At 45.6% G+C, this 287,764-nt stretch overlaps 6 protein-coding genes and 1 non-coding gene across 13 annotated transcripts; 1 reads left to right on the plus strand and 6 right to left on the minus strand.

Annotated features, from left to right (window-relative positions):
- Nucleotides 1–12,491: 12,491 nt before the first annotated feature.
- TRNAA-AGC (transfer RNA alanine (anticodon AGC)) lies at nucleotides 12,492–12,567 on the minus strand. The gene has a single exon. It is a non-coding gene; the product is annotated as a tRNA-Ala (tRNA).
- A 54,017-nt stretch (nucleotides 12,568–66,584) lies between these two features.
- On the plus strand, nucleotides 66,585–70,654 carry FZD9 (frizzled class receptor 9). Its single transcript, XM_066274531.1, has one exon. The coding sequence runs from the start codon at nucleotides 66,811–66,813 to the stop codon at nucleotides 68,584–68,586; it is 1,776 nt and encodes a 591-aa protein (XP_066130628.1). The 5' UTR covers nucleotides 66,585–66,810; the 3' UTR covers nucleotides 68,587–70,654.
- A 1,775-nt stretch (nucleotides 70,655–72,429) lies between these two features.
- Nucleotides 72,430–173,991, minus strand: BAZ1B (bromodomain adjacent to zinc finger domain 1B). 2 transcript variants are annotated; one of them, XM_066274555.1, is made up of 19 exons: nucleotides 173,546–173,991; nucleotides 164,656–164,772; nucleotides 158,538–158,682; nucleotides 152,811–153,012; nucleotides 147,234–147,355; nucleotides 142,415–142,612; nucleotides 127,529–129,230; nucleotides 121,224–121,362; nucleotides 119,615–119,748; nucleotides 102,276–102,381; nucleotides 100,784–100,882; nucleotides 97,031–97,208; nucleotides 93,393–93,575; nucleotides 84,470–84,617; nucleotides 82,500–82,647; nucleotides 80,266–80,381; nucleotides 76,613–76,758; nucleotides 75,408–75,511; nucleotides 72,430–74,684 (listed from the first exon to the last, which is right to left on the minus strand). In XM_066274555.1, exons 1-19 carry the CDS (start codon nucleotides 173,650–173,652, stop codon nucleotides 74,327–74,329), a joined length of 4,452 nt encoding a protein of 1,483 aa, XP_066130652.1. In that variant the 5' UTR covers nucleotides 173,653–173,991; the 3' UTR covers nucleotides 72,430–74,326. The 2 variants fall into 2 exon arrangements, with proteins under 2 accessions (XP_066130652.1, XP_066130653.1); XM_066274556.1 differs by having other exon boundaries at nucleotides 74,548–74,684; nucleotides 76,613–76,754.
- Nucleotides 168,798–168,992, minus strand: LOC136336431 (translation machinery-associated protein 7-like). The gene has a single exon (XM_066278100.1). The coding sequence runs from the start codon at nucleotides 168,990–168,992 to the stop codon at nucleotides 168,798–168,800; it is 195 nt and encodes a 64-aa protein (XP_066134197.1).
- A 17,304-nt stretch (nucleotides 173,992–191,295) lies between the features above and the next one.
- Nucleotides 191,296–215,920, minus strand: BCL7B (BAF chromatin remodeling complex subunit BCL7B). Its single transcript, XM_066274532.1, has 6 exons — nucleotides 215,692–215,920; nucleotides 210,335–210,410; nucleotides 198,507–198,603; nucleotides 194,240–194,410; nucleotides 192,697–192,776; nucleotides 191,296–192,349 (listed from the first exon to the last, which is right to left on the minus strand). The coding sequence occupies exons 1-6, from the start codon at nucleotides 215,781–215,783 to the stop codon at nucleotides 192,257–192,259; spliced, it is 609 nt and encodes a 202-aa protein (XP_066130629.1). The 5' UTR covers nucleotides 215,784–215,920; the 3' UTR covers nucleotides 191,296–192,256.
- A 4,740-nt stretch (nucleotides 215,921–220,660) lies between these two features.
- On the minus strand, nucleotides 220,661–234,646 carry TBL2 (transducin beta like 2). Of its 5 annotated transcripts, none has more exons than XM_066274537.1 (9): nucleotides 234,461–234,645; nucleotides 232,842–232,972; nucleotides 232,402–232,586; nucleotides 231,786–231,937; nucleotides 230,602–230,728; nucleotides 230,052–230,204; nucleotides 229,624–229,826; nucleotides 229,078–229,216; nucleotides 221,168–221,254 (listed from the first exon to the last, which is right to left on the minus strand). In XM_066274537.1, exons 1-8 carry the CDS (start codon nucleotides 234,588–234,590, stop codon nucleotides 229,116–229,118), a joined length of 1,182 nt encoding a protein of 393 aa, XP_066130634.1. In that variant the 5' UTR covers nucleotides 234,591–234,645; the 3' UTR covers nucleotides 221,168–221,254; nucleotides 229,078–229,115. The 5 variants fall into 5 exon arrangements, with proteins under 5 accessions (XP_066130630.1, XP_066130634.1, XP_066130633.1 ...); XM_066274536.1 differs by lacking the exon at nucleotides 221,168–221,254 and adding an exon at nucleotides 222,596–228,522; XM_066274533.1 differs by lacking the exon at nucleotides 229,078–229,216 and having other exon boundaries at nucleotides 220,661–221,254; nucleotides 234,461–234,646.
- Nucleotides 234,647–243,642: 8,996 nt separating this feature from the next.
- Nucleotides 243,643–269,503, minus strand: MLXIPL (MLX interacting protein like). 2 transcript variants are annotated; one of them, XM_066274540.1, is made up of 18 exons: nucleotides 269,154–269,503; nucleotides 264,704–264,810; nucleotides 260,725–260,807; nucleotides 260,474–260,563; nucleotides 260,116–260,160; nucleotides 259,362–259,563; nucleotides 259,175–259,255; nucleotides 256,043–256,200; nucleotides 254,281–254,806; nucleotides 253,983–254,050; nucleotides 253,759–253,906; nucleotides 253,489–253,601; nucleotides 253,277–253,396; nucleotides 252,987–253,114; nucleotides 252,785–252,908; nucleotides 252,060–252,189; nucleotides 250,359–251,807; nucleotides 243,643–244,063 (listed from the first exon to the last, which is right to left on the minus strand). In XM_066274540.1, exons 1-17 carry the CDS (start codon nucleotides 269,450–269,452, stop codon nucleotides 251,689–251,691), a joined length of 2,541 nt encoding a protein of 846 aa, XP_066130637.1. In that variant the 5' UTR covers nucleotides 269,453–269,503; the 3' UTR covers nucleotides 243,643–244,063; nucleotides 250,359–251,688. The 2 variants fall into 2 exon arrangements, with proteins under 2 accessions (XP_066130637.1, XP_066130636.1); XM_066274539.1 differs by having other exon boundaries at nucleotides 253,759–253,909.
- Between the last annotated feature and the right edge of the window lie 18,261 nt (nucleotides 269,504–287,764).

Genomic DNA, 287,764 nt, shown 5'->3' on the forward strand with positions numbered 1-287,764 from the left:
CCATGGAGAGGAATTGGAGGAGCAAGACGGGGCTGGACCTGCAGCACATGGTGGGCAGTGCATACGAGGAAGACCAGCTGGCGCCCCCTAATCCACCACATGTATGTCTGAGTGGGACAGTGGTGTCTTTTACTTTTCTGCCAGGAAGACATGTGGCCCCAAAAGAGCAAGGAAACCAGCTTCTTTATTGATGATCTCCAAAAAGAACTTCTGAAGGGCTTCCCACTCAGGTGGGCAGCATGTGGCAACTGAGGTGGCTTTCAGGTGGCACTGACTTCATCTAGCCACCTCACACAGTTCTCAGTAAACCACTTTTCACCATAAATGGGTTTTGGGGTTTATTCCCCCTTTTTAACCTTGTGCAGAAAATAGAGTTAATTATGCTCCTCAGTCATGGCCCATTGTCACCACCAATCTGCAAGGGCCTCCTATTTTAAATATTTATTCTCTTGTATCCCCATATCTCCCCCATTGGCAACCATGTTAATGTGTTTCATGTATGTCTTTGTCTTGGATGCTGTATGGCCAGGAGCCACCATCGTGGCCATTCACATAAAGGTTCCCATTGGATTCAGGCAGACAGTAAAGAAATGGCAGAGTTGAGGATGGTGGGCCATTCTGTTTATTGATGTCTCACTAACATAGGCAAGCCACAAGAGAAGCCAAGGGAAAAGCAGAAAACCTGCTTTTCCCATGAAGGGGAAGGGATCAGGGAGGCCCCTGCAATGGTGATAGCAGGAACTGAGAGAGAGCAGGCTCCGGGTCTGCCCCACTTTATAGTATAGAAATCAAAACCTTTTAATCCAATATACAAACAAGGAAGTCTCTGATACAAAGTCACTTATCTGAGGCATAATGGGATTCCTCATGAGAGTGCACCACCCACATCATGCAACAGTCAAGGGTGTGGGGAAAAGCTTAGTCTTAAAACTAAGCCTCAGGCTATAACGACCCAGCCTGCTTACAGCCTGTCCCCCACACACAATGCAAACTATAAGCGAGCAAACATACATCAGTTTACAAACTTATTTGACCAACAGATGCATTTCTGCAAAATGTGTGATGGGAGATTTTATGAAGCCAGCCTCCCCGTGGCACCTTGGGCAGTGTGGTGTCAGGGTAATGCCAGCTGCCATCTGTGGAGCCAGCTGGGCCCTGACAGCATTGCTTCAGTTCGCTCTCCTGACAACTCTGAGGCGAGTGGTGGCCCTGCACTTACCAAGGAAGGGAAAAGCTGACTTAGAGGGGGTAAGAAACTGACATAGAGCCACCTGGCTCTCCCTGTTGGAGCCAGGACTGGTTTGGATGGGGCCGCTGGCTCTCCAAAGGTGGTCTGCCCTCTGGGAGCCTTGTTTTCCTTATTCCCCCCTCCCCCTCCCTGGCATCTACCAGCAGCACCGACAATTTACCTTCTCATTTGATAGAAGGTTGTTGGAGAGGAGGGATTGCCCCAGACCATGCAGTTAGTGCTGAGTTAGGACCTGGTTAGAACTTAGAACAAAGTCCTTTCCACTAAGTCATCAATGACCTCTCCCCTGTTCCTCCCCCTAAGTAAGGCCAGTTGCTGTCTTTGGAAAGAAGATTTGAGCTTGTCTCTGAGAGGCTAGAAGGCCCTGGCTGACTTTTGCTGAGCAAACTGAGCAATAGGTGGCGACATAACCCACTTGATGCTTTCCGGACAAGCCAGGTGGCCCCAGAGAAACTGGCTCACCTGTGCCACAGCAAATGACCTGGGTTTGTGGGCTTTCTCTCTCTACCCAGGTGCTCAGCATGGTTCCTCAGTAAAGACTGACCTGTGTGCTGGGTGTTGAGACCCAGCCCCAGGAGTTGAGCCCTTGTACTCAAAGAGGAGGAAAAAGCAGCAAGAGCAGTCAGTCGTAAGCACAAGGCTGCGAGGGGCTGGAGGGGCTTTGCAGGGAGGTGACTTGAACAGCCTTGTCACAACATAGTCTGAAGTATCCGCTCCGCGGGAGAGCAGAGGGAGCAGAGGCCTGTGCATTTGAGGAAATTATGTCTCTTCACGTGGAGGGCATGTGGGCAGATGGGACAGATTCCAGAAGGCGGTATGTGTCAGTCTGAGGAATCAGACCCTGCTGGCAGCCCGGGGCGTCCCAAGGCTCTTCCCCAGGTGGAAACAGCTCTGGACACCAGCTGCCTGCTGGCTGCAGAGCCGGCTGTGCTCTGCCCGCAGCTTGCTCTCCTGACCTCGCTAGGCGGCTGACCCTGACCTCTCCCATCACTTCGGTCAGTTTAGTCATGATAGTGACATCATAATGGGAACAGTCGGACTTACCCAAGGCACAGGTTAAGCAAAAACACCTGTGTGTATTTGCACACTCATGTTTTTGGTCTAGGAGGAAAACATTCTAGAAAGAGATGTCAGCAGATGGCAATACAATATGATATAAATATTGTAACCAAGAAATGATTTCTTTTTTATGAATGTGATATTCTTAATTCATAATCCTTCACGCGACAGTGCGGGTGGGAGGTGTCGAGTCCAACCCTCATTATCCGCCCCCCTGCTCCCTTTGCCCTCATCCCTCAGATCGAGGTGGAAAAGCCCTTCAAAGGAGGAGAGATTTTCAGACCCAGAAAATTCACTGTCCAAAAACGGAAAGGACTTGGGGGGTTGGGGGGGAGTGAGTGTGGCTTTGCAGTTGCTCTTTGAAAAATCCCAGGAAACAAAATCAGCAGCAGGAGACAGACTCCAGACAAATGCCTGCTTTGGGAAAGAGGCTACATGTCCCAGAAAGAGCCCCAGACTTACTCCTGCCAAGAGACTGAGCATCCCTGCAGTGACCTGATCGGGGGCTGGTGCCAAGAGGGGATCATCTACGTGGTGATAGGTGTCCCTGTATGCTAGGCCGAATCTGAACTCAAATTCCTGATGCAAAATCTCACATTGGTTTCTAAGAACCTTTTGAGGTAAACTATAAAATGGGTAAGTAGGTGGGGATATGCTGGGACCATCTGTTCTTGAAGAGTAGGCTTGCCAAACCTATTGTGTTTGTTTGGTTTGTATTGGGAGGACTCTTACATAGCATATGAAACCCTCACACACACAGTGTACCTCAAAGCCCTCCCCATGGGGAAAATGAAAGGCACTTCCCTCAAGTGGCAGCTGCTCCTGTCCCCCTGCCCAGGCCCGAGCAGTCCTCCCCCCTCCGACTCAGTCTCATCTCATCAGTCACCAAGGCTGAGGGTTTTGCCTCTGTAATGTCCCTTGTATCGTACCCCTGCCTCACCCTCTCTTCCGTGCCTGGATCAGGAAAGATCTCTCACCTTGATCACTGCCACGCCTTTCCAGCCAGCCTCCCAGTTGTGGTCTTGGCGGCATCAGCCCTCCAGCAACCAGCCCTGTCCTGCCCTCGCTTCTGTAGCTCCCAGTAGCCTTTGAGATAAAGTTCAAACTCCCTAATTTAGCACAGAAGGCCTGGCCCCCCTCCAGCCACTCTCTGCCAGGCTCCCTGCCTTCCAGCCACACCAAGCCACTTGGGGTTCCTAAATGGTCACCCCATGCGCACCTCTGTGCCTCCTCAGGTGCTGGGCCCGGCTGCATTTCCACTCCTTTTCCAAAGCTCAGCTCACCTGAGCCGAAGTCCCCACAGCTCAAAGCCTACAGTGGCAGGACTGGGAGTCAAAATACTGATACGTCCCCAACTAACTATTGGCTGTCCCAACCATCATGCAAAATGGACCACTATAAGAGTGACTTCTGTGTCTAATCCAGCAAACAAAATCAAAGACTTTTCTTTTTGCTTGGTATTAAAATTTTTTTCTCATTTTTAAAAACCACTAATTTCTTTATATAAAAACCACACATATAAGGCAGCTAAAAATACATGCATAAACTGGAGAGAGGAAAAAATACACGCATAAACTGGAGAGAGGGAAAAAAATGCAGAATTAGTGGCTTAGAATGAAGTCTGCGTTTGTTTGCTGTGTCAAGGAAGTCTGATTCAAGGACCCTTGATGAAGAAAAAAAAAAAGACACACCTAGGGTGACTGTGAGCTCAGAATGAACCTGGAGGTGCAGTGACTGATAAAAATGGCAGGGAAAGTGCTGGTGGGGGCAGGCTAGGGGACAGCATCCATCAAGCAGGTGAGAGCTGTGCTTTGTGCCGGCTTATGCCCAGTCGCAGGACCCCAGGCAGGTTGACAGGCTGCAGATCTGAGAACGTCACCGACCCAGAGAAGGGCGGAGGGCACATGGACAAGCTCTGCTCTGTGCCTCACTGCTCCGCTTTACCAGTGAGGCAGCCTCTCCAGGCTGGTTGTGAACGCCAAATCGTATCGTCCGGGTCAGGAGAGCCCTTGGAGCCAAAGCAAATGCAGCTAGTTTGCTGGAAACGCAGTGCGGGTGTCAAACTTAGTTGTGAATAGTTGTCAGAAAACTTCGAGTGCCTGGGAGGCCTGAAGATCCCTGCGATGTCAGCCACCTCTTTTCATGGTCCCACTCCTCTGGGCGCCTTCACATTGTGCCTCTCTTCCAGGGTGCCACCCCCACTTCTCAGGCGCCCTGCAAGGGGCCCCACCCCTCAAGGGCCCTCCTTCCCCCACCACACTTGGCATTTGGAGTGTAAAACAGACACTGAGGTGGGCTGGCCCTGTGTAGGCACAGCCGATAGCTGCCAGCCATCAATAGCGCAGTGTCTCCCAGCACACAAAGAGTCTTACTCAGGCGCCGTGGAATGGATGTGAAAATCAAGTTGCGTTTCCAACCTCAGAATTACTCAGCAGCCCTTTCCTGCGTCACTGGTTCTTTTTTTGATTCCATGAGGAGGCCCTTCCTAACCTCACCCTTGATTCTCAGGTCCCCTTTCCCTCTGAGCACTGCCCCCCCACACACACACTCTCCTCTCTCTAGGCCAGGGGTCGGGAACCTTTTTGGCTGAGAGAGCCATGAACGCCACATATTTTAAAATGTAATTCCATGAGAGCCATACGACGACCCATGTACATTACGCATTATCCAATAAAAATTTGGTGTTGTCCCGGAGGACAGCTGTGATTGGCTCCAGCCACCCGCAACCATGAACATGAGCAGTAGGAAATGAGTGGATTGTAATACATGAGAATGTTTATAATGTTTTTTAACATTATTTCTTTTATTAAAGATTTGTCTGCGAGCCAGATGCAGCCATCAAAAGTGCCACATCTGGCTCGTGAGCCATAGGTTCCCAACCCCTGCTCTAGGCCCATTGCCATGGCCTCCTCCACCAGAGAAAAATAAAGGCCACTGGGTATGAAGTAAGGCTCCCGGTCCCTACACCGCTACCTCTTCTGTATCTGCCCACCTCCCCTCCTTCTCTGGGTCCTTGGGGGTAGAAATGCCCATCCCTTGCCACATTCTGTGCAGTTGATCCTGGCCCCATCAGGTTCATCAGCCATCCTCCGTTCATGACATAGGCTTCTTCCCTTCTGCCTCCAAACATGGCCCAGTCTCTCTTTCCTAATAGAACTCCTCTTTTTCCCCCGAGCTAGACCCCTTTTCTTGTAGTCTATTTATTTACTTCTTGAAAATATGGCCCTGGCCGGTTGGCTCAGCGGTTGAGCGTCGGCCTGGCGTGCGGGGGACCCGGGTTTGATTCCCAGCCAGGGCACATAGGAGAAGCGCCCATTTGCTTCTCCCCCCCCCCTTCATCTCTGTCTCTCTCTTCCCCTCCCGCAGCCAAGGCTCCATTGGAGCAGAGATGGCCCGGGCACTGGGGATGGCTCCTTGGCCTCTGCCCCAGGCGCTAGAGTGGCTCTGGTCTCGGCAGAGCGACGCCCCGGAGGGGCAGAGCATCACCCCCTGGTAGGCAGAGCTTCGCCCCTGGAGGGCGTGCTGGGTGGATCCCGGTCGGGCGCATGCGGGAGTGTGTCTGACTGTCTCTCCCTGTTTCCAGCTTCAGAAAAATACAAAAAAAATTAAAAAAAATATATATATATATATAATCTATTCAGTCAATCCTTGCTCTTCACTCTATATTCCTTGTCCCCTCTCGCTGTTGGCAGTTTCCTAGTTAATCCTTCCAGAGAGTTAACAGTTTTTATAGGAGGTTATCTTCAGATACTCATCCTCCATTTTCTAAAAAAAAAAAATAATTGAGATATAATTCACATACCATGAATTTTACTCTTTTAAGATATATAATTCAGTGAAGTTTTTTAGCATGTACAAAGTTGCACAACCATCACCCTAAATAATTTGAGAACATTTTGATCCCCCAAAAAGAAATGCCATACCCATTAGCAGTCATACCCCAGTCTTCTCTCACCTCAGGCTCTAACAGCCGCCAATCTGTTTTCTCTCTCTATGGATTCGCATATTCTAGATATTTAATATACCTGTAAGTGGAATCCCACACTATTTGTCCTTTCAGTCCGACTTCTTTCACTTCGCGTAATGCTCATCCATGTGGTAGCACATGTCTGTGCTTCATTCCTTTTTAAGGCTGAGTAATATTCCAGTGTCGATCCATTCATCAGTTGATGGACATTTTGTTTCCACTTTTTGGCTATTATAGATAATGCTACTATGAACATTCATGAATTTTTTTTTTTTTTTTGTATTTTTCTGAAGCTGGAAACGGGGAGAGACAGACAGACTCCCGCATGCGCCCGACCGGGATCCACCCGGCACGCCCACCAGGGGCGAAGCTCTGCCCACCAGGGGGTGATGCTCTGCCCCTCTGGGGTGTCGCTCTGCTGTGACCAGAGCCACTCTAGCACCTGAGGCAGAGGCTACAGAGCCATCCTCAGTTCCCGGGCCATCTTTGCTCCAATGGAGCCTTGGCTGCGGGAGGGGAAGAGAGAGACAGAGAGGAAGGGGGGGGGGGTGGAGAAGCAAATGGGTGCTTCTCCTATGTGCCCTGGCCGGGAATCGAACCCGAGTCCCCTGCCAGGCCGACGCTCTACCGCTGAGCCAACCGGCCAGGGCCCATTCATGAATTTTTTGAACATCTGTTTTCAATTCTTTGGGGTAGATACCTAAGGATGGAATGGCTGGGTCACATGGTAAATTCCATATGTAATTTTTTGAGGACCTGCCATAGGGTTTTCACAGCAGCTTTACCATTTTACATCCTCACAGCTATGCATGTGTGTGCTGATTTCTGCACACCCTAGCACTTTCTTTTTTCACAGATTATAGCCATCCTAGTGCATGTAAAATGCTATCTGATTGTGGTTTTCGATTGCATTTCCCTAGTGACAATTTAAGTCAGCATCTTTTCATGTACTTATTGGCCATTTGTATATCTTCTTTAAAGAAATATCTACTCAGATCCTTTGACCATTTTTTTAAATTGGGTCAGTGTCTTTTTATTGTGGAGTTAAAAGAATTCTTTATATATTCTGGAATAGTCCCATATCAAATTTGTGATTTATAAAAATTTCCTCCCATTCTGTTGATTGCCTTTTCCTTTTCTTGATGCAGTCCAAAAGTCCATCTCTTTTTTGTTGTTACTTATACTATTAGTGTCATGTAAGAAACCACTGCCTAATCCAAGGTCATGAAGATTTATCCCTATGTTTTCTTTTAAGAATTTTATAGCTTTAGCTCTTATATTTAGGTTGTTGATCCATTTTGAGTTAATTTTTATACAGGGTGTAAAGTAAGTTCAGCTACATTCTTTTGTATATGGGTATCTAGTTTCCCAGCACCATTTATAGAATAGACTATTCAAGACCCATTGAATGGGCTTGGCACCCTTGTCAAAACTCAGTTGACTGTAGATGTATGGGCTTATTTCTGGACTCTCAGTTCTATTTCACTAATCTATGTGTCTGTCCTTATGCCGCTACCATACACACTCGGTTACTGTAGCCTTGTAGTAAATTTTGTATTCAGGAATTGTGAGTTATCCAACTTTGTTCTCCCCCCCCCATTTTGTCTTAACTATTCTAGGTTCCTTGCATTTTTTTTCCTATGAGTTTTACAATCAGCTTGTTGATTTCTACAAAAAAATGTAAACAATATTAAGTCTTCTAATTCATGACCATCAATACCTTTCCATTTAGATCTTTCATTTCTTTTAATGATATTGTAGTTTTCAGTGTATCCTGCTCCTTTTTTAATTTTCATTGACTTTATTGGGGTGACACTAGGTAAGAAAACTATATAGGATTCAGGTGCACCACTCCACAACACATCATCTGTGTCCTGTGTTGTATGTTCAGCACCCCAAGTCAAGTCTTCCATTATCATTTCTCCCCCCATGTCCTCCTCCACCTCCCCTCACACCTCTCCCCCAGCAGTCACCACATGTTGTCCATGTCCATGATTTTTTTTTCTTTTTTCTTTTTTACTCAATCCATCCCACCAAATCCCCCAACGCCCCCCTCTATACAACAGCTGTCAGTCTGCTATCTCTGAGTCTCTCTATTTTTCTTGTTAGTTCATTTTGTTCATTAGATTTCACGTATGAGTGAAATCACATGATATTTGTCTTTCTCTGACTGGCTTACTTCATTTAGCATAATGCTTTCCAGGTCTATCCATGCTGTCACAAAGAGTGAGATTTGCTTTTTATTATGGCCTAGTAGTATTCCATTGTGTATATGTACAACAGCTTTTTTATCCACCCGTCTACTGATGGGTACTTGGGTTGTTTCTAAATCTTAGCTATTGTAAACAGCATTGCAGTGAACTTAGGGGTGCAGATATTCTTTCGAGTTAGTGTTTTGGGTTTCTTTGAATATATTCCCAGAAGTAGAATCACTGAGTCATAAGGCTGAGGCAACTCCATACTGCTTTCTACAGTGGCTGTACAAATCTGCATTCCTACCCGCACTGCTTAGGGGTTCCCTTTTCTCCACATCCTCACCAACACTTGTTTGTTGATATATTGATGATAGCCATTCTGACAGGTGAAAGATGATATTGCATTGTGGTTTTAATTTCCATTTCTCTTATGATTAGTGACATTGAGCATTGTTTCGTATGTCCTGTTTGGAGAAGTATCTATTCAGGTCCTTTGCCCATTATTTTAATTGGAGTGTTGTTTTTTTGGTGTTGAGATTTATAAGGTTTTTTGTTTTTGGTTTTGGTTTTTTTGTTTGTTGTTTTTGTTTTTTTTTTGTATTTTTCTGAAGCTGGAAACGGGGAGAGACAGTCAGACAGACTCCTGCATGCGCCCGACCGGGATCCACCCGGCACGCCCACCAGGGGAAACGCTCTGCCCACCAGGGGGCGATGCTCTGCCCCTCCGGGGCGTTGCTCTGCCGGGACCAGAGCTACTCTAGCGCCTGGGGCAGAGGCCAAGGACCCATCCCCAGTGCCCGGGCCATCTTTGCTCCAATGGAGCCTTGGCTGCGGGAGGGGAAGAGAGAGACAGAGAGGAAGGAGGGTGGGGGTGAAGAAGCAAATGGCGCTTCTCCTATGTGCCCTGGCCGGGAATCGAACCCGGGTCCCCCGCACACCAGGCCGACGCTCTACCGCTGAGCCAACCGGCCAGGGCGAGATTTATAAGTTCTTTATAAATTTTGGATATTAACCCCTTATCAGATGTAAGGGTGAATATGTTGTCCCATTCAGTGGGTTGTCTTCTCATTTTGTTGATAGGTTCCTTTGCTGTGAAAAAACTTTTTAGGTTGATTTAGTCCCATTTGTTTATTTTTCCTGTTTCCCTTGCCCAAAGAGATATATCAGGAAAAAATATTGCTCCAAGAAGTGTCTGAGATTTTACAGATACCTGCAAAAAAATGAAACTATATCAACTTCTGACTCCATACACAAGAATAAACTCAAAATTAAATACTTAAATATTAGACTGGAAACCATAAAAATCCTGTAAGAAAACATAAGGCAGTAAAAGCTCCTTTTTGTTAAGCTCACATTGGCCAGGCTTTTAGCCTAGTTGTCTGCAGTTGCTTTCTCAGCTTCTCCTCCATCAGTTGCCCCTGGACCATTATTGTCACCACTCTATGGACACTACTTTGACCTAGGTCCTCAGGGCCCCTTAGTTGATGACCCAGTGAGCACCTTCCTTCAGGAAGGAAGTCTTCTTTCCATGGTCCTCTGGGATCATTTGCCACATATGAACACTTCTTTCTTAAAATTCCTTCTTGTGTCATTTTCACAAACCACTCTCCTTGTTCTGTCTGTATGCCTCACTGACCCTGCTTCTTTTCTCCTCCTCTTCCCCTCTCCCTCACCTTCCCCCAGTGCCTTATATGTTGGGTTTCTGTTCTTTTTTTTTTTTTTACAGAGACAGAGAGAGAGAGAGAGATAGACAGACAGGAATGGAGAGATGAGAAGCATCAATCATTAGTTTTTCATTGCGCATTGCAACACCTTAGTTGTTCATTGATTGCTTTCTCATACGTGCCTTGACCATGGGCCTTCAGCAGACCGAGTGACCCCTTGCTCGAGCCAGCGACCTTGGGCTCAAGCTGGTGAGCTTTTGCTCAAACCAGATGAGCCCACGCTCAAGCTGGCGACCTCAGGGTCTCGAACCTGGGTCTTCCGCATCCCAGTCCGACGCTCTATCCACTGCGCCACTGCCCGGTTCAGGCGGGTTTCTGTTCTTGATCATCTTCTCTTCCACATGAATGAGTTCATCTTCAGTAAACTCATCAATTCCCAAAGCCTCCGCCTCCATCTTTACCTCTGACCCTCCCAAATCTCCCCCTCCAACCCCATCCTCTCTGGACCTCCAGTGCTGTACCCCCAGGGGTCTGAGACCACCTCTTCCTCCTCTCATCTCAGAAACCTGAGCCTTTTCTCATGTTCCTGAGATTGGTTAGTGATAGCACACCAGCCAGAAGCAAACCGAGGGGCCACCATGCTTGACTCTCCTCTCTTGCCCTTACTTCCGAAGTCTCATCAGTGCCACATCCTTTTCCTCTTGCCCTCTAAATATTCAAAAGTAGGGCAGGCTCCTGCCTTCAGCTCCTGACTCTGTGCTTGGGGAGCAAGGTGGGAGTGCAGCAGCCCAGACTGCAGCATCCAAAGCACAAATGCCAAGTGGCCAATGCAGGCTGCAGCTCAGAGCGGGGGCAGAGGGAAGCAGGCACACACTGAGCTGTGAATGACTGAGGTCAGCAGAGAGCAGGAGGGTGGATCAGAGCCACCCTGTGCCGTGAAGACAGCTGAGTGTTGGGGGTCAGGAGCAATCGACCCTAGCCAAGGTGGGAGGGAGGACAGAGGGAGTATGCCTGGGTGCAGATGGGACTCTAGCTGGCCTCTGAGATGACATGGCTGCATTCCATCCGCATCCCTTAGGCCTTTGTGACCTTGGAAATGGCACCTAATACAGAAACCTCAATTTCCTTGTCTGACACCTGGGTTGTGGTGGGGATGATCTGCAATCGTGGTTGTAAAAATCCTTTGTAAATGGTAAAGTGCTGGGTAAGCTGAAGGCAGTCCAAGGCCAGAACAGGCAGCTGGCTGCATGTAGACTGTGAAGGCCACAAACACCAAGTGTAAGGGCTTGGGCTTTACTTTTCAGGTATGGTGAGGCTATTAGGTGGGACTTTTTAAATTCCAGCTGACAGAAACCCAACTTGAACTGGCCCAAATCAAAAGAGAATGGATTGGCTGTTGTCATGTGACCCTGAGGTGGCTGTCTCTGCACTACAGCCAGTGGGGTCCTGAGGACCTAGCAGGATTTCTCTACGTCTGTCTCTCTGGGTCTCCCTCTCTCTCACCTCTCATCCACTGCATCTCTCACTCTGCTTCCCCCTTGTGTCCAGGGAACCCTTCCAGATTCCAAGACCCAGAGCTTCACTGCTGACTCTGTACAGAAAGCTTCAATTGGCTTAGAGTAGGTCACTGCCCTTCCCTGAACCAATCAGGAGATGGATATAGCCTCTAATTGGCCAACCATGTTCGTACCCTCTTGTGCATTGGGGAGGGAGCAGAGTAATGAGAAAGAATTGGCAAGGTAGAACCCTCAGAGGCCAAGATACAACTGACATAACCGTTCTCACTTCAAGAAAGGAGTCTTGGGGCTGAACAGAGAGTGATTAAGCCTCCTGTAAGGTGGTGGGAGGCAACGCCTTGGAAAAGGATGAGAGGATAGATCTGGGCAGTGACCGGTAGTACGTGTCTCATAGAGAAAGGCTGGCCACCCTGCAGTGCCAAGCTGCCCTTACCTCTCCACAGCCTCTTTCCTCAGCTTCGCATAGGCCCCAGAAGTAGGGAAGGATGATTTTTTTTTTTTTTTTTTGCATTTTTCTGAAGCTGGAAACAGGGAGAGACAGTCAGACAGACTCCCGCATGCGCCCGACCGGGATCCACCCGGCACGCCCACCAGGGGCGACGCTCTGCCCACCAGGGGGCGATGCTCTGCCCATCCTGGGCGTCGCCATGTTGCGACCCTCCTGGGTGTCGCCATGTTGCGACCAGAGCCACTCTAGCACCTGGGGCAGAGGCCACAGAGCCATCCCCAGCGCCCGGGCCATCTTTGCTCCAATGGAGCCTTGGCTGCGGGAGGGGAAGAGAGAGACAGAGAGGAAGGTGCGGCGGAGGGGTGGAGAAGCAAATGGGCGCTTCTCCTATGTGCCCTGGCCGGGAATCGAACCCGGGTCCTCCGCACGCTAGGCGGACGCTCTACCGCTGAGCCAACCGGCCAGGGCCGGGAAGGATGATTTGACTGTGCCCATTTTACAGGTGTGGTTGAATGGCTTTCACAACATTAATGGAAGTTGGAGTCCACAGTTGGCAAACCACTAGGCTGCCCATTCTCCAAAGGGGATTTCCATAAGCCAGCACTGGGTGTCCAGGTCAGGGGGCAGACATGAATGGGTCCTTTATTCTGCCCAACAACACCTTTGGGATGTGGCAGAGGCTAACACTGGGTGAGGGGCTGCAGGCAGGACCCAGACCCTGCTAGGGGCTCCAGCCTAGCAGGGGACTCTAGGAAGATCCAGGTATGGCCTGTGGGAATACAGCTCAGGATGACCCAGGCAAGCTTCACGCAGGAGGCTGCCTTCGTCTCATTGAGCACCCAGGATGCTCTGGGGACTGGGATGAGGACGAGCATCCCAGGGGCAGAGGACAGACCCAGCGAGGAGTGGCAGGCAGTGGTATGATTGGATGTGCGGAGACCGGAAACTGGGCCCCACCTGGGGCTCGGGGCGCGCAGGTGAAGCTGGGCGTGGAAGTTACGCGCCCTCCGAGGGCGCTCTTCCCGCGCGGCTCCCGGGTCCCCGGCGTCCACTGGGTGATTTGGACGCGTCAGCAGAGCGGAAACGGGCTTCGAGCCAGGCCCGGCGGGGACGCGGCCTGGCAGCGTGGCGGCGGCTCCGCAGCTTCTGTTCCGCCCGCGTTTGTGTTGGCAGCTGCCTGCGGCGCGCGGCCGGGCGCGATGAAAGGGCCTTCTGTCTGCGCCCCAGCGGCCCCGCTCGGCTTTCATTCTTAATATAATCTTCACTTCATTTTTAACCGAGCAGGGGTTCTCTTGGAATTTTTCCCCTTCTTCCAAAAATACATGTGCGTGCGTGTGTTTGCAAAAGGCCCTTCACGGTGAAGGTCGAGATTGTCCTGGGGAAGGAAAGTGCGAAACCCGAGGCGGATTCAGAGCGAGACAGAAATGCCTTCTTCCTATGCAGGGGCCTCCTCGGGCGTCACCACCTCGGCTGAGGTGTCCCCTATCCTAGCCCCCCGGCCGCACACCCACCCCAGGATGAATGAGCAGTTTGGAAATCGAAGTCAGTGGAGAGGGGGTGGGGTGATTTCTTGAGGGGTCCCTGATGAGAGCTAGTCAGAGAGCACTGTCATTAAATGTGACTCGCCAGGGCTGTCCTCCCAGAAATGGATGGGAAAGAAGATGAGGACCCTTGGATCCCAGGTTCTGCTTGGAGAGACTGTACTCTGTACTGGTGTCTGTGTGTGGGTTTAAAACAAGTCTGGAAACCTGTCACCACCAGCCAGCTAGCTGTTCACCTGGCTGGGCAGAGGGGTGTTACACCCAATGTGATTTTCCAGATTATACCAAAGACTGCCATTTGGAGAGACCCCCCACCTCAAGCACCACAAGGCCAGGGCTCTCCATACATGCTCCCAGGCCCTGGGAGTTAGCTGTGATTATCCATCCAAAAGAGCAAAGGAGCCCTGGCCGGTTGGCTCAGCGGTAGAGCGTCGGCCTAGCGTGCGGAGGACCCGGGTTCGATTCCCGGCCAGGGCACACAGGAGAAGCGCCCATTTGCTTCTCCACCCCTCCGCCGCGCTTTCCTCTCTGTCTCTCTCTTCCCCTCCCACAGCCAAGGCTCCATTGGAGCAAAGATGGCCCGGGCGCTGGGGATGGCTCTGTGGCCTCTGCCCCAGGCGCTGGAGTGGCTCTGGTCGCAACATGGCGACGCCCAGGATGGGCAGAGCATCGCCCCCTGGTGGGCAGAGCGTCGCCCCTGGTGGGCGTGCCGGGTGGATCCCGGTCGGGCGCATGTGGGAGTCTGTCTGACTGTCTCTCCCTGTTTCCAGCTTCGGAAAAATGAAAAAATAAAAATAATAAAAAATAAAAAAAATAAATAAAAAATAAAAAATAAAAAAAAAGAGCAAAGGAAGGCTCGGAGAAACTAAATAACTTGCCCCAAGTCACAGAGCATGAAGGTGCTTAGGATTGTGGAAACAGGTGTCAGGAAGCCTCAGTTCTCTCTTCTGCCTCAGCGGTTTTCAAATTGTGTTGTGCAGAACTTCTGCCTGCCTTGGGGCTCTGAAGATTTATGGTCCTGATTCTTAAGAGAAGAAGAATAATTTGTTTCTATTTGGATTTCGATATTGAGCAATACAGTAGGTTAGATAACCTGAAAACCGTCCTACTCTACACATGTAGGAAAGCTAGATTAAAACAATAACAAAAATCATGACAAACAGCCTCACCTGTGGTGGCGCAGTGGATAAAGTGTCGACCTGGAAATGCTGAGGTCGCCGGTTCGAAACCCTGGGCTTGCCTGGTCAAGGCACATATGGGAGTTGATGCTTCCTGCTCCTCCCCCCTTCTCTCTCTCTTTCCCTCTCTCTCTCCTTCCTAAAATGAATAAATAAAATTAAATTTAAAAAAAATCATGACAAACAAACAAAATCCTCCAACAAACAAAAAGAAATCTCCAAGAGCCAGAAATGAAGAGAGCGATGAGAATAAGTTGGCCACAGCTGCTCTAAGGGGAGGAAAAGGACTTGTGTTGAAGGCACAGGCATGAAATGGGAGGAAGCTGTCATCCAAAGGTGAGACCTTGGACTTACCCAAAGTAGAGCTTAAAACAGAGACCCAAACTAAAGCTGGGACTATATGCTCAGTGAAATAATGTGCTAGGAAAAAAAAAGAAAAGAAAAAAATAGATCTTTAGCCACAGAAAGACAAGAAGGAAATTTGTCTCAACTCAGCTGGTACAATTTTTTTAAAATTCCTTTTGAGAGTTTGCTACGATGAGCCAGTGCTCACACAAATTTTAGATTCAAATTGTCTCTACCCTACAGACCTAAAACTGAGAAATTAGCATAGTAATATCTATGGGATACTGAACAGAAACAAACTCAAAACTTGCTCTCAAGGAACAGATTCTCCACTGAGGCCACACAGGACTTCCCCAGACAAATCCCCACTGATGATAAGTTAATCGTACACAGAAGAAAACTCAACCATAATCAAAAGTCTGGAGACACACAAACAGCAAAATTAAACACCTCAAAACAATCTGATAGAGACTATAAAATAAGTTAAAATGACAATAGGAAAGAGTAAAAAACATGAGAGGAAAATGACACTATGAAAAAAGAATAGACAGATGAGAGAAAAATCAAATAGATCATCTAGTAAGGAATAATAGTCATTTAAATAAAAAAAATCAGTGGATGGTTAAACAGCAAATTACCCTTGGCTGAGGAGAAATTTAGTGAACTAGATAATATCCCCATAGAGAAATACAGAATTTAATAAAAATAACCATGACAGGGAATATTGTGATTGCTTGCAAAAATGATCAAAATTATTATACTCTGATCCCAGTTTATTCTTGAAACTACTCATATGCAAGGCATAAAGAAGTATAATAAATATTATTTTTAATTTTATAAAATTCAAATTTCCCCCTATGAGATTTTACAGCTGCAGCTCCTACTATCAAGAAATAGAGTCTTGCTCTGGCCAAGTAGCTCAGTTGGTTAGAGCATCATCCTGATTTGTCAAGGTTGCAGGTTTGATCCCCAGTCAGGGCACATACAAGAATCAACCAATGGCCTGACGTGTGGTTGCACAGTGAATAAAGCACCAACCTGGAATGCTGAGCTTGCTGATTCAAAACCCTGGGCTTGTCTGGTAAACACACATATGAGAAGCAACTACTATGAATTCATGCTCCCCATCCCACCTTTCTGTCTCTCTGTTCTCTCTCTAAAATCAATAAATAAAATCTTTGAAAAAGAAAAAATCAACCAATAGATGCATAGATAAATGAAATAGTGCCCTGGCCCAATAGCTCAGTTGCCAAGGTTGTGGGTTTGATTCCTGGTCAGGACACATACAGGAATAAACTGACGAATGCATAGACAAATGGAGCAACAAATCAATGTTTCCTCTCTTTCTTCCTCTCTCAAAATTAATAAAAAAATTTTAAAAGAAGTAGAGTCTTCCATCCTCTACCTCTTTAATTTAGGTTGCCTTTGCAACTTCCTTTGACCAATAAAATTAAGCACAAATGATACTAGTTCTGAGTTCTGGCATCAAGAGACTTTGCGTGCTTTCATTCATTCTCTTAAAAGCCTTAGTGAATTAGCCCAGACTAGTCTGCTGGAGGATAAAGGACTATGTGAAACAAAGAGGTGCCATGCCAACTGAAGCCATTCTAGACCAGCTACTCCCTAGCTGACCACACATGCATGAGCAAACTCAGCTAAGACCAGAAGAACCACCCAACTGAACTTAGCCCAAATTGATGGTACACAGAATCATGAGCTAAATAAATGGTTGTTATTTTAAGCCAGTACATTTTGGGATTATTTTTTTATACTGCAAAAGCTTACTGATACAGAGAAAGTAAGAAACATGAATAGAATGAGAACATACATCTAAAGGAGTTCAAGATACCCTAGCCAGATGGCTCAGTTGGTTAGAACTTTGTCCTGAAGCACAGAAGTTGCCAACTCAAACCCCAATTAGGGCTCATTCAGGAATGGATTGATGTTCCTTCACTCTCTCTTTCTCTCTCACTAAAATCAATCAGTCAGTCAACCAATCAATAAATAAAAGGAGTTCCATGGGGAAGAGAATAGTAGATATTCTCTACTATAGTGGAGAGGACATATGCAAAGAGATAATGTCCACAGAATTTCAGTTTTTGTGAAAAAATGTAAAATCTCATCTTCAAAAAGCACTGGTTCCATATAAGATAAATCTACACCTATATAAATCACTGTAAACTTCCAAACACCATAAAAAAGACATTAAAGGCAATCAGAGAGAAAAGACCGATTGCCTCCAAAAAAATGACAATTATACTGCCGGTTGATTTGTTGTTGGCATCATTAGAAGTCAGAAGAATATCTTGAAAGTATATCTCCGAAGTGCTAGCCGGTTGACCCAGTGGCAGAAGTCCTGGGTTTGAGCCCTAATCAGGGCACACAGGAGAAGCAACCATCTTTTCCCTCCCTCTCCCCCTTCTCTCTCCTACCCTCCCACAGCCAGTGGCTTGATTGATTTGAGTGTTGGCCCCAGGCACTGAGGCTCAGTTGATTTGAGGGTTGCTGGGTGGATCTTGGTCAAGGTGTGTGCAGGAGTCTGTCTCTCCATCTCCCCTCCTCTCACTTAGAAAAAAAGTGTTAAGAGAAAATAAGAGTGATATGGAAATTATTTAGCTAAATCATTATTGAAGAGCAAGGTTAAAAAAAAGTCATTTTTTATAAAAACTGAGAGACACTTATGGATTGGGTGTATATATATATGGATATACAGAGCTATTATTTACATAATTTGTAGCATATATTCAATATATGACATATATCTCCTATATATAATATACATTATAAACCAGGAGGAAATGGTGAGAAGAAAGATGTAATGATATACAAAAACACAAATAAAAATCAGTAAACATGATTAAATCTAATAAAAACAACAATAACCAGCCTGACCAGGTGGTGGCGCAGTGGATAGAGCGTCGGACTGGGATGCAGAGGACCCGGTTTCAAGACCCCGAGGTCGCCAGCTTGAGTGCAGGCTCATCTAGTTTGAGAAAAAGCCCACCAGCTTGAACCCAAGGTCGCTGGCTCCAGCAAGGGGTTACTCGGTCTGCTGAAGGCCCGCAGTCAAGGCACATATGAGAAAGCAATCAATGAACAACTAAGGTGTTGCAACGTGCAATGAAAAACTAATGATTGATGCTTCTCATCTCTCTCCGTTCCTGTCTATCTGTCCCTGTCTATCCCTCTCTCTGACTCACTCTCTGTCTCTGTAATAAATAAATAAATAAATAAAAATTAAAAAAAGAAAACAACAATAACCAAATTTGGGGTGTAAAAAGATGTAATTAAATTATTGGACACTGGCCCTGGCCGGTTGGCTCAGCGGTAGAGCGTCGGCCTAGCGTGCGGAGGACCCGGGTTCGATTTCCGGCCAGGGCACACAGGAGAAGCGCCCATTTGCTTCTCCACCCCTCCGCCGCGCTTTCCTCTCTGTCTCTTCCCCTCCCGCAGCCAAGTCTCTATTGGAGCAAAGATGGCCCGGGCGCTGGGGATGGCTTTTTGGCCACTGCATCAGGTGCTAGAGTGGCTCTGGTCGCAACATGGCCACGCCCAGGATGGGCAGAGCATCGCCCCCTGGTGGGCAGAGCGTCGCCCCTGGTGGGCGTGCCGGGTGGATCCCGGTCGGGCGCATGTGGGAGTCTGTCTGACTGTCTCTCCCCGTTTCCAGCTTCAGAAAAATGAAAAAAAAAAAAAAATTATTGGACACTAAGAGGTGACTAAGTTTCTTACATTAGTCAAAAAGGTAGACATATGCTGTAGACACTGTTAGTTCAAGTATGAAAGTTAAAGTTTTAAGAGTAATCTGCAAAGGGAACAAAGTAGAATGTATAACTTCCAGCAATGTATGAAACAGGTGCTGAGGAGAAGAGAAAACAGAATACTTTATAAAATCTAATGAAAAACAATAAAGAAAAAAATGAAATAAAGAAAAAGGAAGATAAATAAATAGCACAATTCAAACATATAATTAATCACAATAAAGGTAAATAGGCAAAATTCACAGGTTAAAGGAGAGTGTCAGATTAAATAATTAAGCAAAAGACAAAGACATAAATATTAGGAAACAGAAATATTGCAAGTAATGGAATGGGAAAACTTTTATTAGGTAAGTTCTAATATAAAAATGATGGTGTAGTCATATTAATATTAATTAAAATTGGCTTAAGGGTCTGTTTCCAGATAAGATGATAGATAAGATGGAATAACCTACTTCAGTCCCTCTCTCCCATAAAATAAAGCTATAAAATTAAAACAAATAACACTTGAAAAAAAACCCCAAAAAACCCCAAATAACACTTGAAGAAATAATGGCTAGAAACTTTCCAAGTTTGGTGAAAGATATAAGCCTACAAATTCAATAAGCTCAGCAAACCACAAACAGGATAAACACAAATTCACACCCAAACATATTCTAATTAAACTGTTGAAAATGAAAGACAACAACAACAACAAAACTTGAAAGAAGCCAGAGGAAACATACATTATTAGAGGAGAACAACAATTTAAGTAAACTGAGAATTTCTCTTTAGAAACCATAGGGCCAGTAGAGAGTGAAACAATAAAGTGTGAAAAGAAAAGAACTGTCCACTTATAATTCTATATCCAGTGGGAATATCCTTTAGTAATTAAGGTGAAATGAAGACATTCTCAGATGAAGGAAAACAAAAAGAATTTATTCCCAGCATACCTTCTTGCTGTCTACTAAAGAAAGTTTTTCAGACAGAAGGGTAATAATATCAGAAGGAAACTTGGAATATCAGAATTTACAGAAAAGCACAGAAATGGTAAACATTTAGGAAAATATAATAGACTATTGTTCTTCTCTTGAGTTTTAAAAACTATGATTGTTGAAAGCAAAAAATTATAATGTTGTTTGGTGAGATTTTCAATATATTTGATATATCAGTGTAATATATGATAACCACAACATAATGGGAGAAAGTAAAGGGATCTATTCCACTTGAAGTGGTAAAATATTGATTTTAAGAAGACTTGTAGTCAAGGCACATATGGGAGTTGATGCTTCCTGCTTCTCCCTCTTCTCTCTCTCTCTCTCTCTCTCTCTCTCTCTCTCCTCTCTCTCTAAATATCAATAAAAAAAAGAAGACTTGTAAAGTTAAGTATTTATATTGTACTCTGTAGGGAAAACACTGAAAAAAATTATACAAAAAGATATAGTCAAAGCACAATAGATAAGTTAAAATAAAATGCTAAAAAGCATTTAAATAACCTAAAAGAAGACAGGAGAGGGAAATAGAGAAACGAGAAAAAAACAGAAAATTAATAAAAGGCAGACCTAAATCCAAACAGATCAATAATGACATTAAATATAGATAAACACATCAATAAAGAGGGATTGTCAGAAAAGATGAAAACAAACAAACAAAAACCCACAAGACCTAGCTAACTACATGCTGTCTACAAGAAACTTTCTTCAAATATAATGGTATAGATAGGTTAAAAGTAGAATAATGGGGAAAAATGCCATGCAGAAAACAAACAAAAGTTGGAGTGCCTATATTAACATAAGACAAAGTGTGCTTCGCCTGACCAGGCGGTGGTGCAGGGGATAAAGTGTCAGTGTGGTATGCTGAAGACCCAGGTGCGAAAACCCGAGGTCACTGGCTTAAGCACCGGGTCACCAGCTTGAGCATGGGATCATAGATATGACCCCATGGTCGCTGGCTTGAGCCCAAAGGTCACTGGCTTGAGCCTAAGGTCACTGGCTTGAGCAAGGGGTCACTGGCTCAGCTGGAGCCCCCCATCAAGGCACATACGAGAAGCGATCAATGAACAACTAAAGTGCCACAACAACGAGTTGATGCTTCTCGTCTCTCTCCCTCTCTCTCTCTCTCTCTCTCTCTCACGTGCTCATGTATGCATACCAAAAAAAAAAAAAAAAAGACAAAGTGTGCTTCACAAAAAAGAAAATGACAAGAAACAAGTTAATTTACCAAGAAGACCTATTAAGTCTAAATGTATATGTACCTAAAAGCAGAGCTTCAAAGTGCATGGAGCAAAAACTGATAGAATGAGAGGAGAAATAGACACATTCACAAGTATAGTTAGAGACTATATTAATAGTTCTTCTCTCTCAGTAAGTAATACTAGTTGACAGAAAATCAGAAAGGCCATTGAAGAACTGAACAATACCATCACCCAACTGGATCTAACTGGTCTTTTTGTTTTCCAGTGAGAGGAAGGGAGGCAGAAACAGATTCTCACATTTGCCCTGACTGGGGTCACCCAGCAAGCCCACTAGGGTGCAATGCTCTGCCCATTTGGGGTGTTGCTCCTTTGCCTAGCAACCAAACTCTTCTTAGTGCCTGAAGTGGAGGCCATAGAGCCACCCTCAGCCCCCAGGGCCAACTCTCTCCAATAGAGCCATGGCTGCAGGAGGGGAAGAGAAAGCGGGGGGAGGGGTGGAGAAGCAGATGGGCACTTCTCCTGTGTGCTCTGACTGAGAATTGAACCCAGGACATCCACATGCCAGGCTGATGCTCTACCACTGAGCCAACTAATATTTGTAAAATACTCTACCAACAACAGCAGAATACACATTCTTTTGAAGTGCCCATTCACCAGGATAGATTATATCCAGGGTCATAAAACTAATCTTTACAAATATAAAAGAAGAGAAACCATACAAAGAATGACCGTAGTGTACTTAAATTAGTTATCAGTAGCAAAATAATAACAGGAAAATATTCAAACACTTGGAAATGAAACCGCATACTTCTAAATAATCCATGGGTCTGAATATCCGTAATTCATGCTATAGGCCAGCATTACCCTGATATCAAAGCCAGATGAAGACATACAAGAAATGAAAACTGCGACTCTTCAACCAAGGAACACTGAAGAAGCCACACCGAGACTGATAGGAAAAGCGGAAACGCGGAGAGGGCTGCCCAGCTCCCTGGAGCAAATGGCAGCCAGGAGAGACTCGTGTGGCGAGAACTTAGTGTATCCCAAGGTTCTCTTTACCAAGCCACAGTCACAGAGCTCCAGGGAAAAGCAACCTGGTCTCATCTCTCCAGGCAGAGGAGAACAGAAGCTCCATATCCACACATGCTGCAGATGGCTTTTCCAGTCTACCTGAATCATTACCAGCTAGAAGCAGTGGTCATTGGGACTTGGACGTGAGCTGCAAAGTATAGAATTGTGACAACAATTCCAGTGCCACGTGGACTTTTCCTGGATGTGGACTTTTCCTGGACTCCTGCTCCTTGTGACAGCTCCTAACAGACTGAACTGGGGTTGGGTTGCATTTTTCAGGGATTTGGCATGGTGTTGGGGCCAACTTGGACTTGGTGAACATGTTAAGGACACTACTCTTTTATGGATTATTGCTGTATTGGCCAAGAGTTTGCTTAAAGGCTTTAATCACTGTAAAAAAAAATAGAAGACTAGATAAAGAAGATGTGGCACATATACACCATGGTATACTATTCAGCCATATGAAATGATGACATCGGATCACCTACAACAAAATGGTGGGATCTTGATAACATTATACGGAGTGAAATAAGTAAATCAGAAAAAAACAAGAACTGCAGGATTCCATACATTGGTGGGACATAAAAACGAGACTAAGAGACATGGACAAGAGTGTGGTGGTTACAGGGGGTGGGGGGAGGGAAGGAGGGAGAGGAGGAGGGGGAGGGGGAGGGGTACAGAGAAAACTAGATAGAAGGTGACAGAGGACAATCTGACTTTGGGTGATGGGTGTGCAACAGAATTGAATGACAAGATAACCTTGACATGTTTTCTTTGAATATATGTACTCTGATTTATTGATGTCACCCCATTAAAATAAAATTTTATTTATTTTTTTAAAAAAGAAAGAAATGAAAACTGCAGTCCTTTATGAATATGTTTAAAATTCCTCAGCAAAATATATATTAGCAAACTGAATGCAATAGCATGTTAAAAAGATGATACACTATAACCAAGTGGGATTTATCCCAGAAATACAAGAGTGGTTCAACAAACAAAATTCAGTTAAAATTAACTCAAAATGTATCAAATATAAGAGCTAAAATGATAACACTCTTATAAGAAAACAAGAAGGCCCTGGCCAGTTGGCTCAGTGGTAGAGCGTCAGCCCGGCGTGAAGGAGTCCTGGGTTCAATTCCCAGCCAGGGCACACAGGAGAAGTGCCCATCTGCTTCTCCACCCCTCCCCCTCTCCTTCCTCTCTGTCTCTCTCTTCCCCTCCCACAGCCAAGGCTCCACTGGAGCAAAGTTTGCCCGGAAGCTGAGGATGTCTCTGTGGCCTCTGCCTCAGGTGCTAGAATGGCTCTGATTGCAGCAGAGTGACGCCCCAAGATGGGCAAAGCATCACCCCCTGGTGGGCATGCCAGGGTGGATCCCAGTCGGGTGTATGCAGGAGTCTGTCTGCCTCCCATTTCCAGCTTCAGAAAAATACAAAAAGAAAGAAAGAAAGAAAGAAAGAAAGAAAGAAAGAAAGAAAGAAGGAAGGAAGGAAGGAAGGAAGGAAGGAAGGAAGGAAGGAAGGAAGGAAGGAAGGAAGGAAGGAAGGAAGGAAGGAAGGAAGGAAACAAGGAGGTAAATCTTCATGAACTTGGATTTGGCAAGGGTATCTTAGAAATGATACCAAAAGCATAAGCAACAGAAGAAAAAATACTGTATATAAATGGCACTTCATCAAAATTAAAAACTTTTGTGTTTCAAAGGAAGGAAGGAAGGAAGGAAGGAAGGAAGGAAGGAAGGAGGGAGGGAGGGAGGGAGGGAGGGAGGGAGGGAGGGAGGGAGGGAGGGAGGGAGGAAGGAAGGAAGGAAGGAAGGAAGGAAGGAAGGAAGGAAGGAAGGAAGGAAGGAAACAAGGAGGTAAATCTTCATGAACTTGGATTTGGCAAGGGTATCTTAGAAATGATACCAAAAGCATAAGCAACAGAAGAAAAAATACTGTATATAAATGGCACTTCATCAAAATTAAAAACTTTTGTGTTTCAAAGGATACTACCAAAAACATGAAAAAAAAATAACTGACAGAACAGAAGGAAATAATTGCAAATTATATCTCTGATAAAAGACTAATAATCAGAATATATGATATAAAGTACTCTAAAAGCTCAACAACAAAAAGACCAACAACCCAATTAAAAATGGGCAAAGGACCTAAAAAGACATTTCTCCAAAGATATACAACAGGGGTCCCCAAACTACGGCCCGTGGGCCACATGCGGCCCCCTGAGGCCATTTATCCGGCCCCCGCCGCACTTCCAGAAGGGGCACCTCTTTCATTGGTGGTCAGTGAGAGGAGCACATTGACCATCTCCTTAGCCAAAAGCAGGCCCATAGTTCCCATTGAAATACTGGTCAGTTTGTTGATTTAAATTTACTTGTTCTTCATTTTAAATATTGTATTTGTTCCCGTTTTGTTTTTTTACTTTAAAATAAGATATGTGCAGTGTGCATAGGGATTTGTTCATAGTTTTTTTTATAGTCCAGCCCTCCAACGGTCTGAGGGACAGTGAACTGGCCCCCTGTGTAAAAAGTTTGGGGACCCCTGATATACAAAGACACAATAAGCACATGAAAAGATGCTCAACATTATTAATCATTAAGGGAATGCAAATAAAACTATAAGGAGATACCACTTCACACTCATTTCCTATCATTTAAAAAGAAAGAAAAGAACAAATGTTTGCAAGGGTGTGGAGAAATTGGACCCTCATACACGGCTGGCAGAAATGTAAAATGGTGTAGCATCTTTGCTAACAGTTAAATGTAGAGTTGTCGTAGGCCCGGCAATTCCACTCCTCGTGTAGAACCAAGAGAACTGAAAACATTTTTACACAAAAACATGTATATGAGTATTCATAGCAGCATTATTTATAATAGCCAGAAATTAGAGGCAAAAATGATGCCTGAAAAAATAGGAAGGCTCCATGACCTCTAATCATGCAATAAGATGAACTGGAAGTTTCAAATCTTCAAAAATAAAACACTGGGGCCCTGGCCAGATAGCTCGGTTGGTAAAAGCATCATCTGGAAGCTCAAAGGTTGTCAGTTCAGTCCCCAGTCAGGGCACATACAGGAACAGATCAATGTTACTGTCTCTCTCCCTGTCTCCCTTCCTCTCACTAAAATAAATAAATAAACATTTTAAATTTTTTTAATAAATAAAACACTAGGTTTAAGTGGCTTTTTAGGTGAGTCATTTCAGATATTCAAGGAACATAAAATACAAATAGTGAACAAAATATTCTGGAGAAGAAAAAAAGAGGAAGTGCTTACTGGTGCATCTTATAAGGCTGATAAAGTAGTAAAAAAAAGTAAATGAAAAATCAATCTTAATAGCATAGACTATATCACAAATGCAAACATCTTAAGTAAATTTAGCATAATAAATCCAGCAATTAAAAAATAGGACACTAAAAAAAAATAGGACACTATGACCAATTTGAGAATTACACCAAGTATACCAAGATGCTTCAATATTAGAAAAATCTATTAATGTAATTCACCATCTTACCAGATTAAAGGTGAAAACCCGTATGATACCAAAAAATGAAGAAAAAGCAATTGAAAAAAATAATATTTATGTTTTTTAAAAACTCTCAGTAAACTACCGACACAAGGACATTTTCTTAATCTTTGATTAGGGGCATTTTATTACTTTGTAGAATTTTTAGCTGGGTACATGCACCACCAGCATAAGGACCAACTTTGCCAGCTTCCTTTGCAGGTTTGGTGCGGACCTCTGTTGCAATGGGGGACAAGGGCACATTTCCAGAGCCTTCCTTAGCAGATAAATGGTGTGCATCCTTTGCCTCTGTACCATACTGTCCTTCATCTTGTGTAGAATTCAGAGGCTCCTTGAACCATGAGGACAGGGGCCACACCATAAAGACAGGAGCAGTGAGCTGGAAGAAGCTTCAGGGTCTCAGGACCCTGTGTAGAAGAGTTGTCATGCCAGCTCCTGGTTGCCTACATCTGAACTGTTTCAATCAAAGAGAAATAAGAGCGTATCTTGGGGCTTTTCTGTTACTTACAGCTGAAATTAATCCTAAACGATCAAAGCTGAAAAAGAATGTCTTCCAAAAGTTTAAAATAATTGTTGTACTTGAGAATGGAATATTAGAAATATTACCTTAAAATCAGAAAATCCATTCCAAATCAAGAATGATACAAAGACATCGACCCCCACAGCTTCTGTTCTGGATTGTACTGAAAGTCCTGGCCAGGCCCTGGCCAGTTGGCTCAGCGGTAGAGCGTCGGCCTAGCGTGCGGAGGACCGGGGTTCGATTCCCGGCCAGGGCACATAGGAGAAGCGCCCATTTGCTTCTCCACCCCTCCGCCGCGCCTTCCTCTCTGTCTCTCTCTTCCCCTCCCGCAGCCAAGGCTCCATTGGAGCAAAGATGGCCCGGTCGCTGGGGATGGCTCTGTGGCCTCTGCCCCAGACGCTAGAGTGGCTCTGGTCGCAACATGGCAACACCCAGGAGGGTCGCAACATGGCGACGCCCAGGATGGGCAGAGCATCGCCCCCTGGTGGGCAGAGCGTCGCCCCCTGGTGGGCGTGCCGGGTGGATCCCGATCGGGCGCATGTGGGAGTCTGTCTGACTGTCTCTCCCTGTTTCCAGCTTCAGAAAAATGCAAAAAAAAAAAAAACAAACAAAAAAAAAAAAAAGAAAGTCCTGGCCAATGCAGTAAGATAATAAAAATATATGTGACCGCCTGACCAGGTGGTGGAGCAGCAGATAAAACGTTTTACTGGGACATGGAGGACCCAGGTTCGAAACCCCGAGGTCGCCGGCTTGAGCACAGGCTCACCAGCCTGAGCATGGGGTCGCTGGCTTGAGCGTGGGATCATAGACATGACCCCATGGTTGCTGGCTTAAGCCTAAGGTCATTGGCTTGAGCAAGGGGTCACTCACACTACTGTAGCCCCCTGGTCAAGGCACATATGAGAAGGCTATCAGTGAACAATCATCGAACAACTAAGATGCCGCAACAAAGAATTGATGCTTATTATCTCTCCCCCTTCCTGTCTGTCCCCATCTGTCCCTCTCTCTGACTCTCTTTCTGTCTCTGTAAAAAAATATATATACATGATTACCTGACCAGGTGGTGGCGCAATGGATAGAGCGTTGGACTGGGATGCAGAGGACCCAGATTCGAAACCCCGAGGTCGTCGGCTTGAGCATGGGCTCATCTAGTTTGAGCACAGCTCACCGGCTTGAGCCTAAGATCGCTGGCTTGAGCAAGGGGTCACTCACTCTGCTGTCTGCTGTAGCCCCCCGGTTAAAGTACATGTGAGAAAGCAATCAATGAACAACTAAGGTGCCACAATGAAGAATTGATGCTTCTCATCTCTCTCCCTTCTTCTCTCTCTCTCTTTCTCTCTCTGATACTCTTCAGGATGAAGGAGAATCGTATGTTTTCCCTGCCTGTGACCCAGCCATTGCAATTTCAGATAAGTAACCAAACTCTTGTATATATGCATAAGAAGACATGTACAAGAATGTTTATTACACCATTGTGTGTGTGTGTTTTTTTTAAACATCCCTTTTTTGGGGGGGGACAGAGACAGAGAGAGCGACAGACAGGAAGGGAGAAAGATGAGAAGCATCAATTCTTTGTTGCGGCATCTTAGTTGTTCATTGATTCCTTTCTCATATGTGCCTTGATGGGGGGTAGGGAGAGTTACAGCAGAGAGAGTGGCCCCTTGCTCAAGCCAGCAACCTTGGGCTCAAGCTGGTGAGCTTTGCTCAAACCAGACGAGCCCACACTCAAGCCAGCGACCTTGGGGTTTCGAACCTGGGTCCTCTGTGTTTTAGTCCAACACTCTATCCACTGCGCCACCACCTGGTCAGGCTACATCACTGTTTTGATGAAAATGTGGAATCAACCTAAGAAATTTTACTTTACAGTTAAGATGATACAGGAGAGCTCCACATCCACATAGATAGATCTAAAATACAGTGTTGGTTTTTAAAGTGCCTTTATCTTTTAGAGATACATATTGCAATTTTTTCATATTAGATTACATGATATCTGTTTTGCTTTAAAATAATTCAGAGGAGTGAGAGAAAATGGAAAGGAGTTTTAACGAAGCATGTGAAGCCATAACTTGTCATTGTCAAAGCTAGGATATGGATACATGGAGGTTCATTTTATTTTTATTTATTTATTTATTTATTAATAAATAAATTTTTATTTAAATGGGGTGACATCAATAAATCAGGGTACATATATTCAAAGAAAACATTTCCAGGTTATTTTGTCATTTAGTTCTGTTGCATACCCATCACCCAAAGAGAGATCATCCTCCGTCACCCTCTATCCAGTTTTCTTTGTACCCCTCCCCCTCCCCCCTCCCTCCGTCCCTCCCCCCACCCCCCGTAACCACCACACTCCTGTCCATGTCTCTTAGTCTCATTTTTATGTCCCACCAATGTATGGAATCCTGCAGTTCTTGTTTTTTTTTCTGATTCGCTTATTTCACTCTGCATAATGTTATCAAGATTCCACCAATCTGCTGTAAGTGATTCGATGTCATCATTTCATATGGCTGAATAGTATACCATGGTGTATATGTGCCCCATCTTCTTTATCCAGCCTTCTATTTTTTTTACAGTAATTAAAAGCCTTTAAGCAAACTCTTGGCCAATACAGCAAGAATCCATAAAAGAGTAGTGTCCTTAACATGTTCACCAAGTCCAAGTTGGCCCCATCACCATGTCAAATCCCTGAAAAATGCAACCCAACCACAGTTCAGTCTGTTAGGATCTGTCACAGGGAGCAGGAGTCCAGGAAAAGTTCACATCCAGGAAAAATCCGCATGGCACTGGAACTGTTGTCACCATTCTATACTTTGCAGCTCATGTCCAAGTCCCAGTGACTGCTGCTTCTAGCTGGTAATGATTCAGGTAGACTGGAAAAGCCATTTGCAGCATGTGTGGATATGGAGCTTTTGTTCACATGGAGGTTCATTTTAATATTCTGTTCTTTTGTAAACATTTTGGGGAAAAACATAGCATGAAAAGAAAGCAAGGTGAAGAATAATATATTCAAAGTTATAGTGTTTATATAATTAAAAAGCACACAAAACCCTGTTTTATATTGCATAGTGACACATATATGTGTGTGGTAAAAAATAATTCGTGGGAGTGATAAGCATCAACTTCAGGAGAGAGAGAGAAATGGGATAGGAGATTTATACAAAGACTTCAACTGGATTTGTTTTTTTTTATTGATTTGAGAGAGAGAAAGAGAGAAGCATCAATTTGTTGTTTCACTTAGTTGTTCCATTTAGTTGTGCACTCATTGATTGCTTCTCAAAATTGCCCTGACTAGAAAATCAAACCCGTGACTCAGTGCACTGGGATGAGGCTTTATCCACTGATCCACCCGGCCAGAGCCTCAACTGGTTTTATTAAATTTTATTTCTTTTTTTTTTTAAGATTTTATTTATTCACTTTAGAGAGAAGATAGAGAGAGAGAGAGAAGGGGGAGGAGCAGGAAGCATCAACTCCCATATGTGCCTTGACCAGGCAAGCCCAGGGTTTTGAACCGGCGACCTCGGCATTCCAAGTCGGTGCTTTATCCACTGCGCCACCACAGGCCAGGCTATTTCTTTTTAAAAGATTTTATTGCCTGACCAGGCGGTGACGCAGTGGATAGAGTGTTGGACTGGGATGCAGAGGACCCAGGTTTGAGACCCCGAGGTCGCCAGCTTCAGCGCAGGCTCATCTGGTTTGAGCAAAAGCCCACCAGCTTGAACCCAAGGTCACTGGCTCCAGCAAGAGGTTCCTCGGTCTGCTGAAGGCCCACAGTCAAGGCACATATGAGAAAGCTATCAATGAACAACTAAGATGTTGCAACACGCAACAAAAAACAAATGATTGATGCTTCTCATCTCTCTCCGTTCCTGTCTGTCTGTCCCTGTCTATCCCTCTCTCTGACTCACTGTCTCTGTAAAATATAAATAAATAAATACAGTTTTTTTAAAAAGATTTTATTTATTGATTTTTAGAAAGGGGAGCTGTGAAAAGCATCAACCTGTAGTTGCTTCTTCACTTTAGTTATTCATTGACTATTTCTCATATGTGTCTTGACCCAGCAAGCCCTGGGCTTAGAACCAGTGACCTCAGTATTCCAGGAAAACACCCTATCCATTGCACCACTACAGGTCAGGCTATATTTTATTTCTTAAAAGAAAAATCTGAAGCAAATCATGCAAAATGTGCCAATTTAATAAAATGGATTATGTTAGCTGTTGGTTCTATAATTTATTTTCTGACTCCTTTTCTGAATGCTTGACACATTTGTTTAAAAGTAACATTTTTGACTACAGAAAGCAAGACCTATGGTTAAAGTTAATTTAATAAATAACTGCTGTTATTATAAGTAAATAATTTGACACTATAAAAAGTATACTAATAAAAGGCCACTTCCTTCTGTTCTGTGTATTGAGAATCTCATAAAAATCTTACTAGGAACGGCATCATAAAACAGCTCATTGAGATATAATTCATAAGATATACAATTTAAAATATTTAATTCAATACTTTTTAGTATGTTCACAGAATATGCAATCATCACCATAGCCAACTTTAGAACATTTTCAAAACTGCAAAAAAAATTACAACCTTGTAACCTTTAACTATTGCACCCCTAAACCCCATCTCTCCAAGACTTAAGCAAAAATTAATCTATTTTGTATTTCCTATAGATTTCTCTATACTGGACATTTCATTTAATGGAATCATACAATATGTGACTTTCTGTGACTGGCTTGTTTCACTCAGCATAATGCTTTCAAGGTTCAGCCATATTGTAGCTGAATGATAGTCTACTGTATGGATCTACCAAATTTTGCTTATTCATTCATCAGTTGATGGACATTTCACTTGTTCTCATCTTTTGTCTTATAGGAAGAGTGCTGCTATAAACCTATATATAGAAGAATTTCTGGGCACATATGTTTTCATTTGTCTTGGGTGTATACCTATGAATGGAGTAGTTGGTTCATATGGTAACTGAATGTTTAACTGTTTAAAGTGCTTCCGGATCAATTCCCAAAAGTGACTGTGCCATTTTATATTCCTTCTAACAATGTATGAGGGTTCTCATTTCTTGACATTCTAGTCAACACTTGTTACTATCTGATTTGTTTATTATAGCCATCATAGTAGTGTGAAGTGATATTTGGTTGTGGCTTTAATTTGCATTTCCTTGATAGCTAATGATGTTATGTTGACCATCTTTTCATGTGTTTATTGGCCATTTGTATATCTTTCAAGAATTACTTGTTCAGATTCTTTGCCCATTTTAAAATTGGGCTATTTGTCTCTTTATTATTGAGTTGTAAGAGTTCTTTTTTTTTTGAGTTATAAGAGTTCTTTATATATTCAACTTTATAGATACAACTCCCTTTCCAGATATATGATTTGCAGAAAATTTCTCCCATTCTATAGATTGTCTTTTCACTTTTTTTTTTTTAGTTTTTCTGTTGATTTGGGAGAGATAGAGGAGAAAGAGAGAGAGAGAGAAGCATCAACTCGTTCCATTTAGTTGTTCCATTTTTAGTTGTACACTGATTGATTGTTTCTCATATGTGACCTGACCAGAGATCAAACCCATGACCTCAGTGCTCCAGGATGATGCTCTGTCCATTGAGAAATCCAGCCAGGGTATATTTTCACTTATTTGATAATGACCTCTGACACAAATTGTTTAAATCTTGATGAAGTAGCACCCTGGCCAGTGGTGCAGTGGATAGAGCATCATTCAGGAACACCAAATTCACCAGTTCGATCCTGGGGGTTGCCAGCTCAACCCAGAGGTCACTGGTTTGAGCCCTTGTCAAGGCACATCTGAGAAGCATATAAGCAGGACAACAAGTTGATGCTCTCTCTTTCTCCTCTTCCTTCTCCTCCTCTTCTTCCTTTTCCTCCTCCTCTTCCTCCTCCTCCTCCTCCTCCTCCTCCTCCTCCTCCTCCTCCTCCTCCTCCTCCTCCTCTTCTTCTTCTTCTTCTTCTTCTTCTTCTTCTTCTTCTTCTTCTTCTTCTTCTTCTTCTTCTTCTTCTTCTCTTTCTATGTCTCTTTCTCCCTTTCTCTGTCTCAAAACTAAAAATAAAATAAAATAAAATGTTGATGAAGTACAATTTTCTATTTTTTTTATTTTGTTGCTCATGCTTTGGGTGTCATATTTAACAAACTATTGCCTAATCAAAGTCATGAAGATCTATCCCTGTGTTTTCTTCTAAGAAGTTTATAGTTTTAGCTGTCATATTTAGCTCTCAGAGCTTTCATCCTTTTTTTTTTTTTTTTAGGTGAGAGGAGGGGATATGTTGAGGCAGACTCCCACATGCACCCTGACTGGGATCCACCCAGCAACCCCATCTGGGGCCAATGCTCTAATACCAAGCTATTCTTAACACCTGAGGTTGTTACATTCCAATGGTGCTATCCTCAGTGCCTGGACCACAGAGGAGCCAATTGAACCACTGGCTGTGGGAGGGGAAGAGAGAGAGAGGGGGAGAGGGAAAGGAGAAGCAGATGGTCACTTCTTCTGTGTACCCTGACTGGGAATCAAATCCAGAACATCTATATGCTGGGCTGACAATTTATCCACTGAGCCACCTGCCAAGGCCCCTTTTGTTGATTTTGAGTTAATCATAGTGTGAGATGGAGATCCAACGTCAGTCTTTTACATGGGGCTCTCTAGTAGTCTCAGCACCATTTGTTGAAAAGATTATTCTTTCTCTATTGGATGGGTTTGGCATCCTTGTCAAAAATTAGTTGCCCAGCCCTGGCCGGTTGGCTCAGTGGTAGAGCGTCGGCCTGGCGTGCAGAAGTCCCAGGTTTGATTCCCGGCCAGGGCACACAGGAGAAGCACCCATCTGCTTCTCCACCCCTCCCCCTCTCCTTCTTCTCTGTCTCTCTCTTCCCCTCCCACAGCCGTGGCTCCATTGGAGCAAAGATGGCCCGGGCGCTGGGGATGGCTCCTTGGCCTCTGCCCCAGGCGCTAGAGTGGCTCTGGTCGCGACAGAGCGACGCCCTGGAGGGGCAGAGCATCGCCCCCTGGTGGGCGTGCTGGGTGGATCCCGGTCGGGTGCATGCGGAAGTCTGTCTGACTGTCTCTCCCTGTTTCCAGCTTCAGAAAAAAAAAAAAAATAGTTGCCCATAGACACATGGGTTCATTTCTGGACTCTCAATTTTGTTCTATTGATCTATATGCCTATCCTTGATAACTTTACTTTATAATAAGTTTCGTAATCAGGCAGTGTGAGTTTTCCCACTTTGTTCATTTTGAAGATTGTTTTGGCTATTCTCAGTCCCTTGTACTTAAATATAATTTTAGGATTAACTTTGCTCCCACCCTTCTTATTTTAATTAGTATTGGCAAAAATATTGCAATTCTATGTTTCATATGTCCAACAATACCTTATATACATACGGTTTTATACTATTGCTTTTTAAATTAGTTAAGGTAAGAAATATGAATTTATACTGCCTTTAATAATTAATTATTACCTTTATTTTTGTCATATGAATTACTGTCACTTGTTCTAGGGTCACTTGCTTTCAGCCTGAAGAACTTCTTATAGTACTTCTTCTTATAAGGGCAGGTCAGCTAACCACAAATTATCTCAGTTTTTGTTTATTTGGCAATGTATTTTGCTTTGATTTTTGAAAGACAGATTTCCTGAATATAAATTTTTTTATTGAAATGTATTTTCCTTTGAGCATTTTGATTATATTATCCCAGTACCTTTGGGCACCTATCATTTCCTGTGCCTTTCAAGATGTTTCTATTGTGTTTGGTTTTCAGCAGTTAGACTATGATGTGTCTCTTTATGGATCTGTGTTTATCCCAGTTGGAATTTCTTTTTTTTTTTTTTTTTTTTTTTTTTTGCATTTTTCTGAAGCTGGAAACAGGGAGAGACAGTCAGACAGACTCCCGCATGTGCCCGACCGGGATCCACCCGGCACGCCCACCAGGGGGTGACGCTCTGCCCACCAGGGGGCGATGCTCTGCCCATCCTGGGCGTCGCCATGTTGCGACCAGAGCCACTCTAGCGCCTGGGGCAGAGGCCACAGAGCCATCCCCAGCGCCCGGGCCATCTTTGCTCCAATGGAGCCTTGGCTGCGGGAGGGGAAGAGAGAGACAGAGAGGAAGGCACGGCGGAGGGGTGGAGAAGCAAATGGGCGCTTCTCCTATGTGCCCTGGCCGGGAATCAAACCCGGGTCCTCCGCACGCTAGGCCGACGCTCTACCGCTGAGCCAACCGGCCAGGGCCCCAGTTGGAATTTCTTGAGGTTCCTGAATGTATAGATGAATAGTTTTTAAAATAAATTTGTGAATATTTTAGCCACCATTTCTTCAGATGTATTCTCTGCTTTCTCTCTCCTCTCCTTCTGGTACTCCCATTACACGTGTGTTGGTGGGTTTAAGGATGTTCCACATTTCACTGAGGCTCTGTTTATTATTTCTTTTTTTTTTTTTTTTCTGAAGCTGGAAACGGGGAGAGACAGTCAGACAGACTCCCGCATGCGCCCGACCGGGATCCACCCGGCACGCCCACCAGGGGCGACGCTCTGCGCACCAGGGGCGATGCTCTGCCCCTCTGGGGCGTCGCTCTGCCACGACCAGAGCCACTCTAGTGCCTGGGGCAGAGGCCAAGGAGCCATCCCCAGCGCCCGGGCCATCTTTGCTCCAATGGAGCCTTGGCTGCGGGAGGGGAAGAGAGAGACAGAGAGGAAGGAGGGGTTGGGGGGTGGAGAAGCAAATGGGCGCTTCTCCTATGTGCCCTGGCCGGGAATCGAACCCTGGTCCCCCGCACGCCAGGCTGACGCTCTACCGCTGAGCCAACCGGCCAGGGCCATTATTTCTTTTTTTTATTATTTTTATTTATTTTTTGTGACAGAGACAAAGAGATTCAGAGAGAGGGACAAATAGGGACAGACAGACAGGAAGGGAGAGAGATGAAAAGCATCAATTCTTTGTTGCGGCACCTTAGTTGTTCATTGATTGCTTTCTCATGTGTGCCTTGACCGGGGGGGCTACAGCAGACTGAGTGACTCCTTGCTCAAGCCAGCAACCTTGGGTCCAAGCTGATGAGCTTTGCTCAAACCGGATGAGCCTACGCTCAAGCTGGCAACCTCAGGGTCTCGAACCTGGGTCCTCCGCATCCCAGTTCAACACTCTATCCACTGTGCCACCGCCTGGTCAGGCTATTCATTTTTTCTTCATTCTTTTTTTTTTATCTCCATTCTTCAGAGTGTATAATCTGATCCATCTATCTTCAAGTTTACTAGTTCTATCTTCTGTCAGCTCATATCTACTGCTATGCCTTTCTAGTGAATTTTTCAGTATAGTTACTATACTTTCAACTTTAAAGTTACCATTTGATTCTTTTCGTAATTTATCTTTATTAATATTCCCTATTTGATGCCACATTGTCATCATGCCTTCCTTATGTTATTATGGGTTTCTTTAATTCTTTGAACATATTTATAATGGCTTCTTTGAAGATCTTGTAAAGTCTAATAACTGGTTACTCTCATAAGCAATTTCCTTTTCTTGCCCCCCCCCATTGTATGAGTCATACTTTCCTGTTTCTTTGTATATCTTATACTTTTTGTTGGAAATTGGCCGTTTTAGATAATATATATTTTTTTTTTTTTTTTTTTTAATTCTTATTTATTTATTTATTTATTTATTTTACAGAGAGAGAGTGAGTCAGAGAGAGGGATAGACAGGGACAGACAGACAGGAACGGAGAGAGATGAGAAGCATCAATCATTAGTTTTCCATTGCGTTTTGCAACACCTTAGTTGTTCATTGATTGCCTTCTCACATGTGCCCTGACCACGGGCCTTCAGCAGACCGAGTAACCCCTTGTTGGACCCAGTGACCTTTGGTTCAAGCTGGTAGGCCTTTTGCTCAAACCAGATGAGCTCACACTGAAGCTGGCGACCTTGGGGTCTCGAACCTGGGTCCTCTGCATCCCAGTCCGACGCTCTATCCACTGCGCCACCGCCTGGTCAGGCTAGATAATATATTGTAACAACTCAGTATAGTCCCCTCACCTGAGGATTGTTATTGTTATTTACTTGGTTATCTGTTTTTTACTGAATGAATTATTGAGTGAATTTTATTCCCCCCTCTCTCTTTTAGTGTGTAGTAACCTCTAATATTGCTCCTCAGGAGCTACAGTCCTTGGTATGCCTCCTGGAATGACAGTGGTTTTGACAGGCTCTTTTTCTGACCACCCTCGTCTGTTAAGCTCCACTAGTTACTGGCTAATTGCTCTATTGTTTACAACAATGCTCTGTGGCATAAATTTTTCCAAAACGGATACAATCAAATTGAAACAGATAGTTTCCAAGGTTGTGTTTGAGATTTGATCTGACCCCGAAGGGTTTCTTCCAATTGCTTTTTCCCTGGCTCTCTCTGACAAACTAGCAAGCCTACATTTTACCCTCTATCTCCAATGTATTTACTGATCTCCAACCAATTGCCTTTCACCACAACCTCTACTGTTTTTTAGAACACCTCCAGTTTTAAACTTCTCCACACTCTATTGCAAACAAAGTGAGTTTCTTTAATAAGGGATTGGGAGCTCACTGTTCTACAGTCTACCTCTCCCTCTGGGAAGAATCTCTGTGCCATGACTCTGGAGTTGGGGATACTGGCAATGGTGTGCTTCCTTAGATCACACCCCTGCTTCAGTGTGTGTGTGGGTGGGGGGGAGCGGTAGGAGAGTAGCCTCAGGTCTTGTTGGCTTGCCTCTCCCAGGACAGAAACTCTGCCTTAAAAGGCAGGGCAAAGGGTGCCCAAATATTCCCAGTGGTACCGTGCCCCTGGTAGAGTGGTGGCTGAGCAGAAGAAGGGAGCCCCCACTTCTCAACCACACTTGCCCATAGCATCGCCTCAATAACAGCTTGGAGTAGGCCGAGAAATGCTGATGTCCTGCCCCTTCTGGGAAAATAGCCTTCTAACTAGGAGCTAGAGGGAAAGGGACCTCTGTGTTCTGGGCTGCACCAGTCTGGAGTGGAATTTCCATCTCGTTGAGCTGGGGGTGGGGGAGGAGCTTGTTCAAATACCACAGACTCTCACTGTTATTACCAGGTTTTAGTAGTTTCTTGAATAAATGTTTCTTCATTTCTTATAAGCCTTTAGGACCATTTCCAAAGGGTGCCTGAGTGCTGTGATGAGCAAGTCCTCCTCCCGCCCTCAGTGGACAAGCAGGGTGAGGGAGAAGTATTCTTTGGCTGTTTTAAGCCACTGAGAGTCAAGAGCTTTTGTTAGCACAGCAAATCTAGCTTAATGGTCCTTAAATCTGAGCATGCATTAGGATCGCCCAGAAGGCTTGCTAAAATAGAGTGCGGAGCCTTACCCTCTGAGTTTCTGATACAGTAGATCTGAGTTGGTGCCAGAAAAAATGTATGTTTCTAATAAGTTCCCAGGTAAAGGTGAAGCTGCTCATCCAGGAACTGTACTCTGAGAACCACCTCTCCAGTCATCCTTTCTGATATTTGAGAATAAGTAATAGTACGATAGTATTTACTCTTGTTAGAGAGTTGTAAGGATTATTGCATTAACATCTGCAAAGCATTTAGAATAGTGTCTGGCACACAGACAACCTTAGTATTATTATTAATATGTCCCAAGATTTTCTTAATAAAAAATATTCTCAGGTGTTTAAATTTTAATACTATTGGCCTTTTACTAAAATAACCCAGATGACTAGACTTTCCAGCATTTTCAGCTGTCTCTCTTTATTACTTCTTGATCCACTTATAGCTCAGGCCAATTGCTGAGGAAAGAGAGTCATGAGGCATGTTGTTAACTAGACACCACAATCTTACCCACTTTTCTGTCAGTGTGCTCCCCCCAACAGAGCAGCCGGCAACTCTTGCTCTCCAAGCTCAGAGTGCTTGGGCTGTGTGATCACAGTTCCCCACCGTTCACATCAGGGGTTCTCCTCTTTGGTGAACTGTCAGCTCCCAAAGCAAGACCCGGATGGGCTGCTAATGAGAAAGGAGAGGATGGTAAATAAAAGGCAGGTTTTTTTCTTAAAAAATAAAAACTAAACTGAGTCAGGGGAGGGGTGTCCATGTTTTCTTCTTCTTCTTCTGTGTCCTTCTTCTAGTTGTATAGGAATCAGGAGGTTATCGCTTGTTTAGGAGGCTGTGTTTAAGAGGAAACAATCAGAATAAAAGTCAAGGTGGGCCCTTTGAACTCATAAGAGGGAAAGAATGTTTGATGCCTAATATCTCATCATAATCTTCCCAACGCTCCCTGAGAAGTCCTTGGGTCAGGCACGGACAGTGACAGTAGCCAACATTCTATATTATGTGACATTAACACATTTAACAATCCAACAGCCAAGTAGGTACCATTATTACCCTCACTTTACAGATGGGGGAACTGACACACAGAAAGGTTAAGTATTTTGTCCAAGGTCACACAGCTTGTTAATAGTCAGAACCAGGCTCTAGCCAGATAGCCCAGTTGGTTAGAGCATCGTCTGGAAGAGCAGAGGTTACCAGTTTGATCCCCGGTCAGGGCACACACAGGAACAAATTGATGTTCTTGTCTCTCTCTCCCCCTTTCTCTGTCTCTGAAGTTAATAAAATAAACATTAAAAAAAAAAAAGTCAGAACCAGGATTTGAATCCAGATTGTTCTAGCGTCTCTGCTTTTAACTCCACCCACCACTGTGGCAACTATGATATTCCCTGGAATGTAAGTGCCATGTGGTGGACAGGGACTTGGACTGTATTACCCTCTGCTGGACCTCCAGCCTGGAAGATGCCTTATCCATAGGAGGTAATCCATGAACATTTGTACAATGAATAAAAGAATTCCCAATGTGGAGCCAGTAAGCAGAGACTGCTGTTGGATATGTGCTCATCAAGGTGTTAGTCGCACAAAGGAGGCTCAGAGCAGAGAACTCCTCTGAGGTCTCCTAGGACATGGTGTGGCCAGAACCACTGCCCTGGTCTAATTAGATGAATTAAGTGCCCGCAGGCTCTGCCAGAGAGAGCGCCTCTCCCCTCAGTGCCCAAGGCATGGCGACATTCTGCCCAGGATGAAGGGCCAGGCTCCAGGGAGGCAGTGCCCGGGAGGGGGAGGGTGGGCAACCTGCCACCCCTGGTCTGATCAAGGCCAATGCTCACACCCTGGACATGATGAGAAAGAGACACTGACAGGAGCTCTGTGACAATCCTGAGTGTAGACACAAGAATCTGGGGTTCTCCATTATGACCTGGATAAACCATGGATCATGGTCAGAGAAACCCAGGTCAAATCTCAGCTCCTACTTCCTTGAATATAAAAACAGGGAGACTACCTATTGGGAGAGTTCATTACTCAGATTGATGAAAGGGGTGGTGAATAGTGCAAACAGACTCTTCCCCTTGTGGCTGCCCCAGGACCCGACCCAGGGCCTCATTCCCAGGAAGGCTGCCTCCTCCACCCCCAGCCAGGAGATTCCCCAGAGAGAAGCTGGGACACTGGTAGGGTGTGATCATGCCTCAAATAGGTCACTTTCCAGCCGGTCACTTTTTCCCACTGTTGCTGACCCAGAGACAGCTGAAAAACGGGCTTACCCAAGGGGGAGGAGAGGTGGGATGGAGGTCGGGAGGGAAAAGCCTCGACCTTGTCCTGCCTCCCACCTCCCAGGGCTCTAGGCTTGTGGTGGGGTGCCTCAGAGTGGGGCGGCCTGGGCTTGTGGTAGAGGCTGTGGGACTCAGAGGCTGCAGAGGGCTTGCTTAGCATGCCCTCCTGGCCCCACCCCCTGAGAGCGCAGGCTGGAATCTCTATGGAAGGAGCACCCCAATCACTCTGCAGCAGGCCTCAGACTGCCGTTTGAGGTGCACGGGCTGAGGGTCTCCCGCCAGCACCGGCCCTGGCTCAGAGCTTTCCTAAGTCCCTCCTTCCCCTTCTGTCTCAGTTTCACCTGGTGTCAGATAATGGGAGGTCTGACGGTGCAGTAAGATGCTTATTTCGGGTTTTCCGCTTACGTACCCCCAGCCCTGATCTTTATTCCCCAACTTGACCTGGCTGAGGATTTGTACTGTCCCCTCTGTGGCTGGCATCTCAGCAGTCTCAGCCTGGTGGGCAGAGCTGCAGGGGGCACCAGCCCAGCAGTTCCGTCTGAGGGGCACCCCCTCCATGGAGATGCGGGGCGGGCAGCAAGCCTGGTGCCTGGTAGGGAGAAGGAGGTGGAAACTTCATCCCAGTGGTCAAAAGACGTGTGACCAGAGGGCAGGGCCTGGGGGTGGAGGGGTTGGCTGGGCCAGCTCTGTTCCGTGCACAAGCATGTACAGGATGCCATGTGGCTATTTTTACTCCTGCCAAGGAAATAGCGTGATTTATGTGCGGCCTGGTCCTTCAGGGCTGTGTTATAAATACACCTGGCCCCACACTCTTGTTCACTTGGAGCGGGAGCTTGGTCTGTCCTGCGTGGCCTCCCTCCCTCCCTCACTCAACTGTGTCCACACTTGGGGTGTCCTTCCTCTATGTAACTGCCCCCCCTCCCCATGATGGCCCACTCTCCTCAGCCATCAGGGCCTCCGTGTGAGTTTATCAGATGATTTCAGGAGTGACGGGTGTCTGGGAGCTGGCTGTGATGAGGGGAAAAGAAAGAGAGCTTTGAATGTGAGCTTCCCACTTCCCGTAAGGGACAGGCCTGAATAATAGGAAGGGCTGAGGGGCACAGGCAGGGGGGAAGTAGGCCTTAGAGGAACTGCCTCTCACCCAAGATGTCCCCATCCAACCAGTCTCCTCCTGGAAAGTAGGCAAGGTGGAGAAGGTGCCCATACCCTGTGCCAAGGGGTCCCTCGGGCCCAGGACTGGTTCTTGCAGCTGCAGAAAGGCAGGCAGTGCCCTGTCACAGAAAGACCCCAGCTCAGGAGCATGGGCTTGGCTATTCCACTCACCAGCTACCTAGTCTTAGATAAGTCCCTCAACTTCTCTGACCTTCAAGTTTTTCTTCTATAAATGAGTGCAAAGACGCATACCTCGGGATTGATGTGTGAGAAATTCAGACCATACTGGACTGACAAAGAGATATTCAGGGCAGGCAGCTCTTATCTGCCCTCACTCTCTTCTTCTGAAGAGCCCTGGTTCTTCATCATGAAGCGGAGGCAGAGGGCAGCATCGATCAGATGACCTTGCCTCTGCTTTCACTGGAGGGCAGGCAGAGCCGCTCCTCCATGAGCTCCTGGGGCGCTCGGCTCCTTTGCTCATAAGAGGTAGCTTATTCAGCCAGCGTGCAATCCAGAGAAGTGATGTCAAGGGCCAGGATTGGTCCTCTTGCAGACACTAAGAGCTGCAAGAGACCTCAGAGTTCATCTGTTAGTGCCAGTCAGCTATTGCCACAATAACACTACATAAAAAAAAACAAACTATCAAAACCCCAGGAGCTTTAAGCAACAAGCATTTATTCCTTGTTCATGCTTCTGTCAGGCAGCGGGGCTTGGCTGCAAGCTCAGCTGGGTTTAGGACTGTTCCATGCACCTCTCAACCTCCCTGGACCAGTGGGCTGGCCAGAGCATGAGGCTCAGGCAGGAGTCCAGGGGGCAAGCCCAGTTCCTCAGCACTTTTCAAACCCCTGCTCACCTCATTCTGCCTATATCCGGTAGGTCAAATCAAGTCACATGGCCATGCCCTATTGTAATGGGGTGGGGCAGCATACTCCATGGAGGGAAGTGGGAGGTAAGGACATGACTATTACTGATTGATAATCTAATAAACTGCTTCTTTTTCTTTCTTTCTTTCTTTCTTTCTCTCTCTCTCTCTCTCTCTCTCTCTTTCTTTCTTTTTTTCTTTCTTTCTTTCTTTCTTTCTAGAAGCAGGAAGGCAGAGAGACAGACTCTTGCATGTGCCCGGACCAGGGTCTACCCAGCAAGCCCCCTACTGGGTGATACCCTGCTCATCTGAGGCCATTGCTCAGCAACTGAGCTGTTTTAGCACCTGAGGTGGAGGCCATGGAGCCATCCTCAGTGCCTGGGGCCAACTTACTCCAACCAAGCCATGGTTGTGGGAGAGGAAGAGAGAGATAGAGAGAGATGGGAGAGGGTGAGGGGTGGTGAAGCTGATGGTCACTTCTCCAGTGTGCTCTGACAGGAAATCAAACCTGGAACATCCACATACCAGGCTGATACTCTACCACTGTGCCAACCAGGACCATAAACTGATTTTTCATCTTTGCCCTGCACCATGATGGGGGTTCCAGGAGATAATTTGGGGTAAGGAGAAGGGGCTGGAGAAGGGGGTGTAACACCTCCCAGTCAGCTCCATCTAGAGCCAGGAGGCTTATTTCTTGAAGGTGGGGAGTGCTTAGTTTTTTTATTTTTTATTTTATTTTTAAGACTTTATTTATGTTAGAAAAGAGAAAGAGAGAGAGAGAAAGGGGAGGAGCAGGAAGCATCAACTCCCATATGTGCCTTGACCAGGCAAGCCCAGGGTTTTGAACCAGTGACCTAGGTCGACATTTTATCCACTGTGCCACCACAGGTCAGGCTAGAGTGGCTAGTATTTTTATGTACTTTACTCCTTTGCGTTTCTGAGCCATATCCTTTGTCTAGTCTGCCCAGGGAAGATCAGGATTCCTGCAGAGGATGCAATATAAAGAGTAGGAGACACGAGGGGACCTCTGACATTCATGCATTTGCCATTTTGAAAAAGAATAAGCTTAATGCCAATATCTCCCATGGGACTCAGGCCCAGGCTTGGTGAGCTACCCTGGACTGTAGAGTTTATTATGGGGAAATGATACAGATGAGAAAAGGTAAGGGTCCTCCACTTCCTGGACCTTGACATTGACGGGGAGAAAGTGACTGGACGGGGCTTCCCGATCTGGGCTTCTGCCTGGAGGGGCAGCTGTGAGGGGGAAATGGAGAAGACTCCACAGACAGAGTTCTCTTGCCCTGCTTCCTGTTGGGACCATGGAGGAGACCCTCCCAGGCTGCCTGTCCTGCCCTGGGCTCAGCACCGTGAAAGCAGACCCGGCGGCCATTGTGGTCAGGCTAGGTAAGCCCTCGAGGCGAAGCTCTCCAAGGGCCCTCAGGGTGGGTCCTGCAGCAGGAGTCCCTGGGTTAAAAGCCAGCAGGTCAGCTCAGGGACAGCTGTGGTAGACTAGGTGCCGCCTCAGCAGAGGGCAGGGAGGGGGCAGACACCAGGCCTGTGTCCTGGAGACTGGCAAACACCAAGAGGCGCCAGTGCAGGCCCTGGGCAAGCAGGAAGCTGAGTCCTTCACCCATCCTTCCCTCCCAAATCCAAGCTGCCCTCTGTGAGGAGAAGAGGCTTATGGAAGGAGTGGCTCTCAGAGAGACAGGGTGACAAAGAGCCACTTAAAGAGACTTCAGCAATGATCAGAGCAGACACACAGGATTCACTGCCCATCACTGCTTCTTCTAGCATCATCCTTCCCAAAAATAAGCCTGAGTAGTTCAATCTCTTGCTTAACACTTGTAGCCAGACTTTCATTCATTGGGCTGGGATCCACTCCACGGTCTTTCCTGCCTCTCTACTTCTCCCTACCCCAGCTGGCTCCAGCCACACTAAAGGTGGCAGGAACCTCCGGTTGTCCCTTGATATTTTTCCTCCCCTTCTTCCATGGCATTTGAACTCCTGAGTTTTAGCTGGGCATGTGGCTGCCCAGAATAATCTCTTGGCTGTCCTTGCAGCTAGGGTGGTTACAAACCAAGTTCTGGCCAAGTTATAAAGAGTGTCACCTGCCAGCATCTGAAAGCCTTCCTTCCATACAGCGACATATACCCTGTGATTCCTTCTGCTTTATCTCTTCCTCCATGCCAGTGCCTGGAATATGGGTGTGATGGCTGGGATTCTAACTGCCGTTTTGGGCCAAGAGGTCAAGAACTACATTTCAGAGGTGTGTGTGAGTGGAAAGAGCCTGGGTTCCTGAGGAGTTCACGCTGCTGCGCTGCTGCGTCAGGCCTGACCGCCTCCCTCTGGACTTCTGCATGGGGGGAGCAATTCTATACCATTGAAGCCACTGCTATTTCACATCTCTGTAACTAACAGTGAACTTTTTGCCATTCCCAGAATAGGCCATATTCTTTACTATCTCCAGATCTTCACACATGCTCATCTTTTTTTCTGGAATGCATTTTCCTCTGTCCCCACCACCACCAACAGCCTGACATACTCCCATTTACCCTTACAAACTCAGCCCTGGCCAGATAATTTAATTGGTTAGAGCAACATCCTGATACGCCAAGGTTGTGGGTTTGATTCCCGGTCAGGGTGTGTGTATGTATGTGTGTGTGTGTATATATATATACACACACACACATACACAAGAATCAACCAGTGAATGCATAATTTAGTGGAACAACAAATCTCTCTCTCTCTCCCTCTCTCTCTCTCTCTCCCTCCTATCTTCCCTCCCCTCTTCCTCTATCTCTAAAATTAATAAATAAATAAATTTTAAGTACCAGTCAGGTATCACCTTCCCTGCGAAGCCTCCCCCGACTCTCACAGTGAGCTGCCCCCAGCTGTGGGCCCCCACCCGGCACACCTGCTGTCAGCACTGTGCAGAGGCCCACCCTCCCACACACTCCCTGACACAGCATGTCTCTATCCTTCTGCTCCTTCATGAAGTTTGATTTATCTGTGTGGTCTGGTAGGTAAGATGCAGGATGGGTGATTCTATGACCCGATCCAGCCCTCCCTTTTCTTTTGTTATTCTGCCCCCCTCACACCCATCGCAGGCTGGCAAGAGAGTGGGAAGATGGTAAGGGGAGAGCCCAGGCTGAGGGCGGGCAGGGCAGCGTGCACCTGGACTGTCCCAGCAGGGGTCTCCACTCTATCCTCAGGAGGCCTCTGGGAAGAGGTTCTGGGGAGAGAAGACCAAGGGCCTGAGACCAGGGCCTGGTGCGGTGGGCCCAGGCTTCAGGGCTGTGGAGGGGAGGAAAGGGAGCACCAGAAAGGCATGCCCCCCCCCCCAGAACTTCATACTTCCCGGTCCTGGCACACAGTGCAGGCATTGTTGCCTCAGCCTTGGGAGGGCCTCCAGGCTGGCTGTCTCCCCTGCCAGCTCTCCAAGGCGTTGACTGGCGGGGAGCCCTCTTGTAACCACGTCCTTCCCACCAGTGATGCCATCAGAATGCTGAGTCCCCCCCGAAAGACTCTTCATGTTCCTACCCAGAGAATAGGTGTTCCCTACTTGGGAGAACTGGCCTGGTGCTGAAGAGAAGGGACAGCCCAGCCACTGAGGGTGGGCACCTGGTTTCTGGCCTTGGAGCCAGACACAGGCTCAGCTCAGACTGAGCTCTGCTGGCCTGAAGGTGTCTACATGGGGCCCTGTTGAAGTCTATATGCCATAGGGAAAAAACTCTCTATCCCTAAAGTTTCTTTTTATACTGTCTGGCTAGCACAGAGTAACTAGTTAGGCAAATGAACCATGTCCACAGCTTGGCTGCAACCAACAGCATAGATGCAGGACGTTTACGGGAGGCCGTGGCACCCTCAGGACTGGCTGCAAGGGAGGCAGAAGTCAAAGGTAGTCCCAGGTTTCTAGACGTAATCCACTTACTGGATGTGACATCAGCCACTGAAATGAGGACAACAAAGGAGGCAGAGGCCCTGGCCAGTGTGCTCAATGGATAGAGCATCAGCCTGGCAAGCAGACTTCCCAGGTTCAACCCCTGGTCAGGGCACACGTTAGAAGCAACCATCTGCTTCTCTTCCCCTCCTCCTCCCCCTTCTCTCTCTCTTTCCCTCTCACAGCCAGAGGCTCGATTGGTCTGAGTATCAGCCTCAGAGGCTGAGGATACCCTGGTTGATTCGAGCATCAGCCCCAAGTGGGGGTTGCTGTGTGGGTCCTGGTTGGGGCGCATGTGGGAGTCTGTCATTTAATCTCCCTTCCTCTCACTTAAAGAAAAAAAAAAGAAGGGAGGCAGGGGGGTGAGGGGTGGGAGAAAGCAAGAATTCTGTCCTAGCCATGTTGCCTGTGAGATGTCTGCGGGACATCCAAGTGGAGACATGTCAAGCACACACTGGGTGTCGGAACTCAGAGTGAAGGTCTGGTGGTAGATGAGAACTGTGCAGCCACAGGCATACAGATGAGCAAGGTCCCTGACAGAATGGAAATACGGTGCTGCTTCCAAATGTTTAGAGAGTAATGGGGGCCCCGGCCGTTTGGCTCAGTGGTACAGCATTGGCTAGGCCAGTTGGCTCAGTGGTAGAGCATCGGCTAGGCGTGTGAATGTCTTGGGTTCAATTCCCAGTAAGGCTACACAGGAGAAGTGACCATCAGCTTCTCCACTCCTACCTTTCCCTCTTTACTCCCCCATCCCCCAACTTGCCGTAGCCATGGCTCCATTGATTCGAGGAGGTTGGCCCTGGCCTGGGGCGCTGAGGATGGCTCTGGTGGCCTCCACCTCAGGCGCTAAAAATAGAGCAATGGAGCAATGCCCTAGATGGGCAGCGCATCACCCCATAGGGGGCTCGCCGGTTGGATCCCAGCGTCAGGGCGCATGTGGGAGTCTCTCTCTGCCTCCCCTGCTCTCAATTAAAACAAACAAACAAAAACAACCTGACTAAGTGGTAGTGCAGTAGATAGAGTGTTGGACTGGGCCATGAAGGACTCAGGTTCGAAACCCCAAGGTTGCAGGCTTGAGCACTGGCTCATCTGGTTTGAGCAAAGGGTTGCTGGCTTGAGCAAGGGGTCACTCGTTCTGCTGTAGCCCCCCCAAACCTGGTCAAGGCACACATGAGAAAGCACCAATGAACAACTAAGGTGCCGCAATGAAGAATTGATGCTTCTCATCTCTCTCTTCTTGTCTGTCTGTCCCTCTCTCTGTCTCTGTCAAAATAAATAAATAAACACATCAAAAAAATATAATGGTAAAAGTGAGGCCACCTGCAAAGTGCAACAACGCAGACCAAGGTGAGGAAGCCAGACACCTTTCAGAGGACTTCAGAATGTAAGCTCCGTGTGGGTAGGGACTTTGTCACTTATCTGTTTCCCCTACCTTGGCCCTGCTGGTGGGGCCTTCAAGCCCCAGGTGGAACTGACACCTTAAACCATAAAAAATATACCCCCAATTGAACGACAAGATAACCTGGACTTGCTATCTTTGAATATATGTATCCTGATTTATTGATGTTGCCCCATTAAAAAATAAAATTATTTAAAAAATATATATATATACCCCCAAACTTCCATGACACTAAAGTTTGGAAAACACCAACTAAGAGTCTAAAGGCTTAGTTTATGGAAAGAAGCCCCCACTTATCCATAGGGGACACGTTTCCAAGACCCCAAGTAGGCACTGCAGATAGTATCAAACATCGTATATACTGTCTTTTCTATACATTCATACCTATAATAAAGTTTAACTTATAAATTAGGCACAGTAAGAGATTAGCAATAATGGAATAGAACGAGTATAACAATATCTATAATAAAAGTCATATGAATGCTGTCTCTCTTTCTCGCTCTCAAAATATCTTTTGAATTGTTTATTTCTAGAATTTTTCATTTCATATTTTTGGACTGCAGTTGGCCAAGGGTAACTGAAACCTCAGAAATCAAAAAAGTATATATGGCGTTTGGGGATACTTCTGTAATTACAAAGTATTACTGCAGGAGAGATTTTCCATTGTAACCGATAAAGTAATTTTAAAATTATCATTAAAATGAAAACTAAAAATGTAAATTCTCAATGAATTTGATCTTTACAAATACATCCTCAGTTTAGATTGGGTTTTTTGTTGTGTTTTAGATTTTATTTATTCATTTTAGAGAGGGGAGACAGAGAGGGGGAGAGAGAGAGAGAGAGAGAGAGAGAGAGAGAGAGAGAAGGGGGGAGGAACAGGAAGCATCAACTCCCATATGTGCCTTGACCAGGCAAGCCCAGGGTTTTGAACTAGTGACCTCAGCGTTCCAGGTCGACGCTTTACCCATTGCCCACCACAGGTCAGGCCTCAGACCACTGTTCTGAGAGATATCCCCAAGACACACACTACGCCACAGCAAGTCCCCCTGGGTATATGGTCCAGCACAGCGCAAGCTGTTAGCAAATTTTGTTGACAGCTTAAGTGAAGAGAGGAGGATGTGGGGATGGAGATGGCGGAGACAAAAGCAAAGTATCAGTCCAGAAAGTGCGTCTCACTGAAGGTTGTGACAGTGGGTGCCCTGGGAACAGAGTGGGGAGCAGGGAGAGAGGGAGGGACCACGCGAGGAAAGGTTTGTCTCCCCCACTCCCTGCTCTGCACCCTCACACTCGCAGGCCGGTTGGGCTCAGCCAGGACCCGGAGGGTGGAAGAAGCCTGGGGGCTTGGTCTGAAATCTCAGTCCCTGGTCTGAAATCTCAGTCCCGGAGGAAACAGGATCTGCTCTGTGCCGGTCCCTCATTCCACAGGTGAGGGAACCTGGAGAAGTGGCCGGCCCAGCTCAGAGCCCCTACTCCCAAACACGGGGAACACTGAGCGCCTGTGAGAAGGTGATACTCATTTTAAAGCTGTGGAAACTAAGGCCCAGAGAGCTGAAGTGACTTGTCCAGATCAGGCAGGTGCGGGCACATGGCCCTCGAGGCAGGCAGCCCCTCTTGAACCCTTCTTGCAGCTGCAGGGGAGTTTCCTTCCCAAGGACGGAGCCCTCCACAGTGGCAGAGCTGGGAAGGCAGCCCAGGGAAGCTCAGGGCCCCTTCCGCTCACTGTTAGCTGCTGTCCCCCCTGCTGGGGGTCCCTGCCAGGGTTCTCTGGCTTCCCCTCCGGGGGCACCTCCTGGATGAGGGGCTGGGACAGGAGGAACGGAGCTGCCCAAACCCTCCATGGGTTCTGATCTCCCAGGAGTCAACAAGACTGGGGGTGGGGGTTCAGCCTCCCCATCCCACCCCTGTGGTCACACAGCAACGATGGCTACGAGGTTGGAGTGAGGGGAAAGAAAACCCCAACACCCCGCTTTCCACCCCAGGCCCCAACTTCTCTGTATTTGTTTATTTACCTTGGAAAAGGCCCCATGGCCTAGGCAGGAAATGGGCCAATTCCAGGAGGCTCGGCTGGGCTGGGGAACAAGGAGCCACATTGTGCTCCACGCCGGGCCGCTCCCCAACCTGGGCCTGCTGCGGAGCCCAAAGAGGGGGACCTGCGTGGGGGCCCAGGCAGGAAGGAGGCGTGGGGCTGAGGGGCAGCCAGCGCTCCCGGCCAGCCTGCCTATGAAAGGGCTTCTGTGCGGGGCAGTGGAAGTGGAAGAGGCAGGGATGCGGCAGGGGACGGCCCTCCATCACGGCCTAGCACCCACCAGGCACTGCCCTTCCAGCCCGGGGTGAAGGGAAGAGACCCAGGAGCCGCCTAGCTCCGGTACCCTCCGCTTTTTGTAGGCAGAGGCCACCCCTCAGCTGTGGAACGTCCTGCCCTCAGCCTCCCCTCCTGGGTTCCAGTTCCTGCCAGGCAGCTCACCTGACCTCGAGCCTCCTTACCGGGGGAGGGACGGAGGCTGGCAAGTCCTGTGGGCAGAGCCCTGCCCTGGCTGCTGAGGCCCAGGTTGGCATGGGCTTTGATGTCATCATGGTGGTACTTGGGGAGGGCTGGCCTTGGATCTTCCTTACCAGATGCTGGTGTCCACACAGGCGGACCTTTTATTCGTTCATTCATTCACTTGTGACGCTCCCTGTCTGTTGGATGCACCCTCTCTTCTCTATTCCTGTCACTCTGACTTAAGGCAACAGCCTCCTCCAAACCTCCCTCTCCAGCTCCCAGAGGGCTATTTGAGAAATGCAGATCTGATTATGTCACTCCTGCCTCTAAAGGTCTTCAGAGACTTCCTACTGCTTTCTGGGTAAAGACACACACAGACCCTGAGCTCAGCCCCACTCGCCCCTGAGGCCCCAGAATGTCAGTGGCGAGGTGTAGGGGGGGCATGGAGGGGTCAGAGGTGAGATGGATTTCTCCCACCCAGCACTCAGGGGGGCTTTAGGATGGACAGTCCTTCCAGCTAGAAGAGAGTCCAGAGGACCTGAGAATTGGGTTGAACACCTGGGACACACATGTGCAGTACTTCCGGGACAGCTTCTCCCAGCTGAATGACTGCCCCTCCCACTGAGGGCATCACTCTCTGCCCCAGCCCTGCTGTCCTCACAGCGAGACATCGCACTGTGTATGTGTTCATCTGGTGTTCCTCTCCTGACCAGACACCATCAGCCAGCAGCAGGGACCAGGTCTGTCACCTTCACTAGGACAGTAGGTGCTCAGTAATGTGTATGGGATGAAGGAAGCAGAAAAGGAAGGGAGAGAAGACGGAAGGAAAAGACCGGAATAAAAGAACAGCTGATCTGCTTCCAGATGTGTAGGCTCAATATTGTAAAGATGTCAGTTCTTCCCAAATTAACCTATAACTTCAATAAATTAATCTCTAAATCCAATAGGATTATCTATGAAACTAGATGACAAAGTTCATCTAGTAGAGAAAACAAGGAAGAAGAGCCAAACCAATGATCAAAATAAAGAGCAATGACAGGGAGCTTGCCCTTTCAGGCATTAAAGCAACTGCACGTTCCAACAATGAAAACAAGGGGCATCGGAATCTTTACTGCGCTTACGGCTGATGCTTCTCCGTGTCAGGCCCTATCAGGGGCAGCTTTTCCTCCTGACCCGTTTGCTCCTCACGTGAAGCCCACTTAACAGCTGTTGTCATTTCCAGACAAGGAAACTGAAGCACTAAGGAGTGAAGTAACTGGCTAGACTGCTGTGGTCCAGGCCCAGGTCTAAGCATTTTGCATCTAATATCTCACTTAATCCTCACAACAACCCCATGCAGTAGGTACCATTACTAATTCAGCCCAGCTGTTATGCGTTAACATGCTGTGACACGACCGTAAGGAAGAAGGTGGACTGAGCTTTAACTGGATCCAAGACGCCTCAAGTGAAGACAAGTTACAAAATGATACGTGTATCATTTAAGAGAAACACAAGAAAACCTGCATCCCGTGTACGTGTGTGTATATAGAAATATCTGGAAGGAAACCAAACGTGACCCATAGTGTTACCTCTACAGAGAGGAGAGGAATGGGGACTTTTGCTCTTTACTTCTTATACGTCATGTATCTTTTCCTTCTTAAATAATAAAATGTAACACACAAAACAGTGGCCCAAACTTAAGTGTTGACATTAAAACTTGTTATCAAATGAACACTTATGTGACGCCACCAAGTCGAGAAGCAGAACTCTGGCAGCCCCCAGAAGCCATCTGTCTGTCCTTCCCAAACCTAATCGATTCCCCGCCTCTATGCTGACTGCCACATTCTACCTAACAGTTTGGATGTTCACTTCTTTGTGTTTCTTTAATGTTTATCAGAAAAATCAACCTAGGTCTGTTTTGCCTGTTTCCAAACTTTATATAAACAAACAGTATGTATTGTGTCAGGCCTGGCTTCTTTCTCTCAACCTGATGATTTAAAGACTCTCCATGTTGACGCACATAACTGTCTTTCATGCCTCTTTATTGCTCTATAGATTTTTTTTTTTTTTTTGTATTTTTCTGAAGCTGGAAACAGGGAGAGACAGTCAGACACACTCCCGCATGCGCCCGACCGGGATCCACCCGGCACGCCCACCAGGGGCAACGCTCTGCCCACCAGGGGGCGATGCTCTGCCCCTCCGGGGCGTCGCTCTGCCACGACCAGAGCCACTCTAGTGCCTGGGGCAGAGGCCAAAGAGCCATCCCCAGCGCCGGGCCATCTTTGCTCCAATGGAGCCTTGGCTGCGGGAGGGGAAGAAAGGAAGGAGGGGGGGTGGAGAAGCAAATGGGCGCTTCTCCTATGTGCCCTGGCCAGGAATCAAACCCAGGTCCCCCGCACGCCAGGCCGACACTCTACTGCTGAGCCAACCGGCCAGGGCCAGCTCTATAGATTCTTACTTGATATATTTTTTAAAATTTTTTATAATGAAACAAGAACAGGATGATGTAAGAAAAGATCAAGGTGCCAGCAGATTTGCTATCTGGTGAGAGCCTACTTCCTGGTTCAGAGATGACTGTCTTCTCCCTGTGTCTTTTCATGGTGTAGGGACTAAGAAGCTCTCTGGAGCCTTTTTAAAAAAAATAAGGGCACTAATCCCATTCATGAGGGCTCCACCCTCATGACCAAATCACCTCTCAAAGCCCATTTCTTAATACCATCATATTTGGTGGTAAGTTTCAACATAGGAATTGAGGGTTGGGGGTGAGGCACAAACATTCAGTCTATAAGGAAGCCCTGAACTGCAAACAGTCCAAAAGTCCATTATCAGAAGAATTAAAAAACAAACTGTCTACGCCGATATAATAGAGCTCTATTCAGCAATGAGAATGAACAGAATACAGATACATGCCAACAACATGGATAGGTTGCACAGATGATATGCTAAGCAAAAAGAGTCAGGCATAAAAGAGAAAATACTTTATGGTTCCATTTATACAACACTTAAGTACAGACACAGTGCCTGACCAGGCGGTGGCGCAGTGGATAGAGCATCGGACTGGGATGCAGAGGACCCAGGTTCGAGACCCCGAGGTCGCCAGTTTGAGTGCAGGCTCATCTGGTTTGAGCAAAAGCTCACCAGCTTGGACCCAAGGTCGCTGGCTGGAGCAAGGGGTTACTCCATCTGCTGAAGGCCCATGGTCAAGGCACATATGAGAAAGTAATCAATGAACAACTAAGGTCTCGCAACAAAAAACTGATGATTGATGCTTCTCATCTCTCTCCGTTCCTGTCTGTCCCTGTTTATCTCTCTCTCTGACTCTCTCTCTGTCCCTGTAAAAAAAAAAAAAAAAAAAGAACAGACACAGCTAGGTAGCTCAGTGGATAAAGCATGGAGCTAGCACACCAGGGGTTCGATCCCAGTCAGGGTACCTATAAGAAGCAATCAATGAGTGCACAACTAAATGGAACAACAAGTTGATGCTTCTCTCTCTCTCAAAACAATGGAATAAGTAAAAAAAAGAAGAAAGAAGAAGAAGAAGAAGAAGAAGAAGAAGAAGAAGAAGAAGAAGAAGAAGAAGAAGAAAAGGAAGAAGGAAGAAGGAAGAAAAAGAAAGAAGAAGAAGGGAAGAAGAAGAAGAAGAAGAAGAGGAAGAGGAAGAAAGAAGAAGAAGAAGAAGAAGAAGAAGAAGAAGAAGAAGAAGAAGAAGAAGAAGCAGCAGCTAAGCCAAGGTGTGGCAGTGAGAAGAGTGGAGCATCTGGCCGGAAGGGGACACAAACACACCTCTGGGGTGATGGGCAGGTTCTGTGTCTTGATGGTTACACTAGCGTGTTCACTTTGTTAATAATTTATCAAGTTGAACACTCAAGACTTGTTAATGTAAATTATATCTCAATTTTCTTTAAAAAGCCATGTGGCTTTAACTAGCCAGTGGCTCAGTGGATAGAACATCGGCCCAGCATATGGATGTCCTGGGTTCAAGTCCTGGTTAGGGTACACAGGAGAAGCAACCATTTGCTTCTCTGCCCTCCTTCTCCCCCTTTTCCCCCTCTTCTTCTCCTGCAGCCAGTGGCTCAATTGGTTCAAGCGTAGCCCCAGAAACTAAGGATAGCTCAGTTGGTCCAAGTGCATCAGCCTCAGGCACTAAAAATAACTCAGTATTTGAGCATCGGCCCATGATGGGGTTGCCAAGTGGATCCCAGTTGGGGCACATGCGGGAGTCCACCTCACTATCTCCCCTCCTCTTACCAAAAAACAAACAAACAAACAAATAAAACACTGTGTGCATGTATTACTTTAATTACAAAATCAATTAAAAATAAATAAAAGCATCTCAGTTTTTTTTTTCTTTTTGAGAGAGACAGGAAGAGAGAGACAAAAACATGGACATGCTCCTGTATGTGCCCTCGGACGGTGCTCCAACTGACTGAGCTATCCAGTCAAGGCTTAATTTCTTTTTTATTTTCAGAGACACAGGGAGAGGAAGGGAGAGAGAAGGGAGGGGAAAGGGAAGCTCCTAACCGACTGAGCTAACCAGCCAGGGCCAAAGTGTCCCAATTTCGTTCACTTGTAAGTAGGCGTACATGTTTGTATCTATAAAGGTCTGGAGGGAGACACTGCCCACTGCCAACAGGGGCCCCTTCCAGAGAGGGTGGAGGTAGGTGCCTAAAGAGTGTGGATTTCTGCTTTTATTATTTAAACTCACATATAAAGTTGGCACAGTGCATAATGCTTATTATTTTAAAGTATGTGTAATTATAAATTACATATATATTATTTTCTTTCTCTTTAAAAAGAGTAAGTCAAAGCAATGGTGACTCAAAGAATAACTCAAAGCAGAGGGACTGACTGAGTAAAGATGTGGCCCAAGCTCAGGGGTTGGGGGTATGTTTGGGGCCAGTACAAGGCATGAGTGTTGGAATCCTGAGCCCATTAAGTGGCAAGTGGGCTCCAGTCAAGAAGGCTGGACCCTGGACCCAGGGCAAGGCCTTGATTACTAGACTGGATCTTTTGGACCTGACCCTACAGAAGGTGGGAGCCAGTGAAGACTTTGGAACAGAATAGCTGTAGTGCATCAGGAAGATCTGGCCTCTTGGAAGGGAAACCACTAGGAGTCATTAGACCAGGGAGGGGGCTACAATGAATTAAGCTGGAGGCACCTGCTGGCTGGTGCCACCCATCTGGACAGAAAGGAGTGGAAATCAGGGGGATTTCTCATTTGCTGAGGGTGTGAGAAGGCCTACTGAGCTCTCCTGGGCCAACCCTCCCACTTTCACAGGAGGAAGTTTTCTTTGCCCAGGCACAGGAGAGAAGGCTGGAATTTCAGGCAAGCAGAGAAAGACAGAAGCTCTGGCCAATGTGTTGTTTCCCCGGGGGAAGTACAAGAGTCCCACAGGAGGAGGTGAAGCAGCCCAGTCAACAACCAGGGCGACTTATTCATCAGGCTCTGGGCACTGAGCCAGGACCCACAACACTTTTAGGGACCCACCATAATGCTTTCGTGTGTGTGTATGTGTGTGTGTGAGAGAGAGAAAGAGAGATAGAGAGACAGACAGACAGAGAGAGACAGAGGGACAGATAGGGACAGACGACAGGAAGGGAGAAGCATCAATTCTTTGTTATGGCACCGTAGCTGTTCATTGATTGCTTTCACATATATGCCTTGACTGGGGGGGCTACAGCAGAGCGAGTGACCCTTTGCTCAAGCCAGCGACCTTGGGCTTCAAGCCAGTAACCTTTGGGCTCAAACCAACGACCATGGGGTCATGTCCACGATCCCACACTCAAGCCAGCGACCCCGTGCTCAAGCTGGTGAGCCCACGCTCAAGCCAGCAACCTTGGGGTTTTGAACCTGGGTCCTCTGCATCCCAGTTCAATGCTCTACTCACTGCACCACTGCCTGGTCAGGCCATAAAGCTTTCTTGTAAAAACAGAAGAAAAACAATAAACTTTTAGGTCAAAAAGTGTTTTTATACACAATATTAATATATTTATAAAGTATAATGTCATAAAATTTAGTTCATATAGTCATAAAATATAGTTTTTAATATTTTATTTTAGTGGAGGAAGGGGCAAGGAAAGCAAAGTGTCTAAGGACCAAGAAAGTCAAAATGCAGCCCTGATGACAATGGGGCTTTGAATGACAACTTGAGGTAACACTCTACCCAGAGTCATGTGTGAGAGGAGGGGGCAGTGTGGGGAGGGAAGGTCTGGTGTGTAGGGACAGTCCTACTGTGTGGAGTCCAGGGCCCACCCTGTGCTGAGATGTCACCTGGTCACCTGTGGAGCATCGGCTTTCCCTGGAACACTGGCACCGGCAAAGTGTCCTTTGCCTGCTGAGACATCTGTGGCCCAGGGACACTCGGCAGATTATCTAAGATGACAGCTGCTGGGCACAATTTGAGTCTAGGCAGCTGAATCCAAAAACGGTGTTCTAAGCCGCCCTGCCTCCCAGGGCCTGAACTCCTCAAAGAAAGAAGTGAGGGTTTCCCGGGAGAGTGGGTGCGTGCGGAAATGGTAGTACAAGCAACAGAACGAGACATATGGGGGGGGGGGTCTGTCCTCCACATGGAACAATGACCCGTCCCCACCACACACCTAGGAAGGGCCAGGAACAGACAAGGACCAGGATAAGCCAAAATGGATGGACATGCTCCCTCCCGCTGAGAGCTCCTGACACAGCTCCTTGTGGGAAAGAGACAAACGAGGTTTCAGACAGGCTGACCAGGCCCTGGAAGCAAGTGCGCCTGTCTGATGCGACAACCTCAGGCCGAGAAGTAAGGCGAGGAGGGCGCAGGCCTAGTGTCAGGAGGCCTGGGGTCCAGCTCTATCCCTCAGCCTCAGTTTTCTCATGTAAATCGGGGGCAAACAAGGTCATAGGTGTGAAAGGGCCTCGCAGGACACACGGACTGTGCAGGGTGGACCATAATCTGAAAAAGCTGATGCAAGGAAGAGGAGGTAGTCTGCGCTGTGCAGAGCTGCGAGCCCTCCCCAAGCGTGGTGGGGGCTGGGGGCAATGTCCAGTCTGGCTGGAGTGGTGAAAGGTCATGCCTTCGCATCTGACAGGCTTTGTTGGGCTTCTACCCTCATACTTTGAGGGGCCAGTGTGGCCTAGACCCAGGCTTCTTGGTCGGCTGCAGTGGCAGGGCTGGGGCCAGGCAGAAGAAGGGCTCAGAACACACGAGGACTGTCGACCTGGAGCTTTCTGGGGCAGTGAGAGCCCGGTTGCCTGTCAGGACAGGTGACTTTCTCATTGAGAAGCCACAGAGGTGGCCCAACAGAGAGCCAGAGGCCTCAGAGAGGATGAGGGTCCCAGGTCTTGGAACTGAGACAGGCCCGCCAGGCTTCCCTCTTGGGGGGCAGTGTGAGGCCCCTCTCTGGGCTGGGCAAGGTGGCGGGAGGGCGGCGAGGCCCGGGCTGGGGCCTCTTTCCTCCTTGCTCGGCAGCTGAGGTTATTTTTTTCCCCTCGGCCGCTGCCGAAATTTCCCTTCGAGTTGGATAAATAAGCAGCAGGTTCCAACGTCAACGAAACAGGAGCTGGAGCTGCCGCACAAAAGCAGCTTTCAGCAGTGGCAGGCGCCTCTGGACGTCCTGGCCACAGGGTGGCCACAGCGGCCCTGGTGGGGCTGGGACTGGACACAGATGGGGGCTCCCTGGAGGTGGGATGCCCTTTGCCGAGACACCACGTCCCTTCCCAGCAGCTCCCCCGGAATCGCTGCACTGAAAGGGCCTGCTTCCTGCTGCGAGCTCTCAGGCCTGCCTGCCCTCCTTCCCTCTCTGAGTTCAAGCACCTCCCTCTTCAGGACTCACCCCACTTATCGCCTCTTCTGGTCCTAGCAGACCCCCAGAAGAGCCCACATTTGTCCTTTGCCCTGCCACTCTGCACAAACCACTCAGTAAAACACTCCCTCCCTTAAAACCTTCCCAGGGCCTGGCCAGGCGATTATGCAGTGGATAGAGCATCAGATTAGGACGCGGAGGACCCAAGTTCAAAACACAGAAGTCACTGGCATGAACACCGACTCATCCAGCTTGAGCACAGGCTCACTAGCTTGAGCAAGTGTCCAGGCTGGCTTGAGTGTGGGATCATAGACCCCATGGTCACTGACTTGAGCCCAAGGTCGCTGGCTTGAGCAAGGGGTCACTTGATCTTCTGTAACCCCCCCACCCCCCATCAAAGCACAAGTGAGAAAGCAATCACTGAACAACTAAGGAGACTAAGGAGCCACAATGAAGAATTGATGCTTCTCATCTCTCTCCCTTCTTGTCTGTCTGTCCTTATTTGTCCCTCTCTCTGACTTCCTCTCTGTCTCTGTCAAAAAACAAAACAAAACAAAAAACCTTCCCATGGTTCCCCCTTGCCCAAGTGTGAATCCTGGCTTTCCAGCCTCACTCTGGGCCTTGGAATTTTCTCCTCAATGCTTTCACAAGGCTGTTCCCTCTATCTAACACACTCTTGCCTCTCTTGGCTCCCAGTTGGGTTTGAGACTCTGCTTAGAAGTCACCTTCTGTGAAACCTGCCTCCAGTTTCCCTCTCTAATCATAGACATCCGCTGACACCAGAGTTGTCATTATTCTACCTGTGACTCCCACTGACCTTGAGCAACCTAAGGGCAGGTGCCCTGTTTTGTTCATCTGTTATCCCAGCACCAAGTCCAGTCTGTGCTGTGTGGGGAGCAGTGCCTGATGCAAAGTAGGTGCTCAATTAATGTTTGCTACCCCAAATTCCCATAAAATCACATGAACATTCCATTTATTTAAACTAAACACAAACTAATCTATAGTGACAACAGTTCAGTGGTCGCCTGCGGAGGAGAAGAAAGGTACAAGAAAATTTTGAGGGGTAAGAATATATTATTATTATTTTTTTTAAGTATATTATTTTTTTTTATCCTGGCTTCATGGTTTGCCCTTAGTCAGGTTGCTTCAACTCTCTTGAAGCCTGTGTCCTCATCTAAAAAGTAGGCTCAGTGGTAGAGCGACGGCCTGGCGTGCAGGAGTCCTGGGTTCGATTCCCAGCCAGGGCACACAGGAGAAGCGCCCATCTGCTTCTTCACCCCTCCCCCTCTCCTTCCTCTCTGTCTCTCTCTCTTCCCCTCCCTCAGCCAAGGTTCCATTGGAGCAAAGATGGCCCGGGCGCTGGGGATGGCTCCATGGCCTCTGCCTCAGGCCCTTGAGTGGCTCTGGTCACAACAGAGCGACGCCCCGGATGGGCAGAGCATTGCCCCCTGGTGGACATGCCGGGTGGATCACAGTCGGGCGCATGCGGGAGTCTGACTGCCTCCCCGTTTCCAACTTCAGAAAAATACAAAAAAATAAATAAAAAATAAATAAAATTAAAAGAATAAATGATAACCACCTCATAGGGTGTTTTGAGGATTAAATGAGACGTAAATCAATACTTAATACTTAGCATTAAGCTCATTTCACACTATATTGACCAGTTATTATATTATTATATTATTAACATTTTAATATGCTACTTCCCAGTAAGATGTTTGCATTTAAACTGGAAGATGATCATTATCTGGATCTATTGTGGTGATAATTTCACAAGTATATTCATATGTCAAAACTCATCAAATTGTATACTTTAAATATGAGCAAGTTTATTTTACAGCAATAATAGACCTCAATAATGCTGTAAAAAAATTCACATATCCATTGACTCAGACTCTCTGCTATAGAAATAATAGCACAAGTTCATTCAGGGGTTGGCAAGCATTTTCTGTGAAGGGCCAAATATATAGTAAATAAGTTCAGGTTTGCAGGCCAAATTGTCTCTGTCACAATTACTCAACTCTGCCATTGTAATTCAAAAGCAACCATAGATTCTAAATTAATGAGCATGGTTGTGTTCCAATAAAAATTTATTTACAAAAATAGGCGGTGGACCAGATTTGGCTTATAGATCATAGTTTGCAGATCCCAATATAGATACATATATCCATGTATCTGCATAGCTAATCTAGATCATAACAGAAGCCACCTAAATGTATATCCAAAGAAGATTAGCTAAATAATTTATAATAGGCCTGACCTGTGGTGGCGCAGTAGATAAAGCGTCGACCTGGAAATGCTGAGGTCACCAGTTCGAAACCCTGGGCTTGCCTGGTCAAGGCACATATGAAAGTTGATGCTTCCAGCTCCTCCCCCACTTCTCTCCTCTCTCTCTCTCTCTCTCCCCCCTCTCTCTCTGTCTCTCTCTCTCTCCTCTCTAAAATGAATAAATAAAATAATAATAAAAATAAATAAATAATTTATAATAAATCCTGACTCTGAAAATCAGAATGACAATTAAAAAGAACGGTTGGACCCTCTGTGTTGAAATAAAAAGACATACATTTTTTAAAATATATTTTATTATGAATAATTTTAAATATATAGAAAAGTTGAACAAAATTTATACTGAGCACCTAAATGCCCACCACTTAGATCCTACCATTAACACTTTCCTTATTTTTATCATATATTCTCACGTCTATTCATGATAGATTATTAGGTGAGAAAAATGAGGTATGAAATGTACTATAATAATTCCATTTTAATAAATTCCATTTTAATAATTCCATTTTTCTCATCTTTTTTTTTACTTTTCTAATTATTTTTTATTGTTTTGAATTATTTTATTTATTCATTTTAGAGAAGAGAGACAGAGAGCGAGAGAGGTAGAGAGAGAGAAGCGGGGGAGGAGCAGCAAGCATCAGCTCCCATATGTGCCTTGACCAGGCAAGCCAAGGGTTTTGAACCGGCAACCTCAGTGTTCCAGGTCGACACTTTATCCACTGCGCCACCACAGGTCAGGCAATAATTCCATTTTTAATAAAGGACTGCACAAGTATTTATAAAGTCTAGAAAAAAGTGTCAAAAGAGATGCCTGAACTCATTTTTTTTTAAAGATTTTATTTATTCATTTTAGAGAGAAGAGAGAGAGAGACAGAAGTGGGGGAGGAGCAGGAAGCATCAACTCCCATATGTGCTTGACCAGGCAAGCCCAGAGTTTTGAACCAGCAACCTCAGTGTTCCAGGTCAATGCTTTATCCACTGCACCACCACAGGTCAGGCACCTGAACTCTTTATACTGATTACCTGAGGTCTAGAATGTAAGGGGAGAAAGAACTGATAATTTGATTCCTCTGCTCATCTCTAATGTTGAATTAGTTGTAAAAATTGTTCAAGCTCTAAGAAGGAATTTTTTTTTCTTAAGTGAGAGGAGGGGGAGATAGACTCCTGCATGTGCCACAACCAGGATCCACCTGGTGACCACCATCTGCAGCCGATGCTCTGCCCATTTTGGGCTGATGCTGATAACTGAGCTATTTTTTTTTTTTTTTGTATTTTTCCGAAGCTGGAAACGGGGAGGCAGTCAGACAGACTCCCGCATGTGCCCGACCGGGATCCACCTGGCACGCCCACCAGGGGGCGATGCTCTGCCCATCCGGGGCATCCCTCTGTCCCGAACAGAGCCACTCTAGCGCCTGGGGCAGAGGCCAAGGAGCCATCCCCAGCGCCCAGGCCATCTTTTGCTCCAATGGAGCCTTGGCTGCGGGAGGGGAAGAGAGAGACAGAGAGGAAGAAGAGGGGGAGGGGTGGAGAAACAGATGGGTGCTTCTCCTGTGTGCCCTGGCCGGGAATCGAACCCGGGACTTCCGCACGCCAGGCCGACGCTCTACCACTGAGCCAATTGGCCAGGGCCAACTGAGCTATTTTTAACGCCTGAGGCAGAGGCTTAAGGGAGCCATCCTTAGCGCCTGTATGGCCAGTAGCTGTAGCCGTCGTGGGCATTCACATGCAGGTTCCCATTAGATTTGGACAGATGGTAGAGAAACAGTGGAGCCAAAAACTGGCGTGCCTCCTGACCAGGTGGTGGCGCAGTGGATAGAGCATTGGACTGGGATGCAGAAGACCCGGGTTCGAGACCCGGCGGTCACCAGCTTGAGCGTGGGCTCATCTGGTTTGAGCAAAAATTCATCAGCTTGGACCCAAGGTCACTGGCTCAAGCAAGGGGTTACTAGGTCTGCTGAAGGCTCATGGGCAAGGCACATATGAGAAAACAATCAATGAACAACTAAGGTGTCGCAATGCACAGCGAAAAACTAATGATTGATGCTTCTCATCTCTCTCCGTTCCTTTCTGTTTGTCCCTGTCTATCCCTCTCTCTGACTCTCTCTCTGTCTCTGTAAAATAAATAAATAAATAAATAAATAAATAAATAAATAAATAAATAAAAAACTGGTGTGCCATTTCTTTATTCTGGCCTTGCAACTGGCCGGCAAGTAAAAACACACAGGGCACCAAAACCCACTCACACATTCTCTGGTTTTACAACCAGGAGAATCTTTTCCAGTTTTTCCTAGAATCAAAGGCCCCCCACCAGCTCAGTCACCTCTGATTCCCCATTTGCACACCTTCTCCCTTCTCATCTCTACACAAACTGGCTTCTTCTTCAGCACCCTGCCATCTTGGCTCCTTCTTCTTCTTCTTCCTCACAAACTTTTCTTGGCATGAAAACCCCTCCTCCAGCAACATTAGCATAACATTGGCCCTTCCCAAGTGGGAAGGTAATTAGCAGTTTCACCTGGCAGCACTATTCACATGGGCAGTGGCCATTTTTAACAATAAAAGTGAGCAAACCCAAATAACACAAATTTTACAAACTTATTTGCCCAACAGTGCCCTGGGCTGATGTGCTCAAACCAATTAAGCCATGGCTTCAGGAGGGGAAGAGAGAGAGGAAAAGAAGGGGAATGGGGAGGTGAAGAGAAGCAGATGGCTGCTTCTCCTGTGTGCCCTGACTGGGGATCAAACCCAGGACATCCACAAGCTGGGTCGATGCTCTACCACGGAGCCAACTGGCCAGGACCAAGAAAAAATTTTTTTTTTTTGTATTTATCTGAGGTTGGAATCGGGGAGGCAGTCAGACAGACTCCCGCATGCGTCCGACCGAGATCTATCCGGCATGCCCACCAGGGGGCGACACTCTGCCCATCTGGGGCATTGCTCTGCTGCAACCAGAGCCATTCTAGCGCCTGAGGCAGAGGCCATGGAGCCATCCTCAGTGCCCGGGCCAACTTTGCTCCAATGGAGCCCTGGCTGCAGGAGGGGAAGAGAGACAGAGAGGAAGGAGAGGGGGAGGGGTGGAGAAGCAGATGGGTGCTTCTCCTGTGTGCCCTGGCCAGGAATCGAACCCAGGACTCCTGCACGCCAGGCCGACGCTCTACCACTGAGCCAACCGGCCAGGGCAAGAAAGAATTTTTAAAACACTTTTTTTAGTAAGAATAGGACAGTCTAGTCCATCCGTTGACATCCCCATAAAAGGAAACTGAGTCAGAACCAGGGCTCAAACTTCAGGGGAGTAGGCCCATTTCCTGAGGCCCACCTGAGGGTCTTATTCAACCCTGCCTGGTCACAGACATGCATACACAGGAATAACCAGGTTCCTGCACGTCCTTGGACATACGCATACACTTAACTCACTCCCCTACGCACATACACACAGCACACACACGTCCCAGAGCCCACCTCTGTCTGCTCAGGCTGCAGGGACATCCTGTTCCCCCTCCCTGCCCAGGAGCAGTGGTGTCTATGGGTCCTCTCTCACCATCCACAACACCTCCTCAGGGGTGTCTAAGGCATCTGGAAGAGATGCAGGATGGTTTTCTTCTAGTTCCTATTTATTCACAGACCCTTCTGTCCTCCAGAGTCCAAACAACATCTCTTTGCTAACCTCGGGCCCTACTTGCATTCAGCCTCTTCCAGAAGGATCTATGGGCCCCCTCCTCATTAAAACATTCTTTTCATTTAAAAATCATTTATAAGAGCCTCTTCCAGGCCAGGCAACAAGCCGCCCAGGAGCTCCCAGGCTTGTGGGGAGACACAGGTGTGGTGGATGCACGGCATAGAGGCGAGCACCAAGGCCGTCAGTGGGTGGCTGGCCTGTAAATAGCAAAATCAGAGCTGAACTGGGAAAGGAAGGGACAGCATGTGTCCAGTGGGGGTGAGTGGTGGCTGTAGTCAGGAAGGATATGGTAGGAAGGGCCTCAGGAGTGGGAAGTTGGGGGAGACAGAAGCGGTGGGAGGGGTACTTATGCAGCCAAGGCCTTGGCTCACTGCCAAGGGCCCCTGGAAGGGAGACATCTCCCCCAGAAGGAGTTGAGAGGAATTCTGTTCCCATCTCTGGCCCCCTCTGCCCAATAGAGCAGAAGTGGGGGTGGGCATTGATGGTAATCTCCCTCTTCCCAGTTCCCTCCGGTCCTCCTCATAGTCTCCCTTTCAGTGAGCGCCTCCAGTATTGTTCTGCCTTTGTAAAGAGGGGGATCAAGTGACAAAGCCGAGTGGGTGGGCAGGCGGCCCAAGAGGCCTCTTCACTCCCAGGCAGCATCTGCATGGGGGAGGGGCTGCTCCGCACACTCTCCCCACCTCTGGCTTCCCAGGAGCAGCTGTTGCCATGGTGACAGGCCTGGCATCCGATGGCTCCTGGGGCACCCTCCCCATTAGGGCTGCCAGAGGAAGGGCCTCTGACTCCTCTCCATATTGGTGGGGAAGGGAGGACGGTGAGGGGCACAAATAACCTGGGTCCCAGGCCAGTCCTGGCAGTAGGAAGCCTCCACCAGTCTGAGCCTCCCAATCGGGCTGCCAGGAAAGGGGACAGCTCCTGAGACCCCACTTCTTACCAACCCCATAATGTAGGGGCTTGAGAGGCAGAGTCATACTCACTGTCACCTATACGTCTGTACCTCCTTGGGGCAAGATATGGATAAAGATAAAATGTCCCCTTGGTCCTTCAGCAGCTGCTAGTATTGGAGCAGAGGGGGAACGGATGGAGGGCTAACACTGAGTGATTGCATAAGGAGGTGGACAGTGGGTGGCGAGGACCCTGGGCCCACAGAGCAGAGCCTCCAGCTCCATCCAGGAGAGGGGGCTGCCCCAGGAAGTGGTGCTAGAGCACCAGCCAGAGCAGCAGAGAAGGGCCTTCTGAGCTGGAGAGATCGGAGGCATGACAGAGGTGGCATATTGTTTCCCTGCAGGAGTTGGGGTGCCAGGGTGGGCTTGGCAGGAAATGAATAAGAGGCAGGTTGGGAAGTTATGCCTTGAAAGGTTTCTGCTATCTCCCCAGAGGCAAGAGCTTCACCCTGTGTGATGTAATGGGAAGCTGCCACTGGCATTTTGGGAACCTATGTTATCTTTCACCAGGTGATCAAAGCCTGGTCCTTTTTACAAAGGTACCTCACTCCTGCGATAGCTCCTTGGGGAGGTCAGTATCGTGCGGTAGCACTTCCCATGGCTCCAGTGAGCCAAGTGTACACTCTGCGCTGGACAGAGAGCTAGCTGCATCTCCGTGGGTGCCCGATCTCTCATGGACCTGTGCAGAGCACGAGGCTGGGTGTGTGCCTGCAACAGAGCATCTTTCTTTCCTTCTCTCTTCCTCATTCCAGCACAGCTCTAAGAGTGGGTGAGCACTAATTACAGCCACTGCCCTGACTTCTTGAGCCCCCACCACATGCCAGGCTCTACAGCAGGGTGGTGTTGGCCGAGTGGGGCCAGCTGGGCAGGTCTTCTTCCTCTGCTGGTGACAGGCAGCCTCATGCAGTAGAAGAGCCTAAATGCCAACCCTGATCCTTGTGAGTTCTATAATCTAGGGCAAATATCTTAAGTTTACTGAACCTCAATTTCTCATCTGTAAAATGAGCACAGAATTCCTTGTAGGATTGTTTCGAGAGTTAAGATCACCGTAAAATGCCTGGCCTGGGCCCGCTTGGCTCACCATAGGTCCTCAGTTTCCTATACCCTTGTAGTGCATGCAGGTCAGTCCCTCAGTCATTCATCCTCTAAGCATCCCTGAGCATCCACTAGGGTGACTGGACCTGTGCTGAACACACACTGAATCTGAGTCTTCCAGGTACTTGGGGGGGGGGGCAGACAGGAGGTGGGCAAGGGAGTGAGGGGGAATAATAACCCAGTATCATCCTAATAGTGTGTTGAGACTATGTCCATGGGATGTCACTGCACAGGAAGGAAAATGGGGCTCTCTCAGGGGCCAGCACGCTGGTAGTGCAGGCAGTACCAAAGAGCTGCAGACTCCCTGGACAGGGAGGAATTCCCAGGGAAAGCTCTGTGTCAAGGGAGCTCAGAGGACAGGAGGGGAGGAGGGAAAGAGAGACTGGGGGTGTTAAATTGAGTCCTCCAGCTCTATGGGAAGCAGTTTCTCACTGGGTCCCAGAGGTTTTGAGGGGGTTCTCTGCAGGGCCTCGCAGATGATAGGGTAACAACAACACCTCCAGGAAGGGAGAACAGCAACCTTGTAAAATGTATCGAGGTCGGAATCAGACAATCACAAATAGAACACTTAATAGCTCTATACCCTTGATCATGTCACTCCTCTCTGAATCTTAGTTTCCTTACTTGGGAAGGGAGAGCCCAGAACAATGAGTTCAACTGTGCAGTGTGACCAAAAGGAGAGCCCAGAAGAGACAATGAGGTCAAGTGAGCAGTGTGACCGATAAGCAGCAGGAGCACAATTGCGCTGTTAATTTTTACAAGACTGTCTGCCTGATTCACAGAAAAGGGAACTGAGGCTTAGGGAGGAGAATCCAAAGTCACATATAACTATGAAGAGGCAGAGGCAGCACTTGAACTGTCACTGAGTGCAAGGCTGAAGCTTCCCACGCTTGGATGTCTTAGAAAGTGTTTCCCTGCTGGAGGTAAGAGAGGACTCAGTATGTGCAAGGGAAAATCTCCCAGCAGACTGTCCTCTCGTGGGGGAGGACTGGGCAGCAACGGAAGGAGAACAACCGATTGTGAGCGGGCAGACGATGTCGTACTTACAACCGGCCCACAGAACGAACACCCACAGGTACCCCGGAGTGGCTGAGGGACGCGGCGCCTTTAAAACCCGAGTGGGGGCGTGCCTGGCGTGGGGAGGACCCGCCCCTGGGCTTGTCCAGCCGGCGCCCCACCCTGAGGCTTGTAGCGGCGGCCTCGGGAGGCGGTGCCGGCTCTGGCTCCGCGGCCGCTGGAGTGGCAGCGACGGTGGCTGGTCGGCGCCTCCTCTCCCTCAGGCGGCTTTCCTGCGCGCTGCCCAGAGCGCCCAGCCGCGCCCGGACGCACGCGGGCGGCTCGGCGATGGCCCGCGCCCCGCGACGTGGCAGCCGGGCACGGGGGTGTCAGACGGCGCGGCCCGAGTGAGCCGGGGCCGACCTCCCTCCCTTGGCCGGGGCAGCCCGGGATGGCTGTGCCGCTGCTCCGCCGGGCGCTGCTGCTGTGGCAGCTGCTGGCGGCGGGCGGCGCAGCGCTGGAGATCGGCCGCTTCGACCCGGAGCGTGGGCGAGGGCCGCCTCCGTGCCAGGCGGTGGCGATTCCGATGTGCCGCGGCATCGGCTACAACCTGACCCGCATGCCCAATCTGCTGGGCCACACGTCTCAGGGCGAGGCAGCCGCCGAACTGGTCGAGTTTGCGCCGCTCGTGCAGTACGGCTGCCACAGCCACCTGCGCTTCTTCCTGTGCTCGCTCTATGCGCCCATGTGCACCGACCAGGTCTCGACGCCCATCCCCGCCTGCCGGCCCATGTGCGAGCAGGCGCGGTTGCGCTGCGCGCCCATCATGGAGCAGTTCAACTTTGGCTGGCCGGACTCGCTGGACTGCGCCAGGCTGCCCACGCGCAACGACCCCCACGCGCTCTGCATGGAGGCTCCAGAGAACGCCACGGCCGGCCCCGCCGAACCCCACAAGGGCCTGGGCATGCTGCCTGTGGCGCCGCGGCCCGCGCGGCCCCCAGGAGACGCAGCCCCGGGCCCGGGCGGCGGCGGCACCTGCGAGAACCCCGAGAAGTTCCAGTACGTAGAGAAGAGCCGCTCCTGCGCACCGCGCTGCGGACCGGGTGTCGAGGTGTTCTGGTCGCGGCGTGACAAGGACTTCGCGCTTGTCTGGATGGCCGTTTGGTCAGCGCTGTGCTTCTTCTCCACGGCCTTCACTGTACTCACGTTCCTGCTGGAGCCTCATCGCTTCCAGTACCCAGAGCGCCCAATCATCTTCCTCTCCATGTGCTACAACGTCTACTCGCTGGCTTTCCTCATCCGCGCGGTGGCTGGCGCCCAGAGCGTGGCCTGCGACCAGGAGGCTGGTGCGCTCTACGTGATCCAGGAGGGCCTAGAGAACACGGGCTGTACCCTCGTCTTCTTGCTGCTCTACTACTTCGGCATGGCCAGCTCGCTGTGGTGGGTCGTACTGACACTCACCTGGTTCTTGGCAGCAGGCAAGAAATGGGGCCACGAAGCCATTGAGGCCCATGGGAGCTACTTCCACATGGCAGCCTGGGGCCTGCCGGCCCTCAAGACCATCGTTATCCTGACACTGCGCAAGGTGGCCGGGGACGAGCTGACTGGGCTCTGCTACGTGGCCAGCATGGATGCGGCTGCACTCACAGGATTCGTGCTGGTGCCCCTCTCCTGCTACTTAGTGCTGGGCACCAGCTTCCTTCTGACTGGCTTCGTGGCCCTTTTCCACATCCGCAAGATCATGAAGACAGGCGGTACCAACACAGAGAAGCTGGAGAAGCTCATGGTCAAGATCGGAGTTTTCTCCATCCTCTACACGGTGCCGGCCACCTGCGTCATTGTGTGCTACGTGTATGAGCGCCTCAACATGGACTTCTGGCGCCTTCGGGCCACAGAACAGCCGTGTTCCCCAGCCAGCATGCCTGGTGGCCGGAGGGACTGCTCGCTGCAAGGGGGCTCAGTGCCCACTGTGGCTGTCTTTATGCTCAAAATCTTCATGTCGCTGGTGGTGGGCATCACCAGTGGTGTTTGGGTATGGAGCTCCAAGACTTTCCAGACCTGGCAGAGCCTATGCCACCGCAAGATGGCAGCTGGCAGGGCCCGGGCAAAGGCCTGTCGGGCCCCGGGGAGCTATGGCCGTGGCACTCACTGCCACTATAAGGCCCCCACCGTGGTCTTGCACATGACTAAGACGGACCCCTCCCTGGAGAACCCCACACACCTCTAGGTACACACGCCTGGGCGGGGCGGCTGTTGCCCCTTCCTACATGCCCCCCCTCCGGAGGAGACAGCTGACTAGCAGCTGCCCAGCTGTCAAGGTCAGGCAAGTGAGTGCAAGGGGGCCGAGGAGCAGGGCAGCATGACTATCCTTCCACTCTCATATGTGAGGACCCAGTGAGGCTCATTCCCTTATGGCCTAGTGCAGGGGCTGAGCCTGGCTGAGTCCCCACAGTGTCCTGGGGGAGCATGTGGAGAGGGGCAGAAGTGGGCGTGGTCCAGCAGGGAGTTTATTTAATGATGTAATTTATTGTTGAGTTTCTCTGGAAGCTGCGACTGGAATAAACCCCTGTGTGGCACCCCTGAGTCCTCTCTGGGCTGGGGAGAGGTAGGAGGGTGGGGGCTCTGCAGGAGTCTCCCCTCTGAGCAGACCTGGGATGGGTGCTGGGCCTTTCCCCTGTTCTCTGGCTTCCCACCCATCAGGAGAATGTCCCCATGAACAGCTGTGTTTTGCAGGAGTCCCATATTGTGTGTGTGTATTTCCCTTTTTCCTGCCTTTGCTCTTTTTGGCAACTTGTTTGTCTGCCTCTGAGACCGGGGTTCCTGCTTCCCAAAGTGAGACTGGGATGCCTGCTGGGATACTCAGGGAATCCTTGGGATGACACTCCCACTTCTGACCCTGGAGAGTCTAGCCTGTTTGGGGCTGTGGGCAAGTCGTCCTTTTTTCAGACTGTGCTTTCCTCATTTGTTTAGAAAATGGGGGCCTCAGCCTGTCTCAAGGGTTCTCTCAGAGGTTCGGGACCTGCTGCTACTGCCTCCTGTAGCCCAGCCTGCTGTCTCCTCCCTGGGTCCTGAGGCTGGAGTCTATCCTCATTGCCTTAGAAGTGTAACACTTCACTTGTTGGGGACCTTGTCAGTTCATCTCATCCTAACCCCTCATCTCTCTGGGTGGAATACAGATGGGGTTGGACTGGTATATGGGCATCTTGTTAGCAGACATGGGCATAGAGGTGGGAATTGGACCCCTTCCTCCTAAGCAGTTGTGGAAAGATTTGAGGTTCTGGGAGCAGCCGTGAGAAACAGGGTAAGAGCAGGGGCGTATGCATGGATCCCATGGGGCATTTTGCACATTCCTGTGCCGGGGGATGGGAAAAGGTTCACGTGTATCTGTATGCCAGGCCCCAGAGACTCCCATCAGCTTTGGCCACTGTGACTCTAGTGAGGTGAAGGTCTTAGTTACTGTCCCTGGGTGTACATGACACAAAATGGCATTTATTTTCACTGCCAGGAGCCCCTAAGGATCCAGCCTCACATTAGAGCGGAAGTCCAAGGTCAACTGCTTCATTTCAGTGGTAGGGCTCAGCCCCTAAACCCAGCGCCGCTAAAGCCAGAGCTCTTGCCCTGAACCAACCATCCATCTCACAGGACAAGAAAGAAACCCAGACAAAAACCCAACAGGTTGTGTCAGTTTCTTGGAGGAACAGCTCCATCAGGAGTTGAGGGGCTTAGGGCTATCCCTCATCACAAGAAACAGTACTGACCCCTGGGGGAATTTTGCAAGCCTTGTGCCTTTTCTTCTGCTTTTCTTACATGTGGAATGCCCTCCCCATTGAACTCTTTCCCTTCTCACAGAGTACACAGTAGGTCCCCATGCCTTCTTTGACCAACAAAGCCAAGTGATCCTAACACCTTGTAACTCTCTCTATAAAGGTCCATGAGTGATGAGCTTGAGGGTGACAGTTCGAAAGTGGGAAAGGCAGTATCTGCATCAAGCTGGACTTACAGGCTAGGTTTGCAGGGGGGGTAGAGCTGAAACAGCCCCAGGGCAGGGGCAGCTAGAGCAAAAGGCAAGGGAAGAGAAAGGCAAGTGTGTGTGTTTGGGCAGAGGGTGGGAGGGTTGGCATTAAGGTGCCACCAGTTCACCCTATTCTCTGCCAGTCATTGGACAAAGGAGGGATGGTCCTTGACTATGTCCCACTCAGCAGAAACCAAACTGGCTTCCAGAACAACTGGGAGGTTGGGTGGGGATTGAGGGAGACATGCAGTCAGAATGAGTCCCAATGGGGCACTGTCTGCTTTGAGGTTGGGATGGTTTACATGGGCCAGGTCTTGGGAGGGAGGGAGAGTAGACCTTGCCAGCCAAGACTTCTCAGCACTGGAAGATACTAGGAATGTCCCAGATCCTAAAAGGAAGGAAACATTCATTAAATACCTTTTACATTAGTTTTCAGTTTGGTCCTCTCCCCATTTTACAGACAGTGGAAAGTGGAGGACCTGGCTGGCTCAAGATCACAGAGCCAGGTGGTCTGCAGCCTCCAGAACTTTTTGACTTCTACCACACCACTATCACCACCACTACCTCCCTGGGGGACAGCAAGTGTAATCTGGGGTGGTTTTGTCAAGAGAAGCGCCTCCCAAAGCAGGATCCCCCCACTCCAAGAAAAGTAATTACAGAGCCCCCCCAAAATGCCTCAGAAACCACCGCCTTGAGCCCTTAGTTTTCTGAAGTAATGATTCAGACCCATCTTCAAGAATAAAAGTTCTCACACCCATTTGTAGTAGTAACCAAAATTAGGTGGCTACCCCAAGGTCATACCGCCGGGGAAGGAATAGGGAGGAATGGTGTATGAGAAGGTTGGACAGAACAGGATACAGAATGTAGAAGGCCGCGGACCAGTACCGGTCCGTGGGCCATTTTGTACCGGTCTGCAGAGAAAGAATAAGTAACTTACATTATTTATTTATATTTAAGTCTGAACGATGTTTTATTTTTTAAAGATGACCAGATTCCCTCTGTTACATCTGTCTAAGACTCACTCTTGACGCTTGTCTCGGTCATGTGAATACATTTATCCGTCCCACCCTAAAGGCTGGTCCGTGAAAATATTTTCTGACATTAAACCGGTGAGTGGCCCAAAAATGGTTGGGGACCACTGGCCTAAGGAACCTACCTGAAGGACAGGGCTGCAAGCATGTGAGCTGGGAGCATGCTCAGGGGCAGGATAGCTCTCTTCTCCAGAGCCTAGGGCTGATCAAAGCCAATGTGACCTTGGGGCACAATGCTTCTTGCCTTGCAGGGCTGAAAATCCCCAAGTGCTCACTGCAGGCCTGACTCGAAGCCCACATTCAGAAGGCCAGTCAGTGGCAGACCCAGAACTCGGGGCTTAGGTTCCTCCTTAGACTTCTTCCCGTTTTACCGTATGTTGTTCCTGGTTAGATGGTCAGGAAGCAGAAGTTTCCCTTCTCAGTAAATGGGGTCATCTGGTATAGATGGCTCTGTAAAAATCTTTGAATTCCACAGGCAAGCTGTCACCCAGCAGTAACCTACTTGAATCAACCACTCGGACTTACTCCCAGCATTAAAAAATAAATAAATGAAAGTATAAAGAAATCAAGATTGGCTATGTGGTAGAACTGTTGAAGCTGAGTGCATGAGAATTCATATTTTTACTCTGTGTTGTTTGAAATTTTCCTTGAAATTGTTTTAAAATGTCACAAGTTTTCCCCAAATTAACAAAAGGATACATAAATTTCCATAGAGATGCCTTAAAAAATAATTTTCCCTTAACTCTCAGAAATTCAAATGAAATTTGGGGGGGGGGGGGTTTCCAGACAGAGATGTGGCCAGGAGAAACTTGAAAGTCATGCTTTGATACCCAGGGCATCAGAAATGTCTCCTGGAAGCAAGGAAATGAGAAGCTAGATCTAACCTGTGGTTAAAAAGGCTAAGTCAAAGGTCCTACTGATGCTGAGGTTCCAAGAGTCAACGGGAAAAAAAGCACTCAGGACTATGTAACTACCAACTAGCCCCCCCACCCCCCAAGAGCCCAAAGAAAGATTCGCTAAAACTGTGTCTTCTTTATAAACACAAGTACATGTTTATTTGAAATTCCAATTTATTACAAGTTTACCCCTCTGTGGGGCCCTTCCTCCTTAAAGACAATAAAAAACAAACAATTCAGGTGTCACTGAAGTGGGAACACAGGATTCTTACTGTTAACAAGAACAGACTGGCTCTAGGATGATAGGCAGGAAAAGGTGGTGGTGGCTGGATTATAAAATTGCAATGTCAGTGCTAACTCCAAGCCTGTGGGAGAGTGGATGGTAAACTGCCCACCAGCCACTGGAGCAAATCCCCAAAGTCCTTGAACAAAGAGGACAGGGGAGAGACAGGGACCACACCTTGAAGTTTAATACTAAGAGGCTGTATTCTCAAGTTCTATAAATTGCAATCCCCTTGGAATTCTTTTCCCTTAATTTAAATAGGTACTGAAGAACCTAGGTGCTCAGAATTTCCAAATTCAAAATTGATAGAAAAGAAAAGTAAACCCTGTTTTGCATTTTTATCAAAATCTTCCATAAAAGGGAAAGAAGACTACAAAGTTTTGCCTAAATATAACTACCAGCACTAGAATCATTGTGAGAAGGGGCCATCTAGCTTAGTTTCTCCTCCCATCCTTCCTCCCACCTCCCACTGACACTGACTACTGAAAGATTCAGGTTCTCAGGGAGTAGAGTCTAAGGCCAGAAAAGGGAGGAGGGAGATGGAGATGAAAATGAAGGAAGGGGAAACAGCCACAGGGGCAGGAAGAAGGATGCCCCCCTCCTGCACCAGGTCACACTGATTGCTGTGATGAGCCTCCAATCCACTTCTCTGAAGGAGAGAGGATGGGCTGAGGGAAGCGATGGGGCAAAGGAAAGCAAACACATTATCATATAAATTGTACTGTACATGTGCCAAAGCAGGATGACAGAAATATTTTACAAGATGTTCTTTATACAATATCACTGCTAAAACAAGCAACTTTTAATAGCTAGAAAAGTCAATTAAAAATATTAAACATTTCAATTCTTCCTGCTTTTCTTCTGCTCCCCTAAGAGCTTGTCTGGTATGTGGGTGGGCTGGGCTCCAACACCCCTCTGGCCAGATCCATCAAAATAAAGATTATATGCATGATTATAGGCAGGACTCCAGTCTCTAAGTGAAGTGCCTTAGTTTGTTTTGTGTTGTTATTTGTTATTTGCTGTTTTTGTTTTTTTTGAAGGGGTGAGGTGGAGTGAAAGTGGGGACAGAATTGTCACAAAGAAGGGGAAGGGTATTCAGGCATGGCTCCAGGACATGTCCCTTGACTCTGCCAGAATCAACTCAAAAGAGCACAACTCTTTCATGATGCTGGTGCTATCTGTATGGCACTCACTGATACCATCACCTGAGCGGGAGAGGGAGAGGAAGAGACATAGTATGGGCTTAAAGAAACAAGGCGTATATAAATATAGATTTTTAAAAAATCAATACCACCTCCCTAACTGGCCTGATTATACTTGATCCTTCTATGTAATACAGTAATCCCCCTCCCCCCCAGACCAGAGGGCTTGGCACTATTGTGCTGGCCAAAGTGGAAGGGACCTTAGGAGAGAAAGGAAAAGGACTTTTCCCAAAGGTCCATACCCTTGGGCTCTTCCTGGAAACTCTCAGAAAGGGAGGCTTAAGACCATCCTATCACCCATATTTCTAGGCTGAGACCACCAACCCATTATTAGGTTCTCCAAAGAGCTCTGCTTGACTAAGGCCCTATGGAGAGTATTAGAAAAACAGCACAGGCTTGAGACAACAGGCATTTCTGCAATCCCTGTGATGTCCTTCCTTCCACGTTCTTCTTTTTCCTCTCTCACCTCCCTCCTACCCTTCCCTTACTCTCCTCTCATTTCCCCAGCCTCAGCTCCCTCTCCCTTACCAGGGCCCTGCCTCTCTATTTCTTTTGTCTTCGTCCCCTGGACTGTCCAATGGTCTCTGGCTCACTGTCCCCTTCCTCTTCAGCAAGCCGATCAGAAAACTTCTTGCGTTTCCTACGGACATATGGGTGTCCAGGAAGGTGTTTATGCAACAGAGCCACCAGACACTGTTCTGTCTTCACCATGCAGTTCAGCACATGGCTGCCCCGGCAGTTGTAAAGCTCAGCATTGGTAAACACTTGCTTTATGTCAGTAAGAAACTCCTGCACAGAGCGATAGCTCCCACAGGAACATTTGTTCTGCATTGTCTGGAAGTCCATGGGGTGGGTGATCACATCATAGTAGTCCTCAGCCTCATCTCTGGTCACAGGCTCCCTATGGAGAAGAACCAAATGGATATATAGCACAGCCTTGAATACAACTGACAAGCTTTGTTATTAAACCATCAGCCACAGAAGTCACCCACCCCTACTGAGATCAGCCAACTGGCAGGCACAGAGAAGGTGTGTCTACCCTGTACTAGGAGCTGACCCCGCCGGACTGGAACACTAATCCCCTGCCACTGACACATGTCTTGAAAGGAAGGGATCAGGTTAGTTCCTAGGGGTTCAAATGAGCATTCCTTCAGCCAGCTGCTAGGCGGATCCTACTCCCCTGTGCTTGAAAACAAAAAGCGCCCTGGCCGGTTGGCTCAGTGGTAGAGCGTCGGCCTGGCGTGCAGGAGTCCCAGGTTCGATTCCCGGCCAGGGCACACAGGAGAAGCGCCCATCTGCTTCTCCACCTTTCCCCCTCTCCTTCCTCTCTGTCTCTCTCTTCCCCTCCTGCAGCAAGGCTCCACTGGAGCAAAGATGGCCTGGGCGCTGGGGATGTCTCCTTGGCCTCTGCCCCAGGCGCTAGAGTGGCTCTGGTCACGACAGAGCGACGCCCCGGAGGGGCAGAGCATCGCCCCCTGGTGGGCACAACGTCGCCTCCTGGTGGGCATGCCGGGTGGATCCCGGTCGGGCGCATGCGGGAGTCTGTCTGACTGTCTCTCCCCGTTTCCAGCTTCAGAAAAATACAAAACAAAACAAAAAAAAGAAAAGAAAACAAAAAGTGCACCTGAAGGGCCAGCTGAAGCGGTACTTCACAATCTTGCTGAGGATCTCTCCACACTTCTGAAGTTCCAGGCTTTGCCTCCGGGAACTCCGCTTGGTCTGAAGCACCTGGTGCCAAAGGATGAAGACATGTTATTACAGGTCCAAGAGAAGAAGAGTAGACAAAACAGAAAATGCATACATCTGCTTTAAAAAGAGAAAAAAAGAGTTCAACAACATTCTTGGCACAGACATAGTCAAAATCATCTGACATTCAAGTCAGAAAGCCCTCTGAGCCAGGTGATAGGCACCTTCCCATCAGCCACTTGCCTCTTCCCTGGTAGATGTTGATCAACAGTTGCCATATTATAGCAGTCCTGCTGGAGGTCACCCAGAAAGGGCCACTGTCTATAGGACGCTAACCCACTGAGAGCAGATGGACCTGGGATTATGGTAACACAGTGGATGGGTATAGGCAAGCAAATGCAGAAAGCCAGATGGGTTATGGGGACCGCTGGCAGACAACTGTGTGGGGGTAGGAAGTCTAAGGGAAGAAAAGCAAGAGCATACAATTCCTTTCCTATGCTCTCCTGCTGTAGGTATGTGGGAGCTAAGTGACTAGGAGAAAAGAGATAGGGCCTCCCTTCCAGGTTGCCAATAACAGGATTTAACTCAAAGCAGAAGGAACCAGTTGAAGGGGTTAGGGCTAGTTATGCCCAAGCGCACCCAACTCCAATTTGATCTGGCAGAATAAGCAAGTTTTCAAGGGCCTCTTTTTATTCTTAAATCTCAAGTGAACTCTAAAGCAAAACCACTAAAATCATATTGGTTGAGGAGCAGAGGGGAGAGTAATGTCCCTCCCATAACAACTGTCAGCAAAAGACCCAAGAGTAAGTGAGGCTCCAACATTGCTGACATTCCCACAATGGAGAACCAGCCCCTCTTAGCCACTGGAGACACATGGATACTATTTTAAAATCCTTAACAAGTCACAGGCTGCCTGCTAACTAAAGGAGACAATGTTTGCAGGCTACAGCAGGGGAATGCCAGGCATAGCTGTTCCTGGAGGGACTGCTGCCTCTGTGCGCCTATAGGCCTACCCATCAGCCACTAAAGTCAGGGAGGAGGGAGGAGGGGGGAGGCTCCCACCTGTTGCCTGATAAATTCCTAATGCTGGTGTGGGGAATAAAAAGCAGAAACATTGGAGGCAGGATGATAAATAATTCTTACCAGCTCATCAACCTCAGTGTCATCCACAGGTGGTGCCTTTGACCGAGACCTCCTGGTGGTAGGATGTGGCTTCTTAGCTGGTCGGCCTGGCCTCGCCACAGGGGAGATGACACCCTGCTTGCCCCGGAGTGTCTTTCGAGGTCTTACTGAAACAAAAAATACAGATTGAGACAACTAAAGATGAAGGGAACATATTATGGAACAGGGAAGTAATCTGGACAAAGCAATGGATTCCCTGGGTTAGAGGGTGCTCTTTGCTATATATCTATTGCCCTACCTAACAGGATATTTTAAAGGTAGCAGTAATAGATGAAGAATGGATACCTTTCATCGACTGCCAAGACCTTTTAAGAGCCTCTTCAGAAGGTCAGTTCTTTTAGTGTTTCTATCCTCTAGCCCCACCCTATTTAGTTACTCCTGGGAATGAAGCCCTTGAAGGAGTCAACTGTAAACTGACTCACTCAGGAGAGGTCATACGCTACAGGTCTACCTGAAATTTCTACAGCCCACACTCAGCCTGAAAGAGTGTAACATATTTACATGTGAGATGAAATTTGACTACAAAAGAGATCCTGTTTTATAATTCTCTGAGTTATCCTGAACTCACCATCACAACCTTCTCAGAGAAAAGCTGATATTTATGTGAAGCACTTACACAAAAATCTTCCTCGGCCCTGGCCGGTTGGCTCAGTGGTAGAGTGTTGGCCTGGCGTGCAGGAGTCCCGGGTTCGATTCCCTGCCAGGGCACACAGGGGAGGCGCCTGTCTGCTTCTCCACCCCTCCTCCTCTCCTTCCTCTCTGTCTCTCTCTTCCCCTTCCGCAGCCGAGGCTCCATTGGAGCAAAGATGGCCCGGGCGCTGAGGATGGCTCTGTGGCCTCTGCCTCAGGTGCTAGAATGGCTCTGGATGCAACAGAGCGATGCCCCAGAGGGGCAAAGCATCACCCCCTGGTGGGCATGCCGGGTGGATCCTGGTTGGGCGCATAAGGGAGTCTGTCTGATTGCCTCCCCGTTTCCAGCTTCGGAAAAATGAAAAAAAAAAAATCTTCCTCACTAAATACAATTTAGGGCTAGCCTCAGTCCTATTTTCTTGCATTTCTGAAAACCACACACAGTTGACCAGGCCACTTTCATAAGAACTCTGCCAGAACGCCCAAAGAGAGAATAAAGAATACAAAGGCAGGGCCTGACATGTGGTGGCACAGCAGGATAAAGCGTCAACTAGGAACACTGAGATCACTGGTTCGAAACTCTGGGCTTGCCTGGTCAAGGCACATATGGGGAGTTGATGCTTCCTGCTCCTCCCTTTCTCTCTCTCTCTCTCTCTCTTTACTCTCTGAAAATTGAATAAATAGTCTTAAAAAAAAAAATACAAAGACACCCAAGACTACTTGTGTCTCAGGTTTACAACAGGTGCTCAATGCCACACAAAAAAACATTCCTCAGTATCTCCTCTGGGAGCAATACTCCACAAGGATTTGCTCAAAGTTTCTCCACAAAACAACTATTCTCTGGAAAGTGGGAGGTAACATTTGGACAGAGAAGGGGTATACAGAGTCAGTCATACAACAAATAAACAATATTTTATATTCTACTTCTGGACCATGATAACCCTTCAAGGGCTATTTCAGGGTCTCAAGCTCAAGACCAGGGTAGGAATAGAGTAAGAAGCTGATGCCAAGGATAAAACTTGGGATGCCATGGATAGCCACCAACCCAAAGACTTAAGCTGAATTAGGAAACCACATCTTTGGTGACCTAAAAGGCAGAGTAGATAAAAAAATAAAATACTAAATACTTCCCGGCTCTAGCTAGTGAACTCAGTCTGTAAGCGCATCATCTTCAAACAACAAGGTTGTAGGTTCGATCCCTGGTCCAGGCACATACGGGAAACAACCAACAAATGTATAACTTAGCAAAACAAGAAATAAAAGCCTCCTTTTCTCTCTCTCTCTCTCTCCTTCCCTTTCCCTGTCTCCCTGGAATCAATCGAGAAGAGAAGAGAAGAGAAGAGAAGAGAAGAGAAGAGAAGAGAAGAGAAGAGAAGAGAAGAGAAAGCCTGACCAGGCGGTGGCACAGTGCATACAGTTGACCTGAGACTCTGAAGACTCAGGTTCAAAACCCCAAGGTCGCAAGCTTGAGCATGGGCTTGCTGGCTTAAGCGTGGGATCATAGGCATGACCCCATGGTCGCTGGCTTGAAGCCCAAAGGTCGCAGGCTTCAGCAAATGGTCGCTGGCTTGGCTGGAGCCCCCTGGTCAAGGCACTTATGAGAAGCATACAATGGACAACTTAACTGCCGCAACTATGAGTTGATGCTTCTCATCTCTCTCCCCTCTCTCTTGACAAAGAGAAAGACAAAAAAAAAAAAAAAAAAGAGAGAGAGAGCAAGAAGGGGGGAGGAGGAAGGGAGGGAGGGAATACTTCCTATATCCTTTTGGCAGACAAATCTTTTGAAACCTGGAGAGGAAACAATTCCTTGGAAAGACAGCAACAACTCAGAAGTGGAAAGCAATCATAGTTTGAAAATAAACAAAATCAGTACACTGCTATATTCAGAATCTGTTCCCAGGCAAACGAGCATCTGAATCACAACTCTCAATCAGTAGATGCCAGTCTCTTTGTAATACAGGGTTAATGGACTGCTTGTTTCACCCTGGATACCTGGAAAATCATGCCTGGCAAACAAACAAAGGGAGCCCCAGGAGGAATGGGTGAAATCAAGGTGTCCCAAATTAAAGGCCTGAAGGATTGGGTAGATGGGAGCAAGGGTGTAAGTCCAAAACCCTCAGGTTTGGCAGCACTACTGCAATAAGAGACTGCTCAAACATCCTCTTTCTCCTTATGCCAAGTCTGATCCTTTAGGATGCTATGATCTTGGGAATTGTACCATCTCTTCAAGAGCTCGTCATAATTTTGACCTGTGGTATCTACGAAACTACAAAGAAGGGTGTGCTTTGGTAAGAGGGAGACTGTTAAAAGGGTAAAATGCAGAACTTAAGTTTACCATGAAAATAACAAGACTCTCAAAGATTCACAAAAAATAAACATGAGAGAATACGAGTCAACAAAGTGAGCGTATTTGATGAGGCCTTTTCTCCCCTTCTACTGGCACCTAGTGTGAAACAGATCTGAACCTAACACAGCTTTACGCCTAAACAATGGAAAAACAGCCTTCCTTTTTCAAACAGGCAAAGCGATAGCCCTGCACACTATAGGAAGAGAAAACCACTGTAACCAGAGGAAAAAAATAACTTCTTTGAAAGCAAAACTGCACCAGAGGCAAAAGAACTATTAGGAGATGGCAATGGGACTAGACCTTCTTAACCCATTGTCTCCAGACACTGAGGGCTTCAGAGAGAGAAGACTTGTCATAAACTTTGGGACTTTGAATTCTGTTAAATCTTAGATCAAGTGAATCTGCCATAAATTGATGTTCTTGTGACCAAGCTACCCAACCTAACAGAAAGGTGGTTAAATGTCATCTTGAAAACTCATTTAAAACCATGGCAGTGAAGTCATCCCAACAACCAGAGCATGTGAGAAAAGATAGCACAATGGCAACACTGACTATTTTTATATTGCCAGCCAACCCAGCCTTTCCCAGTCAGCTTACAGACTGTGAGGTTAACTACGAAGACAAACTGAATACTTACATCGCAAACCAGCCACTTCATAATCTTCTTCTTCCTCCTCCTCATCCTCCTCTTCTTCCTCTTCATCACTCTCATCATCTTCACTGTCCTCAGAGGCAGACTCTTCAGTATAATTCCTGTGAAGGGAAAAAGCATATAGGAAACATGGCTCTAGGTCAAAGTGCTCCTAGGGGGATAAAGTCCCATAGGATCCCAGCAACTTTTTCCTCTTCACACAGTGGACAGATTTGATGATGAAGGGAAGGAAACTGAATCTAGGCCAGAACACAGGAAACAGAATGAAAACCTAAGCTTCAACAGCATGCCTCTTCCACCAGGCCCTAATTACTTTGGATAAGACACCAATGACAACAAAAACCAAGGCCAAAAATGCAAACCCATCCCTCTCTACACAAAACAATACAAAACTCTATTCCTTTTATCTCACAAAAACAGTCAGATAATGTAACATTTAAGGTATTAAAATGTGTCCCCAACTCTGAGTTGGACTGAAAAAATAAAAGCCCAGACAGGTGTTACTCCACCTTGATGGCCCCCTTCCAGGAGCTGAAACAGCTTGCAGATGACCATAACATCAAAGCAATGGTAATCCCAGCTCAGAACAGCTGGTCCAAAGCCTCACCATTTCAGAATAGCTTGCTTCATCTCTCTAAGTGTAGCTGGAATGGAGTGAGAAATAACCAAGTAATACTTGTTAGGTGGGGTCACGATCAAACAGCTCTGCCCTTTCAAAGACAGACCAAACCAGAGTGCATATAAGCTGCCCTTTTACAACCTCAAATTTCAATGTGGAAAACAACTGTATTAACTTGGCAAATATTAGGCACCTCCTTTTTTACAAAGCTCTGTGTTTGGCCTTATTGGGATTAGGGTGAAGAACAAAGCAACACTTCTACTTTTAGGGCAGTAACAATCCCATTGGAAGATAGTCATGTATAAAATGAATCATAAAAGCAAAATACACCAAAATGCTGCTTTAGAGATCGAACACCCAGCTGGAACACAGAAAAGGAATATTAATTCTAAGGATGTAAGGTTCAAAAGAGCGCCAAATCGTCGGTAGTTTACCCAGTAAAACAAGGGAGTTCTGGGAAGAAAGAATATTATCAGCTGGGAAGAAAATCTAAGAGGCAAGGATGCACAATGAATAGTCTGTAACAAGCACACAAATATGAGAAGAAGGGTTCATAAAAACATATGCCAGTATTATACAATAAAAGATTCTCAAAAGACAGACTAGGGATTTTGGACTTTATTAAAGAGGAAGTGGAAAGACTGATGTTTTTGAATAGGAAAGTGATAAAAGCAGACCTTTTGCCTTTTGTAAACCATTCTGGTATCACTACAAAAGCTGAAAGGATTAGTGAGTGAAAGATATGACTTAAGGAATTGAGAAGCCACTGAAGGAGCCCAGGTGAGAGCTGTAGGAGAGCCAATGACAACAGGGACCTTGGAGCATGGACAGCAGACTGACTCCTAAGACATCTGAACACTGACTTAATTAACATCTGGCAAATGAAAGACAAAGGAGAGACAGATGTCCAAGTTGACACCCAAATTCTAATCATGATAAAAAATTTAATAGGTCTGGGTAAGGAAAGTAATGAGTTTCAGGATTTGGTGGTTGCAAATGTAATCACCAATGAAGTGGGCAGGCCCTGGCCGATTGGCTCAGCAGATAGAGTATTCACCTGGCATATGGACATCCTGGGTTCAATTCTCAGTTAGGGCACACAAGAAAAGTGACCATCTATTTCTCCCACCTAATCCTTTCTCTCCCTCTTCCCCTCCTGCAGCCAGAGGCTCGATTATTTCAGCATAGCCCCAGGCACTGAAGATAGCTCAGTTGGTCTGAGTATCTACCCTAGATAGGGTTGCCAAGTGGATGCCAGTAGGGGCACTTGCAGGAATCTGTATCACTCTCTCCCGTTCTCCTTTAAAAAAAAACAAAAACAGCTAAAGTGGAAGCAAGGGGCAGAGGGAAATACCTTGTTATTTTAGAAGGTATGGTCAGGAAGATCGAGAACAAAGCTGGCAGTAGAAACGAAATGTCAACAGTAAGCTAAAACTAAATCAAACCCTTTCAGTCCTATTATATAATACTGTAAATGATCAGGTTCTATACCTACTAGATGAACTTAAAGTTCCTTAGAATCATTCAGTTTGAATAAATGAAGCTTAATTATAACAGCTATTTATTCATTTATTTGTTTTTAAAAAATAAGAATTCTCACCTGCCACGGGAGTTGCGCCTGGCAGTAGCAGGCTGGCAAGCTGGGCACTGCCACTCACCATCTGGTACTTCATAGAGGGCCGGCCTCAGACAAAACAGGTGGAAGGCTTTATTACACTCATCACACAAGATCAGTTTGTCATCCTCACCTGCAATGAGATAAACTTGTATAGCATTGTTGGGAACATGGCAACAGTCAAGGAGTTGTAAGAAAGAGCCACTCACCCTCAATTAAAACCATGGAAGAACAAACATTCTAGTGTAGTGCTACCCTGTATTTTTAAAAATGCAGTCATTTAAAAAAAAAAAAAAAAAGCACAAATTAGTCTGCAAGTGGCCTTCCCTGGTCAGTGGCTTAGTGGATAAGAGCATTAGCCCAGCATATGGATGTCCCAGGTTCAATTCCAACTGTCTGCTTCTCCCCATCCCTCTCCCCCTTCTCTCCCTCTTCCCTTCCTGCAGCCAGATTGGTTGAAGCAACAGCCCCAGGCGCTGAGGATAGCTCAGTGGCCTGAGCGTGTAAGCCTCAGGTTCTAAAAATAGATCAGTATACAAGCATCAGCCCTACATGGGGCTGCCTGGTGTATCCCGTTGGGGCACACGTGAGAGTTTGCCTTACTATCTCCCCTTCTCTCACCTCAACAACAACAAAAAAAGTCTGCAGGTAATTAGGGCTTAGGTCTTCTTACTAACATCCCAAAATCTACCCAGTGCTAGGATAGGACAGTCAACATTTACTAAGCAGCAGCAAAAAACAAGTGACAGCAGGAAATTCTGTTGCTCTTTTCCCATTAAGAAATGAATCCAGCCCTGGCTGGTTGGCTCAGTGGTAGAGCGTCGGCCTGGTGTGCAGGAGTCCCGGTTCGATTCCCAGCCAGGGCACACAGGAAAAGCGCCCATCTGTTTCTCCACCCCTCCCCCTCCCCTTCCTCTCTGTCTCTCTCTTCCCCTCCCGCAGCCAAGGCTCCACTGGAGCAAAATTGGCCCGGGTGCTAAGGATAGCTCCATGGCCTCTGCCTCAAGCGCTAGAATGGCCCTGGTTGCAACAGAGTAATGCCCCAGATGGGCAGAGCATCGCCCCCTGGTGGGCATGCCAGGTGGATCCCGGTCGGGCGCATGCGGGAGTCTGTCTGACTGCCTTCCCGTTTCCAACTTCAGAAAAATACAAAAATACAAAAGAGAGAGAGAGAGAGAGAGAGAGAGAGAGAGAGAGAGAGACAGAAAGAAAGAAAGAAAGAAAGAAAGAAAGAAAGAAAGAAAGGAAAGAAAGAAAGAAAGAAAGAAAGAAAGAAAGAAAGAAAGAAAGAAAGAAAGAAAGAAAGAAAGAAAGAAAGAAAGAAATCCCCCATTAAGTATTATCTGCCCTTCTTCCTCCTGGACCACCTAAACACTTCCCAATTCATATCTGGTACGGTTCTCTTAACACAGTTTCCCTATATTTGAAAACACATTGAACCAACTCAACACGATCATTCTGCCTCTCCAACTTTCATTCTAAATCTGTTTTTAGAGCAAAAAAATGATTTTACATAGATCTTTTCATACTTGGAAATTTAATTCCATTAAAATTCACAAAACAACTTTAGCCACTGAAAAGTTAATCACTGGGGGAGACTTCTTTCATGAAGTTCTTTTTATACATATGGACTCTGAAAGCTCTCAGCATTAAACATTTCCCAAATGTCTTGGCTCTGCAGAACTCAGTGCTGAAACACCGAAACCAGAGTATTCATCACAATGTACAAGTACTGCCCTCTGGTGGTAGCATCCATCTTAACTCACAGATAACTAAAATTCAGAGATAATAAAAAGAGAATAAAATGTTTAGCATTTTACAGAACCCCAAAAGGTAAATCTGTCCCACCAGATTTTAATAGCTGGGTATACACAATTCTTTAAGGGGGAAAATATCTGGGGAATAAAAGTCCAAGTTCCTAATAGACTCAGATAAGCAACATTGACCTAAATTACCTTTCTTTCGACAAACTTTGCATCTAGCATTTTCTGCTGACATATCCCACTTGATACAGGCATCAAGCATCCCAAGTAGAACATGCATTCTGGAAAATGTCTGAGCTTCACGGATTGCTGTCTTCCATTTTTCCAGAGCAGATGCAACCTAAACAGACCAAATCAGGCCAGCATTACCACAGTGACCTCAGTATTTTTCACATAATACTGACAAAGTATACATTGAAAGAGGACTAGGAATAGGTAAAGCTACGACAGAATTCTGGGTACATTTACTTCCTAGAGCTCTGCCTGTCTCTCACTTATCTTACAGAAAAAAATTAAGGCTCTAAGAGGGGATGAAAACGATTTGCCAAATGGCACACAAAGAATTAAAGAGGGAAATGACTATAGAGACATATTTCTTCTACTGAAATCGACTTAAAGATTCAGTGTCATTTAAAAGCAGGGACACTTTGTGTTATGCAAATGGTAGTATGCAATAATGTCACATAGCTAATAAAATTTGGGTTAAGCCTGACCAGGCAGTGGCACAGTGGATGGGGCGTCAGACTAGGATGTGGAGGACCCAGGTTTGAGACCCCGAGGTCGCCAGCTTAAGCGCGGGCTCATCTGGTTTGAGCAAGGCTCACCAGCTTGAGCCCAAGGTCGCTGGCTTGAGCAAGGGGTCACTCGGTCTGCTGTAGTCCCTCAGTCAAGGCACATATAAGAAAGTAATCAATGAACAAATAAGGAACCGCAACGAAGAATTGATGTTTCTCATCTCTCTCCCTTCCTGTCTGTCTGTCCCTATCCGTCCCTTTCTCTGACTCTCTCTGTCTCTGCCACACAAAAAAACAAAACAAAAAAAACAACTTGGGTTAACAAGAATATCAGTTTCTGCACTAATAGGTGCCACAATCCTAATATCTATAAAGTATTCTATAACCCTTAAAAGGTATGAAGTACAGATACAAAATATGCCTTCTGAATTTATCACTAACTTCTAAATTCAGTGAAAATGTAAAAGTCCCAGGAGTGAAGCCCAAATTCATTCTGGGCAGTTACTCTCAGTACAACCTGCACTGCCTTCTCCCATAATCATAAAATGCAAATTAATTTAGAATTGGTCAAGCAAAACATAGAATGGTGTAAAATATAATCAGAAATGTTGATGATAAACACAATGCCCTCTCCTATAAAATAGCCATTCTAAGAAGAAACAGAAATGCCATTTTAGGACAATTCATTTACTTGTATTACTCTTTTATTAACCAAAAGGTGATTTTTTTTTTTAATGTTTCAAAGCACTTCTTATCTAAATGATTAGGTGAGCACCTGAGGGGTTTTTTTTGTTTGTTTACCATTTTCAGACAGAAAACACAACAGAGATGAACAAGGTAAAGCTTATTAGGCAATTCACCAGTAGCCCAGAGGCTAGGTTTTCTCAGTATCATCAGCCTTGTGGAGGTCATAATGCTTCACTCAGTCATGACTGAACTAAAGTAGATTAGCAATCCCTTAAACTTTTACAACTCAAACTAGCTCTAGCTGACAACACCACTGTTGAAGTTCACTACCCTGCCCTAGGCAAAGAGGTCTATTTTAGGTAATAGACCTATAGGAGAGGCCAGTTACCCTGGAAGGCCATATGCTTTAAATAGAGCTGCTGAAGGACAAAGATAGCTAAACCACTTCTGAAGCTGTGGTATGAGGGAGAGAAGCTAATGCTCTCCTTTCTTTCCTACAGAAATAGAGAACCACAGAGCACCTAACAGGTATAAACTAATGAATAACAAGAATAATTTAAACACATCAAAAATAATCTAAGAACCTAACCAGTGGTGGCGCAGTGGATAGAGCATCGACCTGGGACGCTGAGGTCCCAGGTTCAAAACTCCAAAGTTGCTGGCTTGAGGCCCAAGGTCACTGGCTTGAGCAAGGGGTCACAGGCTCATCTTGATTGCCCTGGTCAAGGCACATGGGAGAAATAATCAATGAAGAACTAAAATGACACAGCTACAAGTTGATGCTTTTCATCTTTCTCCCTTCCTATCTCGCTCTCTCAAAAAAAAAGAACAGGGGCTGTTAAAGGAAATTGACTTATTCCTTACTCCAACCTCCAAATGCAGATGCTAACATTTGCCTTCAAAATACAGCAAAATGTCCTTCCTTCCCTGTTCAGAGCTCCTCAGTAAAACATGAGGTCCATTATGATAGCTGCTGGTTTTCTCCTGCTACATTGGAGAGCTAACATATAACATTCTCTTCCTATAACAATGACCCAAATCTTCTCAATGGAATATAAATTTAAGAACTTAAGGTTCATTTTTTAAAGAGTGCTATCAAGAACAGGCAGGAAATGGCTAAAATTGGTTTTGCTGCCCTCTAGTGGACAGTCAGATAAAAAAGTATTCAAGAAAGTCTTAGCATATAAAACTGCTTTTTACTTCCTGAAATTATTGCCTATAAATTATAAATTAGAGCAATAGCTCACCTGGCCTCATTAAAATAAAAAAACTGGAAGCTTGGAAAAAGGATTATTTAACCTCATTTTAAAAACATTTATTGAGATAAAATTTACACATTAAAGAGTTCACCTTATAAAGTGTAGTCAACAGTTTTTCATATATTTATACACATTTGCAACTATCAACATAATCTTAATTTTAGAACATTTTAATCACCCCCAAAAGAAACCTTGTATCCATCTGCAGTCATTCCCCATTCCCTATGCTGACCCCACCACTCTTCCCCAGTCCTTGGCAACCATCGTTCTACTTTTGATCTACAGATTTGCCTATTTTGGACGTTTCATACAACATGTGGTATTCTGTGACTGGCTTTTTTTTTTTTTTTAAGTGAGAGAGACAGAGAGAGGGATAGACACAGAGGAAAGGAGAGAGATAAGAAACATCAGTACTTTGTTGCAGCACCTTAGTTCATGATTGCTTTCTCATATGTGCCTTGATGGGGGGGGGGGGTGCGCTCCAACAGAGCGAGTGACTCCTTGCTCAAGCCAGTGACCTCTGGGCTCAAGCCTATGACCATGAGGTCACGTCTAAGATCCCGCACTCAAGCCAGTGACCCTGAGCTCAAGCTGGTGAGCCCGTGCTCAAACCAGCAACCTCTGGGTTTCAAACCTGTGTGTTCTGTGTCCCCAGGCAGACACTCTATCCGCTGTGCAACTGCTTGGTCAAGGTGTGACTGGCTTCTTTTACTGAGCATGTTTCCTACGTTCAGCCACATCCTAACTAACATATAACATTACTTCATTCCATTTTAACTGCTGAATAATATCCATTGTATAGATTTTATATCACATTTTGTTTACTGATTAATTAGCTAATGAGCATTTTGGTTGTTTCCATTTTTTTGGCTATTCTGAGTAATGTTGCTATGAACTGTGCATATTTGAGCAACGTTCATTTTATTATTTTTCATGGAAAGAGCTTACTCAAGGTCTCGCATCAATTTAGGGCCAATTTATCCCAATGCAATGCTCTTGGCATTATACATACTAATCATTAATATCCTACTATATCCACTCGGTTATCCATCTAGACCACGCTAGACTCCAACCAGTCTTAAATTTTAAGGGCAAAAATATAAGGCACTCAAGATTTGAAGAAACATCCTGGTCTTCTCCCACTGCACAAAATTCCAAGCACTCTATCACATTAAAGAAAAACAAAAACTGCTATCATAGTCAAGACAGTATTTTTATTGATTGATTTGAGAGAGAGAGAGACAGGAACATCGAGCTGTTCCTGTATGTGCCCTGACCAGGAATTGAACCTGCAACCTCTGTGCTTTGGGATGAAGCTCTAACCAACTGAGCTATCCAGCCAGGGCTCTTAGACAGTATTTTTAGAAACATAACAGCAGCAAGATATTTTGACATTCAACACTGGTGGACCCCAATAAATACTCTCTGGGAGGCTAGACACACAACTATGATAAAAATATTTGAATTTTTATCATAGATCAGAGCACATTTAAATACAGTTGATCCCTAGTTAGAAGTGAGTGTAACAGAACCAAGGAGAATCCAGCTTACAAGCCAAGTCCCTCTGCCTAACAGTAAAAAGCCAGTATATCTTGGCAAAAATATAATGAAGCTTAAGGCCATATTCTTCCACAAAGAACGTATTTAAACTGAAAAATAGATAATCAGGTTGTCAGGACAAATGGATCCAAAGTAAATAGAGAGCCTATCAGAACCCAGGATTTTGCCAAATTATACAATGTCTTTCTCATTTAACACAAGAAAATAAAATAAGCATTAAATATTTGAAATCAACTATTACAAAAGAGATTTGAGATAATCTTTTATAAATAAGGAAACCGAAGCCCAGATTAGAGATTTGGTATTAGCTCATGCAACAACCTAGTGCCAGTTGAAAAACTCCTGGCCCATGCTAAGTGGAAACCTTCAAAGCAAAGGACAGTGGAAAATTTCAGAGCAGTGGCAAAATTGACCTTTGGTGGGGAACTGAAGGGCATAATGCCATTTTAATGGAGAACATTGTTGAACTACTCAGTAGGTAACCTAATTGATTTTCCATGAAATTCTTCCATGCTTTCCGTTTGTGTGCTATGTGTCTAGGCTCCAAGGTTAAGCCTGCAAAGTGCTCATATTTTCTTCTCCAATTAAGCTAAGAATCAAGTTTCATATGACAAGCTAAGAACAGGTTACTTCACCATTGAGGTTGAGTACTGGGGAGGGGGGGACCTTTTATTTATTTTTTTTTTTTTTTCATTTTTCTGAAGCTGGAAACGGGGAGAGACAGTCAGACAGACTCCCGCATGCGCCCGACCGGGATCCACCCGGCACGCCCACCAGGGGCGACGCTTTGCCCACCAGGGGGCGATGCTCTGCCCATCCTGGGCGTCGCCATGTTGCGACCAGAGCCACTCTAGCGCCTGAGGCAGAGGCCACAGAGCCATGCCCAGCGCCCGGGCCATCTTTGCTCCAATGGAGCCTTGGCTGCGGGAGGGGAAGAGAGAGACAGAGAGGAAAGTGCGGCGGAGGGGTGGAGAAGCAAATGGGCGCTTCTCCTGTGTGCCCTGGCCGGGAATCGAACCCGGGTCCTCCGCACGCTAGGCCGATGCTCTACCGCTGAGCCAACCGGCCAGGGCGGGGGGGACCTTAATGAGAAATCTACATCAAGTTCTCAATAAGAAAACATTACAGGTCAAGAAAGAGACTCTTCTGTATAACACTGAGTCAAAAACAAAACCCATATAAGTACTCAACAAGACTAGAAATTATGCCTACTGAGAAATGATTTAGCAAAGGAGACTCAATTATATAATGCCTTAGATATCATGTAGGTGACCTGGATGCCACATAATCATTAAAAAAGTAGACAAGAAAGTGTAAATTAAATCCTAGTATGATAGTGAAGTCTCTGAGCCTACATCACGATGAATAGTTAAACCTTTATCTTAGTTCTCTGCTCTGCTTACGACTTCCCCCAAATGATCTTCCTGTTATCACATATCACCGCCTGGCCCCAGGAATAAACTTGGGGGGGTACATAAATATGTGAGCCGTGTAGGAGAGTACACTTATTCTGTGCAAACTGAGGGCAGCTGTCAAGGACAAGGCCATGTTCAACCTATGCACCCTTCCATGATCTAATTAACTCCAACTTATTCTTCAAAATTCAGTTGATACGTTATCTTGGGAAGTTTTCTCTAATTCGCCCCTAGGTATGCCTGGTGAGATGAGTATTGCTCTTTATCATCAGTACTTGTCACACTACTATAACCATCTCTCACTGAAACTAAATTCCTGACGGCACAGACTTCTGGCTTCTTTCTCCTCATCATTGTAACCTGCAGACCTACCACAGTGACTGGCATAAGCAAACTTTCACCAGCTGTTTACGGGGAAAAAAGGGAGAAAAAGGAAAATAAAAAATATGGGAAAATGTATGTCCCTGGATAATGGCTGGGATCTCTCCCTTAACGTAGTTTATAAATTCTTAAGTAATCTTTTTTTTTTTTTGTAGCAGAGACAGAGAGTCAGAGAGAGGGACAGATAGGGACAGTCAGGGTCAGGAAGGAAGAAAGATGAGAAACATCAATTCTTCGTTGCAGCTCTTTAGTTGTTCATTGATTGATTTCTCATATGTGCCTTGACCGGGGGGCTACAGCAGACCAAGTAACCCCTTGCTCGAGCCAGCGACCTTGGGCTCAAGCTGGTGAGCTCAGGGTCTTGAACCTGGGTCCTCCACATCCCAGTCCGACACTCTATCCACTGCGCCACCACCTGGTCAGGCTAAATTCTTAAGTAATCTTAAGCAGAAATCTAATACACTAACAGACAAAAATAGAGCTGCTAATTACTCTAATTAAGAAAAACCAGGCTAGGTGAAAAAGGTGAAGGCACTAAGCAAAAAAAAACAAAACATACACATATACCTCAGACAAGTAACAGTATGGTGATTACCAAGGGGAAAGAAGGGTAGAGGTGGGAGTAGAAGAAGAAATAGAAAGATAAATAATGATAGAAGGAGATTTGACTTAGGGTGGTGAACACACAATACAATACAGGCATAATGATGTATTACAGAATTGCATACCTGAAACCTATATAATTTTATTAACCAATATCATCCCAATAAGTTTAATTAAAAATATTTTTTAAATCACTGAATGATTAAAAATGTAAAAAGAACATAATATTCATCAGTAAGAAAATTAGGATGTAGAAAAATGAACATCAGCCCTAGCTGACTGGCTCAGTGGGCAGAGCATTACCCAGCATATGTACATCCTGGGCTTGATTCCTGGTCAGGGCATGCAAGAGAAGCAACCATCTGCTTCTCTCCCCTTTCTCTTCCCCTTCCTCTCCTGCAGCCACTGTATCGAGCAATGGCCTGGGGCGCCAAGGATAGTTTGGTGGTCTGAGCATCTGCCTCAAGCACTAAAATTAGCTCAACTGATTCGAGCATCAGCCCAAGATGGGGGTTGCCAGGTGGATCCTGGTTGGGGCACATGTGGGAGTCTTTCTCCCCTCCTCTCATTTAAAAAAAAAGGACATCAATCATCAGGGTCACTAGCTCAATCCCAAGGGCAGCAGTTGAAGCCCCGGTCAGGGCATGTATGAGAAGCAATTAATGAGCACATAACTAAGTGGAATAACAAGTTGATGCTTCTCTCACAAAAAAAGAAAAAACCAAGTATCTTCATGGACTCATAGGAAGGGGGACAGATACTCAGGATATCTTGATGAGTAAAAAACTGCAGAACATTATGCAGAGAATTCCATTCAGTAAAAAATTCAAACTCATCTTTGTATATATAAAGAAAACACTGTTAAAAAAAAAAGAAAACACTGTTAGAGTGATATTCTTAGGGAATGAAATTAGGATGGGAGTTGTTTCATATTTTACTTACCTCTCACATTTGATTTATTTACAATGAGCATGCTACTTTTAAATTAAAAAACAAAGGAATCAGACATTCACATGCAAAAACATGAAGTTGGACTCTTACTATCTATAAAAATTAACTAAAAAGGGATCAAGGATCAAAACACAAATGCTAAAACTATAAAACTTGTAGAAGAAAACAAGGGAAAAGCTTCATATTGGATCTGGCAATGATTTCTCGCACATGACAACAAAAGCAGAGGCAACAAAAGAAAAAACAGTTAAGTTGAACAATACAATTTAAAACTTTTGTGCATCAGAGGACATTATCAATAAATAGAAAAGGCAGCTCATGGAATGGGAGAATATTTCCAAATCATATATCTGATAAAGAATTAGTGTCCAGAACATATAAAGAACCCATACAACTCAACAGCAACAAAACCAACCAATTAAAAAATAGACATAGGATTAGATAAATGTTTGCCCCCCAGATATAAGACAACTAGCTATTAAGCAATGGAAAAAATGCTCAGTATCACTACATCATTAAGAAAATGCAAATCAAATCCACAAGATACCACTTCCTAGCCTACCATCAAAGAAACAGGACACAAGTGTTGGCAAAGATGTAGGAAATTGGAACCCTTGTGCATTACTGCTAAGAGTCTGAAATGGCACAATGACTAAGGAAGACATTGTTATAGCAGCTTCTCAAGAAAGTAAAGACAATTCCTATATGATCCAGCAATTCTACTTCTGGGTATATACCCAAAAGAATTGAATATAGGGACTTGAACAAATATTTGTACACCCATGTTCATACCAGTACTATTCACAACAGCCGTAAGGTGGGAGTGATCCAAGTATCCACCCACAGACAAATAAACAAAATGTGATTTTATACATATACATACATATTCACACACGTACAATAGAACCTTAATCTGTCTTAAAAAGGAAGAAAGTTCTGGTACTTGCTACAATGTGGATGAACTTAAGCCAGTCAGAAAAGGACAAATATTCTATGATTCCATTTACATAAGGACCTATAGAAGTCAAATATACAAACACAGAAAGAAAATGGTGGTTGCCAGGGGGTGGGGGTGGAGTGCAAAATGGGTAGTTTAATGTTTGTAAAGAACGTAGTTTCAGTTTGGGGAGATGAAAAAGTTCTGGAGATGAATGATGGTAACAGTTGCAGAACAATGTGAATATACCTAATGACAGAACTGTACATGTAAAAAATAGTTAAATTCTCTGCTATACATATTTTACGACAATTTAAAAAAACTTAAAAATGGTGACCACCTTTTAAAAAAAGGATTCAGTTCTGGGAAAAGGAAAGTGGGATATTCTGACCCATAATCCAACTCTAGAGGCAGGGCTGTGCTCCAGATACCAGTTTGAAAACCACAAACTTTAGTGAAAGTGACAAAAATGGAAAATTGGTCCAGGGAACAGGGTTTACAGTAGCTAAAAAGCACAGGGTTAAAGTATTTAAAAAACAAATAGCACTCTTCTACAGTCATAAAACTATATCTTCATTAACTAGATACCTTTGCTTCCTCTGCCATTTTTTTCTCTTCATCCACCTCTTCAGTCTTTGCTGAATCGTCGCTTTGGAGTTTTCTTCTCTTTTGCTTGGGAGCCATGAAGCCTTGGAGAAATTTCTTTATGACACTGGCTTGAAGGGTAATCACACACTCACCAAAATCCTTCAGTTTCTCTAACGAAATCACCTATAGAAATTGATTTTAAAACCAGATTGAGAGAAAGGCTGAGAGGAAGATGAACAGAGACTATCCTTTGCTAAATTCAAATCAACCTAGATACCAATGAGTGACATAAGACTGGGATCCTCAGTTCTATGGATGGCTTATGCATTTAAAAGCAGCTGACTACTTCTATTTCCTCAGTGAAGGAACTCAGGAAATGCTGAAAACTTGCTCCATTGAAGAAAGTTAAGCAACTCATTATTTTTATTCAGTAAACTGAGTACCTCTTATGTACAAACTACAGTCTCAAGGCAAAAAATTAAAAAAAAAAACACTTGTATTTACTTTATAAATGAGGAAACAGAAGTTATATCACTTTGATCCAAATCATGCTCTTAAATGCCTAAAACTACCTTCTCAGTCATGTAAGACAATGTCAATTAAAAGATATCACAGAGAAACAAAGAATAATGATAACCCAAAGTTAGTAAGGTATGGTTTGGCACAAACTAGGTACTTGATATATATTTGCTAAATAAATAAATATTGTAGTAAATGTACAATATTTGAAAATGGCAAAGTAATTTTGGCTTGAATAATTCTTCAAAAAGCTTTTTTTTTTAAGCCTTTTTTATTTTTTGACAAGGAGTCAGAGAGAGGGACAGACAGGAAGGGAGAGAGATGAGAAGCATCAATTCTTTGTTTCGGCTTCTTAGTTGTTCATTAATTGCTTTCTCATATGTACCTTAACAGGGAGGTTGGGGACACAGTAGAGCGAGTGACCCCTTACTTAAGCCAGCGAACTTGGGCTTCAAGACAGCAACCATGAGGTCATGTCTATGATCTATGATCCCACACTCAAGCCAGTGACCTCAGGGTTTCGAACCCAGGTCCTGTGTTCCAGTTCAATGCTCTATCCACTGCGCCACCACAAGGTTAGGGCAAAAAGTCATTAAAAAACAAAGATGGCCATGGCCAGTTTGCTCAGTGAATAGAGCACCAACCTGGCATATGGATGTTCGAGGTTCGATTCCTGGTCAGGGCACATAAGAGAGTGATCAGCTGCTTCTCTCCCCCTCCTTCTTCCCCCTCTCTCCCTTCTCCTCTCTCACAAGCCAGCGGCTTGATTGGTTTAATCACTGGCCCTGGGCGCTGAGGAGGGCTTGGTTGGTCTGAGAGTTGTCGGCCTCAGGTGCTAAAAATAGCTTGGTTGATTTGAGCATTGGCTCCAGATGCAGGTTGCCAGATGAATCCCAGTAGGAGCACACACAGGAGTTTGTCTATCTCCCTTCCTCTCATTTAAAAAAAAAAAAAGAAAAACAAAACAAAAAACAATATTTAAAATTCTTTTCCTAAGAATGTGCTAAGATTTCATTACCAGACTAATTAAAAAGAAAAAAGTAACATATAAGATGCATGTAGCCCTAGCTAGGTAATTGGGAGGGTTAGAACACCCTCCCAATATACCAAGGTTGTGGGTTTGATCCCCACTTGGGGCACATACAAAAATCAACTAATGAATACATAAATAAGTGGAACAATAAACAGATGTTTCTCCCTCTCTCTCTCTCTCTCTCTTTCCTCTTTCTCTCCCTCTCTAAAATCATTAAATAAATTTAAAAAATAAAAAAAAAGATGCTTAGGCCCTGGTCGGTTGGCTCAGCAGTAGATTTGGCCCAGTATGTGGAAGCCCCAGGTTTGATTTCCAGTCAGGGCACACAGGAGAAGCTCCCATCTGCTTCTTCACCCTTCCCTGTCTCCTTCCCCTCCTGGAGCCAAGGCTCCATTGGAGCAAAAAGTTGGCCCAGGTGCTGAGGATGGCTCCATGGCCTCTGCCTCAGGTGCTAGAATGGCTCCAACTGCAACGGAACAAGGCCCCAGATGGGCAGAGCATCACCCTTGGTGAGTATGCCGGTGGCTCCCAGTCAGGCGCATGCTTCTAACTTCAGGGGGAAAAAAAGATGCTTATATAATTTGCTAATTCTAATAGCAAAGAAAACAAAATATAAACTGTGACAGTTGAGGATTTAAACTCCTCAACTCCATGGGTTATTAAGTACCTTGAAGCAATATACAGACTAAAATGGAAAGTGTTTATCAATTAGGAAATATGGGCGCAGAAAATGTAATCATTCATAAAAAAAAATTACAACAATCACACCTGAAACTAATATAATATTGTATGTCAACTGTAATTGAAAAATTAAAAAGAAATGATACAACAATACACATGATATAATGCATATAAATCACTTTAAAAGACCCACAGATATTGTTCAGAGTTAATATGGACTTTATTATTAAAATCAGTAAAAAACATTTTACAGTAACTGATGGATAGTATTCTCCAATCTTCTCTCCAGCTTCGACACCAAAACCTACCTAGAGTGGAAAGTCAAATTTCTTGAACTGTTTTACCCATACTATTTATAGGTCCCATGGAGCAATAAATGACAGGACTAGATATGTACTCATTTAACAGCATGAGTGTTGTCCAAAATAAGCATAAATCTCCTGAGTTAATCTGGCATAAAAAAATGGGTAAAAGCAGCCCTGCCCAGATAGCTCTCTTGGTCAGAGCATTGTCCAGAAGCACAGAGGTTGCTGGTTCGATCCCTGGTCAGGGCACATACAGGAACAGGTGTTCCTGATTTTCTCCTGTTCTTTCCTTTCCTCTAAAACCAATAAAGTAATATTAAAAAAAAAAGTGAGTAAAAGCAGAATACAAATATATTTCAGACCTTAAAGCACAGGTATCACATGAAAATAAACATGTTAAATAATGTTATAGGACTATGGGTCCAGGACTAGAATTTATTCAACTTAACAGAAAACCTCTTTTTTTTTGGGGGGGGAGGATTTTCTGAAGTGAGAAGTGGGGAGGCAGAGAGACAGATTCCCACATTCCCACATACTCTTGACCAGGATCCACTCGGCATGCCCACCAGGGGACGATGCTCTGCCCATCTGGGGCATTGCTCTGTTGCAACCGGAGCCATTCTAGTGCCTGGGGTGGAGGCCATGGAGCCATCCTCAACACTTGGGCTAACTTTGCTCCAGTGGAGCCTTGGCTGAGGGAGGGGGGGTGGGGAGAGAGAGAGAGAGAGAGAGGAGAGAGGGAAGGGTGGAGAAGCAGATGGGCGCTTCTCCTGTGTGCCCTGGCCGGGACTCAAACCCAGGACATCCACAAGCTGGGCTGACACTCTACTACTGAGCCAACCGGCCTGGGCCAAAAACCCACTTTTTGAACAAAGGCTCTGAGCCCCATTAATTTTTTTTTTTTTAGATATTATCAAAAGGCAACAAAGGAAAAATATCATATATAGAGAGAATTTTTAGTTCCACATGTCTCTCAAGATAAACCCAAATATATAATTTCCAGGATCATCAGAGAAAGCAAAAACAGTACCAGGGAACAATTCCAAATTGGGTTTTCATGAATATTATATGCCTCTTAGGGTGTTTTCATATGTTCTTACCCGAGCTTCAAATTCTGATGTTTCCTCCAAATAACCAAGACCCCCCTTTTGTAGCCTTGTTGCAACTTCAATGAGATCACTACGAAGAAAGTTTAAGAGCTCTTGGTTGCCATCACAGGATTTTAGGCCCAAATTTGGCTTCCGGGCCAGATGAATAGAATGAATAATATCCTGGTACCTAAAAAGTTGGGGTGAAAAGGAGGGGAAATAAAGAAACTTTTGAACTGGTCCATAAATTTCAATTACTTGAATAAAATGTTTTATTTCTGTAAAACATATTTAGATTTTTTTCATCTCTACTTGGTTAGTTTTAAAAATCTCCCATTTCTTGCATAAATTATCAAATTGCTCTATATTTGATTCATTTTAAAAACAAACTTATTTTAGACTCTGATAGCTCAGTTGATTAGCATCTTCCCAAAGCACAAAAGTTGCCGGTTCAATCCCAGTCAGGGCACATATAGGAATCAATTAATGTTCCTGTGTCTCTCACTCCCTTCCTGTCTTACTAAAATCAAAAAATAAAAATTTAACAATAAAAACTTATCTTATTCTGTATTTGATAAATTCCAGTATCTGAAATGGGTTGCTTTCCCTAGCTCTAATTCATGGTACCTAGTTTGTATATTTTTAACTATTTTATCAGGAATTTCTTGGAATTTTATCTGTAAGAATTCCTTGAGGCTTGTTTTAAAGATGTGCTTGTCCAGCTTGACCAGGTGGTGGCGCAATGGCTAGAGCGTTAGCCTGGGCTGCTGAAAACCCAGGTTCGAAATCCCAAGGTCGCTGCCTTGAGCAAGGGGTCACTGGCTCGACTGAAGTCCTCCAGTCAAGGCACATATGAGAAAGCAATCAATGAACAACTAGGGTACCACAACTGAGTTGATGCTCCTCATCTTTCTCCCTTCCTGTCTCTCTATCTCTATCTCTTGCAAAAAAAAAAAAAAAAGAAAGCCCTGACCTGTGGTGGTGCAGTGAGTAAAGCGTTGACCTGGAACACTGAGATTGCAGGAAACCCCGGGCTTTTCTAAGAAAAGATATGCTCCTCCAGAGAGAATGTGCATTTGCTTATGTCAGATGCCAGGAATTGCTACCAACCCAAGATAACTTTATGTTAACCTGCCTGAAATCTTTAAAACACAGAAGAAAAATGATTTCCATTGAAAACCTACATAAGGACCTTTACTCACTCTTATACTAAAGATTACACATTTGAGGTCCCAGCAAAAAAGACTCCAATAAGAGTCTCTACCCTGGTGATGGACCATTAAGTTTCACTGCTTGCTTCCTACACTAAATGAAAAATGAAGCTCAAGGTCATGTAGATTGAGTATTAAGTTCCCTATTCTTTCTTAATAATAAAGGTTTTTAATATTATTTTTCTCTGGATATGACCTCATTGTGCCGAACTGGTTTTTTTTCTTCTTTGAAGCAAGAGAAAAGAGAGACAGTCAGACAGGAAGGGAGAGATGAGAAGCATCAACCTGTAATTGCATCACTTCAGTTGTTCTCTATCCACTGTTGTCACCACCAGTCAGGCCCCCTGGTTTTCTTTTTCCTTCATTATTTTTTTGTGTGTGTGACAGAGACAGAGAGAAACAGATAGGGATAGACAGACAGGAAAGGAGAAAGATGAGAAGCATCAATTCTTAATTGTTCATATATGCCTTGACCATGGGGCTACAGCAGAGTAAGTGATCTCTTGCTCAAACCAGCGACCACGGAGGTCATGTCTATGATCCCATGCTCAAGCCAGTGAACCCGTGCTCAAGCTGGCGACCTTAGGGTTTCGAACCTGGGTCCTCCACATTCCAGTCTGATGCTCTATCCACTGCGCCACTACCTGGTCAGGCCCCACTGGTGTTCTTATAAAAGATTCTTTTATTGCTTTCTACATACAAGATAATTTCCCTGCTATTTTACCTCTTTAAGTAAAATAGAAAAATATATTTAACTTACCAGTTAAGATCTTTTTAATCATCCTTAAAGAGTTTATTTCTAATTTTATTACAATCTGATCAGAGAATGTATCCTGAAGCTTTCTACTTTTTTAATTTGTTGAGATTGTTTCTGTGGTTAAGTATATGACCGATTTTTATAAATGTTCAATGGACAGAACGAAAAAATTTGCTTCATGTTTTCAACTGGCCTAGTATCCTTTTCTATACTCAAAAAAATTTTTAATTGAGTTATTAACTGACTCCATACCCTTTAATTTATATCCTTCATCACTTAACATGCTTTCTTATAAAGAGCTTTTTAAAAAAATAAATGAATTTGAACCTCAAATGATTTGTAACACATCATTACCGTATGTCCTTGGCCACGCCCCTGGAAGGGAAGCAATGCAAATAACCACCAACAAAAGAATAGATAAATAAATGGGTAGATTCACAAATATTATTAATCATAGAATAATATAAAGAAAGGAAAACAGAGCTCAGATATAAAACAAATTGATGTCAAGTAAAGAGCAAAAAGTTCAAAACTAAGCAAAACAAAACAAGGTGGGTTCTTTCCTAATGTTCAACAAAACCAAAAGAAAAAAGTATTTAAGCTTTATATTTAATCCTCACAATCTCTAACCTTTTAATGGGAGGATTTAATCTGTTCATATTTAGTAAATCAAACAAGTCTTTTTAATCCCTTGCATGTACCTAGAAAATATTTTAAACAGAAGGAACATCATAGAACTGTATTACTTTGTGGTTCTGTGTACTGACATTTTCCTTTGTTTTTCTTGATTTTCCTAATCACACCTGTATCAATATAGCATAATTCTGAATATAATTTAATTTTTCAGATGAAGCAGTGGGCTAAAACCAATAGGATATTTGTTATCACTCATAAAAGTCTGACAAAATTGTAGAGCCATGTAGTAAGTGCTATTTTCCTCTCTCTTCAACCAAACCTAAATTCAACCATGAAAACATGCAATGAGAAACTACAGGTAACCTTAAGCCACAACTTTGTCCTGGCTTTGATAGAAACAATGGCCAGAACAGGAAAGGACACTAGCAAATCTACATGGAGTTGATGCTAATTTTGTACAGTTTTTGTTTTTTTCTTGAGATGTAATTTGTGTAAGATTAAACTCACAATTTTAAAGAAAATTTAAACCACATTTTCAGTGGTTTTTATGTTGTGGAACCATCAAAACTACCTAATCCCAACACATTTTCATCACTCCAAAAAGGAACATCATATCTGTTAGCCGTCACTCCCAATTCTTCTCATCTTCCATTAGTGGCATCCACTAATCTTTCTTGTGTATGGATTTGCCTCTTCTGGATATCTCAGATAAATAGAATCATATAGTGTTTCATATCTGGCTTCTGTCTCAGCATGTTTCCTAGGTTCATCCATGTTGTAGCATGTATGAGTACTTCATTCCTTTTTATGGCTTAATTTATGAATATATGAACCACATCTATCTATCAGATGGACATTTAGGCTGGCTATTCTGAATACTGATAATACTTTTCATCACCATCTGATGTGGAATTGCATTTGCAAGGCAGCCTAAACTCGAAGAGGCTCTCAGTGTAGTGCATGGCATGCATTATTCAATGACTAATCCTACTATCCTGCATATACATGGCTTAAATGCATTTTTTTCCCAAATAACTACGATGTGACAAGAAAATATCAAGAAAAGAAATATAATAATAAGAATTTGAAAATTAAAAACCTAAGACATTTATACTATCTAAGGCAGAAGAGAAATGTGAAAAACAAGATGAAAATCCTTACCTTTTCTCTAATCTCTCTTTAAGTTGGCTTTCTCTAATTCCCTGAGGATGAAGACAACTTAGCAACTCATCCAGTTCCTTCTGACTATCACATAAAAACCTGTAGAGGCAAAAGAGATCTGAACAATTCTGAGTAGAAAAAAAGTAAAATACTAAGAAAGGATGCAGGGTTGATGGTGGGAGCTGGGAGAGCAGAATTCCAAATTTGTTCACACTAACTAAATTTACTACTTCCATGCCTAATGTTAACTTTATCCATGGACAATGGAACCAGTGTTTCCTATTAAAATATAATGAAACAAGGTAATAGGTACATTTGTCCTATACTTTCAAAGAGTAAACATATCCAAACATAAAAGATAGATGGTCATTAAACCAGAGGTGATCACAGCTCAAGTAATTAATACAGTCACAAAGTAAAGGCCCTTTCAAAACCTAACTCCCTGCCTAAAGGCAGAATTAACACAAAGAAAGATTCTGTATACAATACTTAATTTTTAAAAAATACTGAAGATGAAAATCCTAAATAGTTCTTCTATTTGCAAACAGGCTGAAAAGTACTTCCAATGCTATGTAAGATCTATAACAGGGGTCCCCAAACTTACACAGGGGGCCAGTTCACTGTCTCTCAGACCATTGGAGGGCCGAACTATGAAAAAAACTATGAACAAATCCCTATGCACACTGTGCATATCTTATTTTAAAGTAAAAAAACAAAACGGGAACAAATACAATATTTAAAATAAAGAACAAATTTAAATCAACAAATTGACCAATATTTCAATGGGAACTATGCTCCTCTCACTGACCACCAATGAAAAAGGTGCCCCTTCCGGAAGTGCGGCGGGCCGGAAAAATGGCCTCAGGGAGCCACATGCAACCCGCAGGCCGTAGTTTGGGGACCCCTGATCTATTAGGTTACAATACAAGGGAAAAAACATAATTCCAAACCTTAGAACAAACAAATACTTCTATCAAAAAATCAAGTCTGCTCTTAAAGAGATGAGTTTCCCTATCTAAGAAATCAAAGTCAGCCTAACCAGGCGGTGGCGCAGTGAATACAGCATAGGACTGGGATGTGGAAGACCCAGGTTCAAGACCCCGAAGCAGCCAGCTTGAGCACTGGCTCATCTGGCTTGATCAAAAAGCTCACCAGCTTGGACTCAAGATCGCTGGCTAAAGCAAGGGGTTACTCGGTCTGCTGAAGGCCTGCAGTCAAGGCATGTATAAGAAAGCAATCAATGAACTACTAAGGTGTCGCAACGAAAAACAAATGATTGATGCTTCTCATCTATCTCCATTCCTGTCTGTCTGTCCCTATCTATCCCTTTCTCTGACTCTCTATCCCTGTAGAAAAAAAAAAAGAAAAAAGAAATCAAAGTCACACAAAATGGTTTTAATAAATGATCACTAACTCACTGGTGTTAATATATCAAATACTTTCTCCACATTGAAAGACAAAAAAAGAGCAGCCAGATGAATGTTCACATTACCATAGATTTTGTCCTTGTTTAGGTATGGTGGTCTCTACCGCAACTTCTGTTGCTGGTCCATGTTGTGTGTGCACGCTTATACTTTTGCCTAGGTTTGCCTTCTTACCTAAGAAAAATTAATACATTAGGTTAAACATAATAAATACCCAATTCCCAGTTTCAAAACTAAGGAGTACATAAGTATCAAATCTAATAACATAGATGTTGCTTATTAAATATATCCACATGTACAACAGATGCTAATTTATCTTAAATATCTTATATCAATGTGCTATAGCACATTATCTGAGATAATAGTTCTCTATACAGTTGAATAGCTATACAGTTCAAAGTTTAAGAGTTTTGCAACTTATAATAGAGACGGATAACTAAGTAACTTTATTTCAAAGCAAATAATTTATTACAATGTTAATACAAAGATATCTGTGGTGAAGAAGAGGCAATTGAACTATATGAAATACAAAAAACTTATCCCTGGAAGCTTCAAATGTCAAATATAATTAGAATTTTTTGTAAGCCAACTAACTCTTACATACTAATATATATATATATATATATATATATATATATATATATATATATATTACCTCATACTACAATTGATTTGTTCCCCTGTCCCTATTATCTCCCCTGCAATACTAACAAAATCTTTTTCAGTCTTTTCAGTCAGGTAATTCTGAAGAGACTCTGCCATGCTGGAAAGAGAAAACATGAAGCAAACACCCACCAGGATGTTCTAGAAGCGATGAGATCTGGATGCCAATCTTTTCTTAGGGAGCTCTTATTGTGTAGGCCCAATGTTTAAAGCAGGGGTCGGGAACCTTTTTGGCTGAGTGAGCCATGAACGCCACATATTTTAAAATGTAATTCCCTGAGAGCCATACAACGACCTGTGTACGTTTTCATTATCCAATAAAAATTTGGTGTTGTCCCAGAGGACAGCTGTGATTGGCTTCAGCCACCTACAACCATGAACATGAGTGGTAGGAAATGAATGGATTGTAATACATGAGATGTTTTATATTTTTAATGTTATTATTTTATTAAAGATTTGTCTGCGAGTCAGATGTAGCCATCAAAAGAGCCACATCTGGCTTGCAAGCCATAGGTTCCCGACCCCTGGTCTAAAGAAAGCCACACTAAGCTTTTGAAACACATTCAGTCTCTCAGCCCACTGGAATCTGACCTATGTCTTAAAATCCTGACTTTATCTTTATTGCTCTTAAACATAACTGCCCTCACCTGAATATTTCACATCTACCAGAACTAGATTTTTTTACTAAGTATTATAATCTAACACTCAATATAATTAAACAGGAAAATGACTTAAATTTGAAGTTTGAGGAATAGTTTTTCCTTCTTTATAAATTTTTGTGAGTTTAAAGATTGGGTAATAAGTTTATCTAAAATTAAGAAAAGGCCCTGGCCAGTTGGCTCAGCAGTAGAGCGTCAGCCTGGCGTGCGGGAGACCTGGGTTCGATTCCTGGCCAGGGCACATAGGAGAAGCGCCCATTTGCTTCTCCACCCCCCCTCCTTCCTCTCTGTCTCTCTCTTCCCCTCCCGCAGCCAAGGCTCCATTGGAGCAAAGATGGCCCCGGCGCTGGGGATAGCTCCTTGGCCTCTGCCCCAGGCGCTAGAGTGGCTCTGGTCTCGGCAGAATAACGCCCCGGAGGGGCAGAGCATTGCCCCCTGGTGGGCAGAGCGTCACCCCTGGTGAGTATGCCGGGTGGATCCCGGTCGGGCGCATGCAGGAGTCTGTCTGACTGTCTCTCCCTGTTTCCAGCTTCAGGAAAAAAAATTTTTTTTTTAAAAGTGAAGATTTTGCCATGGCTGGATAGCTTAGTTCAGGGGTCCCCAATCTTTTTACACAGGGGGCCAGTTCACTGTCCCTCAGACCACTGGAGGGCTGAACTATAAAAAAAACTATGAAAAACCCCCTATGCACACTGCGCATATCTTATTTTAAAGTAAAAAAAAAAACAGGAACAAATACAATATTTAAAATAAAGAACAAGTAAATTTAAATCAACAAACTGACCAGTATTTCAATGGGAACTATGGGCCTGCTTTTGGCTAATGAGATGGTCAATGTCCGGTTCCATATTTGTCACTGCTAGCCGTAACAAGTGATATGATGCGCTTCCGGAGCCATGATGCGTCCCGCGTCACCAGAAGTAGTACTGTACGTGAGCAACGCTGCGCTGCCACATACAGTACTCTGGTACTCTCACTGACCACCAATGAAAGAGGTGCCCCTTCCAGAAGTGTGGCAGGGGCCGGATAAATAGCCTCAGGGGGCCACATGTGGCCCATGGGCTGTAGTTTGGGGGCCCCTGGCTTAGTTGGTTAGAGCATTATCCAATACACAGAGATCGCTGGTTCAATCCCTGGTCAGGGCACATGCAGGAACAGATGGATGTTTCTGTCTCTCTCTCTCCCTTCCTTGCTCTATAAAAATCAGTCAATAAAATATTTTTAAAATTGAAAATATCTAAAAAAAAAACCCCCATAATCTTATATTTGAGAAGCATATTTTGTTAGGTATAGAAAGTAGACCAAAAAGGAGGCCTGTGAATCATCTAACCTAGTGTTTCAACAGGAAGTCATGTTACCTCCGAGGGGACATTTGGCAATATCCGGACACATATTTAATTGTCACTATTGGCATCTAGAGGTTAGAGGCCAGGGATGGTGCTAAGTATCCTACAATGCATAGAATACTCCCACTACAGAGAATTATCATGCCTAAATGTCAATAAAGCTGAGCTTGAGAAAGCCAGACCTAACCTAACAACATGAATTTTTTATTAAAAATATTTTTTAATTTCTTCCTTGAAATATATTTCAACACAGATGTTTGGGGTACTGACCTCAGTGCAGTTGAAAATTTGTGTATAACTTTGACTTTCCCAAAACTTAACCCCCCTTAGTATTCATGAGGGATTGGTTCTAGGACCCACCTAGATACCAAAATCTGCGGATGTTTAAACACCCTACATAAAATGACATAGATCAGTGGATATTGTTGGTCTACCCCATCTATGAATTCCAAACCATAGATCAAAAACGGTACAGGAGCCCTGACCAAGTATAGCTTAATTGGTTAGAGCACTGTCCCATTACACCAAGGTTGTGGGTTTGATCCCCAGTCAGGTCACAAATAAGATCAACGAATAATAAGTAAGTGAAACAATAAATCAGTATTTCTCTCTCCCTTCTGCTTTCTAAAATCAAGAAATAAAAATTAAAGCCTGACTAGTGATGGCACAATAGACCTGGGACGCTGAGGTCACCAGTTTGAGCATGGGCTCACCAGCTTGAGTGCAGGGTTACCAGCTCCAGAATGGAATCATCAACATGATCCCACTGTCGTTGGCTTGAATTGCCCCCCCCCCCAGATCAAGGCACATATGAGAAGCAATCAATGAACAACTGAAGTGCAATAACCACAAGTTATGCTTCCCATCTATCTCCCTGTCTGTCTCTCTCTAAAATTAAAGAGAAAAAGAAAGAGAGAAAGGGAGAAAAGAAGGGAAGGAGGAGAAAGGAAGAAGGAAAAGGAGGGAAGAAAAGAAAAAAGGAAAAAAGGAGGAAGGGAGGGAGAGGGAGAGGGAGAGGGAGAGGGAGAGGGAGAGGGAGAGGGAGAGGGAGAGGGAGAGGGAGAGGGAGAGGGAGAGGGAGAGGGAGAGGGAGAGGGAGAGGGAGAGGGAGAGGGAGAGGGAGAGGGAGAGGGGGGGAGGGGAGGGGAGGGGAGGGGGGGAGGGGAGGGGAGGGGGGAAGGGAGGGGAGGGGGGAGGGGAGGGGAGGGGGGAGGGGAGGGGAGGGGAGGGGGGAGAGGGAGAGGGAGAGGGAGAGGGAGAGGGAGAGGGAGAGGGAGAGGGAGAGGGAGAGGGAGAGGGAGAGGGAGAGGGGAGGGGGGGAGGGGAGGGGAGGGGGGGAGGGGAGGGGAGGGGGGAAGGGAGGGGAGGGGGGAGGGGAGGGGAGGGGGGAGGGGAGGGGAGGGGGGAGGGGAGGGGAGGGGAGGGGGGAGGGGAGGGGAGGGGGGAGGGGAGGGGGGAGGGAGGGAGGGAGGGAGGGAGGGAGGGAGGAAGGAAGGAAGGAAGGAAGGAAGGAAGGAAGGAAGGAAGGAAGGAAGGAAGGAAGGAAGGAAGATAATATAGGTATTTATTGAAAAAAAATCTGGAAGATGGAAAATGGTGACACAGTAGGCGGACATTACAACTCCCACCTCCCAGAACCAAAGTGGATTACAACTTAACACCAATCATCTTGAAAAATCAACTTTGGACTAAACTAAGAGGAATCTATAACCAAGCATCACTGAAGGAACCACACTGAGCTGGTAGAAAGGCAAAGATGCGGAAAGGGCTGCCCTGCTCCCAGGAGTGAGAGGCAGCCTATCTCTCACAGTGGGGTAGGTTTCCTGGAGAGCGGTGGGCCCTCATCCGCAGGACCAGAACCCCAGCCTGGAGTCCCAGAGACTAGAGGAGGCGTACCAACAGTAGTTAGCTGTAAAAAGAGCCGAGTTACTGTTTGCGAGAGGCAGACAGTATTCTCACATCCAGGCTCTGTCTTAAAGGGACAGCACAGTAAAACCTCGTTCACAGCCACTTACCTGGGGCTCCGGGAGCAGCGAGAGGACTGGGGTTGTGAGAGGATAGTGTAGTCACAGGGACACAGGGAGAGACTGTGGGGTACAGTCACTCTGACCACTGTACTGAGTCACTCCAAAATCTAAAGTGCCCATTCCTGGGAGAACCAAGCCAACAAAGGGAAGCAATTACCCCACCCAGCTGAGGCTCTCCTGCGCCAGTCAGTGCAGAGACACTTAGAAGCAGGGGGCGCATCAGAGACACAGGATTTGAGTGCTGAGTTCTGGGCTACACAGCTCCCCCAACCTGCTGAGTACCCTCCCAAGGGCAGGAGGGCCTGGCTGCGGCGGCCCTAAGCGGAGCCCAGTGAGGCAACCCACACAGCAGCAGCAGGGAGCAGAAGCGGAGCGGAAGAGGCCTCCCATGGTCTCCAGGGGCAAAAACCTACGGGGCAAGGCATCTCCCCCCCAAGGTGGGGCAGACCCCAGCGGGGTAAGGCATCCCAGGCACCCACAGGTGGGGGGAGCAAAGGTAGGGCCCGGCGGCCTGCACTGCGAGGGAGAGGGGTAGAACCCAGTGACCCTCACACCCGTGGGGGCAGAGACCGGAGATGCAGCCCTCACACCACAGGGCAGAGCCCAGCGAGGCAGGGAGTCCCCCAAGCCCACAGAGGAGCCCAAGCTACAGCCCGCAAGCCCATGCTGGTGCCCAAGTGCCTGAGGAGGAGTAGACAGAGGGGGGGGCCGATGGAAAAACCTCACTTCAGAAATAAAGATGCCACACACACATTGGCCAAGAGTGGATAAAAGCCAGCCTAGGAGTGCAGCTGATAGTTACAACAGCATCAGGGCCCATCCCAAGAAAATTTAGAAACAATACAACTGAAAGTTGGAGGCAGACAACACCAACCCTATACTCCGCTAGCTACACAAACAACACATCCAAAGGAGCAGTCTATGCAGAGACAAAATGGGAAGACAGAAGTGCTATTCAAATGAATTAACAAGAGAAATCCCCAGAAAAAGAACTGGATGACATGGAAATAACCAAGATACTGGATGCAGAGTTTAGAATGATGATTGTTAGGATGATCAAGGATCTTAGAGCAACAATAGATGGACAAAGTGAGCACCTAAACAAAGAGATAGCTGGCATCAAAAAGAACACTGAAGGCCCTGGCTGGTTGGCTCAATGGGAGAGCATCGGTCTGGCGTGCAGGAGTCCCAGGTTCAATTCCTGGTCAGGGCACACAGGAGAAGCGCCCATCTGCTTCTCCACCCCTCCCCCTCTCCTTTCTCTCTGTCTCTCTCTTTCCCTCCCCCAGCCAAGGCTCCACTGGAGCAAAGGTGGCCCGGGCACTGGGGATGGCTCCTTGGCCTCTGCCTCAGGCGCTAGAGTGGCTCTGGTGGAGACAGAGGGATGCCCCGGACGGGCAGAGCATCGCCCCCTGGTGGGTGTGCCCGGTGGATCCCGGTCGGGTGCATGCGGGAGTCTGTCTGACTGCCTCCCCATTTCCAGCTTCAGAAAGATACAAAAAGAAAAAGAAAAGAAAAAAAGAAAAATGACACTGAAATCATAAAAAAGAATCAGACAGAAATGACAAACACGATATCAGAAATAAAGACTACACTAGAAGAAATTAAAAGCAGGCTGGATGAAGCAGAGGATTGAATCAGTGATTTAGAGCAGTGGTCCCCAACCTTTTTTGGGCCATGGACCAGTTTAATGTCAGAAAATATTTTCACAAATCGGTCTTTAGGGTGGGATGGATAAATGTATCACTTGACTGAGACAAGTGTCAAGAGTGAGTCTTAGACGGATGTAACAGAGGGAATCTGGTTGTTTTTTAAAAATAAAACATTGTTCAGACTTAAATATAAATAAAATGGAAATAATGTAAATTATTTACTCATTCTCTGTGGACCGGTACCAAATGGCCCACGGACCACTACCAGTCTGCGGCCCAGGGGTTGGGGACCAATGATTTAGAGAACAAGATAAGCGAAAGCAAGGAAGCAGAACAACAAAAATAAAAGAGGATCAAAAGGTCTGAGGAAACTCTAAGAGAACTCTGTGACAACATGGAGAAACAACATCTGTTATAATAGGGGTTCCTGAAGAAGAGAAATAAGAAGGGATAGAGAACTTGATTGAAGAAATCATAGCTGAAAACTTCCCTAAATTGATGCAGGGGAAAAATCACACAAGTTCAAGAAGCTCAGAAAATCCTATTAAAGAGGAACCCAGCCTGACCAGGCGGTGGCGCAGTGGATAGAGCGTCGAACTGGGATGCAGAAGACCCAGGTTCGAGACCCTGAGGTCGCCAGCTTGAGCACGGGCTCATCTGGTTTGAGCAGAGCTCACCAACTTGGACCCAAGGTCGCTGGCTTAAGCAAGGAGTTGCTCGGTCTGCTGTAACCCCACGGTCAAGGCACATATGAGAAAGCAATCAATGAACAACTAAGGTGTCACAATGAAAAACTGATAATTGTTGCTTCTCATCTCTCTCTGTTCCTGTCTGTCTGTTCCTATCTATCCCTTTCTCTGTCTCTGTAAAAAAATAATAACAAAGAGGGACCTACACCAAGACACATAATTAAAATACCAAAGCTAAGAGATAAAGAAAGAATACTAAAAGCTGCAAGAGAAAAGCAGTCAATCATTTACAAAGGAGCCCCCATAAAGATGACATCTGACTTCTCAACAGAAACACTTGAGGCCAGAAGGGAATGGCAAGAAATATTCAAAGTAATGCAGAACAAGAGCCTACAACCAAGACTTCTTTATCCAGCAAGGCTATTGTTTAAAATTGAAGGAGAAATGAAAAGCTTCCCAGACAATAACTAAAGGAACTCATTACAACCAAACCAATGCTGCAAGAAATGCTAAGGGGCCTGTTGTAAACAGAACAAAGAGGAAAAAAATCTAGTAAAAGAGTAATGTAGATTTAAAGAATAAAATGGCAATAAACCACTACATATCAATGATTACCTTAAATGTAAATAGATTAAATGCTCTTATCAAAAAACATAGGATAGGTGCATGGACAAGAAAACAGGACCTGTACATATGCCATCTACAAGAGAATCATCTCAAAACAAAAGATACATAGAGTGAAAGTAAAGGGATGGAAAAAATATTTAATGAAAATGGAAATGAAAAAAAAAGCTAGTGTAGCCTACTTATATCTGACAATAGGCTTAAAAAGAAAGGCTATATAGATAGATAGTCAAGGATAAAGCACGTCACTACATAATGATAAAAGGAGCAATCTAGCCTGACCTGTGGTGGTGAACTGGATAAAGCATTGACCTGGAACACTGACATCGCCGTTTTGAAACCCTGGGCTTGCCTGGTCAAAGCACATATGGAAGTTGATGTTTCCTGCTCCTCCTTCCTTCTCTTTCTCTCTCTTTCTCTCTCTCAATGAATAAATAAAAATCCTTTTTTTAATGTTTCTTTTCTTTTATTTTTTTTTTCAGAAACAGAGTGAGAGTCAGAGAGGGACAGATAGGGACAGACAGGCAGGAATGGAGAGAGATGAGAAGCCCATCAATCATCAGTTTTTTTTTTGTTGTTGTTGTTGCAACATCTTAGTTGTTCATTGATTGCTTTCTCATATGTGCCTTGACTGTGGGCCTTCAGCAGACCGAATAACCCCTTGCTCAAGCCAGAGACCTTGAGTCCAAGCTGGTGAGCTTTGCTCAAACCAGATGATCCTGCGCTCAAACTGGCGACCTCAGGGTCTCGAACTTGGGTCTTCTGCATCCCAGTCCAACGCTTTATCCACTGTGCCACCGCCTGGTCAGGCTAAAAATCCTTTTTTTAAAAAGAAGCAATCCAACAGGAAGATATAACCATTATAAATATCTATACACCTAATATAGGAGCACCTAAATATATAAAGCAGATTTTGATGGACATAAAGGGCGAGATCAACAGCAATACTATAATAGTAGGGGATTTCAATACCCTATTAACAGCACTGCATAGACCCTTAAGAAAGAAAATTAACAAAGAAACAGCAGACTTAAAGGACACACTAGATCAGGGGTCCCAAACTTTTTACACAGGTGGCCAGTTCACTGTCCCTCAGACCGTTGGAGGGCCGAACTATAAAAAAAACTATGAACAAATCCCTATGCACACTGCGCATATCTTATTTTAAAGTAAAAAAACAAGCCTGACCAGGTGGTGGCGCAGTGGATAGAGCGTCGGACTGGGATGCGGAAGGACCCAGGTTCGAGACCCCGAGGTTACCAGCTTGAGCGCGGGCTCATATGGCTTGAGCAAAGAGCTCACCAGCTTGGACCCAAGGTCGCTGGCTCCAGCAGGGGGTTACTCGGTCTGCTGAAGGCCCGCGGTCAAGGCACATGTGAGAAAGCAATCAATGAACAACTAAGAAGTCGCAACGCGCAACAAGAAACTGATGATTGATGCTTCTCATCTCTCTCCATTCCTGTCTGTCTGTCCCTGTCTATCTCTGCTTCTGTAAAAATAAATAAATAAATAATTAAAAAAAAAAAGCCTTTAAAGTAAAAAAACAAAACAGGAATACAATATTTAAAATAAAGAACAAGTAAATTTAAATCAACAACTGACCAGTATTTCAATGGGAACTATGGGCCTGCTTTTGGCTAATGAGATGGTCAATGTCCGGTTCCATATTTGTCACTGCTAGCCGTAACAAGTGATATGACACGCTTCCGGAGCGTGAATTCACCAAGGTGGCAGGATAAAAAATTAATACACAGAAGTCAGAGGTATTTTTATACACCAACAATGAACAGAGTAATTATGGAAACAATCCCCTTCACTATTGCAACAACAAAAAAAATAAAGTATGTAGGAGTAAATTTAATCAAGGAGGTTAAAGACTTATACTCGGAAAATTAAAAAACACTGATAAAAGAAATCAAGGAAGATACAAACAAGTGAAAGCATATAAACGTGTTCATGGTTAGGAAGAATCAACATCATTAAAATGTCTATATTACCCAAAACAATTTATAAATTCAATGCAATTCCTATTAAAATACCAATGACATACTTCAAAGATATAGAACACATATTCCAAAGACTTATATGGAACCAAAAAGAAACACGAGTAACCTCAGCAATCTTGAAAAAGAAGAATAAAGTGGGAGGTATCACACTTCCTGATATCAACTTATACTACAAGGCGACTGTACTCAAAACAGCTTGGTACTGGCATAAGAACAGGCATATAGATCAATGGAACAGAACAGAGAACCCAGAAATAAACCCACACCTTTATGGACAATTGATATTTTTATAAAGATATTTATTTATTTACAGAGACAGAGAGAGAGTCAGAGAGAGGGACAGGGACAGACAGGAACGGAGAGAGAGAGATGAGAAGCATCAATCATCAGTTTTTCGTTGAGACACCTTAGCTGTTCATTGATTGCTCTCTCATATGTGCCCTGACTGCGGGCCTAAGCTGATGAGCTTTGTTCAAACCAGATGAGCCAGCGACCTTGGGGGTCTCAAACCTGGGTCCTCCGCATCCCAGTCTGACCCTCCATCCACTGCGCCACCGCCTGGTCAGGCAACAATTGATATTTGACATAGGAGGTAAGAGCATACAATGGAGTAAAGATAGCCTCTTCAACAAATGGTGTTCGGAAACTTGGACAGCTACCTGCAAAAAAGTGAAACTAGACCACCAACTTACACTATTCACAAAAATAAACTCAAAATGGATAAAAGACTTAAATGTAAGCCGTGAAACCATAAGCATCTTAGAAGAAAACATAGGCAGTAAGCTCTCTGACAACTCTACAGCAATATATTTGTGGATTTATCTCCACAGGCAAGTGGAAAAAGACAGGATGAACAAATGGGGCTATATCAAACTAAAAAGCTTTTGTACAGCCAAAGACAGTAAGAACAGAATAAAAAGACAAACTACACAATGGGAGAACATATTCGACAATACATCTGTTAAGGAGTTAGTAACCAAAATTTATAAAGAATTTGTAAAACTCAACAGGAAGATAAATAATCCAATCAAAATGGGCAAAAGGCATGAATAGACACTTCTCCAAAGAGGACATACAGATGGCTATCAGGCATATGAAAAAATGTTCAACATCACTAATCATTAGAGAAATGCAAATTAAAACCACAATGACATATCACCTCACAACTGTCAGAATGGCGCTCATTAACAAAACAATACAAAATAAATGCTGGTGAGGATGTGGAGAAAACAGAACCCTCATGCACTGCTGGTGGGAAAGCAGATTGGTGCAGCCACTGTGGAAAACAGTATGGAGATTCCTCAAAAAATTAAAAATAGAACTGCCTTTTGACCTAGCCATCCCACTTTTAGGAATATATCCTAATCACTGATTCAAAAGAAGAAATGCACCCCCATGTTCATGGCAGCATTGTTTACAATAGCCAAGATCTGGAAACAGCCCAAGTGTCCGTCAGTGGACCAGTGGATTAAAAAGCAGTGTTATATATACACAATGGAATACTATGGGGCCATTAAAAGAAGAAAATCTTACCTTTTGCGACATGGATGGACCTGGAAACTATTATGTTAAGTGAAATAAGCCAGGCAGAGAAAGAAAAATACCATATGACCTCACTCATTTGAGAAATCCAATGAACAATGTGAACTGAGGAACGGAATAGAGGCAGAGGAGGGATCAAAGGACCAAGGGGAATGCGGACAGAGGGAAAGGGGATGAGAGGATGGGTTCAGAGAAGGAAAAGAGATTGGTGAAATTATATATACATAACACAGCATTATAGAGAACAGAAAAGCAAATCCTGGAGGGAAGGGGGGAGGGCAATGGGGGAAGGAAGGCAAGGGGGATGTTGAGGGGAACACAGTTTTGGGGGGGGATATATTCAGTGGAACACTTGAATCTATGTAAACACAATAAATTTACATCAATAAAAAAATTTTTGTATTTTGTATTGTTTGTTCCAGGGTCAACTGTATATTCCCCCTTCAAATATATACATACACATTTATACACTTCAATATATATATACAATTTATTTTTCCAAGAAAAAAAATATAGTGTGACTCAGTGATCTCATCTTGAGACACATATCTTTGGGGGGCGTGCATCAATCATGAGGAATGGCATTTTGCAGACAAGCTAAACTGGCATTCAAGAACAAGTCTCCTGTCTTCAAGTTAAAGATGGCGAAGTAGGAAGATCCTAAGCTTACCTCCTCTCATTGACACCAGAACTACAACTGCATTTAGAACAACTATTTCTAATAACAACCTGACTACTAGCAGAACAGATTTTCTACAACTACAGCTATAAAAAAAAAAAAACACATTGAAATGGGTAGGAGCAGTCAAGGCTAAGTCTAGTCAGGACCTACCCTACCCCACACTTCCAGCGCAGTGACCCACAAGTTGGACGGATATCACAACTATGGAGGTCGTCCCTGAAGACCTAGCCTGGGAGACCTGCACCAGGAAGAGGAGTAACTGTAACATTTGGCATTGAAAACCAGTGAGCTAATGTCTCAAAGAGCCAAAGGGGTATAGGAAACCCAGGTTGTGTTCTTTCTGAGTCCTGGGACAGAGGCAGCAATTTGAAAATTACAGAGGTTATATGTGAAGGTGATACATTGACTAATTTTAGGGAGTGTGCTGGAGAGACAAGGAACTTTCTCCTGAGAGGTGTTGGCATGTGCCATTTTTTTCTCTCCTCCTTTTTTTTTTTTCCCCCTCTCCTCTTTCTTTAATCTAGCTGGTCTGACTCTGGCAGGCACCATTTCTGACACTCTCCATTAAGCTTGCTAATACTGTACCCCACTCTAGCATTTCCCTGAGGACACACCCAGGCTAGCACGCTCCAAAGTGACTCTTGTTCTGCCACACCCAGTGGGCAGCCTTAGACACCAGTGTGTCTGCAACAGTGTGGCTGAGCCTCGCAACCAGCAATGCCAAAAGCCTGTCCTGCACACCAGTGAGCCCACAACAGTGGTGTTCCACCCTCACAGCCAGCAGGCCAAGGACCAGATTCACCTGACAGTGTGTCCATAGAAGCTGTAGTCCAGATACAACAGGAAGCCACATTAGTCCGCCCAGGAAACACCTGCAGAGCACCTGGCTCTGGCAACAAGAGGAATTCTACCACTGGGCCCCATAGGACACCTTCTAAATAAGGCCACTTTTTCAAGACTAGGAGATTTAGTCTACCTACCTAATACACAGAAACAAACAGGTAAAATGAGAGAAAAAAATATGTTCTAAAAAAAAACAAAACAGGACCAAGCCCCAGAAAAAAACTAAATGAAAATGAAGTAAGCTGTCTACTAGATAAAGAGTTCAAATAGTCATAAAGATGCTCATTGAATTCCCTGAACAAGTGGATAAACTCAATGAGAACTTCAACAAAGAGATTAAAAATAATAATAAAAAAAGGACCTATCAGAACTGAAGAATTTAACAACCAATATCATAAATACACTGGAGGAAATCAGCAGAAAATCAGATGACACAAAAGAATGGATCGGCCCTGGCCGGTTGGCTCGGCGGTAGAGCGTCGGCCTGGCATGCGGGGGACCCGGGTTTGATTCCTGGCCAGGGCACATAGGAGAAGTGCCCATTTGCTTCTCCACCCCCCCCTCCTTCCTCTCTGTCTCTCTCTTCCCCTCCTGCAGCCAAGGCTCCATTGGAGCAAAGATGGCCCGGGTGCTGGGGATGGCTCCTTGGCCTCTGCCCCAGAGGGGCAGAGCATCGCCACCTGGTGGGCAGAGCATCGCCCCTGGTGGGCGTGCTGGGTGGATCCCGGTCAGGCGCATGCGGGAGTCTGTCTGACTGTCTCCCCGTTTCCAGCTTCAGGAAAAAAAAAAAAGCATGGATCAGCAATCAGGAAGACATGATCGTGGAAAATAGCCAATGGAAGATCAAAACGAAAAATAAAAAAGAATGAAGATAACATAAGAAAAGGTCCTCTGGGACAACATCAAGTATACTCACATTCAAATAATAAGGGTCCCTGAAAGAGAAGAGAAAAAGAAACGAAAAACTTATTTCAAAAAATAATGGCTGAAAACTTCCCTAACCTGGTAAAGGGAATAGATATCCAAGTTCAAGAAGCACAGAGCCCCAAACAAGATGAATCCAAAGAGACCTACACCAAGCCACATTATAATTAAACTGTTAAACGTTAAAAGAGAGAATCATAAAAGCAAGAAGAGAAAACAATTTGTTACATACAAGAAAATGACCATAAGACTGTGAGTTGGCTTTTCAACAGAATTTGTATGCCCTGCCTGATGGTTCAGTAAATAGAGCATCAGCTCCATATGTGGACGTCCCAGGTTCAATTCCCAGTCAAGGCATACAAGAGAAGTGACCATCTGCTCTTATTCCCTCTTTATCTCCCCCCTTCTCTTCCTCTTCCCCTCCCGTGCCAGGGGCTCAAATGGTTTGAGCATGGCCCCAGGCACTGAGGATAGCTCCCTTGGAGCACATCAGCCTCAGGCACTAAAAATATGATAGGAGCATCAGCCCCAGGTGGGGTCAGCTGGGTGGCGCATGCTAAAGTCTGCCTCACTATCTCCTCTCCTCTCACCCAAAAAACAAACAAAACAAAACCAAAAAACCAGAAACTGCAGACCTGAAGGGAGTACCACAATATATTCAACATGATGAGAGGAAAACCTACAATCAAGAATACTTTACCCAGAATTCAAAAAGAGATCAAGATTTTCCCAGAAAACAAAAGCTAAAGGAGTTGATCACCAGTAAACCAGCATTCCAAAAAATGTTAAAGGGAATTCTTTAAGCGGAAAAGGTCAAAACTAGAAATAAGAAAATGTGGCCTGACCTGTGGTGGCGCAGTGGATAAAGCGTTGACCTGGAAGTGCTGAGGTCGCCGGTTCGAAACCCTGGGCTTGCCTTGTCAAGGCACATATGGGAGTTGATGCTTCCAGCTCCTCCCCCCCTTCTCTCTCTCTCTCTCTCTCTCTCTGTCTCTCCCTCTCCTCTCTAAAAATGAATAAATAAATAAATAAAATTTAAAAAAAAGAAAAAGAAAATGTGAAAGAGCCCTGGCCGATTGGCTCAGTGGTAGAGCATCGGCCTGGCGTGCAGAAGTCCCGGGTTCGGTTCCCGGCCAGGGCACACAGGAGAAGCGCCCATCTGCTTCTCCACCCCTCCCCCTCTCCTTCCTCTCTCTCTCTCTTCCCCTCCCGCAGCCAAGGCTCCATTGGAGCAATGATGGCCCGGGCGCTGGGGATGGCTCCTTGGCCTCTGCCCCAGGCGATAGAGTGGCTCTGGTCTCAACAGATCGACGCCCTGGAGGGGCAGAGCATTGCCCCCTGGTGGGCAGAGCGTCACCCCCTGGTGGGCATGCCGGGCGGATCCCGGTCGGGCGCATGTGGGAGTCTGACTGTCTCTCCGTTTCCAGCTTCAGAAAAATACAAAAGAAAATGTGAAAGAAAAAGAAATCTCACTTTTAAGTAAAGGCAAACATAGTAAAGATAGTAGACCAACCACTTACAATGTAGTATGAAAACAATTATAATTGCCATAAGTACACATCTATCAATAATTAGTTAAATGTAAACTGATGAAGTGCTCCACTAGAAAAACACAGGGTGACTTAATGGATTAAAAAAACAAAACCTTTATGTATGCTGCCTACATGACATTCCAGATTAAAAGACACATATAGACTGAAAATAAAGGGATGGAAAAGATATTTCATGAAAATGGGAAGGAAAAAAAGCCAGGGAAGCAATACTTGTATCAGACAAAACAGACTTTAAAACAAAGTTTATAACAAGAGACAAAGAAAGACCCAATAATTCCATTTCTGGGAGTTTATCTAAAGGAAACAAAACACTAATTTGAAAAGATATATGGCCCTGGCTGGTTGGCTCAGTGGTAGAGCATCAGCCTGGTGTGTGGATGTCCAGTTCAGAGCACAAAGGAGAAGCATCCATCTGCTTCTCCATCCCTCCCTCTCCCACTTCTCTCTCTCTCTCTCTCTTCGCCTCCTGCAGTGATGGCTCTGGCTCAACTGGAGCGAGTTGGCCCCAGCCACCAAGATGGCTCCAGGGCCTCTGCCTCAGGTGCTGAGAAAAGCTCAGCTGCTGAGCAACAGAACAATGCCCCAGATGGGCAAAGCATCATCCCCTAGTGGGCTTGCTGGGTGGATCACAGTCAGGGTGCATGCGGGAGTCTGTCTCTGCACCTCTCCTCCTCTCACTGAATTAAAAAAAAAAATAAAAAGATATACGCACCCCTATATTCACTGCCACATTATTTATAATAGTCACGATATGGAAGCAACATAGGTGTTCATCAGTAGATGAATAAAGAAATGGATATACACACCTGAACATTACTCAGCCATTAAAAAGAATTAAATCTTGCCATTTGTGACAATGTATGTAGATAGACCTAGAGGGTACTGTGCTAAGTGAAATAAGTCAGAGAAAGACAAACACTGCATCATTTCACTTATGTATGGAATCTAAAAAAATGAAACAAATGAACAGATTCATAGATACAGAAAAATTGATAGTATCTAGCAGATTAAGCAGTTGCGGCATGGGCAAAAAGGTGAAGGTACAAACTTAGAGCTGTAACATAAGTCATGGGGATGTAAAGTGCATTGAGAACAAAGTCAATAATAACACAATAATTTGACAGTGACAGATGGATAGTGGACTTTCTGTGTTGATCACTTTGTAAGGTATTTAACTATGAAATCTCATTATGTTGTGCAACTAACATAACGTATGTCAACTATAACTTTAAAAGAGCTTTACAGCCTGACCTGTGGTGGCGCAGTGGATAAAGCGTCGACCTGGAAATGCTGAGGTCGCCAGTTTGAAACCCTGGGCTTGCCTGGTCAAGGCACATATGGGAGTTGATGCTTCCAGCTCCTCCCCACCTTCTCTCTCTTTCTCTCCTCTCTCTCTCCCTCTCTATCTCTCCCTTTCTCTCTCCTCTCTAAAAATGAATAAATAAAATTTAAAAAAAATTTTTTTTAAACAAAAAAACTACATTCCAGAATAAAAATCAGGCATGAGACTAAGAAACAAAAAATTATATATACTATATATATTTAGAAAAGTACACTTCTGTATTTATTTTGTCAACTGAACATATCCATGTAACCAGATCCCAGATGAAGAAAAAAACATTATCACTCCACTTTTATGACCCTTTCTCAGTCACTTATTTTTAGTTGAATAGTTGTTGTTTCTCATGAGAATTTTAGTTAAATGATATTTAGAACCTTATTTGTTTTGTTAGCTATCTTGAATCACAGCATATGAAAAACTGGTAGCCAGGAAAAAGATTATTCACAAATACTGAGTAAATAAAAGTGGAAAAGGAAAACATATAATTGCCTTCTTAGCCTCTTTACCTCAATCCTAACCCTTGAGGTACCTACAAAAAGAATTGCAAAGAACAAAGTTTGAAAACTAATCATATAAAATCTAATACTTAAACAAGATGTTATTATACTCACACAGACTTTATACGAATAATTTTCAAACTCTGTATCTTGTCACACAATGCCTGCGAAGTTGGTAATCACATGTTAGTTTCCTCCCTTCTTTCTGTGCATTTCACATCCTCCCACCTCACTCAAATACACCTACCTAAGAAGGCAATAAAGAAATTTTACAAATGGAAAAGGTGACAGGAGGACAGACAGTCCTTAATATTTACCCCTACTTGAGGAAGGTAAAATAACTAATAGATATACGTACTACGGGGACAGTAATCCTCATCAGGAAAGTCAGCACGGTCTTTGCGGTGACGGTTGAATCGGTAGTCAATGCTGTCATGTACCCAGCCTTTTTCGATGAACAATCCTGGAACTTCATCTGAGAAGAGCCAGTATCTACAAATCACAACCACATATTAATAAAATAATTATACATCATGAGATGTGACTTTATTGTTGGGGAAGATGATTACAGAACATTACTAAACATTCAGATATAAACAAATTATAAAGTAAATCAAATGCCAAAATTTTTTAGAATTTGAGACTTGTCTAACCTCTGTAGTTTTATACTTCTAATAATTCTTTAGATTCTATACAATGTACTCATTTAAAATGCATACAATTTTTAAAGACCTCTATTTGGTTCACATTTCATCTATCATCACAATTTAAGCTCCACATATGTAGTATCTTAAGAACAGGGTCAATTCTTTATTTAACTTCAAAACCCTAGCATTTGGCAAAGTAAGTATTCAATGAATGTGTGAACAGCAATTCTGTTTCCAAAATCCATGACAAGGAAACAAGGAAGCTTATCTACTTAAACACTTTAGACAGTTTTGTGTTTTGTTTTTGTTTTTTTTTAAGAGAGAGAGAGAGAGAGAGAAGAAGGAGAGAGGAAGGGAGGGAAGGGAGGCAGGGCAAGAGAGAGAAAGTGAGCAAGAAAGACAGGAATACTGATCTATTCCTGTATGTGCTCTGACGGGGGATCAAACTGGCAACCTCTGTGGTTTGGGATGATGCTCTAACCACCTGAGCTATCCAGCAAAGGCAGTTTCATAACTAGTGAAACTACAAAGGCTCTACAAGATGACAAAAAATTAAGTTTAAAAATTTCGCCCTGGCCTGACCTGTGGTGGTGCAGTGGATCAAGCGTCGATCTGGAACACTAGAGTCACTGGTTCAAAACCCTGGGCTTGCCCAGTTAAGGCACATATGGGAGCTGATACTTCCTGCTCGTATCCACTTCTCTCTCTCTCTCTCTACCTCTCACTCTCTCTCTTCTCTAAAATAAAATTAAAATAAAAATTTTCAAAATAAATAAAAATACTAAATATTTTGTCCTGGCCAGTTGACTCGGTGAAGAGAACACTGGCCTGACATATGGACATCCCAGTCAGGGCACCCAAGAGAAATGACCATCTGCTTCTCTCCCTCCCTCTCCCTCTCCTCTCCTTCTTCCCTTCCCACAGCCAGTAGCTCACTTGGTTCAAGCATCAGCCCCCGGTGCTGAGGACAGCTCAGTGGTCCTAATGTGTCAGCCTCAGGTGCTAAAATTAGCTCGGTTGATTCAGCATCAGCCCAAGTGCGGGTTGCCGAGTGGATTCCAGTGGGGGCGCATGTGAGAGTCGATCTCACTATCTCCTCTCCTCTCACTTAAAAGAAAAAGTTACTTATGCCTGACCTGTGGTGGCACAGTGGATAAAGCATCAACCTGAAACCCTGAGGTCGCTGGTTCAAAACCCTGGGTTTGTGTGGTCAAGGCACATATGAGAAACAACAACCAGTTGATGCTTCCCAATCCTCCACCTTTCTCTCTCTCCTTTCCCTAAAATCAATAAATAAAATCTAAAAAAAAATAAAGTTACCTATTATGGTTTCGATCTGTACCAATAGGAGTCCTACGCAAAACTAGTTTTGCCTTGGCAATTCCCTCCTGGAATGCCTTCTCAGCAGCTGCTTTGTGTTTTCGTATTCGTTCTTCTTCAGCTTCACGTTCTAGTTTCACTGTTAAAGACAAAAAGAATCAACTAGATTTTTTTTCTAGTAAATTCCACTCTTAAAAATTAAGTAACATCTGGAGTGAAAAGTCCCTGGCATAAAGTACATTTTCATCAAGGTTTAGTTTCCAGCTCCTAAATCTAACCTGTTTTAAGAAATGACATGGCAGCAATTTCTATCTGGTCCTCCTATGTGCTTTGAATTTTGGTAATGTCTTAGCCATCAACATAAAATCTTCTCTCCCAAAATTTAACTTAATTTTAATAATTAAATTGATTTATTAATAATTTAAAATGTAACCTTAAAATAGTCCTTAAATGGAATTAAAATATTTTATGACAGTCATAGGATCTTCAAAATGATTCGGATAAATAAAACTAGAATAGGTATTTCAAAGTAAAACAAATTTCAGCCTTAAAGAATTTGATATATTAAACTTATTAGTCTTGGTGACAAGAATAAAGAAATAAGAAAGCAACGGCATAGCCATGGCAAGGTTGCTCCATAGATAGGGCATCATCTTGGCATGCTGAGGTTCCAGGTTTGATCCCCAGTCAGGGCACGTACGAGAAGCAATCAGTGAGTGTACAACTAAATGAAACTAAGTGGAAAACCAAGTTGATGCTTCTCTCTTTTCTTCCCCCTCCCCTCAAATCAATGGAAAAACTAAAAGAAAGGGAGAAAAAGAAAGCAAAGGTAGGAAAGCACTAGTAGAAAATAACAGTTACTGCATACTGAACAGTATTTTTTGAGTTAGCACTGTTAAGAACATACGCAAAAAAAGTTTTAATCAATTTATTTCTGATCATTCATTATATGGGTTTATTCTATACAGACGGAAATTTCCCATAACAAAAGAAGCCTAAAAAAAAAAAAGGAAGAAGCCTGGTTATCTTGCCTTGTAAGTTTTTCCATACTATCACATATATTGATACTGTAAGTACAAAGCACTGCTCTTCATAATGCCAGAATTTTTAAACCTGATCCTCTAATGGTGACAAAATCTACAATATGTGAGAATATAAAATATGCATCTATCTAATATTACTTTTAAAAAGGTAAGACAAATCTCACTTATTTAAAACCAACATGGCATGTTGCCTTTAATATAGTTTTTTAGCCTGAATGGAGCCATGTTTGCAACAATGAATATAGAGGAGATCAATACACAAAGCTAAATGATAAAGAGTAATGGCCAAGCCCTGGCCAGCTGACTCAGTGGTAGAGTGTCGGCCTGGTGTATGGATTCGATTCCCAGGTTCAATTCCCGGCCAGGGCACACAGGAGAAGCATTCATCTGCTTCTCTACCCTTCCCCCTTTCCTTCCTCTCTCTCTCTCTTTTCCCCTCCCACAGCCAAGGCTCCATTGGAGCAAAGTTGGCCTGGGCACTAGGGATGTCTCCATGGCCTCCACTTTAGGCGCTAGAATGGCTCCGGTTGCAATGGAGCAACACCCCAGATGGACAGAGCATTGCCCCCTAGTGGGCATGCCAGGTGGATCCTGCTTGGGTGCATATGGGAGTCTGTCTCTCTGCTTTCCCGCTTTTCACTTCAGAAAAATACAAAAGAGTAATGGCCAAATCACAATAAAGGAAAAACTCCTCCTGCAGCTACAAACAAACAAAAAACAATCTAGGGCAAGTTTTCAAAAGACAACCAAATTTAATTTCAGCAGTTACAACACTGAACTAAATATTGAAAAACCTGAATTCTACAATTCAACTACTGGCCTTGGCAAAATATTAACATTCTTTGTCCTTTGTTTCTCTATATCAACAATAGAATGTCATCTTCCTAGCCTTTCTCCTAGGTTAAGATAAATATAACACAGATTAACATTTTAGAAACTCAAAAAATCATTGTTTCAGGTAAAACACACTAAAATGCAATATAAAGTTCATCCATATGCTGTTTTTATATGAAATGCAATTATACTGTCTTTCAAATTGGAAAGTACATACATATACATACAGAGTGAGAATATACTATATATATAAAGCATTTCAATGGCCTTAAGTAGTATAACCTAAATCTGTTTTAAAATAAATTTTTCTAATGAAAGAATAAACAAAGTTGTTTGACTTAACTAAAATCTCTCACACATAATTTAAGACTATTTCTAAGTGTCTACCTACCCATTCATTAGCATTTATGACAAATAGTTTTTCCCATTGTCATTTCATACACTGGCATCTTTCATAAGGTTTAAAATTGTATCAGTGATCAAAATCATTATCTTAAAGACAAAACAACTAATAAATTTAGTTTATTGTAACAACAATTCTGAAACAAATTTTCTGTACAATGTAAGAGATAAGTAGATATTGATAGAGATAAAAATAGTAGATATTGATAGCAGGCTGACAGCTGTTGGGGGAGGTTGGGAGTTTAGGTGGGGTTGTAAAGGGATTGAGCAAATAAGGAGAAAAAAAAGAAAAAAGGCATGGACAGTAGACAACAGTACTATGACTGCTGGGGTTATGGGAGGTGGAGGGGGTATATGGATGATGATGGGTGATGGAGGGGGACTTGCTTGGGGTGGTGAACACACACAGATGGTGTGTTGTGGAGTTGTGCAGCTGAAACCTGTATAGTTCTGTTGACCAGTGTTGCCATATTAAATTCAATAAAAAGGAAAAGAAAGAAAGAAAACATATTGATACTGGTAAGTGCCAGATTTCTCATTAATACAAGAAGGAAGATACAAATAGAGAATGAGAAAAGCAAAGCAGAACCTGGGTACTGATGATAATTTGGAATAAATGTAACCTAGTACAAAATTTATACTGAAACTACACAACACTGAAACAAATAAAAAAAACCTAAGTAAATGAAAAATATCTCGTATTTAAGGGTCAGAAAGCAAAATACCATTATGATACCAATAAATTAGCTCTATAGTTTTAATCTACAGATCCTAAAACTGATCTATAATAGATTCAAAGCAATATCAATCAGAATCCTAAAGGACTTCTTTGTAGAAATAACAGGCTGATTTTAAAATTACTGTGGAATTGCAAGGAGCCCAGAACAGCTATAACAATCTTCAAAAAGAACAAATTAGATAATTCACACTTCCCCACTGCAAAAATTATTACAAAGCCACTGTAATTAATATAAGTATAAGGACAGACATATAAATCAATGGAATAAAATTCAGAGTCCAGAAATAAATCGATACATCTATAGTAAAATGATTTTTGACAAGGGTGCCAAGATCATTCAAAGGGAAAAGAATAATAAACTTTTTCAACAAATGATATGGGAATACACAAAAATTAATTCAAAATGAACCAAAGACCTAAATGTAAGAGCTAGAACTCTAAAACTTTTAGAAGAAAACAGAGGGGTAAATAAATATTCATGACCTTAGATTCAGCAATTGACTCTTTAGGTAAGACACCAAAACCACAAACAAAGGAAAAAAAATAATGGACTTCATCAAAAATTTTAAAGTCTGTGCCTCAGTGGACCATATCAAGAAAGTAAAAAGCACCTGACCAGTGGTGGCACAGTAGACCACTGACCTGGGACACTGAGGTCCCAGGTTTGAAAACCCAAGGTCGTCAGCTTCAGTGTGGGATCATCAAAAATGATTCCATGGTCGCTGGCTTAAACAAAGGTCACTGTCTAGGCTGGATCCCCCCAGGTTAAGGCATATATGAGAAGCAACCAATGAACAACGAAGTGCTGTAACTACAAGTTGATGCTTCTTATCTTCCTCCCTCCTCTCTCTCTCTCTCTCTCTCAAAAAAAAAAAAAAAAAAAAAAAAAAAAAAAAGTAAAAGGACAATGTATAGGCCCTGGTTGATTGGCTCAGTGGTAGAGTGTCAGCCTGGCATGTGGATGTTCCGGGTTCGATTTCTGGTAGGGCACAAAGGAGAAGCGACCATCTGCTTCTCCACCCTTCTCACCTTCCCTTCTCCCTATTTCTCTTTCCCTCCCACAGCCAAGGCTCCACTGGAGCAAGATGGCCTAGGTGCTGAGGATAGTACCATGGCCTCATCTCAGGTGCTAAAATGGCTCCGGATGCATTGGAGCAATGACCCCAGCTGGCAGAGCATCTCCCCCTAGTGGGCATGCTGGGTGGATCCCTCAGAGAAACTACCATGTGGGAGTCTCTCTCTGCCTCCCTGCTTCCCACTTAAGAAAAATACAAATAAAAAGGAAAAAAGGACAATGTAGAAAAGAGATGAAAATATTTCAGATCACATATCTGATAAAGGATTTGTATCTAGAATATAAAAAGAACTGTTACATTCCAAAAATAAAAAAGAAATAATCTAATTTAAAAATGAACAAAACATGTTTGGCATCATTAGTCATCAGGAAATGCGTATCAAAACCATAATAAGATACCAATTTACAACCACTAGCATAGTTATAATCTACAAATTATTGTATATAAGTGTTGGTGAGGATGCAGACAAGTGGAAAAATCAGAACCCTCATACAATGCTTGTAGCAAAGTAAAATTGTGCAACCACTTTAAAAAAGTCTGGCAGTCACTCATATGGTTAAATGAAGTTACCATAGACCCAGATATTACATTTTTAGGCATAGAAATGAGAATTTAAATATATATATACACACAAAAACTTGTACACCAATGCTTACAACATTATTCATAATAGCCAAAAAGGTAAAACAAACCAAATGTCCATCAACTGATAAAATGTCACATATCCAATCAATGGAAGACTAGTCTATTAAAAGGACTATTAATACTGAAACATGCTATAGTATGGATGAACTTTGACAACATTATGCTAAGTGAAAGAAGCCAGTCACAAAAGATCACATACTTATTACATGATTCCATTTATATGTTACATCAAGGGCAGGCAAATCTAGAGCCAGTAGTCAAGTGGGTTGTGAAGATGGGTAGGTGGATGATAATAGCTATAGGTATGGGGCTTCCATTTTGTGATGAAAACGTTCTAAAACTGTGGTAAAGGTTGAATATATCTGTGAATGTATTTAAAAACACTGAATTGTATACTATCAATGGAAGAAATGCATGGTATATGAATTCTTTATTATTTTTTAAGCTTGAGAGAGGGAGAGAGAGAGACAGGAAGGGAGAAAGATGAGAAGAGCTGATCCTCATAGTTGTGGCACCTTAGTTTTTCAGGGATTGGTTTTTCTCATATTTGCATTGACTGGGGGGGCTCAAGCTAAGCCAGTGACTCACTGCTCAAGCCAGTAACCTTGGGCTTCAAGCCAACAACCTTTGGGCTCAAGTCAGTGACCATGTGGTCATGTCTATGATCCCATGTTCAAGCTGGCAACCCCACGCTCAAGCTGGTGAGCCTGTGCTCAAGCCAGCAGCAACCTCGGGGTCTCAGAACTGGTTCCTCACCATCCCAGGATGACACTCTATCCATTGTGCCACTGCCTGGTCAGGCTAATTATTTCTTAATAAAGCTGTTTATTATATATTTATTGTATTATTATTTTTAATTGATTTTACAGAGAGAGAAGGGGGGGTGAAATGAGAAGTGTCAACTCATAGTTGCTTCACTTCAGTTGTTCATTGATTGCTTGTCATGAGCCTTGACAGGGTCAGCCCAGAGTTTCAAACCTGAACCTCAGTGTTCCAGGTCAACACTCTCTATCTATTGCAGCACTGCAAGTCAGGCAATAAAGCTGTTTATTTAAAAGTTCAGATTTGATGGTGCCATCAAAGCCCAAAATTTTTATGTTCTTGTATCTTAATAAGGGAAAGATTAAGATCTCACTTGGCAACTGTGCAGAGGCTTCAAATACCTTGTCATTCAATTATTACAATCTTTACAAGCACATAAGGAAACAAAGGCATGGATAAGCAACCTGCCAAAAGAAATATACCTAAGTCTGAGGTACAAGTTTGAACCCATATTAGCAATTCCCAAGTCATATGTTATTTTCACTATACCTACTTATGGAATTGGTCCAAAACAGAAAACCCAGAAAAGATGTCAATATCACATCACATCAATATAAGTCAAACTATCATTAACTGCAGAATGCCAAGCTTAACACTTCAGCTAGATTACATACATAGTAGGGTCTAGGTTATTACATAGAAAAATAACTAGGTATCACAGAGACTCTACCATTACCTCAGTATTTTCCTTACCTGTACTATCTTCTAAAAAGCTTCCCCTTTTCTCTCAATACAAGATTTTACCTTTCATCTCTCTCTCCTGGATTTCCCGCTCCTTCTTAGCCTGAATGGCAAGCAGCCGCCTGCTCTTCACAGTACTAATCATGTCTTCAGCTTCCATATCTACCTGGGGCTCAAACTTCACAACTTCTTTTTTCCTATCAGTTTTGCCTAACTCATTCTCTTCTTTTCCATTTTCTTTATTTCTGGCTTCCATTTCTTTCCGTTTCTGTTTCTCTGCTCTCTTCTTATCGTTTTCTTCCTTTAATACAGCAAGCCGTTCCTTCCACAACTCTGCAGACATCTGCTGTCTGGTTTCCATGTGGTCTTGCACTGAATATGTCATAAGAATCCGGTGACAGAGTGCTGTCAAGATCTGTAGCTTCTCTTCTGATGTTAGCTCAAAAAATTCAGAGGTTTCCAGCTTTTCTAAGAACTCATCTTGTACCTCATTGTCCTCAAATGGTGCTGAATCTTTATTGTCATCTGTTTCTGAGCCCTCACTTTCCTCCTGAACATCAGATTTGCGCAAGCAGAGCCGCACCAGCTCTGAAACAGAATGCAGAGTCAGAGGGATTTCCGACAGTTTCATTCCCAATTCACCATAGTCTTCTGCTATTTCATCTTGTAATAAAGTCTGTAAAAGGATGACCAATACTCTATTCAGGTATAAAAAACCACCCTTTTCTGCACTCAAGGCTTCCATGAGGGACACAGCAGTAATAGGATACTGAGCATCTGGTAAGAGTAGCCCAGAATAACAGCTCAGAAACTCCACCACCATGGCAACATCCCCAAAGAGTGTATTGGGTAGCCCTTCAGGTGTATCCACCAATCTAAATGCTGGAAGGTTTTTTCCAGTTAACTCTTGGTCCTCGTATCGCTTCTGTTTTTCTAGTTTCTCAAGCATTTCTTTCTCCCTCCGCTCTTTGGCTTTCTCCTTCAGCTTTTCTCTCAGCTCCGCTCGTTTCTTTTTCAAGTATTCTTTGCGTTGCTCTTCAGACATAGAGGCCCACCTTTTTTTGTGCTCTAGAAGCTCAAAGCGTTTTTGAACAATACTTCTCAATTCTTCTGGAAGACGAGCTCTATCTTCTGTAGAGAGAAGACGAGCTGTTTTAGAGATAACACAGGACAGGGCACTCTTCTTGTCTTCCCTGTCTTTGTTTTCTTTGTAGTAGGCAATAAGGTGTAGGGCAGCAGGAGGCAAATGTTTATGAGGTTTACTGGAGGACCGGGGTGTTCCCCCAGAATTCCGTGGGGCTCGTGTCATCTTCTGAGTGCCTTTGGCCATATCCAACAAAGTCATCTGCTTCATTTTAGTTTTAGGAGTCTTCAGGCCCTTTTTTGGAGATCTGGAATTCCCTGTGGATTTCTGTCCATTCAGAATGCCTTTGCTTCTGCCCTTTGCTTTCACAGGCTTGTCATTGTGCTTCCCTGGTTTCTTGGCAGGTGGACCTTTTTTAGGAATGTGAAAGTTAGTATGTAGCTTGTTGGTTGACATCATCTTCATCACTTCTTCCAGATGCTCTTCTGGAGATTTGGAATTCTTTGAGTTCTTCACCTTGAGTGGTGAACCATTCAAGGATTTCTTCAAGTGTACGTGACACCATAACTTAGGATTTAGTGGTGAATTCAGAGAAGAGTTGTCGGTCTTGGATTTCTTTGAGGGCTTCCGGTCTGGGGATCCAGTATTCTTCCTCTTAGTAGAAGGGTTGAGAGTCATATACTAGAATTTAAGAATAGGAGCAAAATTAATTTTAAACACTGACTTAAAGAAGCAGTATTTAAGTATCCTAAAGGCTCTCTTTCCACTATTAGGTAAAACTATAAATTCCTTTCTCTTCACAGATACTATGTCCCTGAAAAATCAACAAAAGGAAGTTAGCTGATGTTTAAGCCATATCAGCACAAAATTTTCTTGATACCCAGGCCTCAAAAGCTATACTCCAATATTAGGCATTTTTGTTGTGCAAGTAGTTTTCTGTTTATATACAGATTAGCAGCTCTTAAATACTTTAAGAAACTGTGGAAACCCCCCCCCCAAAAATTCAAAAATTATGCAAACAATTTCAGAGTCCATCCATGGATCACAGATTGAGGACATCTGATCTAGATAATGGCAACATGTTAAAAATTTTAAAAGTATTGCTATTAAGATAGGACTGAGTTTTTATTCTTTAAGCCAGGGGTCCCCAAACTTTTTACACAAGGGGCCAGTTCACTGTCCCTCAGACCGTTGGAGAGCCGGACTATAAAAAAAAACAACTATGAATAAATCCCTATGCACACTGCACATATCTTATTTTAAAGTAAAAAAAAAAAAAAAAAAAAAACCAAAACGGGAACAAATACAATATTTAAAATAAAGACCAAGTAAATTTAAATCAACAAACTGACCAGTATTTCAATAGGAACTAGGCTCCTCTCACTGACCACCAATGAAAGAGGTGCCCCTTCGGAAGTGTGGCGGGGCCGGATAGATGGCCTCAGGGGGCCACATGTGGCCCTCGGGCCGTAGTTTGGGGACCCCTGCTTAAGCCTTTGTTCCAATTGGGAATAGTCTACGCTCTTAAGTTTTACATTTAAAGTTTACCTTTTAAGTATTTTTGTCTCAATTCAGAAGCATATTAAAAGTATCAGTGAATATACTAATAACAAAGATACTGCTCACAAATAAAGTACCCTTGAGACTCTAGCCTTATAAGTCCTCAAACTCCCCTTTGACTTCTCCCCACACCGAAAGAACTCATTCCCATATATATATTAGTAACTATGAGCCCTCTAAAGCAGGGGTCCCCAAACTTTTTACACAGGGGGCCAGTTTACTGTCCCTCAGACCGTTGGAGGGCCGGACTATAAAAAAAAACTATGGGCCCTGGCCGGTTGGCTCAGCGGTAGAGCGTCGGCCTAGCGTGCGGAGGACCCGGGTTCGATTCCTGGCCAGGGCACACAGGAGAAGCGCCCATTTGCTTCTCCACCCCTCCGCCACGCTTTCCTCTCTGTCTCTCTCTTCCCCTCCCGCAGCCAAGGCTCCATTGGAGCAGAGATGGCCCGGGCGCTGGGGATGGCTCTGTGGCCTCTGCCTCAGGCGCTAGAGTGGCTCTGGTCGCAATATGGCGACGCCCAGGATGGGCAGAGCATCGCCCCCTGGTGGGCGTGCCGGGTGGATCCCGGTCGGGCGCATGCGGGAGTCTGTCTGACTGTCTCTCCCCGTTTCCAGCTTCAGAAAAATGAAAAAATGAAAAAATAAAAAAAAATAAAAAAACTAAAAAAAAAACTATGAACAAATCCCTATGTACACTGCACATATCTTATTTTAAAGTAAAAAAAAAAAAAGGGGGGGGGACAAATACAATATTTAAAATAAAGAACAAGTAAATTTAAATCAACAAACTGACCAGTATTTCAATGGGAACTATGGGCCTCCTTTTGGCTAATGAGGTGGTCAATGTGCTCCTCTCACTGACCACCAATGAAAGAGGTGCCCCCTTCCAGAAGTGCGGCAGGGGCCGGATAAATGGCCTCAGGGGGCCGCAGTTTGGGGACCCCTGCTCTAAAGTCTCAATTTCATAATGCTCTCTTTGATCATCCTCTCACATCTAATTCACTCTCTAGTACTCTAACTCTGTAATTCTTCAATCTGACCAGTATCTTAAATCTGTTAATTTTATCACTTTCACCATGCTTACACTTTCTATCCTAACCCAGATTAAATTCCACAGTTAATCAACAGTCAATCTTGCATAAAACTCCAGTTCCCTTGTGCCCTTTGCTCTATTATATCTAGTCACTCCTGGCCTGCACACAGTCAGCTTAAATACGACTAGAATAAAAGATACATTGAGAGGCCCTGGCCGGTTGGCTCAGCGGTAGAGCGTCGGCCTAGCGTGCGGAGGACCCGGGTTCGATTCCCGGCCAGGGCACACAGGAGAAGCGCCCATTTGCTTCTCCACCCCTCCGCCGCGCTTTCCTCTCTGTCTCTCTCTTCCCCTCCCGCAGCCAAGGCTCCACTGGAGCAGAGATGGCCCGGGCGCTGGGGATGGCTCTGTGGCCTCTGCCTCAGGCGCTAGAGTGGCTCTGGTCGCAATATGGCGACGCCCAGGATGGGCAGAGCATCGCCCCCTGGTGGGCGTGCCGGGTGGATCCCGGTCGGGCGCATGCGGGAGTCTGTCTGACTGTCTCTCCCCGTTTCCAGCTTCAGAAAAATGAAAAAATGAAAAAATAAAAAAAAATAAAAAAAATAAAAAAAAAACTATGAACAAATCCCTATGTACACTGCACATATCTTATTTTAAAGTAAAAAAAAAAAAAGGGGGGGGGACAAATACAATATTTAAAATAAAGAACAAGTAAATTTAAATCAACAAACTGACCAGTATTTCAATGGGAACTATGGGCCTCCTTTTGGCTAATGAGGTGGTCAATGTGCTCCTCTCACTGACCACCAATGAAAGAGGTGCCCCCTTCCAGAAGTGCGGCAGGGGCCGGATAAATGGCCTCAGGGGGCCGCAGTTTGGGGACCCCTGCTCTAAAGTCTCAATTTCATAATGCTCTCTTTGATCATCCTCTCACATCTAATTCACTCTCTAGTACTCTAACTCTGTAATTCTTCAATCTGACCAGTATCTTAAATCTGTTAATTTTATCACTTTCACCATGCTTACACTTTCTATCCTAACCCAGATTAAATTCCACAGTTAATCAACAGTCAATCTTGCATAAAACTCCAGTTCCCTTGTGCCCTTTGCTCTATTATATCTAGTCACTCCTGGCCTGCACACAGTCAGCTTAAATACGACTAGAATAAAAGATACATTGAGAGGCCCTGGCCGGTTGGCTCAGCGGTAGAGCGTCGGCCTAGCGTGCGGAGGACCCGGGTTCGATTCCCGGCCAGGGCACACAGGAGAAGCGCCCATTTGCTTCTCCACCCCTCCGCCGCGCTTTCCTCTCTGTCTCTCTCTTCCCCTCCCGCAGCCAAGGCTCCACTGGAGCAGAGATGGCCCGGGCGCTGGGGATGGCTCTGTGGCCTCTGCCTCAGGCGCTAGAGTGGCTCTGGTCGCAATATGGCGACGCCCAGGATGGGCAGAGCATCGCCCCCTGGTGGGCAGAGCGTCGCCCCTGGTGGGCGTGCCGGGTGGATCCCGGTCGGGCGCATGCGGGAGTCTGTCTGACTGTCTCACCCCGTTTCCAGCTTCAGAAAAATGGAAAAAAAAAAAAAAAAAAAAAAAAAAAAGATACATTGACAGTGTATGGTATTATTTCAAGTCATAATGAAGTACCTTCAATGAGTCCTGAATGCCACCAAGTAATCATAATATATTCCCTTAGTTCATTCACTTTCCTACTTTCTAATAATAAACACATCTGCTCCTGTCTTCTCAACTTCTATCTTATCCCTATCATACAGAATTAGTTTAATTAGACTGACCAGGCGGTGGCGCAGTGGATAGAGCGTCGGACTGGGATGTGGAGGACCCAGGTTTGAGACCTCAAGGTTGCCAATTTGAGCACGGGCTCATCGGGTTTGAGCAAGGCTCACCAGCTTGAGCCCAAAGTTGCTGGCTTGAGCAAGGGGTCAGTCTGCTGTAGACCCCCCATCAAGGCACATATGAGAAATCAATCAATGAACAACTAAGGAACCGCAACAAAGAATTGATGTTTCTCATCTCTCTCCCTTCCTGTCTGTCTGTCCCTATCTGTCCCTCTCTCTGACTCTGTCTCTCTGACAAGAAAAAAAAAAAGAATATAATCAAAGAAATTGAGGAACAAAATAGAAACAGAGGCAGGATCATAGGGAACAGATAGACAACCGTCAGAGGAAAAGGGGGAAGAGGGGATGAGAACAAAGAAGGTGAATGAATTAGCCAAAACCATATATATATATATATCACAGACAACAGGGTAGCAATAGCCAGAGAGAAAGGGAGAGTGAAAGTAGACGAAAGGGGACAAAATGGGGATGAAGAGAGACTTTGCATGGGCCATGGGGGGGGGGGGGACGACAAGATGCAATGTGTAGAGAGTGTTTTATTGGACACTTGAAACCATATCAACACAAAAAATTAAAAATTTAAATTAAAAAAAAATACATAACCAGAGAGCCCTAGTCAGATAGCTCAGTTGGTTAGAGCATTGTCCCAAGGTGCAGAAGTTGCCAGTTCGATTCCAGACAGGGCACATATAGGAACAGATCGATGTTCCTCCTTCTCTCTCTCTCTCTCTCTCTCAAATGAATTAAAAAATATATATATATATACATATATATATGTATATATATATATACAGAGAGAGAGAGAGAGAGAGAGAGAGAGAGAGAAACTCACAGAAGAACCAAGAAAGCACAAGAGGTATAAATATGGTCTGCAATGAATAAGTGACCATATACTTAACAAATCCTTGTTCTGGCAAAGTTCTAGAACTTTAAAGGCCAATGTGCCTTTTAAAAATTACAGGCAAGCCCTGTATGTGCCTCTCAAGAGCTAACCATCCTCTTCAACTAGCCTTGAAAACTTTCAGAGTACAAAATAGATTGCCACATTTTCTAATGATCAGGATCACTAAAAAGGAAACTAATATGAGACTATGTTTCACTTTTACTATTTTAAATAGATATTTTTTAATAGGGTCTATTATAATTGGGCTACTTCTTAACTTACTGGTTATATTTCTATTTAAAAAGTCAAATTTAAAAATGTTTTAAGTCAAACTTAGCATAAATTTCTTTACATTTCCTCGACTTAGAAGCATTATATTATGCAGAAATAATGCAAGAAAAAGATGAGATGGCTTAACCATGAATGGGTCCAATTACCCATTTTTATTTATAAAGTGTGTAATTTTGCCAAGCCACACTATACAATTTTTTTTTTCTCTTAAAAATGAAAGAAATTGCCTGACCAGGTGGTGGTGTGGTGGATAGAGCGTCAGACTAGGATACGGAAGAACTCGAGGTCGCCAGCTTGAGCGTGGGCTCATCTGGCTTGAGCAAAAAAAGCTCACCAGCTTGGACCCAAGGTCACTGGTTCTAGCAAGGGATTAATTGGTCTCCTGAAGGCCTGCAGTCAAGGCACATAGAGAAAGCAGTCAATGAACAACTAAGGTGTTGCAACGAAAAACTGATGATTGATGCTTCTCATCTCTCTCCGTTCCTATCTATCCCTCTCTCTGACTCTCTCTGCTCCTGTAAAAAATAAAATTAAAAAATAAATTTTAAAAAATGAAAAAAATTAACTCACCCAACCCCCTCCCAACAGGCCAGCTCCCCGAGTAAACATCCTTCAGTAACTGGATCATCTCAGCATAGGGCAGGCTGGGCAGTCACAGCCAAATGGGAGCCAGCATGGCTGGACTCAGGGGGATCTGAAAAAGTATAAAACCACTTATGTGCTAATGGTCTCCCCTATCTCCTATTTACCTATGAGTAGTATATAGGAAGGGAGAAACAAATGGACATCTGAATTAGCAGTACTATAGTTTTGGCAAAGGACATTCCTAATTGCTAGACAGGAAAAAATATTTGTCTCAACAACATGAGAAGCTGTAAGGAAAATAGTTATGTATATATAATTCTATACTTGTTCCTTGTCACCTGGAAACCACTACCACAAATAAGAAAATTAATAAAATAGAAATAAAAAATCTTTATAACTAACTCAGATGCTAAATTTAATTTAATAGTAAGCAGCAAGAACCAAAGACTAGAAAATTTTGGCAATCTATATTTTGATTCTTAATTTCACTCCTCTCATTCACCCAAGGAACCATGTTAGGTGTTTCAAGGCAACACGTATCTCAATCTCTAGATATGCTTTATAAGCATATCTGTAAAATGTGTTACTATAAAATATATATTTTAAGTGTTCTAAAAATTAATATAATTTATTTGTTAAAGTACTTCTGCTCTAGTCTCCAACTCATAAACAAACCTCAAAAGCCACCTAACCAGGCAGTGGCACAGTGGACAGGGCGTCGGACTGGGTTGCAGAGGACCCAGGTTTGAGACCCCAAGGGTCATCAGCTTGAGTGCGGGCTCATCTGGTTCGAGCAAAGCTCACCAGCTTGGACCCAAGGTCGCTGGCTTGAGCAAGGCGTTACTCGGTCTGCTGAAGGCCCATGGTAAGGCACATATGAGAAAGCAATCAATGAACAACTAAGGTGTCGCAACGAAAATCTGATAATTGATGCTTCTCATCTCTCTCCATTCCTGTTTGACTGTCCCTATCTATCCCTCTCTCTGACTCTCTGTCTCTATAAAAATAAAAATTTAAAAAACCAAACCTCAAAAGCCAAAATTTAAAAAAAAATCTTAGGGCTATGAACAGTTAGTTGAAACATTAGTTATTAGGGAAGAAATATTATTATTATTTTTTTTTTTTCCTGAAGCTGGAAACGGGGAGAGACAGTCAGACAGACTCCCGCATGCGCCCGACCGGGAACCACCCGGCACAAAGCTCTGCCCACCATCTCTCTCCATTCCTGTTTGACTGTCCCTATCTATCCCTCTCTCTGACTCTCTGTCTCTATAAAAATAAAAATTTAAAAAACCAAACCTCAAAAGCCAAAATTTAAAGAAAAATCTTAGGGCTATGAACAGTTAGTTGAAACATTAGTTATTAGGGAAGAAATATTCTTTTTTTTTTTTTTTTCTCTTTCCTGAAGCTGGAAACGGGAAGAGACAGTCAGACAGACTCCCACATGCGCCCGACCGGGAACCACCCGGCACAAAGCTCTGCCCACCAGGGGGCGATGCTCTGCCCCTCTGGGGTGTCGCTCTGCAGCAACCAGAGCCACTCTAGCGCCTGGGGCAGAGGCCAATGAGCCATCCCCAGCGCCAGGACCATCTTTGCTCCAATGGAGCCTTGGCTGTGGGAGGGGAAGAGAGAGACAGAGAGGGAGGAGGGGGGCGTGGAGAAGCAAGTGGGCGCTTCTCCTATGTGCCCTGGCCGGGAATTGAACCCAGGCCCCCCGCACGCCAGGCCGACGCTCTACCGCTGAGCCAACCGGCCAGGGCCAAGAAATATTCTTTAAAATATATAATAATTAATCCCTGGCTAGCTAGAACATAGTCCTGATATGCCACAGTTGTAGGTTCGATTCCCCATCAGGACACATACAAGAATCAACCAATGAATGGATTAATAAGTGGAGTAACAAATCAGTGTTTCTCTCCCTCTCTTTCCCTGTTTCCTCTCTCTAAAACCAGTAAATAAAAATTAAAATAAACAAACAGCCTAACTCGTGGTGGTGCAGCGGATACAGCAATGACCTATGACGTCAAGGTACCAGGTTCAAACCCCCCAAGGTCACTGGCTTAAGCAAGCGTGGGCTCACTGACATGATCCCACGGTTGCTGACTTGAGCTCAAAGGTCACTGGCTTGAATACGAGTCACTGGCTCAACTGGAGTCCCCATCAAGACACATATGAGAAGCAATCAATGAACAACTAAGGTGCCACAATTACAAGTTGATGCTTCTCATCTCTCTCCCATTCCAGTCTCTCTAAAAAACATTTTTAAATAAATAAATAATAAAATACGCAATTATGTCAGTAGTAATGAGACAATTATATCATGTGCCTTCTGATATAACTCACTAAGAATACAACAGCCTGATCAGGCAGTGGTGCAGTGGATAGTGTCAGACTGGGATGCAGAGGACCCAGGTTCAAAACCCTAAGGACGTCAGCTTGAGAGTGGGCTCATCAGCTTGAGTGTGGGGTCACTGGCTTGAGTGTGGGATCATAGACATGTCCCAATGGTCGCTGGCTTGAGCCCAAAGTCATTGGCTTGAGCAAGGGGTCACTTGCTCTGCTGGAGCCCCCAGTCAAGGCACATATGAGAAAGCAATAATGAACAATTTAAAGAGCCGCAACAAAGAATTGATGCTTCTCATCTCTCTCCTTCCTGTCTGTCTGTCCCTATCTGACCCTATTTCTGTCTGTCACACACAAGACACACAAAAAAGATATGAATTCTCTAGCCACATACCTATTATACTTATTGTAGACATCACAAAACATAAGAGCATTCTTGTTCTTGAATAATCTATATTCTAGAGCTGTGATGGCAAACCTTTTTATAAAAACCACCCACTTTTGCAGTGCTGGTCAACCTGGTACCTCCCGCCCACTAGTAGGCATTCCAGCTTTCATGGTGGGCCAATCCCGGTGCCGTGTGGTTGCTCCACTACCACCCACCACACGGTTTTTATAAAAAGGTTCGCCATCAGAGTTCTAGAGTATACTTACAAGATCACAAACACACTCTTACTATCACACTCTACCCTTCCCAGATGGTATTCCAAAATTCTGTACCTCTAAATAATTTTCCTCTCCCACCTAAACTCTCCCCAGCATTCCTTTCCTAAAAATTACTTGGAATTTGCCTCCTCGCTCCAAGCCACATCTCTCTGAGCAATAGTTCAGCAGCCTAGTAGAACATTAAATTCTACAAAAAACGGAGAAGACAAAATATTTAACCTCTTGCCTTTAGGACAGGTGAATGTTGTGTGATCACTCTTATTTTCAATGCATTATTTAAAATTTCCTTTAGTGCCTGACCAGGCAGTGGCGCAGTGGATAGAGCATCGGACTGGGATGCGGAAGGGCCCAGGTTGGAGACTCCGAGGTCGCCACCTTGAGCGTGGGCTCATCTGGTTTGAGCACAGCTCACCAGCTTGGACCCAAGGTCACTGGCTTGAGCAAGGGGTTACTCGGTCTGCTGAAGGCCCAGGGTCAAGGCACATATGAGAAAGCAATCAATGAGCAACTATGGTGTTGCAATGAAAAACTGATGATTGATGCTTCTCATCTCTCTCCGTTCCTGTCTGTCTAACTCTCTCTCTGTCCCTGTAAATAAATGAATGAGTGAATGAGTGAATGAATGAATGAATGAATGAATTTCCTTTAGATGCCCTGGCTGGCAGCTCAGTTGTTCACAGCATCCTAATACTCAAAGGTGGGCAGTTCGGTACCCTGTAAAGGCACATACAGAAACAGATTGATGTTTCTCCCTCTTTCCCTTCCTCTCTCTAAAGTAATAAGTACATTTTTTAAAAAATAAAATAAATTTGCTTAAAATGAGAAAAAATCAAAAAAAAAAAAAAGAGAGAAAAAAAATCCAAAGCACTGTTTTATGGCCTACTATCAAAGTCTTTACGATATTCCATCCTGGCTAAGATAATAAAAGACCATTAAAAAAATTAATTTTACAAAAAGAAAAAACTTTTACGTAAAGCTCATGAGACACAAATCAGTGAAATATTAAATAGTAAATATTGAGAAATAAGAAATTATTGTTCAAGACAGGAAAAATACATAAAGAAATAAGCATATGCCCTTAATTTTGTAGACTGGTATTTTACATAAGTCTCAATTTCTCTTACTAGGTAGAATCACTACCATCTTATAACAGTTTAGTCTACACAAGTTTACTCTTCTTAGTCTCAACCTGAATTATAGCTAAATGTCATGAAGTAATATTTTAAGCACTCATTAGAAAATTTGAAAGTAGCCAATTTCTTCAGAAATTGCTTTTCAAGATACAACTTCCTGGAATTCTAGTCTCTGGCTCCTACAAAAAGCATGGATCAGCTTTTCCATTCTAAAAAATCTCCAACAACTTTTACTCATAAATACTCAGTGTTCGACGTTATTCATATATTTGAATCACTAAACTACAACATACAAGACAACCATAAGATAGAGAAAAACATTAAAGGACTCAAATGATTCAAGAGTCTAAAATCCATTCAGAGATGACTATCTAGAATTCTCATACAGTAAAGATAGTAATCTCATGTTATAAGCACCAAAAGCCTTATCAATTCTAAAACGTACAGCAATGAAATAACAAGGAATTAAAATTTCCCCTCAATAAATAAAAATACTAAAGAAAAAAATTTAGATTTACTATAGTTCCATGGAAAATTTAGTCCTGATCTAGAAAAACCACAATCCTAAATTCTTCTTTTCACGTAAATAATAAAAATTTAGCCCTGGCAGGCTGGCTCAGTTGGTTGAAGCATCATCTAGAAGCACAGAGGTTGATGGTTTGATCCTCAGGGCACAGACAGGAACAAACTGATGTTCCTGTCTCTCTCTCCCTTCCTCCTCTCTTGCTAAAATCAATCAATCAATCTCTCTCTCTCTCTCTATATATATATATATATATAGTTTTAAGCTTTTTAAAACATATATAAAGCTTTTTTTAAAAATTGCAAAGAGCATAATAAAAGATATTGCTCGATCATGCTGCTCCAGAATAAGAAAATATGCTAAATACTAAACTATGGTTAGACATCTTTATCAATATTTGGAGATAGCTCCAGCCGGTTGGCTCAGTGGTAGAGCATCCACCCAACATGTGGATGTCCAGTTTGATTCCCAGACAGGGCACACAGAAGAAGTGACCATCTGCTTCTCCACCCCTCCCCCTCTCGCTTCTCTTTATCTTCTCTTCCCCTCCTGCAGCCAAGGCTCAACTACAGGGAGTTGGCCCAGGGCACTGAGGATGGCTCCATGGCCTCTGCCTCAGGCTCTTAAAAAAAAATATGGCTCCAGTTGCAACAGAGCAAGGGTTCCAGATGGGCAGAGCATTGCCCCTTACTGAGCTTGCTTGGTGGATCCCTATCTGAGCGCATGCAGGAATCTGTCTCTGCCTCCCCTTCTCTCACTAAAAAAAGTAGTAATAATAATAATAATAATAATAGTAAAAATAATGTTTGGAGAGCCCTGGCAGTTAGCTCAGTGGTAGAACATTGACCTGGCATGTGTATGTCCTGGATTTGATTCCTAATCAGGGCACACAGGAGAAGAAATCATCTGCTTCTCTTCCCTTTCCTTTCCCCCTTCTCTCTTTCTCTTTCTCTTCCACAGCCATGGCTCGATTAGTTCAAGCAAATCAGCCCCAGGCACTGAGGATGGCTCTATGAAACCTCTACTTCAGGAGATAAAAATAAGTTATGGCCCTATATAAGCAGAGCATTGGCCCCACACATTGGCTGCCAGGAGGATCCTAGTGAAAGTGTGTGTAGAAGTCTATCTATATCCCTGGTCTCTCACTTAAAAAATAAAAAATTGGAGAAACAAAATTATTTCTCAATATACTTTTGTCAGCAACTGACCAGGCTGTGGTGCAACGAACAGAGCATCGGATTGGGACACGGAGGACGCATGTTTGAACCCCTGAGGTCACCAGATTGAGCACGGGCTCACCAGCTTGAGCATGGGGTCACTGGCTTGAGCATGGAATCACAGACATGACCCCATGGTTGCTGGCTTGAGCCCAAAGATCGCTGGCTTAAAGCCCAAGGTTGCCAGCTTGAGCCCAAGGTTACTGGCTTGAGCAAGGGGTCACTCGCTCTGCTGTACCCCCCACCCCCGTAAAGGCACATATGAGAAAGCAATCAATGAACAACTAAGGAGACTAAGGAGCCGCAACGAAGAATTGATGCTTCTCACCTCCCTCCCTTCCTGCCTGTCCCTATATGTCCCTTTCTCTGTCTCTGTCACAAAAAATAAACATATGTATATATATATATACACACATATACACACACGCTTGTCAGAAAGCAAAATCAACTTAAGATAATTTAAATAATTTAATTTCATGACTCGAGATATTCTTTTTTTTTTTCACAATTAAGGAGGTGGGGAAGAAATTCTGAATCTCTGGCTTAATTTTAATAGACCAGCAGCTGTCTCCTTTCTAGACCAAGATGAAAATATCAGTATGTAAATTATTTAATTTACCAACACAAGAAGCACAAATATTCTCACAACCTATATAAAAAAAAACCCTCACAACCTATATTAAAATCATACTGGAAAAACTCTAAGATAGAAAAGACAATTAGAAATCGGAGGCCAGTGTCCTGGCTTCTGTCATTCACATTCTGTTGTTTCTCATTAAACTAATCTCTTTCCCCATCTGGAAAAAGTAAGATTACCATATTTATACATACCATACAACTTCATAAGAATGTTCTGGAAGCCCTGGCCGGTTGGCTCAGCGGTAGAGCGTCGGCCTAGCGTGCGGAGGACCCGGGTTCGATTCCCGGCCAGGGCACACAGGAGAAGCGCCCATTTGCTTCTCCACCCCTCCGCCGCACTTTCCTCTCTGTCTCTCTCTTCCCCTCCCGCAGCCGAGGCTCCATTGGAGCAAAGATGGCCCGGGCGCTGGGGATGGCTCCTTGGCCTCTGCCCCAGGCGCTAGAGTGGCTCTGGTCGCAATATGGCGACGCCCAGGATGGGCAGAGCATTGCCCCCTGGTGGGCAGAGCGTCGCCCCTGGTGGGCGTACCGGGTGGATCCCGGTCGGGCGCATGCGGGAGTCTGTCTGACTGTCTCTCCCTGTTTCCAGCTTCAGAAAAATGAAAGGAAAAAAAAAAAAAAAAAAGAATGTTCTGGAGATCAAATGAGATACTTAAAGAAAAAACCATGTTCTCAAAAGGAAAGTGCTAGATTTTCTACTGATTCATCATACAAAGTAATACTCATTCCAAGTCCTTTTCAAGGCTGCCAGTATATATGATCATCTTTTCTGATGTATGTAATCAGTTTTCATTTTTAGGAGTCAATTTGCAAAATATTTTTTTGTGTTTATACCATACCTCATTCCAAGAAGAAACTGAGGCAAAAAAGCATATATATGTAGTTGGTTTTATCTTTAATTATATAACCATAGTAAAAAAATAAATTGAACTAGGGGACATACTCAACATGGTCTCTCCCCTACCAACCCCACATATTGAAACCTGTATGAAATAGAAATATCTGAAAAATTTTTAATTCCTCATCTGATGTTAGAGTTCAAAATCGGCTAAAAATCTAATCCTACTAAACCCATCTGAGAAAATATACTCATCTAATAATGTTCTATCTTGCTAACCAAAAATTTGTAGTGATCTTACCTTGTATGGATCAAGTAGAAAGTCACTGAACTTGCTAGGTAAGGAATACTTCTTCACCAATTCGTCTTCTACCACCCAAGGTGCATTTTCACCAGTGCCAGCCCGTAAGGCATTATGCCGTATAAAGTATCGAAGGATCTCCTTATTTGGTGGGCGTTCTGTACGAATCAAGCTGTCTGCTGGCACATTACTGATGATCTAGATGAACAAATATAAATAACTCATCACTGGGGTAAAAAAGCAATTAACCAATGAGAACAAAGATTAATGTTCTCTCCAGAAAATCATAATTACATCTATAAAATAGAGCTATAAACTAGCTGGAAGAAAAATTAGAATAATCTTCAGAGACAGAATATTATTGAATTCCTAAGCAATTTGTCAATATGTATCAAAGTCCTAAAAATGTTTATACCCATTGAACCAACAATTTATCTTCCTATATTAAAAATTTAGAAATAGGCCCTGGCTGGGTAGCTCAGCTGGTTAGACTGTTGCCCCAGTAAGTTATGGTTAGAAAAATACACTGCTCACAAAAATCAGGGGATCAGGGAACATGCAGATATTCCAGTACTTTTAGCCTTTTGTATAGTACATTTTCACCAATGAAATAAGTTGGTTTTGCATCTTATTTGCATAATTGAACAACTTTCTTCGACTTGTTTGCTTTTCTGATGTTCTTTGTTTAATAAAAAGCAATCAAACACAGCCCTGGCCGGTTGGCTCAGTGGTAGAGCTTAGGCCCGGCGTGTGAAAGCCCCAGGTTCAATTCCCAGCCAGGGCACACAGAAGAAGCGCCCACCTGCTTCTCCATCCTTCTCCTTTCTCTCTGTCTCTCTCTTCCCCTCCCCCAGCCTAGGCTCCATTGGAGCAAAGTTGGCCCAACCATGAGGATGGCTCCCTGGCCTCTGCCTGAGGGCCTAGAATGGCTCCGATTGCAACGAGTAATGCCCCAGAGGGGCTGAGCATGTCCCCTGGTGGGCATGCCAGGTGGATCCTGGTCAGCACATGCAGGAGTCTGTCTGTCTGCCTCCCCCTCAACCCCCAGCTTCTCACTTCAGAAAAATAACAACAAAAAAAAGCAATCAAATACTTTTTTTATTGCTTTATATTCATTTTTAAATATCACCCAATTTAATCAGGACAAACTTACTAGAATCATCTAGGGTGCTATTAAAATGCATTACCCCAAACTTATTGAATCAGAAAAATCTCTGGCAGTAGAGTCTGGGAATCCTTGTTTTTTTTTCCTTTTATTATTTATGCTAAATTTACTCCAGCGCTGTAAGTTTTTATTTCTTCAGTTTTTTTCTGGAATATTTTTTTTTCTGTGCAACCTCCTCTTCTGGTTTTGTTTTTTTTGTGTGTTTTTTGGTATTTTTCTGAAGTTGGAAACGGGGAGGCATCCCATGTGCGCCCAACCAGTATCCACCCAGCATGCCCACCAGGGGGCTATGCTCTGCCCATCTGGGGCGTTGCTCTGTTGCAACCAGAGCCATTCTAGCACCTGAGGCAGAAGCCATGGAGCCATCCTCAGCGCTTGGGCCATCTTTGCTCCAATGGAGCCTTGGCTGTGGGAGGGGAAGAGAGAGACAAGAGAGGAAGGAGAGGGGGAGGGGTGGAGAAGCAGATGGGCGCTTCTTCTGTGTGCCCTGGCTGGGAATTGAACCCAGGACTCCTGCACGCCAGGCCAACGTTCTACCACTGAGTCAACCGGCCAGGGCCTCCTCTTCTGGTTTAAGAACAATCTTCTCTTTTTCAATAAGGATCATCTCAGTTTTACAGAAAGAGATCGTGTAAGAGTTAATCTGCACATGAGCCCTGTAAGTTGTGTGCTGGGTATTATGAGCTTTGTGTACCTGGATGTGCTCCATGACCAGAGAATCTCCATCTAAACCTGAAACTTCAGTATTATTCTCTGCATTTTTAAGCATGTGCAGCAAAAAAAGCACTTTTGGGGTCAGCCTCACTATTTAAGCTGGGCACACCTACCAACTCCACCACTGTAACAAAATGGCTCACATTGCTTCTGTCAAGTTACATCCTTCAAATACTTAGCCTTTTAAAGATACATACCCCTGGTGGCCTGGGAAGTTTCATGAGTTCTTAAAGTGACCATGAAGATTTGAACCTGTTACTTTGTATGATTTTGTGGGGTTTTCTGAGTCAAGTGAATAGTGAATCATTTTTAAAGGTCACCTCTGACCACTTTGGGAAGAGCTACATTTTTAATCAACTCCCCTAGTGATTATCATATATACCACAACCCTCCCAATCCCCTTTCCTAAATGAAGAACTTCAACAGAATTATTAAATTTCTCAGGCCTTAGCTATTTTCTATAAAGTTAAACATAAAGAAAAATGTACAGCTGCCTTCCAACTGGTTAACCTACCATCCCACTTCTTTCTTACATACTGGTATATAAGTACCTGAAAGAAATATGCCATATTTAATAAAATCTAAGATGTTATTCACAAAAAATATTATTTTATGTACCAAGAAGAAAAAAATTCATGCCAACTGATTTTAAGATATACACTGATAATAACAAATTAAAAAATATATGAAAAATGGCCCTGACCAGTAAGCTCAGTGGATACAGCATCACCCTGGCATGCAGACATCCCAGGTCTGATCCCTGGTCAGGATACACATGAAAAATGACCATCTAGGCCCTGACCGGTTGGCTCAGTGGTAGAGCGTTGGCCTGGCATGCGGGGGACCCGGGTTCGATTCCCAGCCAGGGCACATAGGAGAAGCGCCCATTTGCTTCTTCACCCCCCCATCCTCCTCTGTCTCTCTCTTCCCCTCCCGCAGCCGAGGCTCCATTGGAGCAAAGATGGCCCGGGTGCTGGGGATGGCTCCTTGGCCTCTGCCCCAGGCGCTAGAGTGGCTCTGGTCGCGGCAGAGCATCGCCCCTGGTGGGCGTGCCAGGTGGATCCCGGTCGGGCGCAAGCCGGAGTCTGTCTGACTGTCTCTCCCCATTTCCAACTTCGGAAAAATACAAAAGAAAAAAGAAAAAAAAAAGAAAAAGAACCATCTACTTCTCTTCCCCTCCCTCTCCCCCTTCTCTCTCTCTTCCTCTCTCACAGCCAGTGGCTCAACCGGCTCGCATGTAGACCCTGGGTGCTGAGGATAATTCAGTTGGTCCGAGAATAAGCCTTAGGCACTAAGGACAGCTCAGCTGATTCAAGAATCAGCCCTGGCAAGTCGGCTCAGCAGAAGAGTGTCTGCCCGGCATGCGGAAGTCTGGGGTTCAATTCCCATCCAGGGCACACAGGAGAAACGCCCATTTGCTTCTCCACCCTTCTCCTTTTCCTTTCTATCTCTCTTCCCCTCCTGAAGCCAGGGCTCCATTGTAGCAAAGTTGACCCAGGTGCTGAGGATGGCTCCATGGCCTCAGCCTCAGGCACTAGAATGGCTCCAATTGTAGTGGAGCAATGTCCCAGATGGGCAGAGCATAGCCCCCTGGTGGGCATGCTGGGTGGATCCTGGTCAGGTGCTTACGGGAGTCTGTCTGACTCCCCCACCTCACCCCGCTTTTCACTTCGGAAAAATACCAAATAAATAAATAAACGAATAGCCTGACCAGGCGGTTGCACAGTGGATAGAGCGTCTGACTGGGATGTGGAGGACCCAGGTTCGAGACCCCGAGGTCGCCAGCTTGAGTACGGGCTCATCTGGCTTGAGCAAAGCTCACCAGCTTGGACCCAAGGTCTCTGGCTAGAGCAAGGGGTTACTCGGTCTGCTGTAGCCCCACGGTAAAGGCACATATGAGAAAGCAATCAATGAACAACTAAGGTGTCACAACGAAAAACTAATGATTGATGCTTCTCATCTCTCTCCATTCCTGTCTGTCTGTCCCTATCTATCCCTCTCTCTGACTCTCTCTCTCTGTCTCTGTAAAAACAACAACAACAAATAAATAAATAAATAAGCATCAGCCCCAGATAGGGTTACCAGGTGAATCCCTCTCAGGGTGCATATGGCAATATGTCTATCCCCCCTCATCTCACTTAAAATAAAAAGAGAGAGAGATGAACACCTTAGAATCAAACACAGTACTAAGTTACTTTAAGGGTTTTACTAGGTTAGTTCCACAGATTCCTTGTAAAAGCACTGATTATTGTTAACTCAAGTTTCTGAATTTAATTACATTACAAATTGCTCTACTTTTATTTGGGAAGAGCTATTACCTCGGGCAGTATGAAAATGGAGGAAACAGATTCGTTTTTTTTTTTTTTCTTCCTTTTCCTTTTTTTTTTAGTGAAAGAAAGGAAGATAAACAGACTCCCACATGTGAACTAAATGGGATTCACCCTGCAACCTCTGTCTGGAGCCAAGCTTGAGTCTACTGAGCTATTTTTAGCACCTGAGGTTAATGCACTGGGACTAACAAAGGGACTCTCAAACCAAACAAGACACTGGCCCCGGGAGGGGAAGAGGGAGAGAAGGAGATGGTGGCTTCTTTTGTGTGTCCTGACTGGGAATCGAACCCAGGGGCTAACGCTCTCTCCACTAAGCCAACCACCCAGGGCAAGATACTTATTTTTCAAATTGAGTTTGAGACTCAAATGCAAATTACTCTTAACCCCAATAATTCCTATTAAAAGAAAAAGGATATAATTTCCTAGGAAAAAAAATACAACTTAACTTAAAAGTCACAATTATTAAAACTAGAAAACCACTCATAACTTGTAGAAACACATTCATTTACATTTTTCTTTAGCACATTTTCTCTGAGAGAACTAGTCCTACAATATTTTCTTAAACAACATCTACTACATGTAAGAGGATTAATATAAAGTGTCAACTAACCTTATCTTCATTTTGCAGTTTCACATCATATTTGTGAGGCAAAAACTTTGGAGGAGCCCATTTCCTTTCTCCTTTTTTTAATGAAGTAGGGAGTTTTCGTGGAGATCTACGTGCTCTGTCATCTGGTCAAACCAATAGAATATCAGTGAAAAAAATTTTCTTAATTCTATTCATTCATTCATTCACTCATATTGAACACCTATTCTGCACCAGGCAATGAATGATAGGGCACCAAGATGAATCATAAAATCCTTACCTCAACTATATAAGCTCAAGTCTAAGGGCAGAGTCAACAAAAAAAAATGTGGTTAATAATATTATAGAGATGGTTACAGAAAATAATATGAGAGAGAGCAACAATGTCTAACTTAGGAAGATAGTCAGAAAAGGTCTAGAAAGAAGAATATGACTTGTTCAGAGACTGCAGTAATGAGTACAAGTGAATATAATCTAGAGTACACTTACTGAAAAAAAAATTCAGACTAAAGAGGTAAGCAGGGGACATATTATTAAGAACACTGTATTCAGTTTAAAGAGATTGGAATTTGTCTTGTGGGCACTAGAAAAACAGGATTTCTGGTCTAAGTAGATGTATATTTTGGAAAGATTACTAGTATGAAAAGACTAAGGTAAAAAATTTTTAGCAGTTAAAAATAGAATAAAATGGGAAAGTGAGACTGAACATAAGAAAATCAGAAGATACAACACTAAACATCTGAATTAACACAACTGGAATGGAGAAGACTATCAAAAGGTATTTACAAGACAGAACTAGTAAACAACAAGATGTGGGAATGTAAAGGCTTCCAAGTTTTCTGCCTTTGGGTATAAGTAGATAAAACTGAGTAAGAAAATGTTAAAAAATAAAAGAGGTTCCTGTTTCCCTGCCCTGGGGGAAGACAACATAAAGAGTGAGAGGATTAACTTAGCTTTTATGTGTGTTAAATGTAAATTGCCTGGAACACATACAGAGTTAAGAAATTAAGTTGATCAAGGTTTGGGAACCATCACCCTACATATAGATTAAGGGTTTAAAACTGTGTGCATGAATAAAATATAATAGTAGATTTATATTAAAAAATACAAGGGCAGGCATGACCAGGCAGTGAAACAGTGGATAAAACATTGGCCTGGGATGCTGACGACCCAGGTTCAAAACCCCAAAGTCCCAGCTTGAGTGTGGGCTCATTTGGTTTGAGCACAGGGTCACTGACTTGAGCATGAGATCAGAGATGTGACTCCACAGTTGCTGGCTTGAGCCCAAAGTTGATGGCTTGAAGCCCAAGGTCGCTAGCTTGAGCCCAAGATTGCTGGCTTGAGCAAGGGTTCACTGGCTCAGCTGGAAGCCCCTGGTCAAGTCTCATATGACAAATCAATGAACAACAAAGGTCCCACACTATGAGTTGATGTTTTTCGTCTCTCCCCCTTCCTGTCTGTCAGGCTGTCTGTATCTCTCGTTAAAAACAAACAAAAAAAAAACAAAAACAAAGGCAGAACAAAACCCTACGCAAAGAAAAACTAATAGCAGGAAAAAAATAAAAAATGCCTGACCAGGTGGTGGCATAGTGGATAGAGCGTTGGCCTAAGACACTGAGGACCCAGGTTCTAAATCGCAAGGTCACTGGCTTGAGCATGAGACCACAGATGTGACTCCATGGTTGCTGGCTTTAAGCCCAAGGTCATTGGCTTGAGCCCAAGATTACTGGCTTGAGCAAGGGGTCACTGGCTTGGCTAGAGCTCCCAGTCAAGGCACATATAAGAAAGCAATCAATGGACAACTAAGGTGCTACAACAAAGAATTGATGCTCCTCATCCCTCTTTCTTCCTGTCTGTCTCTCTCTCTCACTTTAAAAAAAAGAAAAAAAGCCCTGGTCGGTTGGCTCAGTGGTAGAGCGTCGGCCTGGCATGCAGAAGTCCCAGGTTCGATTCCCGGCCAGGGCACACAGGAGAAGCGTCCATCTGCTTCTCCACCCCTCCCCCTCTCCTTCCTCTCTCTCTCTCTCTTCCCCTCCCGCAGCCAAGGCTCCATTGGAGCAAAGATGGCCCGGGCGGTGGGGATGGCTCCTTGGCCTCTGCCCCAGGCACTGGAGTGGCTCTGGTCGCAATGGAGCGATGCCCCGGAGGGGCAGAGCATTGCCCCCTGGTGGGCAGAGCGTCACCCCCTGGTGGGCGTGCCGGGTGGATCCCGGTCGGGCGCATGCAGGAGTCTGTCTGACTGTCTCTCCCCGTTTCCAGCTTCAGAAAAATACAAAAAAAAGAAAAAAAACCCAGAAAAGTAATTGGAGCTGCAGTATCAAATAAATTAAAAAATATAATTGTAACCAACAGTGTTAAATGTAACAGAAAAGTAAGAAATCAGTGTATCTATCAAGTACAGGGGTCATCTATAATATTATTAGGAACAAATCAGGAGTAAAGAAGCAGAAGTTAGCCTGGCCTGTGGTTGTACAATAGATAAATGATCAACCTGAAATGTTGAGGTTACTGGTTCAAAGCCCAGGGCTTACTCAGTCAAGGTATATAAAACAAGCAATCAATGAACAACTAAAGTGAAGGAGCTATGAGCTCATTCTTCTCACTCCCCACCCCTCATTCTCCTTTCTCTATAAAATCAATAAATAAAATCTTAAGAAAAATAAAAGCAGAAGTTAGACTACATAATAGCATAATGAATATATTGATGGTCACAAGAGGAGACAACATCTCATCAATCTTGGTTTGACTGAATAACAGAAATAGAACAACAGGATCAAAGAATAATGTGTGGGTTTCTATGTTTGTTTTTAGAACATGGGACTTTACAAGTTGAAAGAACCATTAGAGAAAAGGTTAAAAAACACTGTTATGTAAAATGATAAAAAGTTAACTAACTTATTCCTTGAGAAAGGAGGGAACAGAATTCAAATTGCAAGTATCTTAGCTCCCTAAGAAAAAAAAAAAAACAGAGCCTGACCAGGTGGTGGCGCAGTGGATAGAGCGTCGGACTGGGATGCGGAAGGACCCAGGTTCGAGACCTCGAGGTCGCCAGCTTGAGCGCAGGCTCATCTGGCTTGAGCAAAGAGCTCACCAGCTTGGACCCAAGGTCGCTGGCTCCAGCAGGGGGTTACTTGGTCTGCTGAAGGCCCACAGTCAAGGCACATATGAGAAAGCAATCAATGAACAACTAAGAAGTCGCAACGCTCAACGAGAAACTGATGATTGATGCTCTCATCTCTCTCCATTCCTGTCTGTCTGTCCCTGTCTATCTCTGCCTCCGTAAAAAAAAAACACACACACACACAAAAAAGAAATTTATAACAAGGAGGTTAAGAACACAAACTGAAAATATCCTGCCTGCCTGACCGGGCAGCAGCACAGTGTATAGAGCATCAGACTGGGATGCGGAGGACCCAGGTTCAAGACCCCGAGGTCACCAGCTTGGGCGACGGCTCATCTGGTTTGAGCAAAGCTCACCAGCTTGGACCCAAGGTCGCTGGCTCGAGCAAGGGGTTACTTACTTGGTCTGCTGCAGCCCCACAGTCAAGGCACATATGAGAAAGCAATCAATGAACTAAGGTGTCACAATGAAAAACTAATGATTGATGATGCTTCTCATCTCTCTCTGTTCTTGTCTGTCTGTCCCTATCTCTCTCTCTCTCTGACTCTCTCTGTCACTGTAAAAAAAAAAAATCCTGCCTAACCTATACTACATTTCTTTTATCCATAAAGTAGAAAGCAAAGTCACCTAGTGAGAAAATACTTAGTATACTGAAATCTGCCTATCATTTCTACGGAAATTCTAATCAAATTTTCCCCTGAAAACACTCAGAAGACATCATAACACTAATTCTTCAGCCTGCCCACCACTCTTTCCACATCCTAGTAATAACATTATATCCCAATAACTAAAAACTAAACTGGGACATATAGCCTGACCAGGTGGTGGTGCAGGTGGTGCAGTGGATAGTCAGACTGGGATGTGAAGGACCCAGGTTCGAGACCCCAAGGTTGCCAGATTGAGCGCAGGCTCATCTGGTTTGAGCAAGGTTTACCAGCTTGAGCCCAATGTTGCTGGCTCAAGCAAGGGGTCACTTGGTCTACTGTAGCCCTCCCTCCCCCATCAAGGCACATATGAGAAAGCAATCAATGATCAACTAAGGAGCCACAACAAAGAATTGATGTTTCTCATCTCTCTCCCTTCCTGTCTGTCTGTCCCTATCTGTCCCTCTCTCCTACTCTCTATGAGAAAAGAAAAAAGAATGTAAAGGGCCTATATACTGAAAACTACAAAGCATTACTAAAGAAAATTGAAAAAGACACAATAAATGGAAAAATATAAACTGGGGCATATAACATCCTAAAAAAGAAGCTAAAGCCTACAACTAGGGGTTCCTGGTACATGACGCCTAAGACATAAAATTACCAACTGTATCACATCATTAGTAGCGAACTGATGTTTCCAGAACAAGTGTTAGAAGAATTATTATCAGTTATCACCTAACGAAAACACTTATATCAACATCAAGTCTTGGGAAATTAAAGTATTGCACGTATTAGAAAACTTCAATACCAAAAAGTAAGAAGAGAGAAACTGAAAAACATAAGACATTAGTATTCATACTACAGACTGAAAAACACACTGATGTTATCTGAAGTATCAACAACTGGGGGGGACCAGCTAGCTAGCTACAAGAGTACCTAATGTTTCCTTGGGGAAAATATATAAAAAGTTTTCTTGGGGTCCTGACCAGTGGCTCAGTGGATAGTGTTGGCCCAGGGTATGAACATTCCAAGTTCAATTCCAGGTCAGGGCAGACAGAGAAGTTACCATCTGCCTCTCATAGTTTCTCTCAAATCAATAAAAAGATTTTTAATTAAAAATCAAAACAAAAAACAAAACAAAACTGAACATATCTAAAACATCTAGAAAGACAAAACAGAATGGAAAACAGAGCATAGCACTCTCATGTAATATTCCTTTTTTTTCCTTTGTATTTTTCTGAAGTGAGAAGCAGGGAGGCAGAGATAGACTCCCAGAATATGCCCAACAGGGATCCACCTGGCATGCCCACCAGGGGGCAATGCTCTACCCATCTGGAGCCATTGCTCCTTTGCAACCAGAGCCATTCTAGTGCCTGAGGTGAAGGTCATGGAGCCATCTCAGCACCCAGGCCAACTTTGCTCCAGTAGAGCCTTGGCTGCAAGAGGGGAAGAGAGAAATAGAGAGAAAGGAGAGGGGGCAGGGGGGAGAAGCAGATGGGTGCTTCTCCTGTGTGCCCTGGCCGGAAATCAAACCAGGGACTTCCACTCGCCGGGCCGACGCTCTACCACTGAGCCAACTGGCCAGGGCTCTTTGCCTTCTTGAGTAGCTAGGTATGTGCACACAGATTTCTATAAGAAGAAATGACTCAGTGGTCTTAACTGTGTAGGAAGATTTAAGTTGTGATTCGCTTTGTGGATATTTTACTTGTTTTCTGAATCAGAAAAAACATATCTATCTAGCTACAAAACTCAATTATAAATTTAATTGCTAGAGAAGTCAAAAAGATTTGTGTATAATAAAATAGAGTCATATAGGAAATCTAGCATTATACATACTAATAGTCTCTCTCCTTCCTTCATCCTCTTTTATAATTGCCTCCTTCTTCTGATGCTCCTGAGCAATTTGGCTAGAATTCTCTTTGTCACTTGAGGGAGAATCACAGGCACCATCAGATTTCTTCTCCGTGGCCTCTTCATCTACTTTCTCCAAAGGATGAATCTTTACAATCCTCACCCTGAGCATTTTTTCCTTTCCAACCTATAAAGGACACAGGAGTGAGAATCAGAGATAATAAATTAAAACTAAAAACCTCAAGATAATGCTTAGAATATATTAGCCAATATACATTTTACCCCACCTAACAAAAATTCACTAAAACTCTATAAAGAATCAACCAAGTACAGTGATTTTTTTCAATTTTATTTCTTAGACTTCCAAGTTAAAAAAATGGCATCTTTTTTCCCCTATTCATTAATTTTCTTATCATTTTACTCTAATAACTATTGATTTCTTGTCATTATTTTTCAATTATAGGTAACATTCAATATTATATTAGTTTCAGGTATACAGGATAGTGATTAGACATTTATATAGTTTACGAAGTCATCCCCTGCTAAGTCCAGTACCCACCTGACACCATACATGGTTACTATAATATTGTTGACTATATTCCCTATGCTGTCCTGTAACTGCTAATTTGTACTTCACCTTTTTCACCCAGTAAACTGTAACAAGTTAAAAAAATTAAATGATCACAATCTAGTTTATAATTTATGTACTTCGTACTAAGTCCAAAGGGCTATCACGGCACAAATCTCAGATATTTGTACATACAGTTCAATATTTCCATTTTATAGTCAACTGTAAATATGAATGTCTATTTCAGAATCACCTACTAAAAATAAAAAGCTTTATTATTTTTTATTTAGTGATTAATTTTAGAGAGAGGCAGGGGAGAAATGTGAGGGGGGGAGAATAAAGAGAGAGAGAGAGAAACATCAATTTGCTGTTCCACCCATTTATGCATTCATGGGTTGATTCTTTTATGTGCCCTGACCCAGGATCAAACCTACAACCGTAGTGAATTGGAACGATGATCTAACCAACAGAGGTAACCAGCCAGAGCAAAAATCTTTTCTTAATTACCTTTCCACCTCTTATCAAAAATCACTTGTGTGCGTGTGTCTGTTTCCGAATGCTATTGTGTTCCACTCATCTACTTGTCTAAATTTACACCAATTTCACAGCATCTTAAAATTAATACTATACTTTAAAATTTAAAGGCTCAAAATCAGACAGTACTAGCCTGCTAATTCTGTTGTTCTACAAAATTGTTCTAGCTAGATTTTTTGCACTTCCAAATGAATTTTACAATTGGTTTGGCAATTTCTACAAAAAAGCTGCTGAGAAATTACTGCAATTGTGTTTGAATCTATATATCAACTTAAGGAAAACTGACATTAACAATATTGTTTTCTGGCCCATTAACAAGAAATACTGTATCACCCCATGTATAAGACACACCTTTCCCCCCACAATAAGACACACACCTTTCCCCCACACTGAAAAATTTAGGGTCTAAAAATTGAATGTGTCTTATACAGTGGTTGTAGGGGTTTTGTTACTTGCATTTCCTGCTTTTTCACATTTGTTTTTGTGCTCAGTGTTGTAGATGAATAAAACTTGAGTTCAATAACTTCATGTATTTTTTTTTTTTAATTTCGGGACCAAAAATTGAGGTGCTCTTATACATGGGGAAATATGGTACCTCTCCATTATTTAAGGTCTTCAATAGCCCTCAGCAGTGTTTTAGAATTTTTAGGTATAGGTCATGCAAATCTTGTCAGGTTTACTTCTTATATATTTTCCAATATATTGAAGTAGTATTGTTTTTTTTTAATTTAAATTTCAAACTGTTCATTGCTAACAGAAAAATAAATACAAATTAGTTTTTGGCCCTGGCAGGTTGGCTCAGTAATAGAGTATCAGCAGGACATCTGACAGTCCCAGGTTCGATTTCCGGTCAGAGCACATAGGAGAAGAGCCCATAGGCTTTTCCACCACTCCCCCTCTCCTTCCTCTCTGTCTCTCTCTTCCCCTTCCGCAGCCAAGGCTCCACTGGAGTAAAGTTGACCCAGGAGCTGAGGACGTCTCCATGGCCTCCACCTCAGGTGCTAGAATGACTCCGGCCACAACGGAGCAACACCCTAGATGGGCAGAGCATCATCCCCAGGTGGGCATGCCAGGTGGATCCCGATTGGGTGCATGCGGGAGTCTGTCTGCCTCCCACCTTCTAATTTCGGAAAAATAAATAAATAAGTAAATAAATACAAATTAAATTTTTTTTGTTGGTTTTTTTTTTTTAAGAGACAGAGAGAGAGAGAGAGAGAGAGAGAGTCAGAGAGAGGGATAGACAGGGACAGACAGACAGGAACAGAGATGAGAAGCATCAATCATTAGTTTTTCGTTGCATGTTGAAACACCTTAGTTGTTCATTGATCGCTTTCTCATATGTGCCTTGACCGTGGGCCTTCAGCAGACCGAGTAACCCCTTGCTCGAGCCAGTGACCTTGAGCTCAAGCTGGTGAGCTTTTGCTCAAACCAGATGAGCCCGTGCTCAAGCTGGCGACCTCAGGGTCTCGAACATGGGTCTTGGGCATCCCAGTCCAACGCTCTATCCACTGCGCCACCGCCTGATCAGGCAGTTTTTGTATATTTATCTTATATCCTGCTATTTACTAGTTCTAGTGGCTTTTATGGTAGATTACATGAGATTTACAACAAACAATCAAGAATAAAGATAACTTTACTTCTTTCTTTCCAATTTGGATGACTTCTATTTCTTTTTCTTGATATACTGCACTGGCTAGAACCTTTAATACAATGTTAAATAGAGCCTGGTCTGTAGTGGCATGATGGGATAAATCGTAGACTGTAGAGGTCACCAGTTTAAAACTCAGGCTTGCCTGGTCAAGGCACATACAACAAGCAAGCAATGAACAACTAAAGTGAAGCAATTACATAGTGATACTTCTTGCTCCCCCACCCCTACTCTCTCTGTAAAATCAGTAAGTAAAATCTTTAAATGTAGACAATTCAGTCTTTTACCGTTAGGTATGATGCTAACTGCAGGTAATAGCCTGTCAGGTTGAAAAGGTTTCTTTCTATTTTTGCTGAGAGTTTTTATTAGGAATTGATGTTGAATTTTATCAAATGTTTTTTTGTGTGTAAACTGAGATGATCATATGGTTTTCCTTTTTTTATAATTTATTGATCTTTTTAGAGAAAGGGGGAGAGGAAGAAAAGGAAGGGGGAGAGCGAAGGAGAGTGAGAGAGGAAGAGAAAGACAGAGGGAGAAGCAGGGAGAGGGGAAGAGAGAAAAACTTTGATTTGCTGTTCCATCCATTTATGTATTCATTGGCTGCTTTTTTTTTTTTTTTTTTACAGAGACAGAGCGAGAGAGGGATAGACAAGGACAGACAGACAGGAACAGAGAGAGATGAGAAGCATCAATCATTAGGTTTTCATTGCGCGTTGGAACACCTTAGTTATTCATTGATAGCTTTCTCATATGTGCCTTGACCATGGGCCTTCAGCAGACCGAGTAACCCCTTGCTGGAGCCAGCAACCCTGGGTTCAAGCTGGTGGGCTTTTGCTCAAACCAGATGAGCCCGCACTCAAGCTGGTGACCTCAGGGTCTCGAACCTGGGTCTCCGCATCCCAGTCCGACGCTCTATCCACTGCGCCACTGCCTGGTCAGGCGGCTGCTTTTTTTTTTTAAGCAAATAAGACAGAGACAGGAAGGAGATGAGAAACATCAACTCATAATTGTGTCACTTCAACTCGTAGTTGTGTCACTTTAGTTGTTCACGGATTGCTTCTCTTATGTGCCTTGATTGGTGGGCTCCAGCCGAGCCAGTGACCCCTTGGTTCAAGCCAGTGACCCTTGGCTTTAAACCAGCGACCTCTGGGCTCAAACCAGCGACCATGGGATCATGTCTATGATCCCACACTCAATCTGGCAACCTTGGGGCTTTGAACCTGGGTCTTCAGCATCCCAGGTGTTGTCTGGAATATCAACTGTGCCACCACCTGCTCAGGCTCACTGGTTGATTCTTGTATGTACCCTGACTGGAGGAATTGAACCTGCAACTTTGGCATATTAGATAATGCACTAATCAACTGAACTACCCAGCCAGGGTATTATTGACATTTTTAATGACCAAGAGTATGATCTGCCTTAGTAAATTATGCACTTGAAAGGAACATGTATTTTGCAGTAGTAAGTAGACTGTTTTATAAATGACAATTAGGTCAAGTTGGCTGATAGTGGTCTTCAAATTTTCTATATTACTGCTGAATATTCCACTATATTTATTTACCACATCATCTAAATCTATTCATCTACTGTAGTTTGCTTCCTTATCTTAGCTATTATTTTCCTCACTTGAGAAAATATATCTAACAGCTTTGTAAAGAGCAATGTCAAAGAGTTTATTGTCTACATTTTTATCTAGTTTTATGGGTTCAGATTTAACATTTAAATCTTTAATTTTCGGGCCTGACCAGTGGTGGCGTAGTGGATAAAGCGTCGACCTGGAAATGCTGAGGTCGCCGGTTTGAAACCCTGGGCTTGCCTGGTCAAGGCACATATGGGAGTTGATGCTTCCAGCTCCTTCCCCCCTTCTCTCTCTCTGTCTCTCCTCACTCTCTCTCTCTCTCTGTCTCTGTCTCTCCCTCTCCTCTCTAAAATGAATAAATAAAAAAAAATAAAAAAATATTAAAAAAAAAAAAAGTACGGGGAAAATAAATAAATAAATCTTTAATTTTCGGCCTGACCTGTGGTGGCGCAGTGGATAAAGCATCAACCTGGAAATGCTGAGATTGCTGGTTCAAAACCCTGGGCTTGCCTAGTCAAGGCACATATGGGAGTTGATGCTTCCTGCTCCTCCCCCCTTTTCTCTCTCTCTCTCTCTCTCTCTCTCTCTCCTCTCTATAATGAATAACTAAAATCTTAAAAATAAAAAAGTAAATCTTTAATTTTCGAATTTACTTTTGTATATGTTGTAAGGAAGAGGTCCAGCCTGATCAGGTGGTGACACAACGGATAGAGCATAGACCTGGGATGCAGACAACCCAGGTTCAAAACCCTGAGGTCACTGGCTTGAGCGTGGGCTCACCAGCTTTGGCGTGGGATCATAGACATGATATCATGGTTGCTGGCTTGAGCCCAAGGTCGCTGGCTTGAAGCCCAAGGTTGCTGGCTTGGGCAAGGGGTCACTCGCTCTGTTGTAGCCTCCCCACACACCTGTCAGGGCACATATGAGAAAGCAGTAGATGAACAACTAAGGTGCCACAACGAAAAATTGATGCTTCTCATCTCTCTCTCCCTTCCCTTCCCCTCCCTCAACTTCTCTTTTTCTCAAATCAATGGGGAAAAAAAGGTAAGTGATTTTATTTAGGCTAAAGTTTGAAAAGTACTGGCTACTGTTAGCGAGATATTTCATTAAATACAGCTGAAATCACTTACAATTCTTAAAACAATGTAAACCACCTGAGTCTGTTTACTACCTCAACATTTCTGTGCAGATTCCACAAGACATTATGTAAAATGACTAGCCCTATTCTAAAATTTGGTCCTTATATTTGATATTAAGTAAAGACTTCATATAATACAATTTTATACACACAAAAATGCATTCTGTACTCTATATTGGAAACTCCAATCCTGATATATGATCAGTGAGTCAAATCACATTAAAAAAAAAAAAAAAGGCACTTACCTCAAAGTCACATTCTTCTCCCACAGCATATTTGGTCATGATCTCTAACCAAGCAGTATCTACTAACTTCTCTAAGGAGGCTGTGTTATGGTGAACCATTTCCAGAACAAGTTTCTCATACCAGGCAGGAAACTCTTCCTTCAAACTAAATAAATATGGTATTAGTTACCAAGAAAACGCTGAAAAACCTATCCAGAGCTTTAATTCAGGTAAATTCTACCATTTCTTAAGCAAACATAAGCAAGGAACATATGAGAAATACAAAGATTAAAAACTGTGTGGGCCCTGGCTGGTTCACTCAGTGGTAGAGCATCAGCCAGTGTGTGGAAATCCTGGGTTTGATTCCCAGTCACGGCATACAGCAGAAGCACCCATCTGCTTCTCCACCCCTCCCCTTCCAACTTTTCTCTTTCTCTCTCTCTCTCTCTCCCTCCCCCAATCCTCCTCCTGCAGCCATTGCTCCAGTAGAGCAAATTGGCCCAGGCACTGAGGATGGCTCCATGACCTCCCCCTCAGGTGCTAAGAAGAGCTCGGTTGCTTAGCAATGGAGAAACACCCTAGATGGGCAGAGTATTGCCCCCTAGTAGGCTTGGTGGGTGGATCCCAGTAGGGGCACACAGAGGAGTCTGTTTCTGCCTCCCCTCCTCTGACTAAAAAATAAATAATATAAAAATTAAAAAAAAAAAAACGCATTGTGCCTGACCAGGCGGTGGCACAGTGGATGGAGCGTCAGACTGGGATGTGGAGGACCCAGGTTTGAGATCCCGAGGTCGCCAGCTTGAGCGCGGGCTCATCTGGTCTGAACAAAAGCCCACCAGCTTGAACCCAGGGTCACTGGCTCAAGCAAGGGGTTACTCAGTCTGCTGAAGGCCCACGGTCAAGGCACATATGAGAAAGCAATCAATGAACAACTAAGGTGTTGCAATGAGCAACGAAAAACTAATGACTGATGCTTCTCATCTCTCTCCATTCCTGTCTGTCTGTCCCTGTCTATCCCTCTCTCTGACTCACTGTCTCTGTATAAAATAAATAAATAAATAAAATTTTAAAAAAAACGCATGGTACATAGGAATAAAAGAATTTATAAATAGCTGTATCAGACTGATCTACTCCAGGTTTTCTCATTTATAAAGTGAAAATAATAGGCACATCATTATTAAGACTGGTTATTTCCCCATTAGTTTGTTTTTACAGCAGATTCCTTTTAGTTGTGAATTATTTATTCATAGCCTTTTGCCATTTTTTTAGTTAGTACACTGTAATGACTATTTGAATTATGTCTGAATCAATAATATGCTTTCATTTATTTAGTTCTCATAATACATTATGACAGTGGTCCCCAACCCCGGGGCCGCAGAGAAAGAATAAAATATTATTTCCGTTTTATTTATATTTAAGTCTGAACAATGTTTTATTTTTTAAAAATGACCAGATTCCCTCTGTTACAGCCATCTAAGACTCGCTCTTGACGCTTGTTTTGTAATTATACACTATTTTTACAATTATATACTATTTAAAAATACCACAGTTTTAACACCGGTCGCATAATTTTATTTTGTGCATTTATCTGTCCCACTCTAAAGGCCAGTCTGTAAAAATATTTTCTGACATTAAACCAGTTCGTGGCCCAAAAAAGGTTGGGGACCACTGCCTTATGAGATATCTAGAATTTTCACTTAATAGATAAGAAGAATAAATCAGGAAGAGTTAACAAAGTGAAATCATGAATGAACTCCAAAACCATTGCAACGTAAAACCATGAGGTAATACTTCATTTATTAAACTAGCAAAAAAGATTTTTAATTATCATACCCAATATGGGCAAATAAATTGTGCAAAGTAACATTCATAAACTGCGGATAGCCTATGTTTCAGCTCTTTTGGGAAGAAGCCTAACAACCATCAAAACCATCAAATGGGCCAAGCCAGTTAGCTCAGTCAGAGCAATGTCCCGAAACACCAAGTTGTGGGTTTGATTCCTGGTCAGGCCACATACAGAAAATGATCAATGATTGCACAACTAAGTGGAATAACAAAATGCTTCCTTTCTCTCTGTCTCTCCAAAACTAATCAATAAAAAAAAAAAAAAAGACTTAAAAAAAATCATATGCACAAAGATATTCACTGCTGGATTCCTAACTATAGCAGAAAATAAAAAACTTTAATGGATAGTCATTTGACTCCAATGCTGACCAGAGTTTAATATTTGTGCTGTGGGGTAAGGGGAAGATCAGATATGAGAGCTTTCAGGCAAATGCAAGTATTAGGTTTATTTTCATATTATAGTATTCTCAATCATTCTCTGTGCTGTTTATAACTACAATCATACTCCCTTACAATTAATTAATCCATCAAGTTATCTGCTATTCCCTAGTCACAATAATTAAGATTCTAGTCTACCTGCCTTTGTCCTCTCCTCCCTGGCCTGCTTCTCAGCTTAATCAACCTTCCAAGATGTCCTCACACTTTCTCAATTTCCTCCAACTTTTCTTGGTCCCTATAAATTCATTCTTTCCATTATGCCTCAGTCACTCGACTTAAAACTTCATTGTCTGTGGTTATTTCTGAGAAGCTGGACAATGATGTTCAAAGTCTTTTACTAACTCTGTATTATTTATATTCTAACAAGTATGTGTTACTTTTTTTTTTTTTGGACAGACAGAAGGGGGGGAGATGAGAAGCATCAATTCTTTGTTGCAGCTCCTTAATTGCTCAGTGATTACTTTCTTATATGTGCCTTGATGGGGGGGGGGGCCTAGAGCAGAGCGAGTGACCCCTGGCTCAAGCGACCTCAGGGTTGCGAACCTGGGTCCTCCGTGTCCCAGTCTGGTGCTCTATCCACTGTTCCACTGCCTGGTCAGGCAAGTATGTGTTATTTTTATAATTAGAAAAGATTTCTAGTTTAAATAAAACTTATAAAGCCTGTCTTTTTCAGTAATTCCCCCACCATCCCGTATACTGTTAGCTGTTAAATCACATAAAGCATTCCCTAAGTGTGTTCTTCAGAACTTCCCTCCAATGTAATCAGTTCTAAGGTCAAATAAATTTGAAATCCACAAGATTAAACCAAGCTAGTTTCTTTACTACAAGCCTTCTGAAAAATCTTTAATACACTAATGTGTATTATGACTTTTCAAGAAGAGTGCAGTGGTTTTCCAAAGTTATAACCAAAAATATCCCTCTTTTCCGATAAAATTAAGAGACGCCATCTCATTCTTTTAATCCCAATACTATGATTCCCTACCTGAACACTATCCTAGCTGGCATATATAGACTTCATACCTGCCTCTTCCTTCTCTAATTAATCTTCCACACTGCTTCCAGAACAATCTTCTTAAAGTCCAACTTCAATTACCAAAACTATCATAATGTACGTCTCTTGTTCAAAATTACTGCTGTCCTCATACTATTCTCTGAATTAAATTCAAATGTCTCATCTCATCTTCTATATAATCTAGCACAACCTGTTCTTCAAATGTCACCATCTTCATGAAGTCTTTCCCTAATAACTCCAGGTTAGTCTCTTTTTGTCTCAAAAACATACACAGAGAAAGTAGTATTATCTCTATTTGCAAACAGTACATGCTTATACAGTATAAAGAAATGTGCATAGGTACTGTAACCAATTAAGAGTACGTAAAATATGAAAGCTACCCTCAAGTTTACAGTCTACTAAAGGAGGGACCAGACAACCCACAGACCAAATCCAATCTGCTGAGTTTTTATAAATAATATTTTATTGGAACAATCATTCTCATTCATTTCTCTATTATTATCTATAGCTGTTTCCACTGTACAACCTCAGAATTGAACGGCTTAGACAAAGACCATGTGGCCCACAAACCCTAAAATATTTACTAACTGACTGGTGGTGGTGCACTAGACAGTATCGACCTGGAATGCTGAGGGGTCCCAAGGTTGCTGGCTTGAGCGCAAGGTCTATGGCTTGAGCCCAAATGTTGCCGACTTGAAGCCCAAGGTCCCTGGTTTAAGCAAGGGGTCACAGGCTCAGCTGGAATACACCAGTCAAGACATATATGAGAAGGAATCAATGAACAATTCAAGTGCCGCACCTACGAGTTGATGCTTTTTATCTCTCTCCCTTCCTGTCTGTCTCTCTCAAAAATAAAATAAGGCGGTGGCGCAGTGGATAGAGCGTCGGACTGGGATGCGGAAGGACCCAGGTTCGAGACCCCGAGGTTACCAGCTTGAGCGTGGGCTCATCTGATTTGAGTAAAAAGCTCACCAGCTTGGACCCAAGGTCACTGGCTCCAGCAAAGGGTTACTCGGTCTGCTGAAGGCCCACGGTCAAGGCACATGAGAAAGCAATCAATGAACAACTAAGGTGTCGCAATGCGCAACAAAAAACTGATGATTGATGCTTCTCATCTCTCTCCTTTCCTGTCTGTCTGTCCCTGTCTATCCCTCTGTCTCTGTAAAAAAAAAAAAATAATAATAATAAATTTTAAAAATAAATAAATAAATAAATAAATAAAATAAAATATTTACTAACTGGCATTTTATAGAAGAGTTGCCAACCCCTGGTCTAGTACACTAAAAAAGGCATATACATAGGCCCTGGCTGGTTGGCTCAGTGGTAGAGCGTCGGCCTGGCATGCAGGAGTCCCGGGTTTGATTCCCGGCCAGGGCACACAGGAGAAGCACCCATCTGCTTCTCCACCCCCCCCCTCTCCTTCCTCTCTGTCTCTCTCTTCCCCTCACGCAGCCAAGGCTCCATTGGAGCAAAGTTGGCCCAGGCAATGAGGATGGCTCTATGGCCTCTGCCTCAGGCGCTAGAATGGCTCTGGTTGCAACACAGCATCGCCCCCTGGTGGGCATGCCGGGTGGATCCCGGTAGGGCACATGCGGGAGTCTGACTGCCTCCCCATTTCAAACCTCAGAAAAATACAAAAAAAAAGAGCATATACATAAATCAGGGGTCCCCAAATTTTTACACAGGGGGCCAGTTCACTGTCTCCCCCAAACCACTGGAGGGCCGGGCTATAAAAAAACTATGAACAAATCCCTATTCACACTGCACATATCTTAAAGTAAAAAAGGAAATGGGAACAAACACAATATTTAAAATAAAGAACAAGTAAATTTAAATCAACAAACTGACCAGTATTTCAATGGGAACTATGGGCCTGCTTTTGGCTAATGAGATGGTCAATGTGCTCCTCTCACTGACCACCAATGAAAGAGGTGCCCTTCCTGGAAGTGCGCAGGGGCCGGATAAATGGCCTCAGGGGACCGCATACGGCCCGCCGGCCCGCCATCCGTAGTTTGGGGACCCCTGACATAAATAAAACTAACCTAAGACAGAATCACGTAAGTGACCCAAAGAAAGAAGAAACAGGCACCAGGTTAATAAACTTGACTAATTATTAATCAGTGCCGAAGCCACAACTAGAACTCAGATCTCAATTAAAGCCCGTGTTCTGCTACACCAGCAAAAGAGAAGAATTACATGCTCTCTGCTTATTTGCTATTAAAAGAAGTCAATGAGAAATCCACAGAAAAAGGTTCTATTCCAAATTCCCAAGAATAATTTATCTTCCCTAGTTTCTACTTATCTTTTTTAGGTTCTTACTGCCCAAATTCTGAATGTTTTCTTTAAGAGAATACCCAGACAAGTAAGCACTTTGAATATAAACAAGATTTTTAATACTCCTCATTCAACTACTTCATTTAAATGGTCTTCAGATTGCATTTATTTTTAATAGCTGCTATAAATACTATTTTAACTTTCAAGTGATCACAAAATTAAAAATCTTTCCGCTTATTTGCTGCCTTCGTATTACTTCTAGATAACATTCATTTCCATTGCTTAGAACCACATTTTCAAAATATTTACAAAATAAAAGTATAGAGCAAGAACACTCAAAAGCCTGGTAAATACCTAAATAAGTATACATACAACTATATATTTCACATACTTTGTTACTAGCAAAATTCCACTAGGAAAGGGCACTTAGACACCAATACGGTATACTGATGCAATGTATCCCAATTTGTGTCCCATAAATTTTAATAAAAATACTGCTTTACAGTTATTATACCCCCTTTTCTAATAATGTGAAAATGTTGCTAGAAAAGCAATGTTTATAGTACTTACAGTTCAGCAACTTCCTGTTCCTCTTCCCAAGCCTCCTTGTGTGTTAGTTGACTACTTCCAGTACTCTTACATGTCCAAATGCGCTCACTATACCTTTCCAAGCGGGCTTCATACTCTCTATTAGCAGTGGCTCAGGAAAACAATATTGAAGCAACAGAGAAAACTAATCCATATCCATAAAATAATTATCATACTGGCCCTGGCCGGTTGGCTCAGCGGTAGAGCGTCGGCCTGGCGTGTGGGGGACCCGGGTTCAATTCCCGGCCAGGGCACGTGGGAGAGGCGCCCATTTGCTTCTCCACCCCGCCTCCTTCCTCTCTGTCTCTCTCTTCCCCTCCTGCAGCCAAGGCTCCATTGGAGCAAAGATGGCCCGGGCGCTGGGGATGGCTCCTTGGCCTCTGCCCCAGGTGCTAGAGTGGCTCTGGTCTTGGCAGAGCGACGCCCCGGAGGGGCAGAGCATCGCCCCTGGTAGGCGTGCCAGGTGGATCCTGGTCGGGCGCACGCGGGAGTCTGTCTGTCTCTCCCCGTTTCCAGCTTCAGAGAAATACAAAAAAATAAAAAATAAAAATAAATAAAATAAAAAATAATTATTATTATCATACTGTATATAGAAACCTACAGCCTGACCAGGCGGTGGCACAGTGGATTGATCATCAGACTGGGATGCAGAGGACCCAGGTTCAAAATCCCGAGGTCACCAGCTTGAGCGCGGGCTCATCCGGCTTGAACGAGGGCTCACCAGCTTGAGTGCAGGTTGCTGGCTTGAGCGCAGGTTGCTGGCTTGAGCATGGGATCACAGACATGACCCCATGGTCGCTGGCTTGAGCCCAAGGTCACTGGGTTGAGCAATAGGTCACTCACTCTGCTGCAGCAGCCCCCTCAACCCCAGCCCGGTCAAGGCACATATGAGAAAGCAATCAATCAACAACTAAGGAGACTAAGGAGCCACAACAAAGAATTGATGCTTCTCATCTCTCTCCCTTCCTGCCTGTTCCTATCTCTCCCTCTCTCTGTCTCTGTCACACACACACAAAAAGAAACTTTCAAATTCAGAAACACATCAAAAGACATTATCTTATTTTTCGCTCCATAAGAAGCACTTTTCCTCCCAAAAGTGGAGGGGAAAATGCCCATGCGTCTTATGGAGCGAATGTTTGGGGGTTTTTTTAGCTGCTGTGGGTTCCCAGACAACTAGAAGAGTATTTGAACATTAAAGTCTCTTCACATTTCTTAATAACAGTGCTAATGGTTGTTAATACTGCTGTTGAGTTTACATTGTTGAAATATTATTATTATTATTATTATGGTATATTTTATTAAATATTTTAACACACCATTTGGTTCAGATTTTTTTTTTTCTTACTTTTCTCCTTAAAACCTTAGGTGCAGCCTGACCTGTGGTGGCTCAGTGGAGAAAGCATTGACCTGGAACGCTGAGTTCGCCGGTTCGAAACCCTGCACTTGCCTGGTCAAGGCACATATGGGAGTTGATGCTTCCTGCTCCTCCCCCCCTTCTTTCTCTCTATGCTTCCTGCTCCTCCCTCCCTTCTCTCTCTCTCTCTCTCTCTCCCCTCTCTAAAATGAATAAAAAGAAAAAAAAATTTTTTTTAAAAACAAAAAACCTTAGGTGCATCTTATGGTGTATCTTATGGAGCGAAAAATATGGTAGTCCTCTATTTCTTCATACCTGCCACGGTGGCAGGTTCATCCCCAGACAGGGGAAATACAAAAAGAGCTTGAACACATTAAATAAGTGGAACAACAAATCGATGTCTCTCTCTTTTCCTTTCTAAAATCAGTAAATCTAAAAAAAACATTTTTTAAGTCTAAAACTGAAATTCCTATAACAACCCCTAACATTGGGTATTTTAAAGTTTATGTAATATTGGTCTGGTTATTTGACCTATGTTAAGAGAAAGTGAGAGGCTGACCTGTGGTGGAGCAGTGGATATAGCGTCGACCTGGAACACCGAGGTCACTGGTTCGAAACCCTGGGCCTACCTAGTAAAAGGTACATACGGGAGTTGATGCTTCCTGCTCCTTCCCCCTTCTCACTCTCTCCTCTCTAAAAATAAAATCTTTTAAAAAAAAAAAAAGGAAAGCAAGAGAAGAAAACTGAAAGCAGAAAAAGTCAACTGAAAGAATATTGAGTCCGCTACCTCTAAATTCTATTTCAGATTTTAGGTTACCAATATAAGTCACTCAATTTCTCAATCTCAAATAACCACCCAAAGCAAATGCCTATTGAAGTCTTTATGTTCCAGCAACTGCTGCACATATAATTGCAGAGAAAAATGTCAAAGCAATTCTCCAAAGGTTGTATAAGCTATAAATGATATTTTCAAGTCCTCAACTATCTCATTATGCATCTACTTTTTCATGAGTTCAAGGACTACCTCCTTACCACCACAACATGCTGCTTCTTTGTTCTCTTTAACCTTGGAAAAAGACTCTTTCTTTCAATAAAGTACTGTACTTGGTACTCTGAAAGAAGTGGATGAGAAAAGTATAGAGATTAAATAAATACAACTATAACCCTAGAAGTTCTTAGTGAGACTAGAAAATGCCAAGATTTGCTTTTTATCCTATTTTTTCTCCTTGAACCAGTTTCTCATTAAGTTAAAATAACTCTTAACAGTGGGCCCTGGCCAGATAGCTTGGCTGGTTAGAGCACTGTCCCACTACCCAAAGGTGTCAGGTTTGATCATCGCTCAAGGCACATAAAGGAACAGATTACGTTTCTGTCTCTCTCTCTCTCTCTAAAATAAACCAATTTTTTAAAGATTTTATTTATTGATTTTAAAGAGAGGAGAGAGAGAAAGGGGGGTGGAAGGAGAAATATTCAATAGTTCTCTTCTCGTTTGTGCTTTGACCAGGCAAGCCTGGGGTTTCCAACTGGCGACCTCAGCGTTCCAGGTCAACGTTTTATCCACTGCGCCACCACCAGGTCAGGCAAACCAATAAATTTTTTAAAAATTGACTGACCTGTGGTGGCACAGTGGATAAAGCGTCAACCTGGAATGCTGAGGTTGCTGGTTCAAAACCCTGGGCTTGCCTGGTCAAGGCACATACAGGAAGCAACTACTACTTGTAGATGCTTCCTGCTTCTCCCCCATCTTTCTCACTCTTCCCCCCCCATCCAAAAATCAATAAATAAAATATTTTTAAAAAATAAATGTTTTTAGGCCCTGGCCAGTTGGCTCAGCAGTAGAGCATCGGCCTGGCGTGCGGGAGTCCCGGGTTCGATTCCCAGCCAGGGCACACAGGGGAAGCGCCCATCTGCTTCTCCACCCCTTCCCCTCTCCTTCCTCTCTCTCTCTCTCTTCCCCTCCCGCAGCAAGGCTCCATTGGAGCAAAGATGGCCTGGGCGCTGGGGATGGCTCCTTGGCCTCTGCCCCAGGCGCTAGAGTGGCTCTGGTCGTGGCAGAGCGACGCCCTGGAGGGGCAGAGCGTCGCCCCTGGTGGGCGTGCCGGGTGAATCCCAGTCGGGCGCATGTGGGAGTCTGTCTGACTTGTCTATCCCCATTTCCAGCTTCAGAAAAAAAAAAAAAAAAGCTAGCTAAAAAAATCCTGTCTTGTAACAACTTAATGTCAACTCTTTTTTTTTTTCAAATGAGTTGGTTTAATTCAGGTGTACAGAATTTGGGGCAGTATAAAGACTAAGAACACACTTGTTCAGGATTCTGGTTGGGTTTGCTCTGACCGCACAGCTAAGGCTAAAATGACAGAGTGAGAACTAAAGAGATGAGCGAGCCACTACATGGTGGTTATCGTTTTTTTACAAAAGTTTATTCTTAAATATACAATAGGCTTCAAGACAACACTTCATTCTAGCTATACATGACAAGAGATGTTATGACAGGGAATCTAGATGTTAAAACAGAAATGGAGGCCTAACCTGTGGTGGCACAGTGGGATAAAGCGTCAACCTGGAACACTGAGGTTGCCAGTTCGAAACCCTGGGCTTGCCTGGTCAAGGCACATATGGGAGTTGATACTTCCTGCTCCTCCCCCTTCTCTCTCTCTCTCTCTCTCACTCTCTCACTCCTCTCTCTCTAAAAATCAATAAATAAAATAATAAAAATAAAAAAGAAGGAATGGAATTAAGGATCATCATCATTGCCCCAGGCTCAAGGAACAGCTCACTTTTTGCCAGATTTCTTAATTCCACCCGATGCTAGGGGGCCCTTCCCCGCAGTCTTCATTTTTAGCTCCTCAAGTTTCTTCTGCTCCTCTTTTTGCTTCTGCTTGAATGCCTTATCTTCCTCATCCATCTCCTTGGCCTGTTTCTTGGGCTGCTTCAGGGGCTTCTTCTTGCCACCTTCGAGGCCAGACATAGCGCCTGCCACCCCTTCCCCAGACCCTCGCCAACTCTCTTTTTTAAGATTTTATTTATAAATTTTAAAAAGGAGAGAGAAAGGCAGGAGGTGGGGGGAAGTGAGAAACATTAGTTGGTTCTCATATGTGCCTTGACCAGGACCAGGCAAGCCTGGAGTTTCAAACCTGTGACCTCAGCATTCCTGGTTGATGCTCTAGCCACTGCACCACCACAGGTCAGGCAACTCCAACGCTTTTTTTTTTTTTTTTTTTTTTGGTGAGACAGAGACACAGAGAGGAACAGAACAACAAGAAGGGAGAGAGATAAAAAGCATTATTTCTTTTTTTTTTTTTTTTTTTACAGAGACAGAGAGTCAGAGAGAGGGACAGACAGGAATGGAGAGAGATGAGAAGCATCAATCATTAGTTTCTCGTTGCGACACCTTAGTTGTTCATTGATTGCTTTCTCATATGTGTCTTGACCATGGGGCTTCAGCAGACCATGTAACCCCTTGCTCAGCCAGCGACCTTGGGTCCCAGCTGGTGAGCTTTGCTCAAACCAGATGAGCCCGTGCTCAAGCTGGTGACCTCGAGGTCTCCAACCTGGGTCCTCTGCATCCCAGTCCAACGCTCTATCCACTGTGCCAACGCCTGGTCAGGCGAAAAGCATTATTTCTTCATTGCGGCATCTTAGTTGTTCATCGACTGCTTTCTCATATGTGCCCTGACTGGGAGGCTACAGCAGAGCAAGTGACCCTGGGCTCAAGCCAGAGACCTTTGGGCTCAAGCCAATGACCATGGGGTCATGTCTATGATCCCAGGCTCAAGCTCAAGCCAGAGGAGCAACCTCGAGGCCTCAAACCTGGGTCCTCTGCATCCAAGTCCAATGCTCTATCCATTGCACCACCACCTGGTCAGACAACTCCAACTCTTAAAACATGCTCTTCCTCTCCCCCACTGCCTGCCCTCGCCTGTCTCTCTCTCCCTTCTCTCTAAAGTCAATTAAAAAAGAAACCATGGCCTGATCCGTGGTGGGGCAGTGGATTAAAGCATCAACCTAGAGCACTGAAGTTGCTGGTTTGAAACCCTGGGCTTGCCTGGTCAAGGTGCATATGGGAGTTAATGCTCCCTGCTCCTCCCCCTTCTCTCTCTCCTCTCTAAGATGAATAAATAAAATCTAAAAATAAATAAAAAATAAATAAATAAAATAAAGAAACCATGCTTCATGCTTCCTCCCTCCCACTCTAAAATCAATAAATAAACAATAATAATAATAAAATAAAATATGCTTGAGTCACGTTTTTCTAGGCAAGTCAAGTTATTCTGGTCATATTCTAACAGACCTTCCTCATTACACCAGCTAAAAAGTTCTCATATATTGATGCCACAAAAATTATTAACCAGTTGTTTCTTGGCTTTAGAATCTAGAATAGTTAAAGCAATACAACAAAAATATTAATCTACAACAGGCTATCTGTACATTCAGTTCCTCCTTAAAACCCACCTTGACTTAAGTCAGTCAGTGTAACATCCTATCGTCAAATAATCACATAAAAAGTTGATTCTAGGCCCTGGCCGGTTGGCTCAGTGGTAGAGCGTCGGCCTGGCGTGCAGAAGTCCCGGGTTCGATTCCCGGCCAGGGCACACAGGAGAAGCGCCCATCTGCTTCTCCACCCCTCCCCCTCTCCTTCCTCTCTGTCTCTCTCTTCCCCTCCCGCAGCCAAGGCTCCATTGGAGCAAAGATGGCCCGGGCGCTGAGGATGGCTCCTTGGCCTCTGCCCCAGGCGCTGGAGTGGCTCTGGTCGCAAGGGGACGATGCCCGGGAGGGGCAGAGCATCACCCCCTGGTGGGCAGAGCGTCGCCCCCTGGTGAGCGTGCAGGGTGGATCCTGGTCAGGCACATGCAGGAGTCTGTCTGACTGTCTCTTCCCGTTTCCAGCTTTAGGGGAAAAAAAAAAAGTTGATTCTAGCCTGACCAGGTGGTGGCGCAGTGGATAGAGCGTCAGACTGGAATGCCTAGGACCCAGGTGCGAGACCCCGAGGTCATCAGCCTGAGCATGAGCTCATCTAGTTTGAGCAAGGCTCACCAGCTTGAGCCCAAGTTCGCTGGCTCGCGCAAGGGGTCACTTGGTGTGTGCGTCATTACAACCACCATTGTAAGTTTAATAAAGACATACAATAATGCCTTTAAGAACATAACCTCACGGCTTTAAGTCAATAAAATGTCATATAAATTTGTCATAGACTATACATGCAATCAAAAGGTAGTACTTAGAAAATACCAAAGTATCTAATCCTATTAAAAACATAATTGTAAATATAAACTAAGAACTGGAAATAACTATTTCAAATCCAACAGTTACCTAACTACATGCTTGTTTTCCTCTATAAAATCCCTAATAGCCTAATAAAGAAATATGCCAACCTGCTAACCACACAATAGAATTGTTTAAAAACCATACTTAAAGTGCTTTCACTTGTAGACAGTCACATTCCCAAGTGAGCAATTTCCCAACATGTAATACAATTTAAGAATTCCTTTGTTAAAAGGGTGCTATAAATACCGGTACTGGAATTTTTTAAACGAATATTTTTATTAAACACATACCACTTTAAAAGTTTCAGGCTTCAGTTTTCAACTGTCATCATAAAAGGAACCTTCATATATATCATTATATTTGAAAGATTTCAGTAAATGATAGGAAAAAGCCTGTGCTGCCAGTTCTAAATTAACTACCTAGAGCCATTTTTACATGGCTCAGTACCTATTACAGACTTAGAACTTATCTTTTCTCCGTCTTATGCTCCTTTAGAATCAGACCTGGAAAATTAACATCTGATATTAGTGCGAGTAACCATCAATTGCTCAAAAGATAACATCTGAATGACATGAACCACAACTATTTTTCACTCCACCAATGTCTGAAATGTTATTTTTTCTTAAAGTAGGGCACCTTTAGAATAATGCCTTATTTAGTAGAGCTAGAGCACTTCTCCAAAGTAACCCAAAAGTCTAACAGGACAAGAAACAGAACCAGATTACCATCCCCACCCCTCCCTTAAATGGACCTTTATCACAGACACAAAACTGAACTGACATCATTAAAAGGAACAGCATTCCATGTTTTTTTAATTTACATATAGGGATGAAGTAGGAAAAGCACTGGATTATACTCCTGATTCTCATCATTTACAGCATTAGTCAACTTCAATTCTCTGGGACCACCTGGCAAAGCAGGCAGGAGAACCTGAACATTTCCAAGACCCATTCAGCTCTGAGATGCTCTAGTTATATGTTAAGAGCCTTCCTACAGCTTGAACTCACTTTCCAGGTCTTTACATGTAAACACTGAACCGTCACAAACTGCACTCGAACAAGAATGAAATTATCCTATAAAGTATTATATTAAAAGAGATGATAAAAAAAAAAAAAACGAAATCAAGTAATATCCCTCACTTGGCCACTTCCTCCTCTACACAAATGCAAGCAGAAACTACAAAGTCCTTCCAAAGAGAAAGGGTTGATAATACATCAGCCTTCACTCTTGAAGCTTTCTGTACATTAAAGAAAGCCTCACTCAAAAATCTCTTACACTTAAGCGTCAAAAAGGACTGAACTGGCATCCATTAAAAATAAATAAAAGTCGTAGAACTTTTAATCAAAAGACTACGCTTGTGCAAGGAACAATGATTTGAGAGAATGTTTAGTATATAAAACATCAGCCTGGCCCTGGCCTCACAGCTCGGTTTAGAGCGTCCTCCCCACACGCAAAGGTTGGGGTTCCATCCCCGCGGTTCAGGGCACACACAGAAACAGAGAGATGTTTGTCTCTCTCTCTCTAAAAATCAATAAATAAACTTAAAAATAAACCGCCTCGTGCTCCTAAATTACAACGTAAAGCTTTATGTTTTTAATTTTGCTTAAAAACAAATACCAATTCCTTCTAAAGCGTCACAATTCCAAACCTGTGCAAGCCTAGGGAATGAAGGCATCAGCTCCTCCAAAGTAAAAATTTTTTCCTTCCTTCTCCTCTAAGTCTGGAACTTTCTTCTCGGTTTTGTGCCTCACGATCCTGTCAGTTCATCACCAGTCTAAAACCCACTCGGGAGGGGAAAAACACAAGCGCCTCGGCCGAGATCAGGGGACTACGCTGTTGAAACTTGTACAAGCCGGATCACGAGGCCACGCGGGTACAATTTAAAAAACTTAAGTTGAAGGTTTAATTTTAATTAAAAAAAAAAATGCGCAAAGAAAACCCCGCTACCCATGGTACTTGGACCTAAAGCCAACCCCAGGGGGTGTGGTGGGGAAATCGCTCCACGAAAGCGAGGCCCAGGAACAAAGTGCGGAGCCGGGACTGGATGGAGGGCGCGGGGCTCCGCAGCGCCCTGACCAGGGTCGGTCCGCTTCCCCCGCCCGCCCCCGGCAGCGCGGGCTCGAGCTCTGGATGTAGGCCCGCCGGCGTCGGGCACGCTGACAGCTGCCATCAGCGCGGGACTGCGTGGCCGTCTGCCCCGGCGACCCCCAGGCCCACCCCGCGAGCTGCCTGGCCGGCGCAACTAGAAAAGGATACTCCCGGGTGCGGAAGGCCTCCTGAGTGTGCGCGATGGTGAAGAGCGGCTCCTCGCCGGGAAGCGGCTTCACCAGCGGGAAGGGCTTGCGGCCCAGGAGTGGCGCCATAGCGGTGGCGGCAGGAAAGACGGGCTGCTCCTCAACCCGCAGCGCAACACTAGGCCCCGGGCCGGAGCGAGCGCCCGGCTTCCCGGGGTAGAGTGGGGGAGGGGAGGGGTGAGAGGGCGGCGCGAACTCGGCTCCCTCACTGATGGCCCGGCCGCGCAAGAGCCATGGAACCGGCCGCAAGGGCGCAGAATTCCTACGCACACCGCTGGGGCTGCCTGGTAGCCTCCCGCCAACCTTTGCTACTGGTCTCCGCGTTAGGCAGTCACGACTCCTCAGCTGCACCGGAGGAAATTATTGAAAAATGGCGGGAGATTCCCTCCTCCCCCCCCGACCCGGCCAATGCACACACTAACTTGCTCCCCTGTGGCGCCGGTGGCGAGTGCTCCAATAGGCGGAAAGCTGATCAATCCTCACAGTTTATTGGCTCATAGGAGCTGCCGCTCTGCGCTTGGGTCCCACCCTCTCCCCGACTTCGTAGTTGGGTTGCAGCGCACTTGAGGGCAGTAAGAAGAGGTGAAAGGTCACGTTATGTAAGCGCCGGTGACAGGCATGCGGGCCTCCAGCAGCGGAGTTTAAAGTGGGGGATAGCAGGAACCGAAAAGTCGGGAATTCAAGGAGGTCGGCATGGGGAAACCCCCTAACACATACAGACACTGCGCCATCTGTCACCTACGGCGACACAGACATCCGGGCACCACTGTCCGTGTGGTGCGCCGGAGGGGGGAGGGGAAACGCGCGGCCAGGGGCTTTGTCTTTCCACTTGTGCTCCGCCCCCTTCTTAAAGGCGCCGCGCTCGGCCACGCCCGGGCAAGCGCGGGTAGAGCGGATGCCAGGAGGGGTTGGCGGGAAATACCCCCAAGACAGTCTAAGCAAAGATTCTACTGAAAGATTCTACTGAAAGCTTCCGTATTGCTCACCACAAAATTTACTGCTGTACTGAGTGTGGTTGAGATCTGGATGTAAGTATGGTGCTTTTCTCTAGGGGACTGCTGGAAAGAATAATATGGAAGTTTCTTGGAAAAATACATTGAAGGACATGCCTATTGAAGAGACATCCATTCCTTCAAATCGTCTTAACTAGCACCTACAATGTTTAGGGCCCTGTGGTGGGTACTATAAGGAAAAATATAACACAGACTTCACTGAAAAAAATAAACGACAGTCTGACCAGGCGGTGGCACAGAGAATAGAGCATCGGACTGGGATGCGGAGGACCCAGTTTCCAGACCCCGAGGTCGCCAGCCTGAGCGCGGGCTCATCTGGTTTAAGCAAAGCTCACCAGCTTAAGCCCAAGATCGCTGGCTCGATCAAGGGGTTACTCGGTCTGCTGCAGCCCCACAGTCAGGGTACATATGAGAAAGCAATCAATGAACAACAAAGTTGTCGCAACAAAAAGCTGATTGATGCTTCTCATCTCTCTCAGTTCCTGTCTGTCTGTCCCTATCTGACTTGTCTCTATAAAAAAAAAAAAAGGCAACAAATAATCATAATTCAGCCTGACCAGGCGGTAGCACAGTGGATAGACCGTTGGACTGGGATGCGGAAGACCCAGGTTCAAGACCCCAAGGTGCCAGCTTGAGCCCAAGGTCGCTGGCTCGAGCAAGAGGCCCCTCGGTAAAGGCACATGAGAAATCAATCAATGAACAACTAAGGAACCGCAACAAAGAATTGATGTTTCTCATCTCTCTCCCTTCCTGTCTGTCCCTATCTGTCCCTCTCTGTCTCTGCCACACACACACACACACAAATCATAATTCTATGGGATGAGTGCTAACCAAAGTGCACAGTAAGAAAACAGCAATAACTGGGCCCCACCAGATGGCTGAGCATCCTCTGCATGTGAGAGGTTCTTGGTTTGATCCCTGGTCAGGGCACATACAGGAACATATCCATATTCCTGTCTCTCTCAAATCAATAAATAAAATTAAGGAAGAAAAAAAAAAAGCCTGATCAGGCGGTGGCGCAGTGGATAGAGCATCGAACTGGGATGCGGAAGGACCCAGGTTCGAGACCTCGAGGTCGCCAGCTTGAGCGCGGGCTCATCTGGTTTGAGCAAAACTCACCAGCTTGGACTCAAGGTCGCTGGCTTGAGCAAGGGGTTACTTGGTCTGCTGAAGGCCCGCGGTCAAGGCACATATGAGAAAGCAATCAATGAACAACTAAGGTGTCGCAATGCGCAATGAGAAACTAATAATTGATGCTTCTCATCTCTCTCTGTTCCTGTCTGTCTGTCCCTGTCTATCCCTCTCTCTGACTCTCTCTCTGTAGAAAAAAATAAAATAAACTTAAAAAAAAAAAAGATGGCAATAACTGTGTCTGATAAGAGTAAGGACATTTGAGCTGCTTCTCCAAGCAGACTATACCTACATAGTCCAAAATCTGCTTGGCTATTCAATTTATTCAGAAACAAACTGATAACTTTCTCCCTATTAAACTCTCTATTTTGGTTCAAATATCTTCAGTGGGCCCAGAACATTCTTCCCAGCCTGTTCAACAGGGCTAGACTGCTAGGTATCCATGAAGGCAGCATGCCAATACCAGACCTTTTCCCTTTTCCTTCTCACCTTGAGGTGAGTATACCCCTAGTAAAACATAAGTTCTAGATCAGACACCACTTCTATCATATTAAGCCTCCTCTGATGACCTAGCAGAGAAGGGAGCTCATCTTCCTTCAATAGCCATTTCTTCAAAGAAGATTAGGAGAAACCTCAGAGCATATGGCATTGGAGTTGATAGTGAAAATAGAAGTAGTACTTGACGAAGCAGAGAAACGCGACACAAAGCTTGTAGGCATAGGGAACAACAGAGTAGACTTGGTAAATTCAGGACATGTGCCTAAAACATAGGAATTTTGAGGCAGAAAATTTCAAGAGATGGGAATGGCAAAAGAAGTGATCACCCTGGCCACAGCAGGTGATGGCTGGCGTGACCAGTTAGAAGAGAACTGCAGCAGTGTGTAGCAGTGATACCAAAGGCCTCAAATGTAGCCAGATCAGTAGAGAAAGCAGACAGATTTAAGAGGCACAGGCTAGATGATTAATGTGATACACATTTGCAGGACTAGACACTTAACAACAGACTACACAGAGTAAAGACTCCAAAAATATTGGCCCTGGCCGGTTGGCTCAGCGGTAGAGCATCGGCCTGGTGTGCGGGGGACCCGGGTTCGATTCCCGGCTAGGGCACATAGGAGAAGCGCCCATTTGCTTCTCCACCCCCACCCCCTCCTTCCTCTCTGTCTCTCTCTTCCCCTCCCGCAGCCAAGGCTCTATTGGAGCAAAGATGGCCCGGGCGCTGGGGATGGCTCCTTGGCCTCTGCCCCAGGCGCTAGAGTGGCTCTGGTCGCGGCAGAGCGACCCCCCCCGAGGGGCAGAGCATCGCCCCTGGTGGGCGTGCCGGGTGGATCCCGGTCGGGCGTATGCGGGAGTCTGTCTGTCTCTCCCCATTTCTAGCTTCAAAAAAATACAAGGAAAAAAAAAAGACTCCAAAAATATTAAGAAAAAGTAAAACATTAGGAAACAAATATTTGGTTTGACTGGTGGTGGTGCAATGTACACCGAGGTCCCAGGTTCAAAACCCTAAGTCACTGGCTTGAGTGCAGGCTCACCAGCTTGAGTGCAGGGTCACTGACTCCAGCCTAAGATCATTGACATTATCCCACAATGGTTGGCTTGAGCACAAAGGTCGCTGGCTTGAAACCCAAGGTCACTGGTTTGGCTAGATCTCCCCAACCCCCACTCCACCCCACCCCACCCCACCCTAGCCCACTCCCATCCCCCACCCGCCAAGCAATCAATGAATAACTCAAGTGCTACAACTAGGAGTTGATGCTTCTCATCTCTCTCCCAGTCTCAGTCTCTGCCCACCCCGCCCCCTCAAAAATAAAAGAAACTACAAATCTTTGGAAAAACTTGATATTTCTAAAGAGCATCTAATTGCTCACAAAAATGGACACCATATTTAAAAAAAAAAAAAAAAATGGACACCATATTCATTTCAGCACTTGGGGCCAATATGTACTGAAATCTAGCCATCGTGTTGGTAGAGATCTAGAATGAGAGACTCTGTGATGAGCTCAGTTTTAGCCATAAAGACCAGACACTCTGGAGAGGTATCTAGAACACAGCTGGAAAATTTGAAGCCTGACGTCAAAGCTAGAGGTAGAGTATTGTGAGCACAGGTTATCACCTAGAGCTCCAAAATAAGGGGTGAATAAGAACATCCCCAAATAAAGAACAGTACTTACCTAGGACAGGGGGAATTATGGTTGTTTTCTGTTTATTTTATTTATTTTTTTATTTTTCAATTCATTTTCTACAGTGTTTATTAATTTTACAATATAAAAAAACTTTAATGTGACTCTTGCTTGGTGGATGTCCTCTATTCCTATGGCTCAAATTTACAAACAATGATACTGATTAACACAATAATTTAATATCTTGTCCTGAAGATGTAAAAAAAAGAGGGAGAGAGAGAGACTAAGTTAACAGGTGTGTTAACTTTGTGTCCTAATACTTACATTGATTCTTGTGGCTGACAAAACCCTTGAGTTTACTCTGCCTATCCAGTCTTCAGTTGACTAACTCTCAGCAAGCCCCAACTGGACTACTTCCTCCTAATCCCTAGAATTCCCCACTGCCAGAGTATATTTCTTTATGTTCTGTGTATTCCAAATCCCACACTTTGTCCTAATGCCTTTTTTTTATTGTTCCAGCCCAGAGACACTTTCACTGAATTTTCATCTTTTTTTTTTTTTAATTTTTTATTTTATTTTATTTATTCATTTTTAGAGAGGAGAGAGAGAGGGAGAGAGAGAGATAGAGAGGGAGAAAGAGAGGAGGGGGGAGGAGCTGGAAGCATCAACTCCCATATGTGCCTTGACCAGGCAAGCCCAGGGTTTCAAACCGGCGACCTCAGCATTTCCAGGTCGATGCTTTATCCACTGCGCCACCACAGGTCAGGCTGAATTTTCATCTTTTTAAACATAATTTTAGCAAAATGTACTTACTGTTCAATGTGTTTTCTCTCTAGCATCTGAATAAACAATAATAAAGAGCAGAGATTAAAATGTGTAGTTTCCAAGAGTCTACACAAGAGTGTCCACTGCTTAGCTGCAGTAATAACATTGTCTACAGAAGCATAGCACATTTCCCTTTGCATATCTCCACTGGGTAATTTTATGATATGAGCTCAATCAGCAAGTCTGGTTTTGTGTTCTGTGTCAAATGGAGCTATGCCCTGTCACACACTCATCCTTCACTGATGTAGACATAAACCCTTGCTTAGACAGTTCCAGCTTCTGGCTGGTCTTTTCCTGACTGCCCTGTTGGTTCTTCCAATTCAACACATCCCAAAACCACAGTTTATTATCTCCCTTTCCTCCATTATGCTGTTCTATCTGGGTTTTTTTTTACATCTCTTGAGCTCTACAGCCATAGGGCCAACCAGATACAGTAGCCCCCACCACACTTATAAGCGGGGAAAAGTTCCAAGACCCTCAGTGGATGCCTGAAACCATAGATAGTAATGAAACTTGTATATGACAGAGAAAAAATTCTTGAGAATTTCTAAATTATATTAAAGCAGACCTGGGGGGGGGGGTGGAAGGAGACAGGAGAGGTTCTCAGTTAACAGCTAAAGGGCAAGACCAACAAAAGACTACTTACATTCTTGAATATATGTTAAAACTTTGAATTAACTTCCAGGTGGCTATTTCCACTGGATTATCAAAAGAGAATACCTAAGTAGCTGACTAACAGGCAGTTCCGCTTCTTGTTTATACTTGAATTTGCCAGACATTTGCCCACAACCAATCCCATGAAGCAAATGCTTCTTCCTAATGGACTCTGAACTAGCCCACTTTACCTCCTCCCACCCCGTTTTATCTAGAGCCAACTTAAGGTTTTTCAAAACAAGTTGCATCTTTCTTCTCCAAACCCTTTGCGTAAAAGAGCCCATCAACCCTAAGATTGAGAATATGTTGTCTTCTCCATCTAACCCTGCTGATGGTGGTTTAGGATTCATTCTCTAGGACCAGGTCCTTTTTCTGGCTAGCATTTGTCTCAATAAACCTTTTCTTTTAGAAAAGCTTTTGGCCATGTAAGTTTTTGTTTAACACATCCTACCTTTTTTTCCTATAATACATACATACCTTTCCACTTAAAGGAAGCACTTTATGGCTTCTCTGTGGCATATCTTTGGTATCACCTCTATTGTACTTTGGGGCCATTTTAAGTAAAATAAGGGTTATTTGAATACAAGCACTTCAGCAGTAACCTAGAAGGCTACAAAGTGCATTAGGGACAGGAAGCGTGTACAATGTGGATACGCTGGACAAAAGGATGATTCGTGTCCTGAGCAAAGACTGAGCAATTTCCAAAAGGTATGCAATTTAAGATTTATGAATTTATTTCTGGAATTATTCACTGGATTACTGAGACCATGGAGAGCAAAACTAGGGATAAAACCAATTCTACCACCAATGTCACTCCATTAAATTTAATTTCTAAGTAAAAATAAAAAAAAATAGCCCTAACAAGATTGCTCATGTTAATCCTAATCCAGAGGGACTCAAAACATTGAAAACACGAGCAAAATCCGTCGATTACACACCAAAGCTTTATTGTCTAGCTTGGCCAAGCGGCGGCAACTCCAACAGAAATCTGAGGGAGAGCGCGCCGGCCCTTTGTTCTACTTAGTTTTTATAGTTTTGCAAGCAGGAAGTATAGAAGCAAAAATTGCAATTAGGTGCCTTTACCACTATTGGTTATAGTCTAATGCCCTTTAACATGATAGGACCATGTTCAATTTGCAAGCCATACATCATTTTGGAGAAAACAAAATTTACAAGTCAACACAATGATAGAAAGATGTCTCTTTACATATTAAGAGACATTCCTATATTTTCTAATGTTTATCCACCATCTCTTTGTCCAGAGTCACACACATTAACTATATGCATTCATATGAGAGAGGTAGTTTCATGGGGACAAATGCCCGCAAATGGCTCATTATTATAAGCAAAGGTTTATTTTGGCTTTTCACTTCCTGCACCTGGCTAGCCATTCACCCCTTTCCCCACAGGTGTGGTGGAATGTCAGGGAATCCATGTTTTCCTTTCCTTTGCATTTACACTACAATGCCAAGGGCCTTCCTGGTTTTATGCCAATCACACAGTACAGAGATTATTCACAAAATTTCTCTGCACACCTTAACCCAAATTAATAAAATGTTCTTTTTTTTTTTTTTTTTTTTTTTTTCATTTTTCTGAAGCTGGAAACGGAGAGACAGTCAGACAGACTCCCGCATGCGCCCGACCGGGATCCACCCGGCACGCCCACCAGGGGGCGACGCTCTGCCCACCAGGGGGCGATGCTCTGCCCATCCTGGGCGTCGCCATGTTGCGACCCTCCTGGGTGTCGCCATATTGCGACCAGAGCCACTCTAGCGCCTGGGGCAGAGGCCACAGAGCCATCCCCAGCGCCCGGGCCATCTTTTTGCTCCAATGGAGCCTTGGCTGCGGGAGGGGAAGAGAGAGACAGAGAGGAAGGCACGGCGGAGGGGTGGAGAAGCAAATGGGCGCTTCTCCTATGTGCCCTGGCCGGGAATCGAACCCGGGTCCTCCGCACGCTAGGCCGACGCTCTACCGCTGAGCCAACCGGCCAGGGCCTAAAATGTTCTTTTTTTAATTATTTTTATTTATGTATTTATTTATTTTAGCGGGGAGAGAGAGAGAGAGATAGAAGGGGGAAGGAGCAGGAAGCTTCAACTCCCATATGTACCTTGACCGGGCAAGGCCGGGGTTTTGAACCGGCAACCTCAGCATTCCAGGTCGACGCTTTATCCACTGCGCCACCACAGGTCAGGCAATAAAATGTTCTTTAAGCCTCTTAAAATATTAATATCGATTCTGTAGCTTTTGGTACTTTACAACACCTGCGGGTGAGGTGGCGCACTGGTTCCTCAGGGCTCCTCAGCAGCTCGGTTGGTTAGTGCATCATCCAGATGCAAAAGGCTGCTGGTTTAATCCCGTCAGGGCACATACCAGAACACATTGATATTCCTATCTCTACCTTCCTCTCTCTCTAAAATAATTTTTTTAAAAATCTTGTTAATAAAAATAAAATGAAATAGTTTATAAAGAATATTATATCTTTTGGGGGCTTACAACTATTTATTAAATTTAAAAAGTAAGTTAGAGCCTGATCTGTGGTGATACAGTGCAGAGTGCGTCGACTTGGAACACTAAGATCACTGGTTCGAAACCCTAGGTTTGCCTGGTCAAGGTACATACAAGAAGCAATTGATGAACAACTAAAGTGAAACAACTGCCTGATCTGTGGTGGCACAGTGGATAAAGCGTCCACCTGGAATGTTGAGGTCACCGGTTCGAAACCCTGGGCTTGCCCGGTCAAAGCACATACGGGAGTTGATGCTTCCTGCTTGTCCCCACCCCTCCTCCTCTTTAAAATAAATAAATTAAATCTTTAAAGTGAAGCAACTGAAATCTCTCTCCCTCTCTCTAAAATCATTAAATAAAATTGCTAAATGAAAAAAAAGTTAGAATAACAATTAAAATTATAGCCTGATCAGGCAGTAGCGCAGTGGATAGAGCATTGGTCTAAAATGCAAAAGACTGCCTGACCTGTGGTGGCGCAGTGGATAAAGCGTCGACCTGGAAATGCTGAGGTCGCCGGTTCAAAACCCTGGGCTTGCCTGGTCAAGGCACATATGGGAGTTGATGCTTCCTGCTCCTCCCCCTTCTCTCTCTCTGTTTCTCTCTCTCTCCCTCTCCCTCTCCTTTCTAAAATGAATAAATAAAATAAAAAATAAAAAAAATAAAATAAAATGCAAAAGACCAAGGTTCAAAACCCCGAAGTTGCTGGCTTGAGCACAGGCTCAGCAGCTTGAATGCAGGGTTGCAGTCTTGAGCATGGGATCATAGACACGACCCCATGGTAGCTGGCTTGAGCCCAAAGGTCACTGGCTCAGCTGGAGCATCCCCCACCCCATCTTAAGACATATATGAGAAAGTGAACAACTAAAGTGCTTTAACTATGAGTTGATGCTTCTCATCTATCTCCCTTATCTGTCTCTCTCTCTTAAAATAAATTATATTGCCTCTACGCTTTATAAAATTGGGTACACTAGCACTATTCTTTATATTAAACGATGTAATCCTTTTTTTGCTTCTTGTATGTGCCTTGACCTGGCAAGTCCAGGGATATGAACTAGCAACCTCATCATCCCAGTCCAACACTCTGTCTACTGTACCACTGCTTGGTTAGGCCAAAACAATCTTTAAAAAAAAAAAAATCCTACCTGCCTAAGATCTTGAACTATCCCTTTCTTGCCATCTCCACAGCATCCTACATCAGGCCTTTATTATTTCTTGCCAAAACTACCACTATAACTTCCTTCTTTTAAAATGTTTTAAGTTATATTAAAATTATATACTTTTCATGGTAAAATGAACTTAGTTCCAAAAAGGAAACATATAAACAATTAAAAAACCAAACCAAACCAAGTAGTTCTACAAAAAGCAGCCCTGCAGTGCTGTCCCCATCTACTTCCTGCTCCCCCAGGCAGCCATTTGCAATTTGTTAAGCTGTTTCCTCTGGTATTTACTTCCATATTTCTAAATAACATATGTGTTGGGCAAACCAATGTGTTTCAAGTGTTTTTAGGTTTGCTCACTGGTATTAGGGCAGCACCAAGTGTGTATAGCAGGGGTCCCCAAACTACGGCCCGCGGGCCACATGTGGCCCCCTGAGGCCATTTATCCGGCCCCCGCTGCACTTCCAGAAGGAGCACTTCTTTCATTGGTGGTCAGTGAGAGGAGCATAGTTCCCATTGAAATATTGGTCAGTTTGTTGATTTAAATTTACTTGTTCTTTATTTTAAATATTGTATTTGTTCCCATTTTGTTTTTTTACTTTAAAATAAGATATGTGCAGTGTGCATAGAAATTTGTTCATAGTTTTTTTTATAGTCCGGCCCTCCAAAGGTCTGAGGGACAGTGAACTGGCCCCCTGTGTAAAAAGTTTGGGGACCCCTGGTGTATATATAGCCTATGGAAGGCTGTGGCTTGCCCTCAGGGTGGCAGATTGCAAATTGCGAATTGCCTTCCTGCTTGGGAGGGGCGATTGTTTGCTAGAGTTTGCTGGAGAAGGGGTTTTTTTCCCCAGCCTGTTTGGCTGGGGAGTGCTGCGGTGAGTCTGGAGGGTGAGTGCTGAGAATGAGTCCGGGTTTTGGAACCGGAGAACGGTAGACCGAGTAGGAGCTTGGGAACCCTGATTTTGGCCCGGCCTGTGTGGCTGGGGAGTGCTGTTTCGCTTGTGGGGCTTGGGAGTCAGGGAGAGTCTGAACTGAGAAAGGGAAGTCGCCTTCCCTGCCTGTTGCTCAACCACCTTTACGAGACTGTTCGTTTTTGTTGTTGTTGTTGTTTTAAAGACTTTATTCATAGCCTGACCAGATGGTGGCGCAGTGGATAGACCGTTGGACTGGGATGCGGAGGACCCAAGTTCGAGACCAGCTTGAGCGCGGGCTCATCTGGTTTGAGCAAAGCTCACCAGCTTGGACCCAAGGTCGCTGGCTTGAGCAAGGAGTTACTCGGTCTGCTGAAGGCCCGCGGTCAAGGCACATATGAGAAAGCAATCAATGAACAACTAAGGTGTCGCAACGAAAAACTGATGATTGATGCTTCTCATCTTTCTCCATTCCTGTCAGTCTCTGTCTGTCCTCTCTCTGACTCTGTCTCTCTGTGGAAGAAGAAAAATAATAATAATAAAATAAAGACTTTATTCATTTTAGAGAGGAGAGATGAATAGAGATGGAGAAAGGGGAGGAGCAGGAAGCATCAACTCCCATATGTGCCTTGACCAGGCAAGCCCAGCATTTCAAATTGGCAACTTCAACATTCCAGGTTGATACTTTATCCACTGCACCACCACAAGTCAGGCTGTCATGAGACTTTTTTTTTTTGTGGTAGAGACAGAGTCAGAGAGAGGGACAGATAAGAACAGACAGACAGGAAGGGAGAGATGAGAAGCATCAATTCTTCCTGTGGCGCCTTAGTTGTTCATTGATTGATTTCTCATATGTGCCTTGACCAGGGGGCTACAGCAGACCGAGTGACCCCTTGCTTGAGCCAGCTACCTTGGGCTCAAGCTGGCGACCTCGGGGTCTTGTACCTGGGTCCTCCGCATCCCAGTCTGACGCTCTATCCACTGTGCCACTTTCTGGTCAGGCCAGTCACGAGACTTTAATAAATGGAATGGCCCACCATTTTCTCGCTCCACAATTCTTTTACTGTCTGCCTGAATCCAATGAGAACCTACATGACCATGGTGGCGACTCCTGGCCTTATAATAAGTAATGCTATTCTTTAGTTTTTCAGGGGTGTTTTTAGGTTTATTTTTATTGATTTTTAGAGGAAGGGAGGTATCAAGAGACAGGAACATCTGCATCTGTATGGGCCCTGACCAGAGATCGAACCAGCAACTTCTGCGCTTCAGTATGATACACTAACCAACTGAGCTATCCAGCTAGGGCAAGTTTTTCAGTTTTAATATTAACTGCCTTTCCTCAGTGGAAAATGAAGACTTAGTCCTGTTCTTCCCCCAGACACGCTATGTACACATATATTCCCAAACCCTGGCCAGGTAGCTCAGTTGGTTAGAACATCATCCAGATATGTCAAGGTGGCATATCCCCAGGCAGGGCACACAGAAGAGTCAACCAGTGAATGCATAAATAAGTGGAACGACAGGCCCTGGCAGGTTGGCTCAATAGTAGAGCGTCGGCCTGGCATGCAGGAGTCCTGGGTTCGATTCCCAGCCAGGGCACACAGGAGAAGTGACCATCTGCTTCTCCAGCCCTCCCCCTCTCCTTCCTCTCTGTCTCTCTCTTCCCCTCCAGCAGCCAAGGCTCCATTGGAGCAAAGTTGGCCCGGGTGCTGAGGATAGCTCCATGGCCTCTACCTCAGGTGCTATAATGGTTCTGATTGCAGCAGAACAACGCCCCAAGATGGGCAGAGCATCGCCCCCTGGTGGGCATGCCCAGTGGATCATGGTTGGGTGCATGCGGGAGTCTGTCTGACTGCCTCCCCATTTCCAACTTCGGAAAAATACAAAAGAAAAAAATCCCAAAATAATTATATTGCAATTGCTTAAATTAAAATTGTGTATAACTGCCTGACCAGGTGGTGGCGCAGTGGATAGAGTGTCGGACTGGGATGCGGAGGACCAGGTTCGAGACCCCAAGGTCACTAGCTTGAGTGTGGGCTCATCTGGTTTGAGTGAGGCCCACCAGCTTGCCCCCAAGGTCACTGGCTTGAACATGGGGTTACTTGGTCTGCTGTAGACCCACAGTCAAGGCACGTATGAGAAAGCAATCAATGAACAACTAAGGTGTCGCAATGAAAAACTGATGATTGATGCTTCTCATCTCTCTCTGTTCCTGTCTGTCTGTCCCTGTCTATCCCTCTCTCTGACTCTGTCTCTGTAAAAAAAAAAAAAAAAAAGTGTATAACTTATGATTATGTATTATTCAGATTATACATTTCCTTTCTTGTTTTCCGACTTCTTCAGTCTATTTTTAGTTTTCTATGTACCTATACCTGCTTGCTCTATCCTCAAACTGAATGTCTACTCTTTTTTTTTTTTTTTTTTTTTTGTATTTTTCCGAAATTGGAAACGGGGAGGCAGTCAGACAGACTCCCACATGCGCCTGGCCGGGATCCACCCAGCATGGCCACCAGGGGGCGATGCTCTGCCCATCTGGGCCGTTGCTCTGTTGCAACCAGAGCCATTCTAGCACCTGAGGCAGAGGCCATGGAGTCATCCTCAGCACCTGGGTCAACTTTGCTCCAATGGAGCCTCGGCTGCGGGAGGGGAAGAGAGAGACAGAGAGGAAGGAGAGGGGGAGAGGTGGAGAAGCAGATGGGTGCTTCTCCTGTGTGCCCTGGCCGGGAATCGAACCTGGGACTCCTGCACGCCAGGCCGACGCTCTACCACTGAGCCAACCGGCCAGGGCCTGAATGTCTACTGTTAATACATGCAAACATATCAGGTGGGCAATATCTTTCCAATCTGTCCCCCTACCTAGTAGATTCATACATATTTTTCATATATATATATATATATATTTTTTTTTTTAATTGGGCCTCTCACTACCCAGAGGGAATTTATGTAACTTATGAATAACTTGTGATCCTTCCTTGTCTTTTCCCTTCCTTTTTTAAATTTTTATTTATTGATTTTAGGAAGCAATAGAGACAGAAATCATCTGTTTCTGTACATGCCCTAAGTGGTGATTGAACCAGCAACCTTTGCATATTGGGATGATACTTTAATCAACCAAGCTATCTAGCCAGGGCTTCTCCTTCTTTTTTTTTTTTTTTTTTTTTTTTTTTTTTTAAATTTTTTATTTATTCACTTTAGAGAGGAGAGGGAGAGACAGAGAGAGAGAGAGAGAGAGAGAGAGAGAGAGGAGAGACAGAGAGAGAGAAGGGGGAGGAGCTGGAAGCATCAACTCCCATATGTGCCTTGACCAGGCAAGCCCAGGGTTTCGAACCGGCGACCTCAGCATTTCTAGGTCGATGCTTTATCCACTGCGCCACCACAGGTCAGGCAGGGCTTCTCCTTCTTTTCTTCATTTCCTCCTCCTAACCCTGACCACATCAAGATTCCGGGGTGGTACTAGAGACTGCTACCCTGAATTTCTTAGATTATCATTGAAGTGGTGCTAAAATAGAAGTCAGTGTAAAAGAATGGTTTCTATTACAGGTAAACGTTCCTTTGTGGGCTCTACTCCAGCACCTACCACACGATGTTCTATGCAGTTCCGCGGAGAGGTCCAGCTCCTGAGCCAGTCTATTTGCCTCCTGAGGGATGGGATTCGTAGCCCCCCCCCCCGCCCCCCATTCCCAGTCCTAGTGCCTGGTCATGATGTAACCACAAATGTAAACTGCTATCTCTTCTTGTTAGCTTTCTCTCCTGCTTAACTTTTGTGACACTTGATTTCAATAATTGTTTCTTATTTACAGAAACTCTATTTGGTTCTTTTCTGAATCTGCCTGGTCACTATTTATGATCCTAGTTGATATTTTCAATAGCTTCCTTTGTTTAAAACACATTATTTATTTTTTTGCCTGACCAGGTGGTGGTGCAATGAATAGAACGTCGGACTGGGATGCCGATGACCCAGGTTCGAGACCTCGAGGTTGCCAGCTTGAGTGCGGACTCATCTGGTTTAAGCAAAGCTCACCAGCTTAAGCCCAAGGTCGCTGGCTCAAGCAAGGGGTCACTCAGTCTGCTGTAGCCCCCCGGTCAAGGCACATATAAGAAAGCAATCAGTTGAACAACTAAGATGCTGCAACAAAGAATGGATGCTTCTCATCTCTCTCCTTTCCTGTCTGTCCCTATCTGTCCCTCTTTCTGACTCTGTCTCTGTCACACAAAAAACCCCAAAAAAAGAACACATTATTTTTTTTTAAAAAGACATTTTTTTTTAATTTTTATTTATTATTTATTTATTCATTTTAGAGAGGAGAGGGAGAGACAGAGAGAGAGAGAGAGAGAGAGGAGAGACAGAGAGAGAAGGGGGGGAGGAGCTGGAAGCATCAACTCCCATATGTGCCTTGACCAGGCAAGCCCAGGGTTTCGAACTGGCAACCTTAGCATTTCCAGGTCGACGCTTTATCCACTGCGCCACCACAGGTCAGGCAGAACACATTATTTTTTAAAAAATATTTTTATTTATTTTAGAGAGAGAGAGAGAGATTGAGAAAGAGAAAGAAGGGGGGGGGGGAAGAACAAGAAGTATTAACCTCCGTGTCTTGACCAGGCAAGCCCAGGGTTTCAAACCAGCAACCTCAGTATTCTAGGTCGATGCTTTATCCACTGCGCCACCACAGGTCAGGCTTAAAAAAAAACCAGGCCCTGGCTGGTTGGCTCAGTGGTAGAGCGTTGGCCCGGGTTCGATTCCCGGCCAGGGCACACAGGAGAAGCGCCCATCTGCTTCTCCACGCTCCCTCCTTCCTCTCTGTCTCTCTCTTCCCCTCCCGCAGCTGAGGCTCCATTGGAGCACAAAGATGACCAGGGCGTTGGGGATGGCTCCTTGGCCTCTGCCCTAGGCGCTAGAGTGGCTCTGGTCGCGACAGAGCGACGCCCCAGATGGGCAGAGCATCGCCCCCTGGTGGGCGTGCCGGGTGGATCTCGGTCGGGCGCATGCGGAAGTCTGTCTGACTGCTTCCCCGTTTCCAGCTTCAGAAAAACAAACAAACAAACAAACAAACAAACAAACTTATTTTACACCTGAACAGGTGGTGGCACAGTGGATAGAGCATCAACCTGGGATGTTGAGGAGCCAGGTTCAAAACCCTGAAGTCGCCAGCTTGAGTGCGGACTCATCCAGCTTGGGTGTGGGGTCATTAGCTTGAGCGGGAGGTCTCAGACATGACCCTTGGCTGCTGGCTTGAGCCCAAAGGTCACTGGCTTGAAGCACAAGGTCACTGGTTTGAGCAAGGAGTCACTGGTTCAGTTGGAGCCCCCCCCCCAGGCACATATAAGAAGCAATCAATGAACAACTAAAATGCTGCAACAAGTTTATGCTTATTTTTCTCCCTTCCTGTTTCTCTCTCCCTCTCTCAATTAAAAAATAAAAAAACTTATTTTATGTACTACATACAATTCCATTATCTGTAACACTCATTTGACAATTTGATAGTACATGTTAAGTTTTTAAGAAAAAGAAACAGTGCAAAACTTAGGTCCTAGTCTCATCCCAGAAACCTACAGCCCCAGAGAGAAATGAGAGGAATCATTTTAGGGAATACTTAAATGAAATTTCTTTTTTTATTTTTTAGTGAGAGGAGGGGAGGCAGACAGACTTCTGCATGTGCCCCAACCATGATCTACCCGGCTAGCCCACTAGGGGGCAGTGCTCCATTTTTCAGCAACGGAGCCATTTTTTAGCACCAGTAACCAACTTGCTCAAACCAATCTAGCCGTGGCCGCAGGAGAAGAAGAGAGAGAGAGAGAAGAAAGAGAAGGGGAAGGGTAGAGAAGCAGATGGTCGCTTCTCCTGTGTACCCTGAGAATTGAACCTGGGACATCCACACACCGGGCCGACACTCTACCACTGAGCCAACCGACCAGGGCCAAAATGAAATTCTTTTTTTTTTTTTTTTTTTTTAACAGAGGCAGAGATAGATAGACAGGGACAGACAGGAATGGAGAGAGATGAGAAGCATCAATCATTAGTTTTTCGTTGCGCGTTGCGACTTCTTAGTTGTTCATTGATTGCTTTCTCATATTTGCCTTGACTGCAGGCCTTCAGCAGACCGAGTAACCCCTCGCTGGAGCCAGCGACCTTGGGTCCAAGCTGGTGAGCTTTTTTGCTCAAGCCAGATGAGCCCGTGCTCAAGCTGGCGACCTCGGGGTCTCGAACCTGGGTCCTTCCGCATCCCAGTCCGACGCTCTATCCACTGCGCCACCACCTGGTCAGGCCAAAATGAAATTCTTGAACGTACTGAATGTAGAATTCTTTTGACCCATGACTCTATTGTTTTCCTTAGGAACCAGGAGCAAAAAGGAACTCAAAGACAAAGCAAATTTGTGATTCCAGTGCCAAGGGGGAGGGGCAAATGGGAAGCAAAATGTTCAGTAGGTACTGGTTTTCATTTAAGGTAATGAAAAGTTTGGAAGTAGAGAGCAATGGTGATTGTACAATATTGTATATATCCTTAGTATCATTGAACTGTCCAGTTTAAAAGAGTTACCATGATAAATTTTATGTTATATGTATATTTTGCCATAATAAAAAAAGTAAAACAAACCAGAAAAAGAACTCATGAATGCCTCCTAAGGACCTGGAGCTATGGAAAAGATATCAATTAGTTGCATTCAGTGTACACAGGAACAGACATATAAACGATTTGACAACTTCAAAGAGCATTTGCAAATCATTTTCATCAGAAAGTCACTCTGTAGGAGAAAGAAAATGGGCACAGCTCAGCCCACAGTGACTTCACAAGCACTCAGCCACCACCCCCATAACCTTCAACAATGAAACACTCAGGCCCTGGCCAGGTGGCTAGGTAGATAAAGTGTATTCCTGGTGCGGGTTCCATCCCCGGTCAGGGGATGTACAAGAAGCAATCATAAAGTATACAACAAAATGGAACTAAGTGGCCTGACCAGGCGGTGGTGCAGTGAATACAGCATCGGACTGGGATGCAGAGGACCCAGGTTCGAGACCCCGAGGTCTCCAGCTTGAGCGCAGGCTCATCTGGTTTGAGTGCAGGCTCATCTAGTTTGAGCAAAAGCTCACCAGCTTGGACCCAAGGTCGCTGGCTGGAGCAAGGGGTTACTCTGTCTGCTGAAGGCCCGTGGTCAAGGCACATATGAGAAAGCAATCAATGAATAACTAAGGTCTCGCAATGAAAAACTGATGATTGATGCTTCTCATCTCTCTTCGTTCCTGTCTGTCTGTCCCTGTCTATCTCTCTCTCTGTCTCTGTGTAAAAAAAAAAAAAAAAAAAGGAACTAAGTGGAACAATGAGATGATGCTTCTCCCTCTCCCTCTCTCAATGGGATAAAAAAAAGAAAAAAAGAATGAAGCACTCAGATACCAACAAGACATATTTCAAATAGTTTAATTTTAAAAATATTCTATTCAGTGCTAAAATATGTCTTCACTCACTGTTGCCCATTTCCATTTCTTAAACTTTTATGAAACAAAAAATAAAATTGCAAAGTTTAATTAAACATGCAGATTTCAAAGGAAAGGGATCTTTCTAGAAAGTCTGAGCTGAAGGAGTACTGTGGGGGGTGGGAACTGTTGTCAGACTTAAATTCTTGCTGGGGCAGTTTGTGGCATGGGTGCAGGGGACCGTGGCAGGAGGCAGAGAATGCTGGAATGAAATGTATAAGTGAAAACAGCTGCATGTGTTTGTGTGTGTGTTGGGGGAAAGGGATGGTTATGGTGGGGGACAAAGAATTGTCAGCAGCTAGAGAGCCCACAAGAGGTAGGATAACCTCAGGAATGGGCAGAAGTGCCAGGGCAGCAAGGAATCTATATGGACTTTTCTGCCCTCATATGGAGAAAAACCTCTTCCCTCCAAAGTCTCTACCCAGGCATTCTCCAATAGTGGCCTATAGGGCGCCTAGCCCTATGGGGAAGTCCAGGAATCTACAGTTGCAATTCAAATTCAAGTAACTCTTGGCACTCTCTTCTCTAAAGGGTGCCTTCCACTTATCTTTTCTCTTGTAGAAGCGCCAAGCTCAGTCCAGAGGTTCTGGAGCAGAGACTGCTACCTGGAAGTGACAGATGAACGCTGGGATAGCTGGTGCTCCAGCTTACTTGGGGCACAAAAAGGACATGAGCGCTCCTCTTCTCAGAAGCAAGCGGACATGGGTGCCAGTGACGGGAAGATGATGCTACAGCCCCAAGTCCTATGTCAGCCTTCCAGCCCAGAAGGCTCCTATGGGCAGGCTCTGGACCCCAGTGCTTGCCCTTACCCAAGCAACACAGCACGCCCAGAACCAGAATGCAATAAATAGAGGCAGGGGGCCAGGAGGTGAAGGGCGCCAGGATGATGCTAGCTTTCTGATGCTGTCTGCGGCACTGCAGGCTGGTCCACACAGAAGCGTTTCAAGGGTGGGGCACCTGAGTCTTCCTCTTCCTCAGCAACCTAGGAGCAGCCAGAGCATGGAATTATAGGGCCATCCCTCTGAACCAGAACCTCCCCACCCACCCTAATTACAGACCAGAAACCCAATGTCAATCTTCACATAGATAACCAGGAGACACCAATTTCCCTCACTACCTCCCAACCCTACTATATATACTATAGCACAGCGGTTCTCAACCTGTGGGTCGCGACCCCGGCGGGGGTCGAACGACCAAAACACAGGGGTCGCCTAAAGCCCACAGGTTGAGAACCGCTGCTATAGCACATTCCATCCAATAGGCGCAATTCACAGCAACAAAGTCCCTCCTTTTTTCTTAGAAACTGGGAAACCCAAAGTGCCTCCTTACCTTTGTCTCCAGTGGAACTGGTTCTTCCTTCGTGAGGGTGGGAGGTTCATCAGCCACTTCTGAGGCAGGCAGGGAGGGCTCTAAAAAAGCAGCAAGGTCAGCATAACTGCAGGGCCTGTTATGGAGACTGAGGTAGGAGACTTCCATAGAATCTGCCTTCAGCTAGGGAGCTTTCCTAAGAGCTATGTGGAGGTGCAACTCTAGCTGAAGAATCAACATACATATATTTTGTTTTTTATTAACTTTTAAATTTATTGATTTGACAAAGAAGAAAGAAAACACAATGAGAAAGAGAGAGAGAGAGGGAAAGAAACATCAGTTTGTTATTCTACTTATTTATGCATTCATTGGTCAATTCTTTTATGTGTCCTGAACAGTGACTGAACTTGAAAACTTGGCATATTAGGACGATGTTCTAACCAACTGAGCTACCCAGCCAGGGCTAACATACATATATTTTAGAAACAACATATACTATAAGAAGAAATTCACAGGTGAGAATGCAAAGAGCATAAACTCTGAGGTTAGAAGGTATGAAATTGAGGATACCCAGTTCCATCAGTTACTAGCTATGTGATCTTGGATAAGCAATTTAAACTTTCTGAGACTCCACTTCCTCATCTGTAAAATGGAGACAATAGCTTCTGTTTCAGTGTTTGGAAGTGAATTATACCAAGCATTAAATACGGAAAGTGCCTCACATAGAACCCGACACTCACTTCTGCTGCGCATTTTTTTCCATCATTCTGTGAGAGAAGAAAAGATAACCATTCTCCAAAATAGCCCAAACTATACTGCTCACAAAAATTAGGAGATATAGGCCCTGGCCGGTTGGCTCAGCGGTAGAGCGTTGGCCTGGCGTGCGGGGGACCCGGGTTCGATTCCCGGCCAGGGCACATAGGAGAAGCGCCCATTTGCTTCTCCACCCCTCCTCCTTCCTCTCTGTCTCTCTCTTCCCCTCCCGCAGCCAAGGCTCCATTGGAGCAAAGATGGCCCAGGAGCTGGGGATGGCTCCTTGGCCTCTGCCCCAGGCGCTAGAGTGGCTCTGGTCACGGCAGAGCAACCCCCCCCCCCCCCCGAGGGGCAGAGCATCGCCCCCTGGTGGGCAGAGCGTTGCCCCTGGTGGGCGTGCCGGGTGGATCCCGGTGGGGCGCATGCGGGAGTCTGTCTGACTGTCTCTCCCCGTTTCCAGCTTCAGAAAAATACAAAAAAAAAAAAAAAAAAACTTCTTAAAGGGAAGGACCCAGAATGCATGCTCCTTCCCTCCCTCCCTCCCTCCCTCTCACTCTCTCTCACCTATGCCTTTCCCCACCCCTTTCTTTCAAAAAAAAAAAAAAAAAGAAAAAAAAATTAGGAGATATTTCAAAATTAATATGAAGCTATAAAATATCTCCTAATTTTTGTGAGGAGTATATTAACAAATAGCTTGAGGCTGCCAAGCTCTGTGGCATTTTCTCTTACCACTCATTCTAAAGAGGAGAAACATCAAGAGCAAGAGGCAAGTCCTCTCCGAGATGTTTGTCCTGGATCAATCGAGACTCACCCTCGAGGATCTCCTGGCCCAGAGTAGGGGGCTGGGAGTCATCTGTGCGGAAGTCAGAGGTGTGTGCTGGGCTCAGGGACTCACTCTGCTGGGGGCTGGGGCTCGAGTTGGTGCTGCTGTCCACCTTGAGTTGATAGACATCAGACACAGAACTCTGGTTGCTATTTTCATCTGAAAATCAAACATGACAAAGGCAACAGCTGAGAGTGGTAATTTTTACTCAATACTAACTCAGTAGAGAGCCAAGGGCCTAGTATTCTCCTTAGGCAGCCATAGACATACCAGGTGCAATGATCATTGCTGCAGATGCGCCCTGAACCGAAGGCCGATGTTCATGGCGCTTCTAAACACCGCAAATTATCAATGGAGTCTACGTTGATTAAGTTAAGCATTTTCTATTTCACAATATATTCTAAGCACCAAATGCAGTCAGAATCTTTAAATTTATGCAATTTATATATCAGGAAGGTCATGATACAGTTATTAAGTATTATCCATCATTTATAGCTTAGATCTGATTTCCTTTTTTATTCTTTTACATTATTTAAAACATTTTATTAATTGACTGATTTAGAGAGACAAAGAGAGAGGGAGAGAGGGAGGAGAGGAGAAAGAGGGAGGGAGAGGAGAGGGTGGGAGAGGAGGAGGAAGAAGGGAAAGGAGGAAGAGGGAGAGAAAGGAGAGAAGGGAGAGAGGAAGAGAGAGAGAGAGGAGAGGGAGGGAGGGGAAGGAGGAAGGGAGAGAGGGAGGAGGAAAGGAGAGGAGGAGAGGAAAGGAGAGGAGGAGAGGAAGGGAGAGGAGGAGAGGAAGGGAGAGGAGGAGAGGAAGGGAGAGGAGGAGGGAAGGAAGGAGAGGAGGAGGAAGGAGGGAGGGAGGGAGAGGGAAGGAGAGGAGGAGAGGGAGAGAGGTGAAGAGGGAGGGAGAAGAAAAGGAGAGGAGAAGAGGGAAGGAGGGAGGGAGAAGAGGAGGAGAGGGAGGGAGAGGAAAAGCTGGAGAGAGAAGAGGAGGAGAGGAGAAGAGGGAGAGAGAAGAGGAGGAGGGAAGGGGAGGAGAGAGGGAGGGAGAGAAGGAGGAGGGAGGGAGAGGGGGAGAATAGAGGGAGGGAGGAAGAGGGGGAGAGGGAGGGAGGGAGAGGAGAAGAGGGAGTGAGCAGAGGAGGGAGGGGGAGGAGAAGGGAGAGAGACAGAAGCATTCATTTGTTCCACTTAATTATGCACTCATTGGTCACTTTTCTTATGTGCCCTGAGGAAGGATCAAACCCGCAACCTCAGTGTTTTGGGACAATGCTCTAACCAACTGAACTACCCAGCCAGGGACAGACCTGTTATTTTTTTTTAAGATTTTATTTATTATTATTATTTTTTAAATGTTTATATATTTTTTAATTTTTTTAAATTTTATTTATTCATTTTAGAGAGGAGAGAGAAAGGGAGAGAGAGAGAGACAGAGAGGGAGAGAGAGACAGAGAGAGAAGGTGGGGAGGAGCTGGAAGCATCAACTCCCATATGTGCCTTGACCAGGCAAGCCCAGGGTTTCGAACCGGCAACCTCAGCATTTCCAGGTCGACGCTTTATCCACTGCGCCACCACAGGTCAGGGAAGATTTTATTTATTGATTTTACAGAGAGGGGAAAGAGGGATGGGGAGCGAGAAGTATCAACTCATAGTTGCTTCATTTTTAGTTGTTCATTGATTGCTCCTCATATGTGCCTTGACCAGGCAAGCCCAGGGTTTCAAACCAGTGACCTGAGCACTCCAGGTCAACGCACTATCCACTACACCACCATAGGCCAAGCTGCCATTTTCTTGTTCAGTGGAAGAGAGGGACATAACTGTGCCTCTCAACCTTTCTTACAAGATGTGTAGAAAATGATAAAATCTGCCTGGCATTCTCGGCTATCTGGAGGAGGAGGGTGGTGGTGACAGGAAGTGTTCAAGTCAGACCCTTCAGTGGCCCAGGCTCCACTTGATGCCTCAAGGACCAAGGGAGTCCCAACCTGGGAAACTGTCTGAAGACTTAAGGTCACCACCTATTAGAAACATACCAGTCAACAACAACTTCTCGCTTACCTCCAGTAGCCAGCCATTAATTCTGACCCGTCCTACTGCTCTATCACTTGTGTTCATTCCCCCCTCTCCTGCTGCCTTAGTTCAGGCCTTGTCGTTTCTGGCCTGGCCTCCAGCAACAGCCACCTAACTGCCCTTCCTTCAGTACCATGTACTCCCCACTATACTGCACACTTCTGCTGGCATGATCCTTCTAAAGCCTTCAATGGTTCCCTGCTGCCAAAAGGATAAATTTCAAACCCCAGTGCTTCTCTGGGTAGGCACAAGATGGCCCTATCCTAACATACAAAGTCCTTTCTGACCTCCAGGCTAACTGCCTATTGTTAGTCCATACACACCCCTTGGCTCCAGCCAAGCTGGACCCCAAGCACAGAGTTGTTTCCTGTACAGGTGTCTGTTACAACCTGTCCTTTCCAGTCTTCCTGGAAAGGCCCTATCCAGGCCAACACTGAGCTCAAGCAGCACATCCTCCACGGAGCCCTATATCCTCGGCTCCCTTGGGTAAAAATGACCACCACCACCCTCTTTTTTAAAGATTTTATTTATTCATTTTAGAGAGAGGAGAGAGGAGGGAGAGAGAGAGAGAAGGGAGAGAGAAGAAGGGGAGGAGCAGGAAGCATCAACTTCCATATGTGCCTTAACAAAGCAAGCCCAGGGTTTTGAAACAGAGACCTCAGTGTTCCAGGTAAACACTTTATCCAGTACACCACAACAGGCTAGGCCTTTCTCTCTCTCTCTCTTTTTTTCAATGTATTTATTGATTTTAGAGAAAGGAGAGAAATATGCAGAAACATCAATGTATTTCTGTATGTGCCCTGACCAAGGATCAAACCAGCAACCTTTGTATATTGGGACAATGCTCTAGCCAACTGAGCTATCTGGCCAGCGCTGACCACTCTCTATCTTATGCTCCTGTTATATCCTGTATTTATTATTTTACACACCAGTTTCCTTCCATTACGCCCTGTGCAGACAGGCTCAGTGGCTTACTGGTTCTTGAACCTCTTGTGCATAGTACCTGCCTGGCATATTAGTAGTTCCTTAAATGTTCAATAAATGAAAAGGATGAGATACTGGCCAGACTGAGAAGATAGGAGCCTCATATGTCTCCTAAAGTCCTATAATTATTGAATACCCCACACATAGCTAAAGAAGCTTTCCCTTGTATTCCTTCCTGTATCACACTGACCTTGGGGATGGACAGAGGGTTATAGGAGGTGGGGACGCTGGGGAAAAGGGGGAGGCATACCTGCATGCTCCCATACTAGTGTAAGAGAAAATAGTAAGCCCTTTCTAGTCTTTACTTCTACAAAGACTGCTATCTTTGATGCTAAAATCAAAGTTGCATTTTATTATAAAAAATATAAAGCTCTAAAAGAAAGAAAGAAAATACAAAAAAATAAGAATAAAGCTTTGTCACTTTTGAGCTTAAGCAAACACTTTTCTTCTCCGAGCATCTTGTCCCTTAACTAGGGAAGGCTTAATCACAGGCTGATGTAAAGGATAAAAATGAGAAACTGAAGTGAAAGTGCTCCAGAACAGTAACTGCCACACAGGTGTAAGAGTAACATGATGAATGCAGTGCTGACACAGGCAGGATGTTTACTGAAGATTTAGGAGGCAGAACTTGTGCCAACAAGGGACACACAGATGCCCTGGCTTTGTGTGGCCCACTCTCAGGCACTATCATAAACAGTCTAAAGAAAAGAGCTTCTGACCCAGAAAACCAGGAACTAATGTGAGGTTTGTCACTTACTAGTTATGTGATTTTATTTTATTTTATTTTTTTTATTCATTTTTAGAGAGGAGAGAGAGAGAGAGAGAGAAACAGAGAGAGAGAAGGGGGGAGGAGCTGGAAGCATCAACTCCCATATGTGCCTTGACCAGGCAAGCCCAGGGTTTCGAACTGGCGATCTCAACATTTCCAGGTCGACGCTTTATCCACTGCGCCACCACAGGTCAGGCTAGTTATGTGATTTTATATACCTAGCTTCACCTCCCGGAGCCTTTTTCCTTAAATAGAAAATGAGGATACTATCATCTATCTTGCAAGGTTATTGTGAAGAAGATTTATGTATTATAACTAGCAAAATACTCACAAAAGAGTAGGCACTGAAATGATACACAGAACTATCCTTATTATTAATGGGTTCATCTAAGTTTTTATTCTCCTGCAAGGAAGACATGTGGATGCAACTCACCCTGGAATTCAAGAAGGAGAGAGGAATTGGCTGAGGCATCAGAGGGAAAGCCATTAGGTTCCCGGGTTGCTGAACCATTCGATTTTGACTTTTCTTTCTAGAAAAGGAAAAAAAAAGAGGAATATGATAGAGCCAACCAGGAGACTCACAGAGAGGGAGAATGGTGCTATCTGAGACACTACAAAGGTCTGGATTAGGACTAAACAGGAATAACAACAGCACTTTTGAGAATCCAGAATCCAAGGCATAATGGAATCCTGGACAAGGTGTCATAAGCCTCAGTGTCTCTATAAAATGGACCTTCCAAGCTAATATCATGAAAAAGACACATGTATACGTTTCTACTAGATCTCCCTGTAGTACCCTTCTGCTTTCTGCCCTGATCAGAATGCACCACCCAACCTTTCCCTATGTGGAAGGGCAAGAAACACTAAACACTCATTTGAAAAGATTCCTATTTCAGGAAAACAATAAGTTAAAAAAAATGGACCTCTGACTAGAAAACGGAAGAAGTGCCTTTATATGTAATACAAGAAGTTATGAAACAAAGGGGCCCTGGCTAAATAGTTCTATTCCTGACCAATCAAACTGATCCATTCAAAAGGATCACCATAGCCTGACCAGACGGTGGCACAGTGGATAGAGCATCGGACTGGGATGTGGAGGACCCAGGTTCAAGACCCCGAGGTCGTCACCTTGAGCGTGGGCTCATCTGGTTTGAGCAAGGCTCACCAGCTTGAGCCCAAGGTTGCTGGCTCGAGCAAGGGGTCACTCGATCTGCTGTAGCTCCCTGGTCAAGATACATATGAGAAATCAATCAATGAACTAAGGAGCCACAACGAAGAACTGATGTTTCTCATCACTCTCCCTTCCTGTCTGTCTGTCCCTATCTGTCCCTCTCTCTGTCTGTCACAAAAAAATAAATAAATAAAGGATCACCATACGTCAATCTTTATCCATAACATGATCTCCTCCATGCAGGTTACACATGTTGGGGGAATCACAGTGGGAAGGTAAGCACTAGCTTTCAACAAACAAGTCTACAGGAAAGTAAATTTGCAAATGAAAGCATCCCAATAGCCAAAAGTATAAATCTGGGTAATTTCAAATTCACCAATTCATAGTTTATATGTCTCTTTATTGTACATGCACTATACTAGTAATACAATTTAGTTTTGTTCATAATTCTCAATTCTATCTCTGCAGTAAATCAACTGTACACATTTATATATGTCCTTTCCTTCATGTTTTTAATCTTTCTTTTGTTTTTTAATTTATGTACTGATTTTAGAGAGGACGGGGGGAGAGAGAGACAGACGAAGACAGAAACATCGATCTGTTCCTGTATGTACCCTGACCAGGAATTGAACTGGTAACCTTGCGTATCAGGACAACACTCTAACCAACGGAATTACCCGGCCAGGACCTGCCCTTCATTTTTTCTTAGGTGGACATAATTTTAATGTAATTATATATTACCACTTTACCGAATAAGCTACATAAACACGATTTTTTTTTTTTACAGAGACAAAGAGGGAGTCAGACACAAGGACAGATAGAAACAGACAGACAGGAAGGTAGAGAGATGAGAAGCATCAATTCTTCTTGCAGCTCCTTATTTGTTCAGTGATTGCTTTCTCATATGTGCCTTGATGGGGGTTAGAGGGCTACAGCAGAATGAGTGACCCCTTGCTTAAGCCAGTTACCTCTGAGCTCAAGCCAGTGACCATGGGGTCATGTCTATGACCCCATGCTCAAGCTGGTGAGCCCGCACTCAAGCTGACAACCTCAGGGTTTCGAAACTGGGTTCTCCGCGTCCCAATTTGATGCTGTATTCACTGTGCCACTGCTTGGTCAGGCTAACCATGATTTTTTAATAGCTGTATAATATACCACATACCATAATTCACTTAAAAACTTCTCAACTATTAGACATTTAACTTTAACTTATTTAGAATTGTATTTACTTATCATTACTAGAAATAAAGCCACAATGCTCAACTTTCACTTTTTCCTGGATTATTTTATTCAGGTAAAATTCGCAAAAAATATTCCTTCTAGATCAGAAAGTACAGAACGGGCCCTGGCCAGTCGGCTCAGTCGGCTCAGTTGGATATTGCATCATCCTGAAAGGAAAAGGTTGCAGGGTTGATCCCCAGTCAGCGCATAAACGTGAAGCAACCAATAAGTGCACAACTAAGTGGAACAACAAATGGATGCTTCCCTACTCCCCCTTCCTCTCTCTCTGTCTCTTTACACCAACCAATATAAAATAATAATAAAATTATAAAGGTATAAACATAATTATTTCCTTGAAATACACTGTACCCCACCACTTCCTAAAGGGATGGTGGCAATATATTTAGTGTACTATTTTCACAGCACCCATGCCAACAGTTGGCTTTATCGTTGTTTTTTTTCCTGCTCTCTCTCTTATCCTTATTTTAATGACTCTGTGTTCAAGTAAAATACATATTTCACTATAAGAAATACTAGAAATTCTATAGGAAGTTCTAGCAATGCAGAATAAAAAGGAAACCTGAGACAACCTACCCACATATTTGCATGAAAATGGATCAGAGTACTATCACTTGCTTCCCCTCCCTCATTCACTGCATTAAACACATTTTCCTATGCTACTGAGTAATCTTCAACACCATTTTATAATGGATACAAAGCTTTACAAGATACAAGTGCATAATAACTTAATGAAATTTCTACAATAAGATCTTTATTTTGCTTGCAATTAAAAATATTATGAATACTGTAATACTAAACATTGTAGATGTATCCTGTACACATGATTATCTCATGACGAAAAATTCTTAAAGATAAAACATCTAGATCTAAGAGATAAATATTTTGAAAGCTTTTTAGCCCTTCAGTTTTACTGAGTTATACATGACAAATAAAACTGTTAAGATATTTAATATGTCCATCGTGATGTGATATACATATACAGGGTCAAATGATTCCCACCATCTAATTAACACATTCATCACTGAGAGCTTTATGATCAACTTGACTGGAATAAAGTTTGCGCCAATTGACTCTCCCATCAGCAGTGAGTGTCCCATTCCCTTGTATCCTTTACAATTTTTTCTTTACCAATTTTATGATCATTTTCCATTTTCCTCATCTAACAGGTCTATGACAGTGCCTTAGAAGATGGCACACTACCATGGATCATCGGAGGAAAGATAAACTAATGAACGTCAGGGCACAGCTCAGAAAGCAACACAAACACTGTGTGAAGCCCTGGAGACAGACAAAGTGCTGAGTGCTGGGCAGAGAGAATTTGAATAGGAAAGGGGCAGGGACTTACATGGGAGAAATGGGTTGAAGGCTGGGGTTGTTTCTAACAGTGATGGCATCACCATTACCAGGGTTCGATGAATAAAGGGTGGCTCCAAAGCTCTCATAACTTTCACCCTCCAGTTCCTTGGCCTTGGCAATGACAAGGAAGGATGGCTGTTCCTATATAAAAGTAGCACATGAAAGACTGGTACTAGGAAGTTCCCTGAGAGACCCGGGAAGATGGCAGAACGAAAAGAGAAAGACTAAACCCTGAGGCTAATGCCATCCCTTAAATTCATTTAGATGAGGGAAAACCAGAGCTTAGGCTTCTAGGCTCCCCCCAGTTACATATTACTAGCCAAGGCAGCACAGGGTCCCAAAGGAGAAACTCACCAGACACCGGAGGAAAAAAAGCACCGCAAAACACAATAAACAGAATGAGCTATACCAGCATGGTCCCAGGACAGAAGATTTTAAATAAAACACAGCAAGTATTCTCACAAAGATAAGGATGATACTGGAAAATTGTTTAGGAAGAGAACCAACTGAGCCTGACCTGTAGTGGCACAGTGGATAAAGTGTCAACCAGTTCGAAGCCCTGAGCTTGCCTGGTCAAAGCACACTCAACAACCAATCAACGAGCAACTAAAGTGAACAACTATGAGCTGATACTTCTTGCTATCCCCTTACCTCTGTAAAATCAAAAAAATAAAACTTTTTTAAAAAAGAAAAAGAACCAATTAAGAAAACTGGTATAATTGTTCAAAATAAAAATTAAGTAAATGCATTTAGTAGCAGAAATACATACAGTTAAAGAAAGAATTAATGACAAAAACTGGGTTGAGAAATCAGAATAGAGAAATGAGGAAAGAATAAGGAGATAAAATAAATGAAAGAAAAATTCAGAAATAAAAACGCTACATGTGAACATTATAGGATATTCTAACAGAACTCCTAGGAGATCAAAAACAGAAGAAATTTTGCCTGACCAGGCAGTGGCGCAGTGGATAGAGCGTCCGACTGGGATGTGGAAGGACCCAGGTTTGAGACCCTGATGTCGCCAGCGTGCGCATCTGGCTTAAGCAGAAAGCTCACCAGCTTGGACCCAAGGTCGCTGGCTCAAGCAAGGGGTTACTCGGTCTGCTGAAGGCCCACGGTCAAGGCACCTATGAGAAAGCAATCAATGAACAACTAAGGTGTCGCCACGAAAAACTGATGATTGATGCTTCTCATCTCTCTCCGTTCCTGTCTGTCTGTCCCTAGCTCTCCCTCTCTTTGACCCTCTCTCTCTGTCCCTGTAAAAACAAAACAAAACAAAACAAAAAAACCAGAAGAAATTTTAAAAGTTTCCAGGGCCTGACCAGGCAGTGGTGCAGTGAATAGAGTCTCAGCCTAGGATGCAGAGGACCCAGATTTAAAACCCCAAGGTCACCAGCTTAAGTGTGGGCTCAACAGCTTGAGTGTGAGGTCGCCAGCTTGAGCATGGGATCATAGACCTGACCCAGTGGTCATTGGCTTGAACCCAAAGGACACTCACTTGAAGTCCAAGATTGCTGGCTTGAGCCCAAGGTCGCTGCCTTGAGTAAGGGGTCATTGGCGTGGCTGGAGCCCTTGGTGAAGGCACATATGAGAAAGCAATCAATAAACAACTAAGCCGCCACAATGAAGAATTGATGCTTCTCATCTCTTTCCCTTCCTGTCTGTCACTATATGCCCCTCTCTGTCTCTCTTACTAAACAAACAAAAAAAACCCCATGAAAGTAAACAAAGATATTTTTAAAAATTAAAAGATACTTTCAGAAAGTTTATTCTACAAAAGCCTTCTTTGAAAAAATCTTAAAGAATGGATTCCAGCAAGAAAAATGAGTCTAGGAGAAAGCAATATATAATAAATAGGTGGCAAAGGATTAGTAAATAATTAGTAATGTTTACTTTGTCAAATAAAGCAATGACTAAAACAAAAAATATTTGTGAAAACTGAAATCTAGGCTTCACCAGGAGGTGACGCAATGAATAGAATGTCGGATTGGGATGTAGAGGACCCAGGTTCGAAACCCCAAGGTCACCGGGCTTGAGCACGGGCTCACCAGTTTGAGCTCGGGGTTGCTGGCTTCAGTGTGGAATCATAGACATGACACCATGGTCGCTGGCTTGAGCCCAAGGTCATTGGCTTGAGCAAGGGGTCATTTGCTCTGCCGGAGCCCTGGTCAAGACACATATGAGAAAGCAATCAGTGAACAACTAAGGTGTCATAACGAAGAATTGATGCTTCTCATCTCTCTCCCTTCCTGTCTGTCCCTCTCTGTTTCTCTGTCTCAGCCACAAAACAAAAACAAAAACAAACAAACAAAAAAAGCCCCTGATGTCTAAACTGAATTTTCTAATCTAAAATCCCACTCAAAACAAAAGACAAGGTAGGGCCTGACCAGGCAATGGCATAGTGGATAGAGCGTTGGACTGGGATGTGGAAGACTCAGGTTTGAGACCCCGAGGTCACCAGCTTGAGCACGAACTCATCTGGTTTGAGCAAAGCTCACCAGCTTGGACCCAAGGTCGCTGGCTTTAGCAAGGGGTTACTTGGTCTGCTGAAGGCCCACGGTCAGGCACATATGAGAAAGCAATCAATGAACAACTAAGGTGTCACAACGAAAAATTGATGATTGATGCTTCTCATCTCTCTCCATTCCTGTCTGTCTGTCCCTATCTATCCCTCTCTCTGATTCTTTAAAAAAAAAAAAAAAGGCCCTGGCCGGTTGGCTCAGCGGTAGAGTGTTGGCCTGGCGTGTGGGGGACCCAGGTTCGATTCCGGCCAGGGCACATAGGAGAAGCGCCCATTTGCTTCTCCACAACCTCCCCCTCCTTCCTCTCTGTCTCTCTCTTCCCCTCCCACAGCCAAGGCTCCATTGGAGCAAAAGATGGCCGGGGTGCTGGGGATGGCTCCTTGGCCTTTGCCCCAGGCGCTAGAATGGCTCTGGTTGCAACAGAGTGACGCCCCGGAGGGGCAGAGCATCGCCCCCTGGTGGGCAGAGTGTCGCCCCTGGTGGGTGTGCCGGGTGGATCCCAGTCAGGCGCATGCGGGAGTCTGTCTGACTGTCTCTCCCCGTTTCCAGCTTCGGAAAAATACAAAAGAAAAAAAGACAAGGTAGGGCTGGAAGTGAGGGAGGGGTAGAGATCAGAGGTGGGGGAAATATGTTATGGGTATAACCAGGTTCAAAGTAAAAATACAGATTAAAAAAACAGTGAGAAGCGGGGAAGCAGACAGACCAGGATCCACCTGGCATGCCCACCAGGCAGCGATGCTCTGTCCATCTGGGGCGTTGCTCCCCTTCGGACTGAGCCATTCTAGAGCCTGAGGTGGAGGCCATGGAACCATCCTCAGCACCTGGGCCAACTTTGCTCCGATGGAGCCCTGGCTGCCGGAGGAGAAGAGAGAGATAGAGAGAAAAGAGAGGGGTAGGGGTGGAGAAGCAGATGGATGCTTCTCCTATATACCTGACCAGGAATTGAATCCAGGACTTCCACATGCTGGGCCGACACTCTATCGCTAAGTCAACCGACCAGGGCCGAAAAAAAAAATTTTTTTAGATTTTATTTATTGATTTTAGAGAGAGAAAGAGAAAGGCAGGGTGGGGGCTGAGGGGAGGAACAGGAAGCATCAACTCATAGTTGCTTCTCCTATGTACCTTGACCAGGCAAGCCCAGGGTTTCAAACTGGAGACCCCAGTGTTCCAGGTCGATGCTTTATCCACTGGAAAATATAAATTTTGGCAAGCTTTACAGGGAAAGACAGTAAGTCTTAAGTTAGAGGTAGCCAATAGAAAAGAGAAGTAGAACTTTCAAATCAGAAGAAAATTTATCTAGTCACCATGAGATGAACAGAGAGAAAAACCAAGTGGATTATGGCAGAAATCCTTGTCCATATTAATAGAATTTTCCCAGGTTTACTGGCCACTAGCTGTGCCACAGCTATTATGAATACACATAGTAAGTATGTATGTATATATAGTATACATATAGTGTGTGTATATATATTTCCTGAGGGAACTTCTAGGAAACTCCTTAAGTTCCTGAAAATACTATTTGCCATCCTTTCACTCCTCTTGCTGTCCTGAGCTTGAATGTGCTGAGTGAATGGCTAAAGCTCAACCTTGGAATACAACATCAAAAATAGAGCAGAATGGGAAATTATTTAATGGGTATAGTTTTAGTTTTGCAAGATAAAGAGTTCTAGAAATTGGTTGTACAACAGGTAAATATATTTAACACTACTGAACCACACAGTTAAAAAATGCTAAGATGGTAAGTTTTATGGTATGTATATTTTATCACAATTAATTAAAAAGTAAAATGAATTAAGCCATTAACTCCCCTCTAAAAATATTTTTTAAAGGAGCAGAAAGGTTAGAAGAACCTAGGTTCCTGAGGACTACTGGATCAGAACCACTACATTAGTCCTTGTGTTTCCCTGAGAGATTTCTTAAGACACTAAAGAAAAATCTTAATTATGTTGTCTATGTTAAAATTAAAAAGTTCTTTTACTCAAGCACCATAAAGACAGTGTAAAGACAAGCCATGGTATGGGGCAATGTATGGGTAGTAAATAATTGAAAGAATTTGTGTCTAAAACATAGCGAATTCCTACAAGTCATAAGAAAAAGACCACAACCAAAAGGTAAAGACTTAAAAAAGCACTTCCTAAAAGAGGAAACCCAAAAGGTAATAAACATTAAAAAAAAGGTGCTGTCATTAGTAATTTACACAATTAGTCATCAAATTAAAACCAAAATAAGGGTACTCTCTCTCTCCTGGGAGAGAGCTCAACTATGCAACCATGCGTTTCCCTTACCCCTCTTCTGCCTTCACAGGCATGTACTGTGTATCTCCTAAACTCTAAGGGTCTCCATCAGACTTACAGCCAGGGGAGCAATGGGCAGCAGCAGTTCATCCCAGTCTACCCTGGGACCTGTCTCCAAAGCCGCCTTTTTCTCTGACTTATCAATGGGCTAAAAGCAGCCCTGCCTAGGCTCTCTCCTGTTGCTTCTTCTGTTCTAAGCCCTCCTTGTTCCACTGCCTCCAGTTGTTTTTTTCTTTTCCAACTGAGAGGAGGGGAGATAAGAGAGACAGACTTCTACATGCGCCCCAACCAGGACTCACCCAGCAATCCCTGTCTGGGGCTGATGCTCTGCCTGTCTGGGACCATGCTCTCAATGGAGCTATTTTTAGTGCCTGAAGCAGAGGCTCCATTGAGCCACCCTAAGTGCCTGGGCCAATGTGCTCAAACCAATCCAGCCATGGCTGTAGGAGAGGAGAGGAGGGGGGGAGAGAGGGAGGGAGAGAAGAGGGGAAGGGGGAGGGAGTGAAGAAGCAGATGTTTGCTTCTCCTGTGTGCCCTAACTGGGAATCGAACCCGAGACATCCACACACCAGGCCAACACTCCACAACTGAGCCAACCAGCCAGGGCTCTGCCTCCAGTTTTTGTTTTTTTTTTTTAAGATTTTATTTATTCATTATAGAGAGGAGAGAGAGAGAGAAGGAGGGGAGGAGCAGGAAGCATCAACTCCCATATGTGCCTTGACCAGGCAAGCCCAGGGTTTCGAATCGGCAACCTCAGCGTTTCCAGGTTGACGCTTTATGCACTGCGCCACCACAGGTCAGGCTCTGCCTCCAGTTCTAATAAAAGTACTCTTAAAAAAAAACCCACACAAAACTCACCCACAAAACAAGCTATCTATACATATCCAGTGTACATTAACAATACCAATTGATGATGAGGATATGGAACAAGAACACTGATATTTCTGGTGGGAATATACAGGGGTAGGCAAAAGTAGGTTTACAATTGTGAGTATGCAAAAAGAATTTATTCTTTTCTTTTTAAAATTAACTTGAGGTAGGCCTGACCTGTGGTGGTACAGTAGATAAAGCATCGACCTGAAATGCTGAAGTCACTGGTTTGAAACCCTGGGCTTGCCTGGTCAAGGCAAGTACGTTTTCAAGCCATGGGAGTTGATGCTTCCTGCTCCTCCTTCCTTATCTCTCTCTCTAAAATGAATAAATTAAAAGAAAATCTAAGAAAAAAAAAGTCAATCAATTAAAAAATTAACTTTTAGTCTTTTTTTAATGTTTATTTTATTGATTTTAGAGAGGAGGGAGAGCAAGAGATAGGAACATCGATCTGATCCTGTATATGACCTGACCAGGGATCAAACCAGCAACTCCATGCTTTAAGACACCAAGGTGACCCAACCAAGCTATCCAGCCAGGGCAAAAGCAGTTTATTCTTGTATTACTATTTATTAATTATTGTATTATTTATCTTATCATTATCATTATTTTGCACCCTTATTTATGATTTTTATTTTTTTATTTTTTTTTTTTTAGCAAGAGACAGACAGGGACAGACAGGCAGAGAGAGAGATGAGAAGCAGCGGCTCCTAGTTGCGGCACCTTAGATGTTCATTAATTGCTTTCTCATATGTGTCTTGACTGGGGGACTATAGCTGAGCCAGTGACTCTTGCTCAAGCCAGAAACCTTGGGCTTCAAGCCAGCAAGCTTTGGGCCCAAGCCAGTGACCTTGGGCTTCAAGCCAGTAACCTTTGGGCTCAAGCCAGCGACCATGGGGTCATGTCTATGACCCCACACTCAAGCCAGCGACCCTGAGCTCAACAAGGTGAGCCCACACTCAAGCTGGATGAACCTGTACTTAAGCCAACGACATTAGGGTTTTGAACTTGGGTTCTCAGCGTCTCAGGCCAATGTTCTATCCACTGCACCACCATCTGGTCAGGCATGATTTATTTTTTAGGTAATGATGGCTGGTAAATTAACCAACAACCAGCAAAAGTGGATACTTAAATCTACTTTTGCCAGCCCTTATAAATTGATACAATTACTCACTTTCCAAAATAGTTTAGCATTAACTAGTCTAAGTAAAAAAACACAGACCTCTCCCCCCCAAAAAAACCCAAACAAACCACAGACCAAGATCCAGCAATTCCACTCCTAGGACTATCCCAGAGGGAAACTCATGTACATGTTGATTCACATACTGAATTAGAAAGTTCAAAGAAGCACTGATCCTAGTATCCCAAACTGGGAACACTCCGAACATCCACATACATCAGAATCAGAAAGATAATTTATAGTATAGTTCTAGAATGAAATTCCATGTGGCAACAAAAAAGAACAAATAGCTTCAAAGACAACATGCAAGAATTTTATAAACATAATACTGGGCGAAAAAGGCAAGATGCACAAAAACAGACACTTCACGATGCTGTTTACATCAAGTTAAAAATGTTTGCAAATGACTAGAGAAGTGGTAAGAAATGAGTAGGAAAACAAAAAAGGAAAAAATAAAAAGAAATGAGTAGGAACAACATCTCCTCCAGAGGGAAGGGAGGGGATGCTGGAAACAGTCCCACACAGAAGCCTCTGGGAGAGTTGGCAATGCTCTATTTTTTTTATTTTATTCATTTTTAGAGAGGAGAGAGAGAGAGAGACAGAGAGGGAGAGAGAGGAGAGAGAGACAGAGAGAGAGAAGGGGGGAGGAGCTGGAAGCATCAACTCCCACATGTGCCTTGACCAGGCAAGCCCAGGGTTTTGAACCGGCGACCTCAGCATTTCCAGGTCAACGCTTTATCCACTGCGCCACCACAGGTCAGGCAATGCTCTATTTTTTTGACCTGGGTTGTTTTGACCAGGGTATCAGCTTTATATTAATTCAGTATACTGAACACTTATGTTTTATATACTTTTATGTCTGTTTTAGATTTGATATTTTTCAAAAAGAATTAGGGGAAAAAGTTGGAGACAATCTGGGTGATTTATTACCCGCAATGTGTAGCTAGATGTGATCGCTGTATATGAGAATACAATGCAAGAGTCAAAAGTAGTCATTCTATTTACAATTACAGAAACATGGACAGTTCTCAAAAACAAGGTTGAATAACAAAAGAGAATAGAGGTTTATAGCACAATTCTAGTAAAAATTTTAAAACACCAACATGAAACAATGCTATGTATTTTCCAAGAATACACAGGTGTTCAAATAAATCTAATGAAGATAAATTACAAAGGCATACACACATATAAAATACATGAAAATACACTACAGTGAGTAGCATATTGGATAAAAGCAAGAGTCAGCAAACTTTTCCCTAAAGGGCTAGATAATAAATATTTTAGACTTCACGGGCCATTATGTCTTATGGCAACTACTCAACTCTGCCATTATACCTTGAAAGTAGCCACAACAATAAGAAAACCAATGGGAAGCTACACTGACACTCACAGGGAGCAGGCCTGGGCTGTAGTTCACCAAGCCCAAGCCCTGGAAAAAAGGAAGGGGTTAAGGAAAGGGAATAAAGGGGAAAGAAATAAAGGGAAGCTTTGTGTGGGCCAGTGACAGAGGGTGCCTTTACGTATTTCCAACTCAATTCTGGGGAAATATATCCTTTATCATTAAGAGGCAATCAAAATTAAAAAAAAACAGTACCTTTTTTTGTTGGGATATTCTTCCACACTTACCTCCTTGCTGTCTGTCACAGGAACCCACTTAAATATCCTAAGGGATGTGTCACCCACAGTCACCCACTTTTTCTCCCTAAAAGAAAGACACTTCTTAGGACTCATAAAACTGTAAAATAGATTTTCTGTTCATAACTGGTGCTTTCCTATTTCTCAGCAGATCGTTCCTTCAATCTTAAATGCCTTCTAAATTTTCTTTCCATCAAATTACACCCTAACTTTCAGTGCAAAATCATCCCTTTCAGAAAAACTGTCAAATTCCTTTCACTCTGAACTCTATTTGCCACCCTTCCTCACATACAGTAAACCAAAGCCTTCCTCCCCCCAAGGCCTATACCAAGAGTACCAGCACATTTCCTAACACAGGTATTTATTTACCTAGCATCTCTTCATTTTCCAAAAATTAATTCAATTCCACTGGTACTTTTAAAGCCCTATATTATAAAAGGCCCTGCAGGATACAAAGGATATATAAGGTATGGTCCTTACCCAGGGACCTTATAGGAATAAAAAAGGTAAGGAAATAATTGAAGGTGGCAAGGATGAGAAGGCTGAAGGGCAGAGTCTAGAACAGGGGTCGGGAACCTATGGCTTGCGAGCCAGATGTGGCTCTTTTGATGGCTGCATCTGGCTCGCAGACAAATCTTTAATAAAAAAATAATAATGTTAAAAATATTAAACATTCTCATGTATTACAATCTATTCATTTCCTACCGCTCATGTTCATGGTTGCGGGTGGCTGGAGCCAATCACAGCTGTCCTCCGGGACAACACCAAATTTTTATTGGATAATGCCTAATGTACACAGGTCATTGTATGGCTCTCACAGAATTACATTTTAAAATATGTGGCATTCATGGCTCTCTCAGCCAAAAAGGTTCCAGACCCCTGGTCTAGAATATGCCCTGGAAGTTCTCCACTCCTATGTCTCCTGTGGAACTCTGGTTTGGAACACAACTCCATTTAAAAATAATCACAAGCCAGCCTGACCAGGCGGTGGTGCAGTGGATAGAGCGTTGGACTGGGATGCAGAGGACCCAGGTTGAAACCCCGAGGTCATCGGCTTGAGCATGGGCTCACCAGCTTGAGCGAGGGGTCTCTAGCTTGAGCATGGGATCATAGACATGACCCCATGGTCGCTGGTTTAAGCCCAAAGTTCTCTGGCTTGAAGCCTAAGGTCACTGGCTTGAGCAAGGGGTCACTCACTCTACTGTAGGTCCCTGGTCAAGGCACATATGAGAGAGCAATCAATGAACAACAAAGATGCAGAAAACAAAGAATTGATGCTTCTCATCTCCTTCCCTTCCTATCTGTCCCTATCTGCTACTCTCTCTGTCTCTGTCACACACACACAAAATAAGGACTGTTTTAACGTTTTATTTTATAGAGGAAATAACTTTTAAGATAAGCCTTAAAATAATGAGCAGCTTTATTTCCCCTCTCCCCACCAGGCACATAACTAAGGAAAGGCAAATGACATTCTTGAATTAGGCAGTAAATTAGGACAAGCAGAGGGACAAGTAGAGGGGGGAGCCTGAAATATGACTTCTGAAAGTTTCAAGTCCAAATGTGATAATATAAAAAAGCAAAAAATAACTGTTACTGTTGCTACTGATGATGACATCACAAGAATGTAAAAAAAAGAGGCTGTGGAAGAAGAATTAACTGGGAAGACTTGGAATACTGAAAGTTAATTCCTGGACAAGACACTCCATTTCCTCATTTATTTAACTAATTTATTTAACAAGTACTTAATAACAAGACCCTGTGCTAGGTAGGCACTAGGCGCACAGAGAACAAGATTCACGGTCCCTGTCTTCACAGAGCTTGCACTCCAGGTGGAAAGACACCAAACAACTCATATCACTATCAGTCACGGAATTGCCATTTTTGTAGGTTAGAAAGTCAAATATAGGAAATATCCTATGGTTCAACCTAATACAACTGTGGAAATACAATTTTATGGAGACCTGTTCTAGACTGGGGATTTTTGTGTATGTGTGTGACAGAGACAGAGAAAGTCAGAGAGAGGGATAGATAGGGACAGACAGACAGGAAGGGAGATGAGAAGCATCAATTCTTCTTTGCAGCATCTTAGTTGTTCATTGATTGTTTTTCTCATACGTGCCTTGACCAGGGGGCTACAGCAGACTGAGTGACCCCTTGCTTGAGCCAGCGACCTTGGGCTCAAGCTGGTGAGCCTTGCCCAAACCAGATGAGCCTGTGCTCAAGCTGGCAACCTCAGGGTCTCGAACTTGGGTCCTCCGCGTCCCATTCCAATGCTCTATCCAGTGCACCACCACCTGGTCAGGCTCGATTGGGATCTTAACAGATATCCTTGAGGAACCAACTTTTGAGCTGAGCAAGGGGTTAACTAGGCAAGGAGGATGTGATATTGAAGGACACCAGGCAGCTGGAATAGTCGTGTGGCTCCAACTGACAGAAGGCCAGTGTCCCCAGAAAGAGGGCAGTCTGAACCACGTGGTGAAGCAGGAAGGACCAGGTTTGGTCTTAAGAGCAAGTAGTCACTCAAGCACTACATTGTGTCCGTAAAGTCATGGTGCACTTTTGACTGGTCACAAACTCTCCCAGTTTCATACCTATTCAGTGCAGTTTGATGTGGGCTCATGCACAGATTTTTTAGGGCTCCTTAGGTAGCTATCCCGTATAGCCTCTACAGACTCGTCACTGACTGATGGCCTACCAGAACAGGGTTTCTCCACCAAACTGCCCATTTCCTTCAACTGCTTATCCCACCGAGTAATGTTATTCCTGTGTGGTGGCGCTTCGTTATAAACGCACCGATATTCACGTTGCACTTTGGTCACGGATTCGAAGTTAGCGAGCCACAGAACACACTGAACTTTCCTCTGTACCGTACACATCTCGACTGGCATGGCCGTGGGTTGCTCCGCTGTATACACGGTGTTATGTCATCATCTGTGCATGTGCACATGTTGCCACATCATCCTACAGAAACTGGGAGGGTTCTTCTTTTATTTGGTGCAGATTTCACATTTTTATCGTCATTTGTTGCTTTTCTGTGACCGGTCAAAAGTGCACCATGACTTTATGGACACACTGCATTTTTTTTTTTTTTTTTTTTTTTTGGTATTTTTCTGAAGCTGGAAACGGGGAGAGACAGTCAGACAGACTCCCGCATGCGCCCGACTGGGATCCACCCGGCACGCCCACCAGGGGCAACGCTCTGCCGAGACCAGAGCCACTCTAGCGCCTGGGGCAGAGGCCAAGGAGCCATCCCCAGCGCCCGGGCCATCTTTGCTCCAATGGAGCCTTGGCTGAAGAGAGAGACAGAGAGGAAGGAGGGGGGGGGGTGAAGAAGCAAATGGGCGCTTCTCCTGTGTGCCCTGGCCGGGAATCGAACCCGGGTCCCCCGCACTCCAGGCCGACGCTCTACCGCTGAGCCAACCGGCCAGGGCTACACTGTATTTTCTTAGCAAAGGAGTGCCATGATGAGATTTGCACTTGAGAAAAATTATATCACAATGAGTATAATGTAAGCAGCAGGACCGAGGAAATGAGCAAGAACTGAAGCAAGGAGACCACAGGGAGGCTGGTACACAGGTCTGGGTGAGAGAAGATGGTCATGTGGCTTAGGTTGCTGGGGGGGGCAGAGAATGTCAGGAGAAAAATAAAGGTGTGCTAATTATTACGTTTCACAAAAAAACCAAGAGGATTACATTTGGTGGGGGGAGGGGGTAAGGAACTTGATCTTGGGGGAAAAGGGACAAACGCAAATAAAAGTACAAGGTAACAAAGTCCCAAGGAGGAGTGGAGGCTAAAAGACAAGAGGGCAAAGCCTTCCTGGAGAGAGCTAACACCTATGCGGGCTTTAAATTATTAATAGTCATCAGCTAGAGAAAAGCACTCAAGAATTTGACTGTAAAACTTTAATGTGATAATACATCAGAGTTCCTGATATAAAATAGGCAGCCAACCAGTGTCTACAATGAATGTTACACCAGCCGTTTCCAAACGAGTAGGTCTCAATTCCTTTACCAAAAGCTCCCAGGGCACTAAGAGAAAATGCCTACTGTTGCAGTAATATAAGGTTATAGTAATTAAACATACAGAAATATAGAAAAACATGGAAGATATATAAAAATAATTAGGATATAATATTAAAAGCAATTAAGGAAATTAAAGTTATGCTGTCTGGATAGGTATTAATATAATGTGTACAGACATGATAAACAGACTCTGCCTTTTGCGCAGGGCTCAGTTAGTGTGTGTGTGAAGTTACATATAGATAAGTGGCTTGATGTCATAACTCTGTGGATTGAGGTAAACAGGAGGCTCCCCTAGGAACATCTTAAAAGTGGCTTGATGTAACATTTCAGTAGATTAACATAAAAAGGACTCCCTGCGAGGAACTCCCAAAAAGGTGGTTTGAGATGATAATCTTGTAGATTGACACCTGTTAGAAGGCATTGGCCAGTAAAGGTACTAAAGCTAAAGGGCCCCCCTGCTGCAGTAGTCGCCCAGACTTCAACTTGAATGTGGACTGTCTCCACGCCTCTCTGACTCTCTGACCAAAGACAGCCGGGAGGAGCATGTCAACAAGGCCCTCTTAAACTGTACCCAGGCACGCCAAAAGATTTGTAATAAACTGCCTGTGTGATTCTTGCAACTAACTTGTGTGTCCAATGCGTCTTTCCTCCGGTGGCAGTTTGTGTCAGCACCGATAAGTAAAACCCTCATAGCCGCCTCAAGGGTAGTCTAGAATAGGTTGCCAGCCTGCTGATAAGCAGGAGTGTCCCACTGCGCGGGGAAGTCGAATCAGGGATACCTGATCAACGTGGAGCTTGGGCTCTACTGGGACACCTACTTAGCATGCGGGCCAGTATCGGTGAGCAGAAAGTTATCCTTCTCTTACAAAGCTTGCTCTAGGGGCAGGTAGGTATCGAGGAAGTACCTCTCACCAAACTTAGACGAATTAATACGTAGATCGCTCAGTCTGTCGGACAGGACACTTAAATCACTAGTTACTATATGGGGCAGTTCATAACTCAAAAGGTCCCATAGGCGAGCGGAAAGGTAAACAAAAAAGCTCCGGCACTAAGGTGAGGAAGCTCCACCGGAAGCCGGCAGCTCCCCAGGGGACGCACCACCCACCAGCAGGAGGGAGGAACCACAAGCCGGTCGAGCCACTGATTGGTCACAGCCACCGCAGCCTCTGACCTCACGCCAAGGCAATCTGCACTCTCCTCCCGCCTTCTCCTGCTCCCCCTCCCCCCAAACGCCAGCCAGTGGGCTCCCATCCGGCCTGTCAGGGTGGCGCTCCTCTGGTCCTGGGCCGGCGACCCCCGCCAGCGCTCTAGGTCCCGGCCCCTCACCATTTCCGCACTTTCTCGATGGCCGCCATCACCTTCTTGATGTCATCCTTGGCTCGGCTGCGGGTCTCGGCCCGGACTGACCTGCCCGACATGGTGGCGGCCGGAGCGGCGGGGAGTCGGGACACTACTCCCAAGACGCAGGGAATCTCGCGCTTCACGCGCTGCCACCCGCCCGCCGCAGTAGCGTCACCGCAGCCGTCTCCCCCTCCTTGCGCGCGTGCGCGGGGAGGCGCGCGCACCCGCCCGCCCCTTGGGGCTCGAGGTCTCAGCGCGCCTGCGCGCCCCGCCCCTGGCGTCCAGGTCCCCAGGGTGCTCCGGGAGTCCCCTCGGTGTCTGAACAGGCCGGGTCCAGGGTGCGCTGCGAGCGGGCAGCATTTGCCATGTGCTGTGAACTGGGCAAGTTGCGAGGCACTGCCAGTTGAATACCTGGGACTTTCCCAAAGCGTTTGGAGGTCGGCACCTTCGTTCTCTGGTCAGGGATTTTGCCATTACCTGTGTTTTATGTAGTTGACCTTAACAAGACCACAGTTCTGCATTATCCTTTCCTGCTTCCCACCGGTCGGGCGCCCTATCTCCCCAGATTAAACTTCTGTGCTCCATCCACAAAGAATTTCACACTTTTTTCAGTATGCCTTCCAGCCTCGCGCCCACGTTGCACCTGATGAACTGGCTACATTCTGTACTCTTCCAACAAGCAGTTGAACTTAGAGAAGCCTTCACCTGACATCCTAGGGTTCCACTTTTTCTATACTTATCACTCTATATCACTATCTTATTTAATTCAGCAATTGTTATTTAAATGATGCCTCCGTTGTACAAGGTTCTGTGTTAAGTGTTGTGGACAAACTCTGGGTTTTTGCTTTCAAAGAGTTTACAGTTTTGCCCTGGCTGGATAGCTCAGTTGGTGTGATACACAAAGGTTGCAGGTTCAATACCCGGTCAGGGTACATACAGAAACAGATCGATGTTTCTGTCTCTGTGTCTCTTGCTCCCTCTTCCTCTCAAATAAATTTTAGCCCTGGCTGGTTAGCTTAGTGGTAGAGCATTGGCCCCGCATGTGGATGTCTTGGGTTCAATTCCCAGTCAGGGCACACAGGAGAAGCGCCCATCTGCTTTTCCACCCTTCCCCATCTCGCTTCTCTCTCTCTATGTCTCTCTCTCTCCCCCCTCCCCTCCTGCAGCCAAGGCTGGATTAGAGCAAGTTGATGCTGGGCGCTGAGGTTGGCTCCTTGGCCTCTGCCTCAGACACTAAAGTGGCTCTGGTTGCAAGGGAGCAAGGACCCCAGAGGGGCAGAGCATCGCCCCCCTGTGGGCTTGCCAGGTGGATCCCTGCTTGGCAGAGGCCAGAGTCTGTCTCTGCCTCCCCTCCTCTCACTGAATAAAAAACAAAACAGAAACAGAAATAAAATCTTGATACTCAAGCATTGGCCCCAGATGGGGTTATCAGGTGGACTCCAGTCAGGGAGCATGTGGGAGTCTGTCTCACTATCTCCCTACCCCTCACTTAAAAAATAAAAAAGATATAAGTCCCTGAAACATGATTTGCCTGGATGGAGTAGCTATAATTATGAATACATGTCCAGTGAGATTAGGTGAAAGAGGTAAAAGGATTAATAAGTGCAAACTGGTAGTTACAAAATAGTCATGGGGATGTAAAGTATAGCACGAGGAATATAGTCAATATTGAGATAACTATGTATGACCAGGTGGGTCATGGAAATATCAAGGAGAAAACTTTGTAAAGTACAGGGGGTCTTCAGGTTATGACACAGTTCCATTCCTACGACAGTGATGTAACTCAAATTTTGGTGTAAGTTGAAACACATCATAGCCTAAGACTAAGTCATTTACCTATCCTAACACAGTTGTAAAATCATAATATAGAACATAAAAACACAACTAAGCCACAGAAAAAGGCAAAGGACATAAATATACTGTACACTGTACTGCAGTAACAGAAAAAAAAGAGTGTAAAAAAAATTTCTTACCTTTATTCCAGTGGTTGGCTTGCATACTGGAAGGGGCATTGCAAAGTAGGAAAGAGTGATCTATTAGGAGGAGGAAGCTGGAGAGGCAGGAGAACCTGCAAAAGGTGCTGGAGATACTGGGTCAGGTGAATCAGGATTGCCTAAGGATCATGCAGGAGACGCTGAAGATGATTCTACTCATACTACAGGTGTTTCATTTTGAGAAGCAGCTTATGTGGAAGGTACAGGATCTGTTGCAGGCCTCTATACATTCTTAAAGAATTGTTCAGGCTAGTCTAAAAGGTTGATGACTTCTCTTCCAAAATCTGCCTATAGCATTGCAAGGCATCCATAACAGCTCTGTAAACCTTACTGAATTTGTCATCGCTGGGGTCCTCAGCCTGAAATTTTGCCAACCCATCTCCTACCATAGAAAAGCCTTCTGCCAAACCCTTGGTAGTAAATCTCTTGGGTTCTGGGGTTTCTATCTCTTCCTCTTCAATCAGCTGCTTCTCCAGCTGAATGAGGTCCTCAGCAGATAGCTCCTCTACATGGGATGCTAGTAGCTCTGTAACAGCCTCAGCCTCCATCTAAATCATGCCACTTTGCTGTTTAATAATCACAGTCGATTTCATAGGGGCCTATCCCTTTACATGCTCTAGGATATGGTCTTTACCCTTGATAATTCTTGCTACAGTAGAATAACTAAGGCCTAGCATGTGGCTGATGTTTGTCACTGATTCTCCTTTCTCTGATCTCTACAATGTCTAATTTCACTTCCATCGTGATGGCTTTCCTCTTCTTCGAAACACTACCATCTGAAAACTGTGACTTTTGTTTAGGAGCCATAAGGGTCAAAAGTTGCCAAACAAAGCAACACTAACGGAACACTTGCACTTTTAACAGTCCAAAATGGTGTAGGTAAGCATAATGGGGGATGCCAACTCCCTCACTCATAGCCCCGTTACTGCGTATTCTTCCACTGCACACAACCAAACTAGTTCGCCCATATTGTTCCTAAGTACAATGCTAATGGCTTATGCTGAAGCACTCATGTCTCATTTTTTTAAAGTTCTTATTGGAGTGAGCATCATAAACTCGAAACGTCGTATGTTGAGACTATCGTAACCCGAGGACCCTCTGTATATGATTGTCTAACCACCAAGCGTATATCCGATACTAATACAAAATAATATTAAAAGTAAACTGTAATTGAAAAATAAAAATGAAAAAAAATCTCCATACACAAGACACTATCCAGGGCTTCAGTATCACTGAAAGATCAGCAAATGGAGGAAGCTCCCGAGGCTGGGTGCAGGCAGTGAGAAGACTGTACTGCCCCTGGGAAAGTAGTCATAATGAGGGTGAAGAGGAAGAGAAGGGTCCTGGGGATGTGACTGCCCACTGTTAGGATGAGAATGACTTTTTTTTTTTTTTTTTAGAGAGAGAGGATAGAGAGAAAGAAGAGGAGGAGCAAGAAGCATCAACTCATAGTAGTTGCCTCTCATATGTGGCTTGACTGGGCAAGCCCAGGGTTTTGAACCAGTAACCTCAGCATTCCAGGTCCACGCTTTATCCACTGTGCTACCACAGGTCAGGCAAGAATGACATCTTAATCTATGTATTGTGTAATTTAAAAGCCTACAGCTCTGCCAAATAGCCTGACCAGGTGGTGGCGCAGTGGATAGAGCGTCGGACTGGGATGCAGAAGGACCCAGGTTCGAGACCCCGAGGTCGCCAGCTTGAGCGCGGGCTCATCTGGCTTGAGCGAAGAGCTCACCAGCTTGGACCCAAGGTCGCTGGCTCCAGCAGGGGGTTACTCGGTCTGCTGAAGGCCCACGGTCAGGGCGCATGTGAGAAAGCAATCAATGAACAACTAAGAAGTCGCAACGCGCAACGAGAAACTGATGATTGATGCTTCTCATCTCTCTCCATTCCTGTCTGTCTGTCCCTGTCTATCTCTGCCTCTGTAAAAACAAACAAACAAACAAACAAAAAAAAAACCAAAAAAAAACAAACAAAAAAAAAACAACAAAAAGCCTACAGCTCTGCCAAATAGCTCAATTGGTTAGAGCATCATCCTGAAGTGCAGAGGTTGCCGGTTCAACTCCTGGTCAGGGCACATACAGGAGTGACTCCATGGTCCTGTCTTTCTGTTTCTCTCCCTTCTCCTTTGGCTGAAATTAAAAAAAAAAAAAAAAAAAAAAAAAAAAGGCCTACAAGCCAAGTCTGCTCCTGACCCTCATCTTTTTCCCGTCATTGATCTGTTCCTGTGTGTGCACTGACCAGGGATTGAACCGGTAACCTCTGTGCTTCAGGACAATGCTCTAACCCAGGGGTCCACAAATGTTTTACACTGGGGGCCAGTTCACTGTCCCTCAGATGGTTGGAGGGCCAGACTATAAAAAAAAACAACTATGAACAAATCCCTATGCACACTGCACATATTTTAAAGTAAAAAAACAAAATGGGAACAAATACAATATTTAAAATAAAGAACAAGTAAATTTAAATCAACAAACTGACCAGTATTTCAATGGAAACTATGGGCCTGCTTTTGGCTAATGAGATGGTCAATGTCCGGTTCCATATTTGTCACTGCTAGCCGTAACAAGTGATATGACGCGCTTCCGGAGCCATGATGCGTGCGTCCGGCGTTACCGGAAGTAGTACTGTAAATGAGTGAAGCCGTGCTTTGTGACGTCGCCACATACAGCACTCCAGGAGCACAGGATGTGGATGCATTCTGTGCTCCTCTCACTGACCATCAACGAAAGAGGTGCCCCTTCCGGAAGTGCAGTGAGGGCCGGATAAATGGCCTCAGGGGGCTGCATGCGGCCCGCAGGCCATAGTTTGGGGACCCCTGCTCTAATCAATTACGCTATCAGCTCAGGGACTGACCCTCATCTTAAAGCAGACTTAGGTTTTGGGAGTTTTAAGGACATGCCTGAACTCACGCCCTGGTTAAAGGCTGTACTACCTTCCCAGTTAGGTGTTGGAAATGAGCCCTTGAGAAGGGAGGTGTCCAGGAGAGCCCCCAAAGAGGCACTCAGTAATTGCAAGGCCGGAGGCAACTGTGGAAGTTTCTAGAAAGGTGGAAGTTCCTTTTTTTAAATGTTTATTTTATTGATTTTAGAGAGGAAGGGAGAGAGACAGAAACATCAATCTGTTCCTGTATGTGCCCTGACTGGGGATTGAACCAGCAATCTCTGTGCTTTGGGACAATTTCTAACCAACTGAGCTATCCAGCTAGGGCTGTAAGTTCTTTAATTCAACTGGCACAAATAAATGACATTACAATGTGGTGCCCTCCCGACAATGAAGGAACAGATAACTGAAAATACAATACAGTGTGGGGTAGAGATAGAGGAATATATGGTCTATGGAAGCACTGAGAAGCCAGTAAGTTAGTCTGAGGTAGTGAGGGAAAGGCAGTTTCCAGACTCCTGAGAGAGCTGAGGTGATGGCCATGTGACCAAGGACAAGAGCTGGGGGATTTCTGGTGTCAAGCAAGGAGTGAGACAGTCCCCTGGAGGGTCCCTGGATGGCTCCCCTGCAGTTTCTTCTCCACTGAGAACAAGCAAAGAAACACTCACCTGTAGGGATAGAAACATATTCTCAGGCTGGGCAACAGCATCTGGGTAACACTCAAAATCAAGGCAGAAGAGCACAGTTGCAATGGTTCCCAAACTCTGGTTTGGAACCAGAATCACCTGAGGGCTAATAAAGAGACTTGTTAAAGCAGGACAGGACCTTTGTAGTTATGCCCAGGTCCCAGGTGATTCTATCTGCCGCAGCTTGAGAACTGTTATAAATCTGAGCTCTCTGACTCATGGGTTTGAATCCCAACTCAGCATGCACCTCCTAAGTGACCTGGCAATTCTGTAGATTCCCCATGGTAACACAGAAGTTATAATAGTATCTATTCTCATAGAACTGCTGGGAGGGTGAAATAAGTTATCGCAATAGCACTGAGAACGGCGTCTGAGTACCATACAAATGTTTGCCATTATTGAATGTTTTAGCTGTGACAGAAAGGTACCATTAAGGAAGAAAAAAAGAGTAAAAACAGAGGAAGAGAAGAGGAGGAAGGAAGGAAGGAAGGAAGGAAGGAAGAGGGTAGGGCAGGGTAGGGGAGGAACAGGGAGAGGGAGAGGGAGAGGGAGAGGGAGAGGGAGAGGGAGAGGGAGAGGGAGAGGGAGAGGGAGAGGGAGAGGGAGAGGGAGAGGGAGAGGGAGAGGGAGAAAGAAACTGTAGGGAGAAAAAGTGAAGTGTTGTTAACACAGAGATTGTGTTAGATGTGGGCAAGAGGACTCCTTTTGGAAGGACCAAGTCTTGGCCCTCTTCCTGCCATGCCCTTCTCCACGAGGCACAGACCCTGAAGGATCAGAGAAATGTGACTACTCAGAGCTTGTGTAAGTACTTCACCCACCAGACCACAGTCCTAAGGCCTTGGAATTCCTGCCCAAACAGACCCAAACCTGCTTCCAGGGCCTGTCTGAACCTTTCCCCTGGATTTACTCCTCCGAAGACAGTGCTGCCATGGTGCACACCATAAGGCTCAAGGGATAGTGGTTCTCAGGGATATGATGGCACTTGGAGGTGTAGGCTGGATTGTCCCTTGCAATGTGTGAAAGAACCAGGTAGGAAGAAAGAGAAACAGCTCTTGACCATGGGATGGTCTGCTATGACATCACATTGTGGCAGACCTGAGAATTCTAAATTCAAACTTGGCCTTCCAGGATGTTGTACCTATCAAGATAGGATCGAGTATATTTGAGCTCAGTTTGATAACTTAAGACATGGCATATGGACCCCATTTGTATTCTTCTTGCCTCTGGGGACAGGACTGATAAAGGTATATACCTTGGTACCAGACAGGTTTAAAAGGCGAACGATTTATACGATATGAAGAGAAACAAGAATATCCAGACAGGTTTAAATTAAAACTGGGCATGTCATTTATTGGTTATGCGCCTTGGACAATGTAATACTAATGTTAAAGCTTTTTCAGTTACAAGTACCCAACTCAAATTGATTTAGTTATAAACAGGAATTTATTGGTTTTTATAACTGACAAGTCTGGTGGAGAGAACCTTAGGTGTGTCTGGATCTGCCAGTCCAACAGTATCCTCAGCATGTGGTCTCTACATCTTTCCCATATTAGCTTCATTCTCAGGCAGGACTACACATAACAAGCTTATATCCTACTCACTAGGCAATCCCAACAGAAAAGAAATTTCCACTTTTCTAAAATTCTGGCATAGTCCAGGGATCTGCTGATGCTTATATACCCACTATGGAGCATCTGGGTCTGTCCCATATAATAAATCACATGGCTCAAGAGTCAGAGGAATGGTAGTTCACCAAATAAAAACATGTGGTTACTGGGAGAATGGCTGAGGCAAAAACAATAGCAAGTTGGTAGGGATTAAATACTTAGCACTTGATGTTAGGCAGTATTAATAATGTGATCAAGAAAATACAAATGGGCTCAAATTGGTCTTGTATACAGAATAGAAAGCAAGTAGAAACCACACTCATTTTCCAACTGCCCTGAGTTCTGAAAGTTGTAGCTGAAATAAAGAAAATTCAGTCACACTCTCAGAAGACATTCACAATTTTGTGTGTATGAACCATGCTTTCAGTTGCTGCGGCTGCTTCTGTAGTGCCAACCGGTGTCCATCCATTGGCCTTATCCCGAAGAGCTGGGGTTGAAACCAAGCCATGCTCACCAGAAAGATCCATATTTTTGGAATTTTGTAGAGTACATGAATTCTCAAATTATTATTTTTTTTATATTTTCTTTTTTTTTACAGAAGCAGAGAGAGTCAGAGAGAGGGATAGATAGGGACAGACAGGAACGAAGAGAGATGAGAAGCTTCAATCATCAGTTTTTCCTTGCAGCACCTTAGTTGTTCATTGACTGCTTTCTCATATGTGCCTTGACCACGGGCCTTCAGCAGACCGAGTAACCCCTTGCTCAAGCCAGCGACCTTGGGTCCAAGCTGGTGAGCTATGTTCCAACCAGATGAGCCTGTGCTCAAGCTGGCGACCTCGGGGTCTCGAACCTGGGTCCTCCACATCCCAGTTCGACACTCTATCCACTGTGCCACCACCTGGTCAGGCAATCCTCAAATTATTAAGTTCCTTAATATGGGCCCAACTTGGGACAGTGTTGGGTCTATCTAGTGCTCTATGAAGTAATCTACCATCACTGATAATTTATCGAATTAGTATGTATTTCCAACTTACCTCCTATAATTTCTGATTATAAAACAATCATTTAAATATGAATATACCGGTAATTACCTTAATGAAAACTGACCAAGACTATCAATAAGCATTTAAACATACACTTTAGTGGTTTAAATATTTTATTTTATTTATTTATTTTTGCATTTTCTTTTGCATTTTTCTGAAGCTGGAAACAGGGAGAGACAGTCAGACAGACTCCCGCATGCGCCCGACCGGGATCCACCCGGCACGCCCACCATGGGGCGATGCTCTGCCCACCAGGGGGCGATGCTCTGCCCATCCTGGGCGTCGCCATGTTGCGACCAGAGCCACTCTAGCGCCTGAGGCAGAGACCACAGAGCCATCCCCAGCGCCCGGGGCTATTTTTGCTCCAATGGAGCCTTGGCTGCGGGAGGGGAAGAGAGAGACAGAGAGGAAGGTGCGGCGGAGGGGTGGAGAAGCAAATGGGCGCTTCTCCTGTGTGCCCTGGCCAGGAATCGAACCCGGGTCCTCCGCACGCTAGGTCGACGCTTAAATATTTTATTTTTGATGACTGATAAAAATAGGCTATATACCACCATTTTTAATATTTGCCTTTTTAATTTTATTTTTTTAGCAAGAGAGACAGAAGTAGAGATAGACAGGAAGGGAAGAGATGTGAAAAGCACCAACTTGCAGTTGCAGCACTTTAGTTGTTCATGATTGCTTTTAACATGTGCCTTGACTGGGGGGCTCCAGCCAAGCCAGCGACCCCTCGCTCAAGCCAGCAACCATGAGGTCATGTCTATGATCATACACTCAAGCTGGAGACTCCCGCACAAGCTGGTGAGCCCACGCTCAAGCCAACATCCTTGGGGTTTCAAACTTGGGTCCTCCATCCACTACGCCACCACCTGGTCAGGCCTCAAATTTTTATTTTGAAAAATTTCAAAACCATAGAAGGTGAAATAATAATATTCAAATATTAATGCTGCCTTCACAAACAAGAATTTTTTTTTTTTTCATTTTTCTGAAGCTGGAAACAGGGAGAGACAGTCAGACTCCCGCATGCGCCCGACCGGGATCCACCCGGCACGCCCACCAGGGGCGGTGCTCTGCCCCCTAGGGGGGGGATGCTCTGCCCATCCTGGGCGTCGCCATATTGCGACCAGAGCCACTCTAGCGCCTGAGGCAGAGGCCACAGAGCCATGCCCAGCGCCCGGGCCATCTTTGCTCCAATGGAGCCTTGGCTGCGGGAGGGGAAGAGAGAGACAGAGAGGAAAGCGCGGCGGAGGGGTGGAGAAGCAAATGGGCGCTTCTCCTATGTGCCCTGGCCGGGAATCGAACCCGGGTCCTCCGCACGCTAGGCCGACGCTCTACCGCTGAGCCAACCGGCCAGGGCCACAAACAAGAATTTTTGATCAAGATAACAGAGTAGCCTCTGCTCTATGTTAACGTGCAAATACCTTCTCCATGCTTACTATAGAAATAGGCTCATTTTTAGTGAGAGGAGCATTCTGTCCTCAGGAAGTCTCTGTAATCACTTTTTCTGTAGTGTTTTCACTCAGCTCATTAGAAACACAGGACAGGATTTACTCCCATTTTACAGATGATGAAAGGAGGTCAAATAATCTACCTGTGCAAGGTCTTAAATCAGTAAGTGATCCAGCTGAAACTGGAACCAAAGACTTCCAACTTCAGTAACTCAACATTCTATGGTCACCTCCTCTCCTGGATATACAATGAGAGTAAGGCCAAAGCCAAGCAGATATGCAAAGAAACATTTTAGTCTCATTCTCCTCTGACAATCAAAAAGCTAATATCCACCAGGGCCCATGTATATAGCATTATTAATCAGAAATCTGTTATTAGGAACATAAAATCACAGTGTAAACCAGGAGCGGGAGGAAATTCACAGAGGGGACTGAAATTTCTGTCAACTGCCCTGGTTTGAGTTCATTTATTGAGGGCTCATTCTGTCTCAGGTACTGTGCTTAGGATACAAAGCAAATCAGACAAACAAGGATTCTGCCTTTGTGGAACTCACATTCTAGTGGGTTAATGAACAATCCAGAAGCTGCCAATAAGAGATTGTTGGGCTGCATTTGGCCTACATTAGTGTTTTATTTGGTCCATACAGTGCTTAAATTTTTTTTTTTTTTTTGCATTTTTCAGAAGCTGGAAATGGGGAAGCAGTCAGACAGACTCCTGCATGCGCCCAACCGGGATCCACTCGGCATGCCCACCAGGGGGCGATGCTCTGCCCATCTGGGGCGTTGTTCTGTTGCAACCAGAGCCATTCTAGCGCCTGAGGCAGAGGCCATGGAGCCATCCTCAGTGCCTGGGCCAACTTTGCTCCAATGGAGCCTTGGCTGCGGGAAGGGAAGAGAGATAGAGGAAGGAGAGAGAGGGAGAGGTGGAGAAGCAGATGGGCGCCTCTCCTGTGTGCCCTGTCCGGGAATCGAACCTGGGACTCCTGCATGCCAGGCTGACGCTCTACCACTGAGCCAACTGGCCAGGGCCAAATTTTTTCTTTTTATAATAAATTATCAACTTCTAGCTTCTCTGAAACAGGCAACTTCTGCTGGATTCCTGTATAACAAGTAGCAGCCACCACTGCCCCTTATCCAGGACACATGCCCTCTAGAGATCAATTCAGTCCCTACCATTTTCTACTGTCTATAGCCAGAAACATCCAATTCGTACGTTTACGTTGCCCACTTGATAACCATAAGCACTTAAACTGAAACCCTTGAAGCAAACAAATATCCAAACAAGGTAATCTCTGGTAGCACTAAGAAATACAAAATAAATAAAATACATTAATATGATCGATGTGATATGATTGGTGGAAAGGGCTACTTCAGATTGGCTGGTTAGGGAATGTCTCTCTGAAGTATAATTGAAACTGAGACCTGAATTATGACAAGTATGACAAGTCAGCCAACAGAAAGGAAAAATCCAAGTAGAGGGAACAACATAGGCACAAGTCTCCCTTGAGGCTGGAAATAAGTGGCTTGGTTAGGATACAGCAGGGTTGGGGTGGTTGGGAGAGTGGTAAAAATAACACACAAGAAGGAAGAAGCCAGATTATAGATGACCTTGTGGGCCATGGTGAGAATTTTGGATTTTTTTTTTAAATTATTTTTATTTATTCATTTTTAGAGAGGAGAGAGAGAGAGAGAGAGAGAGAGAGAGAGAGAGAGAAGGGGGAGGAGCTGGAAGCATCCACTCCCATATGTGCCTTGACCAGGCAAGCCCAGGGTTTCGAACCGGCGACCTCAGCATTTCCAGGTCGACGCTTTATCCACTGCGCCACCACAGGTCAGGCGGATTTTTTTTTTTTTACAGAGACAGAGAGAGTCAGAGAGAGGGATAGGTAGGGACAGACAGACAGGAACAGAGAGATATGAGAAGCATCAATCATCAGTTTTTCATTGCAACAACTTAGTTGTTCATTGATTGCTTTCTCATACGTGCCTTGACCACGGGCCTTCAGCAGACCGAGTAACCCCTTGCTCGAGCCAGCGACCTTGGTCCAAGCGGGTGAGCTTTGCTCAAACCAGATGAGCCTGCACTCAAGCTGGCGACCTCTGGGTCTCGAACCTGGGTCCTCTGCATCCCAGTTCGATGCTCTATCCATTGTGCCACCGCCTGGTCAGGCAGAATTTTGGATTTTATTCCAAGTGAGATGAGAAGCCTCAGGTTTTAACTGAGGAACAATGTGATCTCGTTTACATTTTCAAAAGATCACTGCAAATGTGGAAAAGTGATTTAATTATGAAAGAAAAGAAGGGAGACCAATGAGTAAGCTATACTATCCAGTAGGTGACAATGGGTAGGGCCAGGATAGTAACAGAAAAGATGGAGAGAAGTAGCAGATACAGGATATAATATAATCTGGAGTATAACAAACATAACTTTTTTTTTAAATTAATTTAATTTATTCATTTTAGGGGGGGGGGAGGAGCAGGAAGCTTCAACTCCCATATGTGCCTTGACTGGGCAAGGCCAGGGTTTTGAACTGGCAACCTCAGTGTTCCAGGTCGACGCTTTATCCACTGCGCCACCACAGGTCAGGCAAACATAACTTTTTGGTGGAGTGGACAGAAGCAGTAGTAGTGGGGCAGAGGGAGCAATGAAAGAGAATAATTAAGAATAACTCTAAAGCTGTGGCTTGTTCAAACATTCATGTGAATTGGAGGTAAGGGAGGTCCCAATTTTAAGGAGAAGAAATAAGAATCTGATTTGGATGAATAAATTTTTCCTACACTCAAGTCTTCTAGATTCCTCATTCCTTTATTTTATTTTCTGCATCCAAGTAGTCATCAAATCCGAAAATTCAAACTTCTAAATACCTAATCTTTTATCAAATCTATCCCTTCAATTTCAACTTCATCTCTATTGCCTCTGTTGTGGTTAAATCCTTTCTCTTACCTTGACTTTTACCACAGCCTTTTATAGCTATGAATAAACTAACAAAATGCATTTAAAATTAAGCATTTAATAGGCAAGTATTCCACTTTCCCACCAGCTATCTTTGATGGCAGAGATATTCGTACTTATCTCCAGTGTGCTGGGCAGAGAGAGTAGGCACTCAAACGTTGAATGAACTGAAAAGGGATCCCCTCCAATAGGATATAACCTCCTGAAAGAGAAGACTCCATTTTGGGATTCTATGATTTCTCCACACAATTTAAAGCAGAACCAGACATGAAATGTATGATCCCAAAAACTTCATCTTCCTAATGGGTGTGTTTCTTCCTTTCCAATTTAGTTTCAAATTACAGAAGAGACCCACTTTTATCCAGTAGTTAATATTGGTATTTGAGAACAGATAACATATATTATACTCTTTTCTATTTTCTTCTAAATCTAAGGACTTTATACTCTCATATCCCCATGTCCTTGTAAGTAGGTCAAAAGAAGATTATTCTCCATTTTACAAGTAAGAAAACTGAGGCACAGAATGAAATCTCTTACTGTTTGGTGTTAGCTACTTTGCCTAGATTAAGATTAGCCTTTCCCTGACTCATTATCACAGTTCTGTATTTACAACATAGCCCAATCTCCCACCCCTACAACACTGCTGGTCAATACTCAGGCATTCTTTAGATTTTGCCTCCACAATTACAAACTTCTTTGGGTACCAGGGCGTGTTGCCACAAGGTCAAAGGCCATGTTCCCTGTCTCTTCTACTTACCACTCTCCTCAGTATCCAGTGAGGACAGATTCCACCCCTTAGGCCCAGGGAAAAACATCTTGGTCATTATCCTGGGAGGTCCCATAAGGCCAGGAGTCACAACCAGCGAGAAGAAAGAGATCTACGTAGGTAAGAACAGCTTCAATGGAAAAAAGGAAATAGGGCCACCATTAAAGAAATCAGGATGCCCCTTTCAAAAGGTTTCCAGCTCAGGAGTGCCCAGGAAGAAAAGTGGCAGCAGTACTGGCAGCAGAAGGCCAGACCTTTCTGCTGCATCCTCCCAGAGTCATTTCTTTAAGGCACGCAGGTTCTTCAGGGCCTCCTGGGCCTGGGTCAGCTGCTGTTGCAGCCTCTGGCGGGTGCTCTCATTGGAGGCCCGCTTCAGGAGGCCCTGCATTTCTTCTACCACTGCCCGGTAGCCCGGGGTGTTATGAAACAGCCGCACTGCCCGGTCCCCACAGGAGGCCAGAAGCCGGCCAGTAATGTCAAAGGACAAGTCACTGATATACTCCCCATGGACCTGCTCAAAGCACTCCTCCTTCTCACCCCGCCGGGTATTGTAGAGATGAATACTGCTGCCACTGGCCAAGGCCAAGACCTGGGCATCAGGGGAGAGTGCCAGGCGACAGGAGGTGGTGCTCGCCTCTTCAAAGCGGCCTGTCCTCAGCAAGTAGGGGTCCTGCTGCTTCTTGTATTCCACATCTGTGTCCCACAGTTTCCATGTACCATCTTTGGAGACAGAGGCCATCCTGTAGCATAGAAAATCAAAGCTCTCGAGTCAATACACCCCAGAGAAGAGGGCACTGGGGCAGCACTAAGGGCTCCAACTAGGAAGCCAACTCCACTGCTATGTCTACTTCCTGCTGAGGGTCAGACACCCCACCCACTTCAGAGCTGCTGCAGAGATAGGTAGAAAGACCCTGTTACCAAGAGGGGCTGAGAGCCACCGGTAAGAAATCAGAGAATTCACTCACCTCCGGGAGTCATTGGAGAAAGCAAAGAAGTGGACGGCTGCCGAGTGGCCCTTTAGTTCAAAGGCTCGTACAACCTCTTGGAAATCGCCTTTTTTCCCAAAGCAGACTTCCCAAATTTTGACATCCGGGGTGAAGCCACATGACGCCACAAACCTACCATACAACCCAGGTTTCTTTAAAACTTAATTTTAAGGGCATCTTATTTCTGCAAACCCATAAGCCTCTTCCTTGAGAAATTCAATACTTTTATATCTCAATATCATTATCTTTTTTTTTTCTCTTTTTAAGTGTCACTATCTTTTTAAAGTGCTTTTATATACATGAATCTATACACATGGTTCATCCACAGAGCCATGCGGTAAGATACACAGTACCACCATTCAATCTTTTAAAAACTATAGATGAAGAAATAGAGACTAAGAACTTAAATCTAGGTGTCCTGATACCATATTGTATGCATTTTCCCTATTTGCAGCTGGCTCACTTCTCTGTCCTTAGACCCCACCCCAACCTTTATCCATCCCACATTCTAAAGTCCCTCCTTCCTCACCTGCTACAGTGGGATATAGCAGCATGTGTATTATTCATCTGGTTGGTGTTAATGGTAGACAACACCTGACCTTTCAGATTCCATATGAGGATAGTTGTGTCACTGGAGACAGTCATGATGAACTTTCCTGAGGAATGAAGGGAATGAAATAAGCTGAGGTCAATTACCTGACCAACTGTCAATCTCCAAGAAGACACTTATGAAAGCCTCTGCTGCTCAAAGTATCCATGCTCCTTTCCAGGCCAAGAGTCAACACAGATAAAGACTTTGCTAAAGAATCTGACTCTAGGCCCTGGCTGGTTGGCTCAGTGGTAGAGCGTCGGCCTGGCATGCAGGAGTCCTGGGTTTGATTCCCGGCCAGGACACACGGGAGAAGTGCCCATCTGCTTCTCCACCCCTCCCCTTCTCTCCTTCCTCTCTGTCTCTCTCTTCCCCTCCCACAGCCAAGGCTCCATTGGAGCAAAGTTGGCCCGGGCACTGAGGATGGCTCTGTGGCCTCTGCCTCAGGCGCTAGAATGGCTCTGGTTGCAACAGAACAACGCCCCAGATGGGCAGAGCATCGCCCCCTGGTGGGCGTGCCGGGTGGATCCCGGTCGGGGGCATGGGGGAGTCTGTCTGCCTCCACGTTTCTAACTTCAGAAAAATACAAAAAATAATAATAATAATAATCTGACTCTTACTTGCCTTCCCTGGGGATTTACTATGGCTCCCAGACTCCAGGGAAACACAGAGCTCCTTCATCACTGCTGGGGGCTGAGCATAAAACTGACAGGCAGCATTAACTCCTTCAGTATATGTACCATATTCCCCCATGTAAAAGATGCACCCTAATTTTGGGGCCCAAAATTTGAAAAAATAAAAAAGTATTACATAAAGTTATTGAACTCAACTTTTATTCATTGTAAAATTCATACAACTCCTCACTGTCAAAACTCCCATCCCTTACTTAGCTTGTTCTCATCTGTGTCTGATGATGAATCACTGTCTTCAACAATGAGTGCAAAAACAAGCGTGAAAAAGTGGGAAATGCAAGTAAAAAAAATCTACATCCACTGTACAAGGCGCATCCAGTTTTTAGACCCCCAAATTTTCTAAAACTGTGCATCTTATACATGGGGAAATACAGTAACTAAGGGCCATTCCCTCCTGCTGTGGACAAGCTCCACCCCCTGAATGCCTCTTACCTGTATCAGCAATGCCAATGTTGATAACAGGTGCTTTGTGCTTTTTAGGAAAGTCCTCTGGTGTGGCTGTGAAGGTATATCCTCCATCCTCTCGCTTGGTCATCTTGAAGACACGGAGGGTGTCTTCATTAGCCAGCCAGACAATGAAGGCTCTAAAGACAGGTAGCAGGCGAGGAAGTCATTCACCCATTTGGACAAGGAGGCCTGTGTGTGCCAGGTCCTATGCTGCTAGATTCTGAGGAAAATCAAGATCTCCCCTCATTCTCTATAGTTCAGCCTCACAACTTACCCCTTGGTTCAAAATCTCTTACAACTCTTTTAAGATAGAACTCTAATAGCTTTTGTCCCTTTAGTGTCTCTCTAGAGTTTAGAAAATCATTACAGCTTCCAAGACTAATCTGGAAGCCAGATTTTGGTACTTCCTAAGTTGCTTCTTTGCTATACAGCCTCCATAGCCCTTTAGGGAGCTCCAGGCAGCACTCAATCTGTCTGGATGGTCTCACTCTGCTACCCAAAGGGAAATCCTGGGTCCCCACCCTCACTATCCCAACCCAAGTATGAGAAGACCATAAGCCTGGGCTTCTGCAGGCAAACCTAAGGCTTCATCCTGTCCCACCTGCAGTCAGGGCTGAAGCGCACCAGGGTGGCATGGTCCAGCTCCACATTGGCTCTCATGCTGCGATGCTCCCGTTGCAGGAAGTCCTTTGTGCTCCAGATGCGGACGGTGCGATCATCTGCACAGGTGGCCAGGTACTTGCCATTGCTGCTAAAGTCCATGCAAGATATGTTCCCACTGTGGCTCTAGGGGGAAGGGTTGCATGAAGTGTAAACAGGAACCCCTTGGGCAGATGGGGAACCCCAAAGTGCAGCCATGACTCCAGGGCCCTGTTGCCTGGATTAATAGCAAGATGCTGATGGGATATGATGAGAAGGGATAGAATGGAGCGTCCAGACTGACTCTGGTCAGAGACTAAAGGGTCTGTAAAATGCAGAGAACACTACAAAGGAAAAGCCTGCGGAGTCTCTGTATGTGTGTTGTGCACGGTATCCATGTACCTTCAGTGCTGCAGCCAGGAGGTGGTGGGTGAAATTGTGTTGCTGAGGCTTCTCCTTGCGAATACGCTGTTGCTGTTTCTGCTTCTTGGATCGCAAGGACTTGTCAAGTGGAAATCCATTTGCTTTTTGGCCTATAAGGAAGGGCCATGTAATCCATCCATTACTCACTAAGTAAGCACTTACTGACCACCTATAACTGGCCAGCTATTGAGAGGAGCAACAAGAGATGATCAGATATGGCCCATGTCCTCAACAAGAGTGAGCGATGTAGGCAAAAACAGAGGCTTTGGAATCAGGAGTGGGTTTGGATTGTGATCTTGAGGAGACTGCTTGCTGTTAGTCCATATAACACCTCAATGAAAATTAGAAAAGGCACCTTCTATAGGCTGACACAGCTCAGTGGGCAGACAGCATAGCCAGCGGAGTGCAGATCCTCCGCCAGACATCCCTACATAGGCAATAATGTGCACAACTGAACCTAGCCTCAACCTTGAGTCAGTTACTCAATTGTTCTGGGACTTGGTTTCATTAAAGTTGTGAGAATTGGATAACATACACAAATGAAAAGCAGAGTACCCAATAGAAGCATTAAAGGCTCAATGGACTCAGAACTGAAGGATGAGAGACAGTCAATGTGCACTGAGTTAACCTGTGCCAGAAACGGTGCCAGTTACTTTTGACTAAAATAGCTAATTTAATTGAGAATCATGCCAGGTGCAAAGTCAGCATGTGTTAGATTACTGCCAACACTCCTCAATTCCTACAGGAAAAAAACTCTTTGAGTCCCAGTCACAAAGATGACCACAATCTGCCCTCTGCTTACCTCTCAAAGCCTTGTCTAACCCCCCCCCCCCACTCCCCCACCCCAGCGCTGCCCTCCCACTGAAGTCATACCAAATGCTGTTGAGGGCTCCTTGCCTTTCTGCATGTTGCTATTGCCAGGAATGTTCTTCCTCCCTTGGCCTCCTGGCAAACTCTTACATATCAGTGCTTTAAGACCACATCTTACGGGTTCTCTACTCTCCTTGAAGACACCCCCACCCCCCACCCCCCACCACAGAAGCAGGGCTGACCACTCCCACTACTGGGTTTCCTGTTTGTAGTACTGACCTATTCTACGAAAGCCATTACATTTATTTTTGGCCTACATTTTTAGATGTTCTTCTCCATTCCCCACAGTGGAATCCCTAAAGGGAAAAGACCTCAAAGCCTACTGACTTAGTGGGTCCACAATAAATCAGGAAACTAGTCAAGAGTGCTTACAAATGAACGTCGGTTTGTCCCTCACTTCCCTGCCCATTTTCATAAAATAAGGAACAAGGAAGCGAACTTGGGAGTTTAGAAGCAATCTCTCAGCAACCCTCGAAACAAGCAGAGACTCCAAAAGGCAAAGTGGCTTGGCCTTGGCCACCGAGAAAGGGGCAGTGTGGGACCAGTCTTGCCGAAGGGGCGCGACCAGCCGGCGCATCTTGTCGGAAAGCGAAGCTCATTTCACAAGAGGAGAAACTGAGGCTCAGGGGACCACGGCATATCCGCGGGCCAGACCGCAGGTTGGACCACTAGGAGGTCGGAAGCGAGGGCCCCGCGGGTTGCCCCAAGCCCTCCCCAGCCCCACTAACCGGCAGACCGGCTGCACGTCTCCTCCTCTGCGCGCAGCCACCCTCGCGCTACTGCCGCCGTCGCCATCAAGGCTAGCAGCCCGAGCAACAGCGACAACCCCATCAACTCCGGCATTTGCGGCAGCTCCATGTTGGCGCGGCAGCTGCCACCTCAGCCTCTGGCTACGCGGGCGCCTGCACGTCACCACGGGGCCGCGCACGCACGCGGGGCGGGGCCTGACCGTTAGGAATCTCGAGGGTCGGGGTCCTGACCGTTGAAGCGTCAGGAGGGGCGGGGCCTTGCCTTTAGGGAAAAATCTTAGCAGGGGTATTCAGATAAGCTTTTACTATTAATAGGGAAGGGAAATGGTAGTCCTGGAATTGGAGTGTGGTACGGCTTCAACAAAGACCTGAGAAGGAGGGATGCTGTGCGGGAGGCAGGGCATATGCAAAATAAAAAGTAGCAGATAAGATTTCAAAGATCCAGTGGAGGTCAACCTTTTTACACTTGGGGAGCGATGAAAATATGAAAATTATTTTGAGGACTACTAAGGCAGAAATGAAAACCATTATTAGCATTTTGTGCACTCTTTTTTTTTTTTACAGAGAGAGTCAGAGAGAGGGATAGATAGGGACAGACAGATAGGAACGGAGAGAGATGAGAAGCATCAATCATCAGGTTTTCATTTAGACACCTTAGTTGTTCATTGATTGCATTCTCATATGTGACTTGACCGCGGACTTCAGCAGACTGAGTAACCCCCTTGCTTGAGTCAGCGACCTTGGTCCAAGCTGGTGAGCTTTTCTCAAACTAGATGAGCCTGCGCTTAAGCTGGTGACCTCAAGGTGTTGAACCTGGTTCCTCCGCATCCCAGTCTGACGCTCTATCCACTGCGCCACCGCCTGGTCAGGCGCACTATCTTTTCATTATAATACTATAAAATGAAAATTTTATAAAATAACCAAACAATAAAACATTTTTAATAGAATACAACTGAAATGTTTACAGAGCAATATTTAATTCAAGTAAAGCTAGTGTGAAATCTGCTGTTACTTCTTTACAAGAACACTTGATAACCAAGACTGCAGTTTTGTTTCTGAGAAATGAAGTACTGCATTGAAATTCATTTGGTTTCTGTCTTTTATTAGTGATAGGGCTGAAAAAGTCTTCTCACACAAGTAGGTAGTAGAAAATAACGTTTAAAACTTAATAGCTTTGTAACTAATAGATAGGTATTTTTTTTAGTGGTATCTAAAATGGTAATAATTATTGCCTTTTATTTATTTATTTTTATTAAGTGGGAGGTGGGGAGGCAGAGAGACAGACTCCTGCATGTGCCACGACCTGGATCCACCCAGCAAGCCCCCTACAGGGATATGCTCTGCCCTGTTTGGGGCTGCTGCTCCGTAGCTTGGCAACCAAACTATTTCATCACCTGAAGTGAGGCCATGGGTCCATCCTCAGCTCCCCAGGCCAACTTGCTGGAACCATTCAAGCAGTGGCGGTGAAAGGGGAAGGGAAGGGAGGGGAAGGAGGGGGAAGGGTAGAGAAGCAGATTGTAGGTTTTCCTGTGTGCCCTGACCAGGAATCGAACCTAGAACTTCCACATGCCAGGCTGATGATCTACTGCTGAGTCATCTGGCCAGGACCCAATGATTACATTTTATATTTTGGCACAAGAGTGACATCGGAATATAAATCTATCAGTTCTTTCTTTTCCCCAGTGATTAAGGGAGCAGGAGTTGATATCTTCCATGACTGGGTTATACTAATCCAGAGGTTACCTTTAGGGGATCCTCATTTTCAGGATGATAGTCAAAGTTTTGAACTAATGCTCTTAAATATTGACTTATTATATTAAAATGAATTCCAGTTGGTGCCTATAGCAATGAAAAAGTCTTGGAAAGGTGAAAACATTTCTACATCTTCTTCGTGTATGTGACTTTCTCAAGGACAAGTTTCTTTTTAAATTCATTCATCATCATCATCATCATCATCATTATTATTATTATTTTGCAAGACAGAGAGAAAGGGACAAAAACAGGAAGGGAGAGAAATGAGAAGCATCAAGTAATAGTTGCAGCACCTTAGTTGTTCATTGATTGCTTTTTCATAAGTCCCTTAACCAGGGACTCCCGCTGAGCCAGTGACCCCTTGCTCAAGCCAGTGTCCATGGGGTCATATCTATGATCCCACACTCAAGTCAGGGGACCCCTCACTCAAGCTAGTGAGCCTGTGCTCAAGCTGGTGACCTCGGGGTTTCAAACCTGGGTCCTCAGCGTCCCAGGCCGACCCTTTATCCACTGCACCACTGCCTGTTCAGGCCATTCATCTTATTTCTTAACGTAAAAATGTTTATGTTAAACCCCTGAAGAGAAATATTTAGTTCATTGAAGAGGCTAAATATACCCGCTATATATGTAAGCTTAGCCATCCATTCATCATCCAACAAAAGCTCTAATAATGCAGATTGCTTTTTTTTTTTTTTTTTTTACAGAGACAGAGAGAGAGTCAGAGTGAGGGATAGACAGGGACAAACAGGAATGGAGAGATGAGAAGCATCAATCATTAGATTTTGGTTGTGCATTGCAACACCTTAGTTGTTCATTGATTGTTTTCTCATATGTGCCTTGACCGCGGACCTTCAGCAGACCGAGTAACCCCTTGCTTGAGCCAGCGACCTTGGGTCCAAGCTGGTGAATTTTTGCTCAAACCAGATGAGCCCACACTCAAGCTGGCGACCTCGGGGTCTCGAACCTGGGTCTTCCACATCCCAGTCCAACGCTCTATCCACTGTGCCACTGCCTGGTCAGGCCAGAGATTGCTTTTGAAGAAACTGTTTCACTTCTCTCAACTCAAAAAGATGTGAAATAACCCTTCTTGAGAGCCATCTTACTTCCATACAGAGAAGGAAATGCTGGTGTTGTGAATCCATGCTTTTACAGTGTGTCATGAACAGTCTGGAGTTCAAACCTCAACTATGGCCTGACCAGGCAGTGGCGCAGTGGATAGAGCGTAGGACTGGGATGCTGAGGACCCAGGTTCGAGACCCCGAGGTCGCCAGCTTGAGCGTGGGCTCATCTGGTTTGAGCAAAAGCTCACCAGCTTGGACCCAAGGTTGCAGGCTCAAGCAAGGGGTTCCTCACTCTGCTGAGACCTGCCGTCAAGGCACATATTAGAAAGCAATCAATGAACAACTAAGGTGTCGCCAGGAAAAACTGATGATTGATGCTTCTCATCTCTCTCCGTTCCTGTCTGTCTGTCCCTATCTATCTCTTTCTCTGTTAAAAAAACAAACAAAAAAACCTCAACTACTAATATCATTAATGATCTTTACTGCATCATTCATTACTGTTTTCAATTCAGGGGAAAATTTATTTACAATTAAATGCTCCAACTAAATCACACACTGAGTGAGCATTTCTGGATGTACAATATCCTTTGTTTTCACAACTACCTGAGTGATATCCAGTCATGCTCGCAGCACCGTCCATACACATTCCAATGAACTTTCCCTAGTACAGTACTCACTTATTTATTTATTTATTCATTTTAGAGAGGAGAGACAGAGAGAGACAGAGACAGAGAGGAGAGAGAGACAGGGGGGAGGAGCTGGAAGCATCAATTCCCATATGTGCCTTGACCAGGCAAGCCCAGGGTTTTGAACCGGCGACCTCAGCATTTCCAGGTTGACGCTTTATCCACTGTGCCACCACAGGTCAGGCCCTCACTTTTTTTTTTTTTTTAAGTGAGAGGAGGGGAAATAGAGAGACAGACTCCTGCATGTGCCCAGCAACCCCCATCTGAGTATGATGCTCAAATCAACAGAGCTATCCTCAGTGCCCAGGGCCAACTCTCGAACCAATAGAGCCACTGGCTGTAAGAGAAGTGAGAGAGAAGAGGGAGAGGGATGGTAAGAGAAGCAGATGGTCGCTTCTCATGTGAGCCCTGACCTAGGATTGAACCTGTGGCATCTGCACACTGGGCTGATGCTCTTCACTGAGCAAACTGGCCAGGGCCAGGACTCATTTTTTTCCCCTTTGTTTCCAAGTGAGAGGAGGGGAGATATAAAGACTCCTGTATGCACCTCAACCAGGATCCACCCAGCAACCGTCATCTGGGGCCAATGCTCTGCTCATCGGGGGCCATGCTCGCAACTGAGCCATTTTTAGCACCTAGGGCAGAGACTCAGTACCCAGGGCTGATGCGCTTGAACCAATTGAGCCAATTGTGGGAAGGGGAGAGAGAGAGAGAAAGAGAAAAAGAGAGAGAGAGAGAGAGAGAGAGAGAGAGAGAGAAAAGAGAGGGTGGAGAAGCAGATGGTCTCCTCTCCTGGGTGCCCTGACCGGGAATTGAAACCGGGACATCCACACACCAGGCCAATGCTCCACCAATGAGCAAACTGGTCAGGGCCTAGTAGTCATTTTTCAAAAAAGATTTTATTGATTGATTTTAGAGAGAGGATAGAAAGGCGGGGAGTGGGGAGCTAGAAACATTAACTTATGTTAATGCTTCTTGTATGTGCCTTGACTGGGCAAGCCTGGGGTTTTGAACCCACAACATCAGCATGCCAAGTCGACATTCTATCGACTGTACCACCACAGGTCAAGCTGAAAGTACTCATTAAGAGTATTAAATTTCTCTGAACTAGAGGTCCGAATAGGTAGATCAAGACAACAGAATAATTCTTCCCTAAAGTCTTTATTGTCAATATACCTCACGAAGCAAAGTAGGAAGGCATTTTTACTCGTATCAGTTGATTCATTAAGTTGAATGGCAAAACATTTCAATTTCTTTATCCCTTCTACAATTTGCTATTCAATATTATTAGTCAAATAACAATTCTTCTCTGAGTGATAGTGTCTGAAAACGGTATAGCCTCAAGTTTTTGTGCAGCTTGGGGACCCCAAATTTCCTGAGTGACATCCAAGATGTAATGCTTTACTAATTATTTACCAATAGTGAATGGCTTTTTTATTTTTAATATTCAAAGGGCAGCTAAATAAGATATTCAAAGCAATGATTTGTCACCAGTCATCACTTGTTTCATTTGAATTTTTTGACTTTTCATTTGGTAGTGTAATTTCTTTTTTCTAAGTGAGAGAAGGGGAGACTGAGAGACAGACTCCCACATGTGCCAGATAAAGTTTTATCACACTGCACATGATAGTTCATTATGGTGCAAGCTGGTAGTTTCCAAACACCACATGTACAATGCATTGAACGCTACATAAGTTTGTCTGAACACTATTTGCACAAGTGTGAAAAAAATGAACTACAGATAGAAGGTGTGGGAGTTAGAGCCTGCACATAACCTAGCTGGCTGGAAATGGAAAATGGAAACATGCAACAAATAAAGGGGTTTTTTTGTTGTTTTTTTCTTAATTATTTTTATTTTTTATTTATTTTAGAAAAGACAGAGACAGAGAGAGAAAGAGAGAGAGAGAGAGGGAGAGAAGGGGGGAGGAGTAGAAAGCATCAACTCCCTCTCATATGTGCCTTGACCAGGCAAGCCCAGGGTTTTTTTTTTTTGTTTTTTTTTTTAACAGAGGCAGAGATAGACAGGGACAGACAGGAACGGAGAGAGATGAGAAGCATCAATCATTAGTTTTTCGTTGCGCGTTGCGACTTCTTAGTTGTTCATTGATTGCTTTCTCATATGTGCCTTGACCGCGGGCCTTCAGCAGACCGAGTAACCCCTTGCTCAAGCCAGAGACCTTGGGTCCAAGCTGGTGAACTTTTGAGTCCACGCTCAAGCTGGCGACCTCGGGGTCTTGAACCTGGGTCCTTCCGCATCCCAGTCCAACGCTCTATCCACTGCGCCACCACCTGGTCAGGCAAGCCCAGGGTTTTGAACCAGCAACCTCAGCGTTCCAGGTCGATGCTGGATCTACTGCACCACCACAGGTCAGGCCTTTGTTGTTTTTTTGTGTGTGACAGAGACACAAAACCTGGGTTTTGTGCATCTCAGTCTGATGCTCTATCCACTGCACCACTGCCTGATCAAGCAAATAAAGTTTTATCTTACTAGCTGGTGCTTGATTTCTGAATTCCACATGTACAATGCATTGGATACTACATAAATTTGTCTGAATGCTTTTTGTCCATTGCACATGATTTGTAAATGCTCTGTACAGTGCAGAGGTTTGTTCAAACAAGCCTACAAGTTCCAGAGATATCTAAGACAACCTCAATAGTATTTTTTTTATTTTTTATTTTATTTATTTATTTATTTATTTTTACAGAGACAGAGAGTGAGTCAGAGAGAGGGATAGACAGGGACAGACAGACAGACAGGAATGGAGAGAGATGAGAAGCATCAATCATTAGTTTTTCATTGCACGTTGCAACATTAGTTGTTCATTGATTGCTTTCTCATATGGGCCTTGACCATGGGCCTTCAGCTGACCGAGTAACCCCCTGCTCGAGCCAGCGACCTTGGGTTCAAGCTGGTGAGCTTTGCTCAAACCAGATGAGTCTGCACTCAAGCTGGCGACCTCAGGGTCTTGAACCTGGGTCCTTCCGCATCCCAGTCCGACGCTCTATCCACTGCTCCACCTCCTGGTCAGGCAATTTTTTTTATTTTTATCTTTTTTTTTTTTTGTATTTTTCTGAAGCTGGAAACGGGGAGAGACAGTCAGACAGACTCCCGCATGCGCCCGACCGGGATCCACTCGGCACGCCCACCAGGGGGCGACGCTCTGCCCACCAGGAGGCGATGCTCTGCTCCTCTGGGGCATCGCTCTGCCGCGACCAGAGCCCCTCCAGCGCCTGGGGCAGAGGCCAAGGAGCCATCCCCAGCGCCCGGGCCATCTTTGCTCCAATGGAGCCCTGGCTGTGGGAGGGGAAGAGAGAGACAGAGAGGAAGGAAGGGGGGAGTGGAGAAGCAAATGGGCGTTTCTCCTATGTGCCCTGGCCGGGAATCGAACCCGGGTCCTCCACACGCCAGGCCGACGCTCTACCGCTGAGCCAACCGGACAGGGCCTCAATAGTATTTTCATTCATGATATAGGCTGATATAAGTGGCAATCACCCTGAACATAAGTGGATGTGACTAAGATCACTGGGTCTATAATCTTCATAAATCAGATTAGTTAACTCTTTCACAGACTGACACAAAACTTCTGGCTGACTAGTAGTTGAAAAGCATGGGTCTAGGGGGCTTTGAGGGCCAGCTCAATCCAACAAGCAGAGATGAACCTCCACTGGTTATTACAGGGAGAATAGGGCTAAATTTGTGTTTTCAAGATTCTCTGGATGGAGCAGTGTGTGTCAAGACCAACAACAGAAGGAAAACCAGGAGGTGTTTGCTAGGATTCGAGAGAGGGTTGATATGGGCCTGAACTTAAGGTTGGCCTGGGGAGTAAAGAGGAAGTTGAATTTTTTTAAAAATGTGTGTATTGGCCTGACCTGTGGTGGTGCAGTGTATAAAGCATCGACCTGGAATGCTGAGGTCACTGGTTCGAAATCCTGGGCTTGCCTGGTTAAGGCACATATGGGAATTGATGCTTCCTGCTCCTCCCCCCTCCCCCTAAAGTCATAAATGTATGTATTGATTTGAGAGAGACATACTGATCTGTTCCTGTATGTTCCCTGACCAGGATCAAACCTGCAACCTTTGAGTACTGGGATGACACTCTAATCAACTAAGCTATCTGTCCAGGGAAAAGCTGAAGATTTTTTTTTTAGGTGAGAGGAGGGGAGATAGTGAGGCAGACTCCCACATGTGCCTCGACTGGGACCCACTTGGCAACCCCATCTGGAACTAATGCTTGAGTACTGAGCTATTTTTAGAGCCTGAGGCTGATGTGCTCCAATAGAGCTATCCTCAGTACCCAGGGCCATGCTCAAACCAATTGAGCCGCTGGATGCAGGAGAGGAAGAGGGAGAGAAGGGGGAGAAGGAAGGAGGAGAAGTAGATGGTTGTTTCTCCTGTGTGCCTTGACCAGGATTCGAACCCAGGACATCCATATGCCAGACTGATGCTCTATCCACTGAGCCACCAGCCAGCGCCAACTGAAGATTTTTATTTTTTTGTGTTTTTCTGAAGCTGGAAACGGAGAGAGACAGTCAGACAGACTCCCGCATGCGCCCGACCGGGATCCACCCAGCACGCCCACCAGGGGCGAAGCTCTGCCCACCAGGAGGTGATGCTCTGCCCCTCCGGGGCGTTGCTCTGCCCGACCAGAGCCACTCTAGTGCCTGGGGCAGAGGCCAAGGAGCCATCCCCAGCGCCCGGGCCATCTTTGCTCCAATGGAGCCTTGGCTGCGGGAGGGGAAGAGAGAGACAGAGAGGAAGGAGAGGGGGTGAAGAAGCAAATGGGCGCTTCTCCTATGTGCCCTGGCCGGGAATCGAACCCGGGTCCCTCGCACGCCAGGCCGACGCTCTACTGCTGAGCCAACCGGCCAGGCCCAACTGAAGATTTTTGACAAAACGTTTCTTATTTTGAAATAATTAAAGACTCATAGGAAGTTGAAAAAAAAGTTCCAGGCACCCTTCACCCAGTTTCTCCCAATGGTAACATCTCGCATAAGTATAGTGTAATATCAAAACCAGGAAATTGGCATTGATACAATCTATAGAGCTTATTCAGATTTCACCCAAAAGGATGATATTCTGAAAGACTAAGAGAATTTGGATTAGACCCATTTAGCTGGAGAGGGAATGGCTCAATGGTTCAAGAACAGGCATGCTTTCTGGGCCTTCCAGCCTGAAACCCGCAGCAAGTAAAAGAACCAGAGTCAGAGATTCCAGAGCATCTGGGGCTTTTCCTCCTTAATTTTTTTAAAAAATATTTTTATTTTATTTATTCATTTCAGAGAAGAGAGAGAGAGAGAGAGAGAGAGAAGGTGGGGAGGAGCAGGAAGCATCAACTCCCATATGTGCCTTGACCAGGCAAACCCAGGGTTTCAAACCGGCGACCTCAGCGTTCCAGGTCAAGACTTTATCCACTGTGCCACCACAGGTCAGGCTTTTTCTCCTTAATTTGCTTTTGGACCTGTAGGCCCAGCCAAGAAACACTTTCTCTAACATCTAGAGACAAAACTGTAGTTTTAAGAAGAATCATACTCACCAAAGCATTTTCTTTTTTATTTATTTATTTATTTTTATTTGAGAGACCGACAGGAAGGGAGAGAGAAGAAACATCAACTTCTCATTGCAGCACTTTAGTTCATTGATTTCTTTCTCATATGTGCCTTGACGGGGTGGGGGTACTCTAACTGAGCCAGTGACCCCTTGCTCAAGCCAGCAGTCTTGGGTTCAAGCCAGTGACCATGGGGTCATGTCTATGATGGCAACCCCGCGCTCAAGCTGGTGAGCCGGCGCTCAAGCCGGATGAGCCTGTGTTCAAACCGGCAACCTCTAGTTTCAAACTTGGGTTCTCAGTGTCCCAGATTGACGCTCTTTCCCGCTGTACCACTGCCTGGTCAGGCTCACCAAGCATTTTGCATGTGACATTTATTGATCCAAGAGCTTTGCATTTCATTTAATCTTCTCACATTCTTTTCCCACAGATTAGGAGACTGATGCTCTAAGAGGCGCTCATTAAGTGACTTTTCAGAGGTCACACAGGTGAAGAGTGAACGTAGGTACACAAGCTGGTCTACGAGTCCAATCTATCCTTGTGGGAACAGAGAGAAGCAAGAGTAGAGTTCAGCTATGTACAGTTCAGTCAAGGATACAAGATTCTTTCCCATCATGAGTTCAGTTGATCTTTATAGAGACTTTTAAGATGCTATAAAATAACTTTAAAAAGGTGAAAAAAAACCTAGGCTCCAGTTAAGTAACATACCCAAGGTCAACAAAGAAGCCAGGGATAGAGCCTAGAGTCAAACTTGGGTCTGCTACACTCCCAATGCACACTCCTCTCAGTGCACCATTGTGGTAAGTAAGGTCTTACTCTTATTCTCAGGCTCTGTTAGAAGCCAAGGCCAATATACAAAAGGATAACTAATGACACAAAGCAGGATTTGGCAATGTTAGGCAGATTAGGGAAGGAGATCTGCCAATGAATTTTTATTTTATTTTATTGATTTGAGAGAGAAAGGAAGGGAGAGAGAGAGGGAGAAGAGAGATGAGAAGCTTCAATTCTTAGTTGTTTCATTTTAGTTGTTAATTGATTGCTTCTCTTATGTGCCTTAACCAGGGGGCTCAAGCCCCGCCAGTGACCCCTTGATCAAGCCAGCAACCTTGGGCTCAAGCCAGCAATGACTATAATTCCATGGTCAAGCTGGCGAGCCCGAGCTCAAGCCAGATGTGCCCGTGTGCTCAAGCCAGTGACCTTGGGCTCAAGTCAGCAACCTTGGGCTTCAAGCCAGCAACCTTTGGGCTCAAGCCAGTAACCGTGGGATCATGTCAATGATCCTACGTTCAAGCCAGTGACCCTGCACTTAAGCTGGCAAGCCCACTCAAGCCAACGACCTCGGGATTTTGAACTAGAAACCTCGGCATTCTGGGCTGATACGCTATCCATTGTGAAGCCATCCATCAGGCTTGCCAGTGGTTTTTTTTTTTTTTTATAATAATACCCAATTTATTTTTTATTTTATTTATTCATTTTAGAAAGGAGAGAGAGAGAGGGGGAGAGAGAGAAACAGAGAGAGAGAAGGGGGAGGAGCAGGAAGCATCAACTCCCATATGTGCCTTGACCAGGCAAGCCCAGGGTTTCGAACTGGCAACCTCAGCATTTCCAGGTCGACATTTTATCCACTGCGCCACCACAGGTCAGGCCTTGCCAGTGGTTTTTTAAACTCTTTATTTTATTTTATTTTAATTTTTTAATTTTCATTTATTTATTTATTTTATTTTTTTTACAGAGACAGAGAGAGAGTCAGAGTGAGGGATAGACAGGGACAGACAGACAGGAACAGAGAGATGAGAAGCATCAATCATTAGTTTTTCGTTGCGCATTGCAACACCTTAGTTGTTCATTGATTGCTTTCTCATATGTGCCTTGACCATGGGCCTTCAGCAGACCGAGTAACCCCTTGCTTGAGCCAGCGACCTTGGGTCCAAGCTGGTGAATTTTTGCTCAAACCAGATGAGCCCACGCTCAAGCTGGAGACCTCGGGATCTCGAACCTGGGTCCTCCGCATCCCAGTCTGACGCTCCATCCATTGAGCCACCGCCTGGTCAGGCTTGCCAGTGGTTTTTGAGGGGCAGTAAGACCTGGCTGTACCTTCAGAGGTGTGCATTTAGACAAGTGAAACTGAGTCTAGGAGGGACTTTTAGGTGGGACTCAAGACATGAGCAAAGACTTGGAGGAAGAAGTAATTGATTCTTATGCAAAAGGGAATCACTATGGGCAGCCTGTCTGGGTGAGTGTTGCAGACGGGGTCAGAGGAAAGAATGTTGTAGGAAAGGCATGTGCAGGAAGACAAAAATGTCTAGGCCTCCTTATGATCTAGCTATTCTACTTCTAGGAATTTACCCAAAGAAATCCAAAATACTAATTCAAAAGATTACATGTAACCTTATGTTCATTGCAGTATTATTTACAATAGCCAAGTTATGGAAGCAACCCAAGTGCCCATCAATAAACAAGTAGATAAAAAACTGTGGTACATATATTAAATGGAATATTACTTAGCCATAAAAATGAAATCTTACCATTTGTGACAGCATGGATGAACCTAGAGAGTACTATGCTCAGTAAAATAAGTCAGTCAGAGAAAGACAAATACATTATGATTTCACTGATATGTGGAATCTAAAGAACAAAATAAATAAACAAAATTGAAACATACTCATAGACACAGAGAGCAAACTAGTGGTTGCCAGAGGGGAAAGGAATTGGGGACTGGGTTTTTGAAAGATGGAAGGGGAGGGGAATGGGAGAAAAAGATGAAGGGATTAAGAAGTACAATTTGGTAGTTACAGAATAGTCATGGGATGTAAAGTACAGCATAAGGAATACAGTCAGTAATATTGTAATAACTAGGTATGGTGTCAGATGGATAGTAGATTTATCAGGGTGCTTACTTAGTAAGTTATATGATGTCTAATCACTGGGTTATACACCTGAAACTAATAAATTATTATATAAACTTTAATTGAAAAATAAAAAATTATTTAAAAAAACTAAAAAGGAAGAAAAAAAAGTTTAGGCCTGTCTCCCTCAAGTGTTGTAAAGGCAAAGCAGGCCCTGGCCGGTTGGCTCAGCGGTGGAGCGTCGGCCTGGCTTGCGGGGGACCCGGGGTTTGATTCCCGGCCAGGGCACATGGGAGAAGCGCTCATTTGCTTCTCCACCCTCACCCCCTCCTTCCTCTCTGTCTCTCTCTTCCCCTCCCGCAGCCAAGGCTCCATTGGAGCAAGGATGGCCCGGGCGCTGGGGATGGCTCCTTGGCCTCTGCCCCAGGCGCTAGAGTGGCTCTGGTCGCGGCAGAGCCACGCCCCGGAGGGGCAGAGCATCGCCCCCTGGTGGGCAGAGCTTCGCCCCTGGTGGGCGTGCCAGGTGGATCCCGGTCGGGCGCATGCGGGAGTCTGTCTGACTGTCTCTCCCCGTTTCCAGCTTCAGAAAAATACAAAATAAATAAATAAATAAATAAATAAATAAATAAATAAATAAAGGCAAAGCAGAATGAGGCATCTCAGGAACCCCTGGAAATTTAAGGCTTCTTAGAATGTGAAGGGAGGGAGGCTGTGGAGAGAAATGAGGCTGCAGGGGTAGCAGGACCCAGCTACAAAGAACCTGAAACATCAGATAAACCTGGCCTCAGCCCTGGCCAGTTTGCTCAGTGGTAGGGCGTAGGCCCAGTGTGTGGATGTCCCAGGTTCAATTCTGGGTCAAGGCACACAGAAGAAGGAACCATCTGATTCTGCACTGCTCCCCCTCTCGCTTTTCTCTCTCTATCTCTCTCTTTCCCTCTTGCAGCCATGGCTCAGTTGGAGCAAGTTGGCCCCAGGTGCTGAGAATGGCTCCATGGCTTCACCTCAGCTGCTGAAATAGCTTTGTTGCTGAGCAACAGAGCAACAGCCCCAAATGGGCAGAGCATCACCCAGTAAAAGGCTGGCAGAGTGGATCCTGGTTGGGGTGCATGTGGGAGTTTGTCTCTCTGCCTCCCCGCTTCTCACTTAAGAAAAAAAATACCAGGCCTCATCAGAGGGAAGCAGGCACCAAAGAAGCAGTGGAAGCATATTTTCAATTTGCAACTGAAGATCCACCTTGCATTGATTGGAGTCTTCCCTATCTCTCTGGCCTGTGTTAGGTGAAATGATAAATTTCATCATTGTTTAAGCAGTGGTTTTCAAAGTTTGGGCTCTGAACTGAGCATCATTAGAAATGCAAATCCTTAGACACCATCCCTGACTTTGCTGACTCAGAAACTCTGGAGGCGGGGACCTGACAATCTATTTTAACAAGTCTGCTTAGGCCTGACCTGTGGTGGTGTACTGGATAAAGCGTAGAACTGGAACACTGAGGTCGCTGGTTCAAAACCCTGGGCTGGCCTGGTCAAGGCTCATATAGGAGTTGATGCTTCCTGCTCCTGCCCCCTTTTTCTCTGTCTCTCTCACTTTCTAAAATGAATAAATAAAATATTTAAAAAAATAAAAAGAAATAAACAAGCCCGCCTAGTGATTTCTGATGCACATTAAAGTTTAAGAACCAGATTTAAACTAACTTGAGCTCCAGACATACATAATTTGCAGCTGCAGCTCAAAGTCTCTATTGCAGTGGTTCTTAACCTTGGCTGCATATTGGAATCACCTTAAAAAATGCTGATGTGGCCTGACCTGTGGTGGCACAGTGGCTAAAGCATTGATCTGGAATGTTAAGGTCGCTGGATCAAAACCCTGGGCTTGCCTGGTCAAGGCACATATGAGAGTTGATGCTTCCTGTTCCCCCCCCCCCCCCGTCTCTCTCTCTCCTCTCTAAAATGAATAAATAAAATCTTTAAAAAAAAAATGCTGATGTGCCTGACCCGGCGGTGGTGCAGTGGATAGAGCGTCGGACTGGGATGCCAAGGACCCAGGTTTGAGACCCCAAGGTTGCCAGCTTGAGTGCGAGCTCATCTGTTTTGAGCAAAAAGCTCACCAGCTTGAACCCAACGTCGCTGGCTTGAGCAAGGGGTTACTCATCTGGCTTGAGCAAAGCTCACCAGCTTGGACCCAAGGCCGCTGGCTCGAGCAAGGGGTTACTCGGTCTGCTGAAGGCCCGCGGTCAAGGCACATATGAGAAAGCAATCAATGAACAACTAAGGTGTGACAATGCGCAACAAAAAAAACCCCTAATGATTGATGCTTCTCATCTCTCCATTCCTGTCTGTCCCGATATATCCCTCTCTCTTACTCTCTCTCTGTCTCTGTAAAAAAACAAAACAAAACAAAACAAACCACACACACACACACAAAAAAATGCTGATGTCTAAAACCTACAGCCAGAGATTCTGATTTAATTGGTCCAGATTGAACCTGGCCATAAAGATTTTTTAGTTTCCCCCCAGCCTCGCCAAAATTATTCAGTGTACATTTAAGTTTGAAGAGCAGCTGTAAGGGACACAGGAGGCTCATGCAAATGATATTCTATTGGACAAGGGTGGTGGCTGTGGAGATGGATGCTTACAAGGTCAACTGGCCAGGCCTCAGTAGCAGATACCATAGGGTAGGTAGGGTGTGGGAGGAGCCAAGAATGACTATTTGCAGCTTGCACATATGTCTGAATGGTGACACCCTTCCTGGGGATGGAGAGCACATGGAAAGGTCCAGATTTGAGAGGGAAGGCTGTGGGGTACAGTCTTGGGAATGATGAGTTCAGTTTTGACTCCATCAAGGTTAAGGGAGCTGTGGAACATTTAGAGGGAGGGGTCAGGGTGGCAGTCAGATATATGGTTGTGTAGCTCTGGGTGGACAGAAACAGAGTAGAGGATCCCCATGAGAGTGACGGACAGGATGGTATTGCCTGGGACTTGCCATAGTGACAGGGAAGTGGGCCAGGGAAAGGGACTGGCAGAGAAGGCTCCGCAGCAGGATGGCACTGTCAGGAGGAGGAAGGAGAGAGCCTGGCAAGAATTCAGGATTCAAAAGGTAAGAGCTGTTTGAGATGATTTGAGTGCCTGGGGAAGGACAAGAACAGCATGCAAAGTGCTCGTTGGATGTGGCCACGAGGGCATCAAGGACCTCAGTGAAAAAGTAGTGCAGGAGTGAGGGTAGGTTGGAAGGTGGGAGGAGGAGCCCAAAGCAGGCAGCTTGGGTTAAGTGGGAGGGGAAAGGGGAGAGCAAGACAACTCTCTCACGGGAAGGTGGCATCTAGAGGGGGACAGAGTCAAGGGGATGTCATATGGGGATCTTCCTAGTGGGTTATAAGTGTGAAAACAGCAGAGCACAAACTGCCAGGATTGTACCTTTCAAAAAGCCACTTCAAGCCACAGTCAGCAGCAGCAAATAACACTTGAAGGCTGGGTGCACCTCTCACTGCGCAGTTAAGAGAAGTGGCTAAGAGCAGAAACTAGAGTCAGACAGTCTGGGCGGGCATCTCATTAAGCATACAACCTGGGGCTAGTTATCTGTGCCTCAATATTTCATCTGTAAAATATGATCATAATAATGATGATAACTCTTATGCAGTGTTCTTTGCCAGGCACTGTTGTGCTTTATATACAGTATATACTGCTCACAAAAATTAGAAGATATGAAGCAATTAAATATCCCTTAATTTTTGTGAGCAGTAAATGTACTCTTAAACCCTCACAACAGGCCTGTAGAGGCAGGTATTGTAGGAATTGAGTTAATATATATAACACAGTTAGAATAGTGCTTAGCATATGGTAAACACTGGATACATGTGTAGTTATTGTTATTATTCTACAATAACAATAACAATAACAATGAATGAGGGAAGGGCAAACCCCACAGCAGATTATGTTTACATCCTGCAGATGCCTCCAGAGGTTCTGAGATGTGAGAAGATTCGGACTCACCAGGCCTGAATGGTCAGCTCCACGAGGAGAGAGGTATTGCAGTGAACAGAATCCTGAGAGCTAAAACCATCACCTGGCTTACAGGACCTCAGGGAATATCTGTTAACTGGGTCAGTGAAAGGATCAATGAAGTATTGGGGCCTTTTACTCCAACTCTCATCTGAAGTATCAATTCCTTCCAATATATCCCAAGCGAGTGGCCAGCCAGTCTGCCTGCACATCTTGCGTGTGGGGACATCACTGCCCCTGCAGCATCACGTCTTTCTGGATGGCTCCCATGGGTGGTCGTCATTTTCACTTCTTTTTCTTTTTTTTTCTTTCACTTCTATTCCTCTGTCTCAGCTCTGCCCTCTTTCAACTTGGAAACTGGTGGGTCTTTAAACCCTCTCCTGGCCATGGAGGGAGGATCTCCAGGACTGGTGTCATCTCTTGCCTGGATGACCGCAACAGCTTAAATCTGGCTGCCCTGCTTCCACCACTGCCTCATGGTGGCCTGTTCTCAACTCTGTACCCAGAGGGATCTTGTTCAGAAGCTGACATCTGGTCTCGTCCCAGCTCTAGTCAAAACCCTCCAGTAGCTTTCCAGATCAGAGGAAAGTCTAAGGTCCTCTCAAGGCCACCTCCCACTGTCACTAACTCTCCATCCCCGAGCAAGATATACTAATAGTCCTGAACAGTTTTTATTTTTATTGGTCAAGAATTCTTTACAAAACCCACACACACGCGTCCACACACACACAAGATGCCTGCCCTGGTTTGGCTACCCCCCTGCTATGTGCTCTCCTGGGATCCGAACGGCTTGGCCTCCTCCAGCGAGGGATGCTATCCTGCAGCACCCCCTCCAGGTTGCCAGTGAAGCGACACAGACAGGGAACCTCCTTTTCTGCTTCTCTGCTCAGAAACAGATGCCTTGTGCCCTGCCTGCTGGGGAGCAGCAGCTGGGAGTGACAGGGAAACAGGATCATCCGGTCCCCTCCTTCAAGCTCCCTTCATTGCCAGTGTAGGTTCCCAAGTGTCATAGCTGCTAAGGCCTTGGGCTCATCTTCTGGTTGAAGCTTCTTTACCCCCATTTTGCAGACTGAAAAATGGAGGTCCAAAGAGGGAGCATGAGTCTGCTAGGTCACAGTGTTAGTCACTGGTAGAGCAGAAACGGGAACTCAGTTCTTCCTGGCTTCCAAGAGGTAGGAGAGGCTAGAGTCCTGTTTAACTCTCAGGAGAAGGGGCATCCAGGGCCTGGGGCAGGAGGGGAGTGCCCAGGAGTTGTCCCGGGAGCCCACACCCAGGGAAGGTAGCCCCAGGGCAGCTGAGTAAATGGCAGGTCTGGTTAACACTACAAGGGTTTGCCAAGGGTGCCTTCTGTGACTGCCCGTATAGCTTGTTCAGGTACACAGCCTGGGTCTGTCAGGATACTGGTCGATGTGCTAAGTTGGCGGAGGGAGTTCAAGACAGCTGGGGAAAGAGAGGGAAAAATATGTCCTGGGTTAGGGCCCTGCTCTTGGATGCTGAAGACAAAGGGGTGGGGGGAGATGCTAGTTGGCAAGATCATATGTTCTGGTAGCTGGAGAACCATCCAGAAAGCATGGTGGGATGGCCAAAACACTAGGCTATTTTGAAGGCAGGCTGAACCTGGGGTTTGAACAGAGTGGAAACCTCTGCCCTGAGGCCTGGACATTCCACTGGGCAGGAAGGTGGCTCACGTACTTGGCCGGAGAGCAGGCAGGGAGCAGTACTGGTCCAGCCACGCCAAAGAGGTCTGACGGAGGCTCTGCAAGCTTGCCGTGGACACCATCCCATTGAAGGACTCAAACAGAGGCCGGATGAGGATGCTGAACTGGCCCAGGTCAAGGAGAAGGCCTGTTGTCCAGCCAGTATCCTTACCTCTCTCACATGTAGCCCTGACGTCTAGCCCAAACCAGAGGAAAGGCCTGGCAACTGTGTAGCCTTGAACCCCACGAACCCCCACTGCAGCCACCCTCCCATCCTGCCAAGGCCTGCCCAGCTAACTGCCCTCAGTCCCTCCCCCACTTCTCCATGGCCCTCCTTCTGGGCTGGACCATACCCGGTCCCTGGGCTTCCTGCCCTGAGCTTTACCAGGGGAGAGGGCAGTGATTCCATGTCTTTCCTGGGGCCCAGCCCACTCATGCCACTTGGAGTTTAGGTTCTCCCACACTGCCCTTGGGATTTCTGTAGGCAGGGCTGTGGTCCCCCACCTAGGGGCCCCTTGCTCAGTTTCCCTCTGCTCCCAGCCCATCACTGGGCAATCCTGCTGGCCAAGATGCCAAGGCCTAGAAGGAGGGGGCAGAACTAGAGTCTCTTCCCTTGGGAGCAGCTCTGAGACCCTGCCTGGCCTGTAAAGCAGAGCCTGCAGCCAGGCACAACCTGATGTGGCTGCAGCACTCACCCTGCTGCTGGCCAAGGGAGGATACTACCCAGAACTTCCAGTTGTGCAGTGTGCGGGTCCGAACATAGTCATCAAACATGTCTCGCATCTGGTCGAAACGCTGGTGTGTGATGGGTACCCCGGTAGCTGGCAGCTGCTGTTGGCACAGGCTAGGGGTGTGGGGAGAGTCAGGGGTTAGAGTCAGGCAACAGGCCCCCCTCACCCTAGCACCTGCAGGTCCCGCCTACTTAATGGCAGCATTGAGCTCCTCGATCTGGTCCCGCAGCTGCTGCGCCTCCTCCTGCAAGGCGGCCCGCTCTTGCTGCAGCATGGTGATATACTCAGCCGTCTTCTGCAGTGTCGTTGCTTTGCTGACCTGTGGGCATGGCCAGTGTGGGGTCAGGTGCTAGGACCCACTGTGGCACTGGGGAGCAGGAAGAGGCAACTAGGAGTCTGGAGGGTCCTGGGACTTGGTCTTAGGGAGGGGGTCCATGGAGGGTCCCGTGGCTGTGGGTGCCAACCTGGGTTGAGGACTCACCTTGAGGCTGGGCTGGGTGCTGAGTGTGCTCACCAGCCCATGCAGGGTGTCAAATCCCAACTTGATATTAAAGCGCCGCTTCTGCTCTGCAGAGATGTGTGTGATGCGCCGGTTCTCAGTCTTGGGGGGGGCAAAAAGTGGGGTGAGCCTAGGAAAGAGTGTGGGAGGGCCTAGGGGTAGCAAAGAGATCTAAGGTTAAGGGATAGTGCCACCTTGTTATCTGGACGGCCCCGGCCTAGGGTGGGTTGAGGCGGAGAGACTTGGACACTCAGAGTCCCTGAGCCTGGCAGGGAGTTGAGCTCCCCGGACAGTCGCCGCTCACCACCTTGCAGAAGAGACAGGCAGACCCACAGACATACAGACACAGGGGACAGTGTCCCACTGACCTGTCCCTTTTGTCCTGGCCCCAGACATAGTCCCTGCTTCTTCCTTCCCCTCCCTCCAACCCCTAGAGTCCTCCAATCCCTGCAACCCCTCTTTACCGCTGGGTGCTGGGGGTGACAGCCGCTCTACTTTGGGGACAATCAGGGGCCTGGGAGGGGCCAGTGTGGCCGGGCCCAGAGGTGGCCGGGGTGGTGTGGGGGCCGGAGTCGGGGGAAAGAAGGTGCAGGGGAATTCAGGGACCGTCTCCTGCTGGGGTGGAGAAGGGTGGGGAGTTGGGGTGAAGCTCTGAGGCTCCCCCCACTCCCAGTGCCCGCCATCTTACCAGGGATTCTGGGGGCCGCAGGAGGGCACTGGATACAAGAGGTGGCTTCAGGGCTTGCTCAGGCTTGGCTGTGCACAGGCAGACTGTGAGGGCTCTCAGGGTCATCTCCCATGACCCCATCCCTCCACTCCTAATAGCCCACACCCCTTTCGGGTTCAAGGCCTGTGTCCTTAATTCCTCACCACCTTGCCCCCCAGCTGAGCTTGCCCCTTAACCATCACCCTCTGTACTTATAGGCTCCTCACTTCCACATCTGGTTCCCATCGCCCCCTCTATCAATCCTCCCCTCCTATCTCACCTGCTGTGAGCAGCTGTGTGAGGCAGGAGTTGTTGCCCCCAGCAGTGGCAGGGGCCAATGTGGGGGGACTGGGCTTCTGCCCTCTAGGGAATGGGGTAGGGGGTTTGCCTCTGGGCTGCACACCTTGGGGCACTGTGAAGTGAGGCCCAAATGGGGGTTCTAGACACCCCGAGGATAGAAGGTCCAGGGGGAAGTGGACAGGGGCAGGGCCTGGGCCAGGCTGTGGGGTAGGTGCGAAGGTTGTGGGAGCAGGTAGTGGGGACACTCCTGACATAGGAGGGACAGTAGGGAAGGACAATCTTGGAGAGAAGAGAGGCTCTTCTTGCAGTATAGCAGAAGGAGCCATAGAAGGGAAGAGAGGTACGGGACAGGGCTCCAGGCCAGGCCCTTTGGCAGGGACAGGGTACTGAAGAAGGTGCGGGGGCGTGGAACGGGGTGGGAGCTTAGGCTTGGGGACTTCAGAGAGGAGGCAATCAGAGTTCAGGAAGGCACTGGAGTCCAAGGACCTAGGGCAGCTGCTCCGAGCCTGGTTGGGGGGACAGACAGAGAGTAGGGGAGAAAGTTGACCTTTATAGTCACCCAGGCAGCCTCCTACCCTGGCTAAACTCTAGACTGGGCACTGGGAGAGGTAAGAGAAATGATCTCTGCCCTTTAACATCACATTAAAGAAGTTATAATCTAATGAGGAGAGGCAATGGAATACATTTATGCACAAATTAGGCATGAGAAAGAGCACCAATTTTCCTACCCACTCATTTATTCATCAAATAATTCGTCCATCCATCATCTACCTACCTATTTATTCTCTCACCTATGAGCTGACTCATCTATCTTTCCACCAGTCCACCAGGTAATAACCCATTCACCAGTCCATCCAACCATCTATACTTCATTTATACACCACACATTGACTGGCCATTTATCCACCCACTAGCCCATTCATTGATCCACCAAACTATTCATTCATCTACAAATTCATCCATCAGCCCATCCATTCAACCAACCACTCACCCACCTATATATACACTAACTCACTTAAACATCTAGCCCCATCTACAACCCATTGATCCATTCACCAACACACCCACCCATACATACATTCATTCATTCACTCACTTGCTCAATCATTGGGCAATCATTTATCCAGTGCTGGTCATGTGCTTGAATGGTACTAGGTATGGAATATGCAGTGGTGAGCAAAACAGAGCCCTTCCAGCAAGGAGCTCATTGTCTAATCCAGAAGAGAGACCCCTCAACAATAACTACAATAGTACCTGAAAAGTCTGATGAAGAGGGAAAGGTATCTAAGCTGGCAGCAGAATTGGATATGGGAGTTCTTGAGCCAAAATGGTAGATTCACTGTTTTCCTAAACACCCATACTATTTTCTGCCTCCAGGCACTCGTTTGAGCTTCCTCTCCCATCTAACTTGCCCTCTTCTGGTCTTTTCTTCTGTCTAAGCCTGATCTGTACTCTAAGGCCCAGATCTTCCCCTCCTCTAGGAAGCCTTCCACAAGCAACCCTTGCTCCATGCTCCTCCTGCCTTCAGTCTAACTCTGTCACAGCTATCTTGTCAGTTCTGCTTCACAAGGAAGGGTCTTTCCTCCCCAGCTGAACTGCACCCTCCCGGGGTCATTCTCCCACAGCAGTCTCACTTAGCAGACCAAGCAAGCACAAAACTGGGTACTCAGAAAGGATGAACAACACGTCCTAGACATGTGCAGGTGAGCTGGGGAGGACTGGGTGGGGTGGCATGAGCTCACCTGCAGGTGGTTATGCCCTGAGAGGTGAGTCATGCCCGAGGAGGCTGGGGGCAGCTCTGAGCCCAGCATCCCACTGTCAGCCATGGGACTAAAGCTGGGAGGCTCCAGGAAGTTGGAAGGCGTGGCTGTCTGTGCTGGGCGGTAGCTGGTGAAGAAATCTGTAATTCAGACACACAGGGTGGCAGCAGTTAGGGCTAAGGCCATGGCTGGACGCTGGGGGAGGAGAGTGGGCCTCGTGCCCAGTCCCCAGGCTGAGCTGGGGAGGGGGGCCTTCCACAGGACATTGTGAAACTGGGAGAGTTTCTGTCTCACTCAGGGGAAGCAGCAACACAGGCTCGGGTGGGGCGAGTCTGAGTGGGAGACAGCCGGAGACTGTAGGGGTGTGAGCAGGACCCTCCCACCGTACCCCACACTTGACTCATGAGGCCCCCTTCCCCCAGGCCTGGGCCCTCCCCTTGTCTGCTTCTGTTACCAGCACTTCTGGGAACTCAGAAATGGGGGATGGTAATAGAGTATGTCAGGGAGGGAAAGGGGTGAGGTCCAAGGAAGGAGCCCCAGGGTGATACGAGTTCAAGAGGTGAGTTAGGGGTAAGAGGGGTCAGGAGGTCAGTCAGTCTGGGACAAGCTGGTTTGCTGGATGGTCAACAAGTGGAACCTTAATGGTAGAGTCCAGGAGTGGGGTGCAGGAGTGAAAGAGGTGAGAGCAGGGGTCAGAGGATGGGCTCCGAGTGGGGGCTGGAGTGAGGAGGTTCTGGAACGCTGGGAAGAGCTGGTGGGGAGGGGGCAGCCAGATTGTTTGAGGTACAGATTGTGTAAGCGCCAGGCTATTCTGGTTTTGGGAAGCAGCTGCCTGTGGCCTAACCACATCCCGGGCCTGGGCGCCACCCGCCCACCCTCCCTTCCGGGCACCTTTCTCTGACCCTGACCAGCTTTCAGTCGGCACCAGCTCCCAAGGCCTCCTAGTCTGGTCATACGACCCCACCAGCCTTGGATGGGCTCCAGACCCCCAGTCAAGGGAGCTGGTAAGGCCTCTACCAGGAGGGTCCCCTCAAAGGAGACTCAGAAGTGAGACAGAGAGGACCACCCCACACCTGAGCCTGACAGGGATCAAACCTGTGTGAATACCTTATGTGACTCTGGGGCCCACATGTCACTGGACAGCCAGCTCTGTGTGTCAGTGTGTGGTCTCATGCAGCATCTGTCTGTCTGCCTCCCTCCCCGTCTGTAGCTCTAAGTCTGTGTGCAGCTGCCCTGATGTGAGGTGCTCAGCGTGTGCATGTCTGCCCTATGCCCATGTCTTTGTCTGTCTGTGTGTGTTTTCTAAGCCACATAGTCAAAAGGGATCTTCTCGCTGTTCTGCTGCCTTCTTTTAACAAAGAAACAGGTAACTACCATGGGTGAGCAGTCATTGATCCTCCATTCCCCAGCCCTCATGGACCATGGGTCTCCTCACTAGGCCCCTTGAAGCCTGGGCGCTAGAACCAGCCTCACACTGGGCCTGGCCCCAGGATGCTGAGGGCCATAGAGCAGCACCCTGCTCACTGCTGTGGCTGTCTCCCAGGGCTTGGCAGGCCTCATCACAGAGGAACAGCAGCCCAGCTCTTCACAGAGTCACCGCCATCTCCTTATCTTAGACTGTGGGCATGCCCCCACCCTGCCTTGACAGAAGCTACTTCCTAGCTCTAGCCATCAACAGAGTCCCTCCCAGCCTCTGTTCTCTCCACTGACCTACCATCTGCTCCCTGAGCCCCTCTCTCACCCAAGATGCCTCCCCTTCTCTGAGTACCCCTCACCAAGCCCCTTACCCCTCGTCGAACCCTTCCCTCACCGGCCCGTTCACTGGGTTTCCTTTCAAGTGAGGAGCTCTTGGGGACAATCAAAGCGGCGGCCTTGGTAATGCCAGTGCCCCTGTCCTCCAAGTGCACAGAGCACTAGCAGGGGCCACACTAACCACCTCTTCTTCATGACATCACCTACCGTAGGGTTGCCCATACTTGCCCCTACCCCAGCAACCACCCTGGGCTGAGAGAAGTCTCTTCCTAGCCCCAGGCTTTGTCCAGATCCCAGTGGGTGGGGGCAGTTAAGCTCCTACCTGTGGCAGGGGTCTGTGTGCCCAGACAAGGGTGCTGCCCTCCCAGGCTGGTCTGCTCCCAGGGCACTGCCATCAACACTTCTGCCCCCTCAGCCCCTACTCCTGTCCAAGGCTGAGACAGGGGTGGGGGTGGTTCCTCATTCCCTAGTCCCCGCCCCATAGGCCTCCACCTCTTGACTGACAGGCCCAGGACCCTGTGGAGAAGGAGTAAAGGGGTCGCAGAAACTAAGCCTTCATCCCAGGAACCTCCTTTCTGCCTTGGCTGAGACAGGCCAAGCCCTGATATCTACCCGACTCTCAGAATAGCTATGAAATCCCCTAACTGTATGAATATCGGGGGCAGTCTCCAAGATCTACAGCTAAGCGAAGAAAGCGATGTGGGGAAGAGCTGACTGTAGAAACAAAGCCAGACATTTTCCCATGTACATCGTTTTATATCGACACGAGCATCTGTGGAGGACATTCCTGTGACCTGATGGCCCTGGGGGTCGGGACAGGGAGGCAGGGATACTACTTTTAAAAAAATGCTTTACAAGATATGATTCCTGGGATTTTCTTTAAAATAACACAGGAGAGAAGTGGGTGAGATCTAGATAAAACAAGACTGGCCAAGAGTTGATAAATGTTGAAGTCGGCATAGATTACATGAGGGTTCACTGAACTATTTGTGTGTATGTTTGAAATGTTCTTTAATAAATAGTTTTTTAAATGAATTTTGTAAATAAATAGACCCAAACAAATCACAGTCCCTCTCCCTGAGAGAGTCTTAGCATCCACTGCTTTCCCGGGAGTTCCCAGAGTCTGAAGCTTCAGTGATGCTGGTCCCTTGTTCCCTGCCCAGGTACTGGGTCTGGCCCTGCTCTCACCTGAGGTCACACCAGCTTCATCCCAAGGCCAGACAAAAGGACACCAGGAAAATCCCTCAGGAGCCACCCGGACCATCTGCCCTCCCAGAGGGGCATGGGACATGCCTGAGGTCAACTTGGGGCCCTCCTCACTCTGACCCTGCCCTTCCGCCCCAGGGGGAGGGGCTACCCCACCTGAGATCTCCATAAAGTCATCCAGGCTGGGCTGCAGAGGTGTCAGTTCCGGCTGGATCATGTCAGCATTGCCGACGTAGGCTGGAGGGGGCAGTGGTGAGGACGTCAGGAGCAGCAGGAAGGGCAGAATGGGGACACCTGGCCCGGCCGTCCTCCCTTGGCTGCCTGGATTCTCGCAGGCCCTCACCATCGTCAGGGGGCAGCTGCAAGGGCGTGGGGCCGGGTTGAGTCATGGTGAAGAGTGTGTCGGAGATGTCGGACAAAAAGCAGTCAAGGTCCAGAAGCTGCTGCCCACCAGGCTCCTCCTCGGGGCCCCTCAGCAGCACAGGCACCACACTGGAGAAGAGCTGCTCGCACCATCGCTTTGGTGGCTGCCACCGCCCTTCCACCTAGGGAGACAGAGGCAGCAGTAGCAGCCCGAGGGCCCCACTGCCCCCACTCCTCCCCATGCTGGGGACCCAGGCGTCTCCCCACAGCCCCTAGCCCTTCCATATCACACACCGCCCCTGGGGGAGGACGTGCTCAGCCAGCCCCGGGCCTCAGCCGGCACAGCCCCTCTTCACCTTTCTGGTGGACCCAGCTTGCTGCCCTGCCTGGAAGGCTAGGGTCACCTCCTTGGCCCCTACCAACTGCCCACAGGAGATAGACCAGGAGGCCTGCTGAGGAGATAAGGGCAACCCTTCTGCCTCCTATACTTTTTCTGACGGAGACCCTAGTTTTAGGACCATTTATTCTCCCATGCCTCTCCACCACTTGCTCAGTCCACCAGAAGGCTTAGGGTCTTCCCATCACTGCTCCAAGGGAAGAAAGCACAATGAATTAACCAGAAGCAAGGGGCCATGCCCAATCCCCTCATGTCCCACCCTCACACCCCGTCCTTCACCACTGCCTCGCCCACTCAGAGGAAAGCTGTGAATTCTCTGGGTCCCGGGAGCACCTACCTGCTTTGGGGCCAGGAGATCCCCTTCCCTGCTGGACTTACGGAGCTGCAATAACACACAGACGTGGACACTAAAATCCTTGTCTCTCTTCCATCAGTCCCCATCAAGGCCTCTCCGACTCACAAACATCCCCAAATCCAAAGCCGGATCCCCAACTTCCTTTCAGGATCTCCTCTGCCCAGGGAAGTATGAAGGCTGCGAAAAGATCCTATAGCCACACGGTGGCGCTATCAGCCTGAGTCTTAATGGAGGGTGGGGTCGGAGGTCGGGGGAACCCCTCCAGGGCTCTTCCTAGAGAAGCAGTGGCCAGCACCTGCAGAGGGGAAGGTCTGGGGCTTCCCCCGGGGTCCCCACTGACCCGTTTCTTGTAGTAGATGCGCCACTTGTGGTACTCGCGCATCACCACTTCGATGCGCCGTTTCCAGTAATTTCCCTCCAGGACGACGGCCTGGGGAGGGCCGGGAGGGGGCTCAGTGCAAAGGATAGCACTGACTTCACCCTTCGCCCAATCCCCCATCTGGGCCAGCTCCTCTCGCCCAGTGTGGGGAGGACGGCAGGGAGGGGCTGGGTTTGGTGGGGAGGCAGGTGTGGTCCCTGAGTCTCAGCTACCTCTGGTTTCCGGTGCTCGTCAGCCTCAGGCCCCTGCAGGGGGGTCACAAAACCACACACGGGGTTCTTCCTCCTCTCCACATCTGAAAGAAAGAGTCCAGGTCAGGGGTGCCCAGCTCCCTCATCTTTCACCCCAGGGCTGGGGTTCAAGTGCCACCCCAAGGAATCCTGCCTGGCCTTGATACTCAGAATTAAGTGCTACCTCCTCCAGGATCTTCCTGCCTTCTTCTCTAGGACTACTAGATCACCCTCTTCTATGCAGTCCTGTGAAACTAACCCAGCCCAGTAGGTGTGAAAGCCATGCTTTTGGAATGGGATTGGGGCCACAGGGAGTGAGAGGCTCCAAGAATCCTGGTCAGACTGGCAGGCCAAGGGCCTAGAGTCCTTGGTCCCCTGCCTCAGGCTCCCTGGCACTGCCCAATCTGATCTCGGAGAACCACCCCTTGTCCACTGCAGGCCCCCTACCTGAGTCCTTTTTCCACCTCCTCCACTCCTTTTCCTGTCTCCAATCCTGATCTCGCTCCAGGCTCTTTCCTTTTTCTATAAACACATTCCAGGTTCTCCATTACCTCCGAAACCTTTCCCTTCCCTATACAACAAACTAAACCTTTTGTTTCGTCCTTTACCCCTTTGCTTTTTGCCCAAACTCTACAAGAGCTGTCACTTGCCACGTCCACTTCTGAACCTCCCAACCTCATCTTTACCGCCTAGAACTCAGCATCTGCCCCCATGCCCACCTGCTAGTTACCCTCATCCTGCCCCTTTCCAGCTTCACACCCATTTCCCAGTTGCCTGGGACCCTCCACTAGGATGTCCCAAAACTTGTCACTATCAGAATTTGGGGGAATTCCCTCCCTAGCCTGTGCCTCCTCTGGACAGCCAACCCTGCCTCCCAGTCACAAAAACTTCCTGCTGACTCCCAGATTCCTGTCTAAACCATGGACTAACCATCTCAATCCCAAGGATGTGTGACATTACTTCCAGTGTCCCTTCCCCTCCATATTCTCACCGCCGCCCCCTGTTCTGCTGTCATTTTTCACGTAGACCTCTCTGACTCCAGTCTCCCACGCTCCAGTCATCTAACTGCTGTGGCTGGGTCAATTCTTCCTAGAACTGCAAGTCAGGCCTGAACCCCTCCAGGGCTTCCTGAACCTCCAGGATAAAGTCCACACTCCTGAGCTCGGCTTCCCAGCCCTCCATGATGAGTCTTACTACTTCTCCTGCCTTCCTGTCTCCTTCAGATGCCCCACCTTGAAGCCAAACAGCTCCCTGCCACACAGCCCACCCTCTGGTTTTATTTTACAAGGAATGTCCCTCTCTTCCCTCCTCTGCCCTGTGCCATCTGCCCACCCACCAGGATAACCCAGAGCAGACCCTCTTCCAGGAAGCCTTCCCTCCTCTGAAACCCCTGGTCGTGTCTGCCTCAATCTCCACCTGCCTTGGCCATTTCTCCTCATGCTGACCTCCCTGCTGTGCGTGAAAGCAGTTGTACCCTTTAGCCCAGAATCCCCGTATCTGGCATAGAGCTTGGCACACAGCATGCCTTCAAAACCCTGCGCAGTGACTTTTTCTGGCAGTCTTGACAAAAAGGACTTCAGGGGTGTCCACAGGGGCCCATCCTGCTAAAATCCTCAGCAAACTTTCTCTGGGACAATTGACACAGAGAAAGGGGACCACCCAAACATGAAATTTCTTGGAACCTTCAACATAATTTACAAAGTTCTCTCCTAAAGGACATTCTCCAAAATGATCCCTGTGAGATTGGGGAGGGTTGCAAAGCTCAGCTTGGGCAGGAAACAAAGGGATAGGCCCCGTGGAAATGTGGACTCCCAGGGGATTAAGGGTCTCAAAGAGCATCTGCCCCTGGCTTTCCAGGTGAGGAAATGTGCACCAGGAAAGTGTAAGTTTGCCAAGGCTCCCAGAGTCAGGGCCCGGCAGACCTGGCCTACTGTCTCCTCCACCGCCCAGGGACACTGTGCTCTGGCCAAAAGGGCAGTGACCATGTGGCTTCCTGAGGGTGGAGCAGGCTTTATTTAACAATGAGAAATTAATCCACTCATGCAGCAGCCTAGCCCCTTGTACCTAGGTCAGAACCACAGATAATCAGGGCACTCACAGCTGGTGGAGATGAGGAAAGCACACACACAACATGAGCTAATGCCAGGTGGAGAGTCTGCCCATGAAAGGGGCACAGCGCTCTGTGAGGTCAGAGGAAACAGACCATTTCGGGGAGAGGAAGAAACCCTGGCGCCCAGGAGCCTGCAGAGGGGTGGCAGGTGCTTGAGGGATGAGCCAGGCAGCCCCCCCAGCAGTCACCAGCCCTGTCCCTCTTCTGAAGCCCACCTCCAAACCTTGGGTGCTCAGGAGGAGGGGAGCCCCGATATTTGTTCTGTGCCTGCCCATGCTCTTGCTATTATCACAATAGTAGAGATAGATCCCAGGGCTCACCCTCGGGGAGCCCTCGTGGCTGCCTGCCTGGTGCTGAGATGTGACGGCACTGAAAACTCACAGGAGACTTCAGCAGTAGGACTTATTATGCCCACTTTACAGATGAGTAAGCTCCTGCTAGGAGAGGCTGGGGACTTTGCACATACCTAGGGCAAACTAGAACTTGACTCGAATTCACCTGTTTGACTCAGAACCTGGGGGTCCTTCCAGCAACTTGCACAATAGCTGGAGACCACAGTCTGTCTGTTTGGGTGAAGATCCTAAGTTTGCATCTCATCCAGCTTTGTGAGAAAGGGAAGACAGACAACGACACTGATTACCCTAGCCTATCAGCTTCTCGGTTTGGGCAGGCCTGCTCCCAGGTGAGGACTGGGAGTCAGCCAGCAGGGTTCAGTGAGAAGAGCACTGGGCTCAGAGTGGGAGAATCCTGGACTTTCCAGCACAGCTCTGTTCCCTTTAAGCTGTGACCCTGAACAAGTCACATGCCTTCTGGGCCTCACTTGCTCATCTATAAAATGAGGGTAATATTATCTATCTCCCGGGATTGCGAGGGAGCTTCAAATAAAATGATTTATGAGAGTGCTGGACACATAGATGAACAGAAACCAAAAACACTCTCTCTTTCTGCTTAGGTGAAATCTAGTGGGGCCAGTACAGAGAAAACTGTGTGTTGTCCCTCCTGGGCTGTGTGTTTGCAGCTCAGCACAGCCTTTGATCCTATAACAGGACCTAACTAAGCTGGACAAGGTCTCAGCGTAGAGCCAACTAGTCTGAGGCCTCTCAGCTTCTGCTGCCCTGCCAGGGGAGAAGGCAGAGAGGTCTGGAATCCCCAAATGAATGACTGACCTTTTCAAGGGTACCACATATTCAACCATCATTTATTGAGCACTTTGTGCCAAGCCTGTTTACACTTGTTATCCCCAGATTAACCATGAAAAGTAAGACTATTGGCCTCATTTTATAAATGAGGAAATAGGTTCAGAGAGGTTAGACAACTTGCCTGTAGTCACACAGCCAGCAAAGGGCAAAAACAGGTGAGAAACCTGCTCTGTGGCCTCCTCTCCCAAAACTTCCTTGGGGGGGCACCTGGTGGGGGTTCAGCAAGAACTTTAATGAAAGGCTGGAAGAGACCCATACAGGATCCTCAGTTTCCCTTTTTGCAAAGTGACAGAATTGGCCCAGATAGGGTCTAATGCCTCTTTTTAATCTGGCGTTTGAGGCCCAACTATACTAATGGGATGCAGAATGAGCCTTGAATTATTTCCCAAATCTCAGCCCACCCTAGGACTTCCAAAGGGTGACCCCTGTAGTGCCCAGCTTTGTAGTGGAAAGCACTCTTACAGACATATCCCCCAAGACTCTGGGGGTAAGAAGCTGTTCATGGGTGCTGGTCCTGGGGGCTTGTTCTCCCCCAAAGCACTCTGTTGGTGCAAGCTGGAAATTCCTGGGCAGGCACCCCACCACCAGCCCCTACCAAACCCCACTCACTCCCACAGCCCTTCTGTTGGGAAGGCCCATGGCGCCCACTCACACTGGATATACCAGGCCCTCCAGATGGCGTTGTTGAGACGGATCTTGTCTCGGCAGAGCAGCTTGAGACCTTTAAAATTCTTCCACTTGGGAGACACCAGCTTACCACTGTAAAAGGGAGAGGCTAGGTCAGGAGGGTGGTAGAGAAAGGGGAAGGTTGAAGAGGGCTTCGGCAGGGGCTGGCTCTACACTCTTCCCAGCACTAGGCACTCATCTATATTGGGCAATTTGAGGAACCTTTGAAAAATCCAGCCTCTTATTTTAACCTGCCTAAAATTCCTACCCTGAAAGTCAGGCCTTTAAAATACCCTTCCTGGTCCTCATTAGGGGCCCTTGTGTTCTTCGGTGAGACCTGCTTGTTTAATCTACTACCAGAACTAAAGCCAGGGCTGGAAATGCTCATCAGCTCCGTCCTCATAACAGCAATGCTTAGTGGCCTTACCGGCAACTATCTTGTAGGCCAGCTAGGGTGGGTTCTCAGATACATCTCTTACTGAAGGAAACCAAGGGTCAGGAAGGGTTTGGGACATGTCTTAGTTTACGTGGCAGAGACTCATTCAGGCCCTGTGGCTTTTTCTTTTCTTTTAAAAAATTTTTTTTTTCTTTTTTTGGGGAAAAACAAAAACATCAAAATAAGGGTAAGAAATAAAATCAGAGAAAAAATACAAAATAACCAGTCTCTGGAACCATTTCTAAAAATTATGCTACAATAAGACTATCACATTCAAAAAAGGTTAACTCATATTTTAATATAATTACACCCCAAATTACAGATAATTTTGTGGATTCTGGCCACAAGAGAAATCATGGATGCACAACTGTCACTTCAACAGAGAAAAGTAATTTACATCTGATAAGCAGAAAGAGCTAACTAATCAGATTAACTTTTTCTTTTCTTTTTTTTTTTTTGTATTTTTCTGAAGCTAGAAACGGGGAGAGACAGTCTCCCGCATGCGCCCAACCGGGATCCACCCAGCACACCCGCCAGGGGGCGACGCTCTGCCCACCAGAGGGCGATGCTCTGCCCCTCCGGGGCGTTGCTCTGCTGCGACCAGAGCCACTCCAGCGCCTGGGGCAGAGGCCAAGGAGCCATCCCCAGCGCCCGGGCCATCTTTGCTCCAATGCAGCTTCGGCTGTGGGAGGGGAAGAGAGAGACAGAGAGGAAGGAGAGGGGGAGGGGTGGAGAAGCAGATGGGCGCTTCTCCTGTGTGCCCTGGCCGGGAATCGAACCCGGGACTTCTGCACGCCAGGCCGACGCTCTACCACTGAGCCAACCGGCCAGAGCCTCCTGTGGCTTTTTCTTTACCAGACTTGCGGGCCTGCTTAGGTCAGGGAATGGGTAGGATTTGTCTTGGTGGAGAGGGAGCCTCTCACCAGAGGTGGCCTACAATAGCCAGCCACTGCCTTTTCATTACCCTTCTGATGTCTGCCCAGCCTAGACTCCTAGGATGGCAATCTGGACTGAGCTGGAAGGTGTGCCCCTTCTCAGGGGTGTGGCCAAGACAATACCATTAGGACCCAAAGGAAGGCAGCTAGGATGGTGGAGTGGTAAGCAGTGGGGAGATAGAACTCTGACCCTAACCCTAACCCTAGCAGTCAATCAAAGCCAAGAGATGAAAGGATTCTACACAGGTGAGGGGCTTGAGTCTCAGGGTCCTGCTAGGCACAGGCCAAGTCTGCTACCCCTAGTGAGCTGACCTAAGAAGATGTTAAGGATCTTAGACCCTTGCTCGTCCTTTTCTCCTCATGGTCCATAAACCAGGGTTGTATACCAGTCCCTCTGGCCTACCTTCTCCAACCCTTACTCATGTAGAATTCTGGCTGAGACCTCAAGGCTTAGACTTTCCGAACACTAAACCCGCTCTCTCCAGGGGCCTCTCTCTCATCCTGGGGGTAAGGGGTGGGTGGGTGACTCTTACAGCCCCTTGGGTACATAGGTCACTGGGTCCCCTCTTCTCTTTGGTCTCCAAGCTCCTGTGTTTGCTTTGGAGTAGGGAGAGGGGTGGACTGCCACCACAGGGCACACCAGGCCTCATTACCCAGACAGAGTACATAGCCTAAGTGCACAGGCTGGCTGGTCTTCTCTCTCCTAAGTTAGATAAACACCATCTGTCTGGAGAAATGGGGGAGGAGGGTACTTTGATATCTCCTGGGCCAGCTTCTTTTGTGACACCTGGAGGGGAAGGGGGTCCTGAGTTCACTGCCCCTGCCTGTATCCCAGCAATCACCAAGCTCACTCTGATCACCCAGTACCCCACGCCCTGCCTGCTTGGCCTTCCTCTTCCTGGGGTGATAGTGTCTGTGGCCAGGTAGGGCTAGAGGAGACGAGACAGTGACAAAAGCTCAGCCCAGAAGGAAAGGTTTGTGCTGGACCTGTCAGCTGGGAAGGGAGAAGAGGGGCCCAACCTGGAGCAAAAAGCCTGAGGCCAGGGTTCAAGGTCTTGTTATGACCAGTAGAAAATGTAGGAATCTTGGGGATGGGATGGAGAAAACTCAGACTCCTAGTTCAGTTTCCCCTACTCCCACACATATCTAGCTTGCAGTAATTCCTGTGGAGTCTTCCTGACAGAGTCCTGTTTGCCATTTGCCTGAGGCCATTCTTTCCATATCTCTGATTATAGCTCTGACCAAGAACAAGCGTGTTCTTGAAACCTCCAGAACCTGCCTCCCTGGGGCTTCCACCCACAGAACCATGGAACATGGGGTCCTTCCTCCGCTCACACTGCCTTTCTGAGGATGAAAGCTGGCCAGGCGTCCGCAGGCTGTCCTCCAAGTCAAGCTGGCCAGTCCCTCCCAGCATCTCTGGACCCCTTGCCTTACTGTCCCTTCCCATCTCTTCCCTCTCTTGGGACACGCTCCTCTGATACGGAGCCATCTCCATTCCTGGAGCAACCCAGTGAATATTCTATGTGTTTAGGGAGAAAACACAGCCCTCTCCAGCCCAGCTGCCCCTGACTGGGGTCACACCAGCTTCCAGTCAGCCTCTTTGTGAGAACAGTTCTTGGAATGTGCTCTGTCCCCCTAACATGCATCTCCCCTTAATCTCCCCCTTTTTGGTCACCCATGGTCCCAGGTAGGGGGTGAGTGTTAGCCAGCCCACGTAGAGAGGTGTGTAGTATAAACTAGAAAGCTGGAGTTGGGAGTGGGTGAGAAATGGGGGCCCTGAAGGAGCCTAGGGAGGAGGGATGCCCACACACGTCTGTACCAGGACATTAGATGCCCGGCTCAGGCAGTCTGTATGGCGGTGGGGGGGGGGGGGCGGTAGAAGGGTAGGGATGGGAATTTGAACTTTCCACATTGGTCTGGCGCCTGAGACGATCAGGTTGCAAAATGACCTGGGCCCGGGGCCAGAGCTTGAGGGCCAAGGTTACAATGCCTCCAGCCAATGGAGTCACTTCTGGGCCGCCGCTGTTGGGGGTGGGCAACACTCTCCCGCAACCCTCACCCCAGCTCCGGCTCGGGGTTGGAGCAACAAGTGCGGGTCTGTAGACCACAGTTCTCTGAAAGGGAGGAGACGCGCCGCGGAGGAAAAGGAATATTTGCAGAGAAAAGATCAAGGCCGGCTGATCCCCCTTTATCCCCTACGGTTTCGGTTGATAATTTATCCTGGCCCCTCAGCTCCGAGGAACTTTGCTCCAGGGCACTGCGCCAGGACCCGGTTCACGCCCTCCCCTGGGACGCAGGCGCGCTCTGCGATGCGCCAAGCAGGGGTCCCAGTCAGCATTAGACACTCAGCGTCGCGCAGCGACAAGGGTAGGCGAGCCCAGGCCTCCCGGGCATCAGCCCCACATGGCCTGCGGCACTCCCTGCCGGTCCGCTGCTGGGAACCTCTGCGAGCTGAGACCCCTGGGGCACTCTCCTCCAGCCACCCTCGACCTAACAAGCCCAAAACAGGTGTCCCTGCAATTGGGGTAGGGGGTACAGGACCAGAAACTGAGTTTCAGTAGACTGTTGGCCACGAATTGGGACAACCATGAGCGCGAGGCGTATAGTGAGGGGGCAGAAAGAGTGGGTGTGGGCCGGGATTGTTGGGGAGGGAGCGGAAGGTTACAAGTGATCGGGTGAAGTGGCTCCCAGCTGTACAGGTGGGTGTGGCAAGATGGCCGTAGGGTCCTGGGAGCATGAGGGATGCCCTGGCATAGCTTTGGGGGCAGAGGTACAGAAATGGAAAGGGGCCTACGATGGGGTTGAGGTGGAGGACAGGCGGTCCGCGCGCTGGAAGAATGATGGAGGTGAGGATGGGAACCAGAAGGTGCGTAGGTCTATTGAGAATCAGTACGCTGCGCCAGGGTCAGAGAACGCTTGGGGCTGTGGGAAGGGGTGTCCAGGTTGTGGCCAGAGTCTCCGAGAGCAGCCGGGGACCAAGGCGCGGGACTGGGTAGTGTCCGGGACCCCAGCGCGTGCTACCGCCTTGGAGGGCCGAGGCCGTCGGGCCCCGGAGCCGCCCTCACCTGTAGGCCAGGCTCATGCACTCGAAGAGGCGGGTGAGTGTGGGGTCGATGCTGCGCGGCCCGAAGTCGGCGAGCCCCACGGGCCCCTGCTGGTCGTGCCGCCGGGTCAGCGAGTCGCTGTGCGGCGACGACACCATGAAGTGACCGCTGTGGATGACCTGGGAGCGGAGCAGCCCGCCGGCGTTGCGGCGGGTACTCGGGTCCTCCGAGTCTGTGTCTGAGTCCGAGTCCGGGCTGGGGACAACCCGTGGGCCCTGCAAACCCGTGGTCAGACCTGCCAGCGCCCGGGCCATGGCCATTGCTGCTGTCGCCTCGCCTAGGCTTGGTGGAACCGCCGGCGCCGTTCGGGTGGCCGGACAGCCCTCATTAGCATCGCCCCACCCCTAGGTCCCAGTAGGTCGCTTGAGGGGGCGGGACCGCGTGGCCTTCGCGCGCGGGAGCGGATGAGGCGGGGCTTAAATTAACATAAAACCCTGTTAGGGAGCGCGCGGGGTCCCGAGCTCTAAAGTCTACAGCTTGAAAGAGGAGGCGTTCCCTGTCTTCTCAAATGCCTTTGCTTCTGTGACCACTTATTTAGACTCTTGATCAACCTCCCGTACTTCGCCCAAAGGGGTCTCAGAATTAAATGACCAGTCATGCCCACCAAAACCTGAAAACACCTTAGTGCCTGGGGTTCCGGTTTCCAGGGGCGCCCTCCTGTGAAGCCTCACATCTAACTACTACCCCCTTGCCCTCTCTGATCTCCTGACTCACGTTCATCCCCCTCTCAGTCAGCCACACGACTGGAAGCACCCACTTCTCAGAAGTCTTGTGTGGCCTGGCCCACTGGTAGGTCTCAGGACCTCCAGTTACCATTTTGGTCATCACTACATCTTCACAGAGCCCCAGAGGGTTAAATGAATGTGATTCCTGCAAGCAAGGTCAGTACCATGGTGATGTGTGATGCTGGCAAGGTGGACCCTTGGTCAGCCTCCCCGGTATTATCTCATAAGCAGGCTATCTGCTCAGGAGCTCTGGGCCCCCTCATCCTACCGACTCTGAAGTCCAGCTTCTGTTTCTGTTTTTGAAGTCCCTCCTCTCATCCTGAGGACACAAACCAGGCTGTTTGGTCTGAGGTATTCACGCCTGTCACCTTTAACAATCCTTAGATGTGGGGTTCTTATCCTACTTCGATGAGGCACAGAAGTCCACACAAGTGGAAAAACACCCAAGTATCTGCAGAGGAATGGCTACAAACTGTAGTCTAAAAGAATTCCAGACTTCCCACCTAGAGCTATCCCTGGTAGGCATCAGGAGAAGGCTGGAGGCAAAGGCCAACCCCTCTTGGCTTTGAAAAGGATGTGGTCTACATATGGTCACATAAATAAGGTAGTCAGCTGGGGACTGGAGGCTTGGAAAAAGTTCCCACATAGTGCTTTCTTCCATGGTAGCGTCACCAAGCTACAATCAAATGGCAGTGCCCCAAGGGCCCCTGGCCCAGCTGAAATTGTTACCCAAGGCTGCTCAAAGACTAGCCCTTCCACCTACCTATGTCTCTTGGCTAGGTAACCTCTGTCCCTGCCAGTCACCTCATGTTCCCAGGGGCCCCAGCTGCTCCCCTCCACTCATTTCCTGCTCTTTTCTGCAGGAGGTGTATTCTCCCTGCCCATCCCTGTCAAATTCTGGGGAACCTTGTATGCCTACCTCAGCCTGCTTCCTCTGAGAGAGAGCCATCCCTCAGTAGCCCCTTTAGGATCCTTGGCACAGAGCCCACCAAGGTCATTACTTACCCTTTATGGACCTGTCTGGCTTCTTCCCTGGCCAGTGGGCCCTAAGGCAGGACTGTGTCCCAGGGTCTCTGAACCCCAGGGACTTGGGGAACACTTCGAGAAAGGCATGATGCTAAAAGGAACTGGTGGCCACTGTGTTTGTATGGGGGGCAGGAGGCAGGAGTAGGAAGCATGATTCCTTGGAATCTCCTAGCTTCAGGGGCCCTGGCTTAAGCAGAGACCTGAATTGATTCTTGCTCTGCCAGTAATGCCACAAATGACCTTAGGCAAATCTCTGTCTTATTGGGGCTCTGTCTCTCCACCTATAAAATGAGAAGCTGAATTCAGTGATTTCTCAGGATCCTGCAACTTTCACAACTTCTGGTTCTGAGTCTTTTCTTATCAACATCCCCAGCTTACCCCACCATGCACCCCAGGACTCCTTTCTCCAGGAGAAAATCTCCCAGCTAAATCTCCTTTGGTTCAAAAGACTACTCCGAACTGGATCTCCCTCACCCACGCCCCTCCCCTTCCCCAGCAACCAGTTGGCCCTCAATAGGCATCTGCACCCCACTTCTGCCCTCCTTAGGGCCTGATAACATCTTTGGCAAAGATAATACCTACTGGTATAATTCAAAACAAAACACAAAATTGTACAGTACATGCAATGAAGTCCACAAATAGTGACTTCTCTCATGACTACATCTTCAATTAAAATGTTATATATGTGCATATATAAATTACTACATTTCTTTTCTTTTTTTTTAAGTGAGAGGAGTAGAGATAGACTCCCACATGCGCCCTGACTGGGATCCACTTGGCAACCCCGACCACTAGCTGCGAGAGGGGAAGAGAGAGAGAAGGGGGAGAGGTAGGGGAAGAGAAGCAGATGGTTGCTTTTCATGTGTGCTCTGACTGGGGATTGAACCCAGGACGTCCACGGGGCTAACATTCCATCCACTGAGCCAACTGGCCAGGTCTAAATTTATTTATTTATTTAAGTGTGTGTGTGTGTGTGTGTGTGTGTGTGTGTGTGGCAGAGACAGAGTCAGTCAGAGAGAGGGACAGATAGGGACTGTCAGATAGGAAGGGAGAGAGGGAGAGAGCTGAGAAACATCACTTCTTCGTTGCGGCTCCTTAGTTGTTCATTGATTGATTTTTCATATGTGCCTTGACGGGGGGGGGGCTACAGCAGACTGAGTGACCCCTTGTTCGAGCCAGCGACCTTGGGCTCAAGCTGGTAAGCCTTGCTCAAACCAGATGAGCAACCTCGGGGTCTCAAGCCTGGGTCCTCCACATCCCAGTCCTAAGCTCTATCCACTGCGCCACTGCCTGGTTAGGCTAAATTTATTTTCAAAGAAAGAAAGAAGAAAGGAAAGAAGGGAAGGACTGAGGGAGGGAGGGAGGGAGGGAGGGAGGGAGGGAGGAAGGAAGGAAGGAAGGAAGGAAGGAAAAAAGGAAGGAAAGAAAGAAATCAAGAAAGCAAGAGAGGAGAGGGAGGGGGAGAGGGAGAGGGAGAGGAGAGGAATGTTGTAATGTTTAAACACTGCTGAGGCTTTATGTGCTTCATCTGCCTTGACCAGTCTCCAACCTATCTGTTTGGCCATTTAAAGAAGCATGCACTCCTCACCTGACCTGTGGTGGCGCAGTGAATAAGGTGTCAACCTAGAGCACTGAGGTTGCTGGTTCAAGACCCTGGGCTTGCCTGGTCAAGGCACATATAGGAGTTGATGCTTCCTGCTCCCCCCTCTCTCTTTCTGCTCTCTTCCCTCTAAACTGAATAAAATATTTTTTTTAAAAAAAGATAAGAAGGCCCTGGCCTGTTGGCTCAGTGGTAGAGCATCGGCCTGGCGTGCGGGAGTCCCGGGTTCGATTCCTGGCCAGGGCACACAGGAGAAGCGCTCATCTGCTTCTCCACCCCTCCCCCTCTCCTTCCTCTGTCTCTCTCTTCCCCTCCTGCAGCCGAGGCTCCATTGGAGCAAAGATGGCCCGGGCGCTGGGGGTGGCTCCTTGGCCTCTGTCCCAGGCACTAGAGTGGCTCTGGTCGCACAGAGCGATGCCCCGGAGGGGCAGAGCATCGCCCCCTGGTGGGCGTGCCGGGTGGATCCCGGTCGGGCGCATGCGGGAGTCTGTCTGACTGTCTCTCCCCGTTTCCAGCTTCAGAAAAATACAAAAAAAAAAAAAAAAAAAGACAAGAAGCGGCCCTGGCCGGTTGGCTCAGTGGTAGAGCGTCGGCCTGGCGTGCAGAAGTCCCGGGTTCGATTCCCGGCCAGGGCACACAGGAGAAGCGCCCATCTGCTTCTCCACCCTTCCCCCTCTCCTTCCTCTCTGTCTCTCTCTTCCCCTCCCACAGCCAGGGCTCCATTGGAGCAAAGTTGGCCCGGGCGCTGAGGATGGCTCCATGGCTTCTGCCTCAGGCGCTAGAATGGCTCTGGTCACAACAGAGCGACACCTCATATGGGCAGAGCATCGCCCCCTGGTGGGCATGCCAGGTGGATCCTGGTCGGGCGCATGCAGGAGTCTGTCTGACTGCCTCCCCATTTCCAGTTTCCGAAAAATACAAAAAATACAAAAAAAGACAAGAAGCATGCATTCCTCATTTCAGGCACTGTGTTCAATTCTCTGGGCCATCATCTCTAACCCGTATTGCAGGAAATAATATAGTTTCCATTTTACAAGTAAATAAACAGGCTCGAGAGGTGATGTACTTGTTCCTCAGCTAAGAAAGGGCATAACCAGGTCTGAGAGGTCCAGGCTCCTTTACCTATGAGGCTGTAGTCCTCTCCTCTTAGACATGGTTCTCACCACAGTGCAACTGGAGAAGTCAAACCAGCTGGTGGTATGGGGGGGCCTGGCAGGCCTGGCAGTGGGCACACCAGGTTCAGGGTGCTCTTGCCCAGATGACAGCACAGGCTTGTGTGAATTGGCCTAGCTCGCCCTCTTGTTCCCTTTCCCATTTGGCCTTTATGCCCACTGCTCAGTGTTCATAGCTTCTCACTACACATGAGTCTTATTTATGGACAGGAAGGTGTAGGACAAGGTCCTGACTGGGGTATGAAATCCTGCTTGTCCCAGTAACCCCACCTGACATCACACCCTGTCTGTCTCTCAGTCTTAGTTCTCAGGGTTTCTCCCCCAGATTGCCCCTCTGTGTTAGGAAAGCTCACCTATCCCAGAAGTGTAACCTCTACCTCCTACATCTTCCTGAGTTCCCACACCCCTGTTCAGATACAACTCTGATTTCCTTTGGCCCTGTTTTCACCATGAGTGGTGCACATACCTCTCTTTCCCACTAGATGGCAAATTCCAAGAAAGCAAAAACCACATCTATTTCTCTCTACAGACTCTCTTCTGAACGTCAAATGCAAATATGCAAATAAGTATTTGTTGAATGAATGAATGAATTTATATTATATCTACTAAATTGCTCTATCAATCCATCTATATATCCACCAATCCATCCACACACACACACAGATAACATTTATTAAGTGCATATTATATACCTCTCTCAATGCAAGGTATTTAGTGTTTTTTTTAAGATTTTATTTATTAATTTTAGAGAGGAGAGAAAAGGATGGGGAGTGAGACGTATCAACTCATAGTTGCTTTACTTGTTCATAGCTTGTCATATGTGCCTTGACCGGGCAAGCCCAGGGTTTCAAACCAGTGACGTCAGTGTTCCAGGTCAATGATCTATCCACTGTGCCACCACAGGCCAGGCAGTATTTCAGGTTTTTATTATTATTATTATTGATTTGAGAGAGGGAGAGGTTGACATTGATTTTTTCCACTTATTTGTACATTCATTGGTTGTTTCTTATATGTACCCTAACCCCCTGGTAAGGATCCACAACCTTAGTGTATTGGGACAATGCTCTAACTTATCTTTTCACTTTTGCAAAAATTAAGGAATATAGAAAAGCAAAGATTCAGAATCTTTAATAGCCATAGAAATAGAAAGTAGATTAGCAGTTGCCAGGGGTTAGGAGTAGTTGGGTGTGGAGAAATGGGGAGTAGCTGCTAATAGGTATGGGATTTCTTTCTGGGTGATGAAAATGTTGTGGGATTAGATAGGGGTGATGGTTGTACAATTTTGTGACTATACTAAGAGTGACTGAAAAGGGGTTAATTTAATAATACAGTAATGCCTCGGTTTTCATTGACTTCAGTTATCATCGGTTTCGGTTTTCGTCGAAATTTTCCACGGAAAATGTCTCGGTTTTCATCGGTTTTGGATATCGTTGATTGTTTTTGGACGGATTATCAATAAAAACTGAGGTATCACTGTATGTATTATCTCTCAGGGAAAATATAGGCACTTCAATTCACAATTCCACTTGTTAGTAATCCTCTCAACTGTGTGTGTATGTATTAGTAGTTTTACCACCATGTTACAGAAGGAGAAACCAAGGCTCTGAGATGCGACATGATCCAGTGGGTCATTGTAAGAATTAACTACACACAGCTAATGTTTATGGAGCCAAACCTAACTGGTCTATGAAATCTTCATAACAGCCTTATGATTTTTAACCTATTTTGTAAACAAGGAAACTGGCTTTGCTGAAAGTCTCAAGGTAAGAAGAGAATTGAGATTCAAACACACAACCTGATGCCAGCCTACCCCACAAGCACCAACCTTCTTAAATGAAAAGGATTAGTGATCATCTGTGGGGATGTGAAGTGAGCAGAATCTCATCCACTGCCACTGCCAGTGCAGTGGCACAATCACTTTGGAAAACTGTCAGTATCTACTAGAACTGAATGTCCACACACCTTCCAACCCAGCAATTCCATAGAAATATGTATATATGTGCACCAAAAGATGTGTACAAGGCCCTGGCTGTTTGGCTCAGTGGTAGAGTGTTGGCCTGGCGTGCAGGAGTCCTGGGTTCGATTCCCGGCCAAGGCACACAGGAGAAGCGCCCATCTGCTTCACCCCTCCCCCTCTCCTTCCTCTCTGTCTCTCTCTTCCCCTCCTGCAGCCAGGGCTCCATTGGAGCAAAGTTGGCCCAGACGCTGAGGATGGCTCCATGGCTTCTGCCTCAGATGCTAGAATGGCTCTGGTTGCAACAGAGCGACGCCCCAGATGGGCAGAGCATGGTGCCCATCTCTGGTGGGCATGCCGGGTGGATCCCGGTCGGGCGCATGCAGGAGTCTGTCTGACTGCCTCCCCATTTCCAACTTCAGAAAAATACAAAAAAAGAAAAGAAAAGATGTGTACAAGACTATTCAGAGCAGTATTATTATTAGTAGGTCAATACTAGAAACAACCCAAATGTCTATTAACAGGTGAGTGGATAAATACATTGCAGTACAGTCACACTACAGAATATTAACACAGCAATGAGAGAGAACACTCTACAATCAAATGTAACCATATGGGTGAATCTCATTGACAATATGTTGAGCAAAAGAAGGCTGGCGTGGAAGTGTATATGCTGTATGATTTCATTTATATATATAAAGCTCCAAAATAGGTTAACCTATGGTGTTAGGAGTCAAGGTGTGTTTAACTTGGGTGACTAGAATGGATTAAGAAGAGGTTTTCTGACATGACCAGGCAGTGGCGCAGTGGATAGAACATAGGCCTGGGATGCTGAGGACTCAGGTTCAAAACCCCGAGGTCGCCAGCTTGGGTGCCGGCCTCACCAACTTGAGTGTGGGGTTGCTGGCTTGAGCATGGGATTATAGACATGACCCTATGGGATCATAGACATGAGCTTATGGTCACTGGCTTGAGCAAAGGGTTATTAGCTTAGCTGGAGACACCCCCCCCCCAGTCAAGGCACATATGAGAAAGCAATCAATGAACAACTGAAGTGCCCATAGGAGTTGATGCTTCTCATCTCTCTCCCTTTCTGTCTGTCTCTCTCTCAATTAAAAAAAAAGAAGGGGTTTTCTGGAGTGCTGCTAACATTTTCTTTATCTGGGTTCAGGTTACATGAGTGTGTTTGCTGTGAGTACTTATGTGTGCAGTTTTTGTATGTATGTTAGACAAACATTTAAAAAGAGAAGCCGCCTGACCTGTGGTGGCACAGTGGATAAAGCGTCGACCTGGAAATGCTGAGGTCGCCGGTTCAAAACCCTGGGCTTGCCTGGTCAAGGCACATATGGGAGTTGATGCTTCCAGCTCCTCCCTCCTTCTCTCTCTCTGTCTCTCCTCTCTCTCTCTCTGTCTCTCCCTCTCCTCTCTAAAATGAATAAATAAATTAAAAAAATTAAAAAAAAAAAGAGAGAAGCCGATTTTGCACGTGCATATGCATGCATAATCGGAAGCCTCACTAAAGCCTATCTTGGCGGGGGAGGAGGGAGTAGTTGAGAGAGTTGAGAAAGTAGAGGCTGGAGACCTGGATGAGAGTGAGAAAGGTTTCTCAGCGGCGTCTATAGCTGACGGCAAGTTGGGAAGTCATTTCCCCTGTCTGGGTCTCAGCTTCTGCATTGGTGAAACAGGTGAACAAATTATGAAGGAAAAATGGATAAATATGACCACATTAAAGTGAGAAAAATACGACCTGGAAGTGCTGAGGTCGCCGGTTCAAAACCCTGGGCTTGCCTGGTCAAGGCACATATGGGAGTTGATGCCTCCAGCTCCTTTCCCCCTTCTCTCTCTCTGTCTCTCCTCTCTCTCTCTCTCTCTCTCTCTCTCTCTCTCACTGTCTCTCCCTCTCCTCTCTAAAAATGAATTAAAAAAAAATTTTTTTTTAGCCTGACCAGGCGGTGGAGCAGTGGATAGAGCGTCGGACTGGGATGTGGAAGACTCAGTTTCGAGACCCTGAGGTCGCCAGCTTGAGCGTGGGCTCATCTGGTTTGAGCAAAAATTCACCAGCTTGGACCCAAGGTTGCTGGCTCCAGCAAGGGGTTATTCGGTCTGCTGAAGGCCTGTGGTCAAGGCACATATGAGAAAGCAATCAATGAACAACTAAGGTGTCGCAATGCGCAACGAAAAAACTAATGATTGATGCTTCTCATCTCTCCGTTCCTGTCTGTCTGTCCCTGTCTATCCCTCACTCTGACTCTCTGTCTCTGTAAAAAAATAAAATAAAGTGAGAAAAATGGATTGGATTAATTCATATCAGGAGCATCCAATTGTTCTATCAAAAATATAGGTCTCAATATATTAAGAATAAAAAAACACTTTCCTTTTTAAGAAGCACACTTTACATTTATAGACTTTCTGCTTCTATATTTATGGTTAGTGATACTACAAGTAGCAGCCATATTGTTTATACATTTTTAAGTTATGAAAATGACAAGTAAAAAAAAAAGGCCTTATGTAGACCAACTCTGCTCCTGACTGAGAAGCACTGATATTTGTGCTCTGAGATTGTGAGAGTGGAGGAGGGGGAAAAAGACAGGAGATGTAGAGGAGGAAGCACAACAGAGAGAAGCTCATATGAGTATCCAGTCATCTGTCTATCCATCCATTCTCTCTCCATCTAGTCATTTGCCTATTCATCCATCCATCCTCTAACAGAAAATCTGTCCACCTATCTTTCCATTCATCTACCTGTCTATCCATTCATAATCTGTTAACACATCCATCCATCTCTTCTTCCATCAATCCATTCATCCATCCATCCCTACCAATCTGTCCCTCCATTCTTTTTTTTTTTCTTTTAGGGAGAAAGAGAGACAGAGAGGGAGAGAGAGACAGAGAGAGAGAAGGGGAAGGAGCTGGAAGCATCAACTCCCATATGTGCCTTGACCAGGCAAGCCCAGGGTTTCGAACCGGTGATCTCAGCGTTTCCAGGTTGACGCTTTATCCACTGCGCCACCACAGGTCAGGCTGTCCCTCCGTTCTTTTGTCTGTACATCTACATAACCTTCCATCTTTTCATCCATCCCCTCACCTAAATATCTACTCATCTGCCCATCCAACACATGTAGTAACTGCCTGCTGGTATCAGGTTGTCAGTTAAGCCAAGGTTGGAGGTGTGTGTGGGGATGCTCAGATACTTAAAACATGACTCCTGTCTCCAAGCAACTCAGCAGAGGAGAGTGAGCCACCAGTGGCTCAGAGAGGGGCAGAAATAGTGCCCAAGACTATGAAAGTTCCTGGCCGGGTTGGCTCAGCGGTAGAGCGTCGGCCTAGCGTGCGGAGGACCCGGGTTCGATTCCCGGCCAGGGCACACAGGAGAAGCGCCCATTTGCTTCTCCACCCCTCCGCCGCGCTTTCCTCTCTGTCTCTCTCTTCCCCTCCCGCAGCCAAGGCTCCATTGGAGCAAGGATGGCCCGGGCGCTGGGGATGGCTCTGTGGCCTCTGCCCCAGGCGCTACAGTGGCTCTGGTCGCAACATGGCGACGCCCAGGATGGGCAGAGCATCGCCCCCTGGTGGGCAGATCGTCGCCCCTGGTGGGCGTGCCGGGTGGATCCCGGTCGGGCGCATGCGGGAGTCTGTCTGACTGTCTCTCCCTGTTTCCAGCTTCAGAAAAATGAAAACAGAAAAAAAAAAAAAAAAAAAAAAAAAAAAAGACTATGAAAGTTTAGTGGAGGGAGGACTGACTTGCAGCCTGGGAGTATGCTAGAAGAGCGTATGCTTGAGGTGGACCTTGAAAGACAGAGCAGGAGTTAGACATGCAGAGAGAGGAGACCGTATTCTGGGAGGGGACAGCTGGGGAACTACAGGGTGGCAAGTCACTCAACTGGCTGGGGTGAGAGCAGGGTGCCAGCAGTCTATTTAGCTGCCATGTTCCCTGCCAGATATCCCCTGGCCCCACCCCTAAGCCTGACTCCAGTGGGTACTGAGGCATCTACATCAGTGCCACTCAAAGTGTGGCCCATGGAGCACTGCCAGATCGTGGATTCTCTTAACCAGTTTGTGACAAGATCAAAGTATAAATCGAGTATTTAAAAACATATCTATTTAATAAAGTAATCTGATATGTTGAATATAATAAAATATTGAGCTTGTAGTTTGTCTATTTTTTCTTTATTTATTCATTTTTAGAAAGAGAGGAGAGAGAGCAAGAGACAGAGACAGAGAGAAGGGAGGAGGAGCAGGAAGCATCAACTCCCATACGTGCCTTGACCAGGCAAGCCCAGCGTTCCAAACCAGCAACCTAAGCCCACCACAGGTCAGGCCAGTTTGTCTATTTTTTCAATTTAATTTTTCTAGTTCATTTTTTATTGTATTTTCAACCGTGTCAGGTTGAAAATAAAAAGCGCTCATTTAGTTTGGGCTGCAAGATGTTTGAAAAGCATTGGTGGCCAACACAGCTTATATTTATGTACCCTTTGCCAAAGTGGCTTCATGGTCGTTATCTCATTCCCCTGAGAACAGGGCAGGGTGAGAACCATCATCTCCATTTTATAGCATGACTGGCCCAAGTTCTCACACATGGCACGTGGCAGTGCTGAGATTTGAACCCAGAACTGTCACCACATCAGGCAGCCTCTCATGAGCTCCTGCCTAGGCTAGATTGAGGGGGTGAGGGGAGGCCCAGGAAAGGAATAAAGAAGGGTGGGAGCTGGTATCCAGGGCTTGTCTTAGAGCAGGGGTCTCAAACTCGCGGCCTGCGGGCCGCATGCGGCCCGCCAAACAATTTTTTTTTTTTAATTTTTATTTATTTATTTATTTTTTTTTTACAGAGGCAGAGATAGACAGGGACAGACAGACAGGAACGGAGAGAGATGAGAAGCATCAATCATCAGTTTCTCATTGCGCGTTGCGACTTCTTAGTTGTTCATTGATTGCTTTCTCACATGTGCCTTGACCGCGGGCCTTCAGCAGACCGAGTAACCCCCTGCTGGAGCCAGCGACCTTGGGTCCAAGCTGGTGAGCTCTTTGCTCAAGCCATATGAGCCCGCACTCAAGCTGGCCACCTCGGGGTCTCGAACCTGGGTCCTTCCGCATCCCAGTCCGACGCTCTATCCACTGCGCCACCACCTGGTCAGGCCCGCCAAACAATTTTGTGTGGCCTGCAGACTAATTCACGAAGTTCAAAATATTTTGGATAAAATTAAGTAAGCCTAGGGGCCTACTTGTATTTTTCATTTCTCTAGCATCCTAGCTAGATATTAGCTTAGTTAACAGCAGTTGTGATGCGAACTACAGTTTCTGGTCGTTTTGTGACACTGAGTAAACTGCATGTATGATTGTGCTTGTTGTACTGATTTTTTTTTGTTTTCAACTGCAGTGAGAAAAGTGTTGCGTAACAGTTGCCTTTTGTAGACCTAGTGCGGCCCGCCGAATGGCTGTGATCTTGCTCTGCGGCCCACATGCTGAGTTGAGTTTGAGACCCCTGTCTTAGAGTTTCTGTGGGTGCTAAGGGCACTGAGGGAGGACAGGAAGATTTCCTAAGAAGAGTGGCCCAAGGGTCATCCTGGACGTCCCCAGATGTTCCTAGAACCACAGTCGGCCCTGGATCTCTCCTTGGGAATAGGCAGTAGGACTAGTTCCAGGCCCAGGCTACTTTGATTGCTCTCGATCTTCTTCCATCCTCTTTTCCTCTCCCATCAACCAGCTGGTGAGTTTCCTGAAGCCAGGGCCTTGGTCCATCCATCTGTGTTCCTAAAGCCCACCCAAAGTTTAGCCAACAAAACCACCAGTCTCCTACACAGATGGCCAATAGGCATATGAAAAAATGTTCAATGTCACTAATCATCAGAGAAATGCAAATTAAGACCACAATGACATATCACTTTACTGCTACCAGAATGGCTATCATCAATAAATCAACAAACAAGAAGTGCTAGGCGAGGATGTGGAAAAAAGGGAACCCTCGTGCACTGTTAGTGGGAATGTGAACTTGTGAAGCTACTATAGAAAACTGTATGGAGTTCCCTCAAAAAATTAAAAATGGATCTGCACTTTGACCCAATGATCCCACTCCTGGGAATTTATCCTAAGAATCCCAAAACACTAATTTGAAAAGAATATATGCATCCCCATTTTCATTGCAGTGTTATTTATAATAGCCAAGATCGGGAAACAGTGCAAGTGCTCTTCAGTGAATGAGTAGATAAAAAGATATGGTACATTTATACAATGGAATACTATGCAGCCATAAAAAAGAAATCTTACCTTTTGCTACAGCATGGATGGACCTGGAGATGATTATGCTAAGTGAAATAAGCCAATCAGAGAAAGGTAAATACCACATGATCTCACTTATATGTGGAATCTAATGAACACAGTAAACTGAGGAACAAAATAGAAACAGAGGTATGGACACATGGAACAGATGGACAGCCATCAGGGGTGGGGAGTGACCCCTTACCCTCATAGTTGAAAGAAGGTGGAAGGATTAACCAAAAAACTTATATATATATATATAACACATAGACACAGACAACAGGGTGGCAATAGCAAGAGAGAAAGGGGATTGGTGCTAGGCAGAGATGGGCAAAGGGCTGGGAGAAAATGGGGACAAAAAGAGACTTTGCTTGGGGCAGAGAGCACCCAATGCAGTGTGCAGATGGTGTTGTATTGAGTTGTATACATAAAACCTGTATGATTTCACAAACAAATGTCATTCCAATAAATTCAAATTAAAACAAAACAGCCTGACCAGGCAGTGGTGCAGTGGATGGAACATTGGACTGGGACACAGAGGACCCAGGTTCAAAACCCCGAGGTTGCTGGCTTGAGTGTGGGCTCACCGTCTTGGGTGTGGGTTCACCAGCCTGAGTGTGGGGTCACTGGCTTGAATGTGGGATCATAGACATACCCCATGGTCACTGGCTTGAGCCCAAGGTCGCTGGCTTGAGTAAGAGATCACTTACTCTGCTGGAGCCCCCTGGTCAAGGCACATATGAGAAAGCAATCAATGAATAACTAAGGTGCTTCAATGAATAATTGATGCTTCTCATCTCTCTCCCTTCCTGTCTGTTTGTCCCTATCTGTCCCTCTCTCTGTCTCTCTCTGTCACACAAAAAACCCCACAAAACTCTAGTCTCCTGCTCTTGTCAGGAACCATAGCACTTTCAGACACTCTCTCCTCTGTCCCGCAGGGGGACTAATGAAGCAGCATTGTGATTACTCCATGTCACTGATGAGGCAACAGACTCAGAGAAGTTAAATCACTTGCTTGAGGTCACAGAGCAAGTAATCTAAGGCTGTATGTAATTCCCAGCCCTGCACTTTCTGACTAATACAGTGAAATAGTAGAGAGGAGAGGAAAGCCATTCCTATAGGGCTTTGGGGTGCAGTCCATGGTGGGGGGCGGACTGGGGGTGGTGGTGTGCAGGGCCAGCTGGGGATAAGAAAACAGTGGCGTTGGCGTGACTGGTGGGGTTATCTGTCCAGAAACTTCCCCTTCTCCAACACTTTGGCTGTTTTCTGAGCAGCCTTGATATCCCATCCCAAGCTAGGAAGAGGCAGAAATAACATGGGTGGAGCAAGAGGTCTTTCCCCTACTCGGTAGAGAAGGAACATGGGACCATTTGGCAAACTATTGGGACTCTTTTGCCTAAATTCAATTGCAGAAATTTGTCCTATAAAAATATTTCCGCCCTGGCCGGTTGGCTCAGCGGTAGAGCGTCGGCCTAGCGTGCGGAGGACCCGGGTTCGATTCCCGGCCAGGGCACACAGGAGAAGCGCCCATTTGCTTCTCCACCCCTCCGCCGCGCTTTCCTCTCTGTCTCTCTCTTCCCCTCCCGCAGCCAAGGCTCCATTGGAGCAAAGATGGCCCGGGCACTGGGGATGGCTCTGTGGCCTCTGCCTCAGGCGCTAGAGTGGCTCTGGTCGCAATATGGCGACGCCCAGGATGGGCAGAGCATCGCCCCCTGGTGGGCAGAGCGTCGCCCCTGGTGGGCGTGCCGGGTGGATCCCGGTCGGGCGCATGCGGGAGTCTGTCTGACTGTCTCTCCCTGTTTCCAGCTTCAGAAAAATGGAAAAAAAAAAAAAAAAAAAAATTTCCATAGTGTGCAAAGGTATGCAAGGATGTTCCTTACAGCACTGTTTATAATACTGAGAAACAGGAATATACATTTTGATAAATCCTTACAGTGGAACACTATGTAGCTGTAACAACCTCATCTGTAAAATGTGCATAATAATAACATCTTACAGTTTTTATGAGGGTTAAGTGAATTAATACACACAAAGTGCTTAGTAAATGCTAGCTATCATTATCATATAGGTGTAGAAATAGAGAAAGGTAGTTAAGATGCAATGATGATTAAAAAAGAAGTTACAATATGTGAAGTGTGATTTCATTTGAATAAAAACTAATAATAGTAAACACTCACATACAAAGGAATAAGAAATGTCTGGACATACTGGCACCAAACTATGACATTGGTGGTCTTTTGAGGGGTGGGTAACAGAAGCATTCACTTTGCAAATTCCTATACATTTTAAAGTTGCATAGTACCTGTATATTGTTTTTGAAACCAGAAAAAAAAACTCCAAAAAAGTAAAGAAAATTAGAGAAGATAGTGGACTAGATAATGACATGGGAACCCCTCCTCTCCTTCTGAGGACCCCAAAGTCCAGAGATCAAAACTGTTCAAGCAACAGGAAAGGTTTCCTGTGTGGCTTACCAGACACTGGGGAAAGGGAAAGTGCAGCCTCCCACCCCAGCCTGTCTGACACTCATTGTCATTCTATGAGAACAGGGTGGGGGTCCCTTCTTTTTAGGGCACAAGGCCCAGGAGGCCTGTTCATCAGGGGCCTGTGGGTTAAGCAAGCCATTCGCCCTTTCTGGGTCTCAGCTGCTCTCGCTGTAACATGGGCAGAAGCATCCCAGCCTCTCTGTACGCTGTAAACAGCCAGGGGAAGAGAAGGAGCTATCAGTATCACAGTAGTGCAGGGGATGGTGGTTAGTGTTTCACCAAGAAGAGCTGTTATGCCACGAGTCTATCAATCTGCAAACATACCCATGGCCACTGTTTACCAGAGGACAGTTTTTGCTCACAATACTACTGACACCAAATGCATTATGTATTTTCCAAACCATTCTACAATTCTCCAACACCAGCTGGGGTCCTCCAACTCAATTCAGTTCTGACACTGTCTACCTGGAGTTAGTGTAAGACCCCACAAGTTAATGACTCAGTCCCACCAGACTGCCCCCACTTCAGATACCAATCACAAGTCCAGGTTGTCATCTGTACTTCTGACCACTAGGCTATATAAATCAGGGGATCCCACAACCTCTTTTTCAGGTTTGATAATTTTCTAGAAAGGCTCAAGAACTCAGAACACTTTACTTACATTTACCAGTTTATCATAAAGAACACAACTCGGAAAAGCTGAATGGAAACAGTGCATGGGCAAGGTATGGGGGGTTGCATGGGATTTCCACACCCCCTCTAGACACATCACCCTTTCAGCACCCCAATGTGCTCACCAACCCAGAAGCTTCTGAACTCCTTCATTTAGGAGATTTTATAGACGTTACATAGGTGTGGTTGATTAAATCATTGGTCGTTCATTGGTGATTGAACTCAATCTCCAGTTCCTTGTTCCTCCCAGGAGATGGGGGTTGGGGTTGAAAGTTCCAACCTTCTAACCATGCTTTTTTTTTTTTTTTTTAAAATTTTTTTTTAATGGGTGTACAACTGTGAACTGGTTTTTTTTTTAATTTTTTATTTATTCATTTTAGAGAGGAGAGGGAGATACAGAGAGAGAGAGAGAGAGAAGAGACAGAGAGAGAGAAGGGGGGAGGAGCTGGAAGCATCAACTCCCATATGTGCCTTGACCAGGCAAGCCCAGGGTTTTGAACCGGCGACCTCAGCATTTCCAGGGCGACGCTTTATCCACTGCGCCACCACAGGTCAGGCTAACCATGCTTTGATCTTCCTGGTGACCAGCTCCCATCTTGAAACTATTACAGGTCTCCAGCCACCAGTCATCTCATTAGCATACAAAAAGCACTCTTATCACTCTGGAGATTCTAAGAGTTTTAGGAGCTGTGTACCAGGACCCAGGGATAAAGACCAAATATATATATTTCCCACTGTACCACAACCAGGCATCCCTGTGGGCTGCCAGGCCCTATACATTGATTTCTATGTCTGTCACGTAGGGCTGATGGTCCCCACTTTATTGAGCACACCTGGCTCAGGGAGTTGTGTATTTGTTTCTCCCCCACAGTAAACCTATGATAAACAGAGTAGGATAGTCACCCCACATCAAACAGTTTAAGAGTAGTATAGCCCAGATTTAAACCTAGTTGTGGCTAATGTCAGAGTCAAAGTGTATCCTTCCACTGGGCTGCACAGAGGAACTGAATGAAGGCTGGCCTCCCCCAAACATCACATGTCAGGTGAACCCACCCAAGAGTGAGTTAAAAGGCAGGTCAAGGGTGGAGGGAGCAGCTGGCACAGAATAGGCACTTTGTGAATATATGTTAAGTCACCCAAGGACTGGCAAGACCCTCTGCTCTCCAGGAGGGGATGTGAGGGTTAGGGTCACATCAACTGCTCAGGACTCATAGCCACACCTAGAAGTTTGGCTTGTCGGGACCTGAACCAGTGGTAAAAGTCAGCAAGGGCAACAGGCCTTTTACTACTCAGACAGGAAACTGAAGCTCCGTTTGGATCAGGGGCTGGCCTCAGACTGTCCGCTTGTCAGGCCTGTGACCACGCTAGGTCTCCTGCCTCCCAGCTGGGGGCCCTCCACGCTGCACCTCTGAAGTCTCACAAGAGAGAGCCAAAAGAGGTGGGGCAGGTCCCACGCTGTTATCTCCCTTTTTCTTTTAAATTTTTTTTATTTATTCATTTTTAGAGAGAGAGGAGAGAGAGAAGGGGAAAGGAGCAGGAAGCATCAACTCCCATATGTGCCTTGACCAGGAAGCCCGGGGTTTCGAACTGGCAACCCTTCCAGGTCGACACTTTATCCACTGCGCCACCACAGGTCAGGCTGTTATCTCCCTTTTCTACAGGTGAGGAAATGGAGGGCTAGAGAGCAGGTGTGCCTGGCAGCACAAACTCCTTCGTGCCTGGACGGCATTCCTGGCCAGTTCAATGTGTCAAGGTGGGGTCTCTGCCTGGTTGTTCTGAGTCAGTCCCAAGAGAGTATAATGGGGGTGCCTTGGTGGAGGTAGAACAATAGTCAAAGCGGGGTCCCTTGGCCCCTCTAGACTCCTGCATGTCTGAAGCATTGGGGTCAGATGATGTCCCTGCCATCTAGGGCTCCTTGGCACAGAGGCATGGGGGTCAGGGTGTGGACTGTGGTGCTCAACACTGCATGTGTTGTGTGACACCAGCCCCAATAGGGCATCAGGCCCATGGACTGACATGAAAAGTGGGTCCCGGGGAGGCGAGGCATATCTCTCATTCAGAGTCACACAGCTGAGGGAGCTATATGTGGGACAGGAGTTGGTATGACTCCCAGAATGATCCAGCGCGGGGAGAGGTCAGGGATTCTGGGTAGGGTAGAGCTGACTATCACCTGCCCATTCAGCCACTGACCAGCCTCTCCCATATCTTAGGGCCAGTCAGGGGGATGTGTCACCTGCCAAGGGATATATTATCAGTGGCAAGCCTGCCCTGGGAATGTTCTGTTCCTTCTTGCCCTGTTGGGGGCTCCTGACTCAAGGTCAGCTTGCCCCACCTCAAAGAGGAAAGTCAATGTAAGCTGCCTTGACCCTGAAGCTCAGGAGTAGGAAAGGCAGGTGGGAGGTGATGGAGGTGGATGCAGGCTGTGTTGACAACCATGAGCACCTAGGAATACTTCCAACCTGTGTGATACTCCCCAAATTTAGAGCACACACTCACCCACAGCTGCTGCCTGGCAGTCCAGGCTAGCTCACTTAGACCCAGGTTACAGATGAGCACAGTGAGGCCCAGAAGAGACAGGGTACCCTGGGTGTGAGTTAGAGGCAGCAGTGGGAGAGAAGCCAGAGCTTTGGAATCCAGCTGCCTGGGTTTGAATCCTAGCCCTGCCATTTCCAGGCTATGTGACCTTGAGCC

Source organism: Saccopteryx bilineata, chromosome 4 (assembly GCF_036850765.1).
Source record: "Saccopteryx bilineata isolate mSacBil1 chromosome 4, mSacBil1_pri_phased_curated, whole genome shotgun sequence".
Taxonomy (NCBI): Eukaryota; Metazoa; Chordata; class Mammalia; order Chiroptera; family Emballonuridae; genus Saccopteryx; species Saccopteryx bilineata.

Coding starts and splice junctions, on each gene's coding strand:
- FZD9 (XM_066274531.1), top strand. CDS start 66,811: ATGGCTGTGCCGCTGCTCCGCCGGGCGCTGCTGCTGTGGCAGCTGCTG.
- LOC136336431 (XM_066278100.1), bottom strand. CDS start 168,992: ATGTCTGGCCTCGAAGGTGGCAAGAAGAAGCCCCTGAAGCAGCCCAAG.
- BAZ1B (XM_066274555.1), bottom strand. CDS start 173,652: ATGGCGCCACTCCTGGGCCGCAAGCCCTTCCCGCTGGTGAAGCCGCTT. Junction 147,356..152,810: donor AGGAAGGAGAGAGACTATTA/GTATGTATAATG, acceptor TGGTTTGACCAG/ATGACAGAGCACGTAGATCT. Junction 102,382..119,614: donor TGAGGATTACTGTCCCCGTA/GTACGTATATCT, acceptor AATTTTTCTTAG/GTAAGAAGGCAAACCTAGGC.
- BCL7B (XM_066274532.1), bottom strand. CDS start 215,783: ATGTCGGGCAGGTCAGTCCGGGCCGAGACCCGCAGCCGAGCCAAGGAT. Junction 210,411..215,691: donor ATCGAGAAAGTGCGGAAATG/GTGAGGGGCCGG, acceptor TCTTTCTTTTAG/GGAGAAAAAGTGGGTGACTG. Junction 194,411..198,506: donor TCTCCTTCTTGAATTCCAGG/GTGAGTTGCATC, acceptor TTTGATTTTCAG/ATGAAAATAGCAACCAGAGT.
- TBL2 (XM_066274533.1), bottom strand. CDS start 234,590: ATGGAGCTGCCGCAAATGCCGGAGTTGATGGGGTTGTCGCTGTTGCTC. Junction 230,729..231,785: donor CATTGGCATTGCTGATACAG/GTAAGAGGCATT, acceptor TTCATTCCTCAG/GAAAGTTCATCATGACTGTC. Junction 229,827..230,051: donor TTCTCCAATGACTCCCGGAG/GTGAGTGAATTC, acceptor TCTATGCTACAG/GATGGCCTCTGTCTCCAAAG.
- MLXIPL (XM_066274539.1), bottom strand. CDS start 269,452: ATGGCCATGGCCCGGGCGCTGGCAGGTCTGACCACGGGTTTGCAGGGC. Junction 254,051..254,280: donor CACACAGCTGCTCACAGCAG/GTGAGATAGGAG, acceptor GCCTGTGCACAG/CCAAGCCTGAGCAAGCCCTG. Junction 253,602..253,758: donor GTCACCCCCAGCACCCAGCG/GTAAAGAGGGGT, acceptor CTCTTCTGCAAG/GTGGTGAGCGGCGACTGTCC.